Genomic DNA, 235000 nt, shown 5'->3' on the forward strand with positions numbered 1-235000 from the left:
CTGAGACTGTTTCCAGAGACTAACAGCAGTTTGGCTGCTTCAATATCAGGGTTTTTCCTGCATAGAGAATTCTTTGGCGCCCCCCAAAGAAGTTTTACCCAGCGCCAGAGGAAAATTACGAGCGCCAAAAGAAAAAAAAAGACGATTCAAATTGCAAATCAAATCCTCTCAAAATGTATGTTAAAAATATCAATACATCAAACGACTGTTGAACAAGCAGAACATGAACTTAAATACGACGTCTCTGACTTCTAGCAGTCATCTCCCCTCTCATCCGTTTACGCATGTGGCTCACGCTGGATAGCCAGCTGATTGACTGCTCGTTTCTTTTGACTGGTTCATGACGCTCCGCTGACACCCACAAGCTAAATGAGGGGTGATTTTCCGTTTGGTGAGTTAATTTCAAAGAGTAATGCACTTCATGGCATTAAGATCCCCAGTGTGGATCATTTCATTATGAGCAGAGCAGCGAGCAGCACCTGAGCAGAGCAGCGAGCAGCACCTGAGCAGAGCAGCGTACTACGGTGAGCGTATTGCATAATTTCTTGTTCTGTTCTCCTCTGTACTGTGTTACTGTGTACCTACTCTTAGCTTAGCTTAGCAGTTAGCTTTACAATGGCTTCTTTTTCTGTCTCTCCCTCTCCTGCTCTCTCCTGCTCTACGTGTCAGATGTTAAGTTACTCCTTGTCCTCCTTTAGTGATAATGATACTTGTAAGAAATGTAGTTTATTTTTAGCTTTGGAGGCGAGGGTGTCTGAGTTAGAGAGACGGCTCCGCACCATTGAGTCAGAGTCATCATATGCAGCAGTAGTTAGCCAGCCACCTATAGCCGGTGCGGGATGACATAGCTTGGCTTCCCCCCTGGTAGCTCCCAAGCAGCCGGGAGGCAGTGGCTGGGTTACTGTCCGAGGGAAGCATAGTCGAAAATTGAAGCACACGGTTCCCCACCAACCACTTCACGTTTCAAACAAATTTTCCCCACTCAGCGACACACCCGCTGAGAATAAAACTCTGATTATTGGAGACTCCATAGTCCGAAACGTGAAGCTAGTGAAGTCAGTGGGCATAGTTAGGTGTATACCCGGGGCCAGAGCGGGCGACATCGCATCTCATTTAAAGTTGCTGACAAAGACTAAAGGTAGATTTGATACAATCGTAATTCATGTCGGCACAAATGACTCCCGACTATGCCAGTCTGAAGTCACTAAGGTTAATGTGCAGTCGGTGTGTACTTTTGCTAAGACGATGTCGGACTCCGTAGTGTTCTCTGGTCCCCTCCCAAATCAGACCAGTGATGACATGTATAGCCGCATGTCATCACTCAACCACTGGCTGTCGAGGTGGTGTCCAGCAAACGATGTGGGCTTCATAGATAACTGGCAGTCTTTTTGGGGAAAACCTGGTCTGCTAGCTAGAGACGGCATCCATCCCACTTTGGACGGTGCAGCTCTATTATCTAGAAACATAGCAGAGGTTATTAGTCCAAAACCCTGACAACAACACAGAGTTCAGACCAGGAGGCAGAGCTGCAGTCTTACACACTTCTCTGCGCCTCCCTTAGATCTGTCTCCCAATCACTATAGCTGTAATTCTGAATCGAACTGTAGTTATACTATAGGTACTGTGTCTGTCCCCCGGTCCAGACCCATTTTTATAAGTCATCCAAACGGCGTGGATCGTCAAAATCTCATTAGAATCAAAACTACGAATACGATTTTGCTACAAGATCGGAGGATTCACTGCGGACTTTTGAACATTAGGTCCTTAGCATCCAAGTCTCTTTTAGTGAATGATCTGATATCAGATCAGCACATTGATTTACTTTTTTTGACTGAAACCTGGCTGTGTCGAGATGAATATGTTAGTTTGAATGAATCCACTCCTCCCAGTCATTTTTGTACTCATATACCTCGAGACACCGGACGAGGTGGTGGAGTAGCAGCTATTTTTAATTCCAGTCTTTTAGTTAACCCTCGACCAAAGCTGATTTTTTCTTCTTTTGAAAGCCTTGTTCTTAGTCTTCCACATCCAGTCTCAAGAACCTTTCAGCCAGTTCTAGTTGCTGTAGTTTACCGCCCTCCTGGCCCATAGTTTTTATCTGAGTTTGTAGAATTTTTATCAGACTTAGTCCTTAGCAGTGATAGAATAATTGTTGTAGGTGACTTCAATATCCATGTGGATGTTGATAATGATAGCCTGAGCACAGCTTTCATGTCACTATTAGACTCTATTGTTTTCACCCAGGGTGTAAACGAACCTACTCATCGTTTTAACCACACCCTGGATCTTGTTTTAGCTTATGGAATTGAAATCCATAACCATACAGTTTTCCTAGAAAATCCTCTTCTATCAGACCATTTTTTTATTACATTCGATTTTGTCCTACCAGAATTACCTCTGCCTGGAAGAGGTGTGCTCTCTAGAAGTTTGTCGGATAGTGCTGTAGCTAGATTTAAGGAAGCTATTTCAGCTCTTTTTGATTCAGTACCGTGTTTCAACCCAGTTGGAAACTCTTATGATAGCTTTAGTCCCTCTCAGCTAGATCAGTTTGTTGATAGTGCAGTGGATTCGCTGAGAGTTACTCTTGATTCGATTGCTCCCCTGGAACGGAGGGTTGTCAAGCGGCGGAGAGTGGCTCCATGGTTCAACTCAGAAACCCGTACTCTGAAACAATCGTCGCGGAATTTTGAAAGAATATGGCGCTCGATCAAAACGGTAGAATCTCGTTTTTTCTGGCAGGATAGTCATAGAAGATATATGAAGGCTCTACGTCACGCCCGAGCTGCCTACTAGTCCTCTCTAATCGAGGAAAATAAAGGCAATCCTAGATACCTTTTCAGCACTGTAGCCAGGCTGACAGAGAGTCATGGCTCCATTGAGCCTTGCATTCCTCTAGCCCTCAGCAGTAATGACTTCCTGAGCTTTTTCAACAACAAAGTTCTAGACATCAGAGACAAAATTGGTAACCTCCTGCCCTTACCTGGTGCGGATACGTCTGATACGGCAGAGACAGTTCCAGGATTAGTCTCGACTGTTTTTCTCCAATTGACCTTTCAGAGCTATATTCCATTTTTTCTGTGTCGAAACCGTCAACCTGTATTTTGGACCCAATCCCAACCAAGCTGTTTAAGGAAGTCTTTCCCTTAGTTAGCAACTCCATATTAGATATGATCAATATGTCTTTACTGGCAGGCTGTACCACAGGCATTTAAAGTAGCGGTAATCAAACCTCTACTTAAAAAGCCTACTCTGGACTCAGGAACTCTGGCTAATTACAGGCCTATATCAAACCTTCCTTTTTTCTCGAAGATCCTGGAGAAGGTGGTAGCTAAACAGCCGTGTGACTTTCTCCATGACAACAGTTTATTTGAGGAGTTCCAGTCAGGTTTTGGAGTCCACCATAGCACTGAGACTGCACTAGTTAGAGTTACAAATGATCTACTTCTGGCCTCAGACAGGGGACTTCTGTCTGTGCTCGTCTTGTTAGATCTTAGTGCTGCTTTTGACACCATTGACCATCGGATCCTGTTGTACAGACTGGAGCATTTGCTTGGAATTACAGGGACTGCTTTAAGTTGGTTTGAATCCTACTTATCAGACCGATCTCAGTTTGTACATGTTAATGATGAGTCCTCTATGCACACTAAAGTTTGCCATGGAGTCCCACAAGGTTCAGTGCTTGGACCAATTCGTTTTACATTATATATGCTTCCTCTGGGAAATATTATGAGGAAACACTCCATACAGTTTCATTGTTATGCAGATGATACTCAGCTTTATGTATCAATGAAGCCCGATGGTACCAGTCAGTTATGTCAGCTAGAAACGTGCCTTAAGGACGTTAGGACCTGGATGACCAGAAATGTTTTGCTACTTAACTCAGACAAGACTGAAGTTATTGTGCTAGGCCCTAAGAACCTCAGAGAGACTTTTTCTAGTGATTTGACTGTCCTCAATGACATCAGCCTGGCATCTAGCACCACTGTTAGGAATCTAGGAGTTCTTTTTGATCAAGATATGTCCTTTAGCTCTCACATCAGGCAAGTTTCAAGAACAGCCTACTTTCACCTTCGTACTATATCCAAGATCAGGAATATCCTGTCGCAAAGTGATGCAGAGAAACTAGTTCATGCATTTGTTACCTCCAGACTGGATTATTGTAACTCTCTTTTGTCAGGGTGCTCTGGCAAATCTCTAAAGACTCTTCAACTGGTCCAGAATGCTGCAGCTCGTGTACTGACCAGAACCAGGAAATGAGACCACATCACTCCTGTCCTGGCTTCTCTGCACTGGCTCCCTATACAGTCTAGAATAGAATTCAAGATCCTTCTTCTCACCTACAAAGCTCTAAATGGCCAGGCACCATCTTACCTGAAGGAGCTACTAGTGCCGTACTGTCCCTCGAGAGCGTTGCGGTCCCGGAGTGCAGGCCTGCTGGTGGTACCTACAGTCTCCAAGTGTACTATGGGGGGTAAAGCCTTCAGTTATCGGGCTCCTCTCCTCTGGAAACGCCTTCCAGCCGGGGTCCGGGAGGCAGACACAGTCTGTATTTTTAAGAATAGACTTAAAACTTTCCTTTTTGATAAATCTTATAGTTAGGGCTGGTGCTGATGTAGACCAGCTCTTAGTTATGCTGCTATAGGCTTAGACTACCGGGGGAACTGGCACCCTGAGCTCCTCTCTCTCTCTCTGTGCATATACAGTACATCATATTACTGCATGTATCTATCTATAAATCTCAGTCACTAACCTCCTACTTTCGTGGGAGCTCTTGAGCTCTCCTAGGCTCCTCAAGATCGACGGTTGACGGCTTGCCAGAACAACCCCCACCCCACCACTACCCCCTCCCCACCAGATCGTGGGTTGGCGGCCTGCCAGAACAACCCCCCCCACACACACACCCCCTCCCCTCCCCACCGGATTGCTGATGGACGGTCTACCTCCCCCCACCCCCTTGCTCTCTATCCCTCTTCCTGCATCTTATCCCATCTCTCCCCCTATCCCTTTCCAAGCCCGGTGCAGTCTAGGCCTGTGAAGACTGTTTCGTCATGAGCCGGGGATCCGGCCGAAGATTTCTGCCTTTTAATTAGGCAGTTTTTTCTTACCACTGTAACTTTTGCTGCTTTGCTAAAGTGCTCATGATGGATAGGCCGGATCTTTGTAACATAGCAATAAGTAAGGTCTTTTACCTGCTTTTTGTAACATAAGAATGAGTAAGGTCTTTTTACCTGCTCTTTTGTAATGTTAACAGACAAAGAGTAAGGTATTTTACCTGCTTCTTGTAAAGTGTCTCGAGATAACACTTGTTATGAGTTGACGCTATACAAATAAAAATTGATTGATTGAACTGATTGATGGCGGTAAATATTTATCCCAACAGTCAGGTTAAAACTATCGCGGGGGCACGCCGAGACGAGACACACCAACATACATGGCTGCAAACGCACACACACACCGGAACGCCAACCACCGCACGCACCTGTTTACTTATAGTGCAACGGAACACGGTTGATCCGGTTTTTGAGGTAGTCTGCTATTATGAAGAAAATAATAAGAAACAGAAATAGCCCCTTGAGGTCTAAACTCAGAAAAAAATCATAAAGCCACATTGTTAAAATGAGAGAGGCCAGCAGCAGGAGGAAGACTTCCTACTCTCTAACTTAAAGCACTTGTGGTTTACAAATTCCTGTCAAATATTGATGAACAGATGGTCTACTCACTCAGCGACTACACTCTACACATTACTGAACAGGTTGAGATTAGGGTAAAACAATCTGACTGTACAAAGAGGAGCATGGTTACACAACTTGCGGCAGCCACGCCTACTTTCCCTTGTCAAAACAGGCCTTTAGTGGTGATATGGCAAGCTTTAAGAAGTTTGCCTTGCACGTCAGAGCATTGGTTGGCATGTTAGACCAGTTGGGTGAAGAGGGACACATAGAGCTTCAGTGTGGTTCACATGTTGCGAGACTAAGTGCCAAACTTCCACATGACATCCGTGCCAACTTCCGAAGGTATGTCCATCCTCTGAAGATCAAAGCCCCTACCCTTCTGAACCTTGCTGATTGGCTTGAGTACGAGCTTGAGATCCAGCAGAGTGGGTTCAAGTACAGCCGTGGAGAAGGAAAAGACAGCCCAGAGTAGAAGAAGGAGCGACACAAAGACTTCAAGTCACGAAAGACGACAGCCATCCTTCATGGTTCAGAGCCAGCCTCCTCTACCATCTCAGAGCCTGCCCTCTTAACGAACACAGCCCAAGAAAAGGTCAAACCATATTGCCCATATTGCAATAACTCACTGCATTACCTAGACCTTTGTGTAAACTTTAGTCAGCTCACTAAGGAGCAAAAGAGCATGTGGGTAAAGACTAACAAGAGATGCTGGAGGTGTGGCCGTGGTCACAAGCGGCACAATGCTGGCTCAGGATAACCTGTCAGACTTGCAAAGGTAAGCATGTTGAAGCCTTACATGATCTCAACAAAAAGGCAGGGGGAGAGGACACTGGTCATGCAAGTTCTACGAGTGACATATTCTACGTGGATCGGCGGTCTGGCTGTAGTCAGGTACTGCTTAAGATCACCAAAGTCATTCTTAGGTATGGACGTCAGACTGTGGAGACTTATGCTATATTAGATGATGGGTCAGAGAGGACTATTCTCCTCCAAGCTGCTGCCAAACAGCTGGGCCTCACAGGAACTGCTGTCTCATTCACCATTTCCCCTGCGAATCAGCCACACTGCAGATTCAAGATCAAAGGTGCATTTACTGAAGAGGAATTGGGTCTGGCGGAGCATAGTCAGTCAGTGGCAGCTCTCCAGAGAAAGTACAAACATCTCAGGGGATTGCCGCTCCGATCACTTGTTGATTGGTTCAGATTACCCGCATCTGATCACCCCGATTGAGCCAGTTTGTTTAGGCCCTCCTGGTGGGCCAGCAGCAGTCAACACCAAGTTAGGATGGACCATCCAGGGTCCAACCAAATATGTCAAAGGATGCATCTCCTCATCACAATGCTTGCTGACCTCCACACTCTCTCCATCTGAGGAACTTGCCAGACACGTAGAAAGGCTCTGGCAGCTGGACACCATGCCTTATCGGAGTGAAAAGCAGGTCACAAGGTCAAAACAGGATCAGGAGGCAGTGAACCTTTTGGACGCTAAGACTGTTCGAGTGGATGTCAATGGGGTTCTAAGACACGCTACAACGTTGCTGAGAGTGAAGAACATGCCACAGTTGCAGGCACCCAAGGAGTCTGTGTTAGCAAACCTTCGCAGTGTTGAGCGCCGACTAGCAAAGTACCCAGAGAAAGCTACAGTATACACTGCTGGAGTACAGAAGCTGGAGCAGTCAGGGTATGCAGTGAAAGATCCCCCTGAAATGGTGGACCAAGCAGAGACCTGGTACATTCCCCATCACATTGTCCACCACAATGGTAAGAACAGGTTGGTTTTTAACTGCTCATTTCGTTACCAAGGTAAGAACATTAACCAGCTTCTCCTGCCTGGACCCACCTTGGGCTCTACACTTCTTGGCGTCCTTCTGCGCTTCAGGGAACATTCTGTTGCTGTTAGCAGTGACATAAAGGCAATGTTTCACCAAGTGAGACTGCTGCCCGAAGACAAGTCACTTCTACGTTTTCTGTGGCGAGACCTGAAGAGAGAAGACCCCCCCAGTGTCTATGAGTGGCAGGTCCTCCCCTTTGGGACGACCTGCAGCCCATGCTGCGCCACCTACGCAGTACAGAAGCATGTGATCGACAACAGCATGCCTGGAGAAAACGTCCGCGAGGCCGTTGAGAGATGTTTCTATGTAGATAACCATCTGCAGAGCCTGTCATCTACAGATGAAGCAAAGAAACTCGTGGACAAACTGAAGGCGCTTCTTGCTACAGGTGGGTTTGATCTGAGACAGTGGGCTAGTAATTGGCCAGAAGTAATCAGTCTCCTACCCAAGGAATCTTGAGCAGACAGCACTGAGCTCTAGCTCAGTCAAGAGCAAGCAGGTGTCGACCCTCAGGAACAAACTCTCGGGCTTCGCTGGTCATGTCAGTCAGACATGCTGGGTTACAAACATCGGCCACAGGACAGTCTCACTCCTACCATGAGAAGCATTTACCGTGTACTAGCTAGCCAATACGATCCGCTACTGGTGCAACGGCTGTGGGACAAACACAGACAATGGGATGATCCCTTGCTGCCTGGTGAGCTTCTCCTAGCCTGGAACACCTGGGAGGAGGAACTGAAACACTCATTTATTTTCCTCGCTGCTATGTAAGTGCGGATATGGACCTCCCAGACTGTGTGAGGGATGTGCACATAATCTGTGACGTATCTGAGTGTGCCTACGGGTCAGTGGCATATCTTCGCACAGAAGATTCCCAGGGGCAAGTTCAAGTGGCATTCCTGACTGCCAGATCAAGGGTAGCCCCTAAGCGCTAGCAGTCAATGCCCCGGTTAGAGTTATGTGTTGCTGTCACAGCAGCTCAGTTGGCCAGCCTGCTGGGGAAAGAGCTTACCTTGCCTTTGCACTCGATTGTCCTGTGGTCAGACTCCCCAACAGTCTTGAACTGGATTCAGTCTGAATCGTGCCGCTACAAGGTCTTCGTAGGCACTAGAGTAGCCGAAATCCAGGAGATGACTGATGCCCATGCTTGGTGTTATGTGGACTCTGCCAGTAATGGAGTCAGGGCCCTGCTTTCTTGCGACAGTCATCTGATCACTGGCCAACCGCACCTGTTACTGAGGCACTTGATGATCCAAATGAGGTGAGGAAACCAACCTTCTGCGCTCTGTCTATCATCTCCCCTGACCCTGCATTGCCAGATCCAGGTCAGTTCAGTGGTTTCAGAGAAATGGCTGAAGCAGCTACATTGTCTCGTCATGGGGCGGCTGGTCTGCAATGTAGTCCTTCTGCAAAATCCTACCTTTAGGCAGAAATAGAAGTCTTGAGAATGGCTCAAGAGCAGTGTTTCCCAGAAGAGCTCAAGCAATTGGTTGCCAGCAAACCAGTATCATCCACAAGTCGTCTGCTCACTCTAGCTCCAGAGTATGATGGGAGCACAACGCTCATCCGGGTGGGTGGAAGACTACGTCGCAGTTGTCATTTAGAACCAGACACCGTTCACCCTATTGTCTTGGACCCAGCTCACCAAGTGACGAAGCTGATAATTCAGGACTTTGACAAGGATCTACGGCACCCTGGATCAGAGCGGCTGTTCGCAGAGACTCGGCAGAGATATTGGATTCTTCAGGGGCGAGAGGCCATCAAACGACACCAGCGGACATGTGTAGAATGCCAGAGATGGAGGGCCAAACCCACTGTTCCGAAAATGTCGGACCTGCCTGAATCCCGTCTACGTCTTTACCAGCCAGCATTTACTTCCACCGGCATGGACTGCTTTGGACCTCTCCATGTGAAAGTGGGCCGGCGTAATGAGAAACGGTGGGCAGTTTTGTTTAAGTGTATGACGACTAGAGCAGTCCACATAGAACTCCTGTCCAGCCTTGGTACAGATTCTTTCCTTCTGGCACTGCGGAGATTTATCTCACGAAGGGGAAAAGCTGTCGAACTTCTCTCCGATCAGGGTACGAATTTCAAAGGTGGAGAACAAGAACTGCAGGAGGCCTTCAGAACCTTGCACCTCACGCTTCAAGAACACCTAGCGAAGAATCAGATCAAGTTCACGTTCAACCCCCCAAGTGCTCCTCATTTCGGAGGAGTTTGGGAGCATGAAATCAGATCTATCAAGACTGCCTTAAATGCCTCTGTGAAGACACAGACTGTTACAGAGGAAGTCCTTAACACTGTCCTCATTGAAATAGAAGGCATCTTAAATTCAAAACCCTTAGGGTACGTGTCTACTGACGTGGCAGACAATCACCCCAAACTTGCTCCTCATGGGGCGGCTCGACCCAGCATTACCCCAGGCCATCTACCAGGAGTCAGAGCTCCTCAGTCGCCGCCGATGGAGACACTGTCAAGTGTTGGCAGATCACTTCTGGAGGTACTTTGTGAGGCATTACTTGCCTACTCTACAGAACCGTTCTAAGTGGTGGAATGACACGGAGAATCTTCAGTCAGACACAGTGGTTATGGTCGTCGACCCACAGCTTCCAAGAGCATCTTGGCCAGTTGGACGAGTGATCAAAGTCCTCCCAGGAGCAGATGGGCGGATACGTACCGCTGAGGTCGAGATTTCTGGCAGGACGTATGTGAGGCCGGTAGCACGTCTGGTCAAGCTCCCTGCAGTTCCAGACAAGGATATTGACTAAGTACATCTTCTCTCAATATGGTATGCCATATTTGGGGGTGGCTTTAAAGAAGATTCCATAAACTGGCGTACGGATCTCCATATGTTGTTTTCTATTGATAGTGTGTATGCCTCGGTTGCTAAGCCCCACCCACGGAGAATTGGTGTAGGCCAATCATTTGTCAGTCAATCCTTCCTGTTAGACGTGAGTGGTGTACTGTTAGTTGATCAGAGCAGTTCATGATTACAAGTAAGCTCTCTCTCAGTTAAAGTTAATGTTACGTGGTTCGTCTTCATTGGACAGTGAGGACCTGTGTGCGTCCATCAGGATGTAAGTGCTCTTTATGTTTAATGTGGGACTCTAGTGTTGAATGTGAAATGTGTTATTAATATTCGTACACAGGTTTCATCTGTATTTCTGTCATTTAATGCTGGTATAATTTCTGGAATATTTGTAATGTTAGTTATGTGTCTAGAATATAGTTGCATAGCCTACAAATAGGCTATGTAAATATATTCTGTTTAGTAAGGTGGCAGTGTTGGGAGAAATAATTTATAATACATGTCCCTTTATCTTTATTTTATAACTCAACAAAAAACCACACATAAGTACCCACAAATATTTTCTGTAAACTCTAAAGGCTGCACAGTGCGTGAAGTGGATAATAAATATTTTCTGAAGCCAACTCTATCTTGAGCAGTATCCCTTTAAGAATAACAACAAGAGATTTTGTGCTTATGGGGACCTATATCAATACCTGTCACCAGAGAATTGCTCCGTATCACCTCTGCCAAAGGCTCTATTACGAGAGCAAACAAAAGCGGGGAGACAGGACACCCCTTGCGGGTGCCACGCCCAACCTGAAATGTAGGGGACTTCCAGCCATTTATAAGAACTGATGCTCAAGGGGAGTCATATAAAAGAGAAATCCATTTAATAAAGTTATCTCCCAGGTCAAATTTGGAAAGAACATTCAAGAGATAAGGCCACTCAACTCTATCAAAAGCCTTTTCTCAATCAAGGGAAACCACGATAGCCTTAGCTTTCAAATTAGTGCCACACTGGGTAAGGTTCAGCAACCTCCTAACATTTTGATTTTGGCCTACGATGAAGCCAGTCTGAACTACTGAAATCAGGTCTGGAAGAATGTTTTCGAATCGTCTAGCCAGAATTTTTGCTATAGGCTTTCTGTTGACATCAAGCAGGGCAATTGGTCTATATGAGGAGCAATCCTCTGGTGGTCTGCCCTTTTCAAAATTAATGAAATGTTGGTGTCCATCATAGTTATGTTGTTGTTGACGATGTAATGATGTGATTTTTTGTTGTGCTCTGTCTCTAGTCACTTCCTGTCAGCACCTGTGTGTCCGATTGGACTTAAAGCTGTTTGTTTGCACTTCCTGATGTTGTTTGCTCCTCTCTAGATCCTTGCTTGTGTTTTTCTTACTCTTTGATGTTAGTAACATTGGATAAAAGTGTCTGCTAAATGAATTGTGATATTTGGAGAATGCCACCCCAAAAGAGTGGACTGCTCCTTCCAGGTGTGGAGTGAGCCTCTGCCTCAGCAAAGGAGTTCAAGTATCTTGAGTCTTTGGGCAGCTGCGGCTCAGTTGGTAGAGTTGGTGGTCTCTCAACCGGAAGGTCAAGGGTTCAATCCCCAGCTACTGCAGCCACATGTCCGATGTGTCCTTAGGCAAGAAAGTTAACCCCGAAATTGCTCCTGCGGCTTCGTCGGCGGCGTATGAATGTGTATAAATGGGATTAGTTACTTCTGATGGTCTCACTACACAGCAGCCTCTACCATCAGTGTGCGAATGTGTAGGTGTGACATGCGGTGTAAAAGCGCTTTAAGTAGTCAGAAGACTAGAAAATAAATATACAAGCTCAAGTCCATTTACCATTTTGTGTACGGGTAAAATGGATTGCAGCATTAATGCGAGCATTGCGTAGAACTGTCATGGTGAAGAGGGAGCTGAGTCTGAAGGCAAAGCTTCCCAGGTTGATCTTCGCTCCAACTACAAACTGTAAATATTATATATTAAATACAGACTATGGTTCCAACCCTCACCTGTGGTCAGGAGTTTTGTGAAGTGACCTAAAGAATTAGAACTGGACTACAAATGGACTTTCCTCTGGAGGGTGGCTGGGCTCAGCCTTGGAGAGAGGATGAGCAGCTCTGACATCCGAAGGGAGCTCGGAGTAGGGCAGCTGCTCCTTTGCATCGGAAGGAGGAGCCAGTTGAGGTGGTTAGGGCATCTGATTAAGATGCTTCCAGGCTGGGCTGTTCTCCATCAGCTGCAGAGAAAGAAAACCTCTGAAGAAGGGAAGTAAAAAAGAGGAATATTTCCATTTTGGCCAGTGTCTCCCCGATACACACGCTTCCCTGAGGAAACACAGATCGACCAGTGAGGTGATTGAACACAAGACATTTGTTCATTTGTTTTTTAATATTGCTGCAGCTCAGAGTCTGTAACAAGCACAAACTATTGTAAGACACTGACACTGATCATGTCCCAGATATGGGAAGAAAAGGTTCCTCATAAATGCTTCAATGAAATTAAAACCATTCAGTACTGAAACCTTTGGAGTTCCATTTAAAAGACAGAATGCAACTCAAACAAACATTATATATTGCAATAAATTCATATCTGATCTTATGGATGTGGCAAGGGGCAATAAGGGTTGGTGACCCTACAAAAATCTAACTGACCCTACAACGCCACCTGGGGAATTTCACCCCAGGAAATATGTAAACACCTTAATCAGACAAAAGCAACACAGGTTCAACAACTGAATCAAGACAGAGACGTGGTTCCAAAAGAAAACGTAAATTCGTTATCAGTTGCTAGCCTGTTTGCACTATTTTTTTCTCCATCTTCTTTACATCTGAGTAACCATCAACACATTTCAGTGGAATTAAACTCTTTGGGTAGATAATAAACCACCAACAGGTTTCTGGAGCACACGTCCACAATGTTTTGTCTCATCTACAACGGCCTGCACCTTTGACTTGTTTAGGTTTCAAACTACCTCATGCTTAACTGATTACTGCCTCCATAATCTGTAGATTTATAACACGTTCCCCTGGCTGATGAAGTGGCTGCCTGGATCTCACAACAAAATTTTAACTATGTTCAAAAGGATCGTTGACTTTGTTGAAATCAAGATCAAACAACACAGAGATAGTCTAGACCCGTCCTCACCAAGAGACTACATCGACTGCTTCCTCACAGAGATGGGAGAGGTAAAAGTGTACATGTTTGGAGGTCTTTGTGGTAAATTGTGTGTGTGTTGTGTTTGCATATTGTAATTGAATATGCAAACTTGTACTTGCCACTGTCTTTTTGTTTTATTGATAGAGAGACGACAAAGATTCTAGTTTTGATATCGAGAATTTGTGTTCTTGCACTCTGTACCTGTTTGCTGCTGGAACTGAAACTACTACCACTACTCTACACTGGGGACTGCTGTACATGATCTACTACCCTCAAATACAAGGTGTGTGTGTGTGTGATAGTGTTTAAGTCATATATGTCCCCTCCCATGCCTGCTTAGTTTTGTAAAAGTTTTAGCAGGACTTTATAGTATCAGAATTCTGTCAGTCAGTTCGTCTCTCAACTGAAAAGACGGGTTCAACCGGAAAGTCGGGGGCGGCAGTAGCTGTGTCCGTAGGGACTTGTGTTAGGAACCGCAGGGTCGCCAGTTTAAGTCCCGATTCGGACCATAATATGGAAGTTGGTCTGGTAGCTGGTGATGAGCAAGAGTACTGCAGAGGTGCCCTTGAGCAAGGCACCGATGCTCTGGTGCGCTCCCAGCCGCACTCTGACTTCTCTCCACTAATGATGTCCACAGGTCACTATGCATGCGTGTGATTCAGGCCTATGTGTGTGAGAAGCATGTCTCTTAATAACAGAGTGTAAACCAGAATTTCCCTCAGGGATTAATGAAGTATATCAAATTGTATATATTGTAATATATCAACATGTCCGATGTGTCCTTGGGCAAGACACTTAACCCCAAGTTGCTCCCGCTGCTTTGTCAGCGGCGTATGAATGTGTATGAATGGATGAGTTAATACTGAAGTACTCTTTACACAGCAGCCTCTACCATCAGTGTGTGAATGGATGAGTTAATACTGATGGAGTCTTTACTCAGCAGACTCTGCCATCAGTGTGTGAATGTGTATGAATGGATAAGTTAATACTGATGGACTCTTTACTCAGCAGTCTCTACCATCAGTGTGTGAATGTGTATGAATGTATGAGTTAATACTGGCGGACACTTTACTCAGCAGCCTCTGCCATCAGTGTGTGAATGTGTATGAATGTATGAGTTAATAATGACGGACACTTTACTCAGCAGCCTCTACCATCAGTGTGTGAATGTATATGAATGGATGCGTTAATACTGACGAGTCTTTACTCAGCAGCCTCTACCATCAGTGTGTGAATGTGTATGAATGGATGAGTTAATACTGACAGATTCTTTACACAGCAGCATCTACCATCAGTGTGTGAATGTGTATGAATGGATGAGTTAATACTGATGGACTCTTTACACAGCAGCCTCTACCATCAGTGTGTGAATGTGTATGAATGGATGAGTTAATACTGATGGACTCTTTACACAGCAGCCTCTACCATCAGTGTGTGAATGGATGAGTTAATACTGACAGAGTCTTTACTCAGCAGCCTCTACCATTAATGTGTGAATGTCTATGAATGGATGAGTTAATACTGATGGACTCTTTACACAGCAGCCTCTACCATCAGTGTGTGAATGTGTATGAATGGATGAGTTAATACTGACGGACTCTTTACTCAGCAGCCTCTACCATCAGTGTGTGAATGTGTATGAATGGATGCATTAATACTGACGGAGTCTTTACTCAGCAGCCTCTACCATCAGTGTGTGAATGTGTATGAATGGATGAGTTAATACTGACGGAGTCTTTACTCAGCAGCATCTACCATCAGTGTGTGAATGTGTATGAATGGATGAATTAATACTGACGGACTCTTTACACAGCAGCCTCTACCATCAGTGTGTGAATGTCTATGAATGGATGAGTTAATACTGATGGACTCTTTACACAGCAGCCTCTACCATCAGTGTGTGAATGTGTATGAATGGATGAGTTAATACTGACGGACTCTTTACTCAGCAGCCTCTACCATCAGTGTGTGAATGTGTATGAATGGATGAGTTAATACTGACGGACTCTTTACACAGCAGCCTCTACCATCAGTGTGTGAATGTCTATGAATGGATGAGTTAATACTGACGGACTCTTTACACAGCAGCCTCTACCATCAGTGTGTGAATGTGTATGAATGGATGAGTTAATACTGACGGACTCTTTACTCAGCAGCCTCTACCATCAGTGTGTGAATGTGTATGAATGGATGAGTTAATACTGACGGAGTCTTTACTCAGCAGCCTCTACCATCAGTGTGTGAATGTGTATGAATGGATGAGTTAATACTGACAGATTCTTTACACAGCAGCATCTACCATCAGTGTGTGAATGTGTATGAATGGATGAGTTAATACTGATGGACTCTTTACACAGCAGCCTCTACCATCAGTGTGTGAATGTGTATGAATGGATGAGTTAATACTGATGGACTCTTTACACAGCAGCCTCTACCATCAGTGTGTGAATGGATGAGTTAATACTGACAGAGTCTTTACTCAGCAGCCTCTACCATTAATGTGTGAATGTCTATGAATGGATGAGTTAATACTGATGGACTCTTTACACAGCAGCCTCTACCATCAGTGTGTGAATGTGTATGAATGGATGAGTTAATACTGACGGACTCTTTACTCAGCAGCCTCTACCATCAGTGTGTGAATGTGTATGAATGGATGCATTAATACTGACGGAGTCTTTACTCAGCAGCCTCTACCATCAGTGTGTGAATGTGTATGAATGGATGAGTTAATACTGACGGAGTCTTTACTCAGCAGCATCTACCATCAGTGTGTGAATGTGTATGAATGGATGAGTTAATACTGACGGACTCTTTACACAGCAGCCTCTACCATCAGTGTGTGAATGTCTATGAATGGATGAGTTAATACTGATGGACTCTTTACACAGCAGCCTCTACCATCAGTGTGTGAATGTGTATGAATGGATGAGTTAATACTGACGGACTCTTTACTCAGCAGCCTCTACCATCAGTGTGTGAATGTGTATGAATGGATGAGTTAATACTGACGGAGTCTTTACACAGCAGCCTCTACCATCAGTGTGTGAATGTCTATGAATGGATGAGTTAATACTGACGGACTCTTTACACAGCAGCCTCTACCATCAGTGTGTGAATGTGTATGAATGGATGAGTTAATACTGACGGACTCTTTACTCAGCAGCCTCTACCATCAGTGTGTGAATGTGTATGAATGGATGAGTTAATACTGACGGAGTCTTTACTCAGCAGCCTCTACCATCAGTGTGTGAATGTGTATGAATGGATGAGTTAATACTGACGGACTCTTTACACAGCAGCCTCTACCATCAGTGTGTGAATGTCAGATGTTTGAGTAGTCAGAAGGGAAAAAAAGTCCATTTCCAGTTTATCTGGTCAAATTACTTGTTTTATGTTTTCCCTGTATACAGAGAGAGTCCAGGCTGAGATCGACGCTGTGATTGATTCATCCAGAGTGCCCTCTCTAAATGACAAAGAAGACATGCCCTATACTAACGCAGTCGTTCATGAGATCCAGAGAATGGCCAACATCATTCCCCTTAATGTGGCCCGCATGGCAACCAAGGACACAACACTCGACAAGTACACAATCCCAAAGGTACGTGATGCACATTGTAGCATTCTGCTGATAATCAGTCCTGTTGTTATGTTAGTATGGATTATCAAATGTCCTTCATAAATGCTGTTTCCTCAGGGCACCATCATCATGCCCACCCTGAACTCGGTTCTTCGCGATGAGACGATGTGGGAAACTCCACACTCCTTCAACCCTCAACACTTTCTGGATCGGGACGGCCAGTTTAGGAAGAGAGAGGCCTTCCTTTCTCAGCAGGTTGGTCAGTTGTTACAACTCCATCAAAGCAACATAAAAGTGGCGTCAGTAGAAATATTCGTGACAGTCCGTAAACACCCCTCCTTCTGGGCTCAACACCTCCAGAATCGCTATCACTGCCGGTTAAGTGTGAGCGTTTGCTGCTTGTTCCTACACTGCAAGCAACCAGAGATTATCGAGGCCCGGACACACCATGGAGATTGTCGGCCGTCGGTCCTAGTTGGACCGTGTTTTTGTATCAAAACAATGGTTTATATACAGTATATCCGCATTCTTCTCCGTCCTCTTCCGGTTTCTCCTTTTTGGAATGATGATTACAGACTACCGCTGCCTGCTGGCATGGAGAGTTATTTCCTCTCACACATGCACAGAACTTACGCCTTTGGCTGTAGTCTTTACGGTGTGTTCAAGTGCAACTTTTCGGCCAAGAGAAAGGCGACGTGAGGCGGCCTTCGTTGCCACTAGTTTCTTGCCATCTGCTTGGTGTGTCAGGGCCTTTACATTTGTTGTAATGGAAAAGACGATTATTTAGCACGCTAGCACAGCTGTGTTTGGCACCTGCCTGTCCAACAAAAAGCAGACCAACTCCAACTCAAGCTTCACACTCACTTTGCAATGAGCTTCACTGTGATTATGTTTTCTCTTCTTTGCTGCTACTTCCACGTCCGTCTTATTCGCCGGTTTCAATGGCGTACAAACGCTGAATTGTATCCACTCCTAAACTTACCGGTGCACTTTCATTGGCTGGGGGTAACATAACAGAAACGTCCCGAGTCAACCAGAACACAGCAGAACAGTAAAATCCAGTTAGAGGACAGAGTCTCTGCAGACACAGTCACCACCACACATGTATGGAGGCCCAGAAGGGACGATGGAGCAGCTTCACTTTGGGAGAAGTCTGTATTTGATTTTGTAGGAGAAAGCTGCTGACTCGACCTTTCATGTTATACACCAAATGATTTCCTGAAGAGAATTTCTAAAATACACAACATTGCCCACCTGGCTTTTTGCCATATCTGGGACAGGATCGTACAATGTGTAGTCTGTGCTTGTTTTAGACTCTGAGCTGCAGCAATATTATAAATCAAATAAATGTCGTGTTCAATCTCCTCACCTGTCCCTGTCTCAGGGAAGCGTGTGTGTATCGTTGAGCCGCTGGCTAAGATGGAAATATTCCTATTTTTTACCTGCCTTCTTCAGAGGTTTTCTTTCTCTGCAGCTGACGGAGAGCAGCCCAGCCTGGATTTTGTTTTAGGATTCACTCGCAGTCCCAAACCTTACCACTTCTGTGCTGTACCCCGATAGACCACCAGCTGTCCCAGACTCAATCAAGTTTCTGTGAAGAAATTTCAACAGAGAATTTAATTTGTATTCTGTGTCTTAATTTGTTTCAATTATTGCTGATAAAAGGTCACATATTCTGCAGAATCCACTTCACCATGTTTCTCTAACTCTAATATGTGTCCTTAGTCTGTCTACAAAACCCCCAATCATGAGAAAAATCCATCCTCTCCGTCTTCTGTCTGCTCAACTTTTCAGAAAATGTGTGCTCAAACAGGCCGTTTGGAGATTTTCCCTTCATGACATCACAAAGGGCAGTAGCCCCTCCCCCAGGTGGGTGACACTCCCACAGCTAGGTGTTTGTTCTTTCCTCTGAGTCTGCCTTCTCACCGTAAACAATAGGACAAGGAGCGAGAAAGCCCGAGGACACCCAAGCCCTTCCAGAGGTCACACATAGCTCATTTACATATTTAAAGGTACAGACACAGAAACAGGCTGTTCTGAGCAGGGCTGAAATAGAGGGGTTTATAGACATGATCAAAAACAGGATCAGAGTGGATTTAGAACAAGAAACTTGTTTTGGGGAGCTCTGAGTTTTATTTAAACTGGTTAAAGTGTGGGAACATGTGATCTTTAATTCTTTCACTTTTCAAACGCTGTAACTTCTGATTGTTCCATGTCAAGTCTTACCAGTAAAAATAAATTTGAAAATGGGTGAGCTTGAAAAAGTCTCAGTCTGTTTATTTTTCCATGAACATACCTGCATTCTGGCAATCACAGGGACTACAAACATTAGCAACCATCACAACTAAAGTAGATATGTTTTTTGTTTTGTTTTTTTTAACATTGGAGGTGACCTTCTTCAAGCATACAGTCTTTCTTTTTTTAAAAGAGCCTTCCTACTAAAAGGCGGACTGTATTTAAGTCTCAGTTTACAAACAACAACATGGCCTCTAATGTACCTATATTGGGTTCTTTTTCAACAGACCTATAAACACGTAAAAAGTGGCTCTTCGTTGAGATCACAAAAGTGAAAATGATTACTGGATCAACATTTATGTATTCACATGTTAACATTTGATGGAATATATATGCAGTGGCGTGCCTAGAGGGGTGACATGGGGCCCCTTGAAAACTGATAAGCCACCCTAGGTGCCTCTCCAAAACACTTAACTATGAGTGGCTACTTGCCTTGTCAGAGGCGATACTTGTGTTTCAATTGAGTATTCAGGCCAGAAGTAGTTTTCTTCACATGTCAATGTAGTTAGTAGTTTTAAGTTTTGTTAATACTTTAAATAGAAAAAAAACTGCAAATGTATTTATTGAATAAGAAACAACCTGAAAAAATGAATGAGTCTATAAAAAATGGTGGGGCACAGAGGGTATTTTTTTTTACCAGAATCCCACTGTGACATCACAAGGAGAGCGAATTAGAAATGAAGCATTTTTCTCTGTGTTGTAAGACTTATGCAGACCACAAACAAAGGACTGAATGGATTTATTTCACATTTTGTGGGTCAGTAGACACTCAAGTTACCCAACTAAATGTTCAAAAACACTGTATAAGTGGATTTTTATATTATATTTATTTTAGAATATGTCTCCTTTAAAGGCTTTATATGTGATTTTTCACACTTAAATGTAATATAAATCAAGTATATCCTCTGAAAATAACTCTGTGAGTCATGACTGTCTACAATGGGTGTAACACCCGAGTCCCACTGTCTGTGATGTTTTCAGAGTTTTCAGAGTCCTATCTTCAGTTTGTTTACATCGCCTGGACGGCCGGCCGGCTCATCCCCTCGCGTATAAAAGTTGTTTAATTGAGGGACTAGAGAAAAGATGTACTCACTGCTTAATTGAATGTCACGTAAGCTTTTTTATAACACGGTCATTTCGGGTACATGCAGTGTGAAGATACGAGCATAATAAAGATCGCTAGCATGCTAACACAACAATGCAGCGCAAGTTGTTTTGGTTTCATGCTGGTGCTCAATGGCGACATCTGCTGGATCAAAAATATAAAGCCTTTAAAGGCAGAATATGCTATTTTTCACACTTAAATGTAATAGATACTGTGACAGTGACATTTTCTGCCTTTAAGCACTCAGATCAAGATCTCTTTCACATGATGGCCTGTCAAAGAGGGCAGCATCACACGTCATAATGAACTTTACAGGCACTGTCCAATGGTCTCGTGTTTTTGGTCATTTAAGATCGAGCCAAAGGCTTCAAGTGAAATGAGATCTGCTGGTTTCAAATCATTTTGGACAAAGTGCCCTGTAGGGGGCAGCAAAATTAAAAACTATTTTCCTGAGCTCAGTGTTATGAGGAGTATTAGGGCCACATTAAGGGGGAAACCATTTCGAGAATAAAGTCGTAATTTTACAAGATATACAAATAAATTGATTGAAGATAAATGTCTTCATGTATCAGAATAAAATCATAAATTTACTAAATTATTGTACATTTATGAGAATAAAGTAAGAGATTTTCTTTTTAAAAATACTTTAAATTATGACTTTGGACAAACGTCTTCTTGGCATCACCACTCATAGCAATAATGCTACACACTGTGTGTGTTTTAAATAACAATAACTCTTTCCACATGTGGAAGTGTACATATCTTGTATTATTCTATTATTGTATTTTTTCTCCCTTTATTTAACTGATGTAAATATGCTTGATTTTTAACTTCTTGTTATTTTTTTATTTTTATTTTATTTTTTATTCAAACATTTATTTTATTCAATATTTTACACATTTATATTTACATATCTCAGTTGGTAATCATTTTACAAGAATTATTTACAGTTCGGCAAACATGTAAAAAATAAAAAATAAATAAAACACATGGCAACATCTTCATCTGCACAAAGAGGAGACTCTTGACAAGTAGAGGGAAAAAATTAAAAAAAGCAGGCATCAGATATATCTGTCCATAAACACACAAGCAATTGTTAACCTTTCACATACATCTCTATGACTATGTCTACTGACACGTCCAAAATAAACCAAAAGAAATATACATAATGTTTTCTTTTAAATAAATTGAGATTATGTAAACCGGTCTCTTACCCTATTGGTAATGTAAGGTAAGCAATGACAGGAGCCCATAGAACCACAAACAAATCCATTTTCAGATGGAGTTTCGCTGTTATTTTCTCCATCAAGTAAACCCTCGCTAGCCTTTCTCTCCATTGGAGAAGGGTGGGAGGTAGAGGTCTAAGCCAGGATATGGTTATCGTTTTCCTCGCCACCAGAAGAAGGATGTGTAGTAACCGGGCCTTTCCTTTATCCATCGCTCCATCCGGTATTAAACCTATGATGAAATATGACGCTGTAAGCGGTAAATCTACTCCTAGGATGGTTCGTATTTCTGCTTGAATCCCTTCCCAAAATTATTTCAGTTTGGGACAGTCCCAAAAGATGTGAGTATGATCTCCAACCTGTTTACAGTTCCTCCAGCATAAATTTGTCTTACTTCTGTCATATTTTGATATTATGAACGGTGTCTTGAAGTGTCGCATTTTTAATTTCCAACTGAATTCTTTCCAAGTTGGACTGTTAGTTATCTTGCCCCACTTCACACACATCCTCCCACTCTTTATCCTTAATGACCACATTCATCTCCAGCTTCCACCTTTCTTTCACATCAACAGAATTTCCTGAGCATTGTGCCTGTAAATATCTGTACATATGTGAAACTACTTTCTTTTTTCTTCCATTTTCCTCATCAGGAAGTCCTCTATTGGTGTGGGCAGTTGTTTAAGGGTGCTCCATTCTTTGTGTGACATTAAAAAGTTCCTTAGTTGTAAATATCTATAAAAATCCTTGGGGGACAAATTAAATTTATTCTGTAATTGCTTAAATGACTTTAGGGTTTCACCTTCAAATAACTGGTTTATGATCACAAGGCCTTTTTCTGCCCAAGCGTTGAACCTTGTATCTAATTTATTTGGCAAGAAGTCTATGTTTTTTGCAATTTTGACCGCTTTAGATATTGTTAACGGCGCGCCTATCATTTTCCTAACTTGAAACCAGACCCTTTGAGTACAATTCATCCATTCATTTTTTATCTTACAAAAAAATCTTATCTCCTTGTTTTTTAGGGTAATGTAACAACTTCTGTCGAATCCTAGGTCTCTTCCTTTGCCAGATAAATGTAGAAATCATTTTGTCTAATGTTTTAAAGGTAGAGCCTGAAATAGGCAAAGACTGAAAGAGGTACAACAGTCGAGGAAGTACATTCATCCTGACTGTTTCAATTCTTCCGATAAGTGAGAGCGGGAGAATCTCCCACCGAGCCAAGTCTAACCTTATCTGAGCAATCAGTCTACCATAATTAGCTTTAAATAATTCTGAGGTATCTGGAGTAATCATTATGCCTAAGTATCTAAAGCCTTGTGCTGACCAGTTAAGTGTAACTTTTTTGTCCAGCTCAGAAGGCCACCTGCCAACAAGCATCATAGCTTCTGATTTAGTTTCATTAATTTTGTAACCGGATACTTCCCCGAATTCATGTAAGCTATCTAAAAGGGCTGGGATAGAGCACAGGGGGTTATTAATATATAAAATAACATCGTCAGCATACAGCGTCATCTGATATTCCTATTAACTTGGGGTTCTCCCTTATCATTTCAGCTAAAGGCTCTATACTGATAGCAAATAACAGAGGAGAAAGGGGACAGCCCTGTCTAGTTCCTCTATTCAGATTAAAGCTCCCTGTTGTATGTCCATTCACCCTAACTCTCGAAGTGGTCCCAGTATACAGCACTCTAATCCAATTAATAAAATCTATATGAAATCCCAATCTTGCCAAAGTGTTTGTTCCAGAAAAAGCCAATCTCGATCGAACGCTTTCTCCGCGTCCAGGCTGAGAAGCATCAAAGTTCCAACAGACTGTCTAGCTACAGAGTTTATATTTAAGGTTCTCCTGATGTTATTCAATCCATGTCGTCCAGGTATAAATCCTGCTTGATCAGCTTTTATAATTTTGTTAATGCACCTTTGAATCCTTTTAGCCATTATTGTACTAAGGATTTTTACATCAGTGCACAGTAGACTTATCGGCCTATATGAGGCACATTTTGTTGGGTCTTTCCCTTCTTTGTGGATGACAGAAATGATGGCTTCTGACCATGTTTTTAGTGAATCTTTCTCCTTAAGAGCGTAATTGAATACCTTTTGCAGAAGGGGTGTGACCTCCTCTCTAAACCGTTTCTAAAATTCCCCTGGGAATCCATCTGCCCCCGGCGATTTGCCATTTTTTAAAATTTTCATCACTTCTCCTATTTCCTCCTTTGTGATCGGGTGTCTCATTGATTTTGATTCACTTTCCGACAGTTTGGGCAGTTGGATTTTATCCAAGAAAGTTTTAATATTCCCCTCTTTATTATTTATCTCTACAGAATCATACAGCGCCTTGTAAAAATCTGAAAAAGCTTCTGCTATATCTTTAGGGCGAGATGATACTTGTTTTGAGGAAGGATTTACTATTTATTTTTTTTGCCTGGGCCTTGCGTAACTGAAATGCTGTTACATGACTCATAGTATCTCTGATTCAAATACCTTCTGCCTTATATGTCAACAGGTCATTTATCTTTTTTCTATATTGATTAAGTAACTTCAGGGTGCTTTCCTTGTTTGTCTTTTTGTGATCCTGCTCTAATTCTTGAGTTTTTCAAGCCTGGCTTGTTCTTTATCTCGCTCTTTTTACAGTTTGGTTAAGAGAGCTATTATTTTCCCCCTTAAGTACAACCTTTGAGGCATCCCATAAAGTAGACACAGACACTTCCTGTATTACGTCAGGGTCATTCAAAAGTGAGACATTTAATCTCCAGTGTTTAAGTCATTTTTCTGAGTCTAACTTTATTGACATCATCACTGGACTATGATCTGATATCGTTATAGGTTCTATAAGACAGTCTGTAACTTTATAAGTATCTTGTTTTGATACACAGAAAAAATCGATTCTAGAGTAGCTCCCATGAACCTTAGAGAAAAAAGTAAAGTCTCTGTCTTTAGGGTGCTTTAGGCACCAAATATCTACAAGCCCAAGCTCCTCTATCATACCACAGAGGGTTTTAGATTTTTGAGTATTAGGTCCCTGGACAAATGGCCTTTTATCTATTCTCTGATTCAACACACAGTTGAAGTCCCCACCCACTATAACCAGCCCCTCTGCTTTTGAAGCTAAAAGTGCTGAAATTTCTTTAAAGAAGCCTGTGTCTTCTTCGTTTGGTGCGTATAAGTTTAGAATGGTCAACCAAGTATCCCCAATTGTACCCACAATCATGACATGCCGTCCCTTCTTATCTTCATATACCTTCTCTGGAATGAGGCAGAGCGATCGATGACATAAAATTGCCACTCCTCTTTTCTTTGCATCGCCGCACGATGCACTAAAAACCTGCCCTACCCCCTCCCTTCTAAGTTTTTTGTGTTCCATATCACTCAAGTGGGTCTCCTGAAGTAATGCTATAGAACAATTTAATCTTTTCAACTGGTTCATGATTTTTTTCCTCTTTATGGGATGGTTTATTCCTTTAATATTGTAACTAACAAGATTGATTTTGTTCATTTGTTGTTACCTCAACAAAAAATAAAATGTTCACAAATAAATTTAACCTTATTATGTTGCCACATGTAATATACCAGCCGTTCTCAATCTTCACAAGTATGTTTGCCGAAAAACTCTGAACAATAAGAACAAAACAGTGATGGAACCTTATTGAACCAAATAAACAATAATGAACTTCCAGTAGTCCAGTGGAATGCCCCCAAAATAAAATGAAAAATAAGATTTTTACAAAACAGTTCTCAAAAATGACGGTCTTAGAGGCTCTCCACCCCTGGTCTAAACTGGGTAGAGAGCTATGGCTCTCCAGGTGAAATGCATAAAGTGCAAGTGCGACAGTCCACCAGGTTGACCCAGGATTGAAGACACGTTGCCTTGATTGGAAAACTCTGACCAGAGTATGCAGCATTCATATTCACTCCACTCCGTCCAGACCCCCCCATCCCTCCAATAAAGAAAATATTCAGCTAGAACAGTAATATTATAGCTAAACTAACTCAGTTATGCATTTTTCCTTTTCCTAAGTTAACAAATGAAAGTTCCAATGTCACCGTTCAAAAGTGTCCGTTGTTTCCTCTTTAATCATACTCACTTCCAGGCTCTCTTGTCTCCATGGATGAAAGCTCTGACCTCCGTCACGCTCAGCGACTGATTCGTTCTCCGCTCGTTCTGAGATGTCCAGCTCTCTCTCCATAATATCTCGATCCTCCATTAATGCCTGAATCCCAATATCTTTCAGTGTTGTCTGTGCCTCCCACAATGAGGGAAACACTTTTACATGAGTGTAGCACTTTTACCGTCTATAGGACTAAGTAGCTACCACTACACCCAGATGTTTCACCAAAATTAACCGGTTGGTGTCTCAATTAAGTAGACGAGAGGATGGTAGTTTTAACAACATAGTATTTATTTAAGAATGTAACACAGCGTTAAACAAGTTAAAATGAATGACCAATATAGGCGACACAGTAGCTTTATAAATATATGCAGTTCACTAGACAAGGCACACATACATTACTGTGGCAGTGTGCAGGGATGACTGAAGAATCACTTGATCCCCATAGTAACAAGGTACACAGGGAAAAATAGCTGCTCCGAATCACACTCAAGATCCAACTGATACATTTAACAACACTCCTTACAAATCACTAACTTCACCTGCTCACGCAGCAAATAATTCATGCATAACACTACAAATTAATAAACACAGCAAAAGGGATCAAGGCTTTCAGAGCTACTACCCTCTCCCATATAGCTTTACTATGAATTCATGAATTGCTCTTCGCCCATATTGCACACGGCCCGCCAACGTATCTAATTTGAAACTACTTCTAAAATTAAACAATTAAGTAAATATTAAAGTGGGGAAAAACAGTGACAGTTTTGAGTTAAGTCCTAGAGAAATAAACAAGACTTTAAATCAATATCAAAAACATATTAATTACATTTCTTAAAATTGTCAACCCAAAATAGCATACCTTTAATTCATCAACTTAGCACCCGGACCAGCAGTGTGCTTTTAATGTTGTGATGAGCCATACTAAAAAAATATATAAGAAAATAATTACACAGTGTCACACAATTTCATACATTCATTTTGCACAATAATAATCAGCAAGTTTACTCCCGTTGCTGCCGCTGATGATTAAGAGCGATAATAAAATATAAACTAATTATTAAAGCCCAACAGAGATGATTTAATTCATAGCACAACATGGGGACTCTCGTACCGTTAAAACAATGAGTCACTACAGCGTCCAGTTGTCCTCCTACTTGTTGTAATCCGCTATCTACAAGAGTGAATAAATTATGATTACGTCACCCTTCTATAGCCTCTCCCGGGGACCGACAAGCAACCACATTACACCAGTATCGAGGAAAAGTTCTAGTTGAGCCGGATATGGAGACTGGGCTCTGATGTTTTCTTCTTTCAACTTTTTGATTACCTCTCACACTTTTTTTTCTTTTCCTCTGCAAGTCAGGGGAGTAGTCTTGGTCGAAGAAAACCCTCCGGTCTTCATATTGAATGTCTCATTGCTTCCATGCTTGCTGCAGCACCATTTGTTTCACACTAAAGTCCAGAAACCTCACAATTATAGACCTCGTGGTGCTGTTGCATCCTTATCTCAGCCTAATCTCTACATCTCCTTGCAACTCGAGCACAGTTTTCAGAAAGTCAGACACAAATGATGTCATATCTTTCTTTTCGGCACCTTCTGGTATACCATAAAGCCTGATATTGTTGCGATGGAATCTGTTTTCCATATCATCACATTTAGCAGTCAAAGTAGCCTCTCGTCTTAGCAAGTAGCCCATAGCCTTCTCCTGTCGCTCACCCTGTTCTCTGCTTCGGTTAGCCTTTTCTCCAGACCCTCCATTTGCTGTTTTATGTCGCCCATAGACGATTCCAGTCTGTTTAGGGAATGTTTCGTATCCCGAAAAGAGTAATTATTCTCTTGTCGAAGTTTCCTCAACTCCGTTAGCATCTCCGATTCAGTGGCGTAGCTTCTGCTAACGTTAGCTGCTTCGAACCCGCTTTCATATCGTCGTTCTTTACTGATTCTGTGTCTTTCTTGATCGTTCTCTGACTCGAACTCATCTTTTTAGAGGGTGTACCATGTAATCGGGTGATCATTTGTCGGTTTTCATTCATTTCAAGGCTGTTTTAGTCATGGGTCTGGCAGAGCGGAGAAAATATTTAATTATTATTATGTCATTATGTTATTTTTAATAATTATATTCCTGTTTCCTGTTTTCTTTAGCTGTTGTAATGCAAAAGAATTCCCCCATGGGGAATCAATAAAGTTTATGTTCTTCTTCTTCTTCTTTTTGAGTCTTCAAAGACTGAAAATAAGAAGCTTTACATGTTTTGTAATGTAACAGTAGATATTATTATTGGAGATATAAAAGATAAATACATTTCTTTCTTTCCTGTGTTTGTGTATGCAAACCGGATGCCAAAGTCAGTGCCATAGTGCCCCCCCTCCCAGTCAGAAAAGTCTGGACACGCCCCTGATATGTAATCTCAGTTATAGATTCAGACTGTGGTACACTCTTGGTACACTGCAGTAGGTAAACACAGACTACTTACTCCTGTGTGTGTGCATTGTGCTTTTATTTTGAAGGTTAGGTACGTGAACCGGAACTCCCATCATAATATTATAGTCATTATTGTGAGTGGTTACGTCTGACAGTTTTACCTGAGTCCTGTTCCCAGAGAGTGTTGTGTAGCGCAATTTTAACTTAGCACAACAAACAGCTGTCCAAATGGAGACAGTGAAAAGTGTCCTCGGGTTTGAGTGGATGGATGGAAGAAGTTTTCTGATATTTTTGTGTGTTTTTGTGCTTTTTTCCGACTTTTGGAAGAACAGAGTCCCAACAAACTTTCCCCCCGGACCGTGGCCTCTTCCGTTGATCGGGGACCTTCATCGCATCCGACTTGCCAGGCTTCATCTGCAGTTCACAGAGGTGAGTTTATGCATTATCACATCACATAGGTCTAAAAAGTTCAATCTCCTTAGCTTGATTTTTTAGGGATTCAAAAATAAAGATGTTTGTGCAAAGTCATCGTTTAAAGTTCTTAGAAGATTGCATGTGTTTGGGTTTTATCAAGTCAAATTTGGTTATATTATTAATAATTATATTTGATTATTTATTAATATAAATAACAATGTTATTAAACTATGTTTAATTGACTCGGGGGCACCACCCTGAAACCAGTGAAAAATAACGAAAATATCACTAAAATCAGTCTCAAATTAGTTATTTAATTACTAATATTATTAATAATTAAAAAATTGAAGGTGCGAAATCCGTACACAAAGCCCTCGCACCGAGGTTACATCACAATGCAAATACACCAGTAATCACAAACAACTGCTCTCTTAAATTATAACAGAATTTATTTAAACAAAGCAACATCAATCCAAAATCAATGAACTTAATCAAACCAATAACTAATCCAAGCAAACAGACATTATTAAGCAAAACTTGTGAATGAGGTGTAAAAGTGTAGTTATGTGTGTGTGTCAGTCTGTGTGTGTGTGTGGATGAGAGAGAGAGAAAACAAGTTAAACACCAGAAAGCCAGTGGCCGGACTTTGATTCAACGGCGGGTACACTGGTCTTTCTGTTTGTGAAAGCCGTTGATTGAAGGTAAACTAGCATAGCATTACATACATAGGCGAACACAGCGGTTCATCACAATAAAACAAATGCAGCAGCTTACAACAGATAATAAACAGAATGTGACGTGTCATCAACAATGATGTATAATTATCAGTGGTTATAAAAGAAACATAACTACTCTATTCTAGCCACCCTCGAAAAATATTTGCCAGTGTGACGTCTTGTCAGTGTGAGATCACTGATCTAAGCCCATTGGCTCGTTGTGGCAAGCCCAGCAGCTCATGTTGCACGCCCGTTAACTTCTGTGGTACACCCACGATATGCCGCAGTCTGCGGTAGTGCTAAGGTGCTAATGCACATTAGCTTGAGCATAAAACGGACTTGGAAAGAAGTTTCAGCTCCTACTCTCTGTGGCAGCTATGGAGATTCTGATGCTTCTGGAGGTTCACGACCACAACATGTAAGTACGCTTCATTAATTGTCTTTTTTATTTGTTTGAAAACAACTTTTGAGCTGCTACAGATACATTAGTTCTGTGAAGGCTGTCTGTAGCTGAACTGTAAGCCTCGGCTAACACGCTAAGTAATGCTATTTTTTCAAAATTTGAGCAGTACTAAACTATTTATCAACTTTCACCTAAAGCGGTAACAGGTATAGCATTGTTAACCACCCTCAGACATGTAGTAGTGTTTTGGGGATCCAGATCAGCTTTTTACGGACTCAGAGCATTATTGGACTCTGCAAACGGCTGACATTGTTGTGGTTAGCCTCTCTCTAGGTTTTGTTACTTTGCATTTGTTTATTGGTGTGAGAAGCTTGAATGGTGCTAAAGTCCGGGTTTATGACCGTGGTTCGAGATGGTATAATGAATGTAAAATGAATGTTACAGCCTCTGAGCTTTATAAGACTCTGCTAACTTCCCGGCTAACACAGCTGTTGTTATCGTCTTTCTACTCTCTTATCCACCTCTGTGTAAAACTGCTTTGTTACGTGGTGATTTTTTATCGATGTAGTAAGACCATTGCTAAAGTATTGATAAATCTAAACAGCTCAGCCAGTGTTCAGGTGGTGTTGTTTAATCATAGCACTGACTGCAAAAGAACGGGTTAACCCATACATATATATATACATATATATATATGTATATATATAGGCTATTCAATAACACGAGAAACGTAAAGATGTGTGCAGCAGGCACTTTGTTTTGAAAGATGTGTGGTCTGCTTATTTAGCTATGAACAAGAAGGCCACACAGACATACCTACCTCCAAAGGGGTCATCAGTCCACACACAGTTGGGTACACTAAGGGACAAGCAAAGGTACGCACACACACCTAAAAAATTGTCCAACTGCTGAAATCTGAGCAAGAATATCAGAAAACTGTGATTTCATTACATGATTGCTGATTTTAGCTTTTTCTATTGTAGCTTGTTGCTGTCTGTGATGCATAACAACGAACATGCTGAACGTAATAAAGCAACAACCTCTACGGGATAGCTGGTCTATAAGGTAGCATTCCTCAAATCCCAAAAAACAGACACAACATACAGTGAGTTACAAATTATTTTATTTTTTAAACCCAAAAGCACAATCTATTTTTAAACCTTTAAAGTGATAAATACCTATTTAAATATACCTTCAAAGTATTTTTAAACGTTTCCAAAAAACAGATGAGTGTGAAAAATGAGCAATAACCAAACATTATTAAATAGATTTTTGTTTTTTACAGGATATGTCTGGGACTTGATGGCACTGGTGTTGGAGGAGATGTTTCAGGAACCAGAAACATTCATGGAGGAGCTGCAGAAAATACCTGACTCTCAAAAAGAAGCAGGGGTGGCTCGACATGTGTCCAGGTGTAGTCAAGGGGCGGGTGGAAGCCAACATACTGTCCAGTCAGGTCAGGAAACTCGAGGCCTTGGGACGACACACAACAGGATAACCACTCTGCAGTTGTGTCCCCGAGTATCCCCAGCACCGGCTCACAAAGCTGCGATGAGCTGCCAAGTGTCTGCACAGCCTGTATGGAGACAATATAGTTGGATAGTTGGATGTAAAAATGTTACTTCTCATTGTGTATTCACACGTATAGTTCTACACATTTAAATGTTTTTTTAACCTTAGCTGAGAATAAAGAACTTTCAAAAAATTATTTTCTCACTTGTTTACTTTTATTCCTCTGAAATAGTGAAACTGTTTGATTAGAATGAATTTGATTGAAGATGTAAATAATTATTTATAACATACTCTTCTGCAGTTCTCCGTGCTAACGTATTTTTCAACACAATAACAGTGAGTATTTTTATGATAAAAAGACTTGATACAAACGTAACATGCTACCCGATGAGCACAAATTACACACATATTACATCTGAAAAGGCTGCAAAATAAATACCTCCAACACTGAAACGTTGTGCTAATGCTCACGATTGTGGTGGTTGTTCCTCCTCTCCGTTGTCAGATACCGCCGCCATTATTGCACGTTTATCAGGGTTTTCTGCTGCTCTCGCTGCATTCTCAATATGGTAAAAGGAGCGTGACATTTCCAAGAACTGTGCAGAGCGACTGACCAATTGCGACAGAGCGGTTCGGCCAACCAATCAGATCAGACTTGGCCCACGTGGGAACTTGCAGTGTGGGCACAACAGAGCTTTACAAACAGTGTCGGAGCGGAGAGGGTGCAAGGACGAGCAGTACATGAAAACAGATACATTTTTCGGACAGTAGCGATTGTGAACGTACTTTAGTAGGCACATAAATTAAATATATGAAACCATAAAAGAGCATAATATTACCCCTTTAAGGACTGGGACTGCCTCCAGTTTACCTCAGGCCTCCTCCAATGAGGATAGAGAATTCAGACACCCCCCCCCCCTACACACACACACTTTTCACACCTATTTGTTAGGTGCTGTTGGGGGGTGCTGGGCTAAGACTCCTTTGTATAGTTCCCTCCAAAATATCTCTAGTTGGCTTGAGAACTGCGATACAGGCCTGAGTCCTTTGTCCAGCACACATGGCTGTGGTCCAACACATGCAAACTCTTGTACGCTGTCTAACTTTCAAAAACATATTTATTGGCAAGTAATTCTACTAGACAGTGTGCGTGAGTTTTTACTTGAACATTTTTAAGGAAAGAGCAATGTACATATATATATATATATATATATATATAAAGATACAATTTTAACGTCCCGCCTCTGATAAGGAAAATAGCCAATCAATAACCCCCTTCACACATACGGAAATCTCCTGAAAAACTCCGGAGATTTGGCTACCCGGAGGTTCTTTAGGCTATGTGTGAACGCAAACAGACGCATTTTTTCACGTTGACTATACCCAGAGTTTCTCCGGCCAGACCCCTAGTATTTTATCCGCAGGAAATCCAAGTGAGCTGATGTCTGAACGTGGCCGCATATACTCCGGAGATTTCAACTCGAGCTCCCCTCGAGCCAATGAAAAGACAATGACGTTTATCAGATTCCAAGGGGGGCCATGCCCCTGACTGTTTGGGGCATTTTTTTTAACACTCCTCACTATTACAACCTATGATTACTTTGTCCTACTAAAGGTTGCAATTTCTGTTTTTAAAAAATGGATGCAGAAGGAAAAAATGGCTGCAGTCTCTCCACTTCATAGATATACAGTTGTGCCTATAAAGCAACTGTGTCTCTACAACGCTTTGTACGGTAAGGTGTTTCGGCGCCGTTAAGACACCTAAAATAACAGAAAAACAGAGCCTACTCTTGTTGCAACCTTAATATTAAAATTTTATGTTTGCAACAAGAGTTGCTAACGACAGAGAGGTATTTTTTCTCTCATTATGAAAGGCTGATGAATTCAACAAATGTACTTATTGATAAATGTGCAGATAAAAAAAAAGATATACAGTACTGTGCAAATGTTTTAGGCAGGTGTGAAAAAATGCTGTAAACTAAGAATGCTTAAGAAGTGTTAATAGTTTATTTTCATCAATTAACAAAATGCAGTGAATGAACAGAAGAGAAATCTAAATCAAATCAATATTTGGTGTGACCACCCTTTGCCTTCAAGACAGCATCAATTCTAGGTACACTTGCACACAGTTTTTGAAGGAACTCGGCTGGTAGGTTGTTCCAAACATCTTGGAGAACTAACCACAGAACTTCTGTGGATATAGGCTTCCTCAAATCCTTCTGTCTCTTCATGTAATCCCAGACACACTCGATGATGTTGAGATCAGGGCTCTGTGGGGGCCATGCCATCACTTCCAGGACTTCTTGTTCTTCTTTACACTGAAGATAGTTCTTAATGACCTTGGCTGTATGTTTGGGGTCTTTGTCCAGCTGCAGAATAAATTTTGTGCCAATTATATACCTCCCTGATGGTATTGCATGATGGATAAGTATCTGCCTGTATTTCTCAGCATTGAGGATACCATTAATCCTGACCAAATCTCCAACTCCATTTGCAGAAATCCAGCCCCAAACTTGCAAGGAACCTCCACCATGCTTCACTGTTGCCTGCAGACACTCATTATTGTACCGCTCTCCAGCCCTTCGGCGAACGAACTGCCTTCTGCTACAGCCAAATATTTCAAATTTTGACTCATCAGTTCAGAGCACCTGCTGCCATTTTTCTGCACCCCAGTTCCTATGTTTTCGTGCATGGTTGAGTCGCTTGGCCTTGTTTCCATGTCGGAGGTATGGCTTTTTGGCTGCAACTCTTCCATGAAGATAAGATAAGATAATCCTTTATTTATCCCACAATGGGGAAATTTACATTGTTACAGCAGCAAAGAGCAAAGATTGCAGACAAAAAGTGAACACAGTACAATTTAAATAAAAAAAGAAAAATTAAGAATGTACAAAAAGAATAGATACTAAAAAATAGATCAGCTATTTGACAAAAGTGTAGTCTGTAATATTCAGTGTAACACAGACATGCACACAGTGCACATAAAGTGTAACATGTTATTGCACAAAGTGGATTGGTAAACATAATATAACATTAATATAACATTATTATTGCACAGAGTCAGAGTGAATTGTCCAGTTGTGTGTGTGTTTTGTGATCTACTGGGAGCAGGCTTGGTTAAACAGTCTGACTGCAGCAGGAAGAAAGGACCTGCGGTATCTCTCCTTCTGACACCGCGGGTGGCGAAGCTACAGTTCCATGCAGGGGGTGGGAAACGTTCTCGGTCTGGGATGATAGCTTTGCCATCATCCTTCTGTCTCCCACCACCTCAACAGGGTCCAGGGGACAGCCCAGGACAGAGCTGGCCTTCTTCACCAGTTTGTTCAGTCTGTTCCTGTCTGCAGACGTAGTGCTGCTGCTCCAGCAGACCACACCGTAGAGGATGGCTGATGCCACCACAGAGTCATAAAAAAGTCCTCAGGAGTGCTCTCTGCACACCAAAGGACCTGAGTCTCCTCAGCAGATGAAGTCTGCTCTGGCCTTTCTTGTAGAGAGCTTGTGTGTTATCAGTCCAGTTCAGCTTATTGTTCAGGTGAACACCCAGGTACTTATAAGAGTCCACTATCTCATTGTCCTTTCCCTGGATGTTCACCGGTGTGGGAGAAGTGGGTCTGCGCCTGCGGAAGTCCACCACCAGCTCTTTGGTTTTACCCGCGTTGATCTGGAGGCAGTTTTGCTGGCACCAGTCCACAAAGTCCAGGTTGAGTTCTCTGTACTCCCCCTCGTCCCCATCAGTGATGAGGCCGACATTGGCAGAGTCATCAGAGAACTTCTGCAGGTGACAGTTAAGTGTCTTATGGGAGAAGTCTACAGTGTACAGGGTGAAAAGGAAGGGAGCCAAGACGTTCCCCTGTGGGGCCCCTGTGCTGCAGATGACCCAGTCAGACACACAGTCCCGTGTCCTCACAAACTGTGGCCGGTTGGTCAGATAGTCCAGGAGCCAGGATGTGAGGTGCAGGTCGACTCCTGTGTGTTCCAGCTTGTCCCTCAGAAGCATGGGCTGTATGGTGTTGAAAGCACTGGAGAAATCATAGAACATGATCCTCACAGTGCTCCTCTCCAGGTGTGAGAGAGATCTCTGCATGAGGTAGATGACAGCATCATCCACCCCGATGCCTGGCTGATAGGCGAACTGCAGTGGGTCCATTGATGAGCTCACCAGGGGGCGCAGATGGTGAAGGACCAACCTCTCCAAGGTCTTCATCAGGTGTGATGTAAGTGCCACTGGCCTGTAGTGGTTGAAGTCCTTGGGGAGGGAGATCTTTGGCACCGGTACCATGCAGGATGTCTTCCAGAGCTCTGGTACTCTCCCCAGTTTCAGGCTCAAGTTGAACATGTGCCCCATAACCCCACAGAGCTGGTCTGCACAGGATTTGAGGAGCCTGGAGCTGATGCCGTCCGGACCAACTGCCTTTCTGACCTTCAGCTTCCTCAGTTCTCTGTTCACCTGGGCTGTTGTGAGTGACAGGCTGGAGCAGGGGGGCTGTGTGGGGGTGGGGATGGGGTTGACGATGGGGGGAGCAGAGAGTGATGTGGGGGTTGTGCAGTCAGCAGCGGGGGCAGACGGTGGTCGTTGCAGCAGAGTGGAATGGGTAGGAGGAGGGGTGGATGGCTGTTCAAATCTGTTGAAGAAAGTGTTCAGGTCATTCACCCATTCCTGATCCCTAACCCAGTTCAGTGTTGGAGTCCTTGTGACCTGAAATGGTTTTCAGGCCCTTCCAGACTCCACTGACATTCTTCTGCTGCAGCTGTTCCTCCATCTTCCTCCTGTAGATGCGTTTCCCCTCCCTGATCTTCCTCCTCAGCTCTCTCTGCACAGTCTTCATCTCCTCCTTGTCTCCTGACATAAAAGCCCTCTTTTTGTCCTTGAGGAGGACCTTTATTTCAGGAGTAATCCACGGTTTGCTGTTGGCAAAACAATGTACAGTCCTGGTGGGTACGGTGTGATCCACACAGAAATTAATATAGTCTGTAATGCAGTGTGTGAGACTGTCAATGTTCTCCCCATGGTCATCACAGAACACTTCCCACGCAGTTGTCTCAAAACAGTCCTTAAGAATCTCTTCCGTCTCATCGGACCATCTTTTAACAGTGCGGGTGACAGCTGGTTGTCTGTTGTGATCTGATCTTCCAAGGGGAGGGAGAGGAGATGAGGTGTATGCCTCCTTGGTGTTGGCATAGAAAAGGTCCAGTATTTTATTGTCTCTGGCAGGTGACATATTGTGTGAAGGTGGGCAGGGTAGAGGAAGGCGAGGCATGATTAAGCCCCCAGTAATAAGGAAAAGGGCCTGTGGGTGCTGTGTCTGCAGCCTGTTTGTGAGTGCAGGACATCACACGCCGAGCTTGCATTAGCAGAGGGGGGAACATACGTAGCTATCGCGATAACATGCAAGAATTCCCGCGGCAGATAGTAAGGTCTCATGCTAACAGCTAGCAGTTCAATGTCCTTACTGCAGTGTTGTTCTTTGATAGTGATGTGCCCCGGATTACACCATCTATCGTTCACAAACACCGGCAGCCCTCCTCCCTTCCTCTTACCGCTCTCCTTTGTCCTGTCAGCCAGCATCAGCTGAAAACCATCTAGCTTAGCATTTGAGTCCGGTGTTAGCTCCATTAGCCAGGTCTCCGTGAATAGCATTAGGCTACATTCCCGATATTCCCTCTGATGCCGGGTTAGCACCGCTAGCTCGTCCATCTTATTGGGAAGAGATCTTACATTCCCGGTGATGACTGAGGGAAGGACGGGTTTGAAACGTCTCCTCTTGTTGCGGCACTTTACCCCGGCACGGCATCCCCGTTTCCGTCTCCTCAGCTCGCGGGGAACATCGGGTCTTTGGCCGGTTAGCTTCGCAGTGCTACGGAGGGCTAACAGCTGATCGCGGGTGTAAACAATAGAGCCACTGCTACACAAGACCCCCGCGGTCCCAAATGTAAACAGTAGAGTGAAAAACAGCAGAAATACCAGCGCAAACTCAACAAGAGTTGTGTCCATCTTGTGGTAGTGGATTATGGAAGTAATAAACGAAAAAGAAGCTAGAAAAAAGAGCTATAATAAAAAATAAGGAAAAACCCTGTTACGGGCAGGAGCTGCTGTAACATGCGACCACTCGTGCGGCGCTGCTACTTAAGAGAAGAAGACCACTTCTGGCCAGACTTCTCCGGACAGTAGATGGGTGTACCTGGGTCCCACTGGTTTCTGCCAGTTCAGAGCTGATGGCACTGCTGGACATCTTCCAATTTCGAAGGGAAATAAGCTTGATGTGTTTTTCATCTGCTGCACTAAGTTTCCTTGGCCGACCACTGTGTCTACGATCCTCAACGTTGCCCGTTTCTTTGTGCTTTTTCAGAAGAGCTTGAACAGCACATCTTGAAACACCAGTCTGCTTTGAAATATTTGTCTGGGAGAGACCTTGCTGATGCAGTATAACTACCTTGTGTCTTGTTGCTGTGCTCAGTCTTGCCATAGTGTATGACCTGTGACATGAAACTGTCTTCCACAACCTCACCTTGGTAGCAGAGTTTGGCTGTTCCTCACCCAGTTTTAAGCCTCCTACACAGCTGTTTCTGTTTCAGTTAATGACTGTGTTTCAACCTCCATGTGACATTGATGAGCATTAGCACCTGTTTGGTATAATTGGTTGATCATACACCTGACTACAATCCTACAAAATCCCTGACTTTTTGTGTACCTATAAGAATTGATGCTGGTTTGAAGGCAAAGGGTAGTAACACCAAATATTGATGTGATATAGATTTTTCTTTTGTTTGCTCACTTTGCATTTTGTAAATTGATAAAAATAAACAATCATTATTTATATTTTTGAAAGCATTCTTAGTTTACAGCATTTTTGCACACCTGCCTAAAACTTTTGCACAGTACTGTATATATACATATAAATGCATTAAAAATAAAATCTACAAGTTATTAACTTGTGAACAAAAGATTATATCCTGGTTTCTTGGTTTGGCTGGCAGCTCGTCTCCGTGTGATTTGGCCCTAAGAAGGGAAATAAAAAATCAGCGTCAGCCAAGTGAGTGTTTGTGGTGTCATGGTTTCATCTGAACACCTGTCTGCTCTGTGTTCTCAGTTTGCAGAGAAATATGGAAAGATTTTCAGCCTGAGGCTCTTTGGTGGAAGAGTTGTGGTCATCAATGGCTACAAGCTTGTGAGGGAGGCCCTGGTCCATAGAGGGGAGGACTATGTTGATCGCCCCGTCGTACCTCTTTTTGATGAAATGTTTGGAAACAGAGGTAGTGTGTTTTCTGTTGTGTCACTGTTAGTTATACTGATCTCCATGTACTCTCAGCCTAATCCTCTGGTGTCTCTTAAAGGTCTGGTGATGTCAAACGGCAATCTATGGAAGCAACAGAGGAGATTCGCTCTTCATACTCTCAGGAACTTTGGATTGGGCAAGAAGACCCTGGAGCCATCCATCCAGCAGGAGAGCCAATATCTCATCGAGGCTTTTGCCAATCACAAAGGCAATAAAAAGAAACATTTTTAAACATCAGCAACTGACATGCTTACTAGTAGACTTTGTAGTAACCTTTATTAATATTTAATAACTAGACATGTCATTTCCCCTACCCTTAAACTTTGTCACAAAGAAGCACCAACACCTTGCAGTGGTGGACTATAAACCCCAGATCATCTACATGTGACTCTAAATCCCTGCTTCATTATCTTAAGGACCAGACCTGTTTACTTGATTTTTACGAGGCTGGTACTCAGTATTTACAGAACCTGATAACAACCTGTTTGTTCTTCATAATCAAAATGATATCAAATCCATAATTGTTCTTATCTACTTTTTACCTGGCAGGACAGCCTTTTAATGCCCAGCAGCTGATATCCAATACTGTGTCCAACATCATCTGCTGCCTGGTGTTTGGGGATCGCTACGAGTACACTGACAAGCGGTTCCAGAGTATTCTTCAGGACTTCAATGAGATTGTGTTCTTACAGGGAAGTCCAAGTGTACAGGTGAGCTTCATGTGTAAAAAAGATACAGTAAACTGTTTTTTGATACCTGAATAGTCAATGGGTTATTTTAACTTAATGTTCTTCAATGAAACAAACATAAAAAGCCATTAAAGAAAATAACCAGTGTACTCATTAAAACAAAGATCCCTGCACATGAACGCCAAGTTAAGTGAAATAAGTGGTCATTTTATACTTCAAATATTTGTGCAATAAAATGCCAGATCTGAATATTGTAACATTTACCTTTATTTAAGACATTGTTTTTGTCCCAGTAGACACTTTGACAGATTGTAAATATGGGCTCAGACATATTGCACCAGTAATGACATTTGGAGGCAGGACATGTGCAGGAGGGATCTGGATGGTAGAGCCACTGAATTTACCTCCACTAACCAAAGCACACACTTAACTTACCAATAAACCTGCAAAGATCCGAAGTTCATTGACTCTTGTTTTAGTGTTCATTATGTTTCCTCTGGCTGTTTCTCCTCTGCTCTGCTAATCTCCTAAAGAAAGCTGTTCCTTTAGCATTAAACAGCATGATGGCTATGATGACAGAAACCATAACATGTTCTTTAAAGGAGCAATATGTAACTCTGACACCTAGTGTTTAAAATGGGTACTGCAGTCTACATTCTAAACATTGTAGAGAGCTGTCTCCCCCCGCCCCCTCCTCTCTAGAGTCCATGCTCACTCAGATTGCCATGTGGTGGACACTGAAGCTTCAGTGTTTAGCCAGCTCTGCATGGGTCTGTAAACCTTTCTGTGTTCTAACCTCTCTCCATTTTTCAAAAGCATCTCCAATATTGATCCTAGTTTGAGCACGTTTCTGCTCGTGGAGCTTATTAGAAACATGCAGAGGCTTTTTAGGTCGGGTACAATCACTTCTATCTGAACCATTTCTCTTGCCCGCTTCCATCGCTGCAACACCTGTTGGTTTGACCTGATAACTGCTCTCATATCTGGCAAACCGAGGGGCGTCCAAAACGGCCGTGTGGGGGGGGGCCTTTAAACCGTCTACCTTCTCTGGTCCAAACAAATCCAGAGCATTCAGGACCAGAATCTGAAGTTAGAAGGAGGACATACTGGCTGAGTGCAGCACAAATTCTGGGCCTCTTGTGAAAAGTGCAATGTGAAAACAAACCGCACCAAACCAAAAAAGAAACATTGTATTTGGTCTGGACCAAAGAAAGTGAACTGAAGGAATTTCCTGGTGTGAATACACCCTTAATACACTGGCTTATTGAACACAGGTGAGACTAAAAAACACAGGTGAGGACAATGAGGGCAATCAAAGTTGGAGGGAAAAACAGGCAGGAAGATACACTATATACATACACGGGGTAAAAACTACAACTTAAAATCAGGAAACACTAAAGAAAAACAGAGAACTCAAGAATGTAACAACAATACACACTAGAACATAGTGAGACACAAGGATAAGAAAGGACAAAATAAAACAGGAAACAGGAAAGATCAAATTAGGGAACATTAAGAAACTCACTATGAGAAAAACTAAAACAAGAAAATCTAAACTCTGAAAATCATGACCGTGGCTTCATAACCTCTAAAGTACATGACCCAACACAGCAGTTCCCATGAACAGGAAAATACACTATAATGACCAAACCTATTTTTTGTACGAGGCTTTAAAGGGGACATATTCAGAAAAATCCACTTCTTCAGTGTTGTCGAACATATATTTGGGTAACCTGAGTGTCTACTGACCCACAAAATGTAAAATAAACCCATCCAGTCCTTTGTTTGTGGTCTGCATAAGTCTTACAACACAGAGAAAAATGCTCCGTTTCAAATGTGCTCTCCTTGTGATGTCACAGTGGGATTCCTCCCCTGATATCTCCACCCATGTACTCCACCCCCAGCCTAGAACAAAACTTTAGTGCAGGTCGGCCATTTTTATTCTTGCTAGTGAAGGAGTGAAGTCTACTGGGAAAAGGAGACTGTTTGAAAAGGTTTAAAGGGCTATAATATGTCCTCTAATAAACTTGCTTTTTGGAGAGTTGGGCTTTTGAAAGGGTCATCAGAAGGTATAATCTTATTGTTGGAACCAGCTTCCTGGGACTCCCCACCATAATTTATGCTGCTCCTTGTTACTCAGTTAATTTTACAGCATGACGTATTGTGGTTTAACATGTGGGGAGTGTCTGTGTTTTGAAATAAACAGCCTCAAAGAATTGTTTTGCCCTCAAACCTGTGTCTGTGTTCTAGTTTTTAATGACCGTCTCATTGCTCTGTAGATGTACAACACTTTGCCCTGGCTGATGAAGTGGCTCCCCGGATCTCACCAGAAGTTTTTTAATCTGGTACAAAGGATCGTTGACTTCATAGAAATGAAGATCAAAGAACACAGAGAGAGTCTTGACCCGTCCTCACCAAGAGACTACATCGACTGCTTCCTCACAGAGATGGGAGAGGTAAAAACTTTCATCTGTATGTCTCATGTTTGGTCTCTTTATAGAGAACTGATGAACTATGTTAACTGATGCATCTGTAATTTGTTTTATTGATAGAAGGAGGACAAAGACTCTGGTTTTGATATCAAGAATTTGTGTTTTTGCACCATGGACCTGTTTGGTGCTGGAACTGAAACTACTACCACTACTCTACACTGGGGACTGCTGTACATGATCTACTACCCTAAAATACAAGGTGTGTGTGTGTGTGTGTGTGTCTGTGTGTGTGTGTGTGTGTGTGTGTGTGTGTGTGTGTGTTGACCCAGCATTACCATGCCTGTTTAACGTGTCTTTACATGACTTTACGTTGTTGTGATATTCTCAGAGGACAGGTCAAGTCCTTCTTTTTTTTTTTTTATTGCACAAAAAAAAAACATAAACATAATAGATCAATGGAAAAACAGACAGTACATAATGATTAGTTAATTAACAAACTATACATTTTGAAAGAAATGTGCTGGAGGAGCCAAATAAACCCAGAGGGGCTTGTCGAGTGGCCCTCCTAAAGAGAAACATGTAACACAGAGACATATTATTAATGTAGTCCAAGCAAAAACAATAAAGCTAACAAGAACACATACTCAATAAGGTGTAAAAGAAAGCAAAACAAGAAAGAGACAAATTAAAGAAGAGGGGAAAAATAAGATCTTATGGCAGAGAAAGATTATGATGGCGCATTGGTTAATTGGCCAAGCAGGAAATGAATGGTTTGTTTTTTAAATAAGTTGAGGCTGGTGCTGTTTCTAATATGATTGGATAAATTGTTCCAACAATGAGGTCCTCTGAATCTGATCGAGAATTGAGAAAACGATGTCCTGAAAAATGCAGAATGAAGTAAGCTGGCTGACCTTGTGTTGTAATGATGGATTTGAGAATTGAATTGAAATATATCTTGAAAACAGACGGGGAGTAAGTTGTTGACTGATTGGAAAACAAAAATACATAACTGAAACTGGTTTAGGTGGAAGATGGGGAGAATTCGTAGAGACTGGAACAAAGGAGTAGAGCTGCTAAATCTGTTGGAGAAAGTGATCATTTTGATGAACCGTTTTTGCAGAGAAAAAATGCAGTTGAGGTTGCTTTTAACGGTGCTAGCCCATACAATGTTACAGTATGAGATGTATGGATAGATCATAGTGTAATATAAATTAAGAAGGATTTTTCTTGATAGCAGATGCATTATTCTTCTGATGACTCCAATATTTTTTGCTATTTTGCCTGAGATAAGTGTTATATGATTTTTCCAGGTGAGATTTTCATCTATGAGAATTCCAAGAAATTTAGTAATGGTTACCCTTTCTAAGATATTATTGGCAATATATACATTGGGAAAAGTAAATTTGGTCTGTAGGTTTCTGGGTATAAATGTATGAGCTTTTTTTTGTATTGAGTGATAATTTGTTTGCCTTAAACCAGGTGTCAACTTTACTTAATTCACTGTTCATTTCGGACACCAATCTTTGCCCATCACTACCAGAAAAATATTGGAATCATCAACAAACAAGATGAAAAATGCTTTCTTTGAGATCAAATACAAATTATTAATATAAATAAGAAAGAGTAAAGGACCAAGGATCGACCCTTGTGGCACCCCACAAGAAATTAAACTGTAATCAGGTGAAATATTATTCTAGGTTACAAATTGCTTTCTTACTGACAAGTAACTTTTGAACCAGAACAGATCTGTACCACTTAAACCATAATGAGAAAGTTTCTGCATTAGAATATCATGGCATCTCAAGCTTTTGATAAGTCAATGAACACACCAAGAGTGATTTCCTTATTGTCCTTAAGAGATTTAGTAATGTTGTCAGGGCCATCGAAGTTGAATGTTTTTCTCTGAATCCATACTAATGTGTATAAAGAATATTATTGTCATTAAAATATTTAAACAAACGGATATAGACTAGTTTTTCCAAAACTTTAGAAAAGCACGGAAGGATAGATATCGGTCTGTAATTGGAAAATAGGGATGGATCATCTGCTTTGAAGAGGGGAATGACTTTTTAATATCATTTTAACTGATCGGGAAATACACCAGTTTCAAGAGAAAGATTAAAAATATGAAGGATTGGTTTGGTTATGTATGGAATGCATTTTTTAAAGATTGAAGATTTCAGCTCATCATGACCTGGAGCAGTTGATTTGAGTTTGTTAACGACATCCACAAGCTCAGACTCAGTGATGGGAGATAATACAAAGGAAGAGGAGGGTCTCTTAATACCAGGGATAGATAATGAAATCTGTGACATTTTTTCTGCAAGCGAAGGACCAATATTCACAAAAAAATTATTAAATTCATTGGCTATTTCAAAAGAATCAGTCATAATTTTGTCATCCCCTTTGAATGCAGTAGCTCAGTCTGTAGGGACTTGGGTTGGGAACCAGAGGGTTGCCAGTTCAAGTCCCGGTGCGGACCAAATATGGAAGTTGTTCTGGTAGCTGGAGAGGTACCAGATCACTTCCTGAGCACTGCCGAGGTGCCCCTGAGCAAGGCACCAAACCCCCTCCCCACCACCAGCTCAGGAGCGCCCGCTGTGGGCAGCTCCGTCACTCTGACATCTCTCCATTAGTGCATGTCCATAGGATCCTGTTTGTGCATGTGTGTGTTCATGACCTACACAGTGTAAAAACTGAAATTTCCCCTTGCGGGGATCAATGAAAGTAAATCTTAAATCTTAAATCTTTGAATTCGCTTTGAACATTAATGTTGACAGTATTTTTCTTAATAATTTCATTAATGATCTTCCATGTAGTTTTCATATCTTTCTGATAATCACAAAATTTATTTTCGTAGAACTTACGTTTAGATGAACGCATTGATTCAATTTATTTCTGTATGTTTTGTAGCATTTCAAAAACAGGGGTGAGGGATTAGTAAGGTAGTCCCGATACAGTTTATTCTTCTTTGGCAATAGAACGCTTTAAGCTGTTTGTTAACCAGGTTTTGCTTGGGTTGGTGGACTTTTTTCTTCTTTGAACTGGAAAAGTCAAAGATCTTAAAAAATATAGCATGGAAGTTATACCCATGGACTAATGGACGATACAACATGGACTTTATATATACAAGACTAAAAAGAGTCATTGTGACTGAAGCTCTAGTGTTCAGTGTTCAGGGTTTCTCTAATACAGCTATTAAGGGACTCCACTGTTATGCCGTTAGGCGCCTTGCACCCGTGGGTGTTGATGGTGTTGCTACACCCACACTTTCACTGAAACGTGATTTCATCCCCCACACTTTTTACTGAGAGAGCTGTTAATGAAAACCTATTAGTCAAGTCGGTTCTATTTCATCCCCGCTGACCACCAGATGGCAGTGCTTAGAGCATTGGATATTCCCTTTGGTTATATCTTACGGTGTCATCAGGGGTTATGTTCTTATTTTCTTCTCACGGGGAGTTTGCATCAACTTTCATCGCATTAGGCTCTCATTCCTCAGCTCAAAGCTAACTGAGTGAGTTGGGGAACAGCTCCATGCAGGCCATCATGCGTATGGACCTGGATCACCTGCGGTTAGAAATACCACAACAGGCCGAATAAGCCCCGGAGAACGCCTTCTTCAGGCGCATGCGGGCCTCAACCACATTTGCTGCTCCACCCTAAGAGAAATACCTGAGGGAGTTACATGCCTGTTGGAGAGATACTGGGGCTCACGCTCATCTTTTCATGCACGGCCGAGCCTTGGCTGCCATACAGCTTGCCTTCTCCCCTACATGGCCCAGCTGGGCTTCAAGGTAAACCAAGAGAAAAGTTGCATGAACCCCTCTCAGACCACAACCTTTATTGGTGTGGCCTTGGACACGATAAACATGAGGGCCCATCCATCCCCTTGCCGTGTGGACAACATTCTCCACGTCCTTCCCATAGACTGTAAAAATAATGGACAGGACAAGGTTCCCGGTGTAGTGAAGCTTTTATTTTTAGAGCTCCCCCTGCTGACTGGCTGCAGTATAGGTCATAAACCCCGCCTCCTCAATGATAACAGACGGGATGTGGGTCAACCTGTAAAGTAAAAATACTTGTCACATCATTTTTTTCCAAACCTAAACTCTGCTGTGATCATTAGTTATTATCACCCTACATTGTGTTCAAGTGCTCATTTTTCTGTGAAGTTTGTTTTAAATAAGTTATTTGAGGTTGAAAAACGGGATTTTACATCATATTTGACGATGATTGACAGCGACTTGCGTAGCTCTCTTTGTGAATAACAAAAGTTACGTAGTGAAGGAAAGCCGAGACGCCATTGAATTTTTTCATTCAGTTTTTTCGTCTTTTTTGAGCTGGCAAAATGAGTTGTTCTGCAGTAAACTGTTCTAACCGACCTGTGGGAGCTAAGGGATCTTTGCAGTTTTTTCGGTAAGTAAAAAAGTGTGATTTATGTGTCATCGGTTAAAGTCGTTATCTAGCTAGCTAACACATAAGCAGTCTAAGGTTAGCTGAAATGTTGTAAAGCTAGGTTACTTATCCGGCATGATTTATCTTTTTATTTTATTTTTTAAAATGAGCAAACCTAATAACTGACATGCTATGTTTCTTGATGTTGTTATATCATTATTGTGATTGAAATTGTATTTAAAACCAAGAATCGTAATATAAAATCCGCTCATAGATGAGGTTCATTGACTGTACAGTTATTTTACAGCAAAAATAAATACGTCTGGTAAAGTCTCAAAAAAGTATCTAGGGCAAAAACAAAGTCAAATAATTTAAATCTGGCCTGCATCATTGCTAATGTGTACATGTTTACAGTCTGAGTGATAAGTGGGCTATACCGAGAGTAACAGGTTTTACTTTCACCGTGCAGACTGAAATTCATAGTACTATATACGAGGGTAGAATATTTCTCTATGTATCCAGATAAAACTAAAGGTAAGCATCATGCTGCTTAAACTGATAAATATTCTGCATTGTCTTCCACACACACCAATTCAACAGTCACAAATTGATCATATTGTAAATTTAATGACGCTCATTGAGAATTTGTACTAAAAATTGACAAAACCTGACAAAAACTGAGGTGATTGTGACTGTGTCTGTATTTAACACCTTTGAAAGGAAGGTGTTAATACAGGAGACCAGTGTTACACACAACAGACTGCTGTTATGTTAGTTAGGAGGAGACATAAAGATCACGTTTTTCCCCACACATGTTAATATGTTTTAAATGTCATGCATTTATTTTTGATTTCGCTTCAATAATTGTTAACAAAGAGTAACACCATGATTAAACTACAGGCTATTGTTGTCTTTTTATAGCCAAAGAAAACTGAACATCCACAGCCTCTGCATTCAAAAGAATTTCAACATTGACATTTATGTCGTCCTATTTCCCTCTTTTCACCAACATTATATTTTAAACTGAGGATTTCCTTTTCCTCGGGTCTCTCGTCTCTCCCCCAGCTCGCCCCCTCTGGTGCGCTCCTCTCCATAATGCGTTCGTCTCCTCCCTCTACAGCCCGCTGCTGATACTCTGTAGGATGCTTTGATTGGGGCACCTCACCAATAAAATACTATTTTATATTTTATAAGCACTTTGCCACCACACTGTACTTTTACTCTCCAAAGACATATGAGTATGTGCGTGACAACTTTAATAAAGCTTTACCACACAGTCACACCATCCGTACAGCTGATCCAGGATTTACTGTAGCATCTTTTACAGCACTAAGAGGTCATGTACAGGCAAACAGAGAGAAGGGAAAAGAAACAATCTGTGCTCTCAAATAACAAAGCAGTCTCAAATCTTTTTGAGGAATTACAACTAAAAATCTACTTTGCATACAGTACATCCTCTGATAAATAAAGTGAAGTACTTTGATTGCATTTCTGTGATGTTCCTGTAGGTGACCATGATGCAGCCAGACTGAAGCAGCACGTTGTGAAGGTGGACGCCATCATCTTGTCTTTGCAGTGCTGATTCTGAAGAGAACGCCTTCATATAGGACTCAAAGGTAAAATTATCTCTCATATGATTGGACCGTGTTATTGTAACCGCTATCAGCATCAAAGTAATTTTAGTAACAATTTATAATCTTTCTTAAAATGTAAGGAAGACTAGCAGAAGATTTTAACAGCCTCTGGTTCTGCAAGAAGTTCATGTTTAAATTGTTCTTCTTTCTGTCTTCAAGGAAATCAATGCCCAAAGGAAACAGCAGTCCAGAGTCTGATTCCAGCTCCGGTGAGGTTCTGCACACAAATTGGCTGTCTGATTATATGAGAATATTTAACATTAGTTTAATTTATCAGGCTGGCCCATGTGATGACAGTTTAAAATAATCTTCAATAGAAAGTGGCAGGAACACTTGTCTTAAAACATAAATTCATAAAGCTGATCATATTATTGGATTCATCATGTCTTATTATATATTTTATTTTTCCTCTTAAATAGTTCTCCTGTCTTTAAAACAAACTTTAGAAGCTGAAGTTTAGCAGAACCTGAGGACAGATCTGATTTCAGGTCTGAGGCATAAACATCACAGTAAAATCCATTATACTTTACATTTAACTCCATGATTGTTTTTCTCTATTACAGAAGATGCCCTCAGATTCAGATCCATCAACAACCCCTGACAACATGGAGGACTCGTCCCCTGAGCGTTTCCTGTCCTCTCTCGATGGAGTTCTTCTCTTCAGTCATTAACTCTTGAAAACAGCAGCACAACATGCCAGACTGTTTGACAAGTCTGTGATTGAATAAATGGAAATGGAATCTCATGCGTATCTTGCTATGCTTATTGCCTTTAAATGTTTAGTATTAAATAAGTTTGAAGGCCATTTATCTCAGACGAGACCGGCTGTGACAAGCTGAACTCGTCTGTTAGCTTTGCTGATGTCTTAGCTGTTGTTGGTCAAGAAGAACTTAATGTCAGTTCAAGGCCTTTTCAAATGTGAACTATAAACTTAACTGCTAAATTATTTTTACTGTGACCAACACGTTGTAGTGCTCCAGTTAATCAGAGACAGTCATATCAGATTTTTAAAAAGTTTATTTAAACATTTTATGAAAAAAACAACAACACCTGGCTTCATGAACCATGTGGAAAATAAGTAAGGGAGACCATCAGGTTGAACTGCTGGGACATAGGAGAAAGTATAAAGATCCTGGATGATTGTTTGACTGTTAAAATATGATGGAAGAGCAAATCCAACACAACCCTCCAGCATCTGGCCTTTCAAACACAGGGCAACATCATGTAAAGGAAAATAGCAGCATTGAATATTGACCAGGATCTCTGTGTTTTCTCTGAGGATGACTATGGTAGACTTCTCACTGTTCACTGTCACAAAGCACCAGACTCTGTCCACCTTCTCACTGTTCACTGTCACAAAGCTCCAGACTCTGTCCACCTTCTCACTGTTCACTGTCACAAAGCACCAGACTCTGTCCACCTTCTCACTGTTCACTGTCACAAAGCTCCAGACTCTGTCCACCTTCTCACTGTTCACTGTCACAAAGCTCCAGACTCTGTCTACCTTCTCACTGTTCACTGTAACAAAGCTCCAGACTCTGTCCACCTTCTTCAGTTGTGCAGATGTCGATCAGCTCCTCTGGGTGATGGCAGAGAGGACTCTTCATCTGGGAGAGCTGCTGGTGTAAGGTCATTTCTACCACAGTGGATGAGCAGGGCATCTGGCACAGGTGAAAGAAGGAGGAGGTTCCTTCAAACTAAGTGACCCCAGCCTGACCTCTGTAACAGGTGTGCAGACGAAGGTTGAAATTAGTCATTTCTAGGTTCTGTTGATTGTAAAATGGAAAAGAAAACATCACCTTTCTATTTAACATTTAGCTGGTGTATGACTCAGTGTGATTTTTATTTTATTTTAGAAGACTGTATTGTTAATAATAGCTTGTTTTTACAATCCTCTTATGAAACTTAAATAAAAACACAGGATATAAACTTTTAACAGATGATTTTAACTTACACTTCACCTCTGTGGAAGATGTCAGACCAGCTGCTTTTATCTCTTCTTTGCCTAAATGAAAATACAAAAAACAATTGATTTACTGTTCACTTGAATATATTAGAGAAGCAGACATGAATCACATTGCAGACTATCAGTTTCTAACAAAATACAACATATCTTACCACCTGTAGTCTACGGTCTGTGGTGCTAACCTAGCTTAAATATAGAACGATTTTGTTAAAAACAGAGGACCCAGCAGCCCACGTATTTTCAATAATGATCAAAATAGCGTGATTTTTTAAAAGTGTGTTTAAATATTAGACTTTGAATACGGTGGTTTGTTGTACTTACACATTTCTTCATCGTAGACCGGCAGAGCGCTTTCGACGTAGCTGGGCTGCGTAAGTCATCAGGGCAGTACGCTAAGTGGGCGGGGCGTGTTACCAGGACTCCTGCCCCCGGACCCTACTGCACGGACTCTGGCTCCAAATGACGTCAAAATCGCAAGATGGAAGTGCCCGTAAGCGGCGTATTTTGGCTTCAAGAACGTTGAGTGGGAACAACTACAGTGTGCACCCACTGGTCCTTCCTCTCTTTCAAAGGTGCAGGTTATTGCCCTACATCACATTCTGTTGTCTTGATTTAGTTGTAGTATCTTTGTTTGGTTGGTTGACTTTGTTGATGGTTATTTTCTTCAGCAATTGTTTTCTTAAAGCTCCTGGGAGGATTGTTTTAGTTAGTTATGGAGCTCACTTAAACTTAGACTGATATCTTTAAATGGTTTACAAAAGCAAACAAGACCTTAAGATAAAAGATAGATTTTTTTTTTTTAAGTTACTGCTTTCAGCGTGTTGGTGTCATTTTCTACAGCCAAGATTCAGAGTTAGGGATACATTTGACGGTTCATACTTGGCAGAAGAAGATTTTTCATCAGTAAACACAACTTACACAAGCACAGGACAAGATCAGCGAAGAGATAAGAGGTCAAACTTTGTCCCCAGGGGATGCTTAGTGTGACACAAAGGTTTTTAGTTGTACGGTGTTAAGCTTTCAGGTTCACAGTCATATTGTCTAAAAGTGGAAATCATCCTTTGTAATTAGCAATTCAAATGAAATGTCATTATATATAATGAAGTAAAATAAGTGTATAAAGAAGTTTTTTATAAACATGTTTGCGTGATTGTTATCCTAATTTACCTTACACACATTTACGCCATCATAAGAATTGTTTTGTATCCCAGCTCCATTGGTTGCCTGATAAATCATTCAACACTTTATAGGGTGTTATAAAAACTATCCCTTCATCCAGTGTATCCTCTGGAGTAACTAGGGTTCTTCTTAAAAGCAGGAGATATGGTGACTACACACCATCTTTATATGACTGAAATACATTTAAAAAAAACTACAACAGGCTGTATGGGCGATATACAAATAGACTATATGAAGTATATTTAATTTCTAAGAACTTAACAGAGGTTATATATATCAATACTGTTTTTTTAGTTCATTAATATTTCACAACCGATGGCAAGACAATGCTTTAATTTTTTAGAATGAAATAGAAACAATGTCATAGGTGACAATATTATTGAAAGCAGCGGGTTGACTCTGAGTGTCATCATATAAATCATATGTAAGATAGAAAATATGAGACAAAATGTATTAGGAATAACTATAAAATGTTTAATTATATATATATTACAGAATACAATTATATTGTGGCTTGTTGTTAAGTCTTAATCTATTGTTTGTGGCCACCTCCTCCCACATACACATCCATAGGGCCGCATTGTACCAGGTCGCCCTGAAATCCTGGCTGCACTAGTTTCCTGTTAGGGGCTGGTGACAGCATAGAGTCAAGTGAAAAGTCAAATAACTTGCTTTTATGTTGCGATAACAGTCTAAAGAAGATAAAAAATTACATATTTTAATGTTTGGTGTACTTAAAAAATGACAGACTTTGATATACATACCTTTTGAATTTTTATTTCAATTTCCGACTAAACTACATGTGTGTTTAAGTGTGAAAATTTCAAAAATTGAAAATGGTATTGATACAAACTTTGCTTAATTGTAACTAATAACTATCTGTGAACATCCTGTCCAAATTTGGTGAAATTCTGATTCTGATTCCCAGAGATACATGTGATAAGGCTAGAGCTGACCCTTTTGGAGAAGCCCTAATTTGACCTATTTTCGTTTTTTGGTAAAATGCATAAAACATCCAAAAAAAGTTATTTTGCAGTAAAATATTTTCATACAACCATCTGTTTCATAAACTAGACATGTTCAAGTTATGAAAAAGTATGGTTGTGCTTTGTTCTACCTCGGGTAGGGGTATCTCAAAAACTAAAGCCTTTTGGGGGGGTTTGTTCCTCTACCATATGTGCTGCTGTCTCATGGGCATCGCCGAGCACATTCTCCAGGTATTGCAACGTGACTGTTGCCAATCCCCATCCAATGGAGGTGACCCTCCTGTTGGAGTCCTCCGATTCTGCTACGTGAGGTATATAATCAGGGTTTCTTTTCACCTTGCTGGTAAATGTGACTATTCAGCCAATCATTGCAGTTTGACCAACCCAGCTGTCCAGAGTAGAGTTTAAATTTGAAGCTGAGTAAAGTTACCTTCGGGGGGTAAGGGAAGTTACTTTCTTTTGAAATAAAAGCACATTTTACATGAAAACTGGACACAAAGACTGAGGCTAACAGCAATAAGAAAGGCAAAATAAAAGTATCACAAAGAGCAGTTATTAGAGCTTAAACAACTACTCATGTGTCACCCACACTTTTAACTTTGCTGCTCCGCTCCTGTATGCTGGTTTCCTTATATTACACCAAAACAAAAACGCTGCTACTGTTTATTGCTTACCCAGTGTTAATTTTCACACAATGCCGGCATTCCAGGAGCACATGAGGCGAGATGTGTAAGAACACAACTGGCAGAAGAGGTTGCCAACCCTGTACCATTTATACAGAAAACCCACAATATTAGTCTAACAGTGGCTGTAGTCTTCCAAGCGAGTAATCCAGGTTCGAATCCCACCTGTGGCTCCTTTCCTGCATGTCATTCCCCACACTCTCTCTCTCCCTGATTTCTGACTCTATCCACTGTCCTATCTCTACATTAAAGGCACAAAAAGCCCAAAAATAAATCCTTAAAAAAAACCAAAAAAAAAAACAAGCTGGACGGGAAGTCAGACACCGAAACAACATTAAAACATCCAGTTTATTTTCAAAATAAAACACTCTGCTTTGTATTCCTGTGTCTCGGCACTCCAGCTGCTGGCTGTGCTCTCTGAGTTGCGGACGGAGAACGCAGCCGGTGGGTGTTGAAGGACGAGACTGTACGGAGCTGTAACAGACCGTAGCGGACATGCAATGCTGGTGGAAGTTTGGGGTTAGGGTGACGCGTCTCTGTTTGAGCCAGCCCTTCGTCCACTGCCATTGTGACACTGCCCCAGAAAAAAAGCAAAATGGAGTGATGAACAGACATGGGCTTGTATTCTTAGGCTGGAGAAGAGGAATAGCAATAGATAGATCAAGGTGATCAGAAAGACCAAAACTGACGAGCCGATGTAAGGTTTCGAGTAACAAGAGAGATATTTAAGTCTGTGTATGTGGATTATGGGTAATAAGCCTATGAACTTACATGGTTATCCATTTTTACAGAGCGAGTCCAGGCTGAGATAGACGCTGTGATTGGTTCATCCAGAGTGCCCTCTCTAAATGACAGAGATAATGTGCCCTACACTAACGCAGTCGTTCATGAGATCCAGAGAATGGCAGACATCCTTCCCCTTAATGTGATCCGCATGGCAACCAAGGACACCACACTCGACAAGTACACAATCCCAAAGGTACGTGATGCATTCTGCTTTAAGTCCAGTTTGGCTCAGCAGTTCGGGTTTTTATTAGTCTTCAAAATGGAAAGCACAATTGACAAAATTATCAGCTTTAAGTTTATTTCAACGATGACAAAAGACCTTGAAGCTTAACCAGATATTTGCTCTATTTTATTAAAGAAATACTAAGAAAACAATCACAGCTTGAATGACAGTTTTAATAAATGTCGTTTCCTCAGGGCACCGCCATCATGGCCTCGCTGAACTCGGTTCTTCACGATGAGACGATGTGGGAAACTCCACACTCCTTCAACCCTCAACACTTTCTGGATCAAGACGGCCAGTTTAGGAAGAGAGAGGCCTTCCTTCCTTTCTCAGCAGGTTGGTCAGTTGTTACAACTTTAGACTGAAAATTAAAAGTAGATAAAACCACCAGGTTTTGTGGAGCCAGATATAACCATATTTTGGCCAAGAGGGTTAACCTTATTGTAGAATGGTTCGCTCAGAAACAAAGTTACAGAGCTGTGGGTCAGTGGTACAGTTGATCGTCTGCACCAGAAGGTCGGGGTTCGATCCCCAGGTCCTGCAGCTACATGTCCGATGTGTCCTTGGACAAGACACTTAACCCCAAGTTGCTCCTGCTGCTTCATCGTCAGCGTATGAATGTGTATGAATGGATGAGTTAATACTGATGGACTCTTCACTCAGCAGCCTCTACCATCAGTGTGTGAATGTGTATGAATGGATGAGTTAATACTGATGGACTCTTTACTCAGCAGCCTCTACCATCAGTGTGTGAATGTGTATGAATGGATGAGTTAATAATGATGGACTCTTTACACAGCAGCCTCTACCATCAGTGTGTGAATGTGTATGAATGGATGAGTTAATACTGATGGACTCTTTACACAGCAGCCTCTACCATCAGTGTGTGAATGTGTATGAATGGATGAGTTAATACTGATGGACTCTTCACTCAGCAGCCTCTACCATCAGTGTGTGAATGTGTATGAATGGATGAGTTAATACTGATGGACTCTTTACTCAGCAGCCTCTACCATCAGTGTGTGAATGTGTAGGTTTGACCTGCAGTGTAAAAGCACTTTGAGTAGTCAGAAGACTAGAAAAGAAATATATAAGCTCAAGTCCATTTACCATAATGGACCTGGGATCTTGAGCTGTAGCAATATTATCAATCAAAATGCACCTCTTCTGTGAAAACCACTAACCTGTCGATCTGTGTCTCCTCAGGGAAGCGTGTGTGTCCCGGGGAGCAGCTGGCCAGGACAGAAGTATTCCTATTTTTTACCTCCCTTCTCCAGAGGTTTTCTTTCTCTGCACCAGACGGAGAGCAGCCCAGTCTGGAGTTCAAGTTAGGAGGTGTTCGCTGTCCCAAACCTTACCGCCTCTGTGCTGTACCCCGATAAACCACCAGCTGTCCCAGAGTCATCATCTATGTTCCAGTCTATTCACTTTGTAGTATATTAGTGTCTCCCTTCTGTCCTTTTTCTACATTTGAAGTAAAACCAAGTCTGACAGTATGATTCTTCTTCTTATAAATAAACAAATTTAATATGTATTGTTATTATGGTTTCTTCATTTTAACGAACCAAATCAAGTCTCTCAATGCATTGAAAAGAGCACTTAGAGGCTGCTTTCTGGAATTAAACGTTTGACATGTGTTATATAATATGTAAATGCAGAAAGCTTGCTTCATAAAAACAACCTAAACATGAACCCCCTTACCTCTGGGTTTACCCTATAAAGCAGTTTAAGGTCTAGTCCACACAGAGTCAGGTATTTTTTTCAAACAGAGGTTTTTCTTCTTTGTTTTGAAAAATAATCCCATCGCTCATACACCACCAATGAAGCGGCGGGAGTAATTCGGGTTAAGGGTCTTGTCCTAGGACACATCGGACATGTTGCTGCAGGAGCTGGGGATCGGATTCCCAACCTTCTGGTTGAGAGATGACCACCTCTACCAAATGATCCACAGCCCTTCCTAGCTTGTCTGTTTAAATGTTTACTTAGAAGGTTCACATGATGGAAGTTAAACCTAAAATCTTGTCTTTACTTAAAACGCGGCAGTGATGACGTCTTGTTTGTTTTTTGTAAAGGCTCTCCACAGATCTGATGACTGACGGGTTGATCTGGGACCAGACAGTTAAATCATGTATTTATTTCATGTTTATCGAGTCAGCTGATGCCACACACTACATCTTTTAAAGCCTTAGCTCATTTGCAATGCCTGTCCCTAGATTGGCCTTTAAAATACATAAAACTCAACTCAAGATATGAGAGTATCATAGTATTTAAAAAAAACAAAAAGGCACATGCGATTGTCAGATTGTTTCTTATCATCTACTTGGGTTGGGAACCGGAGGGTCGCCGGTTCACTGCCTAAGCACTGCCGAGGTGCCCTTTAGCAAAGTCCCCTCTGTTACTTTTTATCAACGAGTACAGATACGAATACATTACAGTTATAAAAGCAAGACGGATAAAATACAAGTACAAAAAGAGTGCTAGATACGTAGACTATAGACAGTGTGGTGACTATTTTTAAAACAAACCCTGTATTGTCCAAAGCAGTCACCACTGAGATGTGAGCTGTGGAACTATTTCCAGACGTGTGCTCCTGGCGTTGCAACAAACAAATGTCTGATACTCTTTTCCAATAGAGTCTTCAATCTGTTTATTATAGTTCATGATCGGGGTTCAATAATGCACATTCATGTCTCATTCTGTCCAATACATCATAAAGCATAAACTGTTACATTCAAGTCAACCCGACACAGTCAAAAAAGTATATGCTTCCAAACACACACCTGAATCCAATTACCTGGAGTCCTGGCTTTATGCACAGCACAAGTCAAGGCTCCACCCAGTGTTCAGTGTTGGAATTACACTCAAAATACAATTTCACAGTGTTGTGTTAGGTTTCTTACAAGGATCAAATAAAAACAAGCATTTTGGCTCCTTCAGACAGATTATATACTTTTACGCACTTTACATTTGAAGCAAATCTCCCAGTGTTACAAGTTCAAATAGAGAGATTTGAGCTTGTTATAGTGTGTGTGTGTGTGTGTGTGTGTGTGTGTATGTGTGTGTATGTGTGTATGTGTGTGTCTGTGTGTTTGTGTGTGTGTGTGTGTGTGTGTGTGTGTGTGTGTGTGTGTGTGTGTGTGTGTGTGTGTGTGTGTGTGTTGTCCCTCAAGCACTGCACATTCAACAATGCAGGTGTTATGTAGGCTACTTTTATTTTGAAGGAAGGTAAGGCACATAAACCGGAAGTCTAACTTGAGAATGTGTGTTATAGTTCACCTGGCTTGCTGCGCCCTGTGCGGTTGGTGTTGTGCTGCTCGGGAATAAACTCACACTGATTAACTTTCTAATGGAGACTATCAAAAGTGTCCTCGGGTTTGAGTGGATGGACGGCAGAAGTATTTTAATATTTCTGTTTGTTTTTGTGCTAATTGTCAACTTTTTGAAGAAAAAACCGCTGAAAGGCTTTCCCCCCGGACCGCGGGCTCTCCCTTTGATCGGGGACCTTCATCACATCGACCCCAGGAGGATGCACCTGCAGTTCACAGAGGTCAGTCCAGGCTACATTCATTGACACGTCTGCCTTATCTGTTATTATCCTGCGCAGATCAAAGTCAATCAAATCTTGGCGTGGCCAGGAGGTCATCGGTGTTCATCTCAGGGTAAGGACTCTTGTTGCTTTAGTCACTTTTCTAAACCTTATTAACTCGGACATGGATGTAGATGAAGAACGTCTGTGATATGATATGAGCTCACTTTACTAAAGTAGTCTTTAAATAGTTAATACACTTCTGCAAAGTGATACAACAGGTGAAGGTACCAGATCTGCTCAGGTGGTCACATTTTTTTTCTTGTAATTAGTTTAATGAAAATGTGTAACAAGAACACTACAGCACATCATCTTACTAAAAAATACAAGTAGTTTGCTAGCCCAACATAACACCTTTTCATCCTCGATGTCTCGAGCCTCACTTGCAATAATGAACAAAAAGGTATTAAAGGGGGCATATTCTGAAAAATCCACATTTGGGTGACCTGAGTGTCTACTGACCCACAAAATGTGAAATAAATCCATCCAGTCCTTGGTTTCTGGTCTGTATAAGTCGAACAACACAGAGAAAAATGCTCTATTTCTAATTTGCTCTCCTTGTGATGTCACAGTGGGATTCTGGTAAAAAAAATAAAATCCCCTCCCCTCCCCTGGTATCTCCACCCATGGACTCCACCCCCAGCCTAGAACAAAACTTTTGTGCAGGTCCGCCATTTCTATTCTCTCTACAGAGGAGTGATGTCTACGGGGAAAACTCGGGGGGGGGGGGCATTGCATTTAAAGAGACACACACACCAAAACGGAGCGTTCTGAGAGAGCTGGTTTATACAGGTTCACAAACCTCCTCTGGTGCTTGATTCATGTTATATTTTGACCAAAGCACAGCACAGATGTTTCATTTAGACCACAGGGGGACTGTTGTGGAGGAGGGGGAGAATATGTCCTCTTTAAATATCATCAAGGTTACATTACACATTTTACTCTTTTCTAAATCAGCTGCTAACCGTGGGTTTTATCAGGATATACTCGAGCAGTTTTGCCCCTCAAAACTTCTGCTATAGGCCATTTGCCTCTACATTACAGCTACGAACACCTAGAAACTATTATGGAGAAATACTATTTAAAAGTAAAGATCCCATTCAGGTAACACAGTTAATATTCACACACAACAGTCAGTTTATGACACCACTGATCCCAGTATGGGAGATGGTCACATTTTCTCGGGGTCCTGTGTCTTTTTGTGATGTCACACAATATGATTGACTGTAGCCTACATTTGATGATGTAACACATTGTGATTGGCCGTTTGTCAAGAGTTTACAGATGTAGTTTTTGCGGGTTTTTGGGAGGAGAGCATGAATGAATGCAGTGGTGATTCTGGAGTCTGTTGTGGCCAAGGGCACCCTCCACACTTGTAAAATAAAGCCAATGTGGAAGTGTCAAATCCTGTAGTTCCTGGAGTGTCCACTAGAGGCTGGCTGCAGAAGCACAGGAAGTCACATACACACCCATTCTAAAAAGTCTGTTTTTACAGCAGAGATTAACATGTTTACAGCTTGGTTCAAAAAACAAATAGGTGTGATTAGTTACTGTCCTCAAGGGCACACATTATATGAGGGGGGGAGGGGGGGTTTAAAAACGGCTCCACTTGAAGGATACCTGTTATCCATAGTTAGGCACATAGCTGACCTGATTGACAGGTGGGCGCGAGGTAACAGTTTGTCATGACTCAAGAGGCTTAAAACCTGCCTCAGCTCCAGCCTGCCATTATGTGGACTGAAAGTTAGTGTGAGACAGCATTTCCAAGGAAGTGTGAGCTGCTACTGAAAGCTGCCGTCCTGTTGCTGTATTTGCTGCTGAGATGAAAACGGCATGTTAATTGTACTCGGATACATTAGCTCGTCTGTAAATATATTCTCTTCCTCAGGTCGGTTTCGCCCACTCGTCTTCACTACAGTCAACTCAACGTTTGTTGTCATTGTATATGAGAGAACTCCGATGATTCCCCGCCAGCCTCGACATCCTCTTTTGTTATTGTATTGATTGAGAGCCCCCTGGTGGCGGAATCGTCATACTGTGCCTCTAAGTGAAGTCATGGCTGCACCTGAACACCTGTCTGCTCTGTGTTCTCAGTTTGCAGAGAAATATGGAAAGATTTTCAGCCTGCAGCTCTTTGGTGGAAGAGTTGTGGTCATCAATGGATACAAGCTTGTGAGGGAGGCCCTGGTCCAAAAAGGGGAGGACTACGTCGATCGCCCCTTCGTACCTATTTTAGATGCAATGGTTGGAAACAGAGGTAGTGTGTTTTCTGTTGTGTCACTGTTAGTTATACTGATCTCCATGTACTCTCAGCCTAATCCTCTGGTGTCTCTTAAAGGTCTGGTGATGTCAAACGGCAATCTATGGAAGCAACAGAGGAGATTCGCTCTTCATACTCTCAGGAACTTTGGATTGGGCAAGAAGACCCTGGAGCCATCCATCCAGCAGGAGGGCCAATATCTCACCGAGGCTTTTGCCAATCACAAAGGCAATAAAAAGAAACATTTTTAAACATCAGCAACTGACATGCTTAGGTATGGAGCTATTATTGTGGCAAAACTATTTTAATAAGCGTACACAGATCCACAAATGTGTAAAAAGATCCACAAATGCGTAAACTAATCTGCAAATATGTAGACCAATTTGGAAATATTTACTTATTTATTAATGGCAGTGAGTTTTTTCAGCTGTAAATCCTGAAAATAAACACAAATGATCGCTTACAACTGAGGCGGACCTCTCCATTGGCTGTCATTTTACACATGACGTTTGTAACACTCCTGCCGTGCAAGATCCACAAATGCATACACATATCTTAAAATGTGTGTCTGACGGTCTGCAAACACATTAGTGGGGTTTGTTGCCCTGAGCTCAGGCTCACAGGCTAGGCTGCCAGGCAGCGTACCGCTTTGCCCGCACTGTACAGGAAACACATTTCAAAAACACAAACTATAATGGACCCTCCATCGTAGCCTCCTCAGTAAAACTGCATCCACCACATCAGCTCAGTAATGTCCTCAGTAATGGCTCAGGGCAACAAACCCTACTAATGTGTTTGCAGATCGTCACACACACATTTGAAGATATATGTACACATTTGTGGATCTTGCACGGCAGGAGTGTTGCAAAAGTCACGTGTAAAATGACAGCCAATGGAGAGGCCCGCCTCAGTTGTAAGCGATCATTTGTGTTTATTTTCAGGATTTACAGCTGAAAAAGTTCTTCTTATAACATTTGTGGATCTGTGTACGCATATTCAAATAGTTTTGCCACAATAGCTCCATACCTAGGACTCTGAATTAGTAGACTTTGTAGTAACCTTTATTAATATTTAATAACTAGACATGTCATTTCCCCTACCCTTAAACTTTGTCACAAAGAAGCATCAACACCTTGCAGTGGTGCACAATAAACCCCAGATCATCTACATGTGACTCTAAGGGCGCGGTCACACTGGTCATCTGTACCGTGCTGTACTCAAGCACGATTGCCCCCCGCAGCGCCATTCCCCCGCTGGCCGGCACGGCCCGTGGTCATACTGGCCAGGACTATCCGTGCCTAAGCACGATTACCTCTTGTACATAACGTCTTAATACAACACATGCACGCTTTATGTTATTATGAACCGTGCTCAGTTTACAAACAAGAGGACGAGAGAGAGAGAGAGAGAGAAAAAGAGACGCACAGTTGAGTCATCAGCACATCAGAGAAAAACACAGAGAGCATGACAGATACTTTACTGACTTTACATCTTATTTTAAGCAATTTTAATCAGACACAGCAATAAATAAATTTAAAAATAAAATAGACGCGCGGCCGAGTCCGCGCACGCGGACGCCCGCACATCGGAGAACAACACGGAGAACATGACAGCTACTTTGTGGCTTATATTGTGTCATTTTAGTCAGATACAGACATGAAACTCTGGATTTCTCCATAATGAAGGCTGTCAGCGTTGTGTACCCGCGTGCTTGTGCTCGTGCATGAAGTGTACCGTGCCGAAGCACACCTCTCCGAAGTGTGCCAAAGCCAAGGAAGTAATAATAATAATTTATACTTTATTGATCCCGCGAGGGGAAATTTGTTTTTACACTCTGTCTAGTTAACATGCTACACAAACATAGGCTGAAATACACACACATGCACAAACAGGATCCTATGGACATGCACTAATGGAGAGGTCTCAGAGTGAGGGGGCTGCCCACAGTGGGCGCTCCTGAGCTGGTGGGGGGGGTTAGGTGCCTTGCTCAAGGGCACCTTGGCAGTGCTCAGGAAGTGGACTGGCACCTCTCCAGCTACCAGACCAATTTCCGGACTTGGTCCGTGCCGGGACTTGAACCAGTGACCCTCCGATTCCCAACCCAAGTCCCTACAGACTGAGCTACTGCCGCCCACGTGTATGTGCCGTGTACCGTGCCTGAGCACGATACAGAGCAGTCACACTGGCCAAACGAACTGGACTTCAGCGTTGAAGCGTGCTTGGGCATGGTACGGATGGCCAGTGAGACCTAAATCCCTGCTTTATTATCTTAAGGACCAGACCTGTTTACTTGATTTTTACGAGGCTGGTACTCAGTATTTACAGAACCTGATAACAACCTGTTTGTTCTTCATAATCAAAATGATATGAAATCCATATTTGTTCTTATTTACTTTTTACCTGGCAGGACAGCCTTTTAATGCCCAGCAGCTGATATCCAATACTGTGTCCAACATCATCTGCTGCCTGGTGTTTGGGGATCGCTATGAATACGCTGACAAGTGGTACCAGAGTATGCTTCAGGACTTTAGTGAGATTGTGAACTTAGAGGGAAGTCTTGGTGTACAGGTGAGTTTCCTTTGTAAACATAGCACATTGGAGTGTTTTTAAATCAGCTCTCAACCAGCCACATGCCACACGTTTGTCTGGTGAATGGACTTGAGCTTATAAAGCTCTTCTCTACCTTCTGACTACTCAAAGCTCTTTTACACTGCAGGTCACACCTACACATTCACACACTGATGGTAGAGGCTGCTGTGTAAAGAGTCCATCAGTATTAACTCATCCATTCATACACATTCACACACTGATGGTAGAGGCTGCTGAGTAAAGAGTCCTTCAGTATTAACTCATCCATTCATACACATTCACACACTGATGGTAGAGGCTGCTGTGTAAAGAGTCCATCAGTATTAACTCATCCATTCATACACATTCACACACTGATGGTAGAGGCCGCTGAGTAAAGAGTCCATCGGTATTAACTCATCCATTCATACACATTCACACACTGATGGTAGAGGCCGCTGTGTAAAGAGTCCATCAGTATTAACTCATCCATTCATACACATTCACACACTGATGGTAGAGGATGCTGAGTAAAGAGTCCATCAGTATTAACTCATCCATTCATACACATTCACACACTGATGGTAGAGGCCGCTGAGTAAAGAGTCCATCAGTATTAATTCATCCATTCATACACATTCACACACTGATGGTAGAGGCCGCTGAGTAAAGAGTCCATCAGTATTAATTCACCCATTCACACGAAGGCTGTCAGCATTAACTAGTTAATCTTGATTAATCTCATGTTATTTTGTCCCTTCAGGCTCTCCGTAGATAGTGGTCCTCAGTGTCTCCCTGTAGTCTCAGTGATGTAAAAGAAGGACACTGCTGCATCTTTGAATGTCTCATTTCATTTCACCAAACTCTCAGACAGCTCAGCTGATGAGTCCAAAGTAATATCCACCTTATGACATCACACATTGACCTTATGACATCACACATTGACCTCATGACATCACACATTGACCTTATGACAACACACATTGACCTTATGACATCACACATTGACCTCATGACATCACACATTGACCTTATGACATCACACATTGACCTTATGACAACACACATTGACCTTATGACATCACACATTGACCTTATGACATCACACATTGACCTTATGACATCACACATTGACCTTTGTTACCGTTCCTTTGAGCTGTTTGACTTCAGTTTGGGATCCCTAAGCACTTCCTGTTTCGGTGCTTAACTTCATGTCCTAACCTTCACTCTACAGGAAGGGCCTTACTGTATTTTTATACTACAACAAAACCTGGGTCACAAATATGAGATGAGTTTTATGCAGAGCCTCTTTGACTATCTGTTGCAAAGAAATTAATTTAAAGGAGCAATATGTAACTCTGACCCCTAGTGTTTGAAATGCGTACTGCAGTCTAAATTCTAAACATTGTCTACGAACAAATGGAGCAAGACTTCTTGGAGTGTCTATCAGCACAACAAAACGCACGATAAGCCACATGTTGTTTTTACCAGGCTGTAATTTATTTTTCAAAGTTGGGGCGTTTGATAGGGGTCTCTGTAGGGATTGACTCACCTTTGGAGACAGCCTCAAGTGGCCAGTCAAGGAACTGCAGTTTTTGGAACTTTGGATCAGTGTTATCATGTTTCAGCCACAGTAGTTGCGCCTTGATAAAATTCTCTTTCATGTTAATCATATATGTGAAATGTATTTTCTGTGTGTGTTATTCAGTAGATTTTACAGCAGCTAACTGTAGTTTGACACATGTGGGAGTGTCTGTATTTGAAGAAAAGAACAGCTTCAAATAATTGTTTTTAATGACTGGATGATTCCTAGTTGATCTGTGACCGTCTCCTTGCTCTGTAGATGTACAACACTTTGCCCTGGCTGATGAAGTGGTTGCCTGGATCTCACCAAAAGTCTTTCAGTCTGTTACAAAGGATCATTGACTTCATAGAAATGAAGATCAAAGAACACAGAGAGAGTCTTGACCCGTCCTCACCAAGAGACTACATCGACTGCTTCCTCACAGAGATGGGAGAGGTAAAAACTTTCATCTGTATGTCTCATGTTTGGTCTCTTTATAGAGAACTGATGAACTATGTTAACTGATGCATCTGTAATTTGTTTTATTGATAGAAGGAGGACAAAGACTCTGGTTTTGATATCAAGAATTTGTGTTTTTGCACCATGGACCTGTTTGGTGGCGGAACTGAAACTACTACAACTACTCTACACTGGGGACTGCTGTACATGATCTACTACCCTAAAATACAAGGTGTGTGTGTTTGTGTGTGTTCCACCACGTGCCTGCTTAGTTGTGGGTCTTGGCGTGACATGAATTTCTCAGATGAAGTAGAGTCATTGGATCATAGGGACTCTCCCATATGGACTGTAAATATGTGGCTCAAATAAAAAATTGTCTGACACAAAGTGTGACTTTTACACGTCATGCTGTGGCGTGAAGTGTAAACGACGCTGCCCACCCATTTTGCAGATTTACCATTTATACAGAAGAGCCAAGCGGGATAACAGTCTTAACAGTCTCCCCTTTTATAGTCTGTGTACAAGGGCTTTGAGTAACCCTAATGGTTACAGGTATGATTGAATCAAGTAATAAGACACATCTGTCATAGACAATGAAATCTTAACAACTTGTCTCTGCTTAAGAAAGCCTCTTCTACCCACCCTTCATTTACTTTTGGCCTCTGGAACTGTCAATCTGCTGTGAATAAAACTGAATTCATCCAAACACTTGCAAAAATGTCAGACATTCAGGCTGAAACCTGGATCCGCCCAGAAAATACAGTCACACCAGTTGCTCTTTCTGTTGACACAGTGTTCTCACACACACCCCGCTCTGTTGGACGTGGAGGTGGTACAGGTATCCTCATTTCTAAAACCTGGAAATTCAATAAACTCTTCCCACTGAGCAACAACTCATCATTTGAAAATCACACAATCTTGGTTACTGCTCCTATTAAAATGTACATTGCTATCATTTACCGCCCACCAGGGTGTAATCTGAATGATCAGAAATCCCTGATGATGGAACACCACTGATTGTAATGGGAGACATGAATATACACACTGATAAAGCCCAGGCAACAGACTTCCTTGCTCTCCTATCCTCATTTGACCTCACGCAGGTCCCAACTCCTCCAACCCACAAAGCTGGCAACACTCTTGATTTAATCCTGACTCGGAACTGCTCGACAGCAAACCTGACTGTCACCCCTCCGGATCTATCAGACCACTTCTTTATTCAATTCACAATCTCCTTGCCGGAACTCCCTCAGGCACACCCACAAAAACATGCGATCGCTCAAGCCAGCTCAGCTGTCTAACGAGGTAATGGCTGCCATGCCTGCCCAAAAGGTCTTTACCACACTCTCAGACACACTACAGACTACAGGCTACAGACACACTCTGCTCCACACTAGCCTCATCTCTGAACAAGCTCTGCCCTCTGGTGTCCACTTTCAAAACCCACCCTAGCCCATGGCTCACGGAAGTCATAAGAGAGCAAAGAGCAGGGCTGAGGTCAGCAGAGAGAAAATGGCAAAAATCCAAACAGTCCACTGACCTCAATGACTATAAGCAAAGACTTGTCTCATTCTCCTCCAGCCTGAAAACGGCCAAGACAATATATTATCAGAACAAGATATGCAATGCCACAGATACAAGAAAAATGTTTTCTGCTTTTAACTCACTGCTTCAACCACCTCCTCCTCCACCCTCCGATCTGTTCACACCAGACATGTTTGCCTCGTATTTTACTGAAAAGGTTGCAACCATCAGTAACCAGTTTTCTGAGCCTGACCAACTCAGCCCAAAGGCACCAACCAAAAGTGCCTCACTCGACTCATTCTCCTCTCTGACTGAGGATGAAGTCTCTAAGCTCTCGGCCCACCACCTGTCCTCTGGACCCAATACCAAGCCTCATGCAGACCATTTCCTCTCCGCTTAATGCTGCACTCAAGCATATCATCAACTCCTCTCTGTCAACGGGTCTGTTCCCCACCGCATTCAAGCAAGCTCAGGTCACCCCTCTGCTCAAAAAACCCACACTAAACCCAGCCCAGGTTGAAAACTACAGACCGGTTTCTCTTCTGCCCTTTCTGTCAAAAATACTTGAGCACACAGTCTTTAAGCAAATCTCTGAGTTCCTGTCCAGAAACGATCTGTTTGACCCAAATCAGTCAGGCTTTAAGCGGGGCCACTCTACTGAAACTGCACTACTGTCAGTAACAGAATCGCTACGAGCTGCGGGTCAGTCCTCAGTTCTATTACTGCTAGACCTGTCTGCTGCCTTTGACACAGTCAACCATCAAATCCTCCTATCCATGCTCTCTGAACTTGGCATCTCAGGATCTGCCCTCTGCTGGTTTGTGTCCTACCTCTCTGGCCGATCCTTTAGAGTGTCGTGGAAGGGAGAAGTGTCCAAAGTGCACAGCTTATCCACAGGGGTACCTCAAGGGTCAGTGCTTGGTCCCCTTCTCTTCTCCATATACACAAGCTCACTTGGTTCAATAATCGGCTCTCATGGCTTCTCATACCACTGCTATGCTGACGATACCCAGCTCTTCCTGTCATTCCCGCAAGACGATGTTACAGTCTCTGCAAGAATCTCATCATGCCTTGCTGATATCTCTAAATGGATGAATGAACGGCACCTTCAACTCAATCTTTCAAAGACTGAGCTCCTTGTCATCCCAGCCAGTCCCTCTATGCAACCACAGATCAATATCCAGCTTGGAACAACCAAACTCATGCCCACAAAGTCTGCCCGGAACCTGGGTGTCATGATTGATGACCAGCTAACTTTTAAGGTTCAAGTAGCCTCGATTGCCCGGTCATGTCGATTTGCCCAAAGTTTTAATCGCGTTAATCGCATGAGTTCCTGTGATTAATCACGATTAATCGCATTGTTGTACGCAAAATCCAATAATTAATTCAAAAGTAGTGTATAGCGCACTTTCATTGTAAATGTACTTCTCAACTTAAACAATGTAATCAAAGCAAATAAATACAAAACTAAAGCTTATTGCCACTGCAAGGGCATAATGTCAGCCCAGAAAGGTTTTAGGCTAAGAGGTATAATGAAAATGTCGGGACGCCATTTTTAAAGTGGGGGAGAGGGTGACAAGTCAATTGATGTTTATTGTTTGGTTATCGAGGACCCCACAAACAAATGTTTGTTGTACTTGTCATTTTGAAATTCTTTAGTCTATAATCTTTTTGAATTCATCTTCAAAGTTGCTAATGTTAATGTATTTTTCTGAACTGCAACATTATTCAAGCAGTTGATGTTGACATGTTATTAATTAAATGCACTGCATTGTCACGAATGGTTGGAAAACAAAGGAGTGTGGACCCAAGTGCAGAACCAAAAATTATTAAATTACAAAAAAAATTTAAAACACACGGAGGCAGGAATACAAGAAACACCGAGGACAACTACAAAATAAATACATGAAACACTGAAGACACACAGAACTCAAGAATGAACAAAACACACTAGAACATGAAGAAACACTAAACACTGAAAAACAAAACTAAAAAAGACCTAATCATGACATGCATAATCTACACCACAAGGTGGAGTCTGTGAGTGAGAAACAGTGACATGCAGAAGTTCAGAGAAGAAGAGTGTTGTTGTTGTGATGCTCTGGAGTTAGCAAGAAAGCTGTAGTTATTATTCAGCAGCTGAAGAGACTCATAGGCAGAGTGAATGAAGGTACTGGGTCTTTGTTAAACGCTTAAATAAAGTGAAGACAAGTGAAACGACCTTTCAGCGTCCGCCTGAGTTTCAGGCTGCAACATATTTTGGAGTACTTATCAAGTACTCCGGTGATAAGAAAATTCAACTTCGCAGTGATTACAAATAACTTTGGCTCTGTCGACTGCGCCGTCTGGAAGAACTTTAAAATGAAAATGGCCATGTAAAAGTTCCGTACCCTTCTCCATGCTTGATTATCCATGCTTGATTATCCACCAATTCTTTTCTGACTGTTTCTCCTCTTTCCTGTGAGCGCCGCAGCAGTCATGTGCAGCAGTAAGCAACATACTAGGCTTGCTCACGATGGAATTTTATAAAATAAAAGCCAGTGAGCAACAGACTTTTACAATAAGAAAATAAATAATAAAAACTGCGTTAATGCGAGATAAAATAATTGTATCAAAAAGTGATAAGTCACCAGAAAAAAAGGATACTAAGCCAGTAAAGGTATGCAAAATTGGTGAAATTTTAGTTGAGATCCTAGAAGCTGTATTTAAAACCATCTGAAGACTCTAACTCTAACTAACTAAGTAGCTCTCTCAGTCTGAAGGGACCTTGGTTGGAAACTGGAGGGTCGCTGGTTTAAGTCCCAGTGCGGACCAAGTCTTGAAATTGCTCTGGTAGCTGGAGAGGTGCCAGATCACTTCCTGAGCACTACTGATGTGCCCTTGAGCAAGCCACCGTACCCCCCCCCCCCCTCCCCCCACCACCACCACAACACCAGCTCAGGTGCGCTCGCAGCCCCCTCACTCTGACATCCCTCTATCAGTGCATGTCCACAAGATCCTGTGTGTGTGTTTCAGCCTATGTGTGTGTAGCATGTTCAACAACAACAGTAGTGTTTCCCCTACCTTTTTTTTTTTTTTTAAGATTTATTTTTGGGCTTTTTGTGCCTTTATTGTAGGGATAGGATAGTGGATAGAGTCGGAAATCAGGGAAAGAAGTCATTTAAGGATACCTTTCCGATAGAAAAGGACATCTGTCATTAAAAGTAACACATGAGCACCAAGATTCCTGCAAGTGTTTGTGTCGTCGTGTCATCGTGTCGGCATGTCGGCTTGTCCCCACCTCCCCAACGCTGTAAACCTAGGGGAAACACTGAACAGTGAATGAAGTACATGTTCTGCGTCTTTTCCCCATATACAGAGAGAGTCCAGGCTGAGATAGACGCTGTGATTGATTCATCCAGAGTGCCCTCTCTAAATGACAAAGAAGACATGCCCTATACTAACGCAGTCGTTCATGAGATCCAGAGAATGGGCAACATCCTTCCCCTTAATGTGGCCCGCATGGCAACCAAGGACACCACACTCGACAAGTACACAATCCCAAAGGTACGTGATGCACGTGTGCAAACAGTTTATTCATGGGAACGTTTTTATTATGATTAACCCTGTTGTCACATAAAGCCCTGCGTATACGTGCTTTTAACTAGCGTACATGAACGCATCACATCAGCCTCGGTATCCTTTTAATGGTTTGTAGCGCTGGTGGTGCACGTCATCAGAATTTAACACTACGGTTACGCAAGATGCAATAAGTATATAACCACTAGGAGCAGTGTAGAGTTGTATGGTGATGAGACCAGATGTGACACCAGAGAGCCACTACAACGATGGAGGAAGGTTTTGAAAAAAAATTAATAGATTAAATCCACGACTACAACAACTTTAGATAAACCCATACTTTGACATACTGGTCCTTTTAGACTTAACAATTTGGGCTCATATAACACTCTTGAATTTGAAGAAAAAATAAATAAATCGCAAAATTATCAGTTATACTTTTATTATTAAAGTTTTAATAAATGCCGTTTCCTCAGGGCACCATCGTCATGGCCACCCTGAACTCGGTTCTTCACGATGAGACGATGTGGGAAACTCCGCACTCCTTCAACCCTCAACACTTTCTGGATCAAGACGGCCAGTTTAGGAAGAGAGAGGCCTTCCTTCCTTTCTCAGCAGGTTGGTCAGTTGTTACAACTTTAGACTGAAAATTAAAAATACAAAAAAAGCCACCATGATGTCACCCACAATTCTGTTTAAGAGTTGATTTTGAAGCTTTTGAAGTTCAGTGGTAGAGTCGGTTGTCTTTCAACTAGAAGGTCTGGGGTTCGATCCCCAGCTCCTGCAGCCACATGTCTGATGTGTCCTTGGGCAAGACATTAAACCCTGAGTTGCTCCCACTGCTTCGACAGCGGCGTGTGAATGTTTATGAATGGATGAACTCATTGATGATGGTAGAAGCTGCTGAGTAAATAGTCCATCAGTATTAACTCATCCATTCATACACATTGACACACTGATGGTAGAGGCTGCTGAGTAAAGAGTCCATCAGTATTAACTCATCCATTCATACACATTCACACACTGATGGTAGAGGCTGCTGAGTAAAGAGTCAATCAGTATCAACTCATCCATTCATACACATTCATACCCTGATGGTAGAGGCCGCTGTGTAAAGAGTCCATCAGTGTTAACTCATCCATTCATACACATTCACACACTGATGGTAGAGGCTGCTGTGTAAAGAGTCCATCAGTATTAACTCATCCATTCATACACATTCACACACTGATGGTAGAGGCTGCTGAGTAAAGAGACCATCAGTATTAACTCATCCATTCATATACATTCACACGCCGCTGATGAAGCAGCGGGAGCAACTTGGGGTTAAGTGTCTTGCCCAAGGACACATTGGACATGTAGCTGGGGATTGAACCCCCGACCTTCCAGTTGGGAGAAAACTGATTCTGCCATTGAGCCACTTCCCTCTCCCCGTCCTCCTGGGGGGACTCTGAGGCGGTCCAAAGCCAGACATGACATATCATTGTATTAGCCTGTGTTACTGCTTGTGCTACACCAACACATCTGTGAACCTTATGATCCATTTAACCATTTCAAGAATTGGGGACAAGGGACAACCCAGGCAGAGGCCAACATGCAGTCGGGCACAGGGAAAACATCTGACTTTGTGCCGAGAATGTGGACACTGCTTTAACTTTGGTTAAGCAGGGATCCATTGGCTCGTAGCAACGGCTAGGTACCCCATATTTCAACAGTGCTGGCCATGATTGTAGGCCTTCTTCATGTCCACAAAACACATTTAGACTGAATTTGTAAACTCCCCTGCTCCTCCCAGAAGCCCTACAAGGGTAACTGATTGGTCCACTGTCCCACAGCGAGGACGGACTCCGTATTTTTCCTCCTGTATCCAAAGTTCAACGATTGGTCGGAGTCTCCTTTCCAACCTAGAATGAACAATCACCAGGAGGCTGAGTAGTGTTATAATAATCCAATAGTTGCAGCACATCTGATCTCCCTTTTTTAAAGATGGGAACCACCAACCAGGTCTACCATTTAACAGGCACTACCTCAGACCTCCAGGCCACATTGTAGAGGCGTGTCAGCCAAGACAGCCCAACCGGTTCCAGAGCCAATCTCATAATATATCAGTTATTGTAGCAATCAAAATGAACCCCTTCTGTTCAAACAACTCACCTGTCGATCTGTGTCTCCTCAGGGAAGCGTGTGTGTCCCGGGGAGCAGCTGGCCAGGACAGAAGTATTCCTCTTTTTTACCTCCCTTCTCCAGAGGTTTTCTCTCTCTGCACCGGACGGAGAGCAGCCCAGTCTGGAGTTCGTGTTAGGAGGCGTTCGCTGTCCCAAACCTTACCGCCTCTGTGCTGTACCCCGATAAACCACCAGCTGTCCCAGAGTCATCATCTATGTTTCACACAAAAGACAACACTGTGCCAGTATATTCAATGTAGTTTGTTCATTTTGATCTTTAATCCTTTAAAGTCAAACTTTATTTGAAAGTGGGTTCCTTCTCACACATCGACAGGCCTTCTTCCATAAAACTTTTCAGATCAGACGTTTATTCAAAAGTGTTCTGAAGGAAAATCACTCGGAGCTCGTTTCCTCTTATCCATGCGACTACACGTTGAATGTGTTGTACGTATAGTTGGATATAACACACTTCATTCAGAGCCTTTTTTTAATCATCTTCTGGCTGTGGTTTGGGTCTGATTTTTGTCAAGGCTGTAAATCACATGTGTGGTACCTCCTGGCAGGGTATAAGCAGTGTGCAGCAAACTGGACCTTTGAGTCCGGCTGTTAAAGTTTGTGTAACAGAAATGTTGAATAAACTATTTCACCTGTTCGTCACGGAATTATGAGCATGTACTTCAGACATTTGATACAAAACTCTGTAAAAACAAAAAGGAGTGCGATTTTGAGGTCTCTTTGATCTTGAGGGAAACAAGCACCCTCTCTCACGTCGGGTTTTTCCCTGCAGAGCCTTTGAAGTGAGAAAACGATATAAAAGATAAGCGTGAGAGAGTGTAGGCCCTTCACTGTTTTCCTCAAATACGTTCTGCTGACGTCAGAGGACATCAAAATGAGAAGTGGGTTCATTATTTTTTTAGACCGGGTTACCTCCTCCTTCAGACAACAAGTGCAAGTTTGTTTTACCAGCTTTTATACTCTCATGTTTATTGATATCGTATGAGTCTACTCTGTTACTCTGCTGCTCAACTTCTATCTCTGTAACTCTCATCATCCGTCCTCGCTGTTTCATCATCATTACAGCTGCTAACTTTAATTTTACACTCATCACTCTATGATCATACTTAGCTGTTACTGCTAATACTACACATACTTTTACATTATTACTGACATTGTAGCTTTAAATTTATCTTTTTTATTGTTGTTGTCATTCTGTTTGTCCCTCCTTCTCTTCCATCTGCGTCTCCCTCTTTCTCACTTTCCAAACCTTGCACAGTTTCTTTGACCTGCTCTTATGTTAAGTGTCTTGAGATATCATTTCAAGGTTAATTTGCGGTATGCTCGACTGAGCCCGTGGATGTTCCTGTCCCGTCTGTTCCTGCAGGGGGCGCTGGAGTCCCATTGATGGCGGTCTCCATGCTGGAAATGCTGTCTCAGTCTAACTTTCAGTCAACCTAACGACAGGCTGAGAGCTGGAGCTGAGGCGGGTTTTAAACCTCCTGACAAACCGTTACACCACGCCCACCTGTCAATCAGGTCAGCTACACACCTTATTGTGAATAACTCTTATACTTCATCAAATCAAAACTGATGAGTCATCAAAACATTCACCCCCCCCCCGTACAGTGTGTGTCGATCGAGACATGAGATAATCACACCTATTTGTTTTTTTGAACCAGGCTGTAAACATGTTAATCTCTGCTGTAAAAACAGACTTTTTAGAATGGGTGTGTATGTGACTTCCTGTGCTTCTGCAACCAGCCTCTAGTGGACACTCGAGGAACTGCAGGATTTTGCACTTACGAAGTGGCTAGAAATTGAAATCCTGAACTCTGAAATGGGGGGAAGAACTGGAGGGTGCTCCATGAGTTTGGAGCGTCAAACGAAAGTGCGCTTTTACAGAGTTCAGTGAAAGTTTGAGGGACTTTAAGACTGAGCCAATCAAAAGAACAGGTCGTGTGTAAGGATTTATTGATAGACTGACTTTATCATTCACTGCATCAGCACAACAAGAGTTACTGTCATAAAAAGGGGCCTGTTTGATCACTTTATTATGTGCTAACAGCAGCATGTTTAATGGGAGCAGGTGCTCATTCAAAGTCAACTGAACCTTTGTTGTGACGAGAAACAGGCAACTGAAATAGGGCGACAAAGTTCTGAAGCTGAAAATACCACCAAACTAGGTCACTGGCCTCTTTAAGATGATTCATTTGCACGAAAAGAGCTCACTTTAGTCGGAGGCTTCTCACAGAGCAAGTCATCTGAAGAAGATGTTAACGAAGACAAGAAAAAACAACTTTTATAGTAATCTGATAAGAAGACCTTTCACGCACGGCAGAGGGAAGCAAGGGGGATGACATTCTGGTGAGCTTTATCTCTTCTCACATGCTTTAGAAATCTGTTTGGAGGAACATGAGACAAAGAACGTTTGTAAATGTTTACTATCGTCTTTCAAGAACTACTTAAAATACAATGTTAATATCTGACTAAATGTGGTTAACTCTCAGGAACCAAACGTTTTAAAAGCTGCACACACATTCACACGCTGATGGTAGAGGCTGCTGTGTAAAGACTCCATCAGACATAAGATTTTTAATTTTTTTTTGTAAATTTTATTTAGTTAAAAAAAACAATAAAGTTAAGCAAAACAAACAAACATAAAATCTCAAATTTTGAATGAAAAGGAGCAGAAAGAAGACTAATCTTATAATATCTGCCCCTCTTTCACAAAGCATTAATTAGAACAATATAACTGCTTCCTCTAAAAGTCATCAGAACAGCTTTGTACAAAGGTTGCTGCTTGAAGATGAGCTTAAATAAAAGTGATTGCTGAGAATGTATGTATGTATTTTTACAGCTGCTGAGACATGTCGAGTGGGTCCTAAAGTTGAACTGAGATGAATCTCTACTCAACCATTTGGAAATATATTCTTGTTTTCAGTTTATCCATCAAAGGTGAGTATACAATATCCCCTGAGCCGGTTTCCTCAGCTCCCACTGCTTTGTCGGTGGTGAGTGAATGTGATGAGTTAATACTGATGGACTCTTTACTCAGCAGCCTCTGCCATCAGTGTGTGAATGTGTGTGAATGGATGAGTTAATACTGATGGACTCTTTACTCAGCGGCCTCTACCATCAGCGTGTGAATGTGTGTGAATGGATGAGTTAATACTGATGGTCTCTTTACTCAGCGGCCTCTACCATCAGCGTGTGAATGTGTGTGAATGGATGAGTTAATACTGATGGACTCTTTACTCAGCGGCCTCTACCATCAGTGTGTGAATGTGTATGAATGGATGAGTTAATACTGATGGACTCTTTACACAGCAGCCTCTACCATCAGTGTGTGAATGTGTGTGAATGGATGAGTTAATACTGATGGACTCTTTACTCAGCGGCCTCTACCATCAGTGTGTGAATGTGTATGAATGGATGAGTTAATACTGATGGTCTCTTTACACAGCAGCCTCTACCATCAGTGTGTGAATGTGTATGAATGGATGAGTTAATACTGATGGACTCTTTACTCAGCGACCTCTACCATCAGTGTGTGAATGTGTATGAATGGATGAGTTAATACTGATGGAGTCTTTACTCAGCAGCCTCTACCATCAGTGTGTGAATGTGTAGGTGTGACCTGCGGTGTAAAATAGCTTTGAATAGTTTTAGTTCAGAAATATATCCAAGACAGCTTCAGTGAATGGGGGATTCGAACACATTTGCAGAGAGAATCACTCCCCTGATTCCCCGCCAGCTTCGACGTCATCTTTTGTTATTGTTTTGATTGAGAGCCCCCTGGTGGAGGAATCTACATACTGTGCCTTTAAGGCTGTTTCAGGTATATTATTGTGGACAGATGCAGACAAGTCTCAATGAGATTTGTGCACAAAGTGAGGATTTTATTTTCTCAGTGTACAATGTTTACAGCCAGGTGAGCTTCTATTGACAAGGCTGGAAATTAATGCTGGATGCATGAGACATGGAGGAGATACATGCGGAGATACTGCAAGTTTGTTAGTTTTTTAGAATGTAGTTCATTATAAACTGTATAACGTCTTGCAGCTTAATTCAGGAAGAATGTGTTTTAAGGGGACCCCATTTGAATTCCATGGGACTGCATGGGGTCTGGACCCCAAAGTTTGGAAAGCCTGTCCTAGTGGGTGCCTTATATAAAAAATGTGTCCATAATAAGTTGCTTCCCTCTTTTTAGTTTTAGTGATTAGTGACTTTTGTATTGCAGAGGTGGTCAAGATGTAATGGCCCTTTGGTGTACATGTACCATTTTATTTAATGGCCACATATTCTCCTCCTCTTCAGTGTAAATAAGTCTCAGATCTCCTCAAAACATGTGTGTGAAGTTTCTTGTTCTAAATCCACTCTGATCCTGTATTTGATCATGTCTATAAACCCCTCTATTTCAGTCCTGCTCAGAACAGGCTGTTTCTGTGTCTGTACCTTTAAATATGTAAATGAGCTGTGTCTGACCACGCCCCCTCTCTGGAAGGGCTCGGGTGGCTCAGGCTTTCTCGCTCCATGTCCTATTGTTTACCGTGAGAAGGCAGACTCAGAGGGCAGAACAAACACCTAGCTGTGGGAGTGTCACCCACCTGGGGGAGGGGTTACTTCCCTTTGTGATGTCATGAAGGGAACATCTCCAAACGGCCTGTTTGAGCACACATTTTCTGAAGAGTGGAGCAGGCAGAAGATGGAGAGGATGGACTTTTCTCATTATTGGGGGGTTTGTAGACGGACTAGAGAAACATGGTGAAGTGGATTTTAGAGAATATGTGACCTTTAAATCATCCTTTAAAACCATCCATAACTTATCCTTGGATACTACTGCTTTGAAACTCTGTGTTCGTCTTTTCTGGGCAGATTGTCCTGTGCACCCGGCTGATTTGGTGATCTTCAATGGACTCGGCAACCTGACAGTAGAACCAGCTTCACCCTTCCTCCTGGGTTCAAACCTGACCGTGTACTGTCACGTCACAGAGTGCAAACAAAGGTTGGAATAAATGCAAAGACAAATACAAGACAAATATATTTGATGTGACACAAAAGGATGTATATTCTTCTGCACGTAGTGTCCTTACTCTGGCTCAGACATTCTTCTGTTTTTGTAGGAGCAAAATATTACTGCAACACGACGGAAACACTCTGGCTCTTTCAGACAGAGTAAACTGCAACACTGCAATTTTCAATCTGATTCATGTCAAGGTGTCAAATTCTTCAGTGCTGTGCAAATTGTCGACCGATGATAAGTTGAAGATTGTAAATGGACTGGTCCTACGTGGCGGCTGTAAGTACAGTTGTCTCTGACTTCCACAATCATATGATATTTAGACTGAAAGATTTTAAAAGAAAAGGACATGTTTTTTTAAGAGAATCCTGAAAGTTGAAAAAAAATATGAAACAGTTTGGGGGTTCAAATTAAAAACTTTTAAATCAACAAAAATAATTTAATTAGCAGGAGAACAGTGGCTTAAACTGTAATATGTAACTCTGACCCCTAGTGTTTAAAATGGGTACTGTAGTCTAAATTCTAAACATTGCAGAGAGCTGTCTCCCCCCCTCCTCTCTAGAGTTGATGCTCACACAGGTCACCATGTGGTGGACTCTGAAGCTTCAGTGTTTATCCAGCTCTGCATGGGTCTGTAAACCTTTCTGTGTTCTAACCTCTCTCCATTTTTCAAAAGCATCTCCAATATTGATCCTAGTTTGAGCACGTTTCTGCTCGTGGAGCTTATTAGAAACATGCAGAGGCTTTTTAGATCGGGTACAATCACTTCTATCTGAACCACTTCTCTTGCCCGCTTCCATCACTGCAACACCTGTTGACCTGATAACTGCTCTCATATCTGGCAAACCGAGGGGCGTCCAAAACGCCCGTGTGGGGGCGTGTCTTAAAAGCGCCTACCTTCTCTGGTCCAAACAAATCCAGAGCATTCAGGAGCAGAATCTAAAGTTAGAAGGAGGACATACTGGCTGCTGCATTGTTGTCAGAGAAGACAGCTCTTCAACATAGCATGTTTCCTTAATGTCTGATCAGATAGTAAGATACCTTTATCATTTCACTCACTACACATCTCACTGATTGGACCTTGAACATGGTTGTGAGACTGTCTGTCTTAAGTGAGCTGATTCTCAATTATTTCTAATCTGCAAAGGGCCTCTAGGGTGCACTGATACTTCTGCTCGGTGTACTTTTCTGTTCCATTTATGTTTTAACCTGTCAGTTGAGGAAATAGGAAGTAGAAGAGGTGTCAGAAGAACTGTAAACTCACCTAAAAGTTATCATGACATCTCAGTAAGTCAGAGATAATCATAGAGGTCTGACTGAAGTTTGAAATATGAATTATGTTTTAATCTCACATTTTGAAGAAGCTGCAGGTGTTAGTTTGAACATGTGAAACTAATGGTTACAGTGTTTTCTGCTATCCAAAGACCGTCCAGATAAACCTGAAGTTATTCTTTGTGAAACCACGAGGAGTTCAGCTTCTATAGGCTGCTCATGGTCGAAAGGACGGGAGACACACCTTGAAACTGTTTACAACATTTCAATCAACAGGTACAGTATGTGTCATCTTTGTAAACATTCAGCTGCTGTCTTGCTTTTTTCAAAAGGGCAAAAATCTCTTTTCACCACACAGCAAGTTTCTTTTTTATGTCTTTTCCAGAGAAAATGGAACCCAGGTAGAGTTCTATCAGATCCAAGGTGCTGCAGTAATCACCATCCCCAGGGCAAAGATCAATGGAAACTCTACGTACGAGTTAATAATCACTGCTTACAATCAGCTTGGAGTCTCAAAGTCTGACCCATTCATACTCTGTGTGAAGGATATAGGTAAGCTCTCACCTCTGTTACACTTTATGAATGAGTACACATCTACATCAAAGCACAGGATTTACGTTCACATTTAAATGCTAAATTATTTTCTTTTGAAGTGAGTCATCTTTTGATCTGTCACAGTTTCAAGAATGAGATTGTGCTATCATCAGTGACATGTTTCTCAGTAACTGAAAAAACTTGAATGATTAAAGCAGCTTGCTGTCTTATCTTTTCTTTGTTTCATTCTGTGGACTTCTTTAAGGTCATATATTATTCAAAATACACTTTGCCATGTTTTTCTGACACTAATATGTGTCCCTAGCCTTTGGACAAACTCCCAAATTACTCTGTCCGTCCTCTCGGGGCGCCGGTAGTGTAGTGGTTGGTGCGCACGCCCCATGTACGGAGGCTGTGGTCCTCCAGGACGACGGCCCAGGTTCAGGCCCGACCCGTGGCTCGTTTCCCGAATGTCGTTCTCATATTTCTGACTCTGTCCACTGTCCTGTGTCTTAATAGAGACATAAAAAGCCCAAAAATAAACATTAAAAAAAGGTCAATCCTCTCCGTCTTCTTCCTGCTCCACTTTTCAGAAAATGTGTGCTCAAACAGGCCGTTTTTTCCCTTCATGACGTCACAAAGGGCAGTAGCCCCTCCCCCAGGTGGGTGACACTCCCACAGCTAGGTGTTTGTTCTGCCCTCTGAGTCTGCCTTCTCACTGTAAACAATAGGACATGGAGCGAGAAAGATCGAGTACACCCGAGCCCTTCCAGAGAGGGGGCGTGGTCAGACACAGCTCATTTACATATTTAAAGGTACAGACACAGAAACAGCCTGTTCTGAGCAGGGCTGAAATAGAGGGGTTTATAGACATGATCAAATACAGGATCAGAGTGGATTTAGAACAAGAAACTTCACACACATGTTTTGAGGAGCTCTGAGACTTATTTACACTGGTTGAAGAGGAGGAGGAGGATATGTGACCTTTAAAGATTTTGCATTCATAACAACACCTGCACTTTCAGGTCATTACAGAACCTGTAGACTCTGTTTGGTTAACTACAGTTTACTGTAACATGTGTGCTTCTACGTTGTTTTTTGTATTGCAGTGATACCAGAGCCCCCTCGAATTATGCTAACAGGGTATTTGGACTCCACTGCAGCTGTTTTGCGATGGAAACCAACAGAATCCCCAGAGCTTCTCAGACTCTGTGTCAGGCTTCACTCAGATAAAAACTCCTGGGTAAAGTGGTGTTGTGACATCATAGCTTTGTGGTTATCATAGCAGCAGCATTAATCAGGAAGTGCACAGACAGGAAACTACATGGCTATTCTCTCTTTTCATTTCCTTCTGTTTAGGAAGCTGGAGAGGTATCACAGCCCAGTGAGGGTCTGATAAAAGTGGAAGGTCTCAAGCCTCTGACTAATTATGAGTTCCAAGTGAGAACATGTATCTTAACATCAGGACCGATGCATTCAAACATGTCCTGCTTCACCCCACCATCAGCCTCAAGCAAAAGGTTGTTCTGCAGTAAATGGAGCTCATCTGTGAGGGGGAGAAGCCCTGGAAAAGGCAGGGTGATAGTTCTTACTCGTTATTAAACCAAGGCTTTAAAATTATCTTAAAATTATTCTGATAGCACCCGTACAAAAACCCACACTCTTATCTGTAGGTTTATCAAAGCAGCTGCACGTCTGGAGGATTCTAGGCCACAAGGGGAAGAAGGGGCTGCAGATGGTGACGGTGTTGTGGAAGGTAATGTGTCAAAGCTGTTCTTTAATCTGACTATTATATTGAAACTGCCCATGATGTCTTATAAAGGAAGAACAATCAGCAGATGTGCAGTGATGTCAGTCATATGCCTGCACTACTTGCTGATTAGCAGAATTTGTTTATTTTTGAAAAAGCCAGGTTATCTGTTTACCTCTTTCCACATTGGACGCCCCTCAGTTTACCAGATATGAGAGCAGTTATCAGGTCAACAGGTGTTGCAGCGATGGAAGCGGTCAAGAGAAATGGTTCAGATAGAAGTGATTGTACCCGACCTAAAAAGCCTCTGCATGTTTCTAATAAGCTCCACGAGCAGAAACGTGCTCAAACTAGGATCAATATTGGAGATGCTTTTGAAAAATGGAGAGAGGTTAGAACACAGAAAGGTTTACAGACCCATGCAGAGCTGGATAAACACTGAAGCTTCAGAGTCCACCACATGGTGACCTGTGTGAGCATCGACTCTAGAGAGGAGGGGGGGGGGGGGGGAGAGACAGCTCTCTACAATGTTTAGAATGTAGACTGCAGTACCCATTTTAAACACTAGGGGTCAGAGTTACATACTGCTCCTTTAAGTTTGTACTATGACAGAGCAGTGGTATCTTGTGTAACTGTTTGCAGGAAAGCAGATAATCATCTGTAAATCTTTCACACATTGAAACAAAATACACATGTTGAAAAGTAAAGCTTAAGTGTCAGATGGTCTTCTCCCCCAGCATCCAAATCCAGAAGATTACAGTGGAAAGGTGCAACGATTTGAAATCTCTCTGGGCAATGAGCAGAAACAAAATGTGACAGCTAATCTGAGCCAGTGTTCAGTCCCGTTATCAGCAGAGGTCCAGGCGCTCAGTGTGAGTGCAGTCACCTTGTATGGGACATCTCCACCTGCAGAAGTGCCCTTCAGACAGTCAGGTACACAAACATCAAACACTGAAGACAATATGAAGCAAAACTTGTCAAATGTATAAAAAAAAAAATCAAAAGGCGTTGTAATGCCTTCATGTGTGTTTTCATTTTCAGGTCATTCTGGACCTGTTTTGAGAGACTTTGCTCCTGCATCTAATGGCAGCGCCGTGTCTGTCTCCTGGTCGTGGCCTGAGAACAAACGTTGGTTATCATCTGGAGATGAACTGCTGCACTATGTGTTAGAATGGACGAGTGTTCCTGTGGCCGTGCTGCAGTGGGACAAAGTGGACAAAGATGAGAGCAAAACAGCAGTCACAGGTAGAGAAACACACCACCACAGATTATTAAATAACATAATTAACAACAAATAAATCGATGTGGGGGCTTCATGGTGCTGTAGTGGTTAGCTCTGCTGCCTCACAACGAGGAGGAGGTTCCTGGTTTGAATCCCCGTCTGTCAGGAGTCTCTCTGTGTGGAGGTTCCTGGTTTGAATCCCCGTCTGTCAGGAGTCTCTCTGTGTGGAGGTTCCTGGTTTGAATCCCCGTCTGACAGGAGCCTCTCTGTGAGGAGGTTCCTGGTTTGAATCCCCGTCTGACAGGAGTCTCTCTGTGAGGAGGTTCCTGGTTTGATTCCCTGTCCTTCAGGAGTCTCTCTGTGTGGAGGTTCCTGGTTTGATTCCCTGTCCTTCAGGAGTCTCTCTGTGTGGAGTCTACATGTTCTCCTCGTTCATGTCTGGGTTCTCTCCTGGTACTCCATCTTCCTCCCACAGTCCAAACACATGCTCGTTAGATTAACTGCTGACTCTAAATTTTCTGTAGGTGTGAATGTAAGTGTGGCTGGTTGTCTGTCTCTATATGTCAGCCCTGTGATTGTCCAGGGTGTAACACCCGCCTTTCCCCCGATGACAGTATGGATAATGGATCAATTTTATTTATTTATTTATCAATGTCTAGCTGCTACTAGTCACAAGATTTTCAAATAACACAAGAGCTTAAATTTAATCCAACACTGTCCTCTTGTGGGCAATTTGTGTATTGCAGATGTTTGTAGTTAATCATCAGTGTGTAAATTTGATACTGATACTCATAGTACACTGTGAGCTTAATTAAATAAGAAACGTTGATTTATTTTGTTGTAAAATAGAGGAGTTGATGTTGAGAGTTTCTTAGTTCCTGTTCTGTTTCAGGCCTGACTGCAGGTGTGAGGTACAACGTCTCTGTGTTTGCTGTGACCAGCAGAGGTGTCAGCGCTCCATCGTCTCGTCTCGTCTACTCCAAAGAACAGAGTAAGATTCAGAGAGTCTCATCACCAACAACAGGGGTGGAGGGGGGAGGGGGGTTCTCTAAAGATTTAAAAAATGTCAGCATCAACATCCAGTGATGCTTTAGCGAAAATGAAATGCTGGTTTTATATATGTTCATTTCTTTCCTCTTCTCTGTCCTGCTTGTTTGTGTTTCAGAGCCACAGTCCGGTCCCAAAGTGTCAATACTGGTCCACGAGGCCAGACAGATCCAGATCCAGTGGGATGAGCTGCCTGTAGACCAGCAGAGAGGCTTCATGGTAAACTACACCATCTATCTCCAAACACTGGACTCCAGCAACACCGAACACAGAGGTGAGCTCGACACAGTGTCAGCAAGGACATTTTATATCAGGGCTCCTCTACCTTGGAAATCATTTATGTTCGATATTAACTGGTGCCATGGTTTCAAATGGAAGGATTGGCTTCACCCTTGAATACTTGGAAGATAACTAACTTCTCTTGAATAAGAATACAAATATCTGCTTGGCTTCATGAAGGATGTGTCTGAAATATGTTGCTTGCTCTGTATTTAAAAAAAATATATCCCTTTTAGTTTGAGCTGAAGGATTGGAGTAAGCATAACTTCACTGTGAGTCTTTTCCTTTTCATGTTCATCAAGGGGACTTTTACCCACCATATGTGTGTGTGTGTGTGTGTGTGTGTGTGTGTGTGTGTGTGTGTGTGTGTGTGTGTGTGTGTGTGTGTGTGTGTGTGTGTGTGTGTGTGTGTGTGTGTGTGTGTGTTTAAACCTTGTAGCAAACCTATGCTATCCACACATGTGGGAAATGATGTATGCAATAGTAGTCGATGTGTATCGCATCATACTGCAGCAGACGCCATTGTTGCATCATGGAAAGTTTGTAACCAGCATTCCACTGAGACTCCCCTCCCACAAACCTCCAGTGAATCAGCAGGGTTTTTCACCTCTCACTTCCAGTAATGTGCTGACGTTCTCAGGTGGAGCTGGTGGTTGCATGTTTTCTGTTTTTTAATTTGTGATGGATACAAACATATGAGACGCTCATTACAGAGCCTTAGTGGATAAAGATGTTGTGATTTTCATTAGGAACATTCATCCAAATACAGGTTACATACTGTATATGTTTGTGTCATTAAGCCCGACCTAGAGCTATATATCATTTTAAAATATTGTCCTGTCTTATTATGACTTTGCAATGTGTAGAGCAAGCGTCTTAATAACATGCAGACACAGAAGCTGCTCAGCAGAGCAGATATTCGTTATGTTTCAAACGCCGGTACACTCATAGTTTTCACAGTTTATTCAGAGAATCATAGAGTTTTCTAGAACTCACTTCAACCACAAACAGGAAGCCATGTGGCTTCATGCACACATGAAACTGTAAGGCTGTCACTTACCTATCAGCTTCATTATTTCTGGAGCTCAAGTGAAGAGGCAACAGAAAACAGATTCTCAGCTTATAAAGCCTTAAGATGTCATTCATTAGTTCTCCTTTTCAAACATCCAGTCTGTAACAACAATATAATCTGGGTATTTGCTTGGTGGATGTAAAATTGTTAATATTAAATGTCCAATCAGTGAGATGTGTAGTGAGTGAAATGATAAAGGTATCTTACTATATGATCAGACATTAAGGAAACATGCTATGTTGAAGAGCTGGCTTCTCTGACAACAATGCAGCAGCCAAAAATTAATATGCGTGTGTGTGCACGCAGACTTCATGCCATCCTTGCATTAGTCAGTGCTCCAGGTGGGCCACACCAGTTAAAAAAGCCTGGACACACCCCTCGGCCCCTGGCTATGGGGTTAAAATCCAGAATACCTGAAGTCTGCCTGATTGTCAAGCTGAATGAAGGGAGTTCATCATAACCGAAATGTACAGTAAAGGTTCTGCCTCAGCAAAGGACCCTGCCACTTTCCTTTGCATCTCTGCAGTGACGGTGTCTGGCTCCGAACTCAGACGGAGGTGGCTGGACTGTCCTCATGGAGCTCTGGCTCTGCAGATGACAGCTTCCACCTCAGCAGGAGAAGGACCGCGAGGGAGCCGGATCTCCTCTCAGCCTGCGACCTCCGTAGGTCGGTCTCCAGCTGCAATTAAAACTAAACTATCCACCCATTTAGAAAGCTGTTATTGTTGTATTGTTTCATGAGTGAAGTTTAAGGAGAACTTATGTCCTTCCATCTTTTTGTACCTCTCCCTTCTTGTCTCCTGTAGTCAGCCTGGTGATTGTGATGGCTTTCATCGTCACCCTCTTTATAGGGATCATAGCTTACCTGCTGTGCTGGAGCTGTGTGAGAGAAAGGTATCACTTCACTTTATTGTATGCTTATTTATATATGTCACAAAAAAAAAAAAAATTAAACAAACTCTTCGACTTTTGAATGTGTTAGTTTTGTTTGACTCAAAACAAGAGTGGACGTCACCGTGGCTCATTTCATGAAAAACCACACCTCGACATTTAGCAGGAACAGAAGCCGTTACCTGACAAGAGTACTTCATGTGGTCAAAGCACCCGAGTGTGAAGGTTTTAGCTGAGGAGACACTGAACGTGTATTTCTAGCATTATGTCGTCGTCATAGCGATACAGAGCAACACTTTTAGGCTGCTGCAACATAATAATCTGTCAATATCAAACTGCCATTCATTCAAAACAAAACTGTCTCTCTGTCTCAGGGTCAAACAGAAGTGTATATCCTGGGGACTTGACTGTGTTGGTGAAAAGTTACCGAAACCAGGAAACAGTTTTGCCATCAGACTTCTGAAGGTAACCGAAGTGAGCTGGCATTCACACTTCCTTCTTTTTGACAGGAACTTCAGTCACCACAATAAGCAAAAGGACAACTGCAACAAACTGGACCAACACCACAAATGAAAGCACACACATACTTATACTCCCACAGATTAGCTTTTCCTACAACCAGGCCTGCCCAAACCAATGTCCGGCCCCTGAAAGGACCAGGGAAAGGACCCTTCAGGATCTGATTTGATTTATCCATACATGTGAGTTAGCATTAGCCTCCTGGCTAACTCTGCATGGCTTCAATCAGCTTTTAGAGCTGGTGCGGGTATGGCTGCATCAGTCTCACATTACTGGCCTGGATCATACTCTTGCATCAACTCTATGCCATAGTGTCCAACACCATTGTGATTACTACATAATTCTGCATTGTTGTGTCTGCGTTACTATATAAACACTAGTGGGCAGTCGCATTTCTTGTCTTGTTACATCACTTTTCTGTTCCGCCATGGCTTGCAGCGTTTTTCCTTCAGCAGGATTTAGAAAATGGCAGTGATATTGGAAATGTTGTAAATGCAGGAAATACAATGCTCTCCAGCAGTCCAATCACAGGGCTCGCAGTTGCGTCATCTTAATGCAGTTTAGTTCACAACATTAACATCACCAAAAAGAAGCCAACATGCAACTTTGTGAGCTGCAGCGAGTAAATACCAGTGATTGTGGCTTTGCTAACTGTTAATATTAATACTAAATGTTGTTTGCTTTGGTTTCCAGGACGACAGTGAGTTGTCCTTCTTGTCCACCTGCAGCAACCCTCCACTGTCTTCTGTCAGTCTGATCTCTCAGGAGCAAAAGGACGACGTGTACCCCATCATCCACATTGAGCTATCCCAGATGAAACCAGGAAAACAAACAGCCCAGACACCTTTACTGATGTTGGATCCTGAGGCGACGCTTGAGGACTGTCAGCTGGAACATGTCGGTTACAAACCTCAGATTTCTACGCTGGCTCCACAAGGACAAGGACTGAGGGAAACCGAGGAAGAGCTGAAGGATGCATCAAGTAGTGGACTGGAGGACAGAAACCAAGGCGTACCTGGAGGATTACTTGGAGGCTTTATGTCCAGTGTGGAGGGGGACTTCTGTGTTCCACCTCTGGGGCTTACTCTCATCTCTGTAAGTGATCCCCCGTGGCCTCAAATACAAGAAACAACAAGTGTCATGGATGGGGGCTTCTTACTGGAGAGGAGGGGGACTGAACATGATGCGGAATTGGACGCTGCCTGTCCGGACTTACAGCAGGGTGGAATAAAGATTAGTGACCCAGCAGACACTTGTTCATCTCAGTATCAGACAGCACAGACTGCTGGTTATTTCCCTCAGGTAGCTTCTGTCGGCACATTGACACTTTCTGACACTCAGAGGTAGCAGGCCAACAGACAGGACAACCTGCACCTACAACTTATTTTCAAAAAGGCGTTATTAAAGGACCATCTCAAGTGAGGACCTTACCGACTTTATGTGATCGGAAAATCCTGCTTCAGTAAGGACGCACTCACACTAGGAAATCTGTACCATGCCTAAGCACGCTTCACCCCCAAAGTTCAGTTCATTTGACTAATATGAGTGCTCCGATCAGTGCTCAATCGGGGTACACTTCCTTGGCCCACTTGGAAGAGGTGTACTTTGACACTGTACAATTCATGCACAAGCACAAGCACAGGTAAACAACGTAACCCAACCCTACCCTTCATTATGGAGAGTGTTCTGTCTGTATCTGACTAACATGACTCAGAATAAGACTCAAAGTCAGTAAAGTAGCCGTCATGTTCTCCAGTTTGCAGATGCTGGCTTGACTGCATGTCCCTTTTTTTTCTTGAGTCCGCCTGTCTTGTAAACTAAGCAGGCTTCATATTTACGCAAAAGCCATGCATATGTTTTATTCCAAAGTCATGTAAGCTTCAAGTGGTAACAATGCTCAGGCCCTGAGTCTGAGTCCTGGAGCAGCGTGAGTCCAGGCCAGTGGGGGAATAAGAACAGACTTAAGCAAGGTACGGTACAACTGGGCCTATAGCGTGAGTGCGCCCTAGATCTGCACTGCCATCTCAAAGGTCACATATTCACCTCCTCCTCTTCTTCAGTGTAAATAAGTCTCAGATCTCCTCAAAACATGTGTGTGAAGTTTTTTGTTCTAAATCCACTCTGATCCTGTATTTGATCATGTCTATAAACCCCTCTATTTCAGCCCTGTTCAGAACAGGCTGTTTCTGTATCTGTACCTTTAAATATGTAAATGAGCTGTGTCTGACCACGCCCCCTCTCTGGAAGGACTTGGGTGTCTCGGTGCTTTCTCGCTCCATGTCCTATTGTTTACGGTGAGAAGGCAGACTCAGAGGGCAGAACAAACACCTAGCTGTGGGAGTGTCAACCACCTGGGGGAGGGGCTACTGTCCTTTGTGATGTCATGAAGGGAAAATCTCCAAACGGCCTGTTTGAGCACACATTTTCTGAAAAGTGGAGCAGGCAAAAGACGGAGAGGATGGACTTTTCTCATCATTGGGGGGTTTGTAGACAGACTAGAGACACATGTTAGAGTTAGAGGAACATGGAGAAGTGGTTTTTGATTAAAGCTCTTTAAAGCCCACACAGGGGATTTCTTATGTGTTTTTGCATTATATGTGACCTTTAAAGCTCCTGTGTGGAACTTCAATTTATGTCAGTGTTGGCGCCCCCCTGTGGATAAAGTGGTACTACGTATCTCTTCGCTGATTTTGTCCTGTATGTGTGTTTTAAAACAATAAATCTCATCTTGGTCTCATTTGCAGGTCATATTGATGAATCTTGGTAATCTTGATTAAGCTTGTCTCATAATCAGAAATAAACTCCTCAGGAGCTTTAAGTATGCAGCTATTCCTCTTGCTCCCGAACATTCAGCAAGGTGATCTGGCACTACTACCACCGACACCCCTGACAACCAGCCACCACCATCGGACTGTGTCGTCCCCACAACAACCTCCTGACACCAAGTGACCGCCATCGGACGGTGTCATCCCCACAACCACCTCCTGACACCCAGCGACCGCCATCGGACTGTGGCGTCCCCACAACCACCTCCTGACACCCAGCGACCGCCATCGGACTGTGGCGTCCCCACAACCACCTCCTGACACCCAGCGACCGCCATCGGACTGTGGCGTCCCCACAACCACCTCCTGACTCCCAGCGACCGCCATCGGACTGTGTCGTCCCCACAACAACCTCATGACATCCAGCGACCGCCATCGGACTGTGTCGTCCCCACAACCACCTCCTGACACCCAGCGACCGCCATCGGACTGTGGCGTCCCCACAACCACCTCCTGACACACAGCGACCGCCATCGGACTGTGTCGTCCCCACAACCACCTCCTGACACCCAGCAACCGCCATCGGACGGTGGCGTCCCCACAAGTAGTGAAAATAATGCGCTATGAAGGAACGATTAATAATGGTAAATGGACTTCAGCTTGTATATTCATTTTCTAGTCTTCTGACTACTCAAAGCTCTTTTACACCGCAGGTCACACCTTCACATTCACACGTTAATGGTAGAGGCTGCTGTGTAAAGAGTCCATCAGTATGAACTCATCCATTCATACACATTCACACACTGATGGTAGAGGCTGCTGAGTAAAGAGTCCATCAGTATTAACTCATCCATTCATACACATTCACATGCCGTCAACAAAGCAGCGGGAGCAACTTTTGGTTAAGTGTCTTACCCAGGGTCCCATTGGACATGTGGCTGCAGGAGCTGGGGATCAAACCTCCGACCTTCCAGCTGAGAGACAACAGCCTCTACCACTGAGCCACAGCCGCCCCTGTTCCACTGTCTACATGCATGGGCAGGCTCCACCTGAATAATCCGGGGGCAGTATCATGCCAAAAGAGGATAACCGTCCACAAAACTGACTCTTGTTTGTATTTCATTCAGGTGGACACAGCTAACCCACGTAAACATGTTAGTGTTAAAACATTATATCTGTTCTCCCTGTGAACAGCTGGAGGAGTTTCTGAACAGTAGATATCAGGGTGTGACCTCTGTATGTGTCTAATGTTAGACTTTCTGTTCCGCGAGCACTGAAGTGAGACAGAGTGTGAAATTATTCCAATCACACCCAGATTAAAGTCAGTTAGGGGTGTCCCCCGGCTCACTGCGTGGCAGAGTCACACGTGCACCACCTGCTCTTAGACTCAGTTTGTAAAACTTCCTGACAGTTTGCTCATTTCCTCATTTGTTATCTAAAATGCGAGAGGTCTCCCTCACTGACAGAATGACGTTATAAGACATCTACAGGAGACTCAATGTCTTAGAAAGCCTCCGATTCTTCATGTTTTGGTGAAACACTGAGCTCATGTTTTTGTGCACTCATAAATGAGAGAGAGAGAGAGAGAGAGGGGGAGAGAGAGATGCTTATTTTGGCTGGGTGCAAAATGAAATGATAAATATTATTGAGTGGTTGTTGTGCTGTTTTAAACTCTGTCACAGCTGTCATACACGATGTCATGTAACTGTCTTCTGAGTTTCTACATTATCACAATCGGTCCCCTGTCTGATCCCCTCGCTGCTATTGATAAAAACACATTAGCGACAAAAGACGTTGAAACCAAACTCTACAGGACTTCAAAATCACCCCTCAAGTACAGAGGCAAAGTCCTGAAGGCAGGCGGCCCGGGTTCAAATCTGGCCTGTGGCTCCTTTTCCTACATGTCATTTCCTGCGTTCTTTTGTCTCTCCCTGATTTCTGACTCTAACCACAGTCATTTATCATTACATATTTACCTCTTTATACTGAACATAAAGATCTCATTCTTTGTCTTTAAATGCTGACATCAATGTCATTAAAGCATCACGTGGTTACATGCGCAGATTTCTCATGGTGTGTGTGATCAGAGCAAGTTGAGCAGCTGAGTCTTGACATGATAATTTAACAGTTCATGAAAAAAAAATCATCATGACAGAACTGAAAGGAAGTGGTGAAAATGAATTGTGGAACAAATCGAGATAAAGTATTGGAGGACAATTAAGAATACAACTTTATATCTAAATATCTTCAGACAGGGGATGATGTTTGTATGCAAAGACTCCTGCACATCAGCTGCAAACACCGTGTGTGTGTGTGTGTGTGTGTGTGTGTGTGTGTGTGTGTGTGTGTGTGTGTGTGTGTGTGTGTGTGTGTGTGTGTGTGTGTGTGTGCGTGTGTGTGTGTGTGTGTGTGTGCGTATGTGTGTGTGTGGGATATGTTTGTGGCTGAAGTTTGTCACACCTCACTTACAGACGGCTCTGTGCTGTGACGTCAGCTCTGCCTGGACACACTGCTCCTCCTGACATGTTTCAGACTCATCAGACTCATTATGACGGATCTTAAGAGGACTAGAGCTTCAGTGCCTCATCGGACTTACAATGTCGGATGTTAAGTAGGGTAGGCTAGAGCTCCAGTGGCTTTATCAGACTCATAATGTCGGATCTTAAGAGGACTAGAGCTCCATCAGGCTCAGACATGCTTCATGACGGCTGCGATGTGTAGGTTTGTTTTTCCTCTTTGTATTACTTCCATTCATTTGCACGCAACCGCAGTTCAGCGTTTTAATCTTTAATGTGACTGTTTTTGAGTGTACACACGAGTCCATATTTATAAAGCCAGTTTAATTAAATGGGTCAGCGCCAGCAAAGCACGCAGGACGGGAAGTATCCCACAGAAGGATTTCCCAGAAATCAAACTGCAACCGAATCATTTAACTTCATTTAACCATCGCTGACTCCAGAAAACAAACCGAGATGACTTTCTTCGTTTGAGAACTTGTCCTTGTTTTCAGGTGAAGTTCAGCAGGTCTTACTGCGATGTAAGAGACATGGACCTGTAAGAAGAGACCGTTACCGATGACTTATGGCGACCATGTCCCGAACATGGACCCTCCTCACTGCTGTGCTGGCAGTGCAGCTGTGCACAGGTGAGCTTAGACCATTGGGTGTCCGACATTTCAGCTGTGCGCTGGACAAGCATGAATATCTTTGTTCTAGTATTCGGAGATGTGAATGAAAATCCCCCTCAGGGAAAAAACCTTCTGATGGCGTCTCCAGATTCTTGTATCTCATTTGTGGACTAGTTATTCCAACTGTAGTGTTTGTGGCGTGTCATCCATGTTTATTGTACATTTCCAAGTTAGTTTTTGTGTGCAGACCCTAATGACATCTCTGACTGAATAGGACACCAGTGATGAGTTGTGTTTGCACTACAGTAGAGTGAGTAAAGTGTTTGTATTTTGAACTCTCAGGTCAGAAAGCCTGCTCCATCTGGTCCAGCGCTGGCTCTGTGGTGCAGCGAGGCTCCTCGTTTACTGTGTATTGCACCTTTAAGTGCAATAGTGAAGGATTCACTCTCAGTAATCATGTGCCAACACAGCTGGAGTCCAAAACCCTTAACTCAACTACAATATACCATAAGGTGGTGAACATCACCAAGAACCGAACGTTCAGCTGCCTGGACTCCTGTCCTCTCGCTAACGAGCCGTGTGGGATGGACATCAAGGCTGGACGTGAGTATGAGATCAAGGAGGAGGGACGTAACTCTTTCTGAGGCATGAATCCAACATATAAAAGTGTGTTTATACAGCTTTACATCATGTCCCATATGGTCTAGCGGTTAGGATTCCTGGTTTTCAAGTATCAAGACCTAATCTGGAAGTTGGTCTAGTAGCTGGAGAGGTGACAGATCACTTCCTGAGCACTGCCGAGGTGCCCTTGAGCAAGGCACTGATCCCCCCCAACATCAGCTCAGTCACTCACTCTGACATCTCTCCATGTTCATAGGATCCTGTTTGTGCATGTGTGTACATTTCAGCCTATGTGTGTGTTGCATGACTTACAGAGTGTAAAAACTGAAATCAATCAATAAAAAGTAAATCTTAATCTTAATGTCCCATGGCTGTCCATTAAATGAAATGGCTGTCTAAGTCGTAAAGTAAGACTACATGTTACCAGAATGTATGTTTTCCTTGTTCCTCAGAATATCACATACATCTACCCTGCAGTCTTCATAGCACGGCTGCAACAGCTCAAGCTAAAAGAGCTGTTGTTAAAATAGCCGCAGCTTGTTCTGCTTTCTCTTTCTCTGGGTAATCTCGTTCCAGTCCGAGTGTGTCAAACATCTCTGCTGTTAGTCGCCTGCTCTAACCACAGAGCTTCGGCCGACTGAGAAGTCAAAGCAAAGAGGGTTTTTGACACGTACATAGTGCCCATTTCCTTCCATGGAACATACTGTACATGCACACAGAAAATTCACACATGATGCTCATGCATTATGTTAATGATAACATAAGGACATAGATTAGATGCATGCATTGGGTTGCCTTTAAAACCATTTTTTTTAACTAGGAAGCAATTGTGATAATATTACATTTTTGGACATCCCCTTGTTGGAATGCTAACTCGTGTAAAGACAGAATTACTGCAGTTTCAAATGTTTAAAAAAAGGCCTTACACATGATGTTAAACGTTCCTTCCACACTCACAAACCAACTCACAGAAATCAACAAAATATACTCCACAATTCTCACCTCCATTTTGATGCCGGTGAGTCGATGCCACAGCTGAACCAGGCAGGTAAACGAGGAGGAGAGAGGAACTTAGCACAACAATTTGAATATCATTTACAAACAGTCTGTATTTGGCGATCATCATGTTAGCACCCATACAAAGACAAAAACAAACAAATACCACCAAAAGTCGTCACCATGTGTACAACCTATCCCACCAGTTTTATTTGACATCATTTTGTTATTATACTGTCCCCATGTTTTTCTTTGTCCTGTTTGTTTCTGATTCATTCATTTTATTTACTGACCCTTTTCCTTTTGTTTTGTTTGTTTTTATCTCAATCTGCTTGCAAAACTATATCGTACCACAGTTCCCCTCTTTGTTTGTATCTCTTTTTTGTTATTGTGTGAGTGTGTATATGCACGATTTGGTGAATAAAAGTTTTTAAAAACTTGCATCTTGTTTGTTTGTCAGTCCTACCAGAGCGCCCCAAAAACATCTCCTGCAAACACAATGTCAGAAATGATGAAGGCGGAGTGGTGACCTGCACTTGGAATGCGGGACGAGACACTTATCTGAAGAATGCTTCAGTGCTGTGGTGAGCTTAAAGATGAAGTGTCCACACACATCTGTACTGACATACCGCTGCTGCTGACATCTGGTTGTCAAACGAACCTTGTCTTTTTGTTTCAGGGTGACAACGGTATCTGGAAACCACACAGCTGAACCAGAGCCGCACAACGGCCCCAGCAGAGGAAGTGATTTACCCTCTGCTAGTTTCACTGTGTCCAGCTCCGCCCGGCTGATCTCTGTGTGGGTTCATGTAGAGAATAATCTGAGCAGTGCTACGTCCCTCCCCGTTAACTTCACCCTCAGGGACATCGGTAAGACAGCGGCTCATGACCAGTCTGTCCATGATGTCCCACCAGTTTGCGAAGATGAAATGTTAATGTTTCACGAGTTTTTGTTTGCTGTAGTTATAAGTGGTGCTTTAAACCAGTTTTGCTTTGAACTTCTTTATGAAGTATGACAGGTCAACGTCCCTCTCCTCGCCCCTTTGCACAAAGTAACCACTGACTTGTGATGTAGTGGAATCCATCTTTTCAATCGCTGCTCAAAAACTTCAACTTTCACATCATTTCTCACCTGTCCTTACCTGTGTGTGTGTGTGTGTGTGTGTGTGTGTGTGTGTTTGACTGTTCTGGGCAGCGATGCCATCCACTCCTGATCTTGGCCAACCCGAGTGTTCTTCCCGAAGGTGCGTCATCAAAGTGGAGCAGCCTGTGAAGACTCGTTATGTGGAGATCCAATACGGAGCAGAGGCACAAACGTGGACTTCTTCTCAAGAAGTAAGGAGTCTAAACGCTTCAGTTTGATTCAGATGTTTTAACAGGAAACTTCACTGAATGACCTGCTGACTCAAAGACAGATTGGTGTTAAACTCTTAAACTCAACCCTGCTCAGACTGCCGTATGAAGCTGCAATGTTTACCCCCCTCCCCCTGAATGTTGCTGAAGTGACCCCCCCTCTGTCCCGTCTTCAGAGGTCGTTACAGAGGAGAGGCGGGATCAGCTGAGCCAGCGGGGGAGCACAGCGCTGTGTGTGTGTGTGTGTGTGTGCATGTCTGACTGTGTGTGTATGTGTGTGGAGCTCCTGCTGTGCCGTGCTTCTGCAACGTGGTGAATCCACAGACTGTGACGTCAAAATTACGGGTGTTGCAGAATCAATATGAACGTCCGAAGACGTGATGGCGGCTGAGCTTAGTTCTTAGCAGTCTGAAAAGGGGCAAATGTTGCACAAGTCTTACAAATCACCTTTTACGTCCTGTCAGCTGTTGTTACCGACACGTTAGGATTGCACTCGAGTGAGTTTAAACATTTAAGAACGATAATAATAAATTGTATCAATGTTCTGATTCACAGTTTGTGCAGACGGGTCAAGCACAGGTTCAGACCATCTCCTCTCTGGAGCCCTTCAGGCTGTACCATTTCAGAGCCAGATCCAGGTTTAGCACTGGGATGTGGAGTCCCTGGAGCGGGAACACCTCGGGCAGGACTCAAGAGGAAGGTGAGTACACAGATGTCTAATTCATACTATTCATAAAGGACAGGTTAAACGCACAGTATGTCAAATCCGCCACCAGGGGGCTCTCAAGCATAACATTAACAAAAGATGACGTTGAAGCTAGCGGGGAATCATGGGAGTTCTCTTTGCTACTCCCTCCCCCCTCCGTAGTCAAGCCGACCGGGTGAAACCGACCTGAGGAAGAGAATATATTTACCGGCGATGTTTCCGAGTATAACTCATTTTCATCTCAGCAGCTCAAACAGCAACAGCACGACAGCTTTCAGCAGCAGCTCACGCTTCCTTATGCAGCGGTCTTTGAAGTAACATCTGTGTTTCCACGGCAACGATAAACATGTCGTGTCTGTCATGGCGGCTGCCGCAAAGACACGTCCCATTACAGCTCTAAAATGACGGATTTCTCTGGTTTTGATAACTGTTGGAAATATTTGAGGTAATGCAAGAACGCCACAAAAATATATATATAAAACATGGGTTTAGTCCATTTTTAATTAATTTAGATATTAGACTGTAAACATTGTTGTACAATTCTACATGCTATACCTGTGAGGGAGAAAGTGGTCTTCTTAAGCAGATCATGAAAACACGTTGCGTAAAGTCTAATCAGCAGCTCCTGTTGTTGGAGTATTCTGTCTGCAGACACTCGGAGCTGAGTGTGTTCTCTGTCTGTTGCTGTGGCACTTTATCTCTGTCAGAGATCAGATGATGCAGTTACCTTCCCTTTCATTTGGATTTTTATGCAGTTATCAGCTCACCACTGACCACGAGCAGGATCGAGTATGTGTATTTGAGAGAAAACCATGAATCAGTGATGAGACAAACAGTTACCAATAGTCAAAGATAGAGAGACAACAGGAGCGCTTCTGGTATCCCTCAAGCCGCCGTTGCTCATGGATAAGAAAACTTAACCGTAATAATAAGATATTGAATTTAAAGAGCGCCTTTCAAGGTGTCCCAAGGATGCTTTGCATGATGATAAAGGATGGGAGAGCGATGGAGAGGCAGAGTGAAGGGAGGTTGTCGACTGTGGAGAACAAGGAGTCCACAGATGGATCATTGTGAATGTCTGAGGGGAGGGTGCTCTTGGGGGGGGGGGGGGTTTGTGATGCTGAAGGCCCTGTCTCAGTTGGACAAAAGGCCACTGTCTGAGGACTGGAGAGGTTTCAGGACGTGGTGTGTGGGTGTAGGAGGTCGGAGAGGCACTGAGGGGCGAGGAGGGGGGGAGGGATTTATAAGTGAGGAGGAGTATTTTAGTATTTCTGGATCTAATCAGTGGAGGAGGAAAACTTAAGACCAAAGAACGTTGGTCTAAATGATCCAGGTCCAGGTTCTCAGGACGGTTTGAAAGATGTAAAGAAATTTGACATAGAAACATTTAAAATACACCGTACACCGCGTATTGGCTTCTACAGGGTGTAGAGACATTGAGTGCGTGTGAAGAAAAGTGATGTGGTGAAGAAGACAGTGAAGCATCATGGGAAATATCGCTGCATATGATCAGAGCTGATGGTGCGAAGATAGGAAGCTCTCAGTACAGACATGTTGACAGATCAGCAGCTATATATATATATATAGAACCGCTATATGAGGAGACGTTTCTGTTAAACGGGCATCTTCACTCTTACCGTATTTAAGTGTTAGCATTGAACCGACGCGTTCACTTCCGTTGAAGTTTTTTATTGGATTCACACGTTTTGGTCTCCAAGCTACCGATGAGAGTCCGAGCTTGTCATCCAATAAAGCAGAGGCCGCAGGTTTCATCCAAGGCGGTGAAAAGTGTACAACTTAAATGGATATGAAACGTTCCTGAGGAAGCTGATCTGCCTCTTTAAATCAGGAGCTGCTTTAACAGTGAAGAGACGTGAAGCTGAAACAACAACAGCTTCATCTCTGTTGAAAACTGTGCACCGCCTGCTGCGTAAATACAATACAATATTTGTTGTAACAGCTTTGCACAGTTGGTACACAGGTATACACATATGATATCATAGCACGAGAAGAAACAGCCAAAGGAGTCAGCAAGAAGTTTCCTTGCTCTGAGGGAAAAGCAGTAATAAAATCCCAACTTCACCTTAAGTTTAGAGGCCACATTGGCAATATGGGATTTAAAAGACAGATCACACTCAAGAATAAATCCCAAGTACTTGGAGCTTTTGACAAGCTTGATTACATTTCCTTGAGAAGTTAAAATCAATGGGACATTTGTTGTTTCTCCACTTAAATGTGAAAACAACATGAGCTTTGTTTTATCAGTGTTTATGACCAACCTTAGTTCCCTCAAACGAGACTGGACAACATTGAAAGCTGACTGCAGAAACTCAAAAGCTTGTGCAACAGATGCTGAGCAACAATAGATGAAAGTGTCATCAGCATAAAAGTGATACATGGCATTTGACAAATTTTCACACATTGTTATTGATATAAATGGAAAATGAAATAGGTCCTAGTATCGAACCTTGGGTCACCCCTTTTGCGATTTCTAAAAAGGAATAGGTGGATCCTGCCATTTGCACGCATTGCGTTCCGTTTGACAGATAGTTGCCAAACCAAGAGGCTGCTTGCTTTGATAAACCAACTTGATGGAGGATTTTGATCAATAATCCCTGATCAACTGTATCAAAAGCCTTTGATAAATCAATAAAGAGAGCGACACAAACCTTTTTATAATCAATTGTTTCAATAATGTCAGTTAAAACCTTAAGAGCAGCTGTAACAGTGCTATGTTTTTTTCTAAAACCTGACTGATACTTAGATAACACATTATTGACATCCAAAAAATCCTTCAGTTGTTCACTAATGATTTTTTCAAATACTTTAGCCAAAATGCAAAGTTTAGAAATTGGTCTGTAATTGTTTACTTGTGAGGGTTCACCCCCTTTTAACAGGGGAAGAACAAATGCTGATTTCCAGACCTTTGGGATTTCATTGCTGATCAGACTCAAGTAAAAAATATATGAAAGAGGCTCAGCAATAAAATCAGCAGCCAATTTAAACGGTTGAACAGCTCAAGTTTATCAGGACCTGCTGATTTCCTGGAATCCAGTTTCTGTAATGCTCTCTGCACCTCAGTGGCAGACACTGGCATAAATTGAAAAGGATGAACAGTAAGTTGACTATCAACGTGGTTTTGTTTTTGTTTCAGCTCCCTCCAGAGCGTTGGATGTGTGGTCCACTGACGGCCCGTCTGATGTCTGGTCCCTGAGGTTATACTGGAAGGTACGTTTGAAAGAGTCTCTCAGCCTGAGGGCTTGTTACAAATCTAAACCGTGAACGATGGTGACGGATAACACAGGTGTGCAGTCTCCATGGTTTCTCTCTTACGCACTCGGAGTGCGTGTGTGTGTGTGTGTGTGTGTGTGTGTGTGTGTGTGTGTGTGGGCGTGCAGTGTGGTAACCATAGTTACATGTCTCTCTTCCTGCTTCATCAACGAGTTCTGCACACAAAGTAAAGGTCAACCCTTGACCACTTCTGAGGTGTGACAGCACACACAAACAAAACATACACACACCACACAATCACACATCCCCTCCCTTTACCACACACACACACACACACACACTCATTTAATGTCACATAAAGTGAGACGGTGAGAGATAAGTGAAACCTGACTGCAGACACAACAGTTTCAGTTTACAAGAAAAGAGGAGCTGAGCAGAAACAGTGATGATGTCTTACACGCTGGTGCACGTTGGTGGGTTGGTGTAAAGAAAGTTAATACCAAAGTTCTGTCATTCAACGAGAGCAAATGTTTGGTTTAAACTCAAGGAGTGAACACTTAACTTTCTCTGATTTGCAGGAGCTGAATGTTTCTATCGCTAGAGGGAAAATCATTCAGTACCGCATCAGCGTCTACGGCCCAGGATCCCAAACTCCCTCGTTCACCACAAATGTCAGTGCAGATACCAGAAACTGTACGGTCTCGTTTTGTGCCGCCTGTGAAGTGAAAGTGTGGGCCTACAACTCCATAGGACCCTCTCCACCTGCGAGAGTTACAAGCATGCACACACGAGGTAATGAAGGAATGCTTTAAATATGTCTGCAGTCTTTCATTCAGGAGCAGCGGTCCTGATACTGAAGATGGTGTTTATGTTCTCTTCAAGTAGAATCAAAGTCTCATTTCAAGTGTTCTCACTTTCCTGCTCTCGTTTTTACAGCCAAGCCCACTCAGGATGTGCACGTCACCGCAGACAACCAGAGTGTCGCCATCTCCTGGGGAAACCCAGAAGCTGCACCTGTACCTGCAGAGTATGTGGTGGAGTGGTACCCTGAGGGCTACAAGCAGGAGGAGCTCCAATGGGTCCGACTGGGGAGGAACGACAACCACTTTGTTATAACCGGTGGGACATATCCTCTTCTCTCTTCTCCATATTTATTTTTAAATTTGACATACTTTATTAATTCTGGTTTACTGAGAGACATGCTTCTCACACACATAGACCTGAATCACACACATGCACAAACAGGACCTGTGGACATGCATTAGTGGAGAGATGTCAGAGTGAGGGTTTGGTGCCTTGCTCAAGAGCGCCTCGGCAGCACTCAGAAAGTGCCCGGCACCTCTCCTGCATCGGGACTTGAACAGGCAACCCGCCTCAGATGTGATTATATTCAACACTGCTGTATTACACTTTTCGCGTTGTCACAGTGGTTAGCTCTGTTTCCTCACAGTGAGGAGGTTCCTGGTTTGAATCCCCTTCTGTCAGGAGCCTCTCTGTGAGGAGGTTCCTGGTTTGAATCCCCTTCTGTCAGGAGTCTCTCTGTGAGGAGGTTCCTGGTTTGAATCCCCGTCTGACAGGAGCCTCTCTGTGTGGAGTCTACATGTTCTCTTCATGTGTGGGTTCTCTCCTGGTACTCCATCTTCCTCCCACAGTCCAAACACATGCTCGTTAGATTAACTGGAGACTCTAAATTGTCTAAATTGTCTGTAGGTGTGAATGTGAGTGTGTCTGGTTGTCTGTCTCTAAATGTCATTTGGATTGGCTGGTGAACAGTCCAGGGTGTAACCCCGCCTCTCAGCCCAATGACAGCTGGGATTGGCTCCAGCCTCACCACGACCCCGTACGGAAAAAAGCGGTGTAGAAAATGGATGGCTGCATGGACAGGTGTATCACACTTTCTTTCTTTGTGCAGGTATGAAGCCAGCCAAGTGCTACGAGGGAGCAGTGTATACTTTCTATGACAGCTCCATGGATCGAACCAGATTTAGAGCCGTTCTCTTGGAATCAGGTAAGATCTAAGAAGAGCTGAACATAAATGTTTAAATCAATGTGACATTTTCAAGCTCGTACACTTAACAAATAAGAAGAAGACTGCCTTAGTAACAGGAGTGTGAAATCATTGAAATCTCTTTCACTCAAACGCTTTGTTTGCAGTTCCAGCAGCTGGCCCGTCTGTCCAAGAGAAGGTGGATGGAAACAAAGTGAGGGTGACCTGGGCAGAGATTCCCATGGGTCAGCGTGGCGGCTGTATCACTGACTACACCGTCTATTTAGAGGACAGCAGCGAATATCTGCAGTGCTGTAAGAACAACTCTCTGAGGTTTTCTGTTGAAGCATCAGAGAGGACACACACCATCTACGACCTGTCTCCTGGTGTCTACAGCCTGTTGGTGACAGCTTCCACTGCTGAAGGGGAAGGCCCTGCAGGTCAAAAGGTCAAGTTCTTCATTACACGTAAGCAGCTTTTCATGTTTCTTTAAAGGTCCACTCAGTGAGATGTGTAGAGAGTGAAATGATAAAGGTATCTTACTATATGATCAGACATTAAGGAAACATGCTATGTTGAAGAGCTGTCTTCTCTGACAACAATGCAGCAGCCAGTATGTCCTCCTTCTAACTTTAGATTCTGCTCCTGAATGCTCTGGATTTGTTTGGACCAGAGAAGGTAGGCGCTTTTAAGGCTATATATTGGAGATGCTTTTGAAAAATGGAGAGAGGTTAGAACACAGAAAGGTTTACAGACCCATGCAGAGCTGGATAAACACTGAAGCTTCAGAGTCCACCACATGGTGACCTGTGTGAGCATCCACTCTAGAGAGGGGGGGAGGGGGGAAGACAGCTCTCTACAATGTTTAGAATTTAGACTGCAGTACCCATTTTAAACACTAGGTGTGAAGAGTTACAGATTGTCCCTTTGCATAATTACAGTTGACCATTTAGGGGTGGATGTGGCTCAGTGGTAGAAGGTCAGAGTTTCAGCTCCTTCAGTCCACATGTCGAAGTGTCCTTGGGCAAGGCACTGAACCCCTAATTGCTCCCAGGCAGCATAGCCAGCTAGTCAGATATTCTGAATGTTTTCAACAGGCTGATGGTGGTTTTCTTCAAGTGTTAATGTAGTATATTTTTAAGTTAGTACTTTCACTTGTAAATTAAAACTTTGCATGAAAGAGTCCAAGCAAAAATGTGTGCACACAGTCTGACCAGCATATAGAATATGCAATAATGCAAAAAAAATGTTAGAAAAGAGTTTTCATGCAATCTTTTAAGAACTTAAAAGTGTGATTTTGCACATCTAGTCCCTAAAGAATCAAGCAGATGTAGGCTATATGTTGCGAAACTCTGTTACTTACAAGTATAGATCATTGGTGGGGATAGAGAGGATAAAAAAAAAAAATTAAAATGCGTGTGTGTGCACACAGACTTCATGCCATCCTTGCATTAGTCAGTGCTCCAGGTGGGCCACACTAGTTAAAAAAGCCTGGACACACCCCTCGGCCCCTGGCTATGGGGTTAAAATCCAGAATACCTGAACTCTGCCTGATTGCAGAGCTGGATAAACACTGAAGCTTCAGTGTTCACCACATGGCAACCTGCGTGAGCATCGACTCTAGAGAGGAGGGCGTGGGGAGACAGCTCTCTAATATTTAGAATTTGGATGGTGGCAGGTCACACCTACACATTCACACACTGATGCTAGAGCTGCTATGTTAGGTGTCTTTCAGTATTCAGTGTCTTCATCCCTGCTCAAAACTACAAAACATTCAATCATTTTTAGGAATTTAACCCTTTAAATGCCAGAATCATGTAATCAAACTGGCACTTAAAGGGTTAAATTCCTGATAATTACTTAATATTTTATATTTTTGAGTAGATTTTTGCAAAAAAAATGAAAAAAATATCAATCTGTTCTATTTTTATAGCAGTTTTTGTAAATTGGACATTTTCGCCCTCCAATGTCCAAACAGGGAACTTCATTTTAAATCTGATGCTACACAAAAACTAACAATGCATCAAAGTCAATATTTTGGATAATCTTTGACATATCCAAGACTGATTTTAAAAAAAATCCCCCAGCCACCAAATATTTGTTTTATGGAAAATAACTATTTTTTGTGTTTTTTTCCTTAAATAACAACAGTGACATCAAGTAATCAAACTGGCATTTAAAGGGTTAAATTCCTAAAAATGATTGAATGTTTGGTAGTTTTGAGCAGGTCTGGAGTTGTTTAAGAGATTTATGCAGAAAAAAGTAGAAAAAAAATCAGTTTTTTGGAAGTGGACATTTTTGTCCTTAGTGACTTAAGAGGGTAGTAAATTAAACTGATGCCTGAGGGTTAAGATTCCATCACTCCTCAGATTTCTGCATGTGAAATAAAACTGTGAGGAGTGATGAGGTCAGAGCCTAGACGGCAAACACAAACTATGTTCTGCTGCTGCAAAACACAAGCATGAGTTGTCTGACTGAAGTGATGTGGTTGATGCAACAGGGCTGATCATGGTCCATTGCAGGAGATGTAACACCTCAGCAGGCCCCTGCTTATTGTGTGTAGTCTGTATCACTAATATAAACCACTTCAACATTCCTCAGACGAGCGTTAAGTTGATCTTGTAATCTAACATCACTCTAACTGTTCCAGAGGAGTCCCAACTCCCCCTGCTGCTCGTGTGTGTGGTCGTCGTCGCGTCCTGCCTGCTGTGTCTGTGGCATTGTTCAGCTGCAAGGCAGAGGTACGTCTTCATCTATCAATGCACAAAACTCAGGGGGGGGCTTAGTTAGAGTGTAGTCAAAGGGGTCCTTCTCAGGGGGGAATGAATGACGCCATTTTCTGCATCTTGAAACATTTATAATCAAAGGCATGAGGGGTGTTATGTCCCGGTCAGATCAATTCAGTCCTCACATCCCTAATTACTCAAATTATGGAATTTACTTCCATAACTTTACAAAAGTCTGACTACACTTCACACAGCGCTCGGCCTCATTAAACCAACTTCTGTTATTAGTTTTAATCATCATCATGTTGTTGTCTTCATTATGAGACTTCCCAGAGCCTCCCTGATGACATCATCACATCCTCCCTGAAATCAGCTTTCTAAAGTCCATAAGAAGACGTGCATTTAAAAAGTGAAAAATTACAGTTTGAGGCAGAAATTAATAACTTATAAGTATTTTAATTTTTCTGCCAGTTTATTATCCCCCCCAGTTTCAATTGGCATGATGCTACTGCTAATGCTACATGTACAAATCTTTTCCACATTCTCCCTTAGGTTCTGCAGGCTTTTCAAGTGTCTCACGCTGGAAGCTGTTCTCGATCCCGCCAACAGCAAATGGGCAAAAGAGTGTACTCAGAATAAGGTGATTATGAAAACATGAATACAAAATATATCCATCAGTCAATTATCTTTCCTGCTTTTCCTGTTCAGGGTCATGGGGGGGGCCATCCCAGCTGTCATTGGTTGAGAGGCGGGGTTACACTCTGGACTGTTGCCAGCCAATCACAGAGCTGACATAAAGAGACAGACAACAAGCCACACTCACATTCATACCGTGCAGTCTCTATATGTCAGTCCTTTGATTGACAGGGTTGACCCCGCCTCTTGCGACCCCGAATGGGAGGAGCTGTTTAGATTAGGTTTGGATGTAAATCACTGATTATAGTTAACTATATCTTTCTTCACAACAGGGCAAAATAAACCTCCAGCTGCCACAGAGTCCATGCAGTCTGACTGAAGAGGAAGAAGAGCCTATCCTGGTGGATGTCGAGGAGCTGCCCAATCAGAGCAAAGCAATCTGCACGCCTACCTGTGACTCCTCGCGGCGCTCTCCTGAAACGAGCCTGAGCCCCCCGATGGAGCGGACCACCCTGCATTACCCTCCTACCTCCTACATCAAGAGCTTCTCCCATGACTCAGCCGGCTCCGACCACACGGAGACCTCTCTGGACACACGCTCGACCGTGGACTACATCTCGTCGCACGTGCCAGGAGACGTGGACGAAGAGGACGAGGAAGACGAGTTTCCAGAAGTGGACGGCTTCTTCCCCAGTCACAACATTTTCATGGCATCGCTGGAGTTTGGAGGGAAGTTGACTCTGGATGCAGTCAAAATCAACTGCACGGACTTCTTTCAGAGCAGCTAGGGGGAACCTGAAACTTCTGCCACTTCTCTGGCGAAATGAGACCTAAAGAGAGCGCACACGATGAGACGATGACACAATGTGGCGACCCGATTCTTCCTTCTTCTCTCTCTTGGTTTCTTTTTGGATCACATGTCTCACTAACAAGCCCGTGAACTACCTCCTCGCTCTATGAAATTAATACTGGAACAAAAACTGTCTCAGGGCGCACTCACACTAGCAAAGTTGTCCCTAACCGTGCTTAACCCACGATTCCCCCCCCCCCCTCCATTCCCCCTCTGGTCTGCACACACACTGCTCCAGGACTAACCGGGCCTGAGCACTGTTACCTCTTATACATAACGTTGTAATACAACACAATACAACACATGCATGGCTTTACAAGATCATGAAAAATGAGAGAGAGAGAGAGAGAGAGAGAGGGAGAAAGAGAGAGAGAGAGGGAGAAAAAGAGAGAGAGAGAGGGAGAAAGAGAGAGAGTCATGTTAGTCAGATACAGAACACTCCGGGGTTTCTCCATAATGAATCCACGTTGTGTGCTCGTGTATGAACTGTACCTCTTTAGAGTGTGCCAGGGCCGAGGAAGTGTTCCGAGCTCGAGCACAGATCGAAGCACTCACACTGGTCAAACGAACTGGACTTGAGGAGTGACGTGTAGTGTGTAGTGTGTAGTGTGTAGTGTGTAGTGTGAGTGCGCCCTTATTGAGGTGTTATGAAGCAGTCATTTCAGACTGAGAAAGTCGTTTCATCTCCATGTCCTGCATTAGCATTGTTTCCTCATCTGGACGTCTGATACCAAAACAATAACCCGTTGACTTCTCTCAGGTGCTCACACAGAGGATGCATTGAGCCTCCACAGCCGATCACTTCACTCAGACTTTTATAGCTTCATGTAAAATGGCCTCCATAGTTCTGTGTGATCAAACACACACACACACACAGACCCACACAGACACACACAGACACACAAACACACACACACACACACACACACATTGCTGGGACTCTGACACTGATCCAGCCTTCACTGTTTTTTATTTGCTTCTGTGTTTTTCCTTTGGTTACAAGTCCAAATTAATTCCGTTCCCTTTCAAAGGATAAAATCCATTTTATTCTTTTGTAGCTTAGCATTGGTGCCTAGCATTGTTACTCATATTGGTTATAATGGTTTGTGGCTCTTTGAACTGCATCCCTTTCTCGTTCTTAGCTCACGTACAACTCGACAAAAGCATTGAGAACAACTTGTTCTCGTGCTGCTGGGTGATATAGATTCTTGAAGGCAAGTTTATCTATGAGGACCTTTCACACACCAGGCAATTCAAAGCGCATTTCAAACACTTTATATAATATTATTATGTGTGCATTTAAGAAAAACACCAACTCTACAGAATGCATGCAGCATTTACACAAACTGAACATGTGTGCATGATCAAATGTGCAGGTACAGGAAGTATAACTGATGCCCCATGTATAAGTGTAAAATCCTGCAGTTCCTGGAGTGTCCACTAGAGGCTGGCTGCAGAAGCACAGGAAGTCACATACACACCCATTCTAAGAAGTCTGTTTTTACAGCAGAGATTAACATGTTTACAGCCTGGTTCAAAAAACAAATAGGTGTGATTATCTCATGTCTCGATCGACACACACTGTACGGGGGGTGAATGTTTTGATGACTCATCAGTTTTGATTTGATGAAGAATAAGAGTTATTCACAATAAGGCGTGTAGCTGACCTGATTGACAGGTGGGCGTGGTGTAACGGTTTGTCAGGAGGTTTAAAACCCGCCTCAGCTCCAGCTCTCAGTCTGTCGTTAGGTTGACTGAAAGTTAGACTGAGACAGCATTTCCAGCATGGAGACCGCCATCGATGGGACTCCAGCGCCCCCTGCAGGAACAGATGGGTGACGCCACTCAGGCTTCAAACATTCATATTTACAGTCTGTGATCTACAGGTGATAATGATTGTTTTGCTGATTGCCAAACTTTAGAGAAGACTGCTTGAGATCGAAACATTGCCTTTAATAAAGTTGCTCTTTGGGAGATGAACAGTGTGCGGACCTTTCTCCTTTTTCTTCAGTTTATACCTTTTATTTTGTCCTGCACCTGTATGCAATTTGCCTTTTGTCTTTTTTCCCAGTCTATGAATCCAGACTAAAGCAGACAACTAAAGCTAAAAACATACACAAGGTTTTCTCTGTCTTTACATAACAATTGTTTGAATCTTGCGATGTTTTTGAGGTGATAGTTGGCAGAGTTTGTATTTGTTTTTAAAATTTAGATCAGAGTTCAAAAACAACCTCCAGGTTTCTCGCTTGATGTGAAATAGATTCTGAATGAGCGCTGACTCTTGATCGCTCCTGTCTGGGGACAAATTAAATAATTTCACTTAATTCTCTTTTCATGATGAGAAATGTTTGATCATGAAAACTGAGTTAAGAAAACGTACTCTCCTCTGAACACTATTAAACCGCTGCTTTAAATCTGAATGGTTTCTGACTTTCTTAGGGGCGGGAATAGAGGGGGGGGTCACTCATCATGTTGTGTCTCGGTGCCCTGAGACCAGAGACGTAACAAACCTCCAGCGTCATTCTATCTAACACGAGGTCATCGATCTTAACTTTGTCCTTGTTTTTAAAATAAAAAACTGAACAGGTTCAACCTGATCCGGGTGCAGACTTTGTTAACCCAGTGCTCTGAATGGGACCTCACATTACATCATGTCCACACAGGGGGGCGCTACAGCCAAAAAGAAACCAGAAAGTTCCTCAGCTGTTACTTAAATATATTTTATACCAAATATTCAGATATTAAAGAAAATATTTTCTGAGGACAGAATCCTTTATGTTGATCACCGTAGCAACAAGCATGACGTGCAAATCCAGAGTGCTGTTAGCCTAACGGTTGGTACAAGCGCCCCCATGTACAGAGGCTCAAGACTGGGTGGCCCCGGTTCGAATAATGCTCCTTATCATTCCCCGGTCTCTCTCTCCCCGGTTTCTGACTCCACTGTCCTGTCTCTAGAATGTAAAGAGAATGTAGCACAAAAATAAACCTTAGAAACACGGTGTCTTTCCGACCACAGTAACTTTCTCAGACTTCTAGGAACTGTTGGAACTCTCCCCCCTTTTTTATTGATTCTGGACCGAAGGGACTATGGACTATTTTTGTCCCGAGGACCCCATTTAGAGGGACCTTACGTACATACTCTCTCAACACAAGAGTGACTGAGTAATGTTAGTGCACTGTGATTGGTTCATATGTCAGTGTCTATTGATTGGTCGAATAAAAGAGCCAATCCATTCCCACCACCCACCAATTGTTTAATCCCACGTCTCGTGTCCAAAGTTTACTTCATTGAGTCATTAAAATTATTGCAGGAGTTTAAGATTTTACTTTAACGTTACTCCAGTTACATTTGAGCAAAAAGTTGATGTGCAATACGGGAATTATTAAAAAGTATGTTGACATTAAGAAACATATACTGCCCCCCATGTGATGAAAATTCTGATGTCAAGTCGGCAAGACAGGCACCTCGTTGTTTTCTGACTAGAGCAGGTGTTCATGTGCATTTTACAACTTGGAAACTTGTGTCCCAACAGCACTTGAATGCACCATTATTGTGAATAACACTTATCCTTCATCAAATCAAAACTGATGAGTCATCAAAACACCCCCCCCGTGCAGTGTGTGTCGATCGAGCTAATCACACCTATTTGTTTTTTGAACCAGGCTGTAAACATGTTAATCTCTGCTGTAAAAACAGACTTTTTAGAATGGGTGTGTATGTGACTTCCTGTGCTTCTGCAGCCAGCCTCTAGTGGACACTCTGGGAACTGCTGGACTTCACACTTCAGCTTCATTTTTCAACACCAGAGGTTGTTACTTGATTTGAATGTGGGATTATATCTACACTTTCAAACCTTCACATGTTCACCTTTATCATTTTCATCCGTATCTCTAGCAGCTCACTGACTTAAAATGAGCTACACGTGAAGTCTACTTTTAAATAGATGAAACGCATTTGTGTAACAGTGTAATCTTTGAAGGGACTGACTGTTTTTACCCCAGGGTTAACATCTGTGTTTATACTTACCCCTACACACGTCGTGTCAGATTGTGTTTGAATGTTTGCCCGCTTGCAGGCTGCGAATTAAGTGACAATACAAAAGAATTTATCGACCACCTTTATTTACCGACAGAGGTCTCTAATAGCAGGGCTGGAATTCACACATTAGTAGAGCACTCGAGTTGTTCCACACAATGAACAGCTGTATTTCTTTCAGAGCAATTATGCAGTGGTGCCACTGTGGGAGCTACAGGGCGAGTCAACAGTGGAGGAAAGTATGAGCACAGAACAGACTGCAGAAACAAACTGAAGCCGGGGCTTAAGTTTACATCTGGAGGCTCGAGTGGAGTGTAAACAGTCAGAGAAGGTCCGAGGGCGCCCCCCGGAGGACTGCGGTCGCATCACATCTCCGCTGTGGGAACTCATTTCCTCTCAGCATTGCTCAGAGTACAAAACAAAGGCGTTCGTTGAATTGCACTGAGCTAGTGATCGGAGATGAAAATGCACAGCGAGGAGACGGAGGATGTTGTGGAGCACCCCAAAGACAGGTTCATCAGGATACATGAAACATGTTGCAGCTTCACGTGAATCCACCATCAGAATCGGCTCCTGATCAATGCAAATTAAGGAGCAATCACGTACGAGTTCCTCCTGAAAATGACCTAATGTTCCTCCTCTAGAACATTTCAGTACAAAAGAACCACAACACAGATTCAGGTTCTATTCAATCAATGCGTTCAAATGTAGGCAGCATCCCTCGATCAAAGTGTCCTACCTGCACCATGTGAAATACAGTCTCTGAAGGAATTTAAGAAAATAGTTAAGATTTACAGGCTGAAGATCGTAGAAGAATAGACCTCCTGTATAAAATATAAAACAATACCCCAGTGCTAAAGCAAAAAAAAGAAAATCTGTAAATCTCAATGAGTGAAGCTGTAACATCTTCAGAAACACCTGGTGCTGCGGGGCTCGTTCAGCTTGGCCTGGTGCCTACAGTGCTCGTTTCTAAGCGAGAAAGCGGTGGCTCGCGGCGAGCTGAACACACTCGCCTGATGCTTACGTTTTCTAATGCATTTTTTTTTTCAAGCAGCAATTACAAAAATTTATCAATGGACAATGCATAACCTCTGAAAAAAATACTGTATGAAAACATCCCTGCTACTTTGTTTCCAAGTACAAAACCTCTACCAATAAGTTGCTCCGAAGCAGCAAGAAGTCCTTTTCTTTTTTTTTTTTTTTTTTTTTTAATTTCTGTTTTTTTTTTTTTTCCATCTTGTTGTTGTTTTTAAATCGGGTAAAACTCAGTCCTCACGTCGAGTGCCACAGTTAATGACAGTCTTCATCATTTCACTTTGCTGAAGGATCCAGGAACATGCAAGCCTCGTAGTGGAGGTGCTTAAGAGGCTCCTGTGGGCCTGAGGGACACCTGCCGGGCTTAGGCCAGGGCTGGGAAGGCCTCTGGGTCGTCCACGTTGGGCACGGACGCAGATGACTGCGGAGAAACAGCAAACATTCAGGAGTTAGACAATTCAACAGTAAATGGAAAATGCACTTGAGCTTGTATATGCTAGTCTTCTGACTTCTCAAAGGTCACACCTGCACATTCGCACACTGATGGTAGAGGCTGCTGAGTAAAGAGTCCATCAGTATTAACTCATCCATTCATACACATTCACACACTGATGGTAGAGGCTGCTGAGTAAAGAGTCCATCAGTATTAACTCATCCATTCATACACTGATGGTAGAGGCTGCTGTGTAAAGAGTCCATCAGTATTAACTCATCCATTCATACACATTCACACACTGATGGTAGAGGCTGCTGCAACTCTACCATGCAACGGATGAAAGTTTTAGGAAGGCGGTTCTGGAAAATTGCTTTTGAGTATCACTGGTAACTTCTGTAAATTTTATCTCAGTTATTACTGGATTTATTCAGTCAAATGGAATTTAACTTGAGTTTCATTGCATTACACTAGCAGTTTCCTATCACCAGCAGAGGGCGCTATATGGATTACAACAAACATCACTCGAGCTGCGTTTCGTTTGATCTGCTTTCTGTGCAGATACTCGTTAGCTGGTGACATGACAGACGGGCTAATATTCAGATATAATATTTACCCTTTCAGGCCTTGGTCCACGGGCCGGTCTGGCGGTCTCAACACCGGGGGGAGGGCCGCCACGACCACGACCGCCACGGCCACCACGAGGCCCACCGCGTCCACGGTGGCCGGGACGGCCAAGATCACCGAAGTTGATCTCCAGCTGGGACGTGATGTCGTTTGCTGGCTTCCTGAAGTGGTGCTCATCATCCACCTGAAGTCCAAAAACAGTTCAGTTTTAAAAAACGTGTTGGCGTTAGCAGCTCGGCGTTTATCGGGGACATTTTGAGCTCAGGTTTTTACCTTGGGCTCCTCGACCTCGGGTTCGATCACTTCGCCTTTCTTCTCCTGCTGTGGAATGTAGAAAAACATTAAAGTGAGAAACGTGTTTTACGAGTGTTTCAGAGAAACCGGATGCACAATCAAGCCGTACGCGTTCCGCCGCGTCTAGAACGGCATCGCCTTAATACACGAACAGAGGCGAGTAAAATATCAGGAGACTAAAGTTTTGGGAAACTGCCGCCATTTTCCCGGGAAACTTGTACACATGATCGGCACCAACACTCATCCGTAGGCTAGCCATTAAAAACTCACAATGAAGGCGTCGGCCTTGACAAAAAGGGGGCAGGGTTTATCCATTAGAGCATATAAAGAAAGTATCGTTAGAAACAAGAGACACTGAACGTCTACATCATTACTTTATGACTCATCGCCTGAGACTAAAACATGAAACTAAACTGAACGTGTTCACTGACCTCAGCGTTGGATTTGTGCAGCACAAATCCGTTGTTCCAATTGGCACCCTCGTTGGGCTTGCGGATGTTGAACTCCACCTTGGCCCGCTCCTTGTCCTGCATGGCCTTCCATTCGTCCAGAGTCATCTCCTTGGGGCCTTCCTCCTTGACTTCTTCAGCCTCATTCTCCCTTCAACACAAGAACACGCACATGTCCACACGGTTAACGGTCACACTCCAGTCGCACGCCATGTGTAATCTCCGCCCCCTCTCAGATTTGTTTTCTAACTTACTTGTTCTCAGAGTCGGCAGGCGGATGCTCCTCTCCCTCGGGGTTCTCTTCAGTGACGTTCGACTGGTCAAGCTCGCTGCAAAGACAAACGCCAAGGGTCAGATGGTCGCCTAAGACTCTAAATCAAGAACTTTAACCCTCAGGCATCAGTTTAATTTAACCCTTTGAATGCCAGTTTGATTACATGATTCTGGCATTTAAAGGGTTAAATTCCTAAAAATGATTGAATGTTTGGTAGTTTTGAGCAGGTCTGGAGTTGTTTAAGAGATGTATGCAAAAAAAGGTATAAAAAAATATCAACCTGTTCTATTTTTATATCAGTTTTTTGGAAGTGGACATTTTTGTGGCTTAAGAGGGTAGTAAACATGTTTCAGTGTTCTATTGATCTATTAAAAAAATAGAATGTGCATTCCAAAAAGAGTCAAGAGACTTTCTTACAAAAAATGGTGCACTAACAGACAAAATGATGTCCAGATGAAGAGGAAACATTTGACCAAATGGACAAAAATGTCCATAATGATCCAAGAGAGTTAAGGAAATATCTTTGCACCTGCTGTAGTTTGGAGCATGTGTACATCTCAAATATGAGACTTTATGATCATTTCGGCAGGACTCGTCCAGCAGCATAACACCAATTAACAAAGTCCCTGCCTCCATTTATTCTAAGTACCTCATATTCGACATTACATGTTTCAATCAGGGAGGTTTTTTGAGGATAGTTAGCCTGTTAGTTTTGTTACTTTAAGGAAAACTGATGAACAGAAGGCTGGGTTTATTTATTTGTTCATGCAAAGCTCCTGTCACGCTGCACACAGTTCACTTACTTCAGTTCATCCTTGACGGTGCCCCAGTTGTGAGATCCACTTCCGCCACGCTTCTCTTCACCTTTCAGACTACTGAAACAACATTTGCTTTAGCCAGGATCATGATGCATCATAGACGGCGTGATTATGCACAAGATCGTAGCCAACTTTTCTTTTTTTTTAACGTTTCAATGTAAGAGCTGAAAAAGTACTTACGATTTGTCACTTCCGCTGTGTCTGTCAAATTCACGCTTTCCTCTGGAATCAAAGCCGTCGCTGCGACCCATGCCGCGCCCTCTTCCACCACCGCGAGCTCCTCTTCCACCGCCGCGTCCTCTCATTGGCCGGTCACCAACGGGTCTGAACAGAAACAAGAGAACATGTTTTTTAAATTCCCATCACAGCACAGGTTGTTCTACAAATCAGTAACGTTCAGAAACTATGTGTAGAGGTTTGGTCTGAAGGTCTCCGAGGTCAGCAGCAGCGCTACGGTTAAACGCACACAGCTGTTAACTCCTCCCCCCGCTAAGACAGCGTGAATCTGTTGACAATCAGAGGGTGGAGAAGCCGGAAAAGACGCGGTGAGGAGCTAAACGGTAAAATTACCTGATTTTGTGTAACCTGTTAGTATGTTGAGTATGTGATAGTGTATTCAGCTGTTACCATGACAACTAAAGGTCGTGGCTACATAAAAGAGGCTCGCTTATTTCTTGCTCGTGGATATGGGTTTGTAAGGTTCTAAACTTCTGAAGCTAACTTGAAGGTTGATGAGGAAAGAGACGACTTTTTTGTGTCAGATGGATTTATTGATATGAAACCTGAGACATAACTCCGGTTAGACGACTTCCTGCAGCCGCTAAACATGAGATGACACCGCTAACGCTACATGCTAACATTACGTCTCAGTCTGTTTTGAATAATATCTGCAGGGATGTTCACTCTGCTTCTCGCTCACTCACTCACTCTCTCTCTTCTTCTCCTCCTCCTGTTAGCCTCAGTCGTCGTATCAAACAGAAACAGGCTAACTGTTAGCCTTCTAGCTGAAGGCTGCTGTGTTACCTAGCGCCGTAAAGAAGAACGCACTTCTCATGAGACGACCTCGACCTGCTGCCAGAGTTTCATTCTGCAGTAAGCAGGCTAACGGGGTGCACTATGGACACGACATTCCCCTGGGTTCACTCTGCTCATGTCGGGTGCTGTTAGTCTTTTTTATAAATTTTTGGCTTATTAGAGTTTTAACTTACTTCTCTACTGAGAACTCGCCGCCCTCAGGCTTGTCTCCACCCTCGCCAGCAGGCCGCTCGAAGCGTCGTGGGGGCCGCCTCTCTGCAGGCCGCCTGTCTGTGGGGGGGCGCCCCTCTCCCTGGCCGCCCTGTGGTCTGGAGCCATCACCCTCCGGCTTGCGGCCCATTCTCCTCATACCGGCACCTAGGACAGACAACAAGAGGAGGATTAGAGGACAGAAAGCACCGATGGATCCACCGCTGAGACAAAAGAAAAGGAGGCGATTGTTAGGTTTAAATTGCGCAAACACTCATGCAATTATTATCCTGAATTGAAGAAACAGGGCGCACTCTTTTAATACTGTACTTGTACTGCCTGCGAGTGTATGGTGTAAACGTTAGTCCACAAGTGGGTGATGTTACTTTTCAGACGGGGTCATGACTTTGGAGCGAGATCACACACGTCTTGTTTTGATTACCAGCTTTATTTACACAGTCATCGTGTTTGGATATCAAGTCAACATAGCGTATAACTCCGGGTGCACGTGGTTGACTGTCACGGCCCCAGTGTGACACTACAAGTCCCACCCATGGCCCAAATCACCAGCTACCAAAATAGACACCCTCCACTACACAGCAGCAGCTGGGGTGCTGCCACAGCCGCTGCACCTGTCTCATCTTCTCCCAGGCCAACAGATCTGAGTACACTGGGCAGATCATGACTAACTGTCTGCCTTGAGGCAGGATTTCACTCGAGTTGTTTCATGAGTCAGGCTTCAACAAAAACCTGCAGAAACACAAAAACAGTTATAAACACGCAGATTTAATGCCTTTAGAGCACTCTCCCCGCAATAAGTGTATGCATATTATAGAAGAAGCCCTGCATGGCTGTGACCCGGCATGGCTGAAATGTGAAAGTAAACGAGGCAGTCCGACCACATGCATTGTGCGCCAATGGGAAGTGGCAGGGAAGGGGCTGAGCTTTAGCACGCCCCGCACGACAACCACGAGGTTGATCACCATTATAGAAACGCTGCAGCTACTGTTTATCTTGTCCACGACCACGTTAACACGTCAGTTAATACTTTAACAAGGTGCACGACACAAAATCAACATTTTACATGTCTAATCTGACTTTAATCCATTACATGATGAAAAGCCAGTAACGTTTAAAAAAAAAGCACACACGGTGGATGAATGTGGTGAAAGACAGCAGAGAGTCAGTGTGAACACATTCTAACATGTGAAGGCCAGTCTCCATGCTCAGCTCGGCTCTCGGGTTCTGCCTGTTCAACAAGGCCGAGGAGGGAGACGAGCCAAAACAAGTCGACCTGCAAACTAGTCCTGGATGAAGCCGCGGGAGAGCCGTAACTTCCCTTTAGAAAACCACGTGTTGTATAATTGGGGTTGCTGTAACACCTGACAGCCGACACAGATTCACACCGAGCCATGCGGACCTCACGCCATCGAGGCTTATTACGCGATGCTAACTAGTAAGCAAGCACATTAGCCTGTTAGCTTAAATCTTCTCCTTTGAGCGGGCCCTGAGACATAAAAAGCAGAAACAGGTCTCACCATCTTTTTTCAGGGGGACGGGGGCCTGGCTCTCCTCCTTCTTATCGGCCAGGGGGACCTTTCTGTCTTTCTGGGACTCCTTTTTGGGCTGCTTGGCAGCCTGTGCTGCAGTCTTGGCGGCACCAGGAACAGGAGCCTCCTTCTTCTTCACCTCTGCTTGCTTCAGCAGCTCAAACGGATCCGACTCGTCGTCAAATAGTTGGTCGAACCGATTGGCTATGGCACAGCCAAAACCTTCTTGCATTTGTCCGGGCATGATGGCGCCCCTTCAGCAGGATTTTCCTCCGATTCTACGAGGCTTGGTGCGAACACTTCGCTAGATGAAGCCACAAGATGGCTGGGAAAAGGACCTTCTTCTCTTCCGGCGCGGTAGACATCCGGGACCTCGGGATATATGCGGATGGGGGTTGTAGTTTTTTTACGAACACGCTGCAAATGGCTTCAACAGGCGATATACTTTATTTAAACTACACTTGCCACAATGCAATATTCTCCAGTATATCTAAACGCTCAGCAGCAGAGCATGGGCACCCTGAAAAACACCGAGCTCGTGTTTTGAGTCATTTCTTAAACCTCTTAAGACTTTTAAACTGTTGGAGACAAACATTAAAACCGTTTTTAAACCAAACTGGGCTCAAATAAATGTTCTTTGTTATGAACTCCCACAAGCTGCGTTTATCAAAGGGAGACAGCAGGTGCAACTGTTTGGTGCTGACATGTCTCAGGTTAGATGAGAATGTAAAACTGTTTACTAACAACATCTCTATTGAAGTTTAATTATTTACTTATCCTTAATTTTAAAGAAGCAGAATAAAATTTTCTGACAAAACTTCTCCAACTAACAAGGTGCATGGAGAGCAAAAGTCTGGAAGAGGTCAAGCGACACTTGTAGTATGAAAATCAACTTGATTAACTTTAAAAGACAGTCGTGATTTGCCTTATGACCCTGATCGATTTTCATACTCATTTATTTTAGCAGAGAGGACCCACTGAGATGGGGGGGGGGGGGGGGGGGGGGGAATAAAAACTGAACAATTACAAACACAGGTCAAAATAAAGACTTAGGCACTGAAGCACACGTTCATACTTTCAAACCATCCACAAGCTCTAAAAACGCTGTATATAAAACAAGAGGGTTTTAGACAGGAGCCAGTTCCCCTTGTTACACTGAGCTTGAGCAGCCTACCATCTGTGTATGAATGGATGAGTTAATACTGATGGACTCTTTACTCAGCAGCCTCTACCATCTGTGTATGAATGGATGAGTTAATACTGATGGACTCTTTACTCAGCAGCCTCTACCATCAGTGTGTGAATGGATGAGTTAATACTGATGGACTCTTTACTCAGCAGCCTCTACCATCAGTGTGTGAATGTGTATGAATGGATGAGTTAATACTGATGGACTCTTTACTCAGCAGCCTCTACCATCAGTGTGTGAATGTGTATGAATGGATGAGTTAATACTGACGGACTCTTTACTCAGCAGCCTCTACCATCTGTGTATGAATGGATGAGTTAATACTGATGGACTCTTTACTCAGCAGCCTCTACCATCAGTGTGTGAATGTGTATGAATGGATGAGTTAATACTGACGGACTCTTTACACAGCAGCCTCTACCATCAGTGTGTGAATGTGTATGAATGGATGAGTTAATACTGACGGACTCTTTACACAGCAGCCTCTACCATCAGTGTGTGAATGTGTATGAATGGATGAGTTAATACTGACGGACTCTTTACTCAGCAGCCTCTACCATCAGTGTGTGAATGTGTATGAATGGATGAGTTAATACTGACGGACTCTTTACTCAGCAGCCTCTACCATCAGTGTGTGAATGTGTATGAATGGATGAGTTAATACTGATGGACTCTTTACACAGCAGCCTCTACCATCAGTGTGTGAATGTGTATGAATGGATGAATACTGATGGACTCTTTACTCAGCAGCCTCTACCATCAGTATGTGAATGTGTATGAATGGATGAGTTAATACTGATGGACTCTTTACTCAGCAGCCTCTACCATCAGTGTATGAATGTGTATGAATGGATGAGTTAATACTGATGGACTCTTTACTCAGCAGCCTCTACCATCAGTGTGTGAATGTGTATGAATGGATGAGTTAATACTGATGGACTCTTTACACAGCAGCCTCTACCATCAGTGTGTGAATGTGTATGAATGGATGAGTTAATACTGATGGACTCTTTACACAGCAGCCTCTACCATCAGTGTGTGAATGTGTATGAATGCATGAGTTAATACCAGTGTTTCCCCTACCATTATATTGCTTTGATTAGGAGAGAGGGCGACGTGTTCATGTTCTGGCGGAAAACTAAAAAATCTCAGTCTATTCTGATTTTTTCCAAAACAGAAGTAAGTGTCAGACGCTGAAGTAGCCTGCAAGCCTTCTTGTGAATTTGGTCCCCTGCCTCTCTAAAAAATCCTCAGATAGCAACAGGAATCAAACGTTGCAAAATAAACATTAACAAAAAAAATTGAGACAAAAACATTAAATCCGTGAAGCCATTGTACATTGTATTGATTGTAACAAAGTGAGACTGAGGAAATGTTGTTGACTAGTTAGCTCACTTAGCATTAGCATTAGCAGTGAACATGTCGAACGTTTGCTTGCATTAATACTTGTTGTCGTGAACATTACATTTTGTGATATTTCTGTCTGTCTACATAAATTAGTCTGACAGGATGCTGGTATAGGGGAAGCAGTAGCTCAGTCTGTAGGGACTTGGGTTGGGAACCTGGAGGGTCGCCCACTCAAGTCCCAGTGTGGATCAAAATATGAAAGTTGTGTAGCAGCACCGCTCTGTCATCTCTCCACTAATGCATGTCCACAGGTCCTGTTTGTGCATGTGTGTGAGAAACATGTCTCTCAATGACAGAGTAAAACCAGAATTTCCCTCAGGGATTAATAAAGTATGTAATAAAAGAAAATTACACTTAATTTCTCTTCTTGGGGTGTGTTATCTCTTTATTGTTATGAAATGTAGCTCAAATGCTAACGTTATCCCCAACATGAATGTCTCCAACCGAGTCAGTAACAGTAACACTATATCACTTCTCTGGGTGTTGTGTGTTGCTCTCCTTTGTGTTTCTCCATAGGTATTAATAAGATGAAGAGAAAAAGGACTTTCTGTGCTTCCGAATGGTAAAGTGTCTCCACAACCTGACAGTAGACGGTCCCTTCTCTCCATGCTGTATCCTGTTAGGACGTACTGTTCAGGAGGTCGATATCTGTTCCTACCTCATCTGATCCGTTCAGTGTGGAAGTGGCGCCATTAGCCCACTTCATGTTATTGACACTCCAGCTCAGATGTGAACGTTGGCTCAGTAAATAATACAAAACTTCACATTGCATGTAAACAATTTAACAACCCGAACCGGCCGCAACTGTCCTTGTTTATTTTTTTTTTTCATCCTCCTTTGTTTTGATATTGAGGCACACGTGAAGTGACGTTTTACATTTAATTACGCACAGCATTGTGGGTGTTAAAATACAACTCATTTCCTAAAAGACTGCACAACTAACTTTTCCATTTCACATCTGCACAGCTGTCCCAAGAGTCAGCCTCTAGTTTGGACACTTTAATGCTAACCTCACAATTATTTAAATCGCACCTTTAACGTTTGCACTGAGTGTTATTTAATGTCTGTTTTTTGATAATTTTATTCTTTTTAAACATCGGTTTTGTGGTAATGTCTCATGTCATGTACGTCTTTGTAACCTGCTTTGAATTTCACTCGGGATCAATAAAGTATCTATCTGTCTAAGTGTTTATAACAGAGGCCGTTTATCCTATGCTGGATGGGACGCTTAAAAAAACATTTGGGGTAAAGAGTACAACGAGTATACCCACTTCTTCAGGCTACGCCCCGGGGTATATTAAAGCCCCTCATACTCCTGAATAGATGTCTTAAGTGTGAATCTTGGTGAGCAGGTTTTTCACTTTGCATCGCAGCCCTCGTCATCAGAGTATAAATGAAGAATGTTGATGTGTTTAAACTCACTTTGAGTGGTCAACACACTTTAAAAGGTAATTACTTTTAAAGGATGATGTCATATCATCTGGTGTATAAGCACAATCGGTCTCAGCGTTCACTCGTATCTTCAAACTAAAGAAGCCTATGAGCCTGAACGCAGCAGGGCTAGTTTGTCACATGGTGGTTAAAACTTGTTCTAACTTCTCAAACGAGCTTGACAGCCACATTGACGGTATTTTAGGGAGTTGTGGGTGTGGGTCTTTGACCTTATAAGGAAACTCCAACCCTGCCAGCTGCGCTCGTGAGAAGCACTTAAGAGTCATTGTCATGCTGACTAATGGACTCTTGAGGTCCGGTGCGACAGTGTCTCAGTCTGTGGGGGCTTGGATTTGGAACTGAAGGGCTTCCGGTTCCAGTCCCGAAGTGGACCAAGTCTGGAAATTGGTCTGGTAGCTGGAGAGGTGCCAGATAACTTCCTGAGCACTGCAGAGGTGTGTTTCAGACTGTGTGTGTGTAGCATGTTCAATAACAACAGAGTGTACCAGTGGATATCTCCTTTCAGGATTAATAAAGGATATCTTCTTCTTCTTTGTATTTGATTTAAAGTATTTAATTTTCAAAGGGAACATCCACATTATCAGAATCAGAATCAGAATCAGAATCAGGGTTTATTGCCATGTACATTTACACATACAAGGAATTTGACTTGGTGTATTGGTGCTAAAGAATTAAAAGGAAATAAAGCAGAACTAGCAACAACATAAATAATACAGTATAAGAAGATATTACAATATATAAAATAGAATTTAAAAATATAAAATATAAAAAATAAAAAATAAAAAACAGCTGTTTCAGTTAGCTTAGAGCTGCTTCACATCTGCAGTCTGTGTAAACACCAACATGCCAAGAGACATCCACCAACAAACCCTTTCAGTGTGATATTATATGTCATATTATCATAAAAACAACAAGTCCTCCATCCCCCACCAGGGTATAGGTCGTTTGTCTTGACCCTAAAATACAACCTACAGGACCCAACACTTACTCCTCTTCCTCTTTTTTCTCTCCTCTTCATTTTTATTTGTTGACTTTTAATGACAAACTTTGTTTTTTACAGCAACAATGCATACAACACTTAGCAGCCCCCCCCCCCCCCCCCCCCCCCCCTTCAAGGGGCTCCCCTACTAGTCTGGGGCCCCAAGCAGTAGCCTGCCCTGCCTGTTCACAAGCAGTTCAATTCAAGTTCAGTTCAAATTCTATTCAATTCAAAAAACTTTATTTGTCCCAGGGGGGCAATTCAAAGGCACACAGAGCAGTAAATTAACAACAGTGCAGGTAGACGAAACATTTTAAACCTAAAATTTAAAAATTCTAAAATAAGAAAAAAAAACTACAATAAATAAAAATAAAAAGTGCAGCGCCTCTGACAGTGGTGATTCTAGAGTCTGTTGGGGCCCCTCTAACCAGCGTTCATCACCATCATGTCCTAAATGATCTGACACCAACAGAAACTTAAAAAAAAGAAACTTTTTGCCAATTTTATACAAACAAAGAAAACCATCTTAGAGCCACCTTAGAAGGGTTTCCTAATGTCATTGAATACTTTGCATATTTTGAGCAGCTGCTGTGTTTTAAACTCTGTCAGACCTGGGGCCCCCTACTGGCCCTGCACCCCCTACTGGCCCTGGACACCCCTGACACTGGACTCACTGAAATCATAGTTTCTATCCATTAACATTTTCATGATTAACCAGAAAAAACATTTGAAAGTAACAACAATCACCTCAACATGAACTTCATTTAGGAACAAACAGCTATGATACTTTATACCATAAAACTCCTAATAGAAGCACATCCCAATTTAAAGCCCACCCAGCCCATTTTACCAGTCAGGTGTTTCTGCACGTTTTGACAAATAAAGGCTCTCTTAGAGGCTCCTCTGCACTGCATCATTTTGAAATAGTTTCTGGATCAAAAATGAGGAGGTAAGCAGAAAGACATAAACCACAAAGGTGACCAACGACTTCTGTCCAACAAAGACAGAATAATGTGTGTGTGTGTGTGTATAGACCTTCTCTGCTTTGCTGTGCACACATTTTGTCTTAAATTAATTAAAGGTCTGTCCCAAATAAAGACACGCTCATTTCATAGACTGAGGTAAATAAAAACCTGGGCTCTTATTAGAAGTTTTACGGTAGGTGACTGCATTTGACCTTCAGATGGATTTGAGTGACATTTTAATTAATTACGGTAAGTTAGGCTTCATAACGGGGTCATAATAACATGTTTAATTATGAATCGTTTTGATCATTTTGTTCAATATCATTAAAATGAGTTTATTTAAAATGTATTCGGACTTTTGTTTAACTTCTTATCCAGCTGCCAAAATCAAACTTCAATGTTTATGCAAAGAGAGAACAGACACCACGCAGGTTTCTGTCTCACACAGAACAGAGTGATCCTGCCCACAGGAGGATGCCCCGCGCACAGTCCCTCACACACTTCAGTTACGTGTGTTACTTCTGCAGACCCGGAGATGACATCTCCAGTCACCAAAGCTATGATCGAGTCCTACGCGCTCATGGTGATGGTCATGGGCACGTTTTTCGTCTATTTCTGCGCGATGGTTTGGGCTTTTTGCAACCCGAAGCTGAGCGGAGCAGAGGAGGAGTGCGGGGCTGGGAAACAAACAGCGGAACCGGGGGACGACAACATCTGGGTCTGCGCCCCGAATCCGGAGCGTGGTCTCAGCAGGTGCTCCTGTACGCATGTACCGGCCCCGCCTTACACCAACAACACGTATGTGATGAACATGTGGGATGACTCTGATCGTCTGCTGCTGCCTGACTGCACTGCGTTTCACCGCCCGGATCACGGACTTATCAACCACACTGGATACAGTCCATCCTGCGAGGCATAAGTTGAACAGCTGTGTGTCTGCACACGTCCAAACTGCGCTTTTGTTGCTTCATGAGTGTTAAGGATGAAAAAGAGACAGACAAAGTGGATGAAGGAGCACAATATTCAGGTTAATTGTAAAGCCACTGTTACTACAGACTGTTCATTTGTTGCTACAGTAAGTAATGATACACATTTATATAACTGCTTATCTTCTCCTGCTGTGAATACATTTTTATTCGGCTGTATCAGACACAAGTGTTTATTCTCTGAGGCTGCACAGATAGTATTTCTGGTGACCCTGAGTCTGAGACCAGAATAAATCCCAAAGTTGTGTATTATGTGATATGTAGGCGACATCATTTTTTTATATTTCTATTTTTTGTTACATTTTTGAACAAGCAGGACAAAGAAACACACACATGACAGCAGAGACTTAAATGAGCAAATTAAAGATCACATAGGATTTAAAAACAATCAAAACAAGACATCAAAATATTTTGCAAGACAGCATCATACATGGACATATCTATATCACAGATTTCAGACATTTAACATGGAACAGGGAATATACAACACAGGCAAGACTGTAAAATACAACACCCAGAGAGCATTAAGTATACACAGAGGTACAGGAGGGGCGCCAATCGACATCGCAGCACCCCCTGTGTAATAGTTCTGCTGTGCCACGTGGGAGGCGGTTTAGGAATGGTTCCCATAGCTTCCTGAAAACCCTTTTGTTTCCCTTTAACACTGAATTTACACATTCCATTGGCAAGACTTTAAAAATGTCTCAGTACCACTGATTAATAGATGGAGGTCTGGACTTAATCCACTGAAATAGAATGCATCTTCTTGCTAATAGAAGAAGCTTGTTAAGACGTTTTTGCTGGACACTTGTCAAAGGGGGCCTCTCATCTGAAAGATTTAATAGAAACAGAAGAGGATTTATTTGTATTTTCGTACCAAAAATTAAGTGAATTTCCTGTGAGACCTTTTACCAGAATTTAGATCTCAGAGGGCAGGCTACATCATGGTGCTGCAGGTCCAGCAGGATTACTGTGACCACGTCGGGATCGTTTTTCTCCTTCCTTTAGTTTCCTTCTCACTTCACTTTCCAGTTGGAATAATTTCTCACACAGAGCCGCCGATGTTTCCAGATCAATATCCATCTGCAAGGAGAAAAGAAGTCACCATATGAACAGTTTATTATCACAACGATTCAAACTGAATTTAATTGAGTAGTGTTCCTGTCCTCTGCGTACCTTACTCGGTCGTGTGTAGTTGTTACCGAGTCCAGATGTTAAGCTGTGGTACTTAGCTTGAGGGTCGAGGGATTCAGGTCTCTGCTTATAAAGCCAGAACTGCAAGACAGACGCAGCATTCAAGAGTTCATCATGTGTATACCAAAGTGTGAAAGTTTAAAATGAGTTGTAACTACCAGGGCTCCGGCTCCATTGTAAGGGGTCAGGGTGAACGTGTTGGTGAAAATTCTGATCTGAGATCATAACAATAAAAGATGCATAAAGATTAATATTTTAGCTTTTTTGTATTCTTGTGATCGTTACTGGAGGACGTCCAGATCAGCTGCGAGGACCGGCCGGTGTGGCACAGGATTGGCTCCAGCTCCCTGATCTTGGTCCAGAACACAACATTAAAATTGTTACATCTCTTACACAAACATGTCTCTTACAGTCTGTCCTGAATCAGAAAGCAGCTTTGAATCAAGAGAGGATACTGGGATGATTTGGATTCAGTGTGCACAGAAGCTCTCAGACAGCTCTCTGTTGAAGGTAACTGACACATGTTCCCGTTTCATCTGCAAACACACAGTAAGCAGAATACTGTTCACAACGACCTCGGGGCTCCAACACTTCAGAATGTTAATTTTTAATGAGCAGCGTTGCTAAGTGACAGATCCAGTGTCACCTATATTTATTTCACCAAGGACAAACAGCAGACAAGAACGAGTCTCTCTGCAGAAAACAGGTAAGAGCAAACTTTGAGATGAATCAGAAACACTCACAAGCAGGAAGTGACCAAAGAGGTTGGTTGCAAACACGTCTTGCAGGCCGTCGGTGGTGACGCAGTCTTTCTGTGTCAGAATCCCCTCGCCGGTGGCAAACATGGCGATGATCTTGCTGCAATAAAAACGTTAAATCTGAGCTGTAGGATGGAGGCTACGAATACACTGCAAAAACTCAAATCTTAGCAAGTGTTCTCATTTCTATTCGGATATATCTCATTACACTTCATATAAACCACACCCACCTGTCGAGTCAGGATAAACATCTTATTTCGAGATTTTGTAAAAAGCAAAAATGAAGGCCTGCAAAAATCTGCCAATGCAGCAGGAAAATGTTAATTATTGCCATATGATGATTATCTAATTAAGATTAACACTTCTTATTTCAAGACACTCAACAAGTAAAAAACTGTTTGCTGCATTGGCAGATTTAGTACTCCAGTTTTTAAACATAAAACCAATACTGAGTGTCCACTAGAGGCTGGCTGCAGAAGCACAGGAAGTCACATACACACCCATTCTAAAAAGTCTGTTTTTACAGCAGAGATTAACATGTTTACAGTCTGGTTCAAAAAAACAAATACGTGTGATTATCTCATGTCTCGATCGACACACACTGTACGGGGGGTGAATGTTTTGATGACTCATCAGTTTTGATTTGATGAAGGATAAGAGTTATTCACAATAAGGCGTGTAGCTGACCTGATTGACAGGTGGGCGTGGTGTAACGGTTTGTCAGGAGGTTTAAAACTCGCCTGACATGAGACATTAGAGTTGGACACATTCTTTTCGATGACATTTTTCTTGGTTAATGTTTGTGATTAAATTGGTGGTAAAGCATGCATTTATTTTCCTCCTGTTGTCTTTTGTATTATTTATTGGTAACATGGTTCTCTCCCTTCTCTTCACAATCCCTTCTTGTTAAAGTAAGACATTTGACAAATTCATTTATTTATAAGATTCAAGTTTTTGCAGTGTAAGCACATTAAAACTAGATACAGTACATGCTGGACAAATCAGAGTATGAAATGCCACAGATGCAGCTCTGAAAGTCCTAGTTGCTGCTGAAGTGGTTTGTATAATACACACTGTCATACAGTGGAGGAGAAGCTGAATGTGAACGTGTAAAATACACAACGTACCTGGAGAAGAGGCCTCTGAAGAAAGCTTTCACATCAAACTGTGGGTTTGGCATGATGCCTGCGTTCAGGTAGAGGTAGTCCAGCCGGTTATACCTGCGATCATCCAAAGTCCTTTGTATTTAGCTGTGTTACACGCTGCACATAAAATACACATCTACAACATGACCTCGTCTAAATCAACGACTATTTGGTGCATTTTAGTGCTGTGAGTCTCTCCTCTCACCTCAGTTTGATTTCCTGTGCAGCATTTAAAACGGATGTGACGCTGCTGGTGTCCATCTGCAGGAGGGCTACCTGGGCAGTAGGGTGAGAGGCCAGGAGGGCGGAGCAAGCTGCCTGAGCCTTTCTCATGTTCCTGCACGCCAAACACAGCTGGAGACCCTCTGTGTCCTGTGAAAGGAGACGCTCACACAGCGACAGGCCAATCCCACTGCAGGCACCATGCAACACATCCTGTCAGTCATTAAGGCGCCTCCATGAAGTATTCTCTGCACTAACAAATTATTCATTACATAATTTATACCTCCTCTCTAGAGTTGATGCTCACACAGGTCACCATGTGGTGGACTCTGAAGCTTCAGTGTTTATCCAGCTCTGCATGGGTCTGTAAACCTTTCTGTGTTCTAACCTCTCTCCATTTTTCAAAAGCTTCTCCAATATTGATCCTAGTTTGAGCACGTTTCTGCTCGTGGAGCTTATTAGAAACATGCAGAGGCTTTTTAGGTCAGGTACAATCACTTCTATCTGAACCACTTCTCTTGCCCGCTTCCATCGCTGCAACACCTGTTGACCTGATAACTGCTCTCATATCTGGCAAACAGAGGGGCGTCCAAAACGGCCGTGTGGGGGTGTCTTAAAAGCGCCTACCTTCTCTGGTCCAAACAAATCCAGAGCATTCAGGAGCAGAATCTAAAGTTAGAAGGAGGACATACTGGCTGCTGCATTGTTGTCAGAGAAGACAGCTCTTCAACATAGCATGTTTCCTTAATGTCTGATCATATAGTAAGATACCTTTATCATTTCACTCTCTACACATCTCACTGATTGGACCTTTAAATGCATAAATATAATCTAAGTATATGTGCAATATTGTAATTATTCTCCTGGTTCAGATGTATGATTTAACCTTTTTCTGCATCCACTACACATTCAAGCATTTGTTGCACTTTGAACCATTGTGCAACTTTGTCAGCAACCTGTTCTGCTCGAGAAAAACTCTGGCTCTTTAGAGCAAAGTGGAAATGAGCCAGGTGTGTTTTATTTGTACACAAACTTAGATATAACACTGAATCTGTTATATATACAATGTTTAATCTGATGACATTATCAGCCTTAATACTCAAAAGTAATCCACAAACATGCAGCTGTATGACAGAACTGTGTTTAGAAAAGAGTTATCTTACTGATACAGAAAGATTAAAATAAATAAATCAGATATAAAGTCCATACAAACATTAATAAACACATAGCTGAAAGTCATATTAAGCCCTTAAATGTGTCTTTACAGATATTGAAGAAGGATCTCCTGAAGGATGGAGCCATGACACTTGAGATGCCAGACTTTAGAAAACAGTAAAACAAAGTAAACAATTTGAAACACAATATTTTACCTGTTTGCTCCCGTCACTAAAACCACCTTATTCATCTTCTTTTCTCCAACCTGAAAAAGTAACTTAATCTACTGCTCACTGATCCTCACAGCAACTAGTCCTGCGACTCCTCCATGGGAAATGTTCAGTTCCTGTGAGGTCACACCATCAACTCCACCTCTGTGTCCTGATTGGACAGCACAGCAGCACACAGCCAATAAGATTGTGATACCAGTGGGCTCAGTTTGAGGACCGCCCACACGGGGTTACATGCAGTGGTGTGGTGCTGCCTGAAGAAGAAGTGAATATTCTTTACTCCTGAAGTGTGTCGCGTCCTGTAGAGGATAAACGGCCTCTGTTTTAAACACTGACTTCTCCTTCATCTTTAGTTAAACTAATGAGCATTTTATATTTACACATTAACTCTTAACTTCTGCTGCTTGACTTCAGGAAGTAGAGATCATTATGAAATGAATATTGGCCACAGAAGAGGAGCAGATTTTATAATTGTTACTGTCCAGGAGACTATGTGAGACAGGAAGGGGGGGGGGGGGGGGGGTGTCTCCTGAGGTAAGACCAATAAGATTAGCAGAAGTAGCAGACAAAGCCAGGTGAATTCTCCTGATTATATCCTGCTGCGTTCTCACATCAGCTCACTCTGACTTTTTGCAGAATAAATACGAGGAGGCTGGAGGAGAAACTCCGGGTGAAGAGAGAAACATTCAGCTGTTTGAGTTCACACATGACGCTCAGACTATCAAATATTTCAAATATTTCAGGAGATTTCTGCAGGTGTGAAAGCCCTAATAGTGATGTATTATGAGTGAACTATTCCTGATTCCTAAGCAGTGTCGGGAGTAATGCATTACAAAGCAATACACTGGTATACCCAGATTCCTTTTTGTTGCAACAACTTACATGACACATATGAAGTTACATTTTCAAATAAAAAAAATCTTATATTAAAGGTGACATATCCTCCTCCTCTTCAACCAGTTTAAATAAGTCTCAGAGCTCCTCAAAACATGTGTGTGAAGTTTCTTGTTCTAAATCCACTCTGATCCTGTATTTGATCATGTCTATAAACCCCTCTATTTCAGCCCTGCTCAGAACAGGCTGTTTCTGTGTCTGTACCTTTAAATATGTAAATGAGCCATGTCTGACCACGCCCTCTCTGGAAGGGCTTGGGTGTACTCTGTGCTTTCTCGCTCCATGTCCTATTGTTTACAGTGAGAAGGCAGACTCAGAGGGCAGAACAAACACCTAGCTGTGGGAGTGTCACCAACCTGGGGGAGGGGCTACTGCCCTTTGTGATGTCATGAAGGGAAAATCTCCAAACGGCCTGTTTGAGCACACATTTTCTGAAAAGTGGAGCAGACAGAAGATGGAGAGGATGGACTTTTCTCATCATTGGGGGTTTGTAGACGGACTAGAGACACATGTTAGAGTTAGAGGAACATGGAGAAGTGGATTTGACCTTTAAACTGTATTCCCTGTTCCTTTTGTTCCTAAAGGAGAGAAAATATTTGATGCAATGCTGTGTTTGAATCATCTGGTTGTGTCGGCTGAGCAATCACAGAGGATTTAGACATTGTTATACTCTGTGTAGACTCCTTATACCTGCACTACACCAGAAGTCAAATCCTCCTTTTTAAATGTATTTATAGTTAGGCAGTCATTATTCAACCCTCATGTACAAAGTATCAACAAATAATCACACTTGAAAACAAACATTTGGTCACAAATTTGTAATAAAGTGAATCGAGAAACCGCTCGGTTGCCTTTCAAACATTAAACAGCTTCTTCAGGAATGACAATGATACATAGACATTTCTTTATTTAACTTCCCCACAGGCCTCACAAACACCCTCATCTGTCTCCAAAGACTCGGTGTTTCACTTTAGTGTACAATAGCTCTGCTTTAAACGATACGGACCCTGCGTTACAGGTCAGGCAGGAGTATAATTTATGTACAGGTGAAGGCCTCTGATAAGAGGAACGAGCTCGTAAACACAGCAGAACCGGCTTAAACAGGTTGGTACCATTAAGAGTTATACACAGAATAATACAAGAGAAGAAGAAGTGAAGGGAACCAGCCGACTGCTGATGACTAAAAGTTTTCATCCAATCATATTTTCATGTGAAGAAGTCCTACTGTTCCAATCGCAGACATGACTTAAGTCTCTGCGCTCCTGATTTAACATGCAGTGTACGTTCTCTGTCATCCTCCAAACGCAGATGTGTGCTTCATGTTTTCAAACCCACAACATACTCAGTAACACGTCTCCGTTCATCCTGACTGTGAACACATAACGGTGGAGTAATTTTAAGTTCTATCGATATCTGATCACCTACAAGCCCTCTCAGAAGGGTTCAGCTGCACCCCTGGCTCACTTTTTATTTATGGCTGTCAAACCATTCAACATTTGAACGGCCATTAATCGCTTAACATCAACAATTAATCACATTTTTTGGCCCTTCTTGTCTTCATTAAATTGTTACAGCTGAAGAGAGACAGGAAACGTTGGGAGGTGAGAGAGGGGGGATGACACGCAGCAATGGGCTGAGGTCGGATTCGAACCCACAGCTGCTGCAACAAGGACTCTACAGCCTCTGTACATAGGGCACGCAACATAACTGCTAGGCTACTGGTGCCCTGATAAATTACAATTTTAATTGCATGTTTGGAATTCCATTATCTTGATTTTTTTTTAAATCAGCTTTTATTTTGAAATGTTCCACTGTCTTACGCTGAGAGTACTTTACTTGCTGTGTGCTTTTATTTTGAAATAAAGTCAGTACCTTCCTTTAGAGTGAAGGTTAGGACAGGAAGTGAAGCCCAGAAACAGGAAGTGGTTAGGGATCCCCAAAGTGAGGTCAAACAGCTCAAAGGAACGGTAACAAAGATCAATGTGTGATGTCATAAGGTCAATGTGTGATGTCATAAGGTCAATGTGTGATGTCATGAGGTCAATGTGTGATGTCATAAGGTGGATATTACTTTGGACTCGTCAGCTGAGCTGTCTGAGAGTTTGTTAAAGTGAAATGAGACATTCAAAGATGCAGCAGTGTCCTTCTTTTACATCACTGAGACTGAGACAGGGAGACACTGAGGACCACTATCTACGGTGAGCATGAAGGGACAAAATAACATGAGATTAATCAAGATTAACTCGTTCAGCGCTGACGGCACTAGTTTTGTCTTTTTTGTAATTTTAACAGTTCGAATTTGATTCATCAAACAAAAAAACGTACAAATATATCAACAAGAGCAAACACATATAAACATATAAATATTAATACAAAATGCCTATTGGAAATACACAATCTTAAAGACGTGGAGTAACCATAAGAGAGCTGCAGGGAGATGACGAGCGACCCGGAGTCCCACTGAGATGATCGTCTTCGGCCTCTGAGATGAAATACTTGAAATGAAATGTGACGGCTGAGTGTTGCTGCACTTCTTCTACATTCAAGCAGTCCTCCAAAAGAAAGCTTTTCAACAAAGTTTGATAGTAAACACCTGAAGAAATTAGACCTGCATACAAAAAGGAATTATATAATACATTTTTTTAAAAGTGCCGAATGTCACTTGCTACATTTATTTTTTGGTTCTTTTACATTCAGAACCGAACCATAAACACATTTGGGTGTTTTAAACAACAGAATGGATTTCTCTTAGTAATAGCTGTAAGCATGTTAAAGATCACACACACCAAAAGGCTCTGGTAGTCCATCTTTGTCGTGTGTAAGTCCATGAAATAAAGAGAAACCTGTTCCTCTGCTGAAGCAGGTGAGCTTAAACCTGGATTGTGTCTGAATCATGGTCTACTCTCGTCATGCACCAGCTCCTCCAGGGAAGGAGCAGACAGGGAATCACTGTCTTTAAACATCGCCCGAGCTTACGCGTGCAGATCCAAGAGGGCTCTGTGTATTTCCTGGAAGGCGGGTCGTTCCTTGGCATTCCTCCTCCAGCAGCTCAGCATGATCTTGTAGAGCGAGTCTGGACACAGCACAGGCTGAGGCAGGTAGATCTGCATGAAACGGAAGCAGAGAATGAAGCCAGGGAGTCATAGATTCTTATACATGCATTAAAATGTTGTTAACAACACTCACCTGTCTTTTCTGGTCCCTGAAGAACTCCCCTGTGTTCTCTATCACCTGCTCATCTGTCAGCTGGGAGTAAGGCTGCTCCTTGCAGAAGTTTAGAATCTCCCACAGGGTGACCCCGAAGGCCCACACGTCGCTAGCTGTGGTGAACTTACCCTGCCAAAGAAAACAGGGATAACGTTTTGTAAAGACATGTACACGTTTATAACCTTGGAGGCCTTAACAGATACGTCTAAATGCTCGTTAAGAAAACATGAAGTTAAAGGCAGGGTTGGTAATTTCCTCCAGATCCACTTTTTAAGATTTAGGTTGAAATTGTTTTTAGGTCCTGACAGAAATTAATAACGAATGTTCTCTGAAAAAGGAACAAAGAAAAACTGTCATCTGTATCAGTTGTAAGTCTGTAAAATCTTTGACCAGTGTCTGCCACGAGGTACCAATCTGATGAACCAATCAGACACCTCCCTGTCTCCCTGCTTGTTCTCTACCCCTTGTGTGCACGAGCCCTCACTCAAAGCATGAACTGAGGTCCGCTTCTGGACCAATGTCGCTCATGCATGTAAGTGAGGGGTGTGGCTTTAAAGGGAGCACAGAGGGGAGGGGGAGGGTGCAGACGGCGCACTGAGGGAATGCTACTTTCAAACTCATGCTAGTTTTCAAACATTACCAACCCTGCCTTTAAGGACAAAGTTCAAATCTTTTCTTAGTAGTGGTCTTACCAGCAGTATGCTCTCCCATGACATCCAGCGTATAGGCAGCACCGCTCGGCCTTGAATGCGGTAATAGTCCCCGCTGTAAAGGTTCCTGCTCATGCCGAAATCGGCGATCTTTATTGTGAAATTTTTGCCCACCAAGCAGTTCCGCGTGGCCAAGTCCCGATGCACGAAGTTCAGAGAGGAGAGGTACTTCATCCCCGATGCTATCTGAGCGGCCATGTAACACAGATTACTGAAGCTGGAAGAGAGAAAACAAAACAGTGTCATGTGCTTCAATAGAAAACAAACACAGACGTTGGGCGCCGGTAGCCTAGTGGGTAGTGCACACGCCCCATGGACAGAGTCTCTCTGGGCGGGATCGAGTCAAACTCCACACTGAGAGACTCCTGTCGGACGAGGATTCAAACCAGGAACCTCCTCGCTGTGAGGGGACAGAGCTAACCACTGTGCAGCCCTAAATAAAAGAAGCTTAAAGACCCAAAATAAACCCCAAATAACCAATGGTTATGCCAATGAAGCAGCCTCTCACTAGCTGTTTGGACACTACTCACCTGACCGTAGGAGCGTTGCTGAGCAGAGCGAGCTGCCCCTCAGGTTCATGGCGGGAAAGGAACTGGTTGAGATCTCCGTTCTCCATGTACTCTGTGATCATACACAGAGGGTCGCTGTAGATACACACGGCCAGCAGGCGGATGATGTTGGGGTCCTTCAAACGGGACATGATCTTTATCTCTTTCAGGAAGTCATTCCTACCAAAATAAAAGTAAGAAAAACAAATCTGGGTTACTTTTTTATTTGATGATTTTCTGTTTCAGATACAGGCTATAAAAGTCTTGCAGATCTCTCCGGGGTCATCGATAAAGGTCGTCAGAAACTTTATATAAGGTGACAAAGCCAACGTGCTGACACATTTATGTGTTATGTGTGTTGGCAATACCAATCTTGTTTTTTTGGAGCTAGCAATGAGTGTATTTTGACCACAGGTTGGATTCACATCTGTGTCCTTGACTTGTTGACATATTTAGGTTTAATCACAATGTAGCAACGCCCTGAAACATACTCAGCCATCTCATTAATTTGACTCTTAATAGAACGATCATTCTTAAATGAACACCACGCTGTTAAGAAGACATGAAACTATGAAATGAGACCATGAAATCAGATGGAAAATGCTAACTGAGTTATTAATGTAACGGCCAATCAGGGATTTTTAAAAGAATCTATTTCCGTACAGGAGTCGCCCCTTTAAAGGCAGTTTGCACTGGCTTAAAGGTCCAATATTCTGTAAAGTCCTCTTCACCATGTTCATCTAACTCTAACATGTGTCCCTAGTCTGTCTACAAACCCCCCAATGATGAGAAAAGTCCATCCTCTCCATCTTTAACCTTCTCCACTTTTCAGAAAATGTGTGCTCAAACAGGCCGTTTGGAGATTTTCCCTTCATGACATCACAAAGGGCAGTAGCCCCTCCCCCAGGTGGGTGACACTCCCACAGCTAGGTGTTTGTTCTTCACTCTGAGTCTGCCTTCTCACCGTAAACAATAGGACAAGGAGCGAGAAAGACCGAGTACACATCAGAGTAGATTTAGAACAAGAAACTTCACACACATGTTTTGAGGAGCTCTGAGACTTATTTACACTGAAGAAGAGGAGGAGGATATGTGACCTTTCATTTTAAACACCAGTAAGCTAATAATAAGTCCACTTGTTATACAGACTATGACGTCAGCCTACCTTGCATTTTTGTTGGCATCTGAACGGAGCATCTTTACAGCCACTAAAACCAGCTGATCTTCAGGGATGTCAAATAAAAACTCTTGATTCATGAACTCCTGCATTCCCTCCGCCTCACACAGGTGTACCTGAGAAGACGGGAGATAAAGGTGAGCGAGACAAAACGTATCAGAAGAAGCATTTACAAACAAAAGCTGGTCATTGTTCTTACAGAGAGCATGAAGCACACACCTCTCCAAACTGTCCCTCGCCCAGCTTCTCTTTAAATGTGAGTAGCTTTCTTGGGAACTCCTCCACGACCACGTCCTTCCCCGACAACAGGTCCATGGTGAGTGCAGGGATGGCGTATGTGTTGCTTCCAGTCACGCCCTGCAGGTTAACAATATCTGCCTCTGCGTAGTGAGGGACGCCATCTTGGATTACAGTAGCTGCTGTGCTGGTAGAAGCTTAAACACAACACAGGAAACTGTTAGTAGGAATCTCTGTTAGACAGTGTTGATTATTCGTATTAGGGTTGTGAGTATGTAAGTAGATCTGTCCTAAACCTACCGGGCTCCTCAGAGCTCTGCGCAAACTCGGGCAGCTTACATATGAGGCGTGACGGCTCCTGGTAGTCGGGACCCAGAGGAAAAATGCGCTCATATGTGGAGCTAGACTCCTGCTCGCTGGTTGTACTCGACTGGTTGTGGTTGTAGGCAAACGTCTCACTCTGTATTGACAAACTGGCAGTTAGTTCATCGTCCAGCATCCGGCGAGAGGCCTAGAATGAAGGACGTGGGGAGGGGGGGTCAAGGAACAGATTCCATCACCCTCCAAATCAAGACTGAGGAATCTCAATGGATACTCGAAAACGTCACTGAACATCAGTGGGGGTCTCACCTTTTCCAACATCTTCTGCCACACCTGCCTCCACAAGATGATGACAATGATGGCCACCAGGATGAAGATGATGGCCACCAAACAACCTATCAGAATCCGGGTGTTGCTGTCGTCTACTTTGTGGGTTGGGTCTTCCTCTGGGGATGAAATACAGACAGACACAGTTTTGAAGGCACAATATGTAACTGAATCGGTCCTGACCCTCTAACTGAGTCGGTCCTGACCCTCTAACTGAGTCAGTCCTGACCTTCTAACTGAGTCAGTCCTGACCCTCTTACTGAGTCAGTCTTGACCCTCTAACTGAGTCAGTCCTGACCTTCTAACTGAGTCAGTCCTGACCCTCTTACTGAGTCAGTCTTGACCCTCTAACTGAGTCAGTCCTGACCTTCTAACTGAGTCAGTCCTGACCTTCTAACTGAGTCAGTCCTGACCCTCTAACTGAGTCAGTCCTCCTGACCCTCTAACTGAGTCAGTCCTCCTGACCCTCTAACTGAGTCAGTCCTCCTGACCCTCTAACTGAGTCAGTCCTCCTGACCCTCTAACTGAGTCAGTCCTCCTGACCCTCTAACTGAGTCAGTCCTGACCTTCTAACTGAGTCAGTCCTGACCCTCTAACTGAGTCGGTCCTGACCCTCTTACTGAGTCAGTCCTGACCCTCTTACTGAGTCGGTCCTGACCCTCTAACTGAGTCGGTCCTGACCTTCTAACTGAGTCAGTCCTGACCCTCTTACTGAGTCGGTCCTCCTGACCCTCTTACTGAGTCAGTCCTGACCTTCTAACTGAGTCAGTCCTGACCTTCTAACTGAGTCAGTCCTGACCCTCTAACTGAGTCAGTCCTGACCCTCTAACTGAGTCAGTCCTCCTGACCCTCTTACTGAGTCAGTCCTCCTGACCCTCTAACTGAGTCAGTCCTCCTGACCCTCTTACTGAGTCAGTCCTCCTGACCCTCTAACTGAGTCAGTCCTCCTGACCCTCTTACTGAGTCGGTCCTGACCCTCTAACTGAGTCGGTCCTCCTGACCCTCTTACTGAGTCAGTCCTCCTGACCCTCTAACTGAGTCAGTCCTCCTGACCCTCTAACTGAGTCAGTCCTCCTGACCCTCTTACTGAGTCGGTCCTGACCCTCTAACTGAGTCAGTCCTCCTGACCCTCTTACTGAGTCAGTCCTCCTGACCCTCTAACTGAGTCAGTCCTCCTGACCCTCTAACTGAGTCAGTCCTGACCCTCTAACTGAGTCGGTCCTGACCCTCTTATTGAGTCGGTCCTGACCCTCTAACTGAGTCGGTCCTGACCTTCTTACTGAGTCAGTCCTGACCCTCTAACTGAGTCAGTCCTCCTGACCCTCTAACTGAGTCGGTCCTGACCCTCTTATTGAGTCGGTCCTGACCCTCTAACTGAGTCGGTCCTGACCTTCTTACTGAGTCAGTCCTGACCCTGTAACTGAGTCAGTCCTGACCTTCTTACTGAGTCAGTCCTGACCCTCTAACTGAGTCAGTCCTGACCCTCTTACTGAGTCAGTCCTGACCCTCTTACTGAGTCGGTCCTGACACTCTAACTGAGTCGGACCTGACCCTCTAACTGAGTCGGACCTGACCCTCTTACTGAGTCCGTCCTGACCCTCTTACTGAGTCACTCCTGACCCTCTTACTGAGTCGGACCTGACCCTCTTACTGAGTCCATCTGGGGTTTAAAATCCTCTTAATCCTCCTTCGACCTGCTTCATTGTTTCGCGTTCACACACGTATCATCATTTAGTGGTCATGTTTTCAAACTGTCTTGCTGCAGAAAGATTTGTATTTTGTTTTCTGATGACATCACATCATTGCATATGTTCATCTGCATGTTGGCATGTTGTTAATTTTCCAAAGCTCCTGTAAGGAGTTTTCCCCTGGTAATGAAACGGACTGAAATAAATCCTGGACCTTCAAAAGCCAAGGACACCGTGATGAGGAATTGATTTTTGTTTCTCTTCAGTAATTGTATATGCACAGCGCCCCTGCTGCAGGTGTCAGACGAGGTCATCCTTAACAGCACGCTGCAGAAACAACCTTTTGAAAATTCACAGGACAAAATCCTGCAAAGAGGTTTGTGTGTGGAAACTCAGGGCAACATGTGCAAATCACAGTTTACATCATTACCTCATAATCATGTGAAATCCTGCAGCACTTTAACCCTGAGCCCTGTGTGTGTGTGTGTGTGTTTGTGTGTCAGTCTGTGTGTGTGTGTGTGTGTGTGTTTGTGTGTGTGTGTGTGTGTGTGTGTGTGTGTGTGTGTCTATGTGTGTGTGTGTGTGTGTGTGTGTGTGTGTGTGTGTGTTTGTGTGTCAGTCTGTGTGTGTGTGTGTGTGTGTGTATGTGTGTGTGTGTGTGTGTGTGTGTGTCTGTGTGTCTGTGTGTGTGTGTGTGTGTGTGTGTGTGTGTGTGTGTGTGTGTGTGTGTGTGTGTGTGTGTGTCTGTGTGTGTGTGTGTGTGTGTGTGTGTGTGTTTGTGTGTCAGTCTGTGTGTGTGTGTGTGTGTGTTTGTGTGTGTGTGTGTGTGTGTGTGTGTGTGTGTGTGTGTGTGTGTGTGTGTGTGTTTGTGTGTGCGTGCTGTTCCTCACTGACCTGGTGGTATGTTTGGTGGGAGACCCGTCTTGGGCGGAGCCAGTGTTGTGTTGTACATGGCTGTGTCTGAAAGGTCAGAGGTCACAGAGATGATTAGAACTGCTCATTTGGAAAAACCTTCTTTAGCATAAACGTTTTGGTGTAAGTCAAAAGAAATATAACTTTGCAGCCCCTCAATCTCTTAATGAAACACAGAACAACACATCCAGATATCTGCAGAAGTCAATAAACCTTTAAAACTTTATAAATCTGTTAAACATCTCACTGGAGTTACAAACTAAACCCAGAGCCTATACCTGACTGAAAGGTGATCTCGCTGAACAACATCCAGGCGTCAGCAAAGTAGAACTGGCACTTGATAGCACTGGCCATTTGATTGGCTAGGTTGACGGTGACAAAGCGGGCGCTGGGATTCTTCTCATCCACCACGGGGCTGAAGGAAAGGGGCGTGGCCTCCCAGTCGGACTCAGAGCGGAAATAACATGTGACCTGACGGAAGGCCTTGACGTGCCTGGAGAACATGTTGTTGCAGTGGACCTGGATGGGGATAAAGGGGAACGTTGGGATGCTGTCTGTAGTGATGAGATAATATATTTGTTTTTTCAGCCTTACCTTCATGGTGGTAAAGTTCCTCGTGCGGTCAAACTCGAACATGATTTCAACAAAACCATTTGGGAAGCTCTCGTTGTTCCAGCCCACATAGTCGTACCCCGGCCACACGTTGTAGACATGACTGTGTGTGAAATCATCCAGACCACACACTCCGTCAGTCAGCTGGCCCAGGCCTTCTGTCATGCTGAGAAACAAAAAAAAAGAGGCAGAGGACGTCTTCCTTATGCTCTTCCATTTAAAGGTTTTTTACAGTATGAACTTTGACCACTAGGTGGCAGCATTATAAAACCAACATCTCACTTCTACTTCTGGCCATCTGACTGTAATAAAGGTAATTTTCTTTTCCCTCTGTTTCCAAGACAGAGAAGGAAGCACGAGTGTGTCATGGAGTACATTATTCACAATGCCATAATCCAAACACTGCTGTCAACACTCTGATTGGTTAACTCCACTTTTTAGCAGGATTGACTCAGTCGCTCCCATGAGCTGTTGCCTAACAGTAAAACCACCACAGCCCACTCATAAGCTCTGTCTCTTTGCTGTCACCGTGGCGACCATACAGGCAACAACAATGACTGACAAAAGGAGGAGAACAATGATGACGCAGTGTGTTTGTGTGTGTGCAACAGAAAGGAGAAGAGGGGATCACAGTAAACCAGACAAACCTGTGGATGACGGCGCCGTCATAGACAGAGTCGTTAACGTAAACAGGGTGAGAGGGCAGATTCATCTGTTCTCCTGCTGGAGCGTTATATGAAACAAGACCGTCTGCAAAAGGAAAGAACGTGATCCTGTTTATTTAATCACTCAATCACTCCCAAACACATGCTGTGCACAGAGCTTAACTTGTGGTAGACATTTTAAGATTACTAAAGCTACAAAAATGCTAAATGGACTTGAGCTTGTTTATTTATTTTCTAGTCTTCTGACTACTCAAAGTGCGTTAGTGGGTGGCTGTGGGTCAAGGGTTCGATCCCCAGCTCCTGCAGCGACATGTCCGATGTGTCCTTGGGCAAGACACTTAACCCTGAATCCCCCTGCTTCAGTGGTGGTGTATGAATGGGATTAGTTACTTCTGATGGACCATAGTGATCACTACCATCAGTGTGTGAATGTGTAGGTGTGAAATACAGTGTAAAAGCGCTTTGAGGAGTCAGAAGACTAGAAAATAACTATACAAGCTCAAGTCCATTTATGTCCGATGTGTCCTTGGGCAAGACACTTAACCCCAAGTTGCTCCTGCTGCTTTGTTGGCGTTGTATCATCAGATATGGATGGACCATGTTTTGTTTTTGCTAGCCTCCCTGTGTGACTCCCTCCCCTTTATCCCTGGCTTGAAAGGTGCTTTATAAATAAAGTTTGAATTGACTGAGGGCCCAAAGTGCAAAAACGGCATGTGTGTAAAAGTTAAATTTGAGACTATGAGCACAAATTAATATTAAATATAAAGTCAGTGTTGCGTACATGATTCCCTTTGTTCAAATCATCAGCTGATCTTTGTTTTGTTTTCATCTTCATTGGTTCTTTGGCTCCGCTGTGCTCCACTTCCTCACTCCCCCCCCCCCCCCCCCCCCCCCCCCAGCCATCTCTTACCCAGCCACTCACAGCCGTAGAGCTCCACTCTCATGCAGACGTTCATGGAGTGGTCAGTGACCGGCATGAAGCGAACGAAGCGCGCGATGATCGGCGGTTCCAGGTCCTTCAGTACAATGTCGTAGGCGTTTCTGTTTCCTTCAATCACCTGCAGGTAAAACAAACGCACCCTGACCCTGTGAGTAAGTTCAACTTTGATTTACAACCAGCATGATAACAAAGTCATGGCCTTCCGATATCATTTTTAGATAATAAGAATGAATAGACAGCGATATCTCTTTATGGTCGATAAACAGCTGAGAGGGCATCATCCAGGACAATGAGAATCAGCAGTTTATTAGCGATCTGTTTCTTCATCTTGTGGAGGTTGACTTACCTGCTTGCCCTGCCTGTTCCTCCACGAGATCCAGCGGCTTCCATCACGGCTGTATTTGATCTTGTACATCTGGGCAAACTCGTTGCCGATGCCCCCTGCGTGACGGCCCTGCGTGCCAACAAGAGTGATGAAGTGGAGCGAGCGCAGGTCAATCTGCAGAAACTCCTTCAGACTGTCCGGCTCCACCGTTATCTCTGGACACCAAGCGCCGTCCCCTTCCTCAAAATCCAACCTGGAGGAGACAGGGGGGGGGGGGGGGGGTGGAGAGAGTGAGGGGGGAGGAGAGAGAGAGAGAGACAGAGGGGTAGACAGAGAGAGAGAGTGAGGGGGGAGAGGGGAGAGAGAGGGAGAGAGAGAGAGAGAGACAGAGGGGTAGACAGAGAGAGAGGGGGGAGAGAGTGAGGGGGGAGAGGGGAGAGAGAGGGAGAGAGAGAGAGAGAGACAGAGGGGTAGACAGAGAGAGAGGGGGGGAGAGAGTGAGGGGGGAGAGGGGAGAGAGAGGGAGAGAGAGAGAGAGAGACAGAGGGGGAGACAGAGAGAGACAGAGGGGGAGACAGAGAGAGAGAGGGAGGGAGAGAGAGAGAGAGAGGGAGAGAGAGAGAGAGAGAGAAAGGTAAAGTAGGTAAAAAAAACAGAAGGTGGATTTTCTTATAAGAATTAAAGCAGGAAAGGGAAAGGACAAGGGAGAAGGAAAATTAGGACAGGATGGAGATGAAAAGGTGAGAGGAAAGTAAAAGTGAGTGCGGTGGTGGATGTCAGCCTGTTATGCAAACACCAAAGTGACAGCCTGCGTTGTAAATTCATCTGTGTAGTAAAGTAATTTTGGGTGAGGGGCTGGCAGGACACACACACACACACATATGCACACACGTGTGTGTGTGTGTGTGTGTGTGTGTGTGTGTGTGTGTGTGTGTGTGTGTGTGTGTGTGTGTGTGTGTGTGTGTGTGTGTGTGTGCATGTGTGTGTGTGTGTGTGTGTGTGTGTGCATGTGAGTGTGTGTGTGTGTATAACCTACCTGCCATATCTAGCAGCTGTGGATTCAGACCACTGGCTGGAGGCGGAGATGTCCTCGTCCTGTATCTGACCTCCTGACATGCCCAGAGGATACCGACACACACCTGAGACGGGACGACATGTTTCATAAGAAGACGAGAAGAAACCAGCATGAAGGTCAAAAGATAACTCAACTTTATTTGTGCCTGAAGGGTGATTGGTTTTGCCGAGGTTAAAACGGAAAGAGGTGCTGAATGGAGCGGCCTCGGAGAACAATGATGCTTAACTGATGCTCTTAGCAGCTTCTATTAGAAGTGCTGAGTCAACATGAAATATAAACCAGTCCCTAATATTCATCAAATAAAGTCCAAAACATACAGTACAGAACCACAATAATGTTAGACTTCATACATACGAGAGAGTTACTGCTGACAATGTTTCCAACAGAAACGTACTGCTGTCATCATTATGAACTCATCCATTCATACACATTCACACACTGATGGTAGAGACTGCTGAGTAAAGAGTCCATCAGTATTAACTCATCCATTCATACACATTCACACACTGATGGTAGAGGCTTCTGTGTAAAGAGACCATCAGTATTAACACATCCATTCATAGACATTCACACACTGATGGTAGAGGCTGCTGTGTAAAGAGTCCATCAGTATTAACACATCCATTCATACACATTCACACACTGATGGAAGAGGCTGCTGTGTAAAGAGTCCATCAGTATTAACTCATCCATTCATACACACTCACACACTGATGGTAGAGGCTGCTGAGTAAAGAGTCCATCAGTATTAACTCATCCATTCATACACACTCACACACTGATGGTAGAGGCTGCTGTGTAAAGAGTCCATCAGTATTAACTCATCCATTCATACACATTCACATACTGATGATAGAGGCTGCTTTCACACACTGATGGTAGAGGCTGCTGTGTAAAGAGTCCATCAGCATTAACTCATCCATTCATACACATTCACACGCTGATGGTAGAGGCTGCTAAGTAAAGAGACCATCAGTATTAACTCATCCATTCATACACATTCACACGCTGATGGTAGAGGCTGCTGAGTAAAGAGTCCATCAGTATTAATTCATCCATTCATACACATTCACACACTGATGGTAGAGGCTGCAGTGTAAAGAGTCCATCAGTATGAACTCATCCATTCATACACATTCACACACTGATGGTAGAGGCTGCTGTGTAAAGAGTCCATCAGTATTAACTCATCCATTCATACAAATTCACACACTGACGGTAGAGGCTGCTGAGTACAGAGACCATCAGTATTAACTCATCCATTCATACACATTCACACACTGATGGTAGAGGCTGCTGAGTAAAGAGTCCATCAGTATTAACTCATCCATTCATACACATTCAAACACTGATGGTAGAGGCTGCTGAGTAAAGAGTCCATCAGTATTAACTCATCCATTCATACACATTCACACACTGATGGTAAAGGCTTCTGTGTAAAGAGACCATCAGTATTAACACATCCATTCATAGACATTCACACACTGATGGTAGAGGCTGCTGTGTAAAGAGTCCATCAGTATTAACTCATCCATTCATACACATTCACACACTGATGGAAGAGGCTGCTGAGTAAAGAGTCCATCAGTATTAACTCATCCATTCATACACACTCACACACTGATGGTAGAGGCTGCTGAGTAAAGAGTCCATCGGTATTAACTCATCCATTCATACACACTCACACACTGATGGTAGAGGCTGCTGTGTAAAGAGTCCATCAGTATTAACTCATCCATTCATACACATTCACATACTGATGATAGAGGCTGCTTTCACACACTGATGGTAGAGGCTGCTGTGTAAAGAGTCCATCAGCATTAACTCATCCATTCATACACATTAACACACTGATGGTAGAGGCTGCTGAGTAAAGAGACCATCAGTATGAACTCATCCATTCATACACATTCACACGCTGATGGTAGAGGCTGCTGAGTAAAGAGTCCATCAGTATTAATTCATCCATTCATACACATTCACACACTGATGGTAGAGGCTGCAGTGTAAAGAGTCCATCAGTATGAACTCATCCATTCATACACATTCACACACTGATGGTAGAGGCTGTTGTGTAAAGAGTCCATCAGTATTAACTCATCCATTCATACACATTCACACACTGATGGTAGAGGCTGCTGAGTAAAGAGTCCATCAGTATTAACTCATCCATTCATACACATTCAAACACTGATGGTAGAGGCTGCTGAGTAAAGAGTCCATCAGTATTAACTCATCCATTCATACACATTCACACACTGATGGTAGAGGCTGCTGAGTAAAGAGTCCATCAGTATTAACTCATCCATTCATACACATTCACACACTGATGATAGAGGCTGCTTTCACACACTGATGGTAGAGGCTGCTGTGTAAAGAGTCCATCAGCATTAACTCATCCATTCATACACATTCACACACTGATGATAGAGGCTGCTTTCACACACTGATGGTAGAGGCTGCTGTATAAAGAGTCCATCAGCATTAACTCATCCATTCATACACATTCACACGCTGATGGTAGAGGCTGCTGAGTAAAGAGACCATCAGTATTAACTCATCCATTCATACACATTCACACGCTGATGGTAGAGGCTGCAGTGTAAAGAGTCCATCAGTATTAATTCATCCATTCATACACATTCACACACTGATGGTAGAGGCTGCTGTGTAAAGAGTCCATCAGCATTAATTAATCCATTCATACACATTCACACGCTGATGGTAGAGGCTGCTGAGTAAAGAGACCATCAGTATTAACTCATCCATTCATACACACTCACACACTGATGGTAGAGGCTGCTGTGTAAAGAGTCCATCAGTATTAACTCATCCATTCATACACATTCACATACTGATGATAGAGGCTGCTTTCACACACTGATGGTAGAGGCTGCTGTGTAAAGAGTCCATCAGCATTAACTCATCCATTCATACACATTAACACACTGATGGTAGAGGCTGCTGAGTAAAGAGACCATCAGTATGAACTCATCCATTCATACACATTCACACGCTGATGGTAGAGGCTGCTGAGTAAAGAGTCCATCAGTATTAATTCATCCATTCATACACATTCACACACTGATGGTAGAGGCTGCAGTGTAAAGAGTCCATCAGTATGAACTCATCCATTCATACACATTCACACACTGATGGTAGAGGCTGCTGTGTAAAGAGTCCATCAGTATTAACTCATCCATTCATACACATTCACACACTGATGGTAGAGGCTGCTGACTAAAGAGTCCATCAGTATTAACTCATCCATTCACACACATTCAAACACTGATGGTAGAGGCTGCTGAGTAAAGAGTCCATCATTATTAACTCATCCATTCATACACATTCACACACTGATGGTAGAGGCTTCTGTGTAAAGAGACCATCAGTATTAACACATCCATTCATAGACATTCACACACTGATGGTAGAGGCTGCTGTGTAAAGAGTCCATCAGTATTAACTCATCCATTCATACACATTCACACACTGATGGAAGAGGCTGCTGAGTAAAGAGTCCATCAGTATTAACTCATCCATTCATACACACTCACACACTGATGGTAGAGGCTGCTGAGTAAAGAGTCCATCAGTATTAACTCATCCATTCATACACACTCACACACTGACGGTAGAGGCTGCTGTGTAAAGAGTCCATCAGTATTAACTCATCCATTCATACACATTCACATACTGATGATAAAGGCTGCTTTCACACACTGATGGTAGAGGCTGCTGTGTAAAGAGTCCATCAGCATTAACTCATCCATTCATACACATTAACACACTGATGGTAGAGGCTGCTGAGTAAAGAGACCATCAGTATGAACTCATCCATTCATACACATTCACACGCTGATGGTAGAGGCTGCTGAGTAAAGAGTCCATCAGTATTAATTCATCCATTCATACACATTCACACACTGATGGTAGAGGCTGCAGTGTAAAGAGTCCATCAGTATGAACTCATCCATTCATACACATTCACACACTGATGGTAGAGGCTGCTGTGTAAAGAGTCCATCAGTATTAACTCATCCATTTATACACATTCACACACTGACGGTAGAGGCTGCTGAGTACAGAGACCATCAGTATTAACTCATCCATTCATACACATTCACACACTGATGGTAGAGGCTGCTGAGTAAAGAGTCCATCAGTATTAACTCATCCATTCATACACATTCAAACACTGATGGTAGAGGCTGCTGAGTAAAGAGTCCATCAGTATTAACTCATCCATTCATACACATTCACACACTGATGGTAGAGGCTGCTGAGTAAAGAGTCCATCAGTATTAACTCATCCATTCATACACATTCACACACTGATGATAGAGGCTGCTTTCACACACTGATGGTAGAGGCTGCTGTGTAAAGAGTCCATCAGCATTAACTCATCCATTCATACACATTCACACACTGATGATAGAGGCTGCTTTCACACACTGATGGTAGAGGCTGCTGTGTAAAGAGTCCATCAGCATTAACTCATCCATTCATACACATTCACACGCTGATGGTAGAGGCTGCTGAGTAAAGAGACCATCAGTATTAACTCATCCATTCATACACATTCACACGCTGATGGTAGAGGCTGCAGTGTAAAGAGTCCATCACTATTAATTTATCCATTCATACACATTCACACACTGATGGTAGAGGCTGCTGTGTAAAGAGTCCATCAGCATTAATTAATCCATTCATACACATTCACACGCTGATGGTAGAGGCTGCTGAGTAAAGAGACCATCAGTATTAACTCATCCATTCATACACATTCACACGCTGAAGGTAGAGGCTGCTGAGTAAAGAGTCCATCAGTATTAATTCATCCATTCATACACATTCACACACTGATGGTAGAGGCTGCTGTGTAAAGAGTCCATCAGCATTAATTAATCCATTCATACACATTCACACACTGATGATAGAGGCTGCTTTCACACACTGATGGTAGAGGCTGCTGTGTAAAGAGTCCATCAGCATTAACTCATCCATTCATACACATTCACACACTGATGATAGAGGCTGCTTTCACACACTGATGGTAGAGGCTGCTGTATAAAGAGTCCATCAGCATTAACTCATCCATTCATACACATTCACACGCTGATGGTAGAGGCTGCTGAGTAAAGAGACCATCAGTATTAACTCATCCATTCATACACATTCACACGCTGATGGTAGAGGCTGCAGTGTAAAGAGTCCATCAGTATTAATTCATCCATTCATACACATTCACACACTGATGGTAGAGGCTGCTGTGTAAAGAGTCCATCAGCATTAATTAATCCATTCATACACATTCACACGCTGATGGTAGAGGCTGCTGAGTAAAGAGACCATCAGTATTAACTCATCCATTCATACACACTCACACACTGATGGTAGAGGCTGCTGTGTAAAGAGTCCATCAGTATTAACTCATCCATTCATACACATTCACATACTGATGATAGAGGCTGCTTTCACACACTGATGGTAGAGGCTGCTGTGTAAAGAGTCCATCAGCATTAACTCATCCATTCATACACATTAACACACTGATGGTAGAGGCTGCTGAGTAAAGAGACCATCAGTATGAACTCATCCATTCATACACATTCACACACTGATGGTAGAGGCTGCTGAGTAAAGAGTCCATCAGTATTAACTCATCCATTCATACACATTCAAACACTGATGGTAGAGGCTGCTGAGTAAAGAGTCCATCAGTATTAACTCATCCATTCATACACATTCACACACTGATGGTAGAGGCTGCTGTGTAAAGAGTCCATCAGTATTAACTCATCCATTCATACACATTCACACACTGATGATAGAGGCTGCTTTCACACACTGATGGTAGAGGCTGCTGTGTAAAGAGTCCATCAGCATTAACTCATCCATTCATACACATTCACACACTGATGATAGAGGCTGCTTTCACACACTGATGGTAGAGGCTGCTGTGTAAAGAGACCATCAGCATTAACTCATCCATTCATACACATTCACACGCTGATGGTAGAGGCTGCTGAGTAAAGAGACCATCAGTATTAACTCATCCATTCATACACATTCACACGCTGATGGTAGAGGCTGCTGAGTACAGAGACCATCAGTATTAACTCATCCATTCATACACATTCACACACTGACGGTAGAGGCTGCTGAGTACAGAGACCATCAGTATTAACTCATCCATTCATACACATTCACACACTGATGGTAGAGGCTGCTGAGTAAAGAGTCCATCAGTATTAACTCATCCATTCATACACATTCAAACACTGATGGTAGAGGCTGCTGAGTAAAGAGTCCATCAGTATTAACTCATCCATTCATACACATTCACACACTGATGGTAGAGGCTGCTGAGTAAAGAGTCCATCAGTATTAACTCATCCATTCATACACATTCACACACTGATGATAGAGGCTGCTTTCACACACTGATGGTAGAGGCTGCTGTGTAAAGAGTCCATCAGCATTAACTCATCCATTCATACACATTCACACACTGATGATAGAGGCTGCTTTCACACACTGATGGTAGAGGCTGCTGTATAAAGAGTCCATCAGCATTAACTCATCCATTCATACACATTCACACGCTGATGGTAGAGGCTGCTGAGTAAAGAGACCATCAGTATTAACTCATCCATTCATACACATTCACATGCTGATGGTAGAGGCTGCAGTGTAAAGAGTCCATCAGTATTAATTCATCCATTCATACACATTCACACACTGATGGTAGAGGCTGCTGTGTAAAGAGTCCATCAGCATTAATTAATCCATTCATACACATTCACACGCTGATGGTAGAGGCTGCTGAGTAAAGAGACCATCAGTATTAACTCATCCATTCATACACACTCACACACTGATGGTAGAGGCTGCTGTGTAAAGAGTCCATCAGTATTAACTCATCCATTCATACACATTCACACGCTGATGGTAGAGGCTGCTGAGTAAAGAGTCCATCAGTATTAATTCATCCATTCATACACATTCACACACGGATGGTAGAGGCTGCTGAGTAAAGAGTCCATCAGTATTAACTCATCCATTCATACACATTCACACGCTGATGGTAGAGGCTGCTGAGTAAAGAGTCCATCAGTATTAATTCATCCATTCATGCACATTCACACGCTGATGGAAGAGGCTGCTTTCACACACTGATGGTAGAGGCTGCTGAGTAAAGAGACCATCAGTATTAATTCATCCATTCATACACACTCACACACTGATGGTAGAGGCTGCTGAGTAAAGAGTCCATCAGTATTAACTCATCCATTCATACACATTCACACACTGATGGTAGAGGCTGCTGAGTAAAGAGTCCATCAGTATTAACTCATCCATTCATACACATTCACACACTGATGGTAGAAGCTGCTGTGTAAAGAGTCCATCAGTATTAACTCATCAATTCATACACATTGACACACTGATGATAGAGGCTGCTTTCACACACTGATGGTAGAGGCTGCTGAGTAAAGAGACCATCAGTATTAATTCATCCATTCATACACACTCACACACTGATGGTAGAGGCTGCTGAGTAAAGAGTCCATCAGTATTAACTCATCCATTCATACACATTCACACACTGATGGTAGAGGCTGCTGAGTAAAGAGTCCATCAGTATTAACTCATCCATTCATACACATTCACACACTGATGATAGAGGCTGCTTTCACACACTGATGGTAGAGGCTGCTGTGTAAAGAGTCCATCAGCATTAACTCATCCATTCATACACATTCACACACTGATGATAGAGGCTGCTTTCACACACTGATGGTAGAGGCTGCTGTGTAAAGAGTCCATCAGCATTAACTCATCCATTCATACACATTCACACGCTGATGGTAGAGGCTGCTGAGGAAAAAGACCATCAGTATTAACTCATCCATTCATACACATTCACACGCTGATGGTAGAGGCTGCTGAGTAAAGAGTCCATCAGTATTAATTCATCCATTCATACACATTCACACACTGATGGTAGAGGCTGCTGTGTAAAGAGTCCATCAGCATTAATTAATCCATTCATACACATTCACACGCTGATGGTAGAGGCTGCTGAGTAAAGAGTCCATCAGTATTAACTCATCCATTCATACACATTCACACGCTGATGGTAGAGGCTGCTGAGTAAAGAGTCCATCAGTATTAACTCATCCATTCATGCACATTCACACGCTGATGGAAGAGGCTGCTGAGTAAAGAGTCCATCAGTATTAACTCATCCATTCATACACATTCACACGCTGATGGTAGAGGCTGCTGAGTAAAGAGTCCATCAGTATTAACTCATCCATTCATACACATTCACACGCTGATGGTAGAGGCTGCTGAGTAAAGAGTCCATCACTATTAACACATCCATTCATACACATTCACACACTGATGGTAGAGGCTTCTGTGTGAAGAGACCATCAGTATTAACTCATCCATTCATACACACTCACACACTGATGGTAGAGGCTGCTGTGTAAAGAGTCCATCAGTATTAACTCATCCATTCATACACATTGACACACTGATGATAGAGGCTGCTTTCACACACTGATGGTAGAGGCTGCTGTGTACAGAGTCCATCAGCATTAACTCATCCATTCATACACATTCACACGCTGATGGTAGAGGCTGCTGAGTAAAGAGACCATCAGTATTAACTCATCCATTCATACACATTCACACGCTGATGGTAGAGGCTGCTGAGTAAAGAGTCCATCAGTATTAATTCATCCATTCATACACATTCACACACTGATGGTAGAGGCTGCTGCGTAAAGAGTCCATTAGTATTAACTCATCCATTCATACACATTCACACACTGATGGTAGAGGCCGCTGAGTAAAGAGTCCATCAGTATTAACTCATCCATTCTGAAACTTGGGGTTAAGTGTCTTGCCAAAGGACACATCGGACATGTGGCTGCAGGAGCTGGGTATTGAGCCCTGACCTTTCAGTAAGGAGATGTACGACTTTACCACAGCCGCCCGGTGCAGCTCCCCTCCCTTCTCTCAGACCAACCACAGTGCTGCTGGTTGGCGTTGTAAATTAAACATTGACCAGACGCACTCAGAGTGAAACGCCTTAATTCTGCGCTTCTGTCGGAGGAGTAGAAGAATGTGAAGGACAGCTCTGGATGAGGGGATGTGAAGAGACTGCACACAAACACATGCATACACGCACACACATGTAGGCCACTACACACCCCTCTCACTAAAACTGTGGTTGCTCTATTGAAATAATAAGCTTGATAGATTCAGCGTCTCTGCCAGAGCAAACAGTGTTGGTATCAAGCTCATGTGTAGCGTTAGGCACTGTGTGTGTGTGTGTGTGTGTGTGTGTGTGTGTGTGTGTGTGTGTGTGTGTGTGTGTGTGTGTGGCCACTCTGTCTGGTTTGAGGCTATCACGCCCCCACGGTGCGGTCAATAGGAGTAATATGCCCTCTGTTTCCTGCATGGCCCTCCTCATTTGTGTCTGTCTCCGCTCTGTCCTCCTCTCGCTCCTGTGTGGTCCTCCTGACCCGCTCTCTCTTCTCCCGCCCTCTTCAGTGGTAAGAGGCGTTTTAAGTTAACTGTGTTATTCAGAAAATCTTCAATTCATTAAGTCTCAGTAGGCCGACTGAGCGTGACACACAGCCAACATGCTCTCTGACTGCATGTGTTTCCTCCTGGGTGTTTCCAGGTTGGGTTGATCTCGTGTTTGGGACATACATCGATAACTCCACCTAACAGGATATGACCGCTACTTAGCCTCGATTACGGATGAAAGAGCCTTTGGAAGAACTTGTGATAGCTTTTGGGTTGCTGTTTTCACTCGCGCCGAGGCGGAAGTTAAAAGGGAGTCCGACCCTGTTGGCCTCAAAACCCCTTTGAGAAGCTGCCAGAAACAGCATGCAGCGCTCCAGGTTCAAGGCCTTTTCTGTCCCTCTCTCGCTCCTGCTGTCTCTCTGTTTCCCCCTCTTCCTCTTTTCCTGATCTCCTCTTAACATTTGTGTAAAAGTCGAGATGTGGAGACTCCTGATGACCTGATACAGCACTCATAAGTCTCCACACATGCAACAACACACTCGTGCAGGATTCGTCATGGCAGTGACATGTTGACTACTAACTAAAACTCTCAAAATGTCTTCATCATTCCCTCGTTTCCTTTCCTTTCAGCCTTTCCCCTTTATTTATTTCTGCCTTCATTCCTTTAGCACCCATCATTCATCCACCCCCCTCCCCTCCCCCTTCTCTCCTCACACCACGTCGTCTCGGCTTCATTCAGACCACATCAACAACAAAAAGTAATCTCCCTCTCATATTCTCAACATATTAAGAGTGTCCTTGGCTGCATAATTAAAAAAACATTTTAAGGAAAGTTGCGGTGTTCAACTGAAAACAACCTCCAGAGAAACAGCTGACATCTCCAATGAATGATTCAAATCAGACGGGGAACGAGAGAAGCTACAGAGCGTCGTTGTTTGACAAAAAAAGGAAGCTGACACTGAAGTGTCCTGACTTTTCTTTTAAATGGGGTTCTCCATCTGGGGTACTGACTAATGCAAGGTTGGCATGATGTTTGTGGGCACACGCACCCTTTACCCTTTCTATCCCCACTAATGATCTGTCCTTTTAAGAAACACAATTTGCCAACATAAATCGTCTTAGTTTGATTCTTTAGGGACCCAAAACAAAGATGTTTGTGCAAAGTCACAATTTAAAGTTCATTCAAAGTTTCATAAATGTATTTATTGGCAATTAAGTCCATTGCAAGTTCAACAGTGTGCACAAGTTTTTGTGTGGAATTTTTTATGGAAAGAGCAAAATATTTATTTACAACCATAGACTGTGAATATGAATGTCTGAAGCCTGAGTGAGGTCACCCATCTGTTCCTGTAGGGGGCGCTGGAGTCCCATCGATGGCGGTCTCCATACTGGAAATGCTGTCTCAGTCTAACTTTCAGTCAACCTACTCCTAGATTTGGACTTTGATCAGATTTCAATTGGGGGCCATGCCACCAACCCCCCCCCCCCCCCCCCGGACATGCCCCTGCTCACAGCATCTCATCTTCTGCACACGCTCATAAAGTGAGTGGAAATGCTGGAGCGATTATGTGCATGTCATGTGGTATGAGGTGGGGACATAAACTGTCTAATTGTTTGATGAAACATTGCCAAAAGCAGAAACACACAAACTATGCAACGTAACCATTTTGAGGGGGAGACACAACGATTACTCTGCAGGACCTAATTGATGAGAATAGGAGTCATTATCAGAGTGTGGAACCACATCCTCCACACAGTCACACAGACGGGTATAAATGTTGCACGCAGGATGTGCGACCGCTCCTCCAAATGTTGTTTTTTGCTGTGTTTGTTTATCTACCCAACCCACTCAGAGGTGACCCCTCGGTTGAGCCATGGGGGATGGCCAGTGTGTTCGTTAAGACACACACACACACACACACACACACACACACACACACACACACACACACACACACACTCATCAGGCTCAACATTTGGCCACAGTTTCTAAAAATATCACTCTAGAAAAAGGTGGAAAAATACCAGCCTTGTGTGGTGGATGAACAGAGAGAGGGGGGGGCGGGGGGGGCGGAGAGAGAGAGACATGAAGGAGTAACGCACCAAACCCTCTCTCTCTCACCTCTTGGTTTTTCACCGTACTGAGGCTACTGAAAGGCAGGTTTGTTCTGTCCTGTTTGCTTCCTGACCGCTGCTCAAAATAAGGTCACACACACGCACACACACACACACACACACACACACACACACACACACACACAGACACACACACTCGGTACCTGTCGGTTGATGGTTATTCTGGTTTCACTGCTTTTAAATTACTTTCTGCTTTATTTTATTATGGGGAAAGACCATGAGCCGCTCACTCTGATACATTTTTATTCACAATAATTGAATTATCTGTGTTTTCTCTCAAAGACGTTACTCAAAATGTCTAACTCACAGAGATTTATCATCTTACTCAGCAGTCCTGCTGCAGGTTTTCTTTTTTAAAGCATATTTAAGGTTATTAAACTCCATGCAGTGCCTCTGTTTCATGTTTTGTTTTGAGTTGTGGTAAAGTGTAAAATCCTGCAGTTCTGTTTTTACAGCAGAGATTAACATGTTTACAGCCTGGTTCAAAAAAACAAATAGGTGTGATTATCTCATGTCTCGATGGACACACACTGTACGGGGGGTGAATGTTTTGATGACTCATCAGTTTTGATTTGATGAAGGATAAGAGTTATTCACAATAAGGCGTGTAGCTGACCTGATTGACAGGTGGGCGTGGTGTAACGGTTTGTCAGGAGGTTTAAAACCCGCCTCAGTTCCAGCTCTCAGCCTGTCGTTAGGTTGACTGAAAGTTAGACTGAGACAGCATTTCCAGCATGGAGACCGCCATCGATGGGACTCCAGCGCCCCCTGCAGGAACAGACGGGCGACGTCACCCAGGCTTCGTCACTTAATATTTACAGTGTATGGTGTCATCTTGCTCTGCTGCCCCCTGGAGGTCATACATACTAACATAAAGACAGTCAGCTGATCCAAAGTGGGATCACCTAAATATGCACGCCATGGTTAACAAATATAACGCTAGCAAACTGATTAAGTAAATAAAACAGCCACATCAATCCAATCAGCTGCTGAAGAAATCAAACCTCTGTTTTATAAAGATGGTTTCTTCTTTCTCTTCAGTTATCACAGTGATGTGTGATTCTGATGCAGAGACAAAGCTCTAATGCGTTTATTCCTCTGAGGTTTGTAGCAGAGTCCTTCACAATAAAAGCGCTTCTTGATATTTGGCTGCTCTGCCCGGCCTTTGCTCAGGTCCACGCCTCCTCCCCCTCCACTGTGAAATGAAGTTCGCCCACTCACATGCAAAATGGGAAAGACAGGGATGGTTTAACTCCACTGCTTGGGAATTTTAAACAGGGGAAAGTTGGCATCACTCAACATCTCCGCTATGAATATTTCCAGACTGTGGAAAAATGATTCTCTTCTCGACGCAGCAGAACGAAAGCATTAGGCAGAATTATCGGTGGATATATCCTGCTTCCATATATCAGCACAGGTTGAGATCAGAGCTCTTATTGACACTGGAGACGAGGGGTTTTTAAGTGGAGAATCCCAGGAGTCAGGTTGGAGATGCGAAATGTCTTGCATGCTGAATGTGTTGAACTTTGACCCTGATCAGATGCACAAACAATCCTTGAACGAGTGGTTTAATACTGGTCAAAGCACACAGACTCATACACACGCACAAGGGCCGGGGAGGAGGACAGAGCCAATTCGAATGGACTTTCCTGCTGTCAGAATGTCTGGTATGCATTAGCCACAGACTCCAGTGGGATAGTTGGATCCACACACACACACATGCACACACCCACACTCACAGAAACACAGAGAGGAACAGAGACGGGCGAAGGAAGTCACTCCTCCAACAGTCAGACACTGACATTCAGATTGTCGTTGGGAAGATGCTTCAATAAAATGACCACAGTCGAAACGTTTGTCGCTCGATGCTGAAAGCTGAGATCAGATGTAACGTTCACATACAGGTAAAAAGGTCAGAAATATTGTTATTTGTAGATACGTTTACCTTTAGTAAAAAGAAGTGGATAAAAGTGACCACAGCCATTATAAACACTCTCTGTGATCTCTATCTCTCGTTTTTTAACCCTTTTTGTTTGTTAAACTCGGCTCTCTTTTTTTCTGTTAGCTTTGGCACAAAAATCAGACGAGTGACAAACTGGGAAAGTCGAGTTGTGCGTGTGTGTCATTGTGTATTTGTTCGGTCAGTGTAGCTCAGTCCGTAAAACAAAGTTTCTAAAATGTCGACATGTGGGGAAAAGGCTCTCTACAAGACTATTGTGAATGAATTGAGTACTCAAAAGGTCAACTTGTTTTTTCTTCTTTGTTTACTTGTTTCAAACACGTCATTTTTGTGGTTTTTCTTCTGCACTGTTGGCTAATCCAGAAAACCCCACAGGCCTGTCACTGGGGCCTTATGTGTGCCAAACGGATTTAGTTATTACAGTCCATGTAAAGTGCTTTTGTTATTAAAGGCAAATACATGAGTAATCTGTGCTTCTTATTTTATTCATATTTAAGATATGTACACCTGAACTGAAGCAGATTCTAACCATCTAGAAAGCGCTGCGGTTAGTTTTTGTGCTAAAAAATAAAAAAACTTCCCTTGACGTTACTCTCAGAGGCTCTGCTTATCAACAGGCAAGGCAGACAACATGTTTAGGGCCCAAGGCCAGTGGGGGGCTACCTCAGGGCCGACAAACTTTAAAGGTGACATATTCTCCTCCTCTTCTTCAGTGTAAATAAGTCTCAGAGCTCCTCAAAACATTTGTTCTTGTTCTAAATCCACTCTGATCCTGTATTTGATCATGTCTATAAACCCCTCTATTTCAGCCCTGCTCAGAACAGACTGTTTCTGTACCTTTAAATATGTAAATGAGCGGTGTGTGACCACTCCCCCTCTCTGGAAGGGCTCGGGTGTACTCGGTGCTTTCTCGCTCCATGTCCTATTGTTTACGGTGAGAAGGCAGACTCAGAGGACAGAATAAACACCTAGCTGTGGGAGTGTCAACCACCTGGAGGAGGGGCTACTGCCTTTTGTGATGTCATGAAGGGAAAATCTCCAAACGGCCTGTTTTCTGAAAAGTGGAGCAGGCAGAAGACGGAGAGGATGGACTTTTCTCATCATTGGGGGGTTTGTAGACAGACTAAAGACACATGTTAGAGTTAGAGGAACATGGTGAAGACTCTGTCCACTCTGCCCTATCTCTAACATAAAGCCATAAAAAGCCCAAAATCAATCTCTAAAAAAAACTAGTCAATGAAAGTCCCTGAAGGAGAACAAAGAGGACTTATCTCTCTGGGAGTGAAAACAGAAAGAGGAAGAAAAAGGAAGAGGTAAGCCTCGGGACACGGCAGACATGATGCTGATGAACACCCCCAATGAATTCTTGCCTGGGGTCCTAATGGAGTCTAGAATCGCTGCTGTTTATTTTTATACACCTTCAAAATGAAAAACTTCACAGACGTCTCACAGAGTAGCACATTTTGTAAGAACTTTTATTTTGAAGGTGGAGGCTGGGTTGGGTTAAAGTGGGAGGATGTGGAAGTGATGGGGCATTTTTTCCGATGTTGTTTCTTCTTTTTTTAGATTTCTCTCAGCACAGTGAGGTCATCGTGACCTGTACATGTAAACTCTGCGTTTAATCCCCTCTCACTAAACCACCATTATCACCGTCTTCATGTGAGCACACGTCCACCATTATCCTTTCAACGATAAAGAAAACGACTCAGCTTGATGACACAGATTTGGGAGTGAGGTCATAAACAAGTCGCCACTTTCGGGTTTTTGTTGGCAAATATCGACTTTTTCTCAACATGGTTACATGTTCAACAATAACCAGAAACCCTTTGACTCTGTCCCTACTAACCAAATGTTGCTACTCTCTTTCCTTGTTAAAAAAATTATTGGTCCATTTTCTTTGACATCACTAAAAACCATCCAAACAGCAGAGAGAGCTGCAGAGAGCTGTGTGTCTGTGCGCCGGGATCAAAGAGCCCAAACCAGGGCGAGGGAACCACAAAGCAGCACCGAGCCAACATCTGATTCAGTCGCAGTCTGGAACCCAAAACTCACAAAAGTCATTTTATAGCATTCACAAACTTCTGAATATGATCTCACTGCAGGCTGAGACACCTAAATCATAACAGTGGGAAAAAAAGGAGAGATGTGATTGGCCCTGACCTGGGTTGACCTGCGACATGACGGCTCCAAACAGGAAGTGGAGGATGAGCAGGAGGAGGTGAACATCCCACAGGCGGTTCATCCCAACACATGCACAAAGACGGGCTTCCAATCTGAAAGACAATAACACAACAGGTTACACAGATCTGCCATGCATGGTTTAATAAATAGAAGATGGGATCAGTGATGAAGAGGTTGGTACACGTGCTGCATGGGGAGTGGGAACCGAACAGAAGTTTGGATATACGAGGAGAGGAGGGAGTTTAATTAGAAGCATGTTTTTATTTCTTTCAATAAAAGACACAAGCGACTGGAACTTCCATTGATGTAGTGCTTCATCACACTATGAGAAAAAGAGCTGTAAAACAAGGATCTGTTACATAATGCACTTTTTAATTGTAGGAACAAATGATGCATGAGCTAGTGAGGGGACAAATGATGGAGGAAGTGGAGAAGGAGACGTTGAGGCACAGAGTCACAGACATGACTTCAGCTGGAACGACGCAGCGCCAACCGGTCGCCTCTAACAGACCTCCTACAGATCGCCTCCAACAGACCGCCTCCAACAGACCTCCTCCTACAGACCGCCTCCGACAGACCTCCTCCTACAGACCTCCTCCTACAGACCGCCTCCAACAGACCGCCTCCGACAGACCTCCTCCTACAGACCGCCTCCAACAGACCGCCTCCGACAGACCTCCTCCTACAGACCTCCTCCTACAGGCCGCCTCCAACAGACCGCCTCCGACAGACCTCCTCCTACAGACCTCCTCCTACAGACCGCCTCCAACAGACCTCCTCCTACAGACCTCCTCCTACAGACCGCCTCCAACAGACCGCCTCCGACAGACCGCCTCCGACAGACCTCCTCCTACAGACCGCCTCCGACAGACCTCCTCCTACAGACCTCCTCCTACAGACCGCCTCCAACAGACCGCCTCCGACAGACCTCCTCCTACAGACCTCCTCCTACAGACCGCCTCCGACAGACCTCCTCCTACAGACCTCCTCCTACAGACCGCCTCCAACAGACCGCCTCCGACAGACCGCCTCCGACAGACCTCCTCCTACAGACCGCCTCCAACAGACCGCCTCCTACAGACCGCCTCCGACAGACCGCCTCCAACAGACCGCCTCTAACCAGTCGCCTTCAACCGAAGACCTCTAACCAGTCGCCTCCAATAAGCCGCCTTAAACCAACCGCTGACAAACAAAAGCCTCCAACCAACGGCCTCCAACCGACTGTCTCTCAAGCTAGCTTAGCAAAAATACATGGTCCATTCTAATTTAAAGCAATAATGATCACATTTTATTCTACATCTAAAAACTCAACATGACCTCTTAAAGGAACAACACATTTATTGATTTATTGCTTTGGTAAATGTAGCCTGTTTTAAAATAAACCCCCCCTTCTTAAAATGATATGAGAGAAGAAGAAAAGGAGGAACAAGACCTTGTTAATAAACTTATTTAAGTCAGCTCCAAAGGCTGATGAGAGCCAGACAGAGGGAGCTAATGTTAACCAGAAGGCTAGCACTTACAGTACTGATCGAATGTGCATACATTGATTTAAATTACATCCTGGGAGGGTCCATTCCCTGGGCCTTTGCAGGGGCCCAGCCATTTCTACGGGCAGGCCTGTCTCCAACCAGCCGCCTCCAAACGACCGCTCAATCAGAAAAGAAGTAAACAAGTGGTCTCTGCACACATTTCACTCATCATGTGTGTCCACTTAACATGAGAGTTTGAAACGATCAATACATCCATCCTCCTTTCCTAACTTCCTATTGAAGGAGGATGTTCATTTTTCACAATGAGGCGAAGACGTGTTCATTCAGTTTCACGCCTGAAAAGCTTTTAACCACATTAAGTTTCCACTAAACGTGAAGTAAATCCTTGGAGAAGCTTGGAGAATCCTGTTTGACCTTTTTTTTTTTACTGCTGCTTAAAGTCCCCGTTATATAACCAAGGTTAATTTTATTGTTCACACCATGTTCAGTGCGTCACATGTCATAAAGTCGTGTGAGACAGTGTAATGTCAGCAAGGACAAAGATATGGAAAGGGAGTCGGGTTTTTTTTTTTCAGCCCAATTCATCGTGGACAGAAAACAGTCTTTCTGCTAGAACTCATAAATAATAAAAAGTATCACAGAGGCAGGCTTATCTGAGGCCAATTACGCATGACACAAAACAAGACTACCAGAGCACTGTGGGAATTTTTTTTAAAAGTGCTAGGTGTGTGTGTGTGTGTGTGTGTGTGTGTGTGTGTGTGTGTGTGTGTGTGTGTGTGTGTGTGTGTGTGTGTGTCAGACATTTCCTAGTCTCCATTCAGGCCAAAAACAACATTTTCCTGACGTTCCCCTCTAAAATAACAGTGAGATCTGCAGCATGCTGTTCGGGGCTGCAGTCTTCATGGTCTGGTCACTAGGAAGAGTCCGCTCTTTACTTCACATACATTCTTCAATCAATGTCAATGGCATGTTGTTGTTGCTCATATTAAACAGGGGATCTCCACCAGCAGTCTGCTAACTCTCCACTCTGTCCAACAAATGTGAAGTCCAGGTTCTGCCGGTGGGAACATGTCCACTGATGTTGTTTTTGAGATCATGCCTAAATTTCCTGAGATTTCCACATAGCTGCTACACAATGGTCAGATATTTGGGTTAGGGTTAGAGCGTTCTTTCCTGAGCTGTGAATGAAAGCTGATTCTAAAAAGTTGATTTCTTAAGAATAAAAAGCCAAATGATGAAGCAAACTTTAGAGCAGTCCTGAAATTAAATGTACATAAAGCTACTTTGAGGAAGTTTTATTTTGTGTGGCTCTTAAAGACCACGTGAGCAGTGGCCTAGACAGACTTTTTGTGACTGGGGGGGGGGGGGGGGGGGGGGGGGGCTGAACCGGGCCTCCGATTTCTGCAGGGGTGGTCATGAGTGTTAGGAACGCATACATTCACAGAAATGACCACCAAACATTTTTCAACCAATCAGAAGATAAACTGAGGACTTCAGACAGTACCAAAACATGTGACAGACCAAAAAGATGGAACAAAACCAATATTCAAAACGTCATTTTCTTTCTAGGCACACACTCATGATCCATCGAAAAACGGCTCCCTATGTCCAAAGTCAATATTTAAAATGCTGACCAAATGAAATGGGCTAAACTGAAACGCAAAGGAAGCTACCTGTTGCAACACAAACATCCAAAATACTAGTTAATGTGACCAAAAGTCCCGTCTCTGACAAGGCAAACAGCCAATCATAGTTCAGGTCTTTGGGGTGTTTTTTTTCTAGGTGGATTTCAAAGGTAGCCCTGGACACCCCCTGGCTCCGCCCCTGCACAAATAGACAAAAAATGTTCCTCTATTTATGTGATAACAGTTTTTTGTCACAAATAATCTCCCCCTGCTTCATTTCAGCAGCTGTTCATGTCTCTCACTGTCAATCTTAGCTGTGGAGAGTGTAAACAAAGGCTGTCTTTGCAGTGTGCACGTCATCACATGGTCTGACAATGACCTGGTGGCAGGCATACAAAAAAAATAGAAATAAAGCTCATGTAGAGACAACATTTGATTAAGTCTGTTTTGTAGTTCACCAATTAAAATCTCATCTTCTCCACTGAATCCCCCTTTTCCACCAAACCAGTTCCAGGGTTGGTTCTGAACTTGAGAAACTGTCATTAGATCTGCCCCCAGAAATAAGAGTAATACCGTTAGACACTTCTGCGAGGTCCCTGAACTCTGCAACAGTGATCCATGTGTTGGAAGCGATGGAGGCTACAGATGTCCTCCGTTACTGGTGAGTTTAGTTTTTCAAGTGTTTCAAGTCGGCTATTAATTTACAGCTACCAGTTTCTGTATTAATGGTATGGAGGTAATGTTTTTGAGGCCTCACTGACCAGACCTGCCTCTTTCATTGTTCATTCACACATCATCTTATCGCCATTTCCTGGAGTGTGGGGTTACTGCCACTTCCCTCTGAGACCCCTTCACTAAGCCGAACTTCTTTTAGCTTTTCATAGCTAATGAAACACAAACACCTGATGGCGTGTGTGCATTTGGAAGTCAAAAATGTGTTTACTATGTGCAGGGAAAACGTTCATGTAAAGGCTGCCTATGCTATATAGAAGAGACATTGTACCGATGAGTTTTCGGGTTTGAAACCATTTACTGACTTTTTACATCACTGCTCAAAAGTTTTTCATATAATATCACTCTCTCAGTCTTCAACATTTTATTGTAAATAGAGAAATAACAAATGGATTAAAGGACCAGTCAGTAATAAAAGTCAGATAAATCAGATGAAGTGAGCTTACTATCTGATCAGACATTAAGGAAACATGCTATGTTGAAGAGCTGGCTTCTCTGACAACAATGCAGCAGCCAGTATGTCCTCCTTCTAACTTTAGATTCTGCTCCTGAATGCTCTGGATTTGTTTGGACCAGAGAAGGCAGGCGCTTTTAAGACACCCCACCAACACGGCCGTTTTGGACGCCCCTCTGTTTACCAGATATGAGAGCAGTTATCAGGTCAACAGGTGTTGCAGTGATGGAAGCGGTCAAGAGAAGTGGTTCAGATAGAAGTGATTGTACCCGATCTAAAAAGCCTCTGCATGTTTCTAATAAGCTCCACGAGCAGAAACGTGCTCAAACTAGGATCAATATTGGAGATGCTTTTGAAAAATGGAGAGAGGTTAGAACACAGAAAGGTTTACAGACCCATGCAGAGCTGGATAAACACTGAAGCTTCAGAGTCCACCACATGGTGACCTGTGTGAGCACGGGGGGAAGTCCTATAGTTTTCTGGCTATATTGATTGTTCACTGACAGGTGAAAATATCATGTTCTCCTAAAATTAAACTTGTCATTCAGCTGAAAGTTTCATGCATCATCGTTCTTTATGTATTTCATTTATTGGTTGTATGTTGTAGTGTTGTAGTACTCGAAATTGGTCTTGGTCTCAAGACCAATTTTCAAAGGTCTTTTACTCGGTCTTGTCTCAGTCTCAGACTGGGCGGACTCCAGATTTTAAATCAAGACTGGTCAAGACCACCACTGACAGGTTATTTCGCCACGTCTTCATTGTTCTAAAAGAACAAATAACTTTGATTAATTTGTAGTTTTATCCCCCGGTGATTGCTGCAACCTTCCCGGTGTTAAGGTCTCGGTGAGTGACATACCCGCTGCACACCAGATGGTGATTTTCAGTGATGTTTATGGTCTTGGTCTTGGTCTTGTCTCGGTCTCGGAGCACTCTGGTCCCGGGTATGTCTTGGTCTCAGTTGATGTGGTCTTGACTACAACACTAGTATTTTGTCACTCGCCCTCATGTTGCTGCACTTCCTGCCTTTGTGTGGTTTCCCTCTCTTGTGATGGAGTGCCCTGCCTTCATTGTGTTCACCTGTGTGTGATTAGCCCGTGTGTATTTAACGTCCGTATTCCCTCTTTACTAGTTCCTTAAATCAAATCTTTTTTTTCTCTAGCCCTGCTCCTCGGGGTTTGCTAGATTTATGAGTTTCACATTGGAAACTTTGTGGATGGAAATGTTTGAGAGGCTGTTAAAATGGTGAAAAGTATTTCCTGCGTATGGGTTGTATTGTTATTGCCTCCTCTGGATCCAGCTGCGTTCTCGATATGAAGAGAACAGCTGTTATTCCGCCGTTGGTCTCTGTTACAGTACCATCCAATCGGTCAGCAGAGCTGGAGACACACAGGCAGGTTAACTGCTCTGGAAAACTTCTCTCCGTTCTCTTCTTACAGGAAAACAGCAGGAAAATCTGATTCATGAACCTCTATCGCAGGTTCAAAAAGTGTCGCTTCCAGGACTTTTCACTTTTCACTTTCTAATACACGTTTAAAGGAAAACAGTTATGAGCTCATGAGAGCAATGAGGAATCATCAACATTAAAAAGTGTCCATAGTATTTCTTTATTACGCTCATGCTGTCAGATGTTATCCACACAAAGTTTGTTAGCTGTCTTGTTATTAACGGTATTTTCTTCATTTTAAGAAACGTGCGTTATGTTTGAGAAGTGAATATTCCTCCGTAGAGTTGAGTTTAAGTTTGAGTGTTTTTGTTCTGAGAAAAGGAGCAGAAACAGTCGGAGAGAGGTGGAGGAGTTGGAGACGGAGGTACCGCAACCAGCTGCACAAACCCTTCAGCGGTGGATTTATTCTCAAAGCTCCTGAGAGACGGAGCAGGAAAAGACGGAGATTTAGGTCACATGGCCTTTACCTGCCTGTCTCAGAGCAGATCTCAGAGGATGTACAGTACGTCTAATCTTTGGGCCCTTACTTATTTCACATGATAGAGCTCGTACGTTCCTGTGAATAAGTCGTGCTTTCATTTTCTTTCATACTTTTCTTATTGTGAGTTGATCAATGAAAAAAAGACTTGCAGCCCTGGCATGCTTCTAGTAGCATATACAACAAACTACCGTAAAACTTCTAATAATCACCCAGGCTTTTATTTCCTGCAGCAGTGTATGAAATAACCCGGCATTTTTATGTTACAGGCGTCAATACGAGACAGGCCTGTAAAGGAAGAATGTCCTACTTTTTGATCGAGTAGATGTCGCCCTTGAGCACCAGCATTAAACCAAAACAATCTGCTGTGTGGCCACACCTCCTCCATACTGAAGCCTCCACTCTCCTCCAGAGACACACCTCCAACCCTATCCTCTCGCGTTTGCACAAAGGAGTTATGAAATTGGAACGCACATTAATTAAACACTAAGCCCTAAGCGCAAGTGGCGGACAAAATCGTCCTTGGCTGGAGGTGCATTGTTGTGTTACCATGCTAATGGTAACGCTTTTTAGTTAGCTCGTAGCTTCACATTGCACATAAATTGACACAGAATGGCCGTGATAATCAGTGAGTATGTTCTTCTCTCTAGTCCTTGACTAAAACAGCTTTTATACACAAGGGGAGGAGCCGGCCGTCCCGTCCATGTAAATACGGCTCTGACAACAACACAGCCAGCGGGACTCGAGCTTCTCCCTCATTGTAGACAGTCATGACTCAGAGACACATTTACACAGGATAGACTGGATCTATGATATATTTATTTTTGGAACTTGTCGGACATTCTGTCTTTAATCATTTTCATACAAAGTTCATGCACAGCAAAGACGAAAAAGTCTATAAAATGGTAAGTTTACACCAGAGGGATTATTTAACCTTGTACTAAATTAGGATATCAGTAAACAAATGACATCATACATCACTTGTTTGATTTGATCTTTGCTTTGACAGCACATTCTACCAGTGTGCTGCACTGTGAAGGAAACAGAGAGACACCCTTGGTAATATATTTTGGATTTGCAAACTAATCAACACTCAATGCATCAGAGCCTCTAACTGAGAGCATCCTGTGTTTGTCAAAACCTGCAGCAACGCCAGGCTGGTAAAAGGTACTGGGCCTTAATTTGTGATGGGCTTTTTTTTTTAGGTTTTACAGTACCTTCAGAAGCCACCAGTCCTACCAGAGCCGCAATGTTTGTTTGTAGACTGCGAGTGAAATACTGACATGAAAGAATCAGTGACTGTCTGATCTATTGTCTTTCATTCTGCACCGCTAAACATCCTGAAAGTCTATTCCCAACATAGTCACAAAATCCAAATAAACCAAAGTCAGACCCACGGGCTCTTCTCAAATCCTTCCAAAGGAAAAATAATAAACCTGAGCTTAAAGTGTTTAAAACAATCAAAACAAGGCTTTTTAAAGTGGATGAACATGTCAAAAAAACAAATAGGTGTGATTAGCTCATGTCTCGATGGACACACACTGTACGGGGGAGTGAATGTTTTGATGACTCATCAGTTTTGATTTGATGAAGGATAAGAGTTATTCACAATAAGGCGTGTAGCTGACCTGATTGACAGGTGGTCGGGGTGTAACGGTTTGTCAGGAGGTTTAAAACAGCCATGACAGTTACAGCCTGGACTGGACAGGAATCTGAATGATTACAGAGATAATCAACGATGACTGGACCTTTGTTTGAATTCAGACAGTATCACCACCACCACCAGGGTCTAGACTCCATCAGGGGGTGTCACCACCACCACTAGGGTCTAGACTCCATCAGGGGGGGTATCACCACCACCAGGGTCTAGACTCCATCAGGGGGTATCACCACCACCAGGGTCTAGACTCCAATGGGGGGTACCACCACCACCACCAGGGTCTAGACTCCATCAGGGGGTGTCACCACCACCACCAGGGTCTAGACTCCATCAGGGGGGGTATCACCACCACCAGGGTCTAGACTCCATAGGGGGTACCACCACCACCACCAGGGTCTAGACTCCATCAGGGGGTATCACCACCACCAGGGTCTAGACTCCATAGGGGGTACCACCACCACCACCAGGGTCTAGACTCCATCAGGAGGGTATCACCACCACCACCAGGGTCTAGACTTCATCAGGGGGGTATCACCACCACCACCACCAGGGTCTAGACTTCATCAGGGGGGTATCACCACCACCACCAGGGTCTAGACTTCATCAGGGGGGTATCACCACCACCACCAGGGTCTAGACTCCATCAGGAGGGTATCACCACCATCACCAGGGTCTAGACTCCATCAGGGAGGTATCCTATCCTGCTGTCACCCCTCTGATGACGGACTCTAATCGGCAGAGACATTGCTCATTTCTCTTTTCCTAAACTGTTAAATAAATAAAGTTCTCCTGATTGAATGAGACTTTCTTAATCAGCAGGATGAGATAAAATCAGCTGATTCACTGCTGATGTGAAATACTGGACGCTCAGTGGTTGTATTTGGGTTTTCCCCAGGAGGCCGTCTTGTTTGTATAAAGAACCAGATTTTCTGCTGGGAGGGTCAAGGCCAGTACACAGACAGTAACGTTGGTGCACCATCCAGTCCTGCACCCTGGGAAAGAACAACTTCACGCTCCAGCCTATAAACCAAAACCTGGACGTGTTGATCTGATCTCTTAGGATCAAGAGAGAAAAAGTCACAAAGGCCTAAAGAAAGAGAGCTTCAGACGTCTCCTTCATAATCCCAACAGCAGGCCTGTTCAGTCCGCTGTTTCAAGCTGTGAGTTAAGCCCCTGTGACGAGTCTCCTTCAGTCTGAGGCATAATGGTCATATCCATATGCTGTAAATGGGAACCATTCACATGTGCTTTCCATTTTACATCCTCTTGTTTCTCCCTTAGGACTCGAACAGAGATTCACAGATATTTTATTTTTATGAGAGGGCATTAAATCTCCAACCGGAGCCAGGAGGAGTCGTGTAAACACACCGCCATGAAACACGGGAAAAGGACATACACAGGTCATCACATGTTCTTGACTCTATCATCTGGTGAGATGTGAGTCGTAGCAGGAAGTGATCATCATTTGTAATTATATATAATGGTGGATTTCTGTGTTGCTGTTTAGAGTTGACTCTTCTTTTTCCTTTTTCAGCGTCATTGTTTTGAAGGGGACATATTGTGAAAAATCCACTTGTTCAGTGTTTTTGAACATATATCTGGGTAACCTGAGTGTCTACTGACCCACAACATGTGAAATAAACCCATCCAGTCCTTTGTTTGTGGTCTGTATAAGTCTTAGAACACAGAGAAAAATGCTCTATTTCTAATGTGCTCTCCTTGTGATGTCACAGTGGGATTCTGGTAAAAAAAAAAAAAATCCCCTCCCCTCCCCTGATATCTCCACCCATAGACTCCACCCCCAGCCTAGAACAAAACTTTAATGCAGGTCGGCCATTTTTATTCTCTCTACAGAGGAGTGATGTCTACGAGGTAAACTCGGGGGGGGGGGGGGGGGCTCAATACATTTAAAGAGACACACACACCAAAACAGAGCGTTCTGAGAGAGCTGGTTTATACAGGGTCACAAACCTCCTCAGGTGCTTTATTCATGTTATATTTTGACCAAAGCACAGGGGACTGTTTGAAAAGGTGGAGGAGGGGGGACAATATGTTCTCTTTACAGTAATAATGATGTGCACAGCTTTCCTCTTTATTATCCATCAGGACACGCTCACAGTCCGTACCCTCGTCAGTGCCGCACGTCAGAGCTTGAACTCCGGGGGTCTCGAAGGCGAGTCCTAGAGGTGTCACCTGACAGAAGCTGAGGGTTACAGTTTCTTTAGATTGTAGATTCAGCTTTTCCTGAGGCTTGATACCTGCTGTGTGGAGCTCCTTACTGATGGTGCGTTCAGGTTACTCAGTATATGAACAGCCTGTAGGCAGGTGTTTGTAAGTTCATATTTAGGCCACAAGGGGAAAAGACCAAACCAGGAGGAGGCTCAGGGTTTCTTGCTTCACCTTTGTCAAACACTCATAATTGTTGATTTTGTAATATTGTGAAATAAAAATGGTTTTGTAGTTTGTTATGTAAGGAGAGAATGATTGAATCTCCAGGCGCTGAACTTTAAAGCCACACTGTCATATTGGAAAAAAACACCGGCACACGCCAAGAGGAAGTTTTTTTCTTTTCTTCCTTATTTTTTTTTCTCTTCCCCCGTCAGGGACGAGGTCCATCCAGAGGCGCTGTTTGTCATTAGGCATGGTTGTGTCCCCAGGCCAGTGGGGGGGAGGGTGGGGGGGAGGGGGGGAGGGCCCTAGGACTGAGAAACTTGGGAAATTTTTTAAATGACGGTAAGAAACCTCCCTAAGGGGGCCCCATCTGATAGCACTCCCTCCTGTTGCCCAGCTAAGCGTGCCATGCATTTATGCTTTGAAAACCAAAAGTTTGTCAATGAAGCGGAATTAGATGTCTGGGAGAAAAAAAAAAGAGGAAGACAAGTAAATGTCTGCAGGGAAAACGTTGATCAACGCTGGTTGGAGGGACCGCCAATTCATTTTAACAGACTCTAGAATCTCCCCACTGGATCCATCCCCTGAACGACTCTGAGATCAGAGCTCTGTGTGTTCAGCTCAGATCACTGAACGTCAGCCTGTTGTCTTTTACCCAATCAAACGACTCAACGCATCTTAGCGCCCGCGCTCTGACAAACTGCACTCTGCTACAAGCATCATCAAATTTACGAACAAACAGCACTGAGGTTTTATCAGCTAAATGAGTTTAAAGAATGTTAACTGAGAATTCTCTTAACGTTGAGGTGGCTAAAGTTGAAGCCAACACCACGTACTGTGAGATATCTACGGTGGCTGGGAAGTGCAAAACAAACTTACAAAATGTGAAACAGTTTGAGCTTGAGACAAATTAACATTTTAATGAAACAAAAAAACGATCAGCAGAAAACTTTTATCAGCCCGAGAACGAATTTACAAACCACAAAATCTTGACGGAGAGGGAATGTACCAAATGCAGGAACTGACTGAGTGAGAATAATATAATGAGAACATGTGTGTTTGTATCAATGCTGCGTGTAGTTGAAGAGAATCTCAATGTGAACTAAAGAGTGGAGAAGAACATACTGGAGAACAGGAAACATGCAGCAGCAGGTTCATTAGAGCACGGAGATGGTAGAGGTGGCGTGCAGACAGTCTATGGTCGTGCAGCGATCACAGGGAATAAAGGTCACCCCCCCCCCACCCCCCCCACTGGCTCCAGGTGAATTCTCCTCATTATATCCTGCTGCGTTCTCACATCAGCTCACTCTGACTTTCTGCAGAATAAATACGAGGAGGCTGGAGGAGAAACTCCAGGTGGAGAGAGAAACATTCAGATGTTTGTGTTCACACATGATGCTCAGACTCAGAATATCAGTTTTCTGCAAGTGTGAAAGTTGTGTTTGTTTGCAGCTCATTGTGTGAACTTCATGCAAAATCTTAACCTAAAAAGTAACAAGTCACCTTGACTGTAAGGAAAATGTGCAGAAGTGGAATAAAAAGTAGTTAATTCTGCAAAGTAAAAAGCATCTTCAAATTCTTCCTGACTTCTGTCCTTTGGTAAAAGCACTTCACATCTTTCCACTCTACAGACGTTCAACAGAGCAGATAGAAGCAGCAACTCTATAAAAAGTCGTCCATACGGCCCGATAAGTCAGCAGTGACAGCTCTTTCATTGGCTGCAGGCTGTCATTTTGTACACAGCGGCAGCCTGCAGCACGTCCTGAGGTTCTCTTCATGTGGAATATATGAGCTCAGATCTTCCCCGACGGCCTGTAATTTAGGAAAACAGAGAGGTGGACCGAAAATGATTGTCAAGACAAACAGACAAACAGACAAACAAACAAAAGGGAAGCAGACCACGCAAACTGGAGAGAGAGAGATGAATGACTGTGAACAAACAGAGGCCACATGTGCAAACACGAGAGGATTCCTGTCATGTGAATGTCTTTTTGTTTCAGTATAAAAACAGCTGTTTAATGTAAACATGGGTATCCATTCAACAAGAAAAATACTCATGAAGAAGTTTAGTTTTTGAAGTCAAGCTTGAGTCAGAGACAAACATGTGATTGAAGCTTAGAAATATGCAGGTCGAGACGAATGCAGCCTGCGCCGGGCTTCGAGTAACCCAATCCCCCTTAAATGGTGGGTGATGAGTCGGGCACTGGTTTGGGCAGGGTCGAAGTTCAAGCACGTGTGGGATGCTAAGTCAACAGCGTCGTATTTTAAGGGATGATGTTCCCTGAAATGTTACTATTTATACCAAATTACAGCGTGCACCTCGGCTGGTAGCGAGAGCCAGCTGAGCATTGATTTGAAAACACTTCCAATCAAACGTCTGCGTCGAGTTACGGGCGAGCTAAGTGAGCACCCGCTGCCTCCAGGGCTTCCAGTGTGGGGGATGAAATTACAGCCTCTGCTGTGGTTTGTGATTCAGGCGTGCTAAGATGTCAGTCAGACTCCAAACACCGGCGGGAGAAGGCGGCTAATTGAAATGACATGTCAGAAAGATGCGATGATAACACGCTGCTAATGTGGTTTCTCTCTGCGCTCGGGATCTGTCCCAGAGTGCGTGCTTTTAGAGCACATATCAAATGTCGAGCCGTTATTTCTTATTGAATTAAACTGAATAGAAGTCAGCGTTTTAGCCTTAATGGAAGTGTGCATTTTAAAGATACTCCCCCGTATTGGCCGAGTGGTCGGTTTGCACGCAACATGTGCAGAGGCTGTGGTCCTTGGAGTGGGCAGCTCAGGTTCAAATCCAACATGTTGCTTCTTTCCCTGCACGTTATCCCCCCCTCTCTCTCTCTATCTCCTCTCTCTCTCTCTCTCTGTCTCTCTCTCTCCCTCTCTCTCTGTCTCTCTCTCACTCTCTCTCTGTCTCTCCTCTCTCTCTCTCCCTCTCTCTCTGTCTCTCTCTCTCTGTCTCTCTGTCTCTCTGTCTCTCCCTCTCTCTCTGTCTCTCTCTCACTCTCTCTCTCCCTCTCTCTCTCTGTCTCTCTCTCTCTGTCTCTCTCTCTCCCTCTCTCTCTGTCTCTCTCTCACTCTCTCTCTCCTCTCTCTCTCTCCTTGACTTCAGACTCTGTCCTCTGTCCTTCTCTTAAAGCCTATCTCCTCTCCCCTGCAGTGTTGTAACTGTCCCTTTAAATAAAAAACAAAAACAGGAGATGTAACTTTATTATCCTCCCCCCTCAGAGATCCACCACAGGCATTTTCATATTCCCCTGTCATAAGCAATAAGTTTGAAATGATTGACGTTAATAAAGATGCTTTCCTATTTACAGAGCACAACAAAAAGAACGACCCACCCACCCCTCTTCTATTCAACTGTAATTAAGAATCAATCTGTGGCCATCGGACTGTTCCTGGAATTTGCGGTCAGGGTTTATTATTTATTATTTTGTTTTTGTTTTTCAGGACATCTCATCTGCTTCAGCTTGTCTTTGTTCAGTCGGACGAGAATATGTGATTGTTTAAGAGACACAGAGAGCAGAAACAAGGTCACACTCCTTATCAATCACTCCTCCCTATCAGAGCTCGACCGATTAGTCGATCAGCCGATAATATCGATGTTAGCGTATCCAGTGACTATCAGTATCGACTAATTTTATCTCAGCTTTGCGCTGATATTACTGATTTATTCACCAGTAAATAGCATTTCATTTGAGTATCATTGTATTGAACCAGCAGTTCTGTTTCACCAGCAGAGGGCGCTATATGGATTACAACAAGTGATCCTTCATAAAAAAGTCTCACAGGAATGATTTCAGCCAATTATCTGACACTGTGTCCTAACAGAACACGAGCGTTAGAAAACGCTTTTTATCGCACATGATCGCATGCTCGCTGTCCACACTACATCTGTTAAATACTTTATTCTCTGCTCTGTGAATTTCAGTTTTGAAGGTGGAAAAACTGAAGAGTGGTGCTTTTATTTTGAAGGTGGACAAACAGAAGACTGGTGCTTTTATTTTGAAGGTGGACAAACAGAAGACTGGTGCTTTTATTTTGAAGGTGGACAAACTGAAGAGTGGTGTTTTTATTTTGAAGGTGGACAAACAGAAGACTGGTGCTTTTATTTTGAAGGTGGACAAACTGAAGAGTGGTGTTTTTATTTTGAAGGTGGACAAACAGAAGACTGGTGCTTTTATTTTGAAGGTGGACAAACTGAAGTGTGGTGCTTTGTATTGACGAGCTGTTGACTCAAATCACAACACTCAGAGGCTCGTGGTGAGCTGAATAAAGTTGTTCTCCGGTGTTGACACAGGTCAAAGGTCAACATTTCAATCCTGATGTGGATATTATTAATGCACTGTTATCTCTACTTTGCTGCTGAGGGAGGAGAAAGAGGGTCAGCGCCGTGTAGAGCGCCCTCCTTCCTCCTATCTCGTTCCTCTTCTGCTACGCGGGTGACAAAGAAGAAAATAGAAACGGGGTGTCAGAGTAAAAACGGCCAGCCTGCTCTGCGTTGGTCGAGGGCAGTTAGAACACTCCAATAGGAAACAAAAGAATCAAGCTGATTTTGTCGCTGACGCTTGCTCAGGTCGTGCGCTGTTTCTCACACAGACTAAAAACTGTACCACAAATTAAAGATTGATATCCTGATATTTTAATGTGTACATTAATTGCTCTCTGTGCATGGTGTCGTTCTGGCTGCTCAGGTTGAAGTCCGTCATCATTGCAGGTTTGGACATTTGTTCTTCATGATTACAATTCAAAATGTTTGGGTCGCAGGGGGCCCTCGGTCTGCCAGTTGCCCACCGCTGCCTTATTATATTAATGAGAACATGTACATGCCAAAGTGAGTAAAAACGTTATTCAGCTCAAAGAATGAGTATGTTCAAAAAAACTGAAGACGTTTGTCTAGGGAGACGTTTTTCAGCGCTACCAAAGGAAGGCAAATTTGTGAATCTACACCAGACGTCTCAAATGTGGAAATTTCATGTTGCAGCAAAACTCTTAATCATGTCCTCATTAAAGGAACAATATGATCCACATAAATAAATCATAGATCCAGTCTATCCTGTGTAAATGTGTCTCTGAGTCATGACTGTCTACAATGAGGGAGAAGCTCGAGTCCTGCTGGCTGTGTTGTTGTCAGAGTCGTATTTACATGGACGGGACGGCCGGCTCCTCCCCTTGTGTATAAAAGCTGTTTTAGTCAAGAACTAGAGAGAAGAAGAACATACTCACTGATTATTTGAATGTTAGTAAGAGTTTTTAGATCACGCTCATTCTGTGTCAGTTTACATGAAATGTGAAGCTACGAGCTAACTAAAGAGCGCTAACATTAGCATGCTAACACAACAATGTGAAGCTACGAGCTAACTAAAGAACACTAACATTAGCATGCTAACACAACAATGTGAAGCTACGAGCTAACTAAAGAGCGCTAACATTAGCATGCTAACACAACAATGTGAAGCTACGAGCTAACAACAGAGCGCTAACATTAGCATGCTAACACAACAATGCAGGACACAGGTGAACGCAGCTCGAGTAAAAGACAATTTTGTCCGCCGCTTGCGCTAAACTTTGTGTGCAAGCGAGTGAAGGGGGTTTGGAGGTGTGTCTCTGGAGGAGAGCGGAGGCTTCAGGATGGAGGAGGCGTGGCCTAACAGCAGTTTGTTTTGGTTCCATGCTGTTCCTCAAAAAGCTGCTTGTTATGTTCTTACAGTTTGTTGCTTTTCTGTACTTTTTGCAGCTAATGTAAAATCTAAATATATATAAAGGTGTGAAGGTGTTAGCAACAAGGCCACAGAACAAAGGGATCAGCTGTGTGGACCAAAGTAGTTACATAAACACACACACACACGACCTTAAAGTCACCTTGACCTCTGTGTACAAAGACTCCACTGATCAGCGGGAACCTCTCCAGTTCAGATCCTCGTGTGCTGGTTCACATTTCCAAGCTGTGAGCTCATACATATTCTCAACTCTTCAGCTGAGTGTGGACGCTGAGTTTACCAAACACCTTCAACCACGTAGAATAGAGTCTTCTGTTTGGACTTCTATCACCCACATACCACAGGAGGACACCTACATACCACCTCCATAACACCTCTGTGACACACACTTCCTGGACACACACCACCTCAGGACACACACCACCTCCAGGACACACACCACCTCAGGACACACACCACCTCCAGGACACACACCACCTCAGGACACACACCACCTCAGGACACACACCACCTCCAGGACACACACCACCTCAGGACACACACCACCTCCAGGACACACACCACCTCTGGACACACACCACCTCAGGACACACACCACCTCCAGGACACACACCACCTCAGGACACACACCACCTCCAGGACACACACCACCTCTGGACACACACCACCTCTGGACACACACCACCTCAGGACACACACCACCTCCAGGACACACACCACCACTGGACACACACCACCTCCAGGACACACACCATCTCTGGACACACCACCTCAGGACACACACCACCTCCAGGACAGACACCACCACTGGACACACACCACCTCCAGGACACACACCACCACTGGACACACACCACCTCTGGACACACACCACCTCTGGACACACCACCTCAGGACACACACCACCTCCAGGACACACACCACCACTGGACACACACCACCTCTGGACACACACCACCTCTGGACACACCACCTCAGGACACACACCACCTCCAGGACACACACCACCTCTGGACACACCACCACAGGACACACACCACCTCCAGGACACACACCACCACTGGACACACACTACCTCCAGGACACACACCACCTCTGGACACACCACCTCAGGACACACACCACCTCCAGGACACACACCACCACTGGACACACACCACCTCTGGACACACACCACCTCTGGACACACCACCTCAGGACACACACCACCTCTGGACACACACCACCTCTGGACACACCACCTCAGGACACACACCACCACTGGACACACACCACCACTGGACACACACCACCTCTGGACACACACCACCTCCAGGACACACACCACCTCTGGACACACACCACCTCCAGGACACACACCACCACTGGACACACACCACCTCAGGACACACACCACCTCTGGACACACACCACCTCCAGGACACACACCACCACTGGACACACACCACCTCAGGACACACACCACCTCCAGGACACACACCACCACTGGACACACACCACCTCCAGCACACACACCACCTCTGGACACACACCACCTCCAGGACACACACACCTCCAGGACACACACCACCTCTGGACACACACCACCTCCAGGACACACACCACCTCTGGACACACACCACCTCCAGGACACACACCACCACTGGACACACACCACCTCAGGACACACACCACCTCTGGACACACACCACCTCCAGGACACACACCACCACTGGACACACACCACCTCAGGACACACACCACCACTGGACACACACCACCTCCAGGACACACACCACCTCCAGGACACACACCACCACTGGACACACACCACCTCCAGGACACACACCACCTCCAGGACACACACCACCACTGGACACATCACCTCAGGACACACACCACCACTGGACACACACCACCTCAGGACACACACCACCTCCAGGACACACACCACCTCTGGACACACACCACCTCCAGGACACACACCACCTCAGGACACACACCACCTCAGGACACACACCACCTCCAGGACACACACCACCACTGGACACACACCACCTCCAGGACACACACCACCTCCAGGACACACACCACCTCTGGACACACACCACCACTGGACACACACCACCTCCAGGACACACACCACCACTGGACACACACCACCTCTGGACACACACCACCTCTGGACACACACCACCTCCGGCACACACACCACCTCCAGGACACACACCACTTCAGGACACACCACCGCTGGACACACCACCTCTGGACACACACCACCTCAGGACACACACCACGTCCAGCACACACACCACCTCCAGGACACACACCACCTCAGGACACACCACCTCTGGACACACCACCTCAGGACACACACCACCTCAGGACACACACCACGTCCAGCACACACACCACCTCCAGGACATACCACCACTGGACACACCACCTCTGGACACACACCACCTCCAGGACACACACCACCTCCAGGACACACAAACCGGACGTGTCCTGGAAGCTGTAACCTGAGTCCTGCACATTTCGACCACAGTAAACTTTGAAAGAATCCCAGAGGCCATTAATGAGTCTGCTGTTTGGATCATCAGGAACACACTCCTGACAACCCCGCCACAATAAAACCAACAAAAACATTAGTGAGCTTCATGCAGGGTTTCAAATGAAATCATTTGATACACGTGTAAACAGAAGTTAGAGTTAGAGGTAGCCAGACAGTCAGAGTCTAGAAACCCTTAAATCTTCAAACAGTCTTGAACTTATTGAGGAAGGCGCTGAATCATCAATGAAGAGGAAAAGCTTATTTTCTTTAACCCTGCTCATGGTTTGAAAATGTGTTGAAATGAAGGAATGAGCCTTAATCACATCCAAATGAAATCAGTGTGTACTGGCTTCAGTTTGAAACAGCTGGATCTGGATCTGCAGAGACCAGTTTGAATCTGGCTCTGTTCTGCCGTCCTCTCTGTGAGTCTGCCGTGCAGCTACTTTACACAGAAAAGACATGAAGTTCAGACGTGCATCCACGGCTGCCGACAGGAAATACTTACAGAAAACTTTAAAGGGTTCTCCAAAGAGTCCAGCACTAAGTTCTACCTTTACAGTGCAGACAATGAAAGACACTTAGAAAAGGACAGGATGACTTACTTTGAAGAGGTTTCGTCCTTTCAGACCATTTGTTCAGAGGTGTTTTTTTTAGATTATTCCAGTGAGAGTCAGGACGGCTGGATGTAGCAAGCCGAGCTGTTTCTCTCTTTTACTCACTCGCTCGCTGTCTGTCCACCAGCCGCGTCAACCAGGGCTCACTGGGCTGATGTAAGACACCCCCACAAATAGGGAAAAAAAAGGAGGGAGAGGAGAGAAAGAAGGAAAGAGAGAGATAGAGAGAGAGAGAGAGGGGGGGGGGGGGAACCCTTCACATTCTGTGGATTCCTGGGAGCATGCCAGAGAGCCAGAAATCCACATGCCACACATACGGTTTCAATTAGGGTTGAATCCAGCGCTCCATCAGAACGCTTTCTTCCTCCTGAAAAGAGTCTTTCTTCTCTCTGACAGTTAGAAACCGAAGAGACCATGATTCAAAGTTTGTGGCTGCTGTCTTCTGGAGTCATTTCTCTGTCGGCTGGATGACGTTCAAGTATTCAACAGTTTCAATTTAAAGGTAACATTTGGGTTTCAGTTTAGGTTTTTTGTTGACTCTTTTTTATTTCAACTCTTTTAAACTGCTGCTCGTCTTCTCATACACTCCTTGACCACATTACCCCCGTCCCTCACAACCTCCACTGGCTCCCCCTCCCCCAGCGGATTAACTTCAAACTCCTTATTACCACCTACAAAGTCCTCCATCACCTGGCTCCCCCGAGGTCCGAGAGGTCGTCCTCCATGATGTCAGTTTGTGTTTTGCTGCTTCTGTTGTCTGATCTGTTTCACAATTTTGAATGATTTTTGGAAATGTGAGAGAAGATGCATCAAAGTTAAGTTTTCCTGTCAAAGAAGTTTCCTGCAGAGCAGGGGTGGGCAACTGGAGGGCCGGGGGCCACATACGATCCCCCTCCTCATTCAAAGTGGCCCCCAAGTTGCCGAGATCCTGAGTTCAAATTTATTATAACATGAAAAATAGACATTTGTCAGAATGGGTGAAACTGCGCATACTCGGGGTATCAAAAAAGTTTCACTTTGGTGCATCTGTACCACAGGCAGTATTACTGGAAGAAGCCAGTCTGTTCCTGCAGGGGGCGCTGGAGTCCCATCGATGGCGGTCTCCATGCTGGAAATGCTGTCTCAGTCTAACTTTCAGTCAACCTAACGACAGGCTGAGAGCTGGAGCTGAGGCGGGTTTTAAACCTCCTGACAAACCGTTACACCGCGCCCACCTGTCAATCAGGTCAGCTACACGCCTTATTGTGAATAACTCTTATCCTTCATCAAATCAAAACTGATGAGTCATCAAAACATTCACCCCCCGTACAGTGTGTGTCGATCGAGACATGAGATAATCACACCTATTTGTTTTTTGAACCAGGCTGTAAACATGTTAATCTCTGCTGTAAAAACAGACTTTTTAGAATGGGTGTGTATGTGACTTCCTGTGCTTCTGCAGCCAGCCTCTAGTGGACACTCCAGGAACTGCAGGATTTTTCAGCATCGACTTCATTTGTCAAACCTGGAGCTTGCTGCGTGGACTGTACTCAATTAAAAATGGCAAAACTGCAGAGGAGATACCTGCACACTTATTCAACTGGGCTGATCCGGTCTCATCACCATGACAACTCTACACCAAGCTGTTATATACATACTGCATCTCATGGACACGTAGCATTATAATTTCTAAGGACACAAGGTGCACAACCAACGCTACAAACTACAGCAGGATGAGGAAGGCTGATGTCCTGCATTTATGTACGTGTAGTTAAAAGCATGTTTACTCAGGCGCACACACACAAGATAGCAGCACATTCAATGATTTGTATTCAGGACATTTCTTTAATCACTAACTTCTCTTCAATGATTGTAAGAAGTATATAAATACCCCCCGGAGCCCGTACCATGTACTCAGATTACATGTCAGATTATTTCATCTCAGCCCAATGTCGTATAAAAATCATCAGATAAAACGTGTAGATGGTTCATTCCACCTGTTGAGCATCCATTAGTACATATAAAAATAAGTCTCATAAGCAAAATAAATAGATGCACCTGACGACTGCTTCATCCAGTCAGTGTGACGGAGACTTCGTCCTTCATTTAGTGTGTTCAAGTGCTCCTCAACACAAAGACAAACTGACATTGACATACAACGCAGAGAAAAGATCGTAAACGATACATGGTGCTCATTCATTCATCTCGTACAGCCTCGCTCAGGAACACATGCATATGACATTTGCTATTGCACAGCGATGACATCACAGTATCTCCCTGCATACGTGGAGAGACAAAGGGAGGTCGGTCTTTGGGTTGTCCCTGTCTGTCTGTCTCTCTCTCTCTCCTTCACCGCCCTAAACTCCGTTCTTCACCAGCTCATGGACGCCGTTCTCATCGATCATCAGGGTTGGATGAAAGTCTCGTCCTTTCACCAACTCTTCAAGGCCCTTAAAGTCAGCAAAGGACATCGTTAGAGGGTGGACAGGTTAGTTTTTGAACGACATCTGGTATTTTAATTTGATAAAGGCTTTTCCTCCGTACCTCTCCCCCGTAGGACACCAGGGGGGAAATCTCACATTTGATTGGTAGGTCTGTTCCATCCTTCAGGCTGCGTAGGAAAGGAACAAATGCAAAGAGGATGAGTTAAAAAAAAAAGAAGAGAAGAAACAGAATGAGTGATTGTCTCATGAAAAGGAAGAGGGAGGAAGTTGAAAAGAAGCAGCTGTACGCCGGCGCTGACACAGCTGTTCTTCTACTGCAGCTTGTGATTAGAGAGGCAGAGAATCAGCGCTTCCAAACATGACCAGTGATTAGCCCTCTGACCTGTAACAATCCCTCTCTGGAAGAAAACACATGAATGACGGGTAATGTTGTCTAGCATCTCCTTTCATTGCTCCTGAGAAACTGGAGAAACTTTGCAACACATTGCAGCCATTCAATTATTCCTTTAAAGGTCACATATTCAAAATCCTCTTCACCATGTTCCTCTAACTCTTAACATGTGTCTCTAGTCCGTCTACAAACCCCCCAATAATGAGAAAAGTCCATCCTCTCTGTCTTCTGCCTGCTCCACTTTTCAGAAAATGTGTGCTCAAACAGGCCGTTTGGAGATTTTCCCTTCATGACATCACAAAGGGCAGTAGCCCCTCCCCCAGGTGGGTGACACTCCCACAGCTAGGTGTTTGTTCTGCCCTCTGAGTCTGCCTTCTCGCCGTAAACAATAGGACATGGAGCGAGAAAGCCCGAGACACCCAAGCCCTTCCAGAGAGGGGGCGTGGTCAGACACAGCTCATTTACATATTTAAAGGTACAGACACAGAAACAGCCTGTTCTGAGCAGGGCTGAAATAGAGGGGTTTATAGACATGATCAAATACAGGATCAGAGTGGATTTAGAACAAGAAACTTCACACACATGTTTTGAGGAGCTCTGAGACTTATTTACACTGAAGAGGAGGAGGTGAATATGTGACCTTTAAGATAATCATTACAGATATCACTAATCACACATCAGGTAGATTAGGTGTTTTCTAAAGCATCTGCCCGCACAGCTGTATCATGAGACAGGAGAGAAAGCTGATTAAGAAAAGGGTTAGCATTCATGACGCCTGTGCTCAGGTACCATGAATGCTATTAAAGCACATGCTAACTTTAAATTAAAAAAACAAAAAGGTTGGAATCAACCCTCCCACAAATCAGCAGGTTCATCATTTGTTGCAGAGGTGTCACCAGGAAAGAGTATCTGTCGCCCATTACCCAGCATGCAATACATCATGTGTATTAGTAGCAACCATCGGAAAGGGAAACGATCCATCAGCAGCTCATTTTGACTGCACATCATCTGAAGAGGATTTTTTTTAACTGATCCTTGCTGTCGTTTCCTTCATCACCACTGACAATACAGAAGAACAGCTGTGTTCTCGTTTTCAGTGAAGAATAAGAAGGAAAGAGGACGTCAAGTATCAGCGCTATTGAGTGTGAAGACGTCTGAGCGAGAGGGAGAGGAAGCCAAAAACCCCGTCACCATGCACTGGGTACTGCAGGGGGATAATAATTACTTTCTGGTGCCAGCATCTGAGACACTGCCTGCTGCTCCGTCTCTGGAAACATTGCACGAGACACACAGAAGCATGACCAACATATGAGAGTGTGAGGCTTAAAGAATATCACGTCTTAAATACAGAGAAAAAAGCCTGATGAATGTATGTTGTGTGGCGTTCGTGGCAGAAGTGACCACAGGGAGAACCCTATTGAAGTTTGTGTGTGTTGTCACATGACATGCATGATGCTGTGTGTGAGCAGACCTGGGGATGGCGGGCACACGTCTGCCGTTCTCGTCGATGAAGTGGCCCCCGGCGTTGAGCACCCAGCGGTGGTGGAGAGACATGAGGGTGTGTCTGGCCGTGGTGGGCGTGTCCTTTCCTTCCTGACTGTCTGCGTTCTTCAGAGGGGAGAACTCGTCCTCCCGCAGCACCTCGTACACAACAAACTTTCTGTTGGACACACACAGCAGCACATCAGCACACACACACCAAAGGGTAGACATGGTCAGCTTTTTGAATGCTATTCAGGAATCTCCTCCTAAGGGTTAGGGTTCCTCCTAAACATAAACCGATATTATCACCCAGTATATCGGTCTCTTATTTTTCCCATATCGGTCGAGCCCTACCCTGAACGTCACATCACTGCTAGTAGCAAGCGGGCAATGGCAGGCAGCAGAGCTAACTAGGATGATGTAGACATCACTTCCTCTCAGGAATAAAACTGCTGAGTGGACATGTTTGATATCGGCATCTGTATCGGCCCCCGAAAATCTCATATCGGTCAGGCCCTAATTCATTCACATTCACGCTGTGGACGGAGCAGCTGGAGGAACTTGGGGTTAAGTGTCTTGCCCGAGGACACATCGGAACATGTTGCTGCAGGAGCTGGGGATTGAACCCCCGACCTTCCAGTCGAGAGATGACCCGTCTCGACCACTGAGCCACAGGCACCAAAGTCATGATACTTGACTTCACACAAGAAAGATTCAGGAGACTCAGATGGCTAAGGTTGATTTTGTTTAATAAATGACAGCACACATGATTCAGTGTCCTGCTAATCGAAGGCTTTTTATTCATCCTAAAGATGATGCTAAAGTCAGGGGCGTGTCGCTCGACCATATATGGGCATACTAAGATTAGGTTCAGATAAAAGAGAGCAGACACCAAGTCTGCCGAACAGGCCAGATATGAGGGGAGACAGCACTGATTGACCTTGGTTGTCGCGGTAACGGCCTACACTATCAGTGCAGCTGTGACTGCTGTCAGGATCAGGGAGTTAGCTACTGTAAGTGGAGAGCAGAGGTCACGCTAATCTGTAAAGAGGCTGTGACCCTGAGCTTGACCCGGTATGAGATAAGATCAGTACAGTGAGATCAGATCCTGACCTTTACATCTGACTGAGACGTCTGTACGTCCACAGAGATCTCCATCCGCTATGACTCAAGGACTTTACATGCTAAGAGGACTTTGCTGATTCTCTGCTGCACCTATTGCATCAGTGGAAACTCAGCAGCCAGTAGTCATGCTGGTCAGACTTAGGATGGCGGCTAAAATGTTCCTGAAATGAAGCACCGTGTAAAAAGCACCCTCGTTAAATCAAAGTCCAACATTGTTTAGACCTCGAGCTGACACTAAAAAGGTCAATGAATAAAACGGTTTACGAGGAACAGGGCTTCACTCCTTCCTGCTGTGAACTCATTTCAACCCCTTTGTTCCTATGAGAGCTGCACACCAGGCTAACTAACTGCTATTTTTTTAGAGTCTCTGATTGGATCAAATTCTGATCAGACTTCATTTTGGAGCAGCGTATCCATTCTTTTAAAGGAGCGGTATGTAACTCTGACCCCTAGTGTTTAAAATGGGTACTGCAGTCTAAATTCTAAACATTGTAGAGAGAAGTCAGAATCTCTACATTACATACACGGAGCAAATAAATAAAGTTGAACAAACGTGACTAAGAAAAAGGAGAAAGACTTTCTGCTGAAGCTGCCAACTCCACGACTGGAATCCACCAACCGGGCAACATCATCTATTTCTCGTCCATTTCACTGTGAAGTCTTTGCAAACTAACCACGAGGAGCTGCATCCCGTCTGCAGTATTTTTCCATCCTTCATCTTTTTCACAGGAATCCTTTCATTAGATGTAAAGTTCTATTAGCGGTGGCATGACTCAAAGCTGATGTCATGACACACTGGAGGAGGAGGTGGAATGAGAGCTCATAAACCTCCGTCCTCCTGCAAAGAGGGCTTGGCAGGCTCTGCTGCTGGACCAGACCTCGGAGCAGGAGCAGGACCGGAGCTGGTGCAGAGGGATTGGGTATGGAAAAATAGGTTTGGTTCAAAAAAAGGAGGGACGGATCAAGGACCACTCAAACTCCAGACCCGAGGCCTGCCAGAGGAATATATGCAATGCAGTCGCCTCTCAAAAGGGAGCTTCTGATATTCTCTAGACTTGAACGTCTTTCAGTCTGCGCCCCCTTTGAAAAGAAAATACAACAACACACTGAAACTCACTTGGCGAACTGGAAGATGTCAAAGACAAACTTTTCCATTTTGATTCCGTTTGGTTTGTCCGGTTTGACGAGTTGACCCTGTGCGTCCACATACGGGATCTTCTTCTGGGCCACGTGGTGCTGCAGCTGCGGCTCGTACTTCCTGATGGAGAAACAGGAAGAAGAAGAAGTTAGGACGCAGGTTCATCCTTCTACATTTAAAGCATTGGTTCACAACCAGAAGGAGGGGTTAGGCTCTGAGAGTGAAAAGACTAAATTTGCACATTTTGAAAACCAGAGTCAGCAGCTTGTTCCTTCAAAATAAAAGACAGACTTCTCCTAAAGTAAAGACAGAGTCAGCAGCTTGTTCCTTCAAAATAAAAGACAGACTTCTCCTAAAGTAAAGATAGAGTCAGCAGCTTGTTCCTTCAAAATAAAAGACAGACTTCTCCTAAAATAAAGACAGAGTCAGCAGCTTGTTCCTTCAAAATAAAACACAGACTTCTCCTAAAGTAGAGCTGCTCCATCGGTTTAAACGACTTACTCTACGACGTCTTTCAGGAAAGAGAAGCTGAAGAAGTGGTTGGCCACGTTTCCTGCGTTGAACATCAGTCGGCCGTCGCTGCTGCGCTTCTCGGCGGTTGCCAGGGTGATCTCGCTGTACTCCACCACCTGGTAACGCCCATCCACCTTGCAGACCACACCCACTGCCTCTGTTGGATTGGTTTTCTCCACCACCTGGAAACAAAAGTCACAAGAGTTCTCTACTCAGTGAAGGGCGGAAACGGAAACTCAAGCTACCAAGACGAGAGAGCTTCAAGCTTTAGCTTTAATGATGCTAAATGCTAAGAATAGATGTGTGAGATGGAGATGAGGTTGTGAGGCAGTATATTTAACTGCAGAGGAAGGCGTTAAATATGTTTCAAAGTTGAGGTACTTTTATCAATAGGACTTTACATTTCAGACTCTCTGATGTGTATTCTTCTTCGTTTTACAGTCAGTGAGTTAAAGTCTCTCCCCATCTGTTTCCTGCTAATCACAGAGCGTCCTGATGAGGGGGTTTGTGGACAGGGTGGGGCGAGGGGGGGGGGGGGGGGGGGGGAGAAGCCACATGAACTGAAGCTCAGCTCAGAGATTTATGAGGGGAGGGTGGGACTCTCTGCTTCACCACAGAAACTCTTCACGTCACACAGAGAGAAGGGGGTCGGAGCTCAGAAACATCAGAAACAAAGCTCCTCCTCCTCTCCAGATCTTTAACTATCAACACTTCTCCCCTCCAGATTACTCTCTCTCTGCACGCCTCAGCCAATCACCACTAAAACGTTTACAGTGCGTCCAAAATGCAGCTGCCAGATTATTCACCCGAACCAGACGACACTCCCACGTTAGCCTCCCTTCATTAGCTTCCAGTAAAATCCTGGAACTCACAAAGCCCTGCATGACCCCCGAGTTCGAACCCGACCTGTGGCTCTTTTCCTGCATCACTACCTCTCTATCTTTCTCTGACTCTCTGTCCTGTTTCTTTTTTTTTTTTCCTCATTCATTTTTTATTGAAACAACATCATATTACAGGCAGTACAACAGCCTAGCAAATTTAATCAATGTTAAAACCCAGCTATCCCTCTAACCCCCCCCAGACATAATGAACACAGACATAACATCCTTATTCAGTTAGAAGAAGAAGTTCTATATTAAATCTGTCCATAACAACATTGTGTTTGATTGTGCATCAATAACTCTTGCTGATGATATTTCCAGGTAGGAAATGTCCAATAATATCTGTCCTGTTTCTAAACCAAGGACAGAACTGATTCACCTGATGAACCTTTACATCAAGGCCCGTTTCCTGAAAGTACGCTCTGTCCACAGAAGAAGAAGAAGGAGAGAGCGGACATCTTCACATTATCTGAGATGACCACGACGACGGCGAGCAGTTAAAGAAACTCTCAGCGCTGCTCTCACATCTCCTGAAGCTGTAATCAATTCAAGTGCTCAAGTAGAACATCAGGAGACGGCAAAGAGGCCTGTGTCTCCCCCCAGTGGTGAGGAGTGAAAGGTTGTTAGACAAACTAACCACACCTGTTGAAGACTATAATCCTGCACCCCCCCCCCCCCCCTTTAAGGAGTTCATCTTCAGAACATGTTAATGTTCAACAGCCACCTCATCTTTCTTTCTGTTTGTAACTGTAAAAAACCTGCTGATGACAGAAAAACTGAATCTACCACCGCTTGACTTGTGATCTGTGCTGGTCTTCAGACCACTTTTTAAAGGTCTCAGAATCTACACACTCTTACTCAGTCTTAAAGGAGACAGAGCATTTGTAGCTCGTGCTCCTCGGCTGTGGAACGACCTGCCCGAGGATCTCAGATGAGCTACATCAGTATCTTCTTTTAAAAACACATTTTTATCATAAGGCCTTCTTATAATCCTTGTTTCATCCATCATGTTTTATTTATTTTACTGTTAACTTTAGCCAATCTTTGTCTCGGTTGTTTCTCTTTTCTCTGTTAATTGGATGATTGCTGCACTGTTGTTTTATTTTTCATGCTTTTTTAATAGGATTTTATTGTTGTTTATTTGACCGTTGGGATTTTTCTTTTTTCTGTAAAGCACTTTGTGACGTTGGTTTTGATAAGTGCTTTATAAATAAACTTCATTATTATTATTATTATTATTATTATTATTATTATTATTATTATTATTGTCCCGGTCTCAGACTGGGCGGCTTTTAAATCAAGACCACCACTGATCAGCTATTTTTCCTCATTACTGAGATCAGAAGGAAAACGTCTCTTTCTAAAAGAACAAATAACTTTGATTCATTTGTAGTTTGATTTTTATCTCCTTGGTTATGGCTGCAACCTTCCCGGTGTTACAGTCTAAGTTAGTGACACGCCCCCTAAACACAAGATGATGATTTATCTGTGATATTTATGATTCATTTATCGATCTCGCAGCACTCTGGTCTCAGTTAGTTTGGTCTTGACTACAACACTAGTATACGGTCAAAAGAAACGCAGCAGAGCCTCAGTGGGCGGCACAACAGTCGGCTCCATGTTTCGTCTTACAGAGTCGTGTCAGGCGTACGCGTGAAGGAGGAGACGTTTTGATTCTTTGAAAACGTTCCAGTCCGTCTGAAATCTCTCGCCGCTCGCTTCAACGTGAACATGCCATTCTGTGGTGGTGTCTGAAGTCTGAGTGACATCATACCCTGTGTAGAGAACTCACTATATCCCACAATGCACTGGGAAAAGTAGAGTACAGCCGATGTTCACTGCAATATATCCCATCATGCATTGCTGTGGCATTTGAGTTGATGGCTCTGCTGAGCGAGGTGTGTCTGAAATGTTTCCTATAACTCCCTCTAGAGGGACGAGGAGCGAGGGAGCGAGCGAGGGAGGGCGTGGACTTTCTCTGATTATTTGTCTTTAATCAGTGAAACCTTATCTTGATGTTTTGACTTCCTGCTCGGGTGAAAGGTAAGAGAGTTTATCATGTTTGCAGGAGCAGATTCATGAAGAACGAGTTTATCAAAGCACCTTATCAGCGGGACATGATAACAACAGCTAGTCATATCCCCGCCGTGCAAACAAGAGAGATTATTGGACGCTGGGTAAAGAAAGAGAGGGTGACATCATCATGACATAACAGCTGATTCCTCTTAGGGGGAACTCACATGAGGCCCAGAAGTCCGGTACCCTGCTGAAGTTCGACCTCGACCTCAAAGCCTGACCGATTAATCAGCAGGCCGATATTAGCACATCATGTGACCACTTTACTATGTGCCGATGTAACTTTAATCCATTTCTAAGTCAGGTTTAGTGTTTCAGAGCACTGTTGTTATTCTGACCAATGAAAGCTTTTTCTTCAACTGTAACAATAAATCATGTCGTCTTTATAAATCTGTTTCACAAAGTGTTTGATGGATCGCTATAACTGAGTGTTTGTCTATCTCTAAAGATTCACAAGAGAAAGTAGACAGATATCGGCCTCAAACATCCCGTAGCGGTCGGGCTCCTACTTCACATCCTTGAAAATACCCTGAACGCAGAAAACAAACATAAAGACATAGAGAGCAGAACGAGTGACCAACCTTGGCTCCACAGTCCGCTCCCTTCTGCACACAGAAACCAACGAAGGCGGGGTCGGCCACTTTGACCAGGATGTTATCCACACAGTACACGTGGATGGATTCAACGCCCCTCCGCTCCATGTCCCCCATGATGCCCTGGTGCCCCAAGGCTCTGTAGAGACCCCCGTTTCCATCTGAAACACAGACACACACACACTTATAGAAAACACTTCACCATCCAGATGTTACATGTGGTTCAGTGAGGGAGGGGGCTTACCGGGGGCCATGGCGAGCTTCCCTTTGTTCTCCAGGATGATCTTTCCTTGGTAGTCCATGGCGGGGAGCATGCCCTGCTGGAAGAAGACCACGTTGTCCTTGCCCAGGCCAAAGAAGTTGTGTTTTGAGAAGAAGTCCTTTGTGGACTGCATCGTCCTGCCGCTGGTCATGATGTACCTGAAGGCAACACAGAAGCAGCCTGAGAGTGATGTCATCTACATGCTGCTTTTATTTATGTAACAGGAACACACCAGGTAGCTGATGATAGATGTTGTTTATGTTTGTTTTTTTTATATATCTTTTTTATTACATTTTTGAACAAACAGGACAAAGAAACATACACATGACATCAGGGACTTAAATGTTCAAATTAAAAGATCACATGGGATTTAAAAACAATCCAAACAAGACAGTGTCATACATGGACAAATCTATATCACAGATTTCAGACATTTAAGATGGAACAGGGAATATACAACATAAGCAAGACGTTGTTTATGTTTATAGTCGAGGAGACGAGACGTGCAAATCAGCGAGAGAACTTTAGTCCATGACAAACAATAAAAGTGAACGACTTCCTTATAGAACCAGAGCTGCTGATGATGTGTCCTATGTGTTATATGAGCTCCACTGCCTTCCTGCTATCTGCATCATTAAGTTTTCAAACTGTCCTTGGATCCGGTCCACAGGGAACTAATCCTTTTTTAACTTCCTTCACTGAGTTTCTTTTGATGCTGGCAGAGATTTGACCCACTTAGTCATCATCATCAAACACAACTAGGGCAGCTTTCGTTCTGAATAGAAAACAGACTGAGGGGGGGGGGGGGGGGGGGGGGGGGCTGTGCAGGAAGACGTGTCCTTGTTTCTGCACTTTAACCGAACCGGCACACTCTCATCACATCACCATCACATCCTGCTGTCTTACCAGGGAATGCAGCACTTGACTTTGTGCTTCTGCTCAGCCAGCTGCTGCAGCTTCAGTATGCGCTCAGCCTGGATCTGGAAGAGGGTCTTGTGGGACGGCAACCCCACGTCGTACATGCCTTTGGGGTACGAGACCCCCAGTCTGGTCCCCTGGCCTCCAGCCAGCAGCAGCACGGCAACTTTGCTCTGAGAGATGCAGCGCAGACCTACAGGAGGAAAAGACCAAGAAGAGTTCTCATTAAAGGAGATCATAGATCATAAACAGAACCCGTCAGCAGAAACGAGCTACATGTTATTTTGTCCCTTCAGGCTCTCCGTAGATAGTGGTCCTCAGTGTCTCCCTGTAGTCTCAGTGATGTAAAAGAAGGACACTGCTGCATCTTTGAATGTCTCATTTCACTTTAACAAACTCTCAGACAGCTCAGCTGAGTCCAAAGTAATATCCACCTTATGACATCACACATTGACCTTATGACATCACACATTGACCTTATGACATCACACATTGACCTTATGACATCACACATTGACCTTATGACAACACACATTGACCTTATGACATCACACATTGACCTTATGACATCACACATTGACCTTTGTTACCGTTCCTTTGAGCTGTTTGACTTCAGTTTGGGATCCCTAACCACTTCCTGTTTCTGTGCTTCACTTGATGTCCTAACCTTCATTCTACAGGAAAGCCCAACAATTTCTTAATTTTCAAAAGTGAAATAATGGAAGAGTCCGCCTTAAAAGCATCCAATGAGAGCAGCGCGTTAAGACTCAGCTCTTTCTGTAATTCCTTCAGGTCAGTTCTGATTTTTAGAAGAGGCGGTAAGAAACGGTCCTGACACTGAAGAGTTCCTGTTCTCTTCTGACTGATGGAGGTCAAGAGGTCAGGAGGAAGCAGACGTGATGACAACAACAAACATTGATGAGTGAGGGGTTTAAAATGAGTGATGAACCTCGGCGTGATGCAGAGCGTGCACGTTGAATCATCACCGTAGTCCATCAGGAGTTTAAAATAGTTTGAGAGCTGTGAGTCTAAAATTCAACATGCTGACAATGCTTTCACATTGTCTCTGATAAATGACATTAAACCAACGCCCAGTGCTTTACGACTTGTCTTCCTGGACACACACACACACACACACACACACACACACACACACACACACACACACACACACACACACACACACACACACACACAATGAATGAATGAGGGTCTTGGCGGACAGTATTTACGTCAGGAACAAATCAGAACCAGATGTTTTCGTTCTCCCCCAGGATGACCTCAAGACACTCCTAAACGTTCAGACTCCCACTGCGAGGAACGTTGCGCAAAGAATCATCATCAGCAAGCTGGTTTCCTCAGACGTGAGACCTACGCAGAGACTGGGCAGGGTTTCTTTTTTTTAAGTTTCTGATGGGGCCGTCCTGATTGGCGACTTCATACAGACTTAATGTGAATGTAATGTTTGTGCGTCAGCCTCAAAGATCACCACAGAGTTTCATCCTCTATGTTCCTCTCTCTCATCAACTGTGAGTCATCACTTTGTATTTCAGCGTGAGTCAACTACACCACTTATAGGTGTATCAGTATCACTCCAGGTTTAACTGGGCAGGGCTCACCTAAGTATGTGTATTAGCTCACAGGTGTTCTGCTACTGTTTGAACTTGGAAATGTTAAATGTCCTCTTCCTTCTCTGGATGATGATCATGTAAACAGTTTGAGTGAGCTCACCTTCCAGCTCCCAGTCTTTAAGACTCTCCCTGTCCCTCGTCACACTCCCGAGCACCTCCCTGGGCACCGGCTCCATACGGGCGTCCATCTTCTCCTGCTTGCTGCTGCCGGACGTCTCCATGGCACTTTTGAAGAATCCATTGATCTCCTGAAAGTCCATGACCTGCAGCTCCTGGACGAGGTCGCCCTGCTCCTCCGGGCTCAGCTCGGTCCAGAACTGCAGGAGGTGAGGTTGGCCGGCTTTGGCCAACTTCTGGGAGAGTCCGCTGGTACTCGGGTCCATGATCAGCAGTGCTTTTTTATGAAATCTGCCACCCTGAAACACACAGGATAACCGGGGATGACTTGTACATTTTGGTTTGGTTTCTGGAGAAGAGTATTTTTAACTTCTTGTAAAACCAGCATAACCAGTGATCACATGATAAAACACCCAGCATGACATTTGCCTCTTGTACTGGAGCTGAAGGCAAACCCTGCTGGAAGGTACTTCTGGAATGTGTGATGAATTTAATTTGAACTCACACCCTCAATGAGCAGCTCGCTGGACCAGGAAATCATCACAACACATTAACACATCACAGGAGTCACACGAATACTCATACTTTCAGATTCTTGGTTCCCAGAAGGTTTAGTCTTCAGTCGGGACTTTAAGTGAAGATGTTTTTATCTCACAGAGCCTGCATTACGTGGTAGCAGAGACGCTGTTAAACGCAGCTCATACTAACCTCTATAATTCACATTAAACGTGTTCCCTGTGCACACTCAGTTCAAATCATTGTTTTTAGCGGCTGTGCTCAGCATGAGCAGAATGATGACGGTGACAGCAGAGCCGAGCAGAGAGCGGCTCACGGCGGATTCAACTCTGCACAATCACAACAAAATGTTAAATGACTTATTCAAATCTTACCTCTGACAAGTGTCCCTCTTCTCTTAATAACCTAAAGTCAATGCCTGCCGACGTCTGCGGGGTTGCTCGTCCTGGTTATGACACCTCCCACCCGGACTACACCTCCTGTTACGTCACGTTTGACGTGGCATTCGCGGCGGCGCCGAAGGAGTGTGGGCGGTGTTGCTTTCAGGTACTGCTCGTAAATGTAACTACTCCTGATCCTGATGTCAAAGTGTAGTTGTGTAAAAAAAACAAAAAAAAAACAGAACTAGCTTACAAACACAGTTGTGTGAGGTAACTTTAAGTACATTTACTAAATGTTATATTTCAGTTTAGTTTGTATGTCACTACTTCAGGGGGTCCCAAACTTTTCAGCTTGCAACCCCAAAAATAATGGTCTCTGAGACAGGGACTCCCCCATCCCTGAGACTGTGGAACCCCCTCCCTGTCCCAGAGACCGTGGACCCCCTCTGTCCCAGAGACTGTGGACCCCCTCCTGTCCCAGAGACCATGGACCCCTCCTGTCCCTGGAGGTGGTTAAGTCATGTAATCCAAACAGTGTTAACTCAAAAAGAAAACAGAAATGAAATGATATAGTTCTTTCTTGTAGCTGGAAGCAGAATAAAAGTGATCTTCATATTCTCACCACTGAGTGGACATAAAAACGTGAGAAATAAACACACGTGTTTTTATGTTCCTGCGTACTGAGCAGCAGACACATGCGGTGCAGCTTCATTTACAAACTTACATTTAAAGTTTTTGTAGTATTTATTTTTTTGTATTATGTATTCTGGACCACACTCCAGTTCAGTAGGTGGCGGTAATGCGCCTTTAAAAAAACGAAGAAGAGGACTTGTTGTGGTCCTCCTCCTAGCTAAGCAGTAGTTAGCTGCTCTTCGTTTATTTGTGTTTCTCACACTCGTTGTTTTTTTGTGACAGCGAAAGGAAATGAAGAAGTTTTTCGAGGACATTAAGAAAGATGTTAAATTTAAGTCTGCGGGACCCGGGAAGAAACTAACGGATGACACAAGGTAAATAAAAGTCAAACTTTGCTCAGCTGCTACATCGTTAGCCACGAAGCTAACTGTCATAGCTGTGTACGGTTTGCAGAAATGGGAAAAGTCATGGACGACTGCTGGTCATTAATGGTTATAAAGGGTTTATAATAGCATGTCGTTATGTTTACTACTCTGATAATAGTATATATGTTTTAAACGGGCCTGTCCGCTGTTGTTAGCATCGTTATATAATAACATCCTCAGTTAGACAGGTAATCCACGAAGAAGAAGATTACTGAGTCAGAGCACTAAGGGACTTAACCTAAGTGACGTCATGGAGACAGTCTACTACTCAATACTACCAGAACCAGACTCTGTCATGAACAGACAGAACCCTGGAACAGAACCAGACTCATGATGAACAGACAGAAACCTGGAGCAGAACCAGACTCATGATGAACAGACAGAAACCTGGAACAGAACCAGACTCATGATGAACAGACAGAAACCTGGAACAGAACCAGACTCATGATGAACAGACAGAAACCTGGAGCAGAACCAGACTCATGATGAACAGACAGAAACCTGGAACAGAACCAGACTCATGATGAACAGACAGAAACCTGGAGCAGAACCAGACTCATGATGAACAGACAGAAACCTGGAACAGAACCAGACTCATGATGAACAGACAGAAACCTGGAGCAGAACCAGACTCATGATGAACAGACAGAACCCTGGAACAGAACCAGACCCGATCCTACACAAAAGTCTCTTCATTTTGTTTCTTGTCCTCATCACTCTGTAGTGAGAAGCAGAAGGCCGTGCAGAGCAGCTCGAGTGCCAAGAATAACCGTCATGCTCCCAGTGATGGAGCCAAGATGGCGGGAGCTGCAGCCCTGGCCAGGATCGAACAGCATCAGAGGCCGAAGGTCCACACCTCTCAGGACGCCATCAGGAACCAGGGTGAGACTCTTACTGGTGTCTGATATGAAACTGAGGTCATCGCTCACACTTCTAACAGCATGCTTTGAGTAATGTTTCTCCTTTCTTTACACGTTATAATGAAGATTCAGATATTATTACTCCCTTTATTTTGACGCTCTGTTATGCACTCTGTTGACCGGCTGCAGTAAAACGAGAGCTGGAGGCGGAGGCAGCTGCACTGGCTGAAAAAGAAAACGCGGCTGCAGCAGAGGTCGGTATGCAGTACAGCTGTAAGACACCATGAGCATCATCAGTGATCAGTATTTAATGTGATGATATGGGGGAATTCTCTACAGGGGTCCAAAGTGCCGGTGAAGGATCCCACCTGCCTGTCGGTGTCAGGTGTGTATTTCACCTGCCCACTAACTGGAGCCACTCTGACTAAGAGTGAGAGGGAGGTTCACATTAAAGAGGCCATCTTAATGGTACGTCCCAAAACCCGTCTTCACTGTTTGTCGTTTAAGGTCAAATGTAAACTTCTCTGCTTCATGTGAACATGGCTGACTCCTGTTGACTCAACATGAACTGTGTTTTGACTGTCAGCGGTTTGAAGAGGATGAAGTTGAGGCCTCTGTTATGATGATCCACACGTTCAACAAAGACCGGGAGAAAGTCAAGGCCGCCGTGGACATCATAAGCAAGTAAGGCCTGGAGATTTAAAATATCTTAAACAATGTTGAAAACCTGAGAGAGTCGACACATGATGACAGATAATGACAGATTAGCAGTTCATATCGTGTGTGGAGAGCAACGAGACGGATTCAGCACGCATCACACTAACAGATTCATTCACTAGTCTCCACTCTCAGGACTCGTCATCCCACGCCGTCAAACGCCACTAAAGCGTAAACAAACATGGTGGTCGAGCTAATTGCTTTTCATTCAAAATTTGAGATTTTATGTTTTTTGTTTTTCTTAACTTTATTGTTTTTTTTTTGAATGAAATAAAATTGACAAATAAAAAAAATAATAATAATTGTGGCTAGCTGTTAGCTCCCTGTGGTTTCTTTTTACAGACACATTGTTGCTCCTCCGTTTGTGACGTCCATCTAACTTTAAGCTTTGCGTTTGCTGTCGTCGCCATGGTGATGTTTGTTGTGCTTCCTGCTTCAGTCAGCTTGCTTCCTGATTGGTTATTGTTTCGTTCCACGTGACAATCCACAGAGTGCGTGCTCGGCCGTCCTCGGTGTTCTCCCCACACAACAGGACTTCTAACAATAAATATTGCACATGTATAATATTTACTGTTTTAAATTGGGGCGGCTCATGATCGTCGTCGGAGCAGATCGAGGAGGTTAAAATCAGTCTTAACAGTCCTCACACCACGGGAACATCTGGCAAGATAATCAGGCTTTTGCTGACTTTGGTCAGAAGGGGGGAGTCGGTTATCTTGTAGTGTGCCCCCGGCTTTAGACACTCTGTCACTTATAGGAGGTAGAGGATTGTCTTCCAGATAAGGCTGCCTCACGTCACACTTTGACTCAGGGTCAAACATCTGCATGAACTGACTGTGATATTACGTATTGTCATGTGTTTCTATGACAGGTATGTTGATAACATCTGTAAGAATCCCACAGAGGAGAAATACAGGAAGATCAAACTCAGCAACAAGGTGTTCCAGGTGTGTCTGCAGAATCCACCTCCAACATTCATGAATATGACGACCGTCTTCCTAAATACCACGATGGGAAAGTAGGATCGTATTTGTTTTGTTTTCATGCTTCTGTTTTTTTTTGATTTCAGGAAAAGGTTAACTGTGTGGAGGGCAGCAGAGAGTTCCTGCAGGCCTTGGAGTTCACAAGCCTCATGCTTCCTGTAGAGGGTCAAGGTAAACAAATCCTTACAACACACTGCGAGAGTCTGTGTTCAAAATAATGATAATGATAGACTGAGTATATAAAGCCCCTTTAAGGGACCCGAGGACGCTTTACATGGTGGAGGGACGAGACAAAAAAAACAGAACTGAGGGAGCAGAGGATGGAGAGGCGGAGTTCAGGGAGGTGGTTTGAGAAGTCTTTTTGAAAGATGGAGCAATGTGGATGTCTAAGGCGAGGGTGCTCCTGGGGGGGGGTTGTGACGCTGAAGACCCTGTCTCCATAGGGACGGAGTCTGGTGTGTGGGATGGAGAGAAGGCCAGTGTCGGAGGACCGTAGAGGTTTCAGGATGTGGTGTGGTGGTGTAGGAGGTCAGAGGGTTACTGAGGGATTTATTTAAGAGAGGAGGAGTATTCTGATTCAGGATCTAATTGGGAGCCAGAGGAGGTGGATGAGGGTTGGGGTGATGTGCTGCCAGGTCTTGGTAGAGTGGAGTTATGGACCTTTGCTGGTCACCCCAGACAGAACTCCATTACAGGCGTAATGAGGGCTTCTGCCACAGAGTCAGTGATGGCTGGAGTCAAGAGGTTTTTTTAAATTGAAGAAGGCAGATTTAGTGACAGATCTGACTCGGGATTGGAATGAGAGGTGGCGGACCTCAGAGGACGGGGGGCGGAGCACCCCTCAACTTCCAGTAAAATATCTCAAACCTTCCTGAGCAGCGCCTCTGAGGCCTCACAACCATGAGCTCAGTTTATGTGTTATTGAGTTTGAGAAAATGCATCATTACGTTCTGTTCTCTCCTGGAGATCAGAAGAGGATGAGGAGTTTCTGGTGTTACTGGAGCAGAGTCCAGATGCCCTGGAGTTGATGAAGGAGAGGAGGGATCGTCTCCTGAGAGGAGAGCCAGTCAGAGCTCAGCTGGACAGACAGCCGCAAGCATTCAAACCGTCTCCCAACGCCCAGCGCTTCGAGCTGCCTCCAGAATTCTACAACCTGACGGCGGACGAGCTGAAGAAGGAGCAGCAGCAGAGGTACAACGTCCTCGGACCCTGTACTGACTTTAGTCTTGTTTGTTGTTCATATCAGAATCTTTGATCCGTCCTTCGTGTGTTTTCCAGGAGCGACTTGGTGGAGAAGAACGCCATGCTGCGGACAAAGGCCATGAGGGAGAAAGAGGAGCAGAGGGAGAGAAGGAAATACAACTACACGCTGCTCAGGATCCGACTGCCTGATGGAAACCTGCTGCAAGGTACCGTACGCTAACGTCTGCTCTTCAAAGGTCAAATCCACTTTACTCACCGTGTCGTGCTGTTGTTGTCTTTTAAATCAATTCAGAACAATAAAAAAAAACCAGCGTGTGAAAATCCCTGATAGGAATGAGTCAGTAAAGATGATGTGTCACCCCCAGGGACCTTCTATGCGTGGGACCGGCTGTCCGTGCTGTTTGCGTTCGTACGGGAGTCCCTGGTGGACGGCTGGCAGCCCTTTGAGCTCATCGCTCCTGGAAGTCAGAAACTCCAGGAGTCAGAAGAAGTGGCTCTGGCAGAGTGTAACTTGGTGAGTGGAAACCAGAGAGAACTCTTCAAAAACCATCCAGATTCATTGATTTATCTTCAACCGTTCTCCTGACAGGTAGTAGTAGTAATCATTTATTTCTGTCAGAAGGAAAAACAAAAACATTTTGACTGAAAAGGTGTAGGCTGAAGCTTTATCTTATTACACCTACCCTTGTTACAAATCTTATTATTTAAGACACTACTAGTTTGGTTACAAAAAACAAAACATATCAGAACAAAATTTGTTCCAAGAATTTCTTTCAAAACAAAACAAATGAAACAAACAAAAAACAAAACAGAAGTCACACTCACAAAAAATAATCAAACCGACCTTTTATATTTGTTAAACACCATTTTTTTAAACAAAACAAAACAAAACAGGTAATGTTAGCATCAATCAGAAGTGTGGACTGGAGACACTCGACTGGGACTCGAGTCACAGATTTGATGACTCAAAGACACTTGAGATTTCAAAGTGTTTGTTATTTTAGGGCCCTTTGATTTCCGTCATGAGAATCACAGAATTTGTCAACGAGAATCAACTGGAAATGCAGAATATTGTGGAGGTTGCCATGGAGATGAAGACTTGGGGCTTACTTGTGACTTGCAGGTCATTGAGTTTGTCCCACCTGAAATGAAATAACATAACCGCTTTATTTCATCGGGTGATATTCAACCCATCGTAGAACCATCTTTAGTGGGAACATAAAGGGTTTATGTTCTGTTCCTGCTGTTAAACATGTTGAACTGTTCCTGAATGTTTCCCCCTCAGGTCCCTGCAGCTCTGCTCACATTCTCCTGGGATGCAGCTGTGCAGGCGGACATCGCCGCTGCGGGTGGAAAGGGTGCCGCTCTCCTCAAACCAGAGCTGCTGAAAACCATTCGGACCCTCAGCTGAGCAGGATCTGAACATCCCCTGCTGCCCCTCCCCCTCCCCCAGCACGTCTGGGATGGAACTGCCCCCTCGCAGACGACTAGTGATCAGCTTATTTTTTACAAATATTAAAGTCAGTAGCAGTGCACGCTAACGTGCTTGTTTTACTGAGCATACCCTTCTTCCTCGATGATGAGGAGAACGTCACACTAAAGACCGCCTCAGTAGAACACGGTGTTGAAGGAAGCTCGACGACCCGGTAGAGGGAAGGAGGAAGTGAAGGACGGGTGTTGTAGTGAGTGAATGTACATACTGTGCTGTCAAACCCGACAGTGCAGCAGTCAGGTAGATCTCACATGTTGAGAGGCTGTGATTTAACCGTGTCAACACTACGCCCCCTCCTTTGAAGTCTGCTGGATTAACAGTGATCCTCTCTGGCTGTACAGGCATGTAGAAGGAAATCCAGTTCCAGTGTGGTGAGATCCTGTCGTTGGCTTGAATGCTGCTTTAGTGTAAGACGCTGCTGGATGTCTGCAGAGTATCGCTCTTTGTTTGGTTTAAGTGAAAAGTGATGTCTGTAAACTCATGGTTATGATCGTCCTCTTCTGTTTGAGTGAATGTGACCCTCCTGTGTTTACAGCAAAAGGGGCGGCCATGTTTTTAACAATGTGACGGAGGCTAGTACAGAATGATGCTTGTGTATTTGACCTCTCATAGTTGTTAATCGGTTTAATTGTTGAGGCTCGCAGCAGCAGCTTCATGTATCCAGCTAAGTCTAGCATGCAGGCGGGCGGGGACTTCCTTTCTGTTGTGAAAACTGGTGCCCTGACCTCAGTATGTGTACCCACTGCGGTTACCTGGAGGTGAAGTATTTATTTTCTTTCTGACATACAGCCCCACTGAACTCAAGGATGTTCAATGTGTAAGCATCATCTTTCCCCTCAAACATGTTTCTGTTTCTTCAGTTCATAAGTTTGCAGGTAAATCTGTAACGCCACGTGTCTCCTGTGATTGGTCATTGAAGATTTCAACACGCCTACCTCCCCTCGCTCGTCCGTCTCAAACATCACATGTCCGTTTTGCACAACCATGCACATGCACCAACAGATCCTATCCTTGTACAGTCACACAGTTTAGCTGCTGGGAGAGGACCCCGTGTGAGCACTCCTCCAGGTATTCAATGGAACGGTGTTGTTGTTTAAAGGCATAGCAACCTTAACTCCTGATGTACTGAGTTGTATTCTCTGACTTTTAACCTGCCTGTAATAAACACTGCTTGCATATTTTGTTTAATAAACAGTTACGAGAAGAGTCTTTATTTTTTAAGGTTTATTTGGGGGGGGGGGTTTAATTCCTTCATGTAGAGTCAGGACGGGTGATATCCAGAAATCAGAGAGAGAGAGGAGGAATGACATGCAGGAAAGAAGCCAGAGGTCAGACTTGAACCCAGGCCGCCCGCCTGCCTCCGTACATGAGGCGCTCCCGAACACTCATTATTTAATAACTTCAATCTGCACCTCAAGGGAAGCATTCTTAAAAAACAGCAGTAACTGACAAAATGTATGTATAGGAAGCATCAGTATGCTTTACAGTCTAGTGTTCAACATTTAGAAGGAGTTAAAGGTCACATATCCTCCTCCTCTTCAACCAGTGTAATTAAGTCTCAGAGCTCCACAAAACGTGTGAAGTTTCTTGTTCTAAATCCACTCTGATCCTGCTTGGGTGTCTCGGTCTTTCTCGCTCCATGTCCTATTGTTTACGGTGAGAAGGCAGACTCAGAGGGCAGAACAAACACCTAGCTGTGGGAGTGTCACCCACCTGGGGGAGGGGCTACTGCCCTTTGTGATGTCAAATTTTAACCATTTTGGACCACGGCTGTGGTTTAAAGTTTGTCAGCCCCCTACTGGTCTTTTCCCTGCCTTTTTGTAAAGTGTCGAGATAAAATTTGTTATGAATTGGTGGCGCTATACAAATAAAGATCGATTGACAAGTCAGCTCAAAATAATACAAAACAAATTCAAATTTGCCTACAGGCGAGATTAACCTGACTTTACACTAAGCAGCAGCCTCCGTTGTTGAAAAATGAAGTCGATGCTAGAGTTTAAAATCCTGCAGTTCCCAGAGTGTCCACTAGAGGCTGGCTGCAGAAGCACAGGAAGTCACATACACACCCATTCTAAAAAGTCTGTTTTTACAGCAGAGATTAACATGTTTACAGCCTGGTTCAAAAAAACAAATAGGTGTGATTATCTCATGTCTCGATGGACACACACTGTACGGGGGGTGAATGTTTTGATTTGATGAAGGAACAGACGGGGGATGTCACTCAGGCTTCTTCCAGTCATATTTACAGTTTATGGTTTGAGCTCAAAATTGGTCTTGGTCTCAAGACCACTTGTCTCTGAGTCTAAATCATTTTTACTCTGTCTCGTCTCGGTCTCAGACTGGGTGGACTCTGGATTTTACCTTAAGGTCTCGGTCTGTCCTGATCCCTAAAGGTCTCGGAGCACTCTGGTCTCTGGTCTTTGTCTCATTGTGGTCTTGACTACATTGAGCAGTTTTTAATCCAAAAAGAAAAAGGTCTTCAGATTGTTTACATGTTCCTTTTTAATAGTACCAAAACATCCCTCCCAAAAAAAACAAGGCAGGACCAGAACGTTAGTGCCCAGATGTGCAGTTATCTAACTACCTGCTGACAAACACGTCACCTTGTTAAGAGATCTGAATCCTTACCGACACCTTTGTCGGTGTAAAAACAACTTCCACAGATCCTGTTGAGCGGCCTGAGACCCAACGTAAGTCCAGATCTCGATGAGGAATATTAGCAACGGTTTGAAAGATGATGTCATCGCTAGCATCACACTACAAAACCGCTGCCCAGAAGTGGGAAAGAATGGAATCTAAAAGTGCAGTACTTTTATTCATGTTTAATGAATTTATCCTGTTCAAGTATTCTTCAAAAATACATATTTATAAAACATGGCGACACTGGACTTTACGGTACAGGTCTAGAAACTACTCCAGTGAGTCGAAAGAGAAACTGCAGAATGAATGCATCGAGGGGGGTAAATGTACGGATGGACTTTCAGCCTCTCCGTTTCCAACTCTTAATGTGGTAACATATATATAAACAGTTATACCAGAGGTCGTCCGATTCCATCATGAATACAAAACTCACAAACTATATCACGCCGTTTCTGATTTTTTTTTGGACGCCTCTTTTTTTTGAGAATTGGGGAAATTCCATTCTGCTCAATCAGCAGTGAGAGGCGTCCGTTTTTAAAGTGGCCCCTTCCAAACTCGCCTGATTGAAACATACAAAATCAGACCAGCCAATCGGACAAACCCGATCTCAATAATCAAGGAAAACACAAATGTAATGCACAACTACATAATACAGGCAGCGTTTGCCTCCGGACTCCTTTAAGAAAAATTAGGTGCGTGAGACTCGTAATACAGCACAGCTCCGCCTGCTGCGAGTGGGATGCTTCGTCTTGCATGGAGTTCTGATTCTGTCTTGGAAACAGCAGGGTTCAGAGTCAGAGCACAGGAATCGTTGAGGGACAGTGGGGTGGCTTCTTGGTCAGAACCGAGGGACCATCCTGTAGTCAGGCAGTGGCGAGTGTCGGAGCAGCGCTGGCCACAGGAAGAGAAGCCGTGTCAGAGGGAGTGACCTCCATCAGACAGTCTCCCTCTCTGGAGGACTTCTCTCGGGTTGAGCCTACAGAGGAAAACTTAATGAGTCTCAACACTAATACCACCACTATATTCAGATACCTTTTCCAAGACCTTAACTCGGGTTTGTGATGATACAGAGTACTGATCATTTTCCAGTGGGGGAAGAAAAAAAAAAGCATTTACTGCTAACCCTGCATGGAGTACTGGTAGTATACTGGTATGTGGTATTCTGACCTCTTCATATTGAAACAGGGAGATATCAAGGTGTGTCTGAGGATGAAAAATCTCTGAAAGCCACGAGCTTAATGAAGTGGAAAATGAAATACATGTTATTTTATACTGTCCCTTGTATCACGATTTATGAGAACTATTGTCTAAAAAAGGTTCAAGTTCCTGACTTAATCCTTTGATTTATATGGCGAACGGTCCTTTAATGGATTATCTCTTTACTAATGTTTTTCCTTTGTCTGAGTTCTCCTCAGTGAGCGGAAAGGAGGAGAACATTTACTTACGACAGTCCTAGACTCTATTATGTGATGTGTTGGTTTATGTACTGGATCATATGTAAACTGGTTAATTGCGTCTTTTGTTGTGGGGGCTGTGTGTTGATTGGTTCTATTTGACCTCTTGGGAGTGTTATTATTTTGGGGTTTCCATGTTGATGGTGCTGTTGGCCAAATAACATGCTGAAACGGTTGATTGACTCTCAGCCAATGGGTCAGAATAATTCCATGTGCGATAGGTCTTGTAAATGACCGGACAAGAAAATAAAAAATAGTCATTAATTCAGTTCTACTCCTAAATGCTTAATCATTGTAAACTGGTCAGAAAGTATTTTTGCTGCTGGAGAATGTTTTCGTGTTACCGGTGTTAAAAATTGCTGTATTGATTAAGTTTTGTTGGTTCTAATAAACATGAGAAAACACATATACGCACATCCAAGCCAAATACATACAGGTGCAGGACAAACACTTGTATTAAAAGAGAAAGGTCTGCACACAGTTGGGATCTATTGCCCTTAAGGTCTTTTAGATTGCAGCGTTGCAACATGAAGTTTCTTATTGGGAGCCGAACAGCGTTCTTATCAACATCCCATTCTCTGCACGCACAGCACCAATGGTTTCTTCAGTCATGTGAGGAATTACTACAGAGCGGGATTTTCCTGCACAACTTCACCAGCTAACAAGGAGCATTAAGAGTGAGAGGCTTGAAGAGGTCAGAATGCTCCAGCAACACTTGAAGTATGAAGTTCAACTTTATTAACAAATAAGACCGACGGGTTTTGGCTCGTGGCCTTCAAGTAACCACTGGTGAAACTTATATTCCCGAATTTACGGTAGTTGTTTCTGAGGCTTATAAATTTAGGTATTGCATCGATGCATATGCTGGTAGCAGAACAACTTGTGAAAAAACTGTGAATCGTAGCAAAACATCGGCCTCATATTGAATGTTTGAACACTAAAGGAGCGGAGTAGTCTCTGCACTGAAGCACGGGACATAAAGATAAAAGATGCTTCTTAATAGTGAACTTAAAATTGTAGCAGTGGGCAGATTTTACATGCTGGATTTACATGCATTGGCTTGTTGACTCCAGACTGAGACTGTGGTGGCTGTACTTCCTCGAGTGGCTCTTGTAGTAGTTTTAACAGACACGGGTTGCTGGAGATGTTTGTACAGATGTGATTCTTTTACTCTTCAGAATCCAACGAGACTACTTGGACATGCGAGTCTGCACAGCACATACTTGTTGAGCACATCGCCCTATGCAGAAACCACAGACGTTAATGGTAATTAACTTGGTTTAAAATTAATCCCAAAAAAAGGTCATGATGGTGCACAGTTTGACTACCTTTAGTCTGAATCTTTGAGTAAAGATTAACATTTAGTGGAGACAGCTTGTCTTGAGTATCTCACCGCTCTGTGTAGAAACGATGACACACTCTTCCTCATCCTCGTCTTCATTGTCGGCTTGAAAACCGTCCGCCTCCGCAGCTCCGGTCTAGTGAAAAAGAGAGTTACTGATTACATGGATTTGTAAAAAGCATATTTTCATGGATAAAAGGTGAAGAACACACAGAGCTATGATGTTGTATTAAAGTCTGGGTGGTGTCTGAGTGCGTTTCTTTACCTGCTCAGTGTCGGTACATCTCTTCATGAACTTGGTGATGGACATGCTGCCTGTGCTCTTTCTCTTGTTGGAGGATGAAGGCGTGGTGGAAGAGGTCTGAGGTGTAGTGGGAGAGTTTCCCTGAGAGCCTGTGGCTGCCTGGGGTTCTTCACGGGACTCTTCTCGAGCTCCTGGAGTGAGGTAGGTCCACTGGCAGGGCACAGGCAGGGCCTCCAGGCCGAAACGGGACAGGACCTCTGTGTGCACATACCAGCAGCAGCGTCTGTAGGTGGAGCGCTTCTCATACACGGCGTTGCTCTTGATGATGCGCTTCACGTGTATCCTGAGAATAGAAGGATAGAAAAAATATCATTAAATATATATTGTAAATAAAATTTACTTTTGCAGGGTCAAACTAGTTTCCTAACCCTGAACCTCCACCAGATACGTGTGCATTGCATGCCCGGTCTGTTCCGGCTCCGTGCACCCTCGTCTGTCAACGATCACCGGCTGCATTGTCTGTGCGCAGCCCGGAGAGCACAGCCGGACAGCTGGAGTCCCGAGATGAAGGAATGCCTGCGGTCATTTTACAGATTCACTCGCGACAGCGCAAGATAATACGATGTATGTGATATAAAACGTGCTTTGTGCTCTGGCAAAAATAGAAGCCAGAGGAAGCACACACATTGAACGAAGTGAAAATCTATCAGCTCCACTGCCGTAACGGGGCGGAGACAGACAGAACATGCATCTGGTGGAAGTTGGCCGTAATGGTTGGAAATATTTGTTTTTTGTCTATTAGTGCTTTCACACTTGCGATAAACTCCTGAAAAACTCCTGAAATATTCTGAGTCTGAGCATCATGTGTGAACACAAACATCTGAATGTTTCTCTCTCCACCTGGAGTTTCTCCTCCAGTCTCCTCGTATTTATTCTGCAGAAAGTCAGAGTGAGCTGATGTGAGAACGCAGCAGGATATAATGAGGAGAATTCACCTGGAGCCAGTGGGGGGGGGGTGACCTTTATTCCCTTTATCCCCAAACACACATATACTCATTATAGAGTCGTAAAGAGGACTCGTCAGCTACTTCTGCGTCATTTTTTGTACGTCATTTCAGGAGCAGACCTGTGCATGTGTGAGAACAGTCAATACGCTTGTCTAAAGGCTCCTTATTTATAGTTAAACATCGCTTCACCTGGTGGGAACTCTTTCTGCTGGGCTTGGAGGGCTGGACAGTGCTGGAGGCGACGAAGACGTGGAGGAAGACGCCTGCTGACGACAAAACTCCTGAAACTCGCTGATGATCATTTTGCTGCTGTTGAGATTGCCGTGCAGGAGAGGAAGCAGCCGAGCGAGCACTGTGGAGGAAAGGAAACGTTAACTTTTTATCAAAATAACAACCTGACAACAGAATGTGAACTTAGTGGAGTAAAGGTGAGTACCGAGCCGAGAAATATATATAAGATACATAAGAGATCAATAAAACAACCATCACTGCTCAACAGACAGAGCAGGGTCGGATGTACTCTCAAATATTAAACACAGGGAGCTAAAACACACCTAACGGACATTACTGAGGTAAGAGGAAGTTAACTTTTATAACCTAGCAACAATGAGCGCTGGTGCAAGGCGCTCTGAAATAGGGGTGCAAACGAGTACTCGTTCATTAAATAATAATTGGTTACAAATTTTTTTTAAACGATAATCGTTTTGTAGTCCACATTTTTGTAAATGTTTCTTGTTGCATTGTGGGTTCTAGGATAGGCCTAATTCAAAACAGAAAAAAAGGAGCACGAGCGCAAAAAGAAAATAGATGACAAACAAAGCGCTGATAAAGGCTCTGTGCTGAAACGCGTCCGTTATTGATCCGTACGCTGCTACCCTAACAAAAATATCCTTTTAATTAACCGCCCTATGAATTTACAATGAACAAAAAGTCCCAAACAAACGAAATATGCAATATGATCTATGAAAGTTCAGTTCAAATTGTCTTTTTAGTCCACAGAAAAAGGAGGACTTTCACTTCAGTGATTACCGCTTTAGTCCGCTAAACCAATGACGTTTGATCATCCAGGACAGAGCAGCATAACTAGATGTTTTCCTATATTTTGGAATTTTAGATGATTATTCTTTTAATAACTACAAAACAGAACAACCTTATAGGGAGAAATAGCTCATAGCGGACGGACGAGCGAGACTGAGCGAGTGTGTCATTACAGAGGAGAAAGATGAAACAGACGGACTCTTAAATCGTTCACCTGTTCTATTGTAACTTAATTTCCCAGAGTAAAGTGTGCTCTACACTGCAGACTGGAGTCTTTGTTAACAGAATGTTGCTGTCAAAACAGCTTCAACGTGCGATGATTGCGCATTGAGGTCTGCACGTCCGCTCACCACACTCACTGCTCTAATTATAATCAGGTGTTAAAACGGTCATAACACGTCTGTGTGAAGTTTTATTTGAGGTTTGCTGTCTGTTGAAGTCAGAAATGTCATATTTGAATGTTAATACAAAGACCTCTTAGTAGCTGTCATGCTCTGTGTTGTTCTCCGATGTGCGGACTTGCGCTCCGTGCGTGAGTCCGCACATCGGAGAACAGTTAATTAATTTATTGCTGTGTCTGATTAAAATGGCTTAAAATAAGATGTAAAGTCAGAAAAGTAGCTGTCATGTTCTCTGTGTTGTTGTCTGATGTGCAGACGCGGACTCGACTGCGCGTCTCTTTCTCTCTCTCTCTCTCTCTCTCTCTCTCGTCTGCCTGTTTGTAAACTAAGTAGCTTCATAATAACATAAAGCGTGCATGTGTTGTATTAAGACGTTATGTACAAGAGGTAATCGTGCTTAGGCACGGATAGTCCTGTGTAGTGTGACCGCGGGCCACGCCGGCCAGCGGGGGAATGTCGCTGCGGGGGGGCAATCGTGTTTGGGTACAGCACGGTACGGATGGCCAGTGTGACCGCGCCCTTACTAACAATTATTCAAATCCCGAAGATTCAAATTAATCAATAGATACAGTCGGCATCGTGTCATAGTTGGGGGCGGGGCCTCCCGTGCAGGAAAGAATCACAGAGGAAAAAAAAGAACTACAAAACGATTACTCGAGTACTCGATTAGAGAACATTTTGCATTTCTGCACCCCTACTCTGAAACGAGGTTGTGAGTGCTTCCAGCACAAACAGCAGCGTCTGTGGACACAGGCCTTTAAGTTGTCGCGTGCTGACAATGGCCACTAGAGCAGGATGTTTCCTAAAAACTACAAGCAAAAGTCCAAGCCCCACAGCAACCTATGATAACGAAGAACTGTACGCCTGTAACTCTGCCCCCCCTCACATGCACACATACGCTCAATGGACAATAGTGCAATACTTATTTATTTAATATCTACCTCCGGCTCTTCTTTTTTTTTTTTTTTATATACAATTTTAATTATGTGCAATATTGCTCACTATTTTATTGACTTTTTTATTGTTTGTCCAATTTTTTTGTTTGTTTGGTTTGTTTTATTTGTCTGACTACGTGAGCTACTGGATACCTGAATTTCCCCAAGGGGATGAATAAAGTATCTATCTATCTATCTATCTATCCTGGTGAATCCTGAGGTGCACTCACATTGTGCTTCTCTCTCACTCTTCTGGGACAGCTCCTCAGGGCTCGGGCTGCTCTCTGCCTTGGGTAAGGGCTCAACGAGACACACAGCGTACGGTTGGAAGAGCTGCAAGCCAGGTCCTTCTCCATCCCAGACACAGCCCTTCACCACCGGCTCCAGCACCTTCATCTTCTTCTTACTGGACATCAGCTCGTCCCACTCCCTCGCTTTCAGTGTCTGCCGTAGTTTCTGCTTCTCCAGGTCGCCACCTTCCTGCGAGTGAGAGTCGGGTGTGAGTAGTGATGCAAAGAGGACTCGGACACTTAAATAACTATCTGAGCAAAACAAAAACTAAACAGAGCTGCCGTTATACCTCTTCTTCCAAAGCCCCCTCGTCGTTTGAAAGGTAGCCATGAGGAACAAAGAAGCCGTCGTCATCGTCGTCTTCACCTCCTTCCTCCTCATCTTCCTGTAAACATCAACGAGTCTTAAAGTTAAATCACAATCATTTCATTGCTCATATTCATTTCCGGAGTCAAGCCACTATCAACCTGAGAGAGAGGAAACGATGCAACTAAGTGAGCAGACAGCAAAGTGTCCATTATCACAGACTCGTATGTTACAGTCACTTGTCTCTTCACTCAGAGCTGGGATTAGAAGCCTGCCGTCCTACAGACACAGAACCCGACTGGAAGGTCTGTATCCGACGCTTTCTTTTTACAGTACAAAAACTCAAAACAGGAATTCTTCTGTGAAAAACATATTTGCTTTAATCTACAAGAAACTATCTTTACTCGTACAGTCAGACAATGTTGCAAAGGTAACACGGACTGTTTATTAAGCGGACATGTGCGTGTATCTGCAGTGCAGGTTGTGTAAGACAGACCAAACAACAAACGGGGAGCACCAATGAGGGACTTCATCTTCAGTTTTTGGACTGAACACAGCACTGTTTGGTATTTTGACTAAGTTTACAGCTGTGCGATAACGTTGCTGATGTCACACAGGACACAAGCTGACACTTACATTCTGAATGAAGTCAGGGTGAGAATGAACGGGGAAAGGTCTAAGCACCATTTGATGAAAAGGAGCCATACCAAATAAAATAATTATATTACAGCTCTTCTGTGTGATTGTCTGCGCAGGACTCGCTTCACAATATTTAAAAAAGAAAGGACTTTATTCATATTTGTACAGTCGACCTTTATGCTTAAACGCTCCTTTTCTCATCGAGACTGACAGGGGAATTATTGGCAGTACACCCTGAACGTGGTTTTTCCCATCAACCCACAGATGAATTTACCCCCCTGCAATGAAACTCACCCCTTCACTGTGTGACAGAGACTCTCCTGGTTCCTCTTCCTCCCATTCTTCATCACTGTCCACCTCGTAGTCCAACAAGACCTGCGATGACAGATTCAGCTTTTAGATGCGCAGAAATCAAACAGGATCAATGTTTTCACTTCTAACTGACGTCCGATCATTGACAGAAGGTAAAGAAGGTAAAGCAAAGCGACCTGGGCGGGTACAGATAACGCGTAAACTAAGCAGCTTCTCTGTGAGTGGGCTTTTACCTTGTCTTGTCTGAGCGGGCAGCGAGGAGAAATGTGTGAACTCTTCTTACTCCAGGTGCCCCAGTAGGCTGGACGGTAGTTTCCATGGAACTGCAGCAGCTTCATGGGTCCATGGCGTTTACGATCGGGTACATCTACAGGTTTAGGCCCATCCACCGTAACACAATCGCTGAGAAGACAGAGAAGGAGGGAAGACAAAGAAATACGATGAGGCTGAAGTAAGAAGAAAATGATTCAGGGCACGCTCACACTGGCAATCCGTGCCATGCCTAAGCACGCTTCATCCCTAAAGTCCAGTTTGTTTGACCAGTGTGCCGTGCTGAGGCACGGTACACTTGGCCATGGCACGCTGCGGAGAGGTGTGCTTCTGCACGGTACAGATTAAAATTACTCAAAATAAAACACAAAGTCAGTAATGTAGCGGTCATGTTATCTGTGTTCTTCTCCGATGTGCTCGTCTCTTTTAAAAAAAATTTATCGAGTCCACGTGTCTTATAAACTGACTACGCTTCATAATAACATAAAGCCATGCATGTGCTGTATTACGAAGTTATGAACAAGAGGTAACCGTGCTCAGGACCGGTTTAAGCCTGGAGCAGTGTGACCGCAGGCCGTGAAGGCCAGCCGGGGAAGCATGCTTAAGCACAGTACGACAACATTGCCAGTTGCCGCATGTTACTAAGAGCTTGTTTGTTCTTGAGTCACAGGAAACAGAACTTCAGAACAATCAATTCATCATGACGCCAAAGGGAAGGTTTGTATCAGTTAAGCTCGACGCACACTGTACGACTTCAGGCTGATAGAGACCCAATCAATCCAAAACTCAGTTTGAAGTCGGGCCGATTTTCAGACCGATCATCCGGCGCACTTCGTGCAGTGTACACTGAGGCACGACTGCAAACCAGCTTTTGTTCAGCTGCTCCCGATCAGTCAGAAGAATTTCTGACATGTTTGATACTTTGGTTGTACGATCACTTTGCCCACAGTGTGAGCGGAGCCCCGAGCCGATTCCACTCTGGGACTTCATTCATTTTTTCTGCACAAATTGACAGACAGCGTCTAGAATCACCATGGCAACAGCAGGCACACCCCATTAGTTTAGCAGATTTCATATATTTGCAAGCTTAAATTTTTCAAACTAAACAATCTTAATTTTGAATACAGAGGTCACTGAACGGTGGCATCAACATGATGATCACTATAACCAGTCTCACCTGAGTGGATCAGTCTGTCGGGGGTTTGTGGGTCCTGACCAGCGAGGTTTTTGCCCAATCCAGTCCTTCAGTCCATTCAGGTTTTTAGCAGGGTTCAACAAACACTGATCCAGTTCCTCCAGCACAGATTCGTCACAGTGAACCCTGCACAGTGGGGCCAGGTATACGTTTTCTTTGATCTCGAACGGAGCAAACTTCCCACAAGCTGCAGCAAGAGTCTGGAAGAGAGGAAGCAACAAGTTGGAGTAACGTTATAATTCAAACGACAGGAAGGCGGTACACACTAAAGTAAACCCTTCTTTCTAATGATGAGTGTTTCCTCCAGCCAATGACAGTGCAGCAGGTGAGTTTAGGAGTGGATACAATTCAGTGACTGGACGAGATTCAAACCGGTGAATATGACAGATGTGGACGTAGCAGCAAAGAAGAGAAAATATAATCAGAGTGAGGAGAAACACCAAGTGGATAAAGCTCGTTCTAAAACGAGGGTGAACCTTGTGTTGTCTTTTACCCGTGGACGTGGAGTTGGTCAGGCAGGTGACAAACACCGGCGGTTAGCTTGTGCTAGCGTGCGTTAGCTTGCAGTGTGGCTACAAGAAGTAAACATACACACTACGGCTGAATCTCGGTTTACTCGCTGAGCCCTTCCAGGCTTTATTGATGTCACCTGGAAAGGGATTAAGTGCATGAGGCTGCAAGGGACTTCTCTGTAACCATGACAACATGATGTCATTATGTATTTTTTTAAAAGACAATAGAGCATGGTTTCACCTTCCTGCTTATTTAATGTCTCTCCTTTTTTTTTAAATCTGTTTTATGTTTTTTTTTTTTTTTTTTAACTTTCGGGCTTCCCCTGGCAATCATATGGTTCACGTCACATTGCTAGGAACTCTGGGTAATTCCCTCACCCTAAGTCTGCAGATATGGCCACTTATGGACAGGGTGCATAAAGGGCTCGAAAAGTCAGCGAGAGATCACTTGAAGATTCCACAGTGGGACAGCCCTAAGCCCTTGCAGATTTAGCGGTAAAGTGCATCAAAGTCGGAGGGTGTGTGAGGGTGCACACTCCCTGGGAGAGTTTCTGGGGACGATGAGCTGAGGAGGAGGGGCCCAGTTTCAATGTTGTGTTTACAAACTGTAACCAACATTTTCTACTGACTCCACATTTAAATATACAGCAGCGGTCCTCATCAAATTGCATAAACTCCTCAGCCTAATGCTATGAGGGGGAAAACAGGGCAAATCTACTAACCTTTGGAGCCTGCTGGATTTTGGCCTTCTGAAGAAACCGTGTAATTTCTGCTTTCTCAGCTTTTTGCCGCTGTGAATAAAAACACATTTGTCATTTCAAATCTGACAGGAGAAAATGTTATGATGACCTCGGTGGATGCTACATCGACTTACATCCTTTGCTTCTTTCAACCGTTTCTCTTCTTCCTTTATCTTCTTCTCCTCCTCTTTCTTGCGCTTTTCTTCCAGCTTCGCCCTGAAGACGGATCAAATTAAATTACTACAAAAACAAAGAACGCTGACTCATTGAAACCCTGTCAATAAACGTCTTTGATCACAAGTAAAAAGGACCTGCAGTACTCACTCGAGCTTTGATTTACGCTGCTCCTCTTTTACTTTTAACCTCTCAGCCTTTTCTTTCTCCTCCTTCTCCTTCTTCTCTCGTTTCTCTTGCTCCTCTTTTTCTTTCTTCTCCCGTCTCTCCTTTTGCTGCTCCTCTCTCAGCTTGCGGGCCGCCTCTTTCTTTTTCTCCTTTGCAGCTTTCGCCTCTTCTTTCTGGCGCTCCTTTTCCTGCTGCAGCCGAAGCCTATCCTCTTGTTCTTGTAAACTCTACAAGTTCAATTGTTCAGTCAGTTTTTCTCAAAGACTAAAAGACCGATAAATGAGACACTGGAGAGAAATATGACAACAAAGTAGCTCGTGTTTGAACAGACAGATCTCAGACAGGTGTATACATCAAAAATCCCACCTTCAATGAGCGTCTCTTGACCTTCTGATCCGATGGTGTCTTCGGCGTTGTCTTTGGCTCCTATGGGGGTACAAAAATATAAAATTCACAGATCAACATTGTTGACTTTAGCCACACAGTAGGAGGTTGTAGGCCGAATGTTTTTATTTGCAGTCATTAAACAAACATGACGCATTTTGTTGGTGTAGCATTCTCCTTCCTGGTTTAAACTAAAGATGAGGATGAGGGTGGAGCCTGACTTTCTAGAAGAGGACCATACTAATGATGCGTTATATTGGATCTCAGAAGTCGGAAATTGCGAGTTGTTGGTCTGATAGGTCATCAGGAACGCCCTCCTGAAGTCGGAATTTTGACTTGGAAACTCAGAAGCTTCAGTAGCCCGAGTTAAAATCCAACATGGCTGATGTGTGCATTAAAGTAAGTGCCCTCTTTTTGTGTAATTAAATCAACCACACCGATAATATCGAGAAAGTTATATCTGGTGACGAGTCGTCATTTTATTTTAGGGCACAAACTTTCATGTGAATGCTTACAATACCTCAAAGATTTCCAACAGTTATCAAAGCAGAGAAATCTGTAGTTTTGCAGTTGTAATGGGATGTGTCTTGTCGTGGCGGCACCCATGACAGACACAACATGTTTATCGTTACCGTGGAAACACTGGTTGTGACGTCAAAGACTTCTGCACAAGGATGCATGAGCTGCTACTGAAAGCTGCCGTACTGTTGATGTATGGCTGCTGTGAAAAAAACCTCATGTCAATTATACTTGGTATACTTAAGCTTGTATATATTTTTTTTTGTCTTCTGACTACTCAAAGCGCTTAGACACGGCAGGTCACACCTACACATTACACTGATGGTAGAGGCTGCTGAGTAAAGAGTCCATCAGTATTAACTCATCCATTCACACACACACCGATGGTAGAGGCTGCTGTGTAAAGAGTCTATCAGTATTAACTCATCCATTCATACGCATTCACACACTGATGGTAGAGGCTGCTGAGTAAAGAGTCCATCAGTATTAACTCATCCATTCACACACATTCACACACTGATGGTAGAGGCTGCTGTGTAAAGAGTCTATCAGTATTAACTCATCCATTCACACACACACCGATGGTAGAGGCTGCTGTGTAAAGAGTCTATCAGTATTAACTCATCCATTCATACACATTCACACTGATGGTAGAGGCTGCTGAGTAAAGAGTCCATCAGTATTAACTCATCCATTCATACACTGATGGTAGAGGCTGCTGAGTAAAGAGTCCATCAGTATTAACTCATCCATTCATACGCATTCACACACTGATGGTAGAGGCTGCTGAGTAAAGAGTCCATCAGTATTAACTCATCCATTCACACACATTCACACACTGATGGTAGAGGCTGCTGTGTAAAGAGTCCATCAGTATTAACTCATCCATTCACACACACACCGATGGTAGAGGCTGCTGTGTAAAGAGTCCATCAGTATTAACTCATCCATTCATACACATTCACACTGATGGTAGAGGCTGCTGAGTAAAGAGTCCATCAGTATTAACTCATCCATTCATACACTGATGGTAGAGGCTGCTGTGTAAAGAGTCCATCAGTATTAACTCATCCATTCATACACATTCACACACTGATGGTAGAGGCTGCTGAGTAAAGAGTCCATCAGTATTAACTCATCCATTCATACACATTCACACACTGATGGTAGAGGCTGCTGAGTAAAGAGTCCATCAGTATTAACTCATCCATTCATACACATTCACACACTGATGGTAGAGGCTGCTGAGTAAAGAGTCCATCAGTATTAACTCATCCATTCATACACATTCACACACTGATGGTAGAGGCTGCTGTGTAAAGAGTCCATCAGTATTAACTCATCCATTCATACGCATTCACACACACTGATGGTAGAGGCTGCTGTGTAAAGAGTCCATCAGTATTAACTCATCCATTCATACACATTCACACACTGATGGTAGAGGCTGCTGAGTAAAGGGTCCATCAGTATTAACTCATCCATTCATACACTGATGGTAGAGGCTGCTGAGTAAAGAGTCCATCAGTATTAACTCATCCATTCATACACATTCACACACTGATGGTAGAGGCCGCTGTGTAAAGAGTCCATCAGTATTAACTCATCCATTCATACGCATTCACACACACTGATGGTAGAGGCTGCTGTGTAAAGAGTCCATCAGTATTAACTCATCCATTCATACACATTCACACACTGATGGTAGAGGCTGCTGAGTAAAGGGTCCATCAGTATTAACTCATCCATTCATACACTGATGGTAGAGGCTGCTGTGTAAAGAGTCCATCAGTATTAACTCATCCATTCATACACATTCACACACTGATGGTAGAGGCTGCTGAGTAAAGAGTCCATCAGTATTAACTCATCCATTCATACACATTCACACACTGATGGTAGAGGCTGCTGAGTAAAGAGTCCATCAGTATTAACTCATCCATTCATACACATTCACACACTGATGGTAGAGGCTGCTGAGTAAAGAGTCCATCAGTATTAACTCATCCATTCATACACATTCACACACTGATGGTAGAGGCTGCTGTGTAAAGAGTCCATCAGTATTAACTCATCCATTCATACGCATTCACACACACTGATGGTAGAGGCTGCTGTGTAAAGAGTCCATCAGTATTAACTCATCCATTCATACACATTCACACACTGATGGTAGAGGCTGCTGAGTAAAGGGTCCATCAGTATTAACTCATCCATTCATACACATTCACACACTGATGGTAGAGGCTGCTGAGTAAAGAGTCCATCAGTATTAACTCATCCATTCACACACACACCGATGGTAGAGGCTGCTGTGTAAAGAGTCTATCAGTATTAACTCATCCATTCATACGCATTCACACACTGATGGTAGAGGCTGCTGAGTAAAGGGTCCATCAGTATTAACTCATCCATTCATACACATTCACACACTGATGGTAGAGGCTGCTGAGTAAAGAGTCCATCAGTATTAACTCATCCATTCACACACACACCGATGGTAGAGGCTGCTGTGTAAAGAGTCTATCAGTATTAACTCATCCATTCATACGCATTCACACACTGATGGTAGAGGCTGCTGAGTAAAGAGTCCATCAGTATTAACTCATCCATTCACACACATTCACACACTGATGGTAGAGGCTGCTGTGTAAAGAGTCTATCAGTATTAACTCATCCATTCACACACACACCGATGGTAGAGGCTGCTGTGTAAAGAGTCTATCAGTATTAACTCATCCATTCATACACATTCACACTGATGGTAGAGGCTGCTGAGTAAAGAGTCCATCAGTATTAACTCATCCATTCATACACTGATGGTAGAGGCTGCTGTGTAAAGAGTCCATCAGTATTAACTCATCCATTCATACGCATTCACACACTGATGGTAGAGGCTGCTGAGTAAAGAGTCCATCAGTATTAACTCATCCATTCATACACTGATGGTAGAGGCTGCTGTGTAAAGAGTCCATCAGTATTAACTCATCCATTCATACACATTCACACACTGATGGTAGAGGCTGCTGAGTAAAGAGTCCATCAGTATTAACTCATCCATTCATACACATTCACACACTGATGGTAGAGGCTGCTGAGTAAAGAGTCCATCAGTATTAACTCATCCATTCATACACATTCACACACTGATGGTAGAGGCTGCTGAGTAAAGAGTCCATCAGTATTAACTCATCCATTCATACACATTCACACACTGATGGTAGAGGCTGCTGTGTAAAGAGTCCATCAGTATTAACTCATCCATTCATACGCATTCACACACACTGATGGTAGAGGCTGCTGTGTAAAGAGTCCATCAGTATTAACTCATCCATTCATACACATTCACACACTGATGGTAGAGGCTGCTGAGTAAAGGGTCCATCAGTATTAACTCATCCATTCATACACATTCACACTGATGGTAGAGGCTGCTGAGTAAAGAGTCCATCAGTATTAACTCATCCATTCATACGCATTCACACACTGATGGTAGAGGCTGCTGAGTAAAGAGTCCATCAGTATTAACTCATCCATTCACACACCGATGGTAGAGGCTGCTGTGTAAAGAGTCCATCAGTATTAACTCATCCATTCACACACACACCGATGGTAGAGGCTGCTGTGTAAAGAGTCTATCAGTATTAACTCATCCATTCATACACTGATGGTAGAGGCTGCTGAGTAAAGAGTCCATCAGTATTAACTCATCCATTCATACGCATTCACACACTGATGGTAGAGGCTGCTGAGTAAAGAGTCCATCAGTATTAACTCATCCATTCACACACATTCACACACTGATGGTAGAGGCTGCTGTGTAAAGAGTCCATCAGTATTAACTCATCCATTCACACACACACCGATGGTAGAGGCTGCTGTGTAAAGAGTCCATCAGTATTAACTCATCCATTCATACACATTCACACTGATGGTAGAGGCTGCTGAGTAAAGAGTCCATCAGTATTAACTCATCCATTCATACACTGATGGTAGAGGCTGCTGTGTAAAGAGTCCATCAGTATTAACTCATCCATTCATACACATTCACACACTGATGGTAGAGGCTGCTGAGTAAAGAGTCCATCAGTATTAACTCATCCATTCATACACATTCACACACTGATGGTAGAGGCTGCTGAGTAAAGAGTCCATCAGTATTAACTCATCCATTCATACACATTCACACACTGATGGTAGAGGCTGCTGAGTAAAGAGTCCATCAGTATTAACTCATCCATTCATACACATTCACACACTGATGGTAGAGGCTGCTGTGTAAAGAGTCCATCAGTATTAACTCATCCATTCATACGCATTCACACACACTGATGGTAGAGGCTGCTGTGTAAAGAGTCCATCAGTATTAACTCATCCATTCATACACATTCACACACTGATGGTAGAGGCTGCTGAGTAAAGGGTCCATCAGTATTAACTCATCCATTCATACACTGATGGTAGAGGCTGCTGAGTAAAGAGTCCATCAGTATTAACTCATCCATTCATACACATTCACACACTGATGGTAGAGGCCGCTGTGTAAAGAGTCCATCAGTATTAACTCATCCATTCATACGCATTCACACACACTGATGGTAGAGGCTGCTGTGTAAAGAGTCCATCAGTATTAACTCATCCATTCATACACATTCACACACTGATGGTAGAGGCTGCTGAGTAAAGGGTCCATCAGTATTAACTCATCCATTCATACACTGATGGTAGAGGCTGCTGTGTAAAGAGTCCATCAGTATTAACTCATCCATTCATACACATTCACACACTGATGGTAGAGGCTGCTGAGTAAAGAGTCCATCAGTATTAACTCATCCATTCATACACATTCACACACTGATGGTAGAGGCTGCTGAGTAAAGAGTCCATCAGTATTAACTCATCCATTCATACACATTCACACACTGATGGTAGAGGCTGCTGAGTAAAGAGTCCATCAGTATTAACTCATCCATTCATACACATTCACACACTGATGGTAGAGGCTGCTGTGTAAAGAGTCCATCAGTATTAACTCATCCATTCATACGCATTCACACACACTGATGGTAGAGGCTGCTGTGTAAAGAGTCCATCAGTATTAACTCATCCATTCATACACATTCACACACTGATGGTAGAGGCTGCTGAGTAAAGGGTCCATCAGTATTAACTCATCCATTCATACACATTCACACACTGATGGTAGAGGCTGCTGAGTAAAGAGTCCATCAGTATTAACTCATCCATTCACACACACACCGATGGTAGAGGCTGCTGTGTAAAGAGTCTATCAGTATTAACTCATCCATTCATACGCATTCACACACTGATGGTAGAGGCTGCTGAGTAAAGGGTCCATCAGTATTAACTCATCCATTCATACACATTCACACACTGATGGTAGAGGCTGCTGAGTAAAGAGTCCATCAGTATTAACTCATCCATTCACACACACACCGATGGTAGAGGCTGCTGTGTAAAGAGTCTATCAGTATTAACTCATCCATTCATACGCATTCACACACTGATGGTAGAGGCTGCTGAGTAAAGAGTCCATCAGTATTAACTCATCCATTCACACACATTCACACACTGATGGTAGAGGCTGCTGTGTAAAGAGTCTATCAGTATTAACTCATCCATTCACACACACACCGATGGTAGAGGCTGCTGTGTAAAGAGTCCATCAGTATTAACTCATCCATTCATACACATTCACACTGATGGTAGAGGCTGCTGAGTAAAGAGTCCATCAGTATTAACTCATCCATTCATACACTGATGGTAGAGGCTGCTGTGTAAAGAGTCCATCAGTATTAACTCATCCATTCATACACATTCACACACTGATGGTAGAGGCTGCTGTGTAAAGAGTCCATCAGTATTAACTCATCCATTCATACACATTCACACACTGATGGTAGAGGCTGCTGAGTAAAGAGTCCATCAGTATTAACTCATCCATTCACACACACACCGATGGTAGAGGCTGCTGTGTAAAGAGTCTATCAGTATTAACTCATCCATTCATACGCATTCACACACTGATGGTAGAGGCTGCTGAGTAAAGAGTCCATCAGTATTAACTCATCCATTCACACACATTCACACACTGATGGTAGAGGCTGCTGTGTAAAGAGTCTATCAGTATTAACTCATCCATTCACACACACACTGATGGTAGAGGCTGCTGAGTAAAGAGTCCATCAGTATTAACTCATCCATTCATACACTGATGGTAGAGGCTGCTGTGTAAAGAGTCCATCAGTATTAACTCATCCATTCATACGCATTCACACACTGATGGTAGAGGCTGCTGAGTAAAGAGTCCATCAGTATTAACTCATCCATTCACACACATTCACACACTGATGGTAGAGGCTGCTGTGTAAAGAGTCCATCAGTATTAACTCATCCATTCACACACACACCGATGGTAGAGGCTGCTGTGTAAAGAGTCCATCAGTATTAACTCATCCATTCATACACATTCACACTGATGGTAGAGGCTGCTGAGTAAAGAGTCCATCAGTATTAACTCATCCATTCATACACTGATGGTAGAGGCTGCTGTGTAAAGAGTCCATCAGTATTAACTCATCCATTCATACACATTCACACACTGATGGTAGAGGCTGCTGTGTAAAGAGTCCATCAGTATTAACTCATCCATTCATACGCATTCACACACACTGATGGTAGAGGCTGCTGTGTAAAGAGTCCATCAGTATTAACTCATCCATTCATACACATTCACACACTGATGGTAGAGGCTGCTGAGTAAAGGGTCCATCAGTATTAACTCATCCATTCATACACATTCACACACTGATGGTAGAGGCTGCTGAGTAAAGAGTCCATCAGTATTAACTCATCCATTCATACGCATTCACACACTGATGGTAGAGGCTGCTGAGTAAAGAGTCCATCAGTATTAACTCATCCATTCACACACCGATGGTAGAGGCTGCTGTGTAAAGAGTCCATCAGTATTAACTCATCCATTCACACACACACCGATGGTAGAGGCTGCTGTGTAAAGAGTCTATCAGTATTAACTCATCCATTCATACGCTGATGGTAGAGGCTGCTGTGTAAAGAGTCCATCAGTATTAACTCATCCATTCATACACATTCACACACTGATGGTAGAGGCTGCTGAGTAAAGGGTCCATCAGTATTAACTCATCCATTCATACACATTCACACACTGATGGTAGAGGCTGCTGAGTAAAGAGTCCATCAGTATTAACTCATCCATTCATACGCATTCACACACTGATGGTAGAGGCTGCTGAGTAAAGAGTCCATCAGTATTAACTCATCCATTCATACACATTCACACACTGATGGTAGAGGCTGCTGTGTAAAGAGTCCATCAGTATTAACTCATCCATTCATACGCATTCACACACTGATGGTATAGGCTGCTGTGTAAAGAGTCCATCAGTATTAACTCATCCATTCATACGCATTCACACGCTGATGGTAGAGGCTGCTGTGTAAAGAGTCCATCAGTATTAACTCATCCATTCATACACATTCACACACTGATGGTAGAGGCTGCTGAGTAAAGAGTCCATCAGTATTAACTCATGCATTCATACACATTCACACACTGATGGTAGAGGCTGCTGTGTAAAGAGTCCATCAGTATTAACTCATCCATTCATACACATTCACACACTGATGGTAGAGGCTGCTGAGTAAAGAGTCCATCAGTATTAACTCATCCATTCACACATTTGTACACCGCCAATACAGCAGTCTTGCATGTCCGAGGACACATCGGACATGTTGCTGAAAGAGCTGGGGATCGAACCCACAACCTTCCAGTTGAGAGACGACGACCCTACCAACTGAGCCACAGTCACATGTGTGCAATCGTGTTTTACATTTAAAAGTAAACAATTTGAGTAGTGAGGTTTTTGTGTCCATCACCTTAAACAGGCTCCTGGAAACACGGATTCATATTGTTTGATTTTAGAACAGTTAAAGTACACATCGCCCGTTGTGGACTGAATCAAAACAAACAAAAGGAGATGTACATACTGTAGGCGTAGTAGCAGGTGTAGATTTATCAGTCTTGGACTTCTCAGGTGAGCTTTCAGATGAGGAGCTGGCGGATGAAGCAGAAAGCATGGACTTGTTTCCTAAACTTGACACATTTCCTGACTCGTCCTGCTCATCTGGCTCACTCTCAGAATCCTGCGTTATGTCAAGCTGAGACGTGGAGGCGGTCTGATTCTCATCTTTCTCCTCCAGCTCTTCTTCTTCTTCCTCCTCCTCCTCCTCGTCTTCAGATAACGTGCAGTCTAAAGTGTCTGCACTAGGAGTTTGATCGACACTGCTGGATTTCTCAGAAGAGGAATTTTTGTCTTTATCCTCGTGCTCGACTTTTGGCGGGAGGCAGGGGGAAGCAGGAGGAGGTGGAAGAAGGCGCTTTGTGGGAGATGTACTGTTTTCTGAGGTTAGGTCTATTACCACGATCTCATCGGATGCTGCAGAGCGCCGACGGCTCAGGAAGCCATCAAGGGGTCCGCGACCATTAACCAAGGGTGGTCCACTGTGCACAGGGAGTTCAGAGGACTCGTTCTCCCTGTCGGAGACTCCAGGATTAGGGCAGGTGTGTGCACAGGGGCGTTTACGCGGCTGGTCCTCTTTGGGCTCAGGGTTCAGGCGCTTGAATGGGAGACGAGCTAAAGCAGAATAAACAAAGTTAGTATCGTGCCAGCAGTTTTGCGTCTGTTAAATGTGAAAGAAGACGATGTGGCTGCTGCAAAGATGTACATCCAAAATGCAGCCTGCGATCTCAAATTCTGTCAGGCTTCAAAAAATATAAATAAATATTTGTAAAACTCACACAACCCTGTTTTTAAAAAGTTGGAGCTTTGCGCAAAAAATTCTACATTTTATTTGTCGTCTTTTTGTCATTTCTCATCAAATAGCGGCGACTGCAAATCATCACCTTCAGGTCTTTTTTACATTTCCACAACAAATCGTCTAATTTACCAAATGTTGTCAGCGTCAACAGAAACAAACAAACGTGGGTCTCATTATTCTAAAAGGCCAATATCACCAGATGAGTAAATGATTGTAATGATTGTCTGAATATTGGAGCTTAAACAACAATTACAGCTCGTGCTACGATATTTATAAATATATTCAGCCAACGAGAAAAGAATTACATCAAATAAGTAACAACTTATGACAGTGATTGTAAGAGTAAAGTATAAGACATGTTGCAAACTGAGTCAGTTTTTTTTCATCCGAAATTGACGCACGTTAAAAATGAATGTTCATGTTGTGTTGATCACGTTTGCAAACTGAGTCAAAAGCTTCGCCCCTTAATATTTTTTTTCAGAACAGGTTCAATTTTCTTTGTTTTTTTTGCATCCATCCCAGTGTGTTTCTGTGTGTGTGTGTGTGTGTGTGTGTGTGTGTGTGTGTGTGAGTCCAGGAGGACAAGTCGTAAAGCACTGGGCGTTGGTTTAATGTCATTTATCAGAGACAATGTGAAAGCATTGTCAGCATGTTGAATTTTAGACTCAGAGCTCTCAAAGTATCCCCCTATTTTGGCAGCAGATTTTTAGGACCAGTTGCTTTGCGGAAATTGGTGTTGTTCTTTTTAATGTGTGGTTCCAGTATAGAGAGCAGCGTATCAAACTGGATCACTGACATCCTGAAATACACCTGGAGCGATCGGGATAATTCTGCAGCTCCTTTACTTACAGGTGAAACTCTCCTCGCTTGTCTGGTTTTCATGTTGTGGGACCCCATTGTTTTGACAGAACCATCCAATCATCACTGCTTGATCACTCTGCGTGAGGAGTACAAGACGTTTTGTCTCTTTTTTCGCAATTACCGTAAAATCCAATATATAGGACGCAGAAAATAAAAAATGTTTTAAATGTATTCCGCCTTGATAATTTCATCATGTTCAGCAAAGTCTACAACGAGCAGTTTGTGTACAGCTGTGGCGCCCGTCTGTTTTCTCATTGAGGATATTGCACTCCTACCAGCTACAGTATGGTATTTGAGCTCTCTCTTGAGAGAAAGTTGGGAAATACAGACGCGCTCACGCTCACAGATTTTTGTACAAAAATGATTAAATGTTGTATTTACCTTGAACTAGTTTCTTGTTGGCATTGTTACTCAATGCCTTACAATCCATGCCTGAAAGAACAAAAAACAAAAACATTGGAATAATGAACAGCTGCCAAAGAAATCAATCACTGCTGTCACAGCCGTTTTCAACAGAGCTCATCAGAAATGACAAAATCACACAGTTTTCATCTTTTGATATCCCCACTCAACGACATTTGTTTTACTGCTAATAGTACACAAGCTTTTACCATTATTACTGACAGTGTAGCTATAAATCCATCTTATTCATTGTTGTTGCGTTGTTTGTCCTTGTCCCTGCATCTCCCTCTATCCCATTTTTCAAAGCCCAGCCCGGTTTCAGAGGATGGCTGTTCATCATGAGTCTGGTTCTGTTCGAGCTTTCTGTGTCTTAAAGGAAGTTTTTCCTCTCCACTTTTCTAAATGATGCTTAGTGCTCATGATGGTTATTGTAAGGTCTTTAACCTGCTCTTTTGTAAAGTGTCTAGTTATGAATTAGTGCTGATGTACATAGAGATTGACTGATTAAGACTGGTTAACTACTGTAGCACCCTTCTATGGGTCCTCAGATCCAGTGTAATGCCAAGGAATGCATGTACCTCTGTAAGTGTTTAAATGTTATTTTTGGAGGGAGAACTGTGCTGACAAATATGTGAATTTTATTCTGAATAAATGTTAAATGTCCTTATTGTTTATGTAGACTCGTTAGAAGAAGCATTTTCATTACCGAGTGTAAATGAGACAAACAGTGTTTGACTCTGAAGTGTCTGCAGGAAATGTAAGGGTGGATGCACAATCCAGCAGTGTAGAAACTGTGTCTGCTGTGTGTTGAATTGTCCTGCGAGGTGCATGCAATTCTCGGCTTAACACCCGCACTATGTATTAATCCGAGAGTCTAACGAATAGGGAAGAAGACACACAGAGGGTGGTATTTTAGACTTAGGTGAAGCATTAAACATAGCATGAGTATGTTAATGTCACAGTATGACAACGACTGTAATGTGTATTGTTGCGTTTGGTTTTCTCTCCCGCCAACCGGTGTATCGTCAGTGGCTGCTGCAGGCCCAGTCCAGTCCGAGCACCGACATGCTAACACGACAAGCTTGCCTGTTAGCAAATCTAAGCAACTTAGCTCAGTTTAACCCTGAATCCAGCAATGGCAGTTAAGTTAAAGGAAGCAGTTCAGCCAAGTTTTAAAGATATACATGTGAAACGACTTCACGTTAAAATATATCGTACTCGACACAGCCGTTAATTTGACTTAATTTTGACGTTAGCACGAAATGGACGCTGGGTAATAAAACAATACACATACGGGGTATTTACGTTGGTGTTAAAGTAACAATAGTGACGTCATCAGTGAGGAAAAAGACTGCTGTTTTTTAGTTTAGTTCGTGAACAATGTGTTGAAGAGACTTCATTACGACTACTTTTAATTAGTTGACAAGTTGTCTGAATGGTCAGGCAGGCCCGCAGGCCACGCATTAGCATTCACGTTACCTCTCCTGCGGGGAGTCGATGCAGCTAAGTGTCCGTCTACAGAGGGGTTCTCCGCCGCCAACATCCCGACACAGTCAGCCGGGGCTCCGAGCGCTTCCTGAGTTTTCACCGGCAAAACACGTAAACGGCCGGGTATACTTCACGGTAACCAAGCCAAATGTGATGCTGCTGTTAAAACGACATTTGTTTTACATGAAACGTAAAGCATTCTTCTTTCTCATCTCCCACATTACTCCCTCAGTCTGACCCGCTGCCTGCCTGCGCGCTCCTCAATCGGAATTGGCGGGAGTCTGTCACGTCCATCAATAGCGACCGCTGATTGGTCGAAACCGGTTACTGATCACCAAAGGGGGCGTTTGTTGCAAGCAACCCAGTGTCCCTGTTGATAAAGCGCTGTGGAGGAAGATGAGATAAACTCTCATCGTCCCCTTGGGGAAATTTTCTTCAGGCTCCTTCCGGCTGCAATTTACAATACAGAATAAAGAAGAAATTAAAAAAATATTGAATTACGTGCAGACGTACAGTATTTAGACATGCACCATTATAGCAATATTTACAGATTTAGTAATGTTGAGCATGTAAGCCTAATATCACACAGGTTCCACATACTGCACTGTCTTTGTAAACATATTGCACTGCCCTTCTGTAAACATACTGCTCTCTCTCTGTGTAAACATACTGCATTGTCTTTGTTGGCAGTATTTATAGATGAGCAGGTACGCCTAATATTGCACAGGTTCCACATATTGCACTGTCTTTGTGTAAACATATTGCACAGTCCACATGACGACTTATGGTAGTAGTATAGATGGCACAAAATATTATTTTGTAGCGGTGCAGCCTGCATTTGGGGACCCTGAATCTCCTGTTTTAAACGTTTTTAAAATTCTCTTCATTCTAAAATCAGTTCAGGGAGGATAATTGCAACAATAATGCATTCATAAATCTGTTAATCATCATACTGATTTTACCCGCCCCATTCGGGATACCCTGGGCTATAAATCGAAGCATGCCAGCTGTATCCCGCAGGGCACGCCTTCTTCGGGATGTGTTGGGCTTTCCGATTGGCCGCGTAGTTTGATTTACAGAAGTCAGAGTTGACATGTTAGTATGCTGCATTCATGTGCTCCTTGTAAACATCGTTTTTACCAGTTGTACATCCGTAACGGCTATAACACACGCACCCAAGTTCTTTTGAAAAACATAGAAGCAATGAGCGCTTGGCACGATCATGAGTTAAAGTTTGCTTACTTGCGATAGCTGTATTGCATATACTAAATTTTGCAACTACTAAAATAAATGATAGCTGCTATCAACAAAATATCTAATTTCTTACAGTCTATTGTTGACACTCTTTTTAAGCTGTGTCGGATTTTCGCTGCCCACAAAGGTGACGCGAACCTCACAACTCAGCAACTCGGGTATCATTGAAATTTCTCACTCGTTATTACGACTTTGGCGAGCCATTCATGAGCTCATAACATAGACTACAGTCTATGGCTCATAATATTTACTGTCTATGCTCATAACTCGTTAATACGGTAAACGCGAAATGTCCGAGGAGCACATGAACGCAGCATTAGGTAGTTCACGAATAAAGTTATTTAGACTACAGTTCCTGAAAGGATGGCTACTCATCAAGATATTTAAACTAATCAAAGCAAACACTATTCTTAATGTGTAAGTTTTATTTGCGTATAGCTTTTACACACTTTATAAGAAAATGTGTCACTCACTATAACATATATCATGTTGAAAGTGTCACGTGCTGATTATTAACGTAAATAAAACATTCATTTATTTGGCTCCGAGTTTATTAAAGCATGTCGAGGGTGATTCATTCTGTTTACAAGTTAAAGAAATATAATTTATGGATGGGTGGGATCCATCATGTAGAGTCACGCGTTTCCCGTTTACCGCTAACTGCATCCTTGGTACTTGTAGTTCTCTAACAGCCAAAGCGCGTTGGATACAAACAGCTCGGAACTACAGACGACACGATTCCGCGCAGCCGCAGTAGGATTCATGGGGACGAAAAAGAGCATCCTGGATGATTACCGGACCCCTGCTGCAGTCGACGGAAACTAAACGGAGATAAACGTTACACCGGTAATATCGGTAAATATCTATTATTCTGTTCAGCGTTGTGAATGTTTTCACTCTCTGTAAACTTGAAACAGATACACAACGGGTTCTGTTGAATAACGTTTCTTAGCTGCCTAACAACACGCTTTAGCTGATCTCTAGTTTACTGTAAATGCTCACACATGCAGAAACCGTGAGATGTTTTCAGTAGTTTTTTAATAAAGAAACGAGAAAATTCAGTGTATTTGTTTTACAGGTAGTTTTCAGAACAGTTGGACTGAAGTTAGAGACACCCCGTTCAGGTCATTATCGTTAACCTTCACCTGACTGGTTCAAAGTTAATACAAGATAACAAATAACAGTGCTAACCAGTGATGCAACTTTATACCAAGTTACTCTGAGCTGAACATGTGCAGAATACATTAAATGTATTTTAGTCTGTCTGTAAGTGTGTGAAAACCTGAGTGCTGACTTTGTTTTCTGTTCAAATGTAGTTCTCTCATCTACGATAATAAGTCTGGGAATCTAAAATGGCAGGTTTGTCACATATTTAAATCTATCTATCTGTCCCTCTTCTCCCCTCTGTCTACAGCTGTATGTTTCAGGCTTTTTGTGACATACTGTAATGAAATTTACATATTTCTGTGAATGTAAATATACGTATATATATATATATATATATATATATATATATATTATTTAATCTAAATTATCAATCTATGCACACATTTCATGTAAATACTGTAAAACTTTATCTCATGTAAATTAACCCATCAGACATAATTACATTTTTTATTATCATGTTTACTTCAGCATCTTTTGCACTTTTCACTGCACTATTATCTTCTTTAGTCTTGTACATATTAGTCTTTGCTTATTTCACCACTGTTAAATTCCTTGTGTCCGTGTGTGTAAGCATACCTGGTATAATAAATCTGATTCTGATTCTGAAATATTGTAATTTTGTAATCTCATAGTGGCACTTTGCTTCCTTGTTTCAGAGCGGGTAAATAACTTTCCTCCCCTGCCTCAGTTCATGAGAATAAAGCCATGCTTTTACCACAACATAGAAGAGGAAATCCCCGCACCCCATCAGCAGTTGGTGCGCAGAGTCTATACACTTTGGATGAGTGAGTGCATGAACAAACACCAAACACACCTGTATGTCTGTATTTTATAAAACGTTGCATTCTAACCTCTGTGATTACTACCATTCCTTTCTCATTTGTTCCCCTTACACCTCCACTGCCCCCTCTCCTCTGTAGTGTATTCAGGTACACTGTGCTTAAATGTCATCTCCTGTATTGCCTGGTGGGCTGGCGGCGGTAATGCCACCAACTTTGGCTTCTCTCTTCTCTGGCTCGTCCTCTTCAGCCCGTGCAGTTACACCTGCTGGTTCAGACCGCTCTACAAAGCCTTCAGGTGGGTCCCCCTCCATCTACTCTCACCACCCCAAACAAATCCTCAACTTTAAAGTGCACGTCAGACGCTGCATGGTAGAGAGGCTTGAACTAAACAGACACAGACGTGTGGCACAAACATAAATAAAACAACATGTAAATCTGTTAAAGCAACAATAACATTAACATATCAGAAGAATAGGTTATACGTTACAGATTAGAATATTTGTACTTTATCTGAGAACCATTAAATAAAACATCTAGAGAACTTAAATCAATGAATTGAGTGCAAAGCGATGATTTACGCCCGGTGTATGATTGTAGAAAAGTCAGGTTGGAACGTTAGCTCACACTGTACGACTGAATCGTTTACAATGCACGACCAGAGTTCACGATTTATGTTCTTACACTGTACGACCTGAGATCTCACACCTGAGAGCTCACACTGTACTACCTGAGATCTCACACCTGAGAGCTCACACTGTACTACCTGAGATCTCACACCTGAGAGCTCACACTGTACTACCTGAGATCTCACACCTGAGAGCTCACACTGTACTACCTGAGATCTCACACCTGAGAGCTCACACTGTACTACCTGAGAGCTCACACTGTACTACCTGAGAGCTCACACTGTACTACTTGAGAGCTCACACTGTACAACCTGAGATCTCACACCTGAGAGTTCACACTGTAAGACCTGAGAGTTCACACTGTAAGACCTGAGAGTTCACACTGTAAGACCTGAGAGCTCAAACTGTATGACCTGAGAGTTCACACTGTAAGACCTGAGAGTTCACACTGTAAGACCTGAGAGCTCAAACTGTATGACCTGAGAGTTCACACTGTAAGGCCTGAGAGCTCAAACTGTATGACCTGAGAGTTCACACTGTAAGGCCTGAGAGCTCAAACTGTATGACCTGAGAGTTCACACTGTAAGACCTGAGAGCTCAAACTGTACGACCTGAGAGTTCACACTGTACCACCTGAGAGCTCACACTGTAAGACCTGAGAGTTCACACTGTACCACCTGAGAGCTCACACTGTAAGACCTGAGAGCTCACACTGTAAGACCTGAGAGTTCACACTGTACCACCTGAGAGTTCACCCTGTAAGACCTGAGAGCTCACACTGTAAGACCTGAGAGTTCACACTGTACCACCTGAGAGCTCACACTGTACCACCTGAGAGCTCACACTGTAAGACCTGAGAGTTCACACTGTACCACCTGAGAGCTCACACTGTACCACCTGAGAGCTCACACTGTAAGACCTGAGAGTTCACACTGTACCACCTGAGAGCTCACACTGTAGGACCTGAGAGCTCACACTGTACCACCTGAGAGCTCACACTGTAAGACCTGAGAGCTCACACTGTAAGACCTGAGAGCTCACACTGTACCACCTGAGAGCTCACACTGTAAGACCTGAGAGTTCACACTGTACCACCTGAGAGCTCACACTGTAAGACCTGAGAGTTCACACTGTAAGACCTGAGAGCTCACACTGTACCACCTGAGAGCTCACACTGTAAGACCTGAGAGCTCACACTGTACCACCTGAGAGCTCACACTGTAAGACCTGAGAGTTCACACTGTACCACCTGAGAGCTCACACTGTAAGACCTGAGAGCTCACACTGTAAGACCTGAGAGCTCACACTGTACCACCTGAGAGCTCACACTGTAAGACCTGAGAGTTCACACTGTACCACCTGAGAGCTCACACTGTACCACCTGAGAGCTCACACTGTACCACCTGAGAGCTCACACTGTAAGACCTGAGAGTTCACACTGTAAGACCTGAGAGCTCTTCAAAATGAGTCCTACAACTCAAAGTTGAAATCGTGCAGTGTACGGCAGGCTTGAAGAAGTAGCCAAACCAATGGAAAGCCTTGTAGGACAGGAGGATTTTAGCGGGTTAGTGGTGTCCCCTAAATGTACATTTATTTATGAAGCTATTGAGATAGCTGGTGTAAACGGCATCAGGAAGTGTCAGCTTCAGGGCTGTTCCTACTCATCAGCTGATTGTTGGAAGGGGGAAAGCCCAGAGTGCTTGGGGACAGGAAAACCACAGAGACAAAGTAGGTCACTGTTGGGGTTCAGAGACAGAGAGACAAACTACAGTGATTGTATGCACCACCACACCACTCATTTAAAGATGCAGCCTGCACCAGTCAGAGGATCTGTTTTGTCAGAGCGATGATTTGTGATCTGATTTATGAACCGTGCGTGTCGTGCACAGGAGGTCGTTAGAGAGCACATGTAGCTCTGAGTCTTGTTCGCACTGCTGGATACTGAAGCTTGAAACCTCTTTGCCTCCTAATGTGCATGTTTCAATTTAGCAAAACTAAACTGAACTAAACTGTCATTATATTTCATCAAGTACCCATCACATTGCACACCTGTATTCAATGTTTTCAGTATGTTATATAATGTAAACATTGATTTTATTCTTTAGACTGCATGATTGAAAGAGCAAGCAGCAACCTCCGGTGTTGATTAATGCTTAAGTTTAAAATCCTGCAGTTCCTGGAGTGTCCACTAGAGGCTGGCTGCAGAAGCACAGGAAGTCACATACACACCCATTCTAAAAAGTCTGTTTTTACAGCAGAGATTAACATGTTTACAGCCTGGTTCAAAAAAACAAATAGGTGTGATTATCTCATGTCTCGATGGACACACACTGTACGGGGGGTGAATGTTTTGATGACTCATCAGTTTTGATTTGATGAAGGATAAGAGTTATTCACAATAAGGCGTGTAGCTGACCTGATTGACAGGTGGGCGCGGTGTAACGGTTTGTCAGGAGGTTTAAAACCCGCCTCAGCTCCAGCTCTCAGTCTGTCGTTAGGTTGACTGAAAGTTAGACTGAGACAGCATTTCCAGCATGGAGACCGCCATCGATGGGACTCCAGCGCCCCCTGCAGGAACAGACAGGCGACAGGTTTACAGTCTGTGGTTCTAATGTGTATCCACAGGTTGACGCCAAACAGGAGGAAAGAAACATTGCAACAACTCACGTCTTGTTTGTCCTCTGCTGCGTCCTCCATTTTTAATTCTCTTTTTTTTCTGCTGTCGTCCACAGGGCTGACAGCTCATTCAACTTCATGGCCTTTTTCTTCATCTTCTTCCTTCAGTGTGTCTTAGCCCTCATCCAGACTATCGGGATCTCCGGCTGGGGAACGTGGTGAGTCCAAACAAACCAGCGTCTACAACTCTGCACCTTTCATCTGCCCGGTCTTACTACTGAGTGTTTGATTACGGCTTTATGTCCAGTGACAACAGGCAGCTCACCGATTGGTTAGACATCTTTACATCTCTGTATATTTAACACAAGACAACACAAGACGAAGGAGGACACAGAATTGTTGAATCTGTTTTCTGAGTTGATGCAGTCCGTTTGCAGATTTATCATGTTAACAGTAAACGGGACCTTTCCAACTTCACTTGATAGCCAAGTTTTTTCAATGTGGGCTACGCGATAGGTGACGAAGCCTCAATGAATGCACCTGATTGAATAAACGAGCGGCTAGTGTCGAAGCCCCTCTTGAGCTCGCACAAGATCCCATAATGCACTGCGGGACTGCCTCTCCAGCTGTACATGGAGCGTTGAGATGCTATCCGTCGTCGATGTACGGTTAGATATTGCGTCGCATTGCGCATGATCGCACACTCGCTGTTCACGCTGCATCCATTACATACTTCATTCTCCGCTCTGTGACTTTCAGTGTCCCCATAAAACATTGTGACATGTGGTGCTTTTATTTTGAAGGAGGACAAACTAAAGTGTGTTGCTTTTATTTTGAAAGAGGACAAACTGAAGTGTGTTGCTTTTATTTTGAAAGAGGACAAACTGAAGTGTGTTGCTTTTATTTTGAAAGAGGACAAACTGAAGTGTGTTGCTTTTATTTTGAAGGTGGACAAACTGAAGTGTGTTGCTTTTATTTTGAAAGAGGACAAACTGAAGTGTGTTGCTTTTATTTTGAAGGTGGACAAACTGAAGTGTGGTGCTTTTATTTTGAAAGAGGACAAACTGAAGTGTGTTGCTTTTATTTTGAAGGTGGACAAACTAAAGTGTGGTGCTTTTATTTTGAAAGAGGACAAACTGAAGTGTGTTGCTTTTATTTTGAAGGTGGACAAACTGAAGTGTGGTGCTTTTATTTTGAAAGAGGACAAACTGAAGTGTGTTGCTTTTATTTTGAAGGTGGACAAACTGAAGTGTGGTGCTTTTATTTTGAAAGAGGACAAACTGAAGTGTGTTGCTTTTGGCGTGCCACGTTGCGCAGCTTCACGATGCATCGCTCGCGGGTAGTTAGGACACTCCAACAGGAAACAGCAGAATCAAGCTGGTTGTGTTTCCTTGTTTGTGTAAATGGTGGATTTTAAGCTAAACAGGCAACACTACATTCCTCATTCTGTCACTCACAACTTTTGTTCAGTGAAGTTCTTTAAAACAGGAAATCACAAATCAGCTGTTCTGAACCCTGAAGCCTGTTACTTTTACTCACGCTGATGATCACTGTTATGCTGTTCGTCTCTGCATCCCCCCCTGCTTACTTTGGATACTAGCCTAAAATCCACTTTGCTAATTACATATAATGTGTCACTAACCAACTACTCCATCTCACTCTCACCTGCACACCGAAGCGGCTGGATTGCCACGGTGATGTTTTTCAGCTATAATACGGGCTCGGCTATAGTGATGCTAATCACAGCGCTGCTCTTCACACTGGTGACGGCTTTAATGGCGCTTGTTCTCATCAAGGTGAGTGAACACACTCACTAACACACCTGCATTTCAGTTGTCCATGAGTTTAACCCTCACGGTCGTAAACAGACACTAACCCTGTGCCAACATATTTTCCTCCCCTCTCTCTTGTCATCTTACAGGTGCACAGAATGTACCGTGGTGGCGGAGGAAGTATGGCGCGCGCTCAGGAGGAGTGGAGCACCGGGCTGTGGAAGAGTGCTCCAGTGAGGGAAGCGGGGTTTAACGCTGTAGCTCAGTCGGCTCAGGGCCCCAGCTTGCCTCAGTACCCTGCCGCAGTGCCGAGCTACCCCGACAACAGCCAGTGGTGATAGCTGAGAGTGGCCACTAGGGGGAGACAGATTATTGACCATTGTTGTGGTAACGTTCAAGTCATTTCAACCTTCCAGTGAGAGAGAATGCTTCTATGTTTTTGTTTTTTATGAGAGGACAAGGTTGCCTTGTCGAATAGTTTCTTGGTTAAAGCCGTGCTCTTGTAGTGGAGTCAGATTTATCATTCCATCTTTGTTTACATCGACTTGATTCAAACGAAGGAGAGGGCTGCAGTTTGAGGCTCTAAAGAAATGTGCCAACGGGAACTCCAGAAGAGTGTATGGAGCTGCTGAACGACGTGTGCCTTTATGAACACTTCTGATAGCTTTGTTTTATGTGTGTGTGTGTCAGCATGCTGAGATTGTGTCTCTCCTGCACATGCACGGTTTTTATGCGCTCGCTTTGTGTTCAGATGTTTTCTGGAAGGAGTTCAGTTTATTTTTGATATGCTGTGCCTTTTTTTTTTATCTTTGTGCTCACCTGCTTTGGCTGTGATTTCCTAAATATCGTGTGCACATGTTGCATGTGAAGAAAGAACTTTGCTCGACTATCTCCTTTTACAAGTGCCACTTTTTTTAAACTGGACTCGTCGTGCTTCAGTGAAGCAGCGTTGGTGATGTTGGTGCGTTATCCTCTGGGACCTCAGAGGTTTCTCACTGAGCATGTATGTGCCATAAAACTTGCCTCTTCTCGTTATTATAATACTGGAAACAGCATCACGCTCAGAGCAGACTTTGTTTTTGTACCATGTGTCGGTATGTCTCAGTTCTAGTTGTTCCAGAGCTGCACTGTTTGCTTCTGGTGGTCGGCGCCCTGCTGTGAAAGCACCTTATCAGCCGCTGTCAATGTCCCAGTCACTTTACCCCAGATAAACCATTCTTTGTGTCGTGCATGCATGCAGCCTATCATGAGAGCGAAACGGAGCAGATTCTCTATTTGACCTCATGTAACCAAAACTAACAGACACACACAACTCAGCAGACTGAAAACATGACGTCAAAGCTCACATGTTGAAGTCACAATCGGCGGGCTGATATTCCAAGTATGGGCCAAATTATTTAAGAATTACCGTAAAACTTCTACAAACAGCGCAGGCTTTTATTTCCTTCAGTCTATAAAATGACCCAGCCTTTATTTGGGACAGGCCTTCAAACTAAACTCCTGCACAGGAAAGACTACATGGTTGTAAATGTACTCCAGAGAGAATATTTAAGTGTGCACAAAAAGAGGATATCGAGAAAGAAATTAAATTACAAGTCAATGATTGGATCTATCTTTTGAAGATGGTGAATCTCTGCCGACCGGAGAGAGAGAGAGCGCGCGCTGTGGAGCTGTGCAAACACATCAGATTGTCTCTAGCTGTTTAAATATGATGTTTAAATTCTGCTTGATAGTAAAAACTGGCTCTCTAAAGCCAGCACCAGCATTTGTCCTCCCAACACTAAATGACCCGGAGCCTCTGACTGAGAGCTGCAGCAACACCGGGCCGGTAGAAGGGACTGTGCCTTTAATTGGGATGAGCTTTTATTTGAAGTTTTACTGTAGTTTGAAAGCCGCTGCATGCCGATGTTCATGCTGGTACTGTAAACGTTCAGACACCAGCTGACGGTCGAAGACGCCGTCTGTTTGAAATTTAAAACACTATTTTCCTTTGTGACAGAAGCCGAGATATTAATTTCAATCCTTTATTTGATAAGTGACAAAATGAAATGGAAATAAAATTAACCTTTAATACTGTCATATTTCAATAAATATTCTTATTCTCACCGTGTCTGTCTGTCCTAGTTGGATGTTTACGTTGCTGTAATGGTGACTAAATGTTGTTTTATGGTTCATAAACTCAAAGCTGGACATGAACTCTGGACATCTAATAAAAAGTGTTGAATATACAAAACTCAAAACTAGACCGAGCCTCTCTGCAGCGAGGCGTTAAAGGTCACATGATGTGAAATCCTCTTCTCCATGTTCCGCTAACTCTAACATGTGTCTCTAGTCTGTCTACAAACCCCCCAATGATGAGAAAAGTCCATCCTCTCCGTCTTCTTCCTGCTCCACTTTTCAGAAAATATGTACTCAAACAGGCCGTTTGGAGATTTTCCCTTCATGACATCACAAAGGGCAGTAGCCCCTCCCCCAGGTGGGTGACACTCCCACAGCTAGGTGTTTGTTCTGCCCTCTGAGTCTGCCTTCTCACTGTAAACAATAGGACATGGAGCGAGAAAGACCGAGTACACCCAAACGCTTCCAGAGAGGGGGCGTGGTCAGACAGCTCATTTACATATTTAAAGGTACAGATACAGAAACGGCCTGTTCTGAGCAGGGCTGAAATAGAGGGGTCATAGACATGATCAAATACAGGGTCAGAGTGGATTTAGAACAAGAAACTTCACACACATGTTTTGAGGAGCTCTGACAATTATTTAAACTGGTTGAAGAGGAGGAGGTGAGTGACCTTTAAGTAAAATAAAAACATCCAGTTGTGTCTAAAAACAGAATAACTAACTCAAATAAATTCTTCAGAAGTACTCGTAACCCTGGGCCGGTTTTGGACTCCTGCCCACCAGTGGGTAAATGTGTGTACAGTGAGCGTGTTTCTTTGTCTTCCTCCTCCTCTGTAGATTCATTCACTTCTCGAAGAGAGATGCTGCTTTTGTATTGATTAATTCAGATGTCTTCGAAAGAAACTGAGTGGGATGAAAAAAAAAAGCCTGTGAGCTTTATGGAAAGCCTTGAACACAAAGTACGAGAAGAAACCTCATTAAGCCATCGGAGAACGAGTGGAGTCGATGAAGAAAGTGAAGCCAACAGCTCGTTGTTAGTCCACCGGCTGTTTTAGAATAAAGAACCTCTAAACTAATAGTTTTAATAAGAACTCTACGCTGTAAAATATTCAGACCCAAAGCATGAACACACTTTGAAGCATGGGACGTCTATGATACATGTATCACCTGTTCAGATAAATCTATAACACTGGTTCTCCTCCTGATGAGTATCTTACACCGCACTGATTAATAATTGAGTAGAAACCCACTTCAACCCCTTCAGAGCTTCACTACGTGTTTGAGATGAAACCTGAGGAGGCTCGAGCGCTGATGTTCAACACGCTCCACAGACGCTCTCTGTCACTTATGACGGACGGACAGACGGAGGTAAGTGTGGTGTATTGTTCATGTCACAGGGCTGTTAACTCCACAGGAAGTCCTGCTCAAAGACATCAAGACGACAAGCACATCAGTTTGATTCATTTATTTTTTGAAAGAACCGACAACTCGACACGTTTCAAACTCTCAAAGAAGTCTTTTATTAACAGCAGAGACCCACATGCTGCTCCACCCTCTATAAAGAACATTTAAAGCAGTCACATGACTTTACTCTCTTTTTAAACAGTGAAGGAGCCATCATAATCTACAAACTGTAACGTTAGCTCTCGGAATGATCAACGTCCTATTTTAAAGGAGCAATCAGTAAAGGTAGCTTACTATCTGATCAGACATTAAGGAAACATGCTATGTTGAAGTGCTGTCTTCTCTGACAACAATGCAGCAGCCAGTATGTCCTCCTTCTAACTTTAGATTCTGCTCCTGAATGCTCTGGATTTGTTTGGACCAGAGAAGGTAGGCGCTTTTAAGGCCCCCCCCACACGGCCGTTTTGGACGCCCCTCGGGTTTGTCAGATATGAGAGCAGTTATCAGGTCAACAGGTGTTGCAGCGATGGAAGCGGTCAAGAGAAGTGGTTCAGATAGAAGTGATTGTACCCGACCTAAAAAGCCTCTGCATGTTTCTGATAAGCTCCACTAGCAGAAACGTGCTCAAACTAGGATCAATATTGGAGATGATTTTGAAAAATGGAGAGAGGTTAGAACACAGAAAGGTTTACAGACCCATGCAGAGCTGGATAAACACTGAAGCTTCAGAGTCCACCACATGGTGACCTGTGTGAGCATCCACTCTAGAGAGGAGGGGGGGAGACAGCTCTCTACAATGTTTAGAATTTAGACTGCAGTACCCATTTTAAACACTAGGGGTCAGAGTTACATACTGCTCCTTAAACAGCAGATTGAAATGTGCCTGGAAACTGGAGATCAAAATGTCGTTATCGACTTTCTTTACAAGACTTAGAATAAGAACTTCATTGAGACAAATAAATAGTGGTTGAAAATAAAGGTCTTAGCTGTACACATTATATATTACACAATCATTGTACAAAAAATACATTTATAAAAAATGAATTTTAAACCACTTAGTGGAGGAGAGGTTCCTCCAGAACTCCTGAAAAGTCATCAGGGAACATCAGACTGACGTGGAGAAGGTCGGAGCACAATCAGAAGAATGTCTAATGAGGAAAGCTTTTATACAGCAGGACACCTATAGAACGATTTTCAGATCTCTGACTCATCGTTTATGTATCCCAGACCGTCCAGACTTGAAATGTTGGCCATCGGTGTGAAGTGGTGCTCCCCGTTCCCTTTGAAGTCAACAGCAGAGTGATTATTATTGGCACTGCAGGGTCTACCACACTCCGGCCCCAGGAGCTTGATCTCTGAAGTCCTGTTCGGGATGTGCATGTACTCGGCCGACTGCCTCTTGGCCTCACTCGCACCAGAGCGCTGTGCGAACTTGACGCATTCCCAGTGTCCTTTGCTCCAGATCCAAAGTATGACACCCAT

General features: G+C 43.5%; 13 protein-coding genes and 4 long non-coding RNA genes across 29 annotated transcripts in view; 9 read left to right on the plus strand and 8 right to left on the minus strand.

The window, feature by feature from the left end:
- The first annotated feature begins 13362 nt into the window (after positions 1-13362).
- Positions 13363-18873, plus strand: LOC132972042 (cytochrome P450 2J4-like). Its single transcript, XM_061034925.1, has 5 exons — positions 13363-13491; positions 13607-13745; positions 16876-17063; positions 17160-17301; positions 18517-18873. The coding sequence occupies exons 1-5, from the start codon at positions 13378-13380 to the stop codon at positions 18600-18602; spliced, it is 669 nt and encodes a 222-aa protein (XP_060890908.1). The 5' UTR covers positions 13363-13377; the 3' UTR covers positions 18603-18873.
- Positions 18874-28277: 9404 nt separating this feature from the next.
- LOC132972021 (cytochrome P450 2J4-like) lies at positions 28278-55023 on the plus strand. 2 transcript variants are annotated; one of them, XM_061034884.1, is made up of 9 exons: positions 28299-28626; positions 38331-38493; positions 38575-38724; positions 39066-39226; positions 41485-41661; positions 41758-41896; positions 53275-53462; positions 53687-53828; positions 54699-55023. In XM_061034884.1, the coding sequence occupies exons 1-9, from the start codon at positions 28426-28428 to the stop codon at positions 54872-54874; spliced, it is 1497 nt and encodes a 498-aa protein (XP_060890867.1). In that variant the 5' UTR covers positions 28299-28425; the 3' UTR covers positions 54875-55023. The 2 variants fall into 2 exon arrangements, with proteins under 2 accessions (XP_060890866.1, XP_060890867.1); XM_061034883.1 differs by having other exon boundaries at positions 28278-28626; positions 38331-38724.
- LOC132972057 (uncharacterized) lies at positions 45705-48414 on the plus strand. Its single transcript, XR_009672847.1, has 4 exons — positions 45705-46569; positions 47544-47651; positions 47829-47878; positions 48233-48414. It is a non-coding gene; the product is annotated as an uncharacterized LOC132972057 (long non-coding RNA).
- LOC132972056 (uncharacterized) lies at positions 49168-50161 on the minus strand. Its single transcript, XR_009672846.1, has 3 exons — positions 49957-50161; positions 49624-49674; positions 49168-49388 (listed from the first exon to the last, which is right to left on the minus strand). It is a non-coding gene; the product is annotated as an uncharacterized LOC132972056 (long non-coding RNA).
- Positions 55024-56838: 1815 nt separating the features above from the next.
- LOC132972026 (cytochrome P450 2J2-like) lies at positions 56839-71413 on the plus strand. Its single transcript, XM_061034891.1, has 9 exons — positions 56839-57039; positions 59173-59335; positions 59417-59566; positions 61746-61906; positions 63750-63926; positions 64023-64161; positions 68812-68999; positions 69488-69629; positions 71188-71413. The coding sequence occupies exons 1-9, from the start codon at positions 56839-56841 to the stop codon at positions 71361-71363; spliced, it is 1497 nt and encodes a 498-aa protein (XP_060890874.1). The 3' UTR covers positions 71364-71413.
- A 1984-nt stretch (positions 71414-73397) lies between these two features.
- Positions 73398-86694, plus strand: il23r (interleukin 23 receptor). Of its 2 annotated transcripts, XM_061034872.1 has the most exons (17): positions 73398-73537; positions 74031-74128; positions 76049-76178; positions 76297-76472; positions 77618-77741; positions 77851-78017; positions 79109-79242; positions 79359-79572; positions 79673-79755; positions 80487-80682; positions 80791-80994; positions 81864-81962; positions 82137-82292; positions 83896-84036; positions 84176-84263; positions 84635-84725; positions 85473-86694. In XM_061034872.1, exons 2-17 carry the CDS (start codon positions 74071-74073, stop codon positions 86124-86126), a joined length of 2715 nt encoding a protein of 904 aa, XP_060890855.1. In that variant the 5' UTR covers positions 73398-73537; positions 74031-74070; the 3' UTR covers positions 86127-86694. The 2 variants fall into 2 exon arrangements, with proteins under 2 accessions (XP_060890855.1, XP_060890854.1); XM_061034871.1 differs by lacking the exon at positions 85473-86694 and having other exon boundaries at positions 77824-78017; positions 84635-85319.
- Positions 86695-89679: 2985 nt separating this feature from the next.
- On the plus strand, positions 89680-105757 carry il12rb2 (interleukin 12 receptor, beta 2a). The gene is made up of 14 exons (XM_061034941.1): positions 89680-90689; positions 91014-91274; positions 92749-92872; positions 92968-93158; positions 93484-93623; positions 94197-94341; positions 97502-97575; positions 98157-98370; positions 98515-98697; positions 99491-99586; positions 99733-100032; positions 102216-102306; positions 102844-102931; positions 103260-105757. The coding sequence occupies exons 1-14, from the start codon at positions 90635-90637 to the stop codon at positions 103713-103715; spliced, it is 2418 nt and encodes an 805-aa protein (XP_060890924.1). The 5' UTR covers positions 89680-90634; the 3' UTR covers positions 103716-105757.
- A 2124-nt stretch (positions 105758-107881) lies between these two features.
- serbp1a (SERPINE1 mRNA binding protein 1a) lies at positions 107882-114872 on the minus strand. 4 transcript variants are annotated; one of them, XM_061034912.1, is made up of 9 exons: positions 114506-114872; positions 112952-113135; positions 111924-112067; positions 111729-111797; positions 110906-110980; positions 110634-110805; positions 110182-110229; positions 109898-110092; positions 107882-109269 (listed from the first exon to the last, which is right to left on the minus strand). In XM_061034912.1, the coding sequence occupies exons 1-9, from the start codon at positions 114759-114761 to the stop codon at positions 109213-109215; spliced, it is 1200 nt and encodes a 399-aa protein (XP_060890895.1). In that variant the 5' UTR covers positions 114762-114872; the 3' UTR covers positions 107882-109212. The 4 variants fall into 4 exon arrangements, with proteins under 4 accessions (XP_060890895.1, XP_060890893.1, XP_060890896.1 ...); XM_061034910.1 differs by having other exon boundaries at positions 111729-111800; positions 114506-114871; XM_061034913.1 differs by having other exon boundaries at positions 110634-110802; positions 114506-114870.
- Positions 114873-122419: 7547 nt separating this feature from the next.
- On the minus strand, positions 122420-126319 carry hsd17b7 (hydroxysteroid (17-beta) dehydrogenase 7). Its single transcript, XM_061034786.1, has 8 exons — positions 126185-126319; positions 124798-125004; positions 124575-124667; positions 123433-123547; positions 122950-123041; positions 122848-122899; positions 122672-122770; positions 122420-122578 (listed from the first exon to the last, which is right to left on the minus strand). The coding sequence occupies exons 1-8, from the start codon at positions 126217-126219 to the stop codon at positions 122438-122440; spliced, it is 834 nt and encodes a 277-aa protein (XP_060890769.1). The 5' UTR covers positions 126220-126319; the 3' UTR covers positions 122420-122437.
- A 1655-nt stretch (positions 126320-127974) lies between these two features.
- On the minus strand, positions 127975-175005 carry ddr2a (discoidin domain receptor tyrosine kinase 2a). 3 transcript variants are annotated; one of them, XM_061034857.1, is made up of 17 exons: positions 174802-175005; positions 155646-155758; positions 139799-139901; positions 138784-139015; positions 138408-138555; positions 137480-137582; positions 136815-136998; positions 136499-136739; positions 136203-136268; positions 133603-133739; positions 133312-133483; positions 132955-133169; positions 132724-132851; positions 131541-131738; positions 130993-131227; positions 130280-130429; positions 127975-130197 (listed from the first exon to the last, which is right to left on the minus strand). In XM_061034857.1, the coding sequence occupies exons 2-17, from the start codon at positions 155725-155727 to the stop codon at positions 130066-130068; spliced, it is 2526 nt and encodes an 841-aa protein (XP_060890840.1). In that variant the 5' UTR covers positions 155728-155758; positions 174802-175005; the 3' UTR covers positions 127975-130065. The 3 variants fall into 3 exon arrangements, with proteins under 3 accessions (XP_060890840.1, XP_060890841.1, XP_060890839.1); XM_061034858.1 differs by having other exon boundaries at positions 133273-133432; positions 174802-175001; XM_061034856.1 differs by having other exon boundaries at positions 133273-133483; positions 174802-174996.
- Positions 175006-176614: 1609 nt separating this feature from the next.
- On the minus strand, positions 176615-189398 carry uap1 (UDP-N-acetylglucosamine pyrophosphorylase 1). 3 transcript variants are annotated; one of them, XM_061034885.1, is made up of 11 exons: positions 189254-189398; positions 188347-188662; positions 186604-186808; positions 185680-185855; positions 185424-185596; positions 181874-182067; positions 181352-181492; positions 179099-179287; positions 178853-178894; positions 177337-177403; positions 176615-177242 (listed from the first exon to the last, which is right to left on the minus strand). In XM_061034885.1, the coding sequence occupies exons 2-11, from the start codon at positions 188627-188629 to the stop codon at positions 177150-177152; spliced, it is 1563 nt and encodes a 520-aa protein (XP_060890868.1). In that variant the 5' UTR covers positions 188630-188662; positions 189254-189398; the 3' UTR covers positions 176615-177149. The 3 variants fall into 3 exon arrangements, with proteins under 3 accessions (XP_060890868.1, XP_060890869.1, XP_060890870.1); XM_061034886.1 differs by lacking the exon at positions 189254-189398 and adding an exon at positions 189072-189231; XM_061034887.1 differs by lacking the exon at positions 178853-178894.
- LOC132972055 (uncharacterized) overlaps positions 177633-235000 on the plus strand; it is a 105390-nt gene continuing 48022 nt past the window's right edge. The window contains exon 1 of the long non-coding RNA XR_009672845.1: positions 177633-177748. This is a non-coding gene — a long non-coding RNA (uncharacterized LOC132972055). The remainder of the gene's footprint in view (positions 177749-235000) is intronic.
- Positions 190073-196781, plus strand: ubxn6 (UBX domain protein 6). The gene is made up of 11 exons (XM_061034899.1): positions 190073-190266; positions 191042-191199; positions 191367-191431; positions 191517-191645; positions 191764-191861; positions 192766-192841; positions 192964-193048; positions 193849-194068; positions 194156-194286; positions 194446-194594; positions 195366-196781. The coding sequence occupies exons 1-11, from the start codon at positions 190184-190186 to the stop codon at positions 195489-195491; spliced, it is 1320 nt and encodes a 439-aa protein (XP_060890882.1). The 5' UTR covers positions 190073-190183; the 3' UTR covers positions 195492-196781.
- chaf1a (chromatin assembly factor 1, subunit A (p150)) lies at positions 198380-222055 on the minus strand. Its single transcript, XM_061034854.1, has 16 exons — positions 221769-222055; positions 220269-220319; positions 218196-218842; positions 209607-209666; positions 209223-209467; positions 209033-209114; positions 208881-208949; positions 207629-207846; positions 206415-206583; positions 206164-206244; positions 205214-205309; positions 204864-205113; positions 202449-202611; positions 201274-201595; positions 201060-201144; positions 198380-199188 (listed from the first exon to the last, which is right to left on the minus strand). Exons 1-16 carry the CDS (start codon positions 221830-221832, stop codon positions 199076-199078), a joined length of 2715 nt encoding a protein of 904 aa, XP_060890837.1. The 5' UTR covers positions 221833-222055; the 3' UTR covers positions 198380-199075.
- Positions 223778-230883, plus strand: scamp4 (secretory carrier membrane protein 4). 2 transcript variants are annotated; one of them, XM_061034926.1, is made up of 7 exons: positions 223778-223886; positions 224348-224390; positions 224855-224983; positions 225119-225275; positions 228339-228440; positions 229901-230018; positions 230144-230883. In XM_061034926.1, the coding sequence occupies exons 2-7, from the start codon at positions 224384-224386 to the stop codon at positions 230330-230332; spliced, it is 702 nt and encodes a 233-aa protein (XP_060890909.1). In that variant the 5' UTR covers positions 223778-223886; positions 224348-224383; the 3' UTR covers positions 230333-230883. The 2 variants fall into 2 exon arrangements, with proteins under 2 accessions (XP_060890909.1, XP_060890910.1); XM_061034927.1 differs by having other exon boundaries at positions 223809-223877.
- On the minus strand, positions 231379-232043 carry LOC132972054 (uncharacterized). The gene is made up of 2 exons (XR_009672844.1): positions 231992-232043; positions 231379-231625 (listed from the first exon to the last, which is right to left on the minus strand). It is a non-coding gene; the product is annotated as an uncharacterized LOC132972054 (long non-coding RNA).
- Positions 234480-235000, minus strand: part of si:ch211-129c21.1 (uncharacterized protein LOC563087 homolog) — a 20304-nt gene continuing 19783 nt past the window's right edge. For all 3 annotated transcript variants that reach the window (XM_061034862.1, XM_061034859.1, XM_061034863.1), the window contains one exon: positions 234480-235000. This exon is cut by the window's right edge and continues 479 nt beyond it. In XM_061034862.1, the coding sequence (XP_060890845.1) occupies positions 234713-235000 (288 nt within the window). In that variant the 3' untranslated portion in view covers positions 234480-234712.

This window comes from Labrus mixtus, chromosome 3 (assembly GCF_963584025.1).
Source record: "Labrus mixtus chromosome 3, fLabMix1.1, whole genome shotgun sequence".
Classification (NCBI taxonomy): domain Eukaryota; kingdom Metazoa; phylum Chordata; class Actinopteri; order Labriformes; family Labridae; genus Labrus; species Labrus mixtus.

Bases quoted from the DNA above. Each gene is read 5' to 3' on its own strand.
- il23r (XM_061034872.1), top strand. From the start codon at position 74,071: ATGAATCTCTACTCAACCATTTGGAAATATATTCTTGTTTTCAGTTTA. The intron at 77,742-77,850 runs GTACAGTATGTG...TGTCTTTTCCAG, and splicing joins TACAACATTTCAATCAACAG to AGAAAATGGAACCCAGGTAG. The intron at 78,018-79,108 runs GTAAGCTCTCAC...TTTGTATTGCAG, and splicing joins ACTCTGTGTGAAGGATATAG to TGATACCAGAGCCCCCTCGA.
- LOC132972026 (XM_061034891.1), top strand. From the start codon at position 56,839: ATGGAGACTATCAAAAGTGTCCTCGGGTTTGAGTGGATGGACGGCAGA. The intron at 61,907-63,749 runs GTGAGTTTCCTT...CTTGCTCTGTAG, and splicing joins AGGGAAGTCTTGGTGTACAG to ATGTACAACACTTTGCCCTG. The intron at 63,927-64,022 runs GTAAAAACTTTC...TTTTATTGATAG, and splicing joins TCCTCACAGAGATGGGAGAG to AAGGAGGACAAAGACTCTGG.
- il12rb2 (XM_061034941.1), top strand. From the start codon at position 90,635: ATGTCCCGAACATGGACCCTCCTCACTGCTGTGCTGGCAGTGCAGCTG. The intron at 91,275-92,748 runs GTGAGTATGAGA...TTTGTTTGTCAG, and splicing joins GATGGACATCAAGGCTGGAC to TCCTACCAGAGCGCCCCAAA. The intron at 98,698-99,490 runs GTGGGACATATC...TTCTTTGTGCAG, and splicing joins CAACCACTTTGTTATAACCG to GTATGAAGCCAGCCAAGTGC.
- hsd17b7 (XM_061034786.1), bottom strand. From the start codon at position 126,219: ATGAATAAGGTGGTTTTAGTGACGGGAGCAAACAG. The intron at 125,005-126,184 runs GTAAAATATTGT...TGGTGCCTGCAG, and splicing joins TTAGTGACGGGAGCAAACAG to TGGGATTGGCCTGTCGCTGT. The intron at 123,042-123,432 runs GTGAGTGTTTCT...TTCTGGACCAAG, and splicing joins TCTTTGGTCACTTCCTGCTT to ATCAGGGAGCTGGAGCCAAT.
- ubxn6 (XM_061034899.1), top strand. From the start codon at position 190,184: ATGAAGAAGTTTTTCGAGGACATTAAGAAAGATGTTAAATTTAAGTCT. The intron at 191,432-191,516 runs GTCGGTATGCAG...AATTCTCTACAG, and splicing joins AAAACGCGGCTGCAGCAGAG to GGGTCCAAAGTGCCGGTGAA. The intron at 193,049-193,848 runs GTAAACAAATCC...CCTGGAGATCAG, and splicing joins GCTTCCTGTAGAGGGTCAAG to AAGAGGATGAGGAGTTTCTG.
- scamp4 (XM_061034926.1), top strand. The intron at 225,276-228,338 runs GTGGGTCCCCCT...TGTCGTCCACAG, and splicing joins CCGCTCTACAAAGCCTTCAG to GGCTGACAGCTCATTCAACT. The intron at 228,441-229,900 runs GTGAGTCCAAAC...TGCACACCGAAG, and splicing joins ATCTCCGGCTGGGGAACGTG to CGGCTGGATTGCCACGGTGA.
- uap1 (XM_061034885.1), bottom strand. From the start codon at position 188,629: ATGGACCCGAGTACCAGCGGACTCTCCCAGAAGTTGGCCAAAGCCGGC. The intron at 179,288-181,351 runs GTGAGTTTCAGT...TGTGTCCAACAG, and splicing joins GACATCTTCCAGTTCGCCAA to AAAGTTTGTTGTGTACGAGG. The intron at 178,895-179,098 runs GTCTGCTCACAC...CAATGTTTCCAG, and splicing joins CGTGTGCCCGCCATCCCCAG to AGACGGAGCAGCAGGCAGTG.
- ddr2a (XM_061034856.1), bottom strand. From the start codon at position 155,727: ATGAACCGCCTGTGGGATGTTCACCTCCTCCTGCTCATCCTCCACTTC. The intron at 139,902-155,645 runs GTCAGGGCCAAT...GTCCCGTCTCAG, and splicing joins CATGTCGCAGGTCAACCCAG to GTGTGTGTCGGTATCCTCTG. The intron at 131,228-131,540 runs GTGAGTAGTGTC...TCTCTCTTCCAG, and splicing joins AGCAACGCTCCTACGGTCAG to CTTCAGTAATCTGTGTTACA.
- chaf1a (XM_061034854.1), bottom strand. From the start codon at position 221,832: ATGTTGGCGGCGGAGAACCCCTCTGTAGACGGACACTTAGCTGCATCG. The intron at 208,950-209,032 runs GTAAGTCGATGT...TTTTATTCACAG, and splicing joins GGTTGAAAGAAGCAAAGGAT to CGGCAAAAAGCTGAGAAAGC. The intron at 206,245-206,414 runs GTAAAAGCCCAC...CTGTCATCGCAG, and splicing joins GCCCGCTCAGACAAGACAAG to GTCTTGTTGGACTACGAGGT.
- serbp1a (XM_061034910.1), bottom strand. From the start codon at position 114,761: ATGCCCGGACAAATGCAAGAAGGTTTTGGCTGTGCCATAGCCAATCGG. The intron at 110,981-111,728 runs GTAAGTGAACTG...TTGTCTTTGCAG, and splicing joins ACCGTCAAGGATGAACTGAA to CGAGCTTGACCAGTCGAACG. The intron at 110,806-110,905 runs GTAAGTTAGAAA...GTTCTTGTGTTG, and splicing joins CCTGCCGACTCTGAGAACAA to AAGGGAGAATGAGGCTGAAG.
- LOC132972042 (XM_061034925.1), top strand. From the start codon at position 13,378: ATGTTCAAAAGGATCGTTGACTTTGTTGAAATCAAGATCAAACAACAC. The intron at 13,492-13,606 runs GTAAAAGTGTAC...TTTTATTGATAG, and splicing joins TCCTCACAGAGATGGGAGAG to AGAGACGACAAAGATTCTAG. The intron at 17,064-17,159 runs GTACGTGATGCA...CTGTTTCCTCAG, and splicing joins ACAAGTACACAATCCCAAAG to GGCACCATCATCATGCCCAC.
- LOC132972021 (XM_061034883.1), top strand. From the start codon at position 28,426: ATGGAGACAGTGAAAAGTGTCCTCGGGTTTGAGTGGATGGATGGAAGA. The intron at 41,662-41,757 runs GTAAAAACTTTC...TTTTATTGATAG, and splicing joins TCCTCACAGAGATGGGAGAG to AAGGAGGACAAAGACTCTGG. The intron at 53,829-54,698 runs GTTGGTCAGTTG...GTGTCTCCTCAG, and splicing joins CTTCCTTCCTTTCTCAGCAG to GGAAGCGTGTGTGTCCCGGG.